Here is a 268602-nt window from a genome sequence, read left to right as displayed (position 1 = left end):
GCCTTGTACCTTTTCCAGCCGGTGCTGGATCCTTTGTTAACTGTTGTTACCATGAAAGATTTGCGCCGGGTTATTGCAGAAGGATTTCTGGGCTGCATTAGAAAATAAAACCCTAATTTTTAATTTAATTTGTAGATGGACAAATTTGGTTATTTATTATTACTTATTCCAAATTTGGTTATTTGTGGCAATTTCGTCTTTTTTTCAATTTGGCAATTTTCGTCGCAATTTTCGTCTTTGTGGCAATGTGTGACTGTAGAATTAGCTACTGTACATCAACGCATAAAGCCTTCGCTCCCAGAAGAAATGTGATCAATAATGTCAACAACCTTTATTAGAATTAATACCTGGAGTACATCGTTACTAGGGTAGAAAAATTGTGACCTTTACATACCGCCAATTAAAGTACAAAAATACGCAGAGTTTACAATTTTGCACATCATGCACGCGCTATCGTTTTATCATTTTCTGTTATTATTGCCACGGCACAAGGGTAAACGAAAGGTAGACAAAAATGAAAATCAGTAGCTACCGGTAATATGTACATGACAAACGATTCACGAATAACAGCACCAACTCGACCATTTCGAATCAGCGTCCGTCGCGGCTGTCAGTCGCTTTACCTCTTTAGCTGCTTCAGCCTGTACCAGAAGCGAGAGAGGTCACAAAAATGGCTCCTCGTTAGGGCAGATAACTACTCTTATTTGATGTACGACTATATGTTCAAAAGCAACCTACCTTGGCAGTTAATCGCTCAAGAGCAATGTCGAGAAGTATGGTTTCGGTGAGATTGTGGAATGCCAGGTCGATATTGATGTTGTTTTTGGCGCTGGTCTCCAGGAAAGGTATACCGTGCTGGCGGGCAACGGCTTCGCCCTCTTGGCGACTGACGACACGTTGCGCTTCCATATCACACTTGTTGCCTAGTAGGATTTTTTCGACTTTTTCGCTAGCGTGCTGCAACATATAAATGTTTTGAAAAGCCATGAAAACCCAGCTTCGGCTCAACCGTAGCCCTCATTTTTATGGAAGAGAAGTAGCAATAGGTCAACATTTCCAGTTAGTTTCTGCAGAGTATTGTACGTAAATGTTGGTGTAGCGTAATACTAACATTTGAAACTTCAATTGAAACTTTCTAAATCAACTCATGGTATCCAGCAAACGTAAACACTGACTGCTGCGTACAGCTATGATGCGAAACATTGGCAATTGAATAAACCCAAAAGTTATTTGTAGAGGTTATATCATTAGCATACAGAGTACATGCTACATGTACCAGAAAGTCCATGCACAAAATACACTTTTGGTGACAAGTGTTACCTCGTCAATGTTTCGCATCCAGGTGGAAAGATTTTCAAATGATCTGCGGTTGGTAACGTCATAAACAAGAATAATCCCCATTGCTCCACGATAATAGGGATACGCTATGGCATGGAAGCGTTCCTGACCAGCGGTATCCCTGAAATTGTAAAAACTCCCGCTTTACAAACTCGCATTTCGATACGTTTCACACGGTATCACCAAAGTGAGTGCTACTTGCACCTCATTACTTTTACTTCAAGGAAAAATGGTCGCTTTATCTCGTGGAAATATTTTTTGCGCAAAATGGAACATTTGGGAGAGAACCTCAGAAACACTCACAGAACAGTTACAGACATACCAAATCTGTACATACCAAATCTGTAGTTTGACTATACATACCAAATCTGTAGTTTGACTTTGCGTCCTTTTATTTCAATGGTTTTGATCTTGAAGTCGATTCCTGACAAAAATATTATCAGTTCCGCACTTGGTACTGACAATTATTTGAAGCGCACGAGCAGAATGAACCAAATTTTTGTCTTGACTGGTTTTTCCAGCTTGAAAAAGTATAAACATTTTATCACGATTCTGTAAAGTATGAGTAGTATTTCATTAACCTTATTTCTTTTGCCGAGCTCAACGCTCAAAGATAAAATTATCGAACACTTCTTGCAGATATATTTACCCACGTTAGAAACGGCATTACTACTGAAACAATCATCCGCATATCGTAATATAATGCTGGTTTTGCCCGCTCCAGAGTCCCCAATGAATAGCAGCTTAAATATTAGACGATCCATTTGGAGGATTACTTGGCTACTCGGTCAACCATATTCCTTGAAAAATGTTATATTATTAATTCTGTAAATAATATCCGTGTATGATTGCCGGCGTACTTATAACTACTGTAGAATGGAACGAGCACGGCGGTCCAGATAAATGGAAACAGAACGGTGCAATGCACCGCACCAAAGAATTCTAAATAACAGTTCACTGAGCGCTTTATCTACAGATAAGAGTCAATTATTAACACGCTTTTATATATATCGCATTATATATCGCTTTATATATATCGCAGAACCAGAGGCACAGCATTAGCTGAGATGCATTAATCTAGGCGAAGCCTGATGTAGATTATGACTGTTTTAAGATCACTACTAATGGTAAACTGTAATGGTAAACTGTAATCAGAAATCATAACTCGTACAGTCACGCTTATTGTTAGTCAAAGTGTATGAGTTGAGTAGCCATCTTGTTTGTTATCGGTTTACTGTACACTTTGATGACCCACATTTGACGTAATTCTACGGGTATGTACGCTTTACTTTATCACGAATTGGTGCTTCTGCTTTTTATTATGGTGATGTTCAGTGTAACTAAATGTACAGACCCACCACTGCCAGCCTATCTTGCACTAATAAGCAAATCAGACGTTCATAAGAATTTTCTTCATCACCGCTCGCAGCTTGCTTGTCGTCAGAACAATTAGCACTGGATCTAACACCGGCTGGATGAGGTACAGAGCCAACGTAATGCTTATCACCCTCTGGTTCTCCTCTTCGATAACACCAAATGTGAGCAGAAGATAGTAAGTCCCATACGGCGTCCAACACACGATGGCGCTGATCATTAAGACCGAAAACACTAAAAACCCGATGCTTCGATTGTAACTAAAATGTTCCGAATTCTCGTGAGCTTCGGCCGGTCTAGAAAGTATTACTTTGTGCTTTCGACGCTTATACGCAATATACATCCATGAAACCGCCATCAACCCAATCGGTAGCATGTGTACTATGACCATTGCGAATTTCTTCCATTCCAATAGAATGTGCGGAGCTACCTAAAACATACGAGCGATGCAGCAGAAACGCAGTGAAGTTTTGTAATTATATTACCTCGCACACATCGGAATCCATTGGGACGGGACAATAAAAAATCGTGATAAATACTACCGGCAGTCGGCAGACATATTGCATGAACATAAGCAACAACCAGAAACGTTAGTCCAATCGCTACTGCATTATTATGCCGGCTTTTGTACGAAAATGGAGACGCCACCGCCCACACACGATTACTAGCTATCAGCACATGAAGATTCAGCGGAATCCCACTGCTAACCCAGGCAACATACGCATATAAGCCCGATAACCCTGGACTGTAGTTTGCGTTCGGAAACCGACTGGCGGCCAGACCGAGCCATCCATGAAGGCTCAAAAAGGCGTCGAATACAAGTAAATCAGTTAGATAAATACTGAAAGAGGGACGAAGTTTTGGGTTCTTTAATAATGCCGCTACTAAAACGGAATTTAAAATAAAGGTGAGGGTGCTGCAGATAACCGTTATTATATCGTCAAAACTCCAATCTTGCAATGATTCCCCATTGACTGAGACGTTCATTCCGTAATCAGTCGAGTTATATAAGCAGCCTGCAAAATTACTAACGTTTTCAGCACTTTCGATAAAAGTTTCGTTAAACATGGCCAGCGATGACTACAAAAAGCCTTCACAGCCGCCACGCCGTAGTCCGCCGGTTTGAGTCCTACAACAGAAGCACAACTACGGTACGTCGGAAGTAGGACAGAATTCGTTTGCTATTTGCCCAGCAGCTGGCTCAGTCCCTTGAGAGACAAAGTAGAATTATGTTTAATGAAGACCGGCAACAAAAATTAATATGACGTCACTGTGAAATGTAATGCGGCGATATTAGTGCAGAGCAGAGGGCAGATACTCGTAACTATAGTAGATGCTGTTCGTTAGATGTGAACGTATAAGAAACGGAACGTTTCTGTTGAAGCAGACAAACTTGTTTGACAAAATCGACCACAAGGCATTTAATTCAGCACTTTGTCAGTTAAATTTCTTAGCTTATTCATTCTTTTTCTGTGGCACATCTTCTACACCGTTCTTAGATAAGAAAGGAGCTTGATATTTCAGAAACCACTCAAAATCCTGCTGTCAAATTAAGCTATTCATCTGACGGCACACAGTGCAACCACAATGCTCTTTAACTTCTTTCGTAATTCCGGCATCGTGAGGCCAATGAGCACTGGGTCCAATACCGGTTGCAGAAGATATAACGCCAATGTTGGAATTATGATTGCTGAATCTTCAACTTCCGAATCTGGACCGAACGACGTAATGGTGAAGTATGTCTCATATGGAGTCCAGCATAAGATTATACTAATGGTTAATGCCGAAAACATCACGAACCCGACACTCTTATGTTTTGAATGGATATCCGGCTTCGAGTCATGTTGAGTTGGGCTTGAATTTAACATTGTTACGGCCATCCTTGATAGAATTTTGAGTTGTTGCCGCCTTTTAACGGCGACAAAAATCCAGGCCGAGATAAGAAAAATTACGGGAAATTCGTAAACCAGTACCATAGCGACTTGCTGGCTAATCGTCATAATGTACGGCCGTTCCGTAATCTGAAATACAATGTTTTGGACGAATAAAGCTTATACAGTTTTCTGAACTTTCGGAAATCACATTTTTCACCGTAGCAATTTTAAAATAATGAATGATTACCTCACATCCATTTTCAAATAGGGGCACACGGCAGTAAACGGAAATGCTGATTGCTGCAGGTAAGCATACAATGTGTATGTATCCCATCACTAGAAAGGTCAAAATGATCGCTGTTTTCCTGGTGTGCCGGTTTTTATAGCTGAAAGGAAATGCCATCGCCCAGACACGGTTGCCGGCAATCAGCACGTGGAGGTTTAAGGGAATGCCGGTTAGTACCCATGACACGTAGAAACGAAAGGCGGATAAGCCCATATGAATGGCTGATAAGGGATTCAGCTCGTTGATGACGCTCAGCCAACCATGGATACTCAATAGCGCATTGAATATTAACAGAGCTATGAGGTACACACTAAATGCTGCTGATCGAAGCTCCAGGACTGTCAGTAAAACGCCAGCTACTGAAGAGTTCAACAATAAAGTCAGAATACTACAAACGGCTGTTAGGATCGAGGCCGGTTCCCACGCTGAAGAAGTTGACCTCCAGCTGGATGTGTTACCGGAAACAATAACTGATGCAAGATCACTGTTGTTGTCGTAGAACCCATTGTTGGATATATTATACATCTCGGAAGTCCGGCTAAATAAAACCATATTTCTGCATAGTAACGACGACTGATAAAAATTCAAACTTTCTGCATAACAGCGATAACTGACTTCTAAAAAGGTAAAAATAACTTTCCACCTTTTATTTTTACTTCACGAAATATTTACACCTTTCTAACAGATGTTCGTGTATTTCGAAAGTAAAAAATCGAACACAGACTGTACTTAACACGGAAGATCTTTGGATCCGGAGTTCATAAAGATAAAGCACTTTGACAATGACTTTGGAGAATGGCTAGCGTTAAATATTACTAAACTTGTTACAAAACTAGTGAGCGCTACCGCAGCGTTCACTGACGTGTTTATCTTGATGCTCACAGCAGATAGTTGATACTCTGTATTGATCCTCAACGTACAGTTTACATAACTGAACAGCCAGCTCCGTTGTCCATGCACAATTCGAAACAGGAAGCTGCAAGTTTGATCAGGTACCGTAGTGCATTTCTGCGTAGAAGACGGGGATGCATTGCACAAATATTGATAAATAAACTGTCAGGTTAAAACAATAAAAGCGAAAAGTGTGTTTCCACGCCGCACACTTTAAAGAAGGAATTACTGTACTAGTACATTACGTAGATGGCGCTTCGCACCAAGCGGATCCCCAGGCTTTTATGGCTCAGATCATGCATAGCGTCAATAAACCGTCGTTCAGACATTTATAGATGCATTTTTCCTCAAAATGCTTGCACTCCTCATTACCGAAAGAATTGGATCACTGTGATGTACAATTCCGGCATAGTAATAAAGATTAATACGGGATCCAGAACCGGCTGAATTAAATACAATGCCAAACAGAAATTAAGCAATACCGGATCGATTGGACGTTCATCCGAGTAGAAGGCGTAGATGGCATACAGTGTATTGTATGGGGTCCAGCAGATAATGGCACTTGCGGTCACCGTCGAGAACACCACGAAGCCCGTGTTGTTTTTTGTCTTCCCCTCCCCATGTGCAGCCACTCCCTGTCTAATCGTGACTCTGAGCTGCGTTCGCCGTTTGACCATCACATATACCCAAGATGTGGCCACGATGAGTATGGGAGCCTCGTATACGAGCACCATAGCGAGCCTGACCCATGCTTGTTGCACATGGTAAAGCACGGTGTTCTAAAGATCCGAAAAATGAGAAATTACGGAAATCAGTATTCTTTAATTTTCTAGCACTATTTTCAGTCTGCTATAAAACTTCACAATGAATAATAATGGTAAGTCGAAAAGTTTAATTTGGATGATACTAATGTTTAACCCTCCAGCGGGAGGTACCCGAAGGAGTGCGAGTTTCCTTATGAAAATCGGGATTTCCCGATGAAAAAATTCAATTAAGAAAGGGAATTTTTTATGAGTTTGTGCTGACCATAGGTCAGCCGTGGTGACTATGTTGTCGCCTGACGCCAATGCCCATGGACAGTCTACAGCATATAAAAGTTTAATTCTATAATAACTAGTCGAAAAATAATTACACAAAAGCAACAACTTCATTAAATAGCCCAAAAAAGTACTTTAAAACAGAAGTATAGAAGTGGTCAACAAGTTGACCACTGGTCAACAATAAATTAAAAATGACCAAAGGTTATTTTCATGCATTTTGACCATTACTACTGTACTGACAAAATATAGATTATTACAGTCACATGGTGCTGCACGAAGCGTTCTTTACAAAGTTTAACATAACACTTGCGTCATTTCGGGCACGCCAACCCGCCTTTATGTTTGCTTGTATTGCCTGCGGTTCTATGCTTCCTGGATTTGGCCAGTGGCTACAAATCCCATTATCACAAAAGCGGCGGGGGTAGTCCAGGCTGTCCAACTGCATTGGTGATAGTTGCTGATTCAGATATTAGTGGTCACTAGCACTTTTTGAAACGCACTAGCGGTAGGAAAGTAACCCGGAAGTAATGTGCACATCGCCAATGTGCACAGTACAGTGCGCAATCGTTCTTGTTTGCAATCGCCCGAGTCTAGCCAAAGTACCCATGTTTTTTTAAAGCTACCCAGCCCCACTTGCTTAGTTTATCCAAGTGACGCATCGCAAATGTAGGTAGAAACGCGTCAGAGCGTAGTGTTGTGCTTCCATTTTACATTGTCATACACACTGTTTCCTCGAACGTGTTGCTGTCTGAACCCTGAAGGCTGACAACCTTCGAGACAATGTTACTATTTTGACGACCGCCCGGGGAGCTGATCCGCAGAAGCGCTTTTTGCCAGCTACCGATAACCGGAACGGTGTGGCGCATGTTTCCTTACAAACCGACAGCAACTTGATCCGGTTACGTTATAAAGAGCTGATGTCGAAATTGCACCCGCCCGTGTATTCAAGACCCTTCATGGGCAATGGTGTCAGCCGACGACACACGTTTTTCACGGACTGTGGTCATCTATGGTTCAACCTACAATGTCCGTGTTAACCGTTTTTAGATAAAGCGTTTTCAGGTGTACCTTGTGGATTTATCTCCGGTTTAATTATTCATTCATTAATTAATTAATGAGCAAGACCTACGACAGCTAGAAAAGTCCAAAATTAACGATATTTGCGGACCTGTCGTTCGTAATTAACTTGAGACAAAGGCTTCAATTACGTTTTTACTGCTGCTTCGAAGTCCCTTTTTGCTTTTTGTGCTATGGGATACCGATTAACTGTTTCCGATCACTGGGAAAAAAATCCCAAACACCTTGTCATCGCCTGACGCCAATGCCCGTCAACGGGTTAATAATATTCTAATATGGATGATTCTTTGCAGTTGCTTTTACGTTGCTACTGCGCAACGGAAAAATACAAAAAAGCGGCAAATACAACAAATTACGATTGCTAGTACCATCTCTTTTATCTGACAACCATTTTCTAGTAGTATCAAACGAGAGTACACAGCCAGCATCACCACTACAGGTAGACACACAATATGAACATAAATGATTATGCAAAAGGTCAGTACCAACGCTACGAAGCTGTTGTGCCGGTTTCGGTAGGACAGTGGAAAGGTAAAGGCCCATACACGGTTGCCGGCAATCAGCACATGAAGATTTATTGGAATGCCAGCCAAAACCCATGCAATATACTGATAAGCGTCGTATAAATTTTGATACTCCATTAAATATGGAGCTTGATCAAAAGCGGTATTTATCGACCCATGAAGACTCAGCAAGGCGTTGAAGACCGATAAACCGATAAAGTACACGCTAAAAGACGAGCACAGACGGGGATATTTTGTAAAAAGCAAAACCAAACCAGTATTCAATATGAACGCTAGTGTACTGCAGATAACTTTTAAAATATTTTAAAATCCCCCGATAGCTGCCGGTAATTCACTGCTTGTGGAAGCGTTCATTGTAGCAGTTGAGTAGGGAACCCCGAATTCGTCGAAGTCTCCGCAGGTCATAAGGGCAAAACCCGTAGAATAATTTCCATCCATTGTGGTCGATGCGACTCAACACAACTGATTACTGTGGTAAACGAAGAACTATATAAACATTTGATAATAATAAAACTGAATTAACCTTCTCAGCTCTTCAAAAACTGTGTGTATTGGTATATCGGTTGCGGTTTTTTTTTAAAATCAGCTTGAATTCTGAATTTTTTCCCTATGAGCGAATATTAACGATTGAAAGCATGATGACTAATCAACCAAGGCTTCTAAATTAAAGGTTATAATGTATGAGCGCATTTTTGTATCATGCTCACCCAACAGCATCGCTTTTGAAATCAATGGTATCGAATGTGTTTAATTTGTATCAATGGCAGCCAGTAGTTACACTCTTCCTGAGTGTAAAGATTATGGCGTTCACATATTTTGTTACCCGGTGAAAAACTGCATTTGAAATTTAGCATACGGCCAAACAGGGTCATGACTGTCGTCATTAATTTTAACTGAAGTTCACAGCAAACAGTTGCTTACGGAGTGTCGCTGATACAACCATAGAACGGCCTGGCCGTAGGGGAATGACTGACTGTTATGTCGCTAAGCAAACATAAATAAAAATCACCATAGAACGTTTATTCATGACAACAGACTGGTTTAGCTCTTCAAAAAATGCAAATACCCGCAAAGCGGTAGCATTTTTATATATGGAATAACATCGTTGGTAACTTTGCCAGTAGATAGTCATTTAACATTTTAACTGTATTGGGCCGAAAAAGGCACCAAGCAGATTTATTACGTTGTCTTGGGATTAATTACAATATATGAATTCTGCAACCATTCTCGTTGGCAATCGGCGTACAGGTAGCATGAGAACCGCCTTTATTCGTTATACTGCTAGAGCGCGGCGCAAGGTTTGTTTTGTTTTTGACGGGAAGCATAAAATTATTTGAACGTCGTCGAGAACAGAAGTAAATACTTGGCTTCAGCCAAAGAAAGTCGGATTAAGGAACATCGTAAAAAATCCAATTCATATGTTTTAGTACGCGTTATCTTCGTGCCGGTGGGGTCTATAACTTCGCTCGCAATACGCCTATACATGCTGAATGTACTGATCAATCTGCAGATTAGTCTGGTCTTTTCTTTGAAAACATCTATCTTTACCAGATTTTTGTAGCAACCTGGAACGAGCGATTTTGCTACGAGCCTGTTAACGTAAAGACAGTGCGCAAACATCAATAAATAAATTGTGGGTAAAAACAGAAATGAACGGGAGATGTGCTTTCGCGCTGCATTCAGGTAATATAAAACGAAACTCCACAATATATTAATTAGATTGTGCGAAGCACAGCATGATAGCAGATTCTTCATGGTCAGTGATAAGAATAATGTCTGTACTATACACGACCAGCTTACGGCACGACGTAAACACATAAGTATGCCACAACTCCCCGCTCTGGTTTTGTTGCCTACTTTCGTTGCTGAGCTTTCAGATTTGATTGGCGAAAACCTTGCTTCGTTGTTGTGTACAGTTCCGGCATGGTGATAAAGATCAGAACGGAATCCAGAACTGGTTGAATCAAATACAATGACAAGCAAAAGTTCAGCAACGTTGGAGCTATCGACCCCTCTGTGTAAAACGTGTAGACCGTAAACAATGTATTGTATGGAGTCCAGCAGATAATTGCGCTTGCTGTGACCGCCGAAAACACCATGAATCCCGTGTTGTTTTTCGTCTTCCCGTCCGCCTGTATTGCGGGCTGTCTAATGGTGACTTTGATGTGCGCCCGCCGCTTGACTATCACGTAAATCCAAGATGCGGTCAGGACGATTACGGGGAACTCGTACACGAGCACCATTGCCAATTTGACCCAGACTCTTTGCACGCGGTTGAGCACAGTGTTCTAAATACAAGTGCGCGAAAACAGGATGAATTTCGAAAATCCCACATATTTTCACATTTTGTTCAGCATTACAAGAAGTATAATAAAATTTCGATTGGATTGCTCCGGTGCAATGAAATGCCTAGATTTATCTGTATACGTATATACCCGCTAAGAATTACAACATATTGAGTAGCTCTCCTACCTGGCAACCGCTTTCGGGTAACAAACGCGAATACACAGCCATAACTACCACAAATGGTAAACACACAATATGAACGTATGCGACCATGCAAAAGGTCAACACCACCGCTGCAAAGCTGTTATGTCGGTTTCGATAGGACACTGGAAATGTGATAGCCCAGACACGATTACCGGCAATCAGCACATGCAGGTTCAATGGGATACCAACCAGTACCCATGCAATGTACAGGTAAGTGTCGTACAAATATGGGTTGTACATCAAAACGGGTGCACGTTCCAAAGCGGTATTGATCCAGCCATGGAGACTTTGCAAGGCGTTGGAAACCGATAAAGCGATGAAATAGACGCTGAAAGAGGAGCGCAAACGGGGATATCTCACAAAAATAAAAACCAAGCCCGAATTTAACAGAAACGCTAGCGTACTACAGGTAACTTTGAGAATGCTTTCATATCCCCAGACAGCGGTAGATGGATCGTCGTCGTTCACCGTTTCATAAGGAACTCCGAACTCATCGAAATCTCCGCAGGTCAAATGAGTGGATATATTAGAATAATTCACATTCATTGCGCATTAGTGCAAACATGCTTTGGAAAGATGCCCTTTGCTTAAATATTATGATTTGTTTATGGGGAAAGAGAAAGGCTATTTTCATAAAAAATGGATCAAAAGTTAGTCAAAAATGGCACTTTTAACCGGGATCGTCTATTTGCAGTCTTGCATCCCAGTGCCTTGGTAAATTAAAATTACATCGATAACAGCTAAATAACAAGACTTTGTTCAACACATCAACTTAGCGTGGACTGGCAGCCCTTCGTCACATCATCCGTGATCCCGAATGAATTCTGCGATGCGGGTGAAATATGAACGCATACAGAGATACTGGCCAACAATAACTTCACAGTCTAAAGTGAAGAGCGCATTTTGCAAACATCATGGCTATAAATCAAACAGCGGTGAAGGTGTATACTATATAGGGGGTACGTATTGAAAGTGTTCGACAATTCGAAGCAGCGTTTATTCCCCCAGAGTGCCCGGTGGTTCTGGGATATGGCGTTATCTACTCTAGTGGAAGACTGTAAACGTGTGGGTTTACACTTTTACTTACAGTATTCATTTTATCGACACGTCGGCAGTCAAGGCGTCTCACGCGCGGTAAATGCTTACGTAATGGTTTGCCGCAAGATATCACTTCATTAGATTTTATTGTTTTTACGACAGTAAATATCATAAGGTGTTTGCGCCACCTATCTTAACTTCTTGTTATTTTAAAACTAACTGTAGCGCATCCGCTGGTGGCTTTTATTATTAAGCAGTTATCGGCCAGCTTGACAGCGAAACCAAGAGTTATATACATTTAACAACCGTTTCCTTAATCCATCTTCGCAAATCACTGGTTGTCAGAATAATCAATACGGGATCCAGAGCAGGTTGCACAATATACAACGCCAGAGTGATGCTGATAAGTTTCGGATTCTCTTCGATAATGCCAAATGTGAAGAGAACATAGTAAGTTTCATACGGGGTCCAGCACACGATGGCGCTGACCAATAAGAACGTCAGCACCAGAAAACCGACGCTTTTGTGATGATGATGCGTGTGATGACCTTCCATAGTCTCATGAGCTGTGGCCACCCTAGAGAGTATCCTTCTCTGAAGTCGCCGCTTGTATGCAATGTACACCCACGATGCCGTCATAAGTACCACCGGAAACTCGTACACCAGGACCATCGTGAATTTCTCCCATTCCAGCAAAATATTCGGAGCATTCTGGAACAGTAGACGTGCATTATTAATGCGGTATACTGAGTTGAATCAGAATCGTCATCTGGAGTAAAGATGCATATACCTAGGTGTCCCTTATGGTCAACATACAAATCCAGTTTACTCTATTTTTTGTTTCGATCATCAGTTACGTACAGTGCGAAATTTACGGGCTCTATGTCTTTATTTATTAATGCTGGGTTTGCTCAAGTGGTGTTGGACAAGCCAGAATTTGCGATATAAATCTGAAGCTGGTCAAACCGTCTCGACGAATAAACCGTCGATTCACGGTTGACCGTCTCGACGGAGTACCGTGAAATCGATAACAAGTAGCCTTAAATTATGTCTATCGGCCATACCCGTGTTTTTTGCGCTTTTCAGTAATGTAAAATGGCAAGGAGAGAATTTCTACCAGGACAACGAAACCGCTCAACTGCGAATACATACATGTACTACGTATCGGTTTTAGTCGTGATCTTAAAAGCTTCAGTTTTCATGCTTCAGTTGTTCAGCAATTACTGCTGCAATAACGTATCGTTTGCGTAATTGGATGTTTTCTGGCTCGTAATACCTCGCACACATCGGAATCCATCGGAATAGGGCAATAAAGAACAGTTATAAATACCACCGGCAGACATATCGCATGAACATACACAATTATCAGAAACGTCAGTCCAATTGCTACTGCATTATTATGTCGGTTTTTGTAGGAAAATGGCGCCGCCATTGCCCAGATACGGTTACCGGCAATGAGTACATGAATATTTAACGGAATTCCGCTCATAACCCATGAAACGTAAGCATATAAGCCAGATAACTCTGCATTATATTTGGCACCAGGGTAGTGAATGGCAGCGAGGCTGAGAAATCCATGTAAGCTTAACAAGGCATCAAAGATAAGCAAAGTAGTCAAGTAAATATTGAAGGATGAACGGAGCTTCGGGTTTGTTAGCAATACCGTGACTAGAACTGAATTCAAAATTAAGGTCAATGTACTGCAAATAATCGTCACTATATCGTCAAAATTCCAGGCTGACAAACTGATCTCCTCTTCAGGTAATGCATCGATTCCAACAACACACGCATTAGTCATCCCAGGGCCTATAGAATTACTGGAATTCGTACAGCTTCCGTTGTTCATGGTTAGGAATTTTTTGAAAGATGCATTCTACAATCGGCTAGAATCAATAGAATGCCAGAGATTAAACTCACCGTTTTATGGCCGTTCACGGATAAAACAGAAATTAGTTTGCCGGTAGAGTAGGTTGCGTCACGCCCGGCCGTAACTCTCTTGAAAATTTAAATTCTGCGATGGCGCAGTAGAGGTCCCTTGGGGGAAGCTTTACCAACGACGTCTGATTACTTTGATATCATTCGTAATTTGATGCTGTGTAATTTTCCGACAGGTGCCAGCCAACTTATGTCTTATATCAGTTGCGAGAGACAAATGAAAAATGTGGTATTTTCCATAAAGCAACTGCAAATATGTATGACCTGGATTGTCGAATGATGCATCAAACATCGAGGTACTTCAACCATTCTACCGTTTAAAAATTCACTACATTGTGTATTACTGAGACTGTTCAACAGTGCAAGAGATCAGTCGACATCTGGCCTTCGGTATCCTGCACAAGTTGTGCATCAGTTGTCGGGACGAGGTGAAGCCAGCAAGTCGGGAACGATAAATCCGGAAATGCTGTCCAGCCACGGCTACACTGGATGACTTAAATGGCGATATAGTATAGCCGAAGTCCAAGGGCAAATTGCGCTTTCGCCCAAAGGATGGGGCTTTCCATACTACCGGGCAGAACGGCGTGAATTGAATGGGAGAAATTACGAGACACTACTGTAATGAACGAGGAATGCATTGCTTTTGCTGCCGGAAACTAAGCATCGGTAGTAAGAAATGTCAAGCTGCGCTAGTTTAACTGTAATTTTTTAACGACGTGTACATAATTATCGATGAAAGCTTGAAGAGCAGCAGTATTTACTAAAAGAGTGAACATGCAGTACGGTATTTGCAAAGAAAACTGCGAGTAAAACACCAAAAGGGAGAAGCAGTTCCAGTGGTGTTAAGCGTTATTGGGTAATCAAGTTGTCTGTGAGGGTAAAACATTTCCTAATCATTTGTCATTTCCTAATCATTTGCCGGAATAAATCTTTTAAGGTCTCGCGCAGTTCCGGCATGGTGATAGCGATTACCACAGGATCCACAACCGGTTGAATTAGATACAACGCCAAACACAAGTTAAGCAAAGTGGGATCCATGGTCTTGTCCTCTGAACTGAAAGCGAAAACGGTATACAATGTGTTGTATGGAGTCCAGCAAATAACCGCGCTTGCTGTCACCGCTGAGAACACTACGAAACCGGTGTTGTTTCTGCCTTGCGCATCCGAAGGAGTTGAAGTCAATCTAGATAAGATTTTGCGTTTTCCCCGCCGTTTGACAGCCACATAAACCCAAGAGACGCTCACGACAAAGATCGGAAACTCGAAAATCAACACCATGGCTAACTGAATCCATGTTATCTGAAGGTCGAACAGCGCCATCTTCTAAACATGAACAAACACAAATAAAATGCGGAAAACAGATATTCTTCTCAAAAGGTCATGGCCATTTGACCACAATATTTGCTCTATCATCTGGAATCCGGTGTTATTCCTTTCATTCGAATTTTAATAATATTGGATAAAAGATTTTCAGTATTTTAGCATTCTAAACTTTCATAATATTTAGTTTTCATACCTGACAGCTGTTTTCGAGTAATCGGTTATATACAGCCAACATTATCATCACAGGCAGGCACACTACATGAACGCATGCCACCATGCAAAAGGTCAACACTATTGCCAGCAGGCTGTTATGTCGGCTACGGTACGACATTGGGAATCGAATAGCCCATACACGACTGCCGGCGATCAGTACATGAAGATTCAACGGGATACCGCCCAGTACCCAGGAAATGTACTGAGAAACATCATAAAAAGCTCGATTATCTAAAATATCTGGATCACGATCAGCAGCAACATTGATCCATCCTTGAAGGCTTAACAACACATTGGATATCGACAGTGCTATAAAGTACACGCTGAACGAAGAGTGACGACGAGGTTGGTTTAGGAATGCCCCAACCAAAGCAGAATTAAGTAAAACAGCCAACGAACTAGTAATAATCGTGATAATGGTGTGAAATCCCCAGATCGCCGCAGAGTCACTGGTTGTAATGGTGCTTATCGTTCCGTTAGCGACAAAGAAATCAATAAATTCACCACAAATGGTTCGACCAGAACCATTGGAAGAATTCCCTTCCATTGGTGCTGCTTACTGTAACAGTGTTACTATCTGGATTATTTGTATTTAGTTCGGCTGACCGGATCCAAAATGAACGGTGGTTTGTTGAGGTGCAGCAATTTGTTACACTGATCGTTTTCGATAGGTGTAAGAACTTTTAAAAGCACTCAAGCTGAACAAGCAGTTACATAGATGACTGGACGCTTTAGTATTTTTTTCCATCAACTGGAGGATGTGCAGTGTTCAGAAATGCCATATCTATATGAATATTCAAGTAACAACAGCCGTGTCAGACAACGGCATCGCTCTTTGATGTGCATTTAAATACATACTGCAGTAATACCGGGACCATTTTACGTCTGTATTGACATTCATCTAAAAATTCTGATGCTTAATCAAAGATTATGTTACCAGTTGTGAAAATTTATCGGGCATGGCACGAATTCTAAATAGATATTATGTGTTTGGATTTCCTGCTCTGTCCGATAAATCGGTGTACACTTGATAATAATACAAGTAAAATGCACAACGCCGTGCATTTGGCAGTGCACGTATTATATAGATATTCATTGTACAATATAGATATTCAGTGTACATACTCAGTGCAATCTGTATAATGCATATTCAGATACATGCACAAGTACATACAAGTACGTAATGATAAATTACAAGGACACTTCGGCCACCACATACGGGAATAAATTTTTTAAATTTTATTTTAAGTTTTCGATTTGTTACGTTCAACGTCAGTGATCCGTTAAGAGTAAACTGATGTCCCCAAGACAAGCTATGCCCTTTTTCGTTCGGTAGCACGCATAGATATTATTCAATTATATTATACAGCCTTCGTATAATAATAACAACTGTATCTGACAGCTTACGTGTGTTCATGTTGTTGATAATTTTTGATGTAATATGTCGATATAAATTCTTGATATAAGTTGTTTATATATTAAGCGTAATAAAGCTGTTACGAACAGAAATATAAACTGCAAGCATTTGTTTGTCTAGAGTTCGTTATTTCTTATTTTCAGTCCGCGTGAATATCTGAACAGCAACCACAGAAAGCAGAAAACAATAAGAGCCAAATTACTGCCTAGTTTTCTCCAGTATACCGTTCAAAAAACCTGACCTACACGCTCGACCTTTTTCATTGATACCCTCTAGCTACTGCGATTGGCTAGCATGTTGACTAGCGCTTGCCAAAAAAACCATTCCATAAACATACGAGAAATTATTCTACTGTACTAAAGCCACTGCTACTAGGACAGCGGTGCCGGGGGTGTAAAGGTCAGGGAGCCGATTTCCTGTTGAACCTGTTCGGGTTTGATGCGACGCAGTTGATTGGTCAGCATCTGGAATTTTGCAAAGCGCAGGGTCGGTGCCGTCGGCTGGGTCATACTGCAGTGCGCCCACAGATAACCGTGTAGGCGTTCCTGTAGTTCCATCAAGAAGGGACTCAGGCGAATGTTCTGCAGGCTCTGCACCACAATCAGACTCTCCAGGACGGCGAATTCCGATGCATCCAACTGCGTGTCACGACAGCGCATAAGCAGTTTGACCATCGCGTTGCTCTCGCTGCCGCCCTGAAGAGAAGAAACCTGAACTTCTCTGTACATAAATGTTGAAAAATGTCACTGTTCGATCAACATTATGAGGAGAAGCGTAGTACAAAGGCCTTTATGAAATAAGCCATAAACGAGTAAGGCATGCCCGTTGAAGTTAATGTGAAGTTTGCTTCCACACTTCCACGCATTCTACAGTAGTGATTGCAGGTATAATTTTTTCATCTTACCCGGTTCCATAAAGCGGAACAAGTAGTTTCCATCCACGGTCCGTGTGAGATATGCAGCAGAAAAAGTCCCGGCCAGATCGATGACAGGACCTTGTCAATGGTTGCTTTTTGATCGCTGGTCAAAATCAGGTGCATAAATTCCGTGCGCTGAATACGCTCCCACAACATCAGTCGGAACTGCTGCATGCAGAGCAGCAAGGGAATGCGACTGGCGGTTATGTCTTCTGCAATCATACGACGTTCAATGTTAGTGACGCAGTCATCCACATAAATATAATAATTATTGATATAATGCCCAAAAGAAGATTAATTATTGTTATTTTATATACATGTATTGTCGAAGCAAACAGTAAATGAAAAATGCGCTTTATTTTCTGTCAATATATCATGGTTAACAGCGTATGATGTATGAGGGTCGCAGAGTTATATTATTTATAAGCAATAAATTACTTTGTTCATGACGCGAATAACCTTATCGATCGTAACAGCATTACGTAATCAACAACTTACTAATTTCTTACGTAATAAAACAAGGATAACCAATATAAAAAACAAGCATCGAGTTCATCAAAATACCTTTATTGTATGGGATAACCCCAGCAAATGCGCTGTGTTCCTGACGGATCAGCAGTCTTCCGTTGAGTGTAGGGCTTGAAATTCGGATATCCGAATTAATCGACAAATCAGTGATTGAATAACCCGGCAGCATCCGTGACGTCGTTGCTGTAGTACTGGCTGTGGTAGCAGAGGAAAGGTCTTCGGTCTCTGCAGAGGGAGCGGGTCGTTTGGTTTTTGCCAAAGTTTTTCTCGGACCTCGTTCATCTTGCACAGCTATATCATCAGGACAAAAGCTAGAGAGTTCGGTAACGAATGAGAACATTATAGAAACGTGTTTCATACTACGCGGCAACCGATTAAATTTCCTTGCGGTAGATTAACACGATAAATTTAATTATACAGGAAACATTACCTACCGTTTTTATTCATGTTAACGTCAAAACACTTCTGCAGCCGGCACGCGGGACACCAATTCCTCCTGGCTTTGTCGATAACGCAGTTATTACTGCCAGCTGTAAAGTTGTATATACATCAGTACGTTATTAACGATAAGTAATTACTGCTGCGCGGTTAAGTATATTGCGGTATATGGTACAGTTGCAAAGTGAATGGCAAGTTGGCCTCATGCTCCTTAATTAGTACGGCGTTATTATACTGCTCTATTTTATATGTAGCGTTGCTCTATATATGTAACATAAAATGCCAAATACACTTATATAAGATTATTATACGCGCAAAATTAAATTTCCAATAATAAAAATCTCCAACAAACAGTTTCTTGTACTTATACTTACAAATACAACTGTACGAAATGCGCCGGCGAATGCTGCGCTTGAAGAAGCAGCTGCATCCATCGCAACAGTAAACACCTAATCAAATGACACAGAATTTATCGACAATGAATTCCGTGCGCATCAGCAACTGATCCAAATAAATAGTTTTAGAATTCACAATCAGAATTTAGAAACAGTATTTTTAGAATTATTGTTTAACAAAATACGCAGCACGAGAAATACAGTCTCTGGATTATAACGCTAAATTTTATATCAGACACAAAACTGATTAAATGCATAAAATTGAAACTAACAGAAGTTTTTAAAGGTCATACCATAGTGTCGGCCAAAGCTCCGATCCCCGCACACCTCACACGTAACCGGTATAGGCAATGTACGTCCCATATTCTACTCAGGAAAACCTGCAACGTCCCACATCACCAACTGATCCGGATCCGGTGGAGCGGTGTGCTGCTTTTTGAGCTTTGACTGATCTTTGCTGGCGTCCATCCCATTCACTCCCGCGTCAATCCACCTGCTCTACGGCATACGGCAGCGAAATGGATATTAACCGGGGGGAAGGGGAAGAAAATTATTCATGAGCGGCCGATGTGATATCTGACGCGGTGTTGCCGCAGCTGGCCTACCTGATTGCTTACCGGCGTCTCTCCTGTCCCTGGTTTATCGGGATATGATGTGACGCTTGGATGGGATATCAAGAGTGAGTGTACATCCAGCTACTCTCTCATCTTCGCTGACCAGCACAACCGACCACTGTTTACTTGCCAACTACATTTGCATCTCTAACGACATGTTTGCTCATCCATCGCTTGCACTTGCGTCGCAAAGTAAAGATCAACTGGATTAAGTGGAATTGTCGTCGCACGCTAAATATTCTTGCAATTCCGTAGAACTGTTTGATACAAAATGCAGTGCCTCAACTGTGTTAAAATTTATCCAAAAACGATAAGATACTGCATGGACCATGCAGTGTCTTATCATTTTTTGACAAATACGTAACGAAAAAAAGTTTCGCAAAAACAGTGCCACTGTTTTTTGTTTACAAACTTTCCATGAAAATGGCAATTCATGATAGCCTCTGTAATTCAATTGCTTGTAGTCATAATAATTCAGTTAGCTTTTGTAACGAACCGTACAATGTATGTACCTACCTAAGCTATGTAAATATCGATATACAAGGTATGTATCGTTTGTTGTTCGTTTGCTCATTTATAACAGTGAGTCCTGTTGAAAAAGATGACAGTAGAGTACCTACAGATGCATAGCCGCACAGTTCGGTGGGTTAATATTACAATATTATTATGAACTCATAAACACAAAATACTCAACCGAATTCGAACAGCTGATTTCTGCACTTACGGCTTATGAATTATGGGGCGTACACAAAGGCCTGTTGCGGCTGTAGGGGGCGGTTCGCACTATATGTAAAAAGTAATATTTTGATGCAAGGAGAAAACAGAAACCATAATATTTCTTAGAATTGCATCAGTCATAACTCATAGCCATGCGCCGGTTTCTGTATACAAAAAACTCATTATTTTTGCAGCTGAACTGATACCTGAGGTAATCCAGCCTATCAAAGCATACCTCTGACAAGTGAGACAAACGACGAAAAATCAATATAAAAGACTTATCAAAAGGCTAAGGAACAGTATCAAAAATTCTAGACTGATTTTTATTCAACAAAAACCGAAAATTACGGCGATACTGTTGTAGGCAAGCGATGTTTTATCATCGGCACTTTTATTGTTAAATGACCAAATTTGTACCTCACTGACCTATAAGCGCATAAATACGGCCTTCAAGCTTTGTGTCTACCGGCATGTCGGTTTCATGTCTTATTTGAAACAGAATTTATTGAGAAAACAAGAATTCCAACAAAATGAGAATATTCTAATTCAAACGCAAACGTTGGTACATGGGTAGGTTTGCGATGTTCGTGCGTGCACAAAATCAAGGTGCATAATCAAGGTGCTTTAAAGGTGCATAAAATATTTTCATGGTACCAGATACTGACATATGCGCTGGACTCGGCTGGAGTGCTTAGTGCTATAAGATACTGGCTGACTGTATGCAGATGCCTTTAACCATCTATCATGTCCACAATTTTCTGTTTTTTTATGTTTCACTACAGTTATTTTGATCAAATTGGGTTCAATTTGTTTTGATAATTATTGATTACACGTGTTTGCATGCGCCGAACCTGACATTAATTGCTTGTTGTATTGATTTTAACAAGATCAATTACCGTACTTTCCCTTGCGACATTTACCGGTAAAAGTGGTGTCTGTTGACTGTTTGTAGCATATACAGGTAGCGCCAGGATAACAGGCCGTACATTTTCTCATACGTTTGGATTTCCGTATGTGTATTAATGTTGACTGCACAACATCCGTTTGTTCACTGGTCTGCACTACACGTTTTGCGATGACTGCGTTTTATTTTCGTAGCGAACGTCACAAGCATTTTTTGCTGCTCTTTCTAGAAATGTGCAATACCCGGTTTCCACGACAGATTTGAAAATTGGTATTTCTGGTGCAGTTAACGAAACAATTTGGCGCGGCCAACATATAAGTAGCTAAGCTGGTGCTCGAGCGGCTACGCTTGCGTTAGCTGTGATGTTAATCGCAGGCCACCAGAGCCAAAAATTTTTAAACTAGCCGCTGGCCTCTGACCGCCGCATGAATCTATAAGCAGCGCTATGGGCGGTTGGCGAATGTGCCGAAATTAATGTAGCTCTCTGCTGTGCGGTTGGCACACCGCACAATCCACGCGCTAGAATGCGTATTGTCGACACAGAGGTTGCTCTGCACGCTTTTGAGGCCAATGGACACCCTGCACGCGGGTTTTCACTTTTCAGGCTTTGCAACACAGCAACATTATTCAATTTTGAACTTTTCGTAAAATTTTAAAGTTTCTGCCGTTTCAGCGATTTCGCTTCTGGTCCTGCAGAACTTATTTTTATTAAAGCAGTTTTCACTTTTCCGGTAAATTTAATAATACGGTTCGTCATCATTGGCGAAATGGCTTTGAACTGGGGACTACTTGCAAGCTTGAGCGACTTCGCTTCTCCTGGCTTCCGGGCTGATGACGTTTCTGCCCGTTCTCGCGTTTCCTTTCCTGATTTGTCCTCAAAAACCCCGCCACAACCTAGGGATAGCTGAAAACCCATGGAGGAGAAGCAGCGGCATGGAGGACGAGCCATGTCAACGGAAAGCGGAGTCGCATTCACTACAGTAGTGACTGTAAGTCACCACAGTTCGAGTGTTAGACTGCAAGTTACCGTTTTAGTGTTCTTAGAGGAAGCACATGGAGTCAAAAGTCTTGCCAATAAGTTATTTTATCATCTTTGCAGTTACTAAAAATGATTTCGTTTATTTGACTTGCCACCAGTCGTTATTGTATCCTGAACTTCGCGGCGTATGGCGGACAGCAGGAACGAGCGAGATCGCGTTAAGCAAGGTATGTGATAAAGGTGGTTCAGCTAAATAAATCCCTGTACTTTGCTTGATACCAGTTAACATACTACACAGTATTTTTTCGTAGCTCGCCGTATTTAAAATGCATGATCTTCTTTTCACTTACAGTACTTTTATCGTTTACTTTCATCGAATTCTTTTATTGTTTTAGGTGGTTCGTATTTTGGTTACTTCGTCATTTCGGGTCATATTCAATTTCTCATTTTATTAGGTTTAGATAAATAAATTAATAAAAGCCGATTATATTATAAAGCTTTGAATCTGTGCTGACACATTTTATCGTTAATAAAGTCGGGTTTTTTCACAGTGTATTTGAGCATCCTGTGAACGGGGAGTTTTGGCTGGCCTCGTGACAGCTGCCTTCAACGGCTGGAAGGATTAAGACGTGAAATCCTACGCCAAGAAAGACAATATTTTAGGACATATCTTGGGTAAAACGAACCGTTTTTGGTAAAACTTAAGATCGACGCGTTCGATAATTAATTGTGCTGTCGATGTTGTTTGTTTTTCTCCAGTGATGTGATAATAGTTGTGTTTTAATGTTACTGGTGTTGGCAATATTTTTAAAGTGTTTAATTTGTTACAGCGCAGGGCGCGCGTTCGCTCACAGCGCAGGGCTGTATTTATTAATAAAACTGGTAAACTGACTGGTTTTGCATTGGCGTTCGCGTTAAACAACAGCGAAAGTATAGTTAGTTCGCACGCCTTCTTTACCGCACTAGCTCCCAACCACCACCTCAATAGCCGCTGCTTTGCATTGATCCAGCACCCGAACAATAGTTCTCTCATACCTCGCTGGTATTTACGTACGGCATGCACCACTCTTGGACAGTACTTTCCAGACCTGGGCAGTTAATTTTAACTATTTAACTTAACGCAAGTTTTTTTCGAGTTAACGAGTTATAACTTAACTTTGAAGCTTAACTCGCCAGGACGAAAACTTAACTCTAGCGCAACTCAAAAATAATATAGCGCAACTCGAGTTTAACGTAACTCTGCGGGTTTCAGTTGAAAGCAAAAATGAAATTAAAACATAGAAAATATAAGAAAAAATGTTAGTTTAACCGTGGATCGCATAAATTGCCATAATTACAAAAGTATGTGTGTACAAAATTTCTCGAGCCGACGTACACTACGACCGCCCAAGGCTTTGACTAGACTAGGAAAATGCACGTTGGCGTGCCTGTGACAGACCGGAGCGCAGCATTTCCTTTGAGTACAGTATACTACATTTTATATTACAAACTATTTAAGTATTTTAATACTATTTGTATATGTTGAACAATGAAATTTTATATTATTTTGCAAAACGACTTAGCAACATAAGCATAGACTTCCAGTTACTCGTTGGAAATGGCTTTCATAACAACCTTTCGTAACGACCTTTCGTAACGGACAGAAATCAACGAAAGTATGTATTAATCTACCTTCGCTACGCTTCGGTCGATGAATATGCATCGGAGAGTCCATGCTGACTGTGAGAGTGAGTGTGGTCGTTCAATTTGAGCTCAATTAACAGCGTCCAGAGAACGTAATTTTTTGCGGAGCAAAATTTTGTCAACGAGAGGACAAATCATGTTCCGCACCAAAATCACACGGGAACTGATCGTCTGTGCGCTAACTGCTACCTGTAATTGTTCGCTACCTGCCCATTAGGGAAGCGTAATAATGCGGTCAACGCTGTCAAACAGCTACACTAACTTCGGTAGCCATGTGAAGCGAAATCTTAGTAAAAAAGTTCAGCGTTGCCGGCGCTCTGCCCCAAAAGCCAGGGTCAAAAAGAGGGAGGAATTTTGAGAGGCAGGAATTTTTATGTGGTTAAAAAGAGGGAGGAATTTTGTCAGATAAGAACTTCTTATGTTTGATTTTTTCCTGAGGGTGAAAGAAAACAGGCAGGAAAAACAATAAGAACAAAACACAAAAACACAAGCATGTTTTCTTTATATGTTTCATTCTTTTGTTTCATTCTTATTCTTTCTTATGTTTCATTTATATTTTATCTTCTTCCCTCAAGAAAAATGTCTCTCGCTCTCTCCCTCAGGAAAAACATGATAAAGGAACATAAGAAAAAGCATGAATTTTAAAAATCAGTTTTAAGAAAAAAATTATTAATTGGTCTGTGTCTCAAATCTGGTAAAAGTGATATCGGTATGCATAAAAGACTACTTGAAGTTGATTAATAAAATCATGATTTTTTATATTAGAAGTTAACTCCAGTTAACTCTAGTTATTGCGGCTAACTTAACTCGTAGCGTAACTCGCGAGCTGCGATTAACTCTTAACTCTAACTATGAGTCGAAATCTCATAACTGCCCAGGTCTGGTACTTTCATATGCTGTAGTTGACAAAAAAATAGTGTTCCAATTTCTGATGGGGTTCTTACGCCGGTAGGAACGCTTTGTGGGGCCTGCGCCAGTACCATGCACAGATCAAGTTCGAAAGAGACAGGTGCTGGTGAGCTAGAAATCTGATCTTAAAAACGAGGCTTTTTTAAACCGGGATAGCTGAAAGTAATGCAAAACTAGGATTATTTGATGTATAAATGAGTTTGTTTAAAAATGTCAGGGCCAGCGATAGTAACAAATGTAGCAAGCTTCCAGGCTGATGACCACGGTTTGCAGTACGGGAGCATGTATGTAAACGGGAGCGGTTGCGCTGGGCTCGTACGTAGTTACGGATACATTTACAACCAGTCTGGATACACTTACAGTGAAATCATTCTACGTCCCATTTGGTTGTTTATTTGTTCAGTGGGAAACATTGGTAGCGCAATTATTCTTCGCCGTGTAAAGACTTTTCAAGCCACCTTGTTGAAAGCCCTTTCTGTCTTCAATCTGATTTGCATGTAAGGCAGTAAAAAACTTTTTGAAATCCATTAATTTGTTATACGTCCTTACATTACACAACTGCGTACACCATGTTTAATGTCATTTAATATCTTTCACACAGGTGGGCGTGGTCTGTGAGCTATTTAAATGTAAGGCCTCGTCCCGAATTCAAAGCGAATCTCGTTGCGATACAGCAACTCCACCTCGCGAGGTGGCTTCGCGTACCGTATCTGTAGGCGTGGCCACTGCATACAGCCACCTCGTGCGGTTGAGCAACCGTACCATAACGAGATTCGCTTTGAATTCGGGACAAGGCCTAAGTTGGCTTACTCATTTAACACCGTACGTATAATTTCAAAATATTCCGATAAATGAGATATTGCTGGGAGCCTGGGTCCCTGACCACATGCACGAACAAATATTCATAACTCTATGGTCTTTTAATGGGCAATGCCAGTTAAATTCGGCATAACACTTCTTTTAATTAACAGGATCGGATTGGGGCTGGTGATAAATCAGAATACCATCTCTTCCATACGTTTGTTATTGCCGGTACATTCATCGGTGAGATTTGTTTGCATAAATACATAGTTCATGATTTTTGCGTTCCTGTTTTTATCTGTACGTATAAAAATGCTTGTATCGCCTATGCCTCTCACGCTCTGTCAATTTTACAACAATCTCGAACACTTTGTGATTTGTAGGAAATGTGGCATCGCAGTGCTCCGATTGGTATTGATATCAACGTCGCAATTTTACCCCACCTGTACTTTCCGGCAGATTATACCGTACAATAACTTTCTTGTGTTCATTTTGCAGGAGCCTGATAATATTTAGCTTCACCCGGCTTCTTACAATTATGTCTCCAATTCGATTCGCATACTTCACTGTTTTCCGAGCACGAATTATAATACTGGTTCTCATTCCAATAGCTGTTGCTGTTTATATATTTGAACTAATTGATTATTCTCTTCCACGGGAATCAGAGGCTGTCCCAACGTGGAGGAGGAAGTGGTGCAAAGTTCAAGACGTTAGCTATGTAAGGTCAAAATGGCGTATCTTGTCGGGGCCATAAAACATCTATTTTCAGTAAATCTTTCTTAATTTGATAGGTCTTAATCCCATTCTCGACAATCGTCTTACTTATGCTGATTAACGGAATGGTTGTGATATTACTACTTAAACGATGCATTGAAAAACGTCTGGCAAAAGGTCAGCGCTGTGTACAAAACCCTAAGGACTGTACGGCAATCCGATCACATGGCGGTGACCAGCAAGTGGTGACAACAATTCGCATGTTAACGGCTGCCGTTGTCTTATATCTCCTGTCCAGAATTCCGTGGCTAATCGAACATACGTATTGGCCACCAACTGGAAAAGCGCTGCCTGGCCCATTTTACGGATGACGAGAATGTGATTTTGCTCGCCATCATGAACCAGTGTATATATGCCAATTATTCCGTTAACTTTATTATCTACTGCGGTGTGTGTCGGAAATTCTGCGCGCGTGCCGTGTGGATGTTCGCACATTGTCGCCAACCGGGCTCCAATCATGGAGAGCTTCCAGACTCCCGAGATACTTCAACAGCATTGTCGACTAATCGCGGTTAATAATAATTAATAAATTAAAAGAAACAAACTAATCAATCTGAATGATTTTCGCCAAGCCTGGTGCACACGATCGGGTTTTTCAGCTAAAATTAGAAAAATTTGAAAGAGGCAAGGATAAAACAGTTCCGTAAGCTATCTATTGGCTGTCCGCACTAAGTTTTCCTTGATTTCGTTGGTGAACAGGAAGTACGAAGATGTTTTGCCCAGTGATCGCAGGAAGAGCGCTATACAGATTTATGAGCGTACTGTGCCAAAACCCGATGACAAAATTTCAGTAAGAGACAAAAAATATTTTTTCCTTTTCAATGACGAAGATTTTTCTTTTTCTGCCGGGACCGAAAAAACCCAAACCAAAACGAGTTCGAATACTGCGTTTATCGCAATGCTCCGCTTGTCCGGCTACTCGGTAGCTTGTGTCGCAGATGCATACTTCCATACAAATTAAACTGCCTAATTAAACGAGCAAATCCTGTAAGTAATGATGGAATAAAGCAGGACAATGTCTAACCATTACCGAGTGCGATTACCAGTAAGTATTTCTATACATATCGCATTATAATTAATTATCACAAGATCTCCAACAAAATGAAACGCAAAATGGGGTATTTTCTCGGACAACGATAACCAAAAAACTTCTTCGATTGATTGGGCGCTCATTCTGACCGGAATAATTCCGTGACATCGTATTCTGGTCCCAGCATATTGAACTCCGCTTTACTTGCAATCATCTGGCGACTAAGTGCGCAGAGCGTGAGCCTGCTTAATGTCGTAACGTCTAGTGTGTCCAGTTCGTCTTTCGTCCAGGCAATAGTACCAGAAGTCGCTGGTCTTAGGGGTCTGGCGCGGATCATTTCCTTGACACGACCACAGAACCTGTGGTAAAAGTGAGAACCATCAAGGTGCAGAAACACTAAATCGTGTCTACAAGGTGTAACACTCAAACAAGCCTGTAGTAGTGTAATAACATAGCATAGCACAAATAATTTATTTAGTGTGATTAACACTTTAAAAGTGAGCTAGTTCAGTACGCCTAAAAATAATACCTACAAGTAATAACCGATAGTCATAAGCTGAAGTACTATCTGATTGATATTTTATCTGACAATATTCAGGTTTAGGTCTTAAATGTTAAGCATCCGAAAGAACAATCTAAATGCGAATAAGGTAATTCTTACTTTTCTAATGCGATGTTGATCGCCAAATCAGCGTACACAAATGGTACACAACGGGCAACGTCTTATACAAAAGTCCGCACAGTTGCGTTTTCCGGTCTGCTGAACTGGGATTCACTGACCCCAACCATAGCGGTTCATTAGCGAAGTAACCTTTGCCAAATGAGAATATCCAGTCCATCCATACCAGATCCTGACAGAGCAAGACCAGACTGGAGCAAACCGAATCCAGCATCTCGACTTCCTCCGCCAGTTCACCTTCAATATTCCAGTGGCACTGGTAAAGAACAACCGTGAGTTTCCTTGACGGTCTTTGCGCTGACACGTTCCATGCTGATTGTATCAATTCGAAAAATTAGGCGAGGGTCCGGCTATTCCTGTCAAGATGCGCACCTTTCAGTACTAACCGCTCAGTCGATGGCGTTAACAACATCACTGTGCTTCGCCCTGCCAAATAAATGACATCTGATAATTTTGATCTTTTTGCAGGCTCAAGCGACACGAGTGCACACTATGTTATTGTGCAGAAGTGGAATTTTAATCAATTTTATTGCTGATTTTACTGCCATTGCACCATTTGTGGACCCGTTTATCCACGTAGCCGCTCACAAGGCGGACAGCATCGCGACTAGCCTTTCCCGCTTGGCGTTTGGAATTAATAATCACTACTTCAGTATTTCTAGTTTTCTACCAACTATCAAGTTTTAATTCTGCTTTAATTTTTTCAACTTACTGGGATCTGTAGACATCGGTACCGCTTTTCGAGCACCGTATGTTCTCTTCAGAGCAAGTGCTCGGCGCTCATTTACATCATTTTTAAATGCAGTATTATAAAAACGCTTCAAACATTCGTACTCTAAATATTTCGTAAGATCGCATAAACAAATATCACCAAGCGGATGAAAGCTATGTAATTCCATATTTAACAGAGTCAACTTGAGTGCTCTTTCCAAATGTAGATCCCCTCTGTAAAAATCATTAATCTCTTGCAACTTTTCGAAAAATCCAAGTGCATACTGCAAAAGCGCGCTTAGTTGCGGACAAGGCAAGCTTAAACCACCAAAATCAGTACGCGACCGTGCCGTGACTAATCCGCCACTCTCCGAAAAAATCACTCCAAACATGTTGCCAATACCGGCCTTGCAAGAGGTGCAGGAAAATTTTCCTTTCTGAATTTTTGAAACGATATAACCTCATAGATCAGTCAACCCAGTAGTGACAAGATCTGAAAAATACAAAAACAATAACTATAGATAAGTAGCAATATTTCTAAACTATGCATTTCTTCTACCTTTCTTGGAACTGCTTAGTGTGACCGGATTTTCAAAGGTTAGTGTGACAAGTTGAACTGAAGTCCACAGTTCAGCATTTAAATTCTGCAGCTCCCCAAAAATATCGCACGGCGACTGAACAGAAAAATCTCCCAGCGAGCGCAAGTAATTGAGTTCTGTTTCAAAATTAAAGGCCGCCGTGCGTAGTGGCTGGTCCAGCCTACGTTTTTTCTTCAGCGGGGAAGTTGAAAAATTTACTTCATTATTTTTCCGCTTTTGGCGCCCCATTCGACTAACATTAGTAGTGCCCGTAAGGTGCTGCAGTGTTTCCATCCTTTTAACTTCTTCTTTGACTTTCCCAACTGTCACCTTTCCGGAGCCGTATTTAAATGTCGAAAACAGCCTCTATTAAAATCGAACAAAAATAGTTTTGCAAGATTAAAAACAGTTGCAAATCAGCAATCTGATAAAATGAGACATGAATAAATACATAAGACATAAATAAATACATAGTATTACATACGTATTACATAATGATATATAAATAAATGCATATACACTGAAACAGCCGTCTTGACAAGATGAAACAAAAACTGGCTTTCTTGTTTTTAATTACCTCTATTGGGTCACTGGTCATTTTACCGGGGAGAACAAACTGGAACCCTGAATTTAAAAGTCGCCTGGCCACTTCTTCGGACCCGTATACCGTAACGTGCAGACCAGTCCATGTAGGTTTTGGCAAAGATTTTCTCCTGTTAGAAGACGGCTGCAACTCTGACAAAGCTTGCTTCATTTCCTGAAAGTTTAATATTAGTTAATTTCTCTGAATAGACCGTCGCTATCCCTGATATTAGAACAAAAGAAAAACTTAAAGTCCGATTCCAAAAAGTGCCTTCCGCAGATTCGGTGATGCTTCCTGAAACCCGATTTGTCCAAATCTTGTCGGGCACACGCGGAGAAAAATTTCAGATACCGCTCTCTGCTTTTTTCTCTGTCCGGCAGTCGAAAAAATCCAACAGTGGGATTTATTACTGTAGAAAAGTTGCAGTTAGTAACAACGCAAACAGTTCCAGCTGGTCCTTGCTTCTTCTTGCGGTAATGGTACGGATTAATGCACACATATCCGGGATTGACTTTGCAGCTGTGCGAAGAAACGACTTTATCTTCACTGACTCGGTTCCAGCGAAACGCTTTAGCCACAAGCACATGACTAAGATGTTCATGTTTGTCGATCTAAACAGTCATAAATGTGAAACGAAAATAAAATTAAATACAAATAAATGTAAAACTCAAAACATCTGAATTAAAAATATTATTTGTTACCTTAATGGACTTGTGTGGAAACCGCACACATTCTGTCTCCTCCACTTCTCCGTTTTCCACTGCGTAAAGTAGTTTGTTCACGTCCTCCGCACTTTCGCACTTGCGAACAACAGCCTTGACAGCCTTCAGTACATAAACATTGGGAGTTCGATGATTCCGCAAACTGATGAGCCTCGATTCAAGGGTAGCGCGGTCCAGTTGTTGGTGTACTTTTCGTTTAGCCAAAAGGTCCATACCAAGTGCCCGACACTTCTTCATACGACACGAACTGCATGGCTGGTAAACATTTTGCACCACACAGTCGCCTTTTCTTCCTTTGCATTTCAGTTTCTAAATAAGACAGGTACCAACAGTGTTATAAATGCATGAAAGCCATACACTCACCAGCTTGTTGCAGTTTGTCCTGAAAAATTTTCTGCACAAATCGCAAGTAAGGACGCCGTAATTCATTGCGCATGGGGATTTCAAACTAACGGCACAGCAGGTCTCTTGTTTCCCTGCAAATAGCTTTCCTAGCGTTTATCGTAGTGTACATCAAGGAGCGCGATAAATTTTAATTAATCTGCAATAGCTAGAATGACGAGTAGCAATACATAAATCAGACCGACTGTTTTAGAAAGCGAACATTTACAATGTACAGAATGCTATTGTAATTTGGTTACGTACGAGCCTACGAGTATTTATTAGAATGCTCGAGAAGTATTGTTGCTATAAATACCGTCATAATTGTAAGTCTACTTACCATCAGTGGCATAGCCCAAAGAGGTTGTCTCCATAACAAGTAGGTGCTCTTCAACTTCAGTCTCTGGAATACTGTTTAACGACGGGGACTGCATAGTCTGCACCGACCCGTGTTCCTCTTGGAAAACGCCATGAGATAATGACACTGTGTCATAATGATCTAATGCTGGCCACATAATGATGTAATGCTGAAGTACAAATTGACTTTAACAATCATCTCAGATCTTTTGCAACTGCGGCAGTTTACAAAACTGTACAAAATTCACCTCAAAATTCAGTTAACTTCAACAGAAGTATTAAATTAAGTTCTTACTACAGTACTTCATCGGTCGCTGTCTGCAGCTATTGCGTCAATAAACTCAATCCAGAACCTGTCGCCATGCTGTCCCCCTTATGCGCTTCTACGTGGATAAACGGGTCCACAAATGGTGCAATGGCAGTAAAATCAGCAATAAAATTGATTAAAATTCCACTTCTGCACAATAACATAGTGTGCACTCGCGACACCCGAATGGATTTTCTGGTTTAACGCGTTGGGGCGTGGCTAAAGGCTGGGGCGTGGCTAAAGTGCGGCAGTTTACAGTGAACTTTGCAGTAGCGCTTACCGGGTAAACATGGCTTAAGCCATACCAACCCAGTATTATGTTATTTGAGGCGTTGTAGTCAACTAGCAGCTAGCGTATGGCGAACATTTCACGAAAATTTTATATTGAACACCTAGTACGCCATCATTGAATTATAAAAAAATGTGTCTGCCGTACATTTTGATGCATTCGCGAAGTTAAAAAACCCAATATCTTGACAATGCGCAGCGTACCAAAGTGCTACTTGTTAGCACAAGTTAAGTCCGTAGTGCGTAGTATGCTTCCGGTGGGATAGAGGGCGAGGGCTTAAACCAGAAAATCCATTTCTTGGCCAATCGTAGTATCCACTAAATATTTCCACAGTCCACAAACACGCGAAGTTTCAACTTCTTTAGGCTGGCGAGTAATCCGATGGTTTCCGTAATGATATGCATCGGTAGCGCTGACAGCGTTACCTCAGTTTTATCCAATTTAATAGCCTTATTCGTCCGTCGTAAAAACCACAGTTCAAGTGCAATTTGCAAAGATCCGTTCATTGATGTCATGTCGCTCCATATTCCATAGGGCCTTTTCCAGAGTCCGTTTCTAATGAACAAAGTATCATTCAGTCAGCGGCAGCGTTCTGTGATCTGTTAAAACTACTTGATTCACGTAGAAGGCCCCCACAGACTTCGGTTTGTCGCACGTTTGAAGCATTCGTAACGTCGGCATTCGTAACGTCAGGGTTGTAACGTCGGCATCATAATTCTTTCCGTCGGAGCACAGAAATTTCGTCAGGGTTGTGCGTAGAATCCCATCTGTCCCGGGCAGTATGGCCGCCAAAGCCACTTCCATGCCATGTGGGCTGACTGTCATGTTTTCATCAGGAGTACAGCAGCTGCGTAATACCAATTGGAACATGTCCATAGCCTGCATTCTCTGTATTAACACTGAAATCGGTAGTATACCCTTCTGGCATATGTCCACGAAAACGATTTTCGTCTTTGACGCACAACCCTGACGCAGTTTCTGTGCTCCGACGGAAAGAATTATTAAGATACAGTTATCATCTCTCTGATTACAGTTAATACGGATGCCGCGTCGAACTGTGTAAATGCCATCTTCTACGATTATGATTATTAATTTTTTAGTTGGATTCCAGTGCGTAGACGAGGCATTCGTAACGTCGGTTCGTCGCACATTGCACATATATGTGAAGTAACGAAGGCTGAACTGAGCGAAGGCTGAACTGAGCGATTCTTCAAACACGCTTTACTGTAAGTGAGTATGTCGAATGACAGCTGACAGTTGAAATTACCAAATTTTTTACAACGTCTATTGCGCACACTTTTCAGGCTGAACAAAATCCGCACTAACACCATTTTCCGTAGAAAATTCACCTACCACCCCATTTCGCCAACGGGACATTTCGCTATGTCAGCACTTCGAATCAAAATTATCAGAAACAGTTAAAATCGAAATCATAACATGAGACAAAACCTAAGAATCATAAGAAAAATAAGGAATCTAAGAAGCCTAAGAAAACCTTATAAACGTACCTAAGTAAACCTAAGAACCCTAAGAAACCCTAAGAAACCTAAGAAATCTAAGAAGACTAAGAAAACCCAAGAAAATAAAAAAATATTGTTGGCGAAATATCCCATTGGCGAAATGCCCGGTTGGCGAAATGTCCGGTTTGGCGAAATGGGAGGATACCGTATAAACCGACGGTGGTCTGGTACGGTCAGGTGAAATAATCAGTTAATATTTATTAACCTTTTTCTAATGCTGGCGATGCAGTTCTTGATATTTTATGTATCGGCTTTTCAAATATAATATGTAGATATTATCCACTTCAAGGCCATTACAAAGTGTTTTTTAAACCAAATGTATGTTGTTGCAAGAACTGCTAGAATGAAAATATTACTAAAATAGTTATAGCACGCACCTAGCGCACAATGTCGCAACAATATTCCGTTTATCAAAACCACTATCAGATGGCGCTGACTAGGCGCGCATCGACCATCGACGGCGAAACAAAAGCAAACCCGGATGAAGGCTTTAATGCCGAAATCTGACACACACCGCGCTTTGCGCGCAAGCCAAGAACCCACTTGTCTCTGTAGGCAGCGCAGCTGCCTTATAGAGCCATCAAAGCGCATGCAAATGCCCAGACAGGAAAAAACCCAAAACCAACCAATGAGAGAAGGGCTGAATCATAAGCCCGCCCTGACACCACACGCTGGCAGCACCAAAAAGCAAAACAAGCCTAACTTTTGTGCCAAAGAACGCTTACGTGAGATTAGAAAAAAATAATAATTCTGTTTTTGCTCACTCGGCAGTACTGGACGAAGAAAAGAGCAGAAGGAGCGAAACTTGACTGGACAATAAGCGTTGACCGGTGCCTCAAAATCTTCCGGCAATGTTGACAAAATCTGTCTATTTTGGCATTTGCAAGAAGTGTTGCAAGTTAAGGCAGAGGTGGCGGTCAATCACGTGCACACTTCCCCAAGTACAAAGTATATCAAAGCCATCTCTTCATTTTCCTCCGAAAAGTTGGAGCCCGGCCTGTACATAGTCTACGTTTAGCTCCTTTATTTCAGCTAATTTCTTTACAGCACGTTAGTTAAGTATTCTACCGTACAGTACTTAATTATCATGAATTTAATTCAGTTTACGCTAAGATTCCAGTTCAGACATGGCCTAAATTATTCGAATTAATCGATTCCAATTTTTGTAGCATGCAGCTGCGTTGGATTATACGGCATTCCATAATTCTGTTATTTTAATATGCCGTATAACGTAAACGCGTGTGTACATTTACACTCATAAATCCCAGACGTATGGCAACCGTTAAATTCCTACTCTAGGTATCAATGACTTTTTCATTGCTCTCGTGCTGTGGCAAGTGCCTCAGAAACTTCCGGTAATGTTGACAAAAATCTTTCTATTGTGACATTGGAAGAAAGCGTCATCTTTGGTCTGGTGTTATTGCCCATCAAGTAGACGCCAACGATAAAAATTACCACAAATATCATGCTTACAGTTACGTTTAAAAGAACACTAAATATACTGTAAATATGCCAAGGCTAAATATGCAATAAAACTCCCACAAGAAACCATCAACGACGCACGCACGGGTATATATTACGAGAACTGTCCTGCACCCAATTTTTGCACTAGTTTGTTAATATGGCCTTGCTCCGTCTTCCATTTAGAAAAATGATTTTTAAAGGTTGTCTCGCTCTTCTCTGCCTGGGTATGAGCTGTCTCGGAGTGGTGCAAGCCTTTCCGGGATGGCTGGAGCCATACTTTCCGCCGGTGCCGTACCTGCCATTTCCGTCGCCGCCCTGCGGTGGCGGATGCCCACCTCCTCCGCCCAATCCCTGCCCCAATCCGGGATGCCAGTGCCAAAATTCGAAACACTGTTCCATTTTGCTGAATCAAATTCCATGGACGGTGGAAGTGCCGTGTTTTGCTCAAGGACAAGGTTCATCCCCTGCCACCATCGTCAGCGTAAAGAACCTAGAAAGCCCTAATGCAAATTACAGTATAGCTTACTATACATATCGTTTTATTTGTTTTGTGTTAAGGTTTTTAACGACACCTGCGGACCGCAGACATATGACTACCAACAGCATCTCGTGTCCTCATCCGATGATGACATCATTACGCCATACGCTTATGTAACCGGAAACACTGGCAACGAGCAGATATTTTACAACCCCTCTGCGCTGTCGAGCACATTGGTCCAGACGATTGCATTCACCGCTGTTGGCACACAAAACCGTGTTGCATCGCAGACCATCTTCATAACGGTACTCATATACAACCTACTAACAATTTACAATACGTATCATGTATATGCATGATACGTGAATTGGATGCATCCAATTCCACTCAGAATTCAACACGGACAAATTCAACTCAAAACCGGTATACTAATTATCGTCTGCGATTCTGATGATGTTTTTAGCTAGGAATTGTACCTTTATAAGAGACAAAATTAATGGTACAACTGTTAATTAAATAATAAATGCATCGAATAGCATACAACTTCACGGTTTTCAGTTCCGATTTGCGGCATGTATGGGATCAACGACCACATCCTCTCCTGGGCAAACCGCGCTTATTTTGCAATGTCCTACGAGCGCTTCGGTGTGCCCCGGGTATCCTCCAGGCACTGATCCATCCGGGAGAACGTACAATTCGTATCCGCAGCTGACATGCTCCGTAAGTTCGTTGTACGCTTATCACCAGCCACATGCCATACTAACCGCAGTAAATGATAACATTTTATGATGGATTGATTGTGATTGTCTCTGGTTGCACAGGTCAGCAATGCACCTCCGCTCTTCCCGCTGGTTTTTGATCTGGCATCTAACGCGGCACCAGTCAGCGGCTTCGGTGCACCAAATGGTCTCGGTCCAGGAGAGAACTGGAACATCAATTCTCCGGCTGTTCTTCCTGGTTCAGATGAACCGAACGTCTTTATCAGTAGTATGAACCCCATCGCCGGTCTTGCCAGCACGAGTACGGTCGGCATATATGGTGCGAGTAATAACGGTGCTCTGCCGTGCCCTGGTGTTACACCTATCACCACCAGCACAGATCCAGTGACAGGCATGGTCACCGGTAACTGCTGTCAGACCTTGCGCTTCTCGGTGTCGCCGGGCGTAATGATCACACCGTACACCGCCGGGTATCAGGACGTTAAGGTACAATACAAAAGTCTTATAACAGTTTTACAATATTAGTGCCATGCTTAACGGATGTTTCCGTTATAAAAAGCTGCAAAACGTTTTTAAAAAATCAATTAAAAAGATTTTCTGATAGGTATGCTACCAAGACTGGGCCACCTGCACCATCGTTTAGCAACTGCAACTGTTATCTGCGACTGCAGACACAACTGAAACTGGTGCTTCCACAATTTCAAACTTGGTTGTAATTTAGTGTATTTGTGTTTGGAAATGGTGATGGGAGCACAAATATTTAAGCACGCCATAAATATTGCAAATTTGGCTTTTTCTCGTTAGTTTCTTGGCTATGGAGATTCGAGATTCAACGGAAAAGAAATAAAAAAGGGTGGCAAACATTACAAACCAACAAAAAACGCAGAAAATAACTACAGTAGTTTGAAAATCCACAAAATAATATAGTCAATTCAACAATAAAATGTGACCGGAAGAAGTAAGAGAGTTGTTTGCTTGAGGAAGCCGTTTATGTCTTCTAAGACACTTATGAAGAACTCGCAAAGTGTGTTGTTAAAAGCGTTAGTTTAACTCTTAAAATCTCTGGATCTCGTGTATGACTCCCGCCGAGGCTGTAAAGAAGGCGCCTCAAGTAGATAAAAATTTATTACCGTCTGGTTGGGAAACCATTTCGCGATTTTACAAGCTTGGATATCGGCAGAAACCATTGTGTACAACCGTAATAAAAATTATTGAATAAACGCCCTAACGACGATTTCGGAAACAGTACGACTGACCACAATGTTGAATAAAAACGTGCGATCTTGCTTCTTGTCTTGATTAAAATATCTTCTTGTTACCTGTAGAATTTCTGTTGCATTAACGCTAGATACGAGTACAACCACACGATTAAACGTTTCCTTGAGCTAAATTGGCTTACAGGTCTAGAGCCAGGATTACGCACATTACGCACGTCAGATTCATAATGTTTCATAAAGGTCACTTTAATTTTATCGGTGCAATATTGGTCATTAGCCTATCGGCTGTACAGGCCCATCCCGGATGGCTTGATCCCTACTTTGTCCCTCCCGGATACGCGTCGCCACCTTGCGGTGGTGGCTGTCCACCAAACCCACCCAATCCGTGCACCAACTCTGGATGCTAGTGCCAAAATGCAAAGCAGTGCAGCATTCTTCTCAGTCCCATAAATTATGTCGTCGATGTGCCGTGTTGGGGCACTGGCACTGGATCGCTGCCGGCCGTATTTCTAAACGTAAATGCAGGAAATTTTCCCATTTCTATGCTATTTATAAGCGTTGTTCTCTTTATCGTGCAGGTACTGAATGATACATGCGGTCCTCAGACGTATGAATATCAGCAACACCTTGTATCATCTTCGAACGATGAATATTTAACAGCCAGCGGACACGTGTATGTCAATTCCAATTCCGCTTCGGAGCAGATATTGTAACAGCAGCCGGTTTGACTGCTGTTCTAGTGGGTTGGTTAATCCACCTTACCACGATCTGTCGGCTGTTAGTGGGAAAGGCTGGCACGGTCGGCAGCGATGCTGACCGGAAGTTGACTACCGTTTACATGGTGGCAATGATGGGAGATGCACGATCATCCCATAGCGATTACGCAACACAACACAAGGTCATCGCAGGTGTTTATTAGCAAGTACAACGTAGCAAGAATCAGCGAGCAACGCAAGCTGAGGAGCAAGAAGTGCATAAGCACGGGAGCAAGAAGCACGGGAAGCGCATTAGCAAGAAGTGCATAAGCACAGGGGCAAGATTCAGAGCAAGCTGCAGCAAGACTAATTTCAAGATGTTTCTGACCGTGAGATGCGGTCGGTAAAAGTAGGAAAACTAGGATTCTGATCTTCATAACATAACAACCAATAATCAGTAGAGAAAAGCAATTAACACTCCTACTGGCGGTACATCTAATTTCTATCGCTACAATATTCTATGACGGTACCGCGCCGGCCAATGGAATGGTACAGACAGTCGCTTTCACCGCCATCGGCACGCAGAGTCGCGCAGCCTCACAGCCCATCTTTATTACGGTACTTATTTGAGCATGAACTCGTCTATAAGCCATAAGAATTGCAAATCGCTTGTAGTTGTAACCGATCGTAGTTTTTATTAACAATATTCTGAATATTCATAACAACACGTATGCACTATTTAAATGGCTTAAAACTTAAGGGAAGTGGGCCGGTATACGGTACCAAATTCGTGTACATGTACGAAATCTTTCGCTTTCGCGCACTCCCAAACCCATTTTTCTCTTGTTTTATGACATTCGGTAGCCATATGATTTGTATACACTGGCGTGAAAACCGTTTATGCGCGCAAGATCCGGTTCGAGAGTTATGGCTGTTAGAAAATTCCAAAAAGTTTAAACGCATTCCTGTGTACCAAAAGTCTCATTATGGACCGATCTCCTTCGAATTTTGCACGTAATTGCACATGGCCATGAAGATCGTTTTTACACCGATCCACTGTTCTAGCATCTTTTTCAAATTTTAAAATGAATTTCAAAAATTTTAAAATTCATTTTAAAATTTAAAAAAAAAATCATGGAAGTCTGGATCGGTGTAAAAACGATCTTCATGGCCATGTGCAATTACATGCAAAATCTGAAAGAGATCGGTCCATAATGAGACTTTTGGGACACCGGAATGCATTTTAACTTTTTGGAAATTTCTAACAGCCATAACTCTCGAACCGGATGTTGCGCGCACAAACGGCTTTCACGCCAGTGTATACAAATCATCTGGCTACCGAATGTCATAAAACAAGAGAAAAAAGGTTTTGGGAGTGCGCGAAAGTGAAAGATTTCGTGCATGTACACGAATTTGGTACCATGTACCGGGCCACTTCCCTTAAAAAAACAACCAAAATCAAAGTTATAACAATAAATTTGCATTGCAGTTCCGATATGCGCCGTGCCAAGTCACAACATCCACCCCAGCTGGATCAACGCCCCTTTTTTTACAGTGCCCGGATAGCGCATCGGTGTGTGTCGGCTACCCTCCTGGAACTGATCCTTCCGGAAGACCGTACAACACATATCCTCAGCTGACATGCGCGGTACGTTGTGATCTTCCTATACATTCATTAAACGTCATGTAGTCCTTGTTCAACGTGATTCTGTTCGGTTTCCAGGTCACAAACGCCCCGCCTGGTTTTCCGCTAATTTGGGACTTGGCATCTGATGCATATCCAATAAGCGGTATGGGAGCTCCAAGCGGCACAGCTGTGGGGGCAAATTGGGGCATACATAAATTCTCCTACCGCTCTTCCTGGCTCCGATGATCCCGGCGTGTGGATTAGTAACATGAACATAATAGCCGGTTTGCCAGCTACCGCGACCACTGGTGTCTACGGTGCCGGAAACAATGGAGGTCTACCGGTGTGTGCCAGCGGCAGCACTGTTTCGACCGATCCCGTTACAGGCGCCGTAAGTGGCACCTGCTGCCAAATGCTGCGATTCTCGGTTACGCCGGGAGTTGGGCTGTCAGCCTATTCTCCCGGCTTCAAAGACGTCAAGGTAATAACATTAAACAACGCAAAAATGATATCAAGTACGAGGGCAGAGTATTAGTTCTGAATCTGTTTAAATCTACAGGTTTGCTACCAGGACGTTAACAGCTGTACAATCCTTTAATTCCCCCCAAGCATGAGTGTTCATTTGGCTTCTGTTCCAAGACATAGGACTGCCGAAAGTAGTTCGTATGGATTTACTTTCCTTAAAAAAATTTTTGTCAGGACAGTTAATGAAGTCCATTGTTTTTGAATCACCCCACAGATGACTTGCATGACATAAATTTAAGCAGACGAAAAGTTTGTGGGAATTATCAGAGTCTTATTCAGCATGTTATTTTCATGATCCAGTTTTATGTATAGAGATTTGCACGTTGGGTAGTACATCTCAAAATGGCTTCGTAGATACGTGAAATCCGGTCTGCTGTCTGGTTGGAAATCCCAACAATCATTCATTTAAGGTCGTGCTGAAACGAAGCAGTAGGTAGATATAGAATAACTATTGACATGCTATGCGGAAGTCGCACCGCGACAACCGCACTAGATGACCAAACCTACTCAATCGGTAGAGTGGGAATATGCTCTGGACTCCGTAAGTGGAACTACTGCCTACTTCCGCTAGGTACGAGCGGATTGCTGTGCCTAACGAAAGTTACCGAAACCGAAACACTCAGGAACTTCCAAAATGTTTAATCACCAAACCGAACGACCAAGCAAACAGAACAGAGCGAGATATGAACTTCCTTCTAACCTAGAGTCACACGACCTTTCAGCTAGAAACAAGCTCACAGATTTAGTTGAAGTTAGAAACTTCAGACTGATTCATTAAACCAGAATCATGGATGGAATTAGCGATCAAATCCGTTAGATAAGAACAGCAAATCGTACGTAACAGAATACACAACACGTACGTCATAACACGTATGTAATACGCGCAAACTACGCATAGCGCGTTACTATACTTAGAAAACAGTTATGCGCTAAACAGAAGCAGCTTACATTGCTTCTGGACAGGAAGCCGGGATCTGCAACCGATTTCCTCGGGAGAGAAATGTTACAAACTGCTCGTAATTTAATCCACTAGGGAATTCCTTGGCGTAAGGGATATCGCCTAGAGTGAACAATTCCCACAGAACGACCCCAAAGGCCCACACGTCACTGCGGGGCGTGAAAACTCCGCGTCCAGGTATAATGGACTCCGGTGCCATCCAACAGACTGGTAGTGGAATCTATAATTAGTGCAAAGGTCCCAACATCAAGTATGTATTCTGTACAGCCAAATATCAAATACCTGACGAAGTAAGATATATTCGGTTTGCTGTCGTGCCATGCCGAAATCAGCAATCTTAACTGTCTGTTCGGCATCCAACAATATGTTACGTGCGGCCAAATCACGATGAATAATACTTTTGGAAGAAAGATACTCCATTCCTCGACTGATTTGATATGCGATATGCGTTAGTTCACTGTTCTTTTCGCAACAGATATCTGCAGTAGATCTAACGTTCCCGGGTTTTAGCTCCCTAAGCCATACATCCAACGATCCGAGAGCGCAGTATTCCATCATGATCATCAATGTATCTAACACAACATATCGGTAAAAAATAACCGAATGCCCAAAAGCTGTCTATGCTGTACGCTACTTCGCTAAAATTGTACTACGCTTTATGCTGCTTTCCAAATGGAGTACTACTTGCCTGTGAGGACAACGCCCTCCAAATTAACGATATCCGTGTGCCGTCCAGCTTTCATGAGAACACTCATTTCTCTCAAAAAGTCTTCGGTTCTTCGATTGCTACAACGCAGTGTTCTGTGCATGATTTTGACTGCCACCACACGTCGCCTACTTGCTTTGTAGAATGACCTCGAGACAACACCATCTGATAAGGTTCCTCTGTACACCTGCCCGTACTGTCCCACACCCAGGCAGATATTCTCTGCGAAATATATTATTATTTGAATCCACAAATAGAGGTACCGGAATATGTTCTGACGACAACAGATAACCAACCCACCTAAATGTACTGACTACCGCGGCCGATCATAGTACATGACGACATGCTTGGGGATTAATTTCTGTATGGCATAGAGATGGTCTACTCTGCTCTAAAGAAAAAGATGCAACTTTTAGTGCCTACTGTACATACGAGGGAATGTTAACGGCAATTCTCGCACTTGCTATCGTCAGTACCTGACTGGAGAAAAACGTTGCTGCAGGACATACGGCTAAATCTGGCGCGCTACATAAGCACTATAGTATGATCACATAAAACGTCATCCTTCAGCCAGGTGACGGTAGTAAGGGAGGGAGACCATTGTCATCCCCTCGTATTCAATAATCATAATTCTATCACGCTACCCGTTTTCATAATTGTGATCTTTAGCAACGTGATCTTTACGGAGTGTGATTTTAACGCACCTTTAGTCTGTTTCGGTACCTATGACCGGCAAATGCGAGCAGCGCCAGTAAAAATACTGGCAGAATGATTCCAGCGGAGAATCCAGCAACGTTGGGAAATGCTAAAGCGTATAAAAGGCAACACCTGAGCATATATTTTCAAGAAACTTGAGCGGAAAGCAACCCTACTTTGAAACTGATGCGAACTAGAAACCTCTCTGCTGATAACCGCTTCTGAACATGCTGGGTTTCCATCTAGGAAATTTGGTTAAAAGTTTGGGGTACAGTTCGTAAGTACATAGAGGCAAAAGTACGTAGAGGTTAAAAAAATGTCGAACCTTGTTAAATAAGCATCGGACTGATTACCATACGAACGTGCCTAGCGTGATGTTACTAGTAAGCCAAGATCCATACGTTTCTTATGAATGTCATGCTTTATTTATGCTTGTAAGCTCAAGATATAAGAACCGTACATCTTAAGGCTGCTGGATTGAGAATATATTCCTTCAGAGATGGATTTATTAATAACGGCAGCACCGATCCTGACTGGTTTTGTGTACGTAAAAACCCGTTGCCGATCGCACAGTTCAGTAACTTATGTGCTGAGGCCGCCGCAGCATACGTAAATCCGTTGCAGTCTCCTACAAACAAGGGCAAAAAATTTCGCCCGTTGATACCATATCTCTGAGGAATATGCTTTTAAACAAGCTTAATTACAGCCCTGCTCAGCCAAGTTGGGGCAGTTTTTTCAAAAAATTAGCATTGGTCAGCCGTCATAAAATACTTTCTTATTTAATTTTTTCTTGGTTCCCGTGGGTCTCCGACGTCTTTTGCGCTTGGAGGTTTTACTTTGAGAACGCTTGCCGGATAATAGTGAAGTCATAATCAGAGTAGGCCAGAGAAAAAAAGCGGCTCAACCCACCCAACTTGGTAGCAGTAGTCGTGTTTAAAATTTCTTTTCTTCTGTTCCTCCGGTCATCCTGTTTCTCCGTCTGGGAAATTTATGACCGCCGTAACATGAAAATCCTTTACATGATCCATGTTTTACCCATGGATAAAATCAACTTGAAGTTACCTAGGTCTGTGCGCTTGGCAACCGCATTCTTCAACAGGTACTTCTTAACATAGAAGCCTATGGCAGGTGCACGTTGTTTCGTGGGTAGCTCGAGCACTGGTTGCGCTAGATTTTTTTGTTACCGCATACCTGACAGTCTTTGGTTCACTGAACAGTTTCCAAAAAATCTCTCGTAAATATATCTGCTGGTGTGTTCTACAGAGGGACAGTTGTAAACATCCTAAAAGTGACCACTACCCAACCCCCTTAACCAGTGCTCGGCTCCCTACTGGCACACCGAAGGGTACCGGTTTTGAAATAAACGAATTTGCAGTAAAAAGTTACACTAGAAAACTGCAAATAAGAAACAAAACAGTGTATACAGATAATGTATAAATTATTTAACTAAACTCCCCCAACTTGGCTGAGCAGGGCTGTACAATGCGATTTTTACAATTGTTTTTGCAAAACGGCGCAGATGTTACTACCTTCAGAGGATAACTTTCCGATGAATGCCACTCCAATCCCATCACGATGGATGTCAGCTTTGAAAACTCCTTTGGTATGCCAACCACGTCCTTCGTACACTATCCCGTCTCCTCCAATTAGAAAACTATAAAACAACAAACTTATATGGAAGTCCATGCATTTATTAGGTGCACTGGTACCAGTCCCTGCTACACTACAGTCAAAAGAATCATTACATACTTGTAGCCTATTTCGGAATAATTGAAAGCCTTGGCCATGTGATAATTCTGAATTTCTCGGATGATCGACACGCAGGAATCGCGGTCAAAACATGCTGTTCCAAAGGTATGCGTATACACCATGTAGTCCGTCGGTAACGGCAACGCCGGCAGTCCATCGGCCGCTCTATATAAACTCCATTCTGACCTGCGCACGATATGCATGTCGGTGCAGTTTTCTTCTTTCATGGTTAGCTGGCTTCGTAGTCTCAAAATTTACTAGCACGGTAAACTTTCCGGCATCTGATGGTTTCTGCTTGCTTATGGACTCTTACGGTCTTATGCAATATTATTTTAAGCTAGTCAGAGGGCGCTCTTGTGAGCCCGGAGTAATCAGCATTATCACTTCCTTCTGTCAAAGTAGCGCGATATCATACCGGATCTATTTACCCGTATTAGTTTGGCGTAGCGGAAGTTAGAGCCCTGCACGAGCCGAGCCGCTCGGCTCGGCTCACGAGCGCTCGGCGCTCGCGAGCACTTCGAGCGAGCAGGCGTCGTTTTGCGAATTTGCAAACGAGCTGAGCAATAGAAAAAAAATTGCGAGCGAGCCGAGCGAGCGGGATGGTCAGGTGCGAGCGATCGCGAGCCTACAGGCTTACATTGTGCGAACTGGAGAAGTTTCTAGTACAAAATTATATTGACCGACCTGAAAAGGTCTTAAACGACCGTCACCTTCGCGCTTCGCGCGAAGTGATTTCCTAACTTTCCTAGACCGGTTGGGACTCAGGACTAACCTTTGATATTTTGTACTCGTAGATAACAAAAACATTATTTGACGGGTTTATGAATCAGTTGAATGCTTCCTGAGAAAGGTGCATTTTAATTTTTTAGCATTCTATTATAATTATGTATTTATTTCAGGCTAAATTAAGAAAACTACATCCAGTTGAAAATTAGAGAAATGTATTAGCGAAAAAATGAAAAACTGTAATGAAACGGACTACCAGTATGGAGATATAAGTGACTGTCTCTGAACATCCAATTACACTTACTGAGTCTTTGTGTTGGTGAAACGTTTGGTATAAGTAATTCGTGCAAAAAAATTGATACGTAAATTACGTAAATTTTTGCCGATCTCACGAGCGAGCCGATTTGCCAAAATAAAATTACGAGCGAGTTGAGCGAGCGGAAACAAAGAAAAATTGGAAAACGAGCGAGTTGAGCGAGCGGCGGTTTGGGAGCGAGCGAGTTGAGCGAGCAGGAAGTTTAAAAAAGCAGAAACGAGCGAGTTGAGCAGCACTTTTGCTGCTCGTGCAGGGCTCTAGCGGAAGTGTTTGGCTACCTTGTTGGATTAGCGCCTGCCTTTAGGTGAGTCTGATGAAATCATGAACCTGTAGTGTACATAATATTATCTGTCATTGATTGCCGCAGTCTCTCGCCTGGCACGCGTGACACCAACAAGCTTTGATAGCTGCAAACTGTAGCTGTTCTTTCCCAAGATATACTTACGTTGCAGTAGCTCAAATAGGTACACTACGGTACTTACTACCGGTTCTTATATTATTATATTATTAACTGATGTGACGCAGATTGCACAGATATCACTAATCAACAGCGATAGTATACGCAAGACAATACAGACAATAAAGCTGTATTGAATCGTAGCGAAATTTATGCCAGAATAAAAGTTTCGTTTAATCTCGAAAAATTTAACGCACGGTGCGGTAAGTCCTGACCGGGTGTCGGCTGCCTCTGTTCCGATATGTAGAGCAAATCTAATGCCGCACGGCGATATCTGAATACATATATATTTGCTTATTCTGTTGCCAAAAAAGTATGCACCGAGAAAACAAACCAGAGGATACCGAGTACAATTATGCATCTGCGTACGCTTACTGTCAGACGAATCTTGGAAAGGTTGTGATATCGGGAAGCTTTAAAGCAGAAGTTATCAGTTGAGGCTATCGAAACAAAAATAACAACTCGAGCTCTCATGAGACTGTTGTACTCCAGTTTAAAAGGTTGTCAAGGAGCTTTATAAGCAGGAGTTGCAAGAGGTATTCAGTGCCGACAGACCAAACCTCTGAGTTGTATAACCTTTCTAGCATAACATTGCCTTTAACAAGCATTTTTAATTTCTGAGTTCTGTGTAGAGTAGACTGTGTAGAAGCTATGCTACAGAATTGTATAAACACAACGCAAGCTCTCACGAGAGTTATAGAGTCCTTCAATCAGCCGCTCATGGAAGAACGATCAGATTTTTCTGGTACCAGTGCAGTTACTTGTTAGCTCTGTCAGCCTTCGTGCGTACTTCAGTAGACACTACAGTAGTGATATTGCTTATTCTGCGTCTCTGTAACCGACATTAGGCAAAGCTACATACTTTCATAATCTGTTTTACGAGTACGTATAAATTTTAATGGCGCATGTGAAGGCTTTAGCAAAATCAATGTACATAAGGACATTTGCTAAATTATATTGGCGCACTGCCGGATTGCCCAGCAATAAAATTCTGGTTTTCTATTCTGATTCCAGCGCAAACTACTTTAATTCCAAAATTAACCATTAGCCGTCATCATCCGGGGTTCTAGTAGCTTTTCGTTTATTGCTGAAAGGTATCGCTTTTCTATGGGCAGATTCGCACAACTGGCATAACATGCTTGCCCGTTTAGTGCATTTTACGCATGCTTTAACATTTCTCGAAAAACTGGTACAACCATGGTTGGCCTTTTGTACCATGGCAGGATATGGCATCCTCTCCGGTTTGCGAAAATCGGGCACAGGAAATCTCCCCCGGGTATGGAAAGGTTTACGTTTAATGTGGGCAATAAGCTTGTTAGCACCTTACTGCGTCGGCACGATTGGTTCATTTTACATGAGAATTTCGCTGTCACAATTCAACACTGAGAATGGCGCGCTCCTAAACTTCATCACCGATCTCCAGCGGACAGTTACTCGCTTCCTTAGCGTAGTACACTTCCACTGTGTCTATGCTAACTACGTAGCAGCCATTCGTCAAACGGGACCGTACTGCACAAAGTACCTGCAGCTGCGCGATAAAACTGTCATCATTTTATTTACCTTATTCATCCACACATGCACCACGTTCGGTGCCGGTTACTTGATTGCCACCCTTTGGAGCAGTACAGGGAGTATTAGATCTTTACACTTTCTTGGACAACTGTATCGACTGCCAGTAACGTCGCTTGCTCTGCATTTGTTTAATAACCTTCAACTGGTCAATCAGTTCATTATGGACTTGGTGTTTTATTTAATTCAGTCGATTGCGATGGTGGTCTGCTTCGCGGTTGGAGTATGCTTCAGCAGAATGAACAGCCAGTTAACTGGTGTAAAACATGTGGCAGAAATTGAGACCATTGTGACTGATCATGTGAATCTTTCCCGGATTGTACGCCAATTGGGCAAACTGTCATCATTCAACTTGCTGCTGGTCTACGCTCATCAGATTTTTACGCTGCTTACGTACATTGATCGAGTAAGGTTTGGAATACCTGTTCTGCCGCAAAATGTTCTAATGCTGGTGTTTTGCGCTGTTTTCGGCACATGGACCCTGGTTTACGTGCTCGAGCAGGTAATATTAGGATTTAAAATTACTTACCGGGTCCTGTTGACGGAAAAACAGGCGAAACTTGGTCATGCGTAGAAAAATCAAGCGTGGTTCGAAGCGCGCATCGTTATACCGTGATAGTGTCGAATTCGAAGTTTCTGGCTTGCCAAAGACAGAATAGGCTCTACTTTTGTCTCCTCACTCCTGCGATTGTTTACGCCCGAAATTTTCTTTGCATGTTAAGTTAGTATAAAAACAATCAATCTTTGAAGTCAAACTGTATTTTTAAAAATCGTTTAACAAACAAGTACAACGTTTACGAGATCAGATGATTCAGATCTACAGAAATAGTCGACGACCAGCGAAATGGTAAGGAAACAGGCAAGTTTAGACCGGGTGTGCTTGCGTGAATGCTCCAACTGGGCGAATAAATGCAAAAGCATAGTTTCCAAGGTTTTCCACCGTACCTTTATCATACACGTAGCAGCATCATTCGAATCAAAACGAATCCATTGTTTTGCCAATTTTCAGGCCGATAAAATTAAAGAGTCTCTACGGGATATCGCCGCAGACGCACCGGAATCAAATACCGATCGCATACTTGATTTTTACATCAGACGGGTCGGGTCGGTGAACGTGGCGTTTCAAGTTGGTGGATTCTTCACTGTAAATCGTCAGTTTGTGGCAACTGTAAGTTAGCTATTCGCCTATTCCCCAACTAACTAACCCTTTTGTACTACTAATGATTATATATCTGTACGTCTGTAAATGTTAGCAAAATGCTCTAGCTATGCTCAGCTTGCGAAGGTAATGAAACAAAGTGTTTGAGACGTGAGCCGTGCTCAAGCGTTTTGTGCTCGTTACGGGATTACCCAATACCTTGCATTCCTTTTTAGTTAATCGGCGGGATGATAACTTACGTCCTAATCATGGATCAGTTGGAAAATAAAAGCATCTCTAAGGAGGAAATCTTAATTTTACTCCAAAATGTGACTAATACTTCAAATGTCGGTAAACTATAACTGCATTGTCTAAAGAACCGGAGTATACGACCTTGTTTTCTGTTTCCAGTTGCCATTAACTTTTAAAGACTTAGACGGTGATCCTTGGTATATTCTGAACCGCTAGCAGTTTCTGGCATTTGGTATGTAGTAGCTGCCTGGAGTCCGCATATTCCAAAAATCAGAGCTGTGAAAGCGTAAATTCTTCTCCTTTCTCCACAATGCTCTTATTTTGGTGGGTTATGTACAGTCGGCAAAAGGGTGCGCTCCTATAACGAAATAATGTCAGCAAGAAACAGACTTCACTGTCCACAAGAAGTAGAACACCTCGTTCTGTGCACAGTCAGCAAGATAGCGGTCAGCAAATTGTCGGTTGTGCCGCGCATGCCCTTAACCAGCACTGCATGAGCCTGTGGCGCAGTACATTATGCAACAGCCGGACATTTTAATAAAACTGATAAGTAATATTGCAGTCGATCGCAACAGATACGTCTTGTATACAATACACTCGATATGTTTTGCATGAAAACTTTGCTACATCGTTACATGATACAATATCACTGAACAGGCATATGAAGTACATAGAGGTGCAACGACATGTAGCAAAGCCAAGTGTATGACGCCCGACGGTGAAACATAGTCCGCAAAGCCGCCACTTGCATTCGAAATCCATCTTTGCCTCGATACTGTTCGACCACTGCCTTCTTCTCATTTAGCCCGGGCAGAAACCTGAGATCCTGACGGCCAGAACTATGTTCCACAGCAAATCATGGTCTTCAATATTGCACGAATGCCTTTTACGCTGAGGGCGATGTACAATGGGTCGGCTGCAGCCTGCAGTAACACCATTGTCCCGCCCACTTGATAGAAAAGAGCACTCTGATATCCGTTCAATAAATTCAGTTTGAAGTACACCATGCTGGGAATCCAACAGACAAATGCCGTTAAAGTCAGGATGGTCAGCACTCTGTAGCCGGTGGATGGGCGACTAGCTGGCGCGGCCACCAGGTTCTTTGACGCAGGAGGGTTTGTCGTCCCGCTAGGCTGTGTACCGTCCCGTCGCTCTGCTGAAAACTGCAAACGCCGACGGCGTTTGTACATAATGTACGGATAACCGGTAAACATTACGGTCTGCGGTACAATGTAGCACCAGAACTCGGTGAAGAGCACCAGCCGCCACTGTGCCGGATGTTCCGCATTCAGCCAGCAAAATGGCACATTCTGCTGAAAACGATAATACAATGCATCACGAATCAATTGCGGCGGCAGCAGCGCGTGAATGTACAGCCACATAGCCAGGCAAAGGCTGGCAGCCATGGCTCCGGTATGATAGTGCCGGTAGCTGACAGGAAAGGTTACGGCCCAGATACGGTTGAGGGTGACCAACATGTGGCTGTGCGGGATGGCCGCGTTGATGATGTAGCCGGCGTATAGGCAGAATGTACAGGCGGCGTAATTTAGCGGCCAGTTGCCCATTAATGTCGTGCTCAGATCCAAAGGTGCCGCGGTGATAAAATGCAAAAAGTTGGCTAAAATCAGATTGATGAGGTACATGTTGAACGGCGTTTGTCCGGGATTAGATTTTAGTAACAATATCAGGATCAGCAAATTCGACAAGATTCCGACAATCGTTATGACGAGAATGGACACTGAAAAGATGCCCCAAAATGGTGATTGTGTGATCAATGATGGTGAAGTTGTATTGGTAACAGCGGGCATTTTGTTAGTTTGGTTCATGGCGCTTTGTGCTGTATTGGAAAAGCAGACCAGATTCTGCGCATCGTACATGTATTTATTCGGAATGCATTTTTCCAAAAAATTGGTGTGCGACTCCCACACCTAACACTGTAACGATAATGACTCAGCGGATTCACCATTGAGGAACTGGTAACAGACCAAGATAAAAATTTTATCTTGGTTTGTTACCGTAGATGATATTTAATATCATCTACGGCTGCCAGTTGGCTGCCAACACATATGCCTCCTCATTTTGAATCATATGGCACCAGAATGCAATGAATAGAATGATAGAATGCGAAGGTGTTTTCAGCGTAGACAGAGGATGCGTGTAATATTCTGCTCTTTCATACCCTGGAGTCCCTGGAATCTGGATAGGGTGCCGGTGAATGTTTTCCGTGGTGTTCAACCTGATCTGCGAAATCTGGCCAATGATCATTCGTCTACGCCATGTGAATATTTTACTTCATCAATGCAATACTGAATAGTGAAATGATCTGTACTTCTACAGATTCTGTTCTGATCGAATTGTCCTAGTGCTTAATGGGAATAAATATTTTCTGCTTACATTAACAGACGGTTAAATAATGTTCTGAACCGTTTGCTAGATTCTTTAGTGACAATTGCCGTTCTGATTAACGCAAGGTCATACAAAATTTATCGGACTGCAATAACCATATCAGTTTTTTTGTAAATTTGTACTGACAAAATTTTACATCGTAGCTTCAGCCAATAATCCTGTGCAAGGTCTACTATGTAATCCACTTCGTCGCTGTCTTCTGACTGATAACCCTGATAAACCCTGATAAACGATGTGGCCCGCATATACTAGTTGCAAATCTGCCCTCACTTGCGATTTGCTATGGATATTGACGGTCCGGTCAGATAAACGTAACCCAGCCACCAACTAATTTGTGATCAGGACGTTAAAAGATAATTACGGTTCGTATTATTAGGAAACTGGAATAAAGTGCTAAACGTTAGAATTGCTGATCGGAAGCTATTGCTTGCTATATATGGCCTAAAACTGGCTGCATCCGACAGACGCGAATTACAAACAAGGCAAAAAAATGGCAAAGAATCGAGCGCCAAATGCCCTAATGCGAGGTTTCCGGTAAATCGATCTTCACGACAATTTGACCAGATGCCAAAAATCTGGGCGAAGAACCGGTTGAGCTGGAACCATCGGCCAGGCTATTGATGCCGTTGTTCAGCTTCTCATTTTCCATATCAAAAGCAATATACCGATTCCTGTCCGCGATCGGCAGTAGCGCTTCTATACTTTGCCTTAAACTGGAAAAACCAGGTCGATCCACAGCAGGGAAGGACCAACAATTTGTCATCAGTACCGCGCTGTCAAGAAGAGGCGTAAAAAATTCGTAAAAAGTCAGGCGACCGCGCTCCGGAAGGCTCTTACATTGATTCTGGGCATAATTCCGGTATACTTAGTCGTTGACCTTCTTGAAGGAATTGGCAAAACTGTGTGTAGAAGATCCCGTTAGGAAACTCACTAGCATATGGAATACCGCCCAAGGAGAATATTTCCCACAGAACCACGCCAAATGACCATACATCGCTCAGCGTGGTGAAGACTCCACGACCGGGAATGATGGATTCCGGTGCCATCCAGCACACCGGCAACGGAACCTATAATATACAGGTTTACTTTCGAACAAGAATTTGACGCAGCATTATTCTGCGTAACACTTCTGCTTCTACGAATAAAAATGAAGAAACAGTCGTGCTATCAGTACACGGAGCAATGCTGCTGCTGGTGCTAATGCACAATAATGCTGCAAGATGCTACGGGATACCGTTAAGCTAATGCACAACTTAAAATCAAACCAAAAAAAGTATAAAATTTTCAAAATGTACCAAAAAAATTTTCCATTAGCCTGGTAAGATATCTTCATCAGCTTACACTGAATTTTCAAAATGTACCAAAAAAATTTTCCATTAGCCTGGTAAGATACGTATCTTCATCAGCTTACGCTGAATAAGTTGGCTACTGTAGGAAAAATAATAAAACCAAATTTATGTTAATCTGCCCATAGCCTGCTGGTAGTACGTCTGGCTTTAAGATTGTATGTCTTGGGTTCGATTTCCCAGGTTGGGTATGAACAGTCGTAAGCTGCTCTAAGCTGCGCGGTCGCCAGACTAAGCTGCTTTAAGATGCTTTAAGAGCATCGTTTTACTACTGAGTTACGTATTCTGTGTCTAATGGCAAGCTGACCCTTTCCCTTTCCAAGATGTACTCCGGGAGTTCTTTTGCCATTCCGAAATCGGCAATTTTGACAATCTTTGTGGCACTGAGAAGAATATTTCTAGCCGCCAGGTCGCGGTGAATTACACTTTTCAAAGACAGGAACTCCATTCCACGGCATATTTGATGCGCGAAGCTTTGTAACTCCATAACATCAAAGTTCAAGAGATCAATCGCTTCCGCTTTTACCTTTTGTAAGTAGCTTTCGAGTGATCCAAGTTCGCAGTTTTCCATTACCATAAGTAGCTTTTCTGATAAATGTAAAATTGTAAATGTAAGCAAATCACGAAAAATGGACACAAGCTGTGCAGTTTACACTTATACATGCGTTCTCCTGCGACTGACCTTTTAAAACAAGACCCTCCAAGTTAACAATATTCACATGGCGACCGACTTTCATCATAATACTCATTTCCGCAATAAAACTTGTGTGGGTAGTAGTATCGTCACTCTGCTGTTCATGGGTCATCTTAACAGCTACGGACCGGCTCTCTGATAATCGACGCAGCTGTGCTGTGCGCGATTTGTTATCAAGTAATACTCCCTTGAAAACCTTCCCACATTGCCCTGTTCCAAGGCAAACGTCTCCTGTTTATAGACAACAGTTCATTGCTATGGTTTTTAGTTTTTAAAACGCATAATTTTAAAACGTAAACGGTTTTATGGGGTTGAAAGCGGGCACGTACGCAGCTCAACAGACCAGCGCGGAATTTCATAGTAAGCGACCACACCTTCGGGAATCAGTTTGCAGATAGCCGGTCGGTAATCCTTTGCTTGCTCAATAAAACAGTATACACGCCGTCAGGACAAGTTGCAACTATTGCGAATAATGCACTACTGACCTTTAGCTGGTTGCGCCGTTTATGAAACAAAACTGCCCCTAGGGCAACCAACAAAATTAGGCCTCCAAATCCTGCAGCAATCCCAGCCACCGTTTCACCACTTATTGCTGCAATGCATTCAGATACACGTTACGAGCAATCTTGTGCGTTATTTTTCTTTTTTTGAAATTAGTTCTGAAACAGGAGATCGTGTAAAACTTCAAAGATGCGCCGAGAAGCAGCAGCTTCCTTAGTTGATAAAGATATCGAAACCTAAAGTACCATCCCATACGTACCTGACCGTTCCGTTTCGGTTGGTGAAGAGCTGTTCACACGAGTGTGGTTAACAGTGAAAGATGATCGGTAGGTTGTTGATGGCGAAGCTGTCGTAGTCAGCGTTGATGTCGACGGATCTGCAGACAACGCTGACAAAGTTTTCCGATTTAATGTCGCACACGGCACATGAACCGTGCAACTGGTATAAACTAACATGTCGTTTTACTAACTGAGCAGCGAATCGGGATCCAGTATAAACCCTTTGATTAGCCAGTTGATGTCAAAAGCAATAACAGCGTAATCAGCCGACTGATTAATGTAACCATTCCCCAGCGCGCAATGAAGTAATCCATTTGCCGCCTTGGCAGCGGCGTACATGAATCCATGATTTTCACTTCCTGAAGATAAGCACATTCATCTGATTTGCAAGGAGCGGGCTAGAATAATGTTAATAAAGGCGCTTCGGTTAAGCAACCAGTTTTCGTTTAAACAGGGGAAAATTAACGAAGGGGTTTGACTGTTGTCGACTGTTACAGTTGTGAGCAAGATGGTTACAACTATTGGAATCGTGTGTACAACCACACAACTACTATTCTGACGGGCTTTCAAAATTTTTTTTTTTAAAGCGTTACCTACCGTTCGTTTGGAGCCAACCGATAAGACCAACACCAATGGCTCTACTGTTGTACATTGGGGTCACGGATCCTTTATGGTGCCAACCTCGTCCCTCAAAGACCGAGCCATCTCCGCCAATTACAAAACTGCAAACATAGCACATATCGCAAATGCTGTCGACTACAGATGATTAACGTGACCACATATTATTCAAGCATTCCGCATACGAATATAAACAGCTTTGATATACCGGAATTTATTCGTAACGCATGAAAATAAGCATACTTGTACGCAATGTCGAAAAAGCTGCTTGCCATCTGCGTATTCTGAATGCCAGCAACGGCGGCTTTGCAGGAAGCCGGAGTATCACACGGTAACGTGTTAGTGTGCCTGAACACCATATACGGGACCGGGAGATCGAGAATAACGAGCTCGGTTGTGTTGTTACGGGCATTCCATTCGGAACGCCGAACAAAATTAATTCCTGAACAATCTGTCATTTTATTCGTCCTTCACTAAATAGCATTCCACAATTCCATAAGAATTACATTTCCAGATGTGTATAGGTGGCATAGCGACAAAAATATGCGGCGGTTGAAAGGCGAAAAATACTAATACATTCTCCAGAATTTAAAATTGCACTTCAGTTAGCCAGCCAGAACCGCTCAACCAGTTTAACGAGCGTATACTGTCTTGGTTTATAATCAACAAGAATTAGATCATCCGCATTCCGCACGTTATCTTTTACATATTACCTGCGATAACTTTGCCTGTCTTCACTGTAAATATCACAACACCGCAGACACGACCCAACCCACATTGACCATTTTACAGCTATGCAACGGGGTCACCGATTAACTTCTGTCGGAATGAGCGCCTGAACGAGCCTGGAACACACCTACTTATCAAAACACTACTGCTCGCATGTATTCATGAACTTTGAAACATTACACAACCCGGAAATTACTCGCTTTTCGCAAGCGATACGAGTACAATTCAACAATTTAATGGCATAACCGGAAACAAATAGTTGTTGTATCATATTCCACAATCTCATTTTTAACTAAGAAATTCTTTGTTCCAGCCCGTAAAGCCTAGCAAATTGAACTGGGAGCACCCAGTTTGCTTCCTTTGGCGAACTCAGTTTGAACTCTGACTGTGTATTCATCGAAACACAAAAACACAACACAAGCTCTCGTGAGAATTACAGTCCTTCAATTAAGTACACATTACGCAGTGGATGCAGCATGCTTTTATTGTATCATAAAATCAAATACGCTCTAGCTATGAGAATATAGCATACAGTACGTACGTATGTATGTATGATCTGATCTGTACTGGCAGTACTGCTAATACAGTACAGTACTGTGCGTCATTGCAGTCGACATTAACAGTTACGAAGCAGTTCATTTGCCGTGAGTTCAGCATCTTTCAAGAAGACAATGACATACAAGTTTGGGAAAGCGTTAACCAGATAGATTTGCAGATAACTGACAATATGGGCATTCTGTCAGATTACCAGCAATTTAATATAATTTCAATCATGTTGATATTATATAAAACAGAACTAGACAACTGAGCTTTGACAATGCCGATTGCCTGGCACCATCTTGCTTTATAGCAGATTTTGCCTGGTTTATAAAAGACAGCGGTTCTTTATGGCAAAGCTGCAATGCTTGCATAACGTGCTCCATTTTCTCGGGAAATATACGCATACCCTAACGTTTTTGGAAAAGCTGATAAAACCATGGTTACTCGTTTGCGCTCTGGCAGGATACGGCATCTTCTCCAGTTTGCGAAAACCGGGTACCAGAAATTTGTCCCTAATATGGAAAAGTTTCCATCTTATCTGGGCGGTAAGCCTCTTAGCCACTTATTATGTGGCTACGATTGGAGCATTTTATATAAGAATATCGCAATCACAATTAAGCAGTGAGACGGGCGCTCTCCTCAGCTTCTTCACCGATCTTCAGCGGACAATTACACGCTTAATTAGCGTTGCGTACTTCCACTATGTCTACTCTGATTACGTAGCAGCAATTCGTCAAGCGGGACCTTTCTGCACAAAGTACCTACAGAAGCGCGATAAAACCATTGTCATTCTCTTCGCACTAATCATACATACGTGTAACGCGGTTGGTGCCGGCTACATGGTGGATACCCTTTGGGGCGGTGCAGCGCGTATCGGATCTCTACAGTTTATGAGTCGATGGTATGGACTGCCGACAACGTCGCTCACTCTGCGGTTTTTTAAGGATTTTCAATTAGTAAGCCAGTGGATTATGGATTTGGTGTTCTATTTGATTCAATCGATCCCCATGGTAATTTGCTTTACGGTTGGAGTATGCTTCAGCAGAATCAACAGCAAATTGATAAATGCAAAGCAGGTGACAGAAATCGAGGCCATCATAAATGATCATGTGAATCTCTCTCGAATTATACGCCAACTGAGTGAACTGTCATCATTAACGTTGCTGCTGGTGTATGCTTATCAGATTTTTACGCTGCTAACGTATATTGATCGTTTGAGAACTGGAGCACTTGTTGTGGTCCAAAATCTTTCCTCGTTAGTGTTCTGTGCTGTTTTCGGCACATGGACACCCGTGTACATGCTAGAGCAGGTAAATGAAATACTGTAATTACGTAAAAAGTTACGTACGGGCAGTCGGGCACGTGTATATGCTGTGAAAAGGGGGCGGAGAGTTTTTATGCAGTTAAACATCCGACGTGCTAATTCTCTGCTCTTGAAAAGAAATCGAATTATGTCTTCAAAAAATATGTACAGAGTAGTTGACAGCGTACAAACTCTACGGGAACCAACATTGTGCACGCTGCTTTGTTAAGTGGGTGTTGCACTGCATGATCATTTTTTGCCCTTTTCCAGCGCACGTACAGGCAGAATTATGGCATTTCCCTTTTTTGTCATTTCAGGCTGAAAATATCAAAGAGTCCATGCGAAATATCGCAGCCGATGCACCATCGGCTGCATCAAACGATGATTCCATACTTAGGTTTTTAATCAGAAGGGTCAGCTCCGTTAGCGTGGCGTTCACTGTTGGTGGATTCTTCACCGTAAACCGCCAGTTCGTGGCAACCGTAAGTTGGATACTGATGCGTTATTCGTTTTGCCAAAAAAACGGTTTCCAAAGTTTCAAAAGTGTTTAATGGAGAAATAATTTTACTTTCTGTTTTTTGTAGCTAATCGGCGGGATGATAACTTACGTCCTTATTATGGATCAGCTGGCAAATAAAGGCCTATCGAAGGACGACATCTTGATATTGTTGCGAAATGTAGCAAACATTTCGTATGCCGGTAAATTATAATTAAATTTTAAAAAAAAAACAGAGCAGTGACCTCATTTTGTGTTCTCCATATAATATACTTCTGTACTCGTTCATCTCCTGATTTTCATTCAAAAAAAACTCTGGATTGTCAAAATGCACAAAAAAGAAAACATGGTCCGCGAACGAGGTTTGCACGTGTTCGTGTGCACGAAGCTGCTTTCATACTCGTACTGGGCTACCCTAGGATTGAAGCACTTGCAATAGTATGTCGTTAGTTAGGAGAAGTTTTACGCTTCACTTATGAACAGCCGCCATATTCGAGCGCTTGAAAATATAGGCATCATGCACATGCTGCGTTTTTATGTCTCGCTAAATCATTACAACAATTTGACTAGAAGTGTCAGATCCGGGCGAAGAATGAGCTGGAACTGGAACAATTCCAGATGGACTGGAACAATTAATTGGGATGTTGAGGCAGTCATTAAGTGTCTCATTCTCCGTATCGGGACCAATGAACCGCGTCCGCTCCGCCATCGATAACAGTGTTTCTATACTTTGCCTTAGACTGGAAAAATGCGGCCGATCCTCAGCGTGGAAATGCCAGCAAGCAGTCATTAGTGTCGCACTGTCAAAAAATGCACGTAAAATGTTTAGGAAAAGCCCAACCACAGGTAGTATGCTCGTACATTGACTCTGGGCACAATTCCGGCGTATGTAATCGTTGACCTTCTTGAAGGAAAAGACAGAACTGTGAATACCAGATCCCAGTGGGAAACTCGCTTGCATACGGAGCACCGCCCAGAGAGAATATCTCCCACAGAACAACACCAAATGACCACACATCACTGAGCGTAGTAAAGATACCACGGCCGGGAATGATAGACTCGGGTGCCATCCAACAAACCGGGAGCGGAACCTATTCATAACTCGAGCGATTAAACTAAAACTAAAACTCAATACCTTAAGCGGTTAACTGTCTTCGTAAAGCGCACGTAGTGCTGTTTGTACCAGCTAACCTTTTCCCTTTCCAAGATGTATTCAGGTTGCTCTCTCGCCATTCCGAAATCGGCAATTTTGACAGTTTTCGAAGCATTCAGAAGGATATTTCTAGCCGCCAGATCGCGGTGAATGACATTTTTCGAAGAGAGAAATTCCATTCCGCGGCTTATTTGGTATGCAATGCTGATTAACTCAGTAATGTCAATGCTCTGAATATCGCACCCTTCCGCTCTTATCTTTCGGAGATAACTTTCGAGAGATCCCAGGTCGCAGTATTCCATTATCATGAGGAGCTTTCCTGAAAATGTAATTATGATGAGCTAGTGAAAATAATAAAGCAAACATTGATAGACTATTAGTTTGATTCAAACTTCCATTGACCTTTGAGAACAAGACCCTCTAAGTTGACGATATTCACATGTCGGCCCACTCTCATCAGAATGCCAATTTCCTGAAGGAAGCCAGAATGCATGTGCCCATCGGGATGCTGTTCACGCATCATCTTAACCGCGACCGAACGGCTCTCGGATAATCGGCTCAGCTGCGCTTTGCGTGATTTGTTGTCCAGCAAGACTCCTTTGTACACCGTTCCATACTGCCCCGTTCCCAGGCAAACGTCGCCTATTGATTTGCAAGAATCATGCATGTAATAACTTTCTACAGCATACATCGGAGAACGCTTTACACGGCTGGGAAAACGGCACGTACGCAATCCAACAGACCACCGGGGAATTTCATAGTAGCCAATCAGATTTTCGGGAACCATTTTGCGAATAGCCGGTCGATAATCTTGTTTCTGCTTATCAAGAAAATATTCTGCATTTCGTTCTTGCGATTATCGCAGCACATGCAATTAGCTGACCTTTTGCTGGTTGCGCCGCTTGAGGCACACAATCGCCACTAGGACAACCAATAAAATTAAACCACCAAATCCAGCAGCAATCCCAGCCACCACCTCACCCCTAATTACTGCAAATCATATAATATTACGGTATGAGACTCGTATGACCATATGTTTTCGGTACTCGTACCTGACGGTTCCATTATGATTGGTGAAGAATCATTGGTGGCAGTGTTGTAACTGCTGTTTGAATTAGAAGACGTCGAAGGAGACCGATACATTGTGGTTGTCGGAAATAGCAAGAATGTCGGTTGACCTGCGGATAATGAAGCTGTAGGGAACGTTGCGGTAAATGCTGTTGTTGCAAAATTCATGGTACATTCAGCCGTTTCCTAGCAGCATTACCCTGCGGTTTGCGGTACTTCGAACGCCCTACTGCAGTAGCCGTTTACGTCATGCCAAACTCGTCTACCTATTCTTTCTCTCGTCTATTCTTGTCAAATCCGATCGTCAATCGTGAGTTCTACAGTATCAGTCGTAGGTACGGGTATAAGAATTTCTTACCAAGTTCGAGGTTCGAGGAATGGTTGTGTCTTATACACGGATGATCAGGGAATGCTACAGACTTTTAAGTTTTAACCGCAGTTACGGGCGCAGTAAGCATAATTATCAGTACTTCAAACCTCCGGTAATTTACGCTAATTAAGAACAAACAATAAAATGATAGCATCACACTAACCCAGCAAACCCGGATTCAATATGAAATCTTTGATCAGGGGGTTGATGTCAAAGGCAATAACAGCTTCATCTGCTGACTGGTTAATGTAGGTTTTCTCCATTGCACAGTGAAGTAAGCCATTGGCCGCCCGGGCAGCAACGTACATAAACTCATGATCTTCACTTCCTAAACAAAAACACATCTCTCTGCCTTTGATTTCTTTGCAGCTGGCTAAAACGGGTTCTGATTAAACACCGTCGGTATTTGGAAGACTGGTGGCGTTTTTGCGGTACAGTACTCTCGCGGCGGCGCTGTTCTAGTCTGATCGAGAATTTTATTGGCTCAAAGTCATTTGACGGTGAGCATTAACCTTATCGCATAATTACTTAGGGGTAAGAGAACTATTTTTGCTCACTACTCTGTATGTGAAACAAAAATTCTGCAGTAAGTACTGCAGTAAATTCTGCAGTTACAGATAGTACTGTATCTGTACTCGTATTCACATATGCGATTTTTTCTGTTCGAACGCTGCACAATGACATTTGACCGCAACCAGATCTTTCTGCTCTGTGTTTTCCAAAGTTTTCCAAAGTCCAAAGCTAGATGTACGTAATATCGCCTGTAAACCGAGGCGCTTAATTAACGGTCAACTAGGGATGTTTAACGTAACCCATGCCGCTAAGGGATAAATTCGCATGTACAGAGTACAGTAAAAAAATTTGGTCTGTGGAAGTTTTCTGTGAGAGTAAACATACTTGTATGGTATGTCGAAAAAATTGTTTTCCATGTGCGTATTCTGAATCTCAGCAACAGTGGTTTTACAGGACGCCAGAGTGAAACATGATGATGTGTAGCTATTTCTGAACACCATATACGGAACCGGAAGATCCAGACGGGTGAGATCGGACGTGGCATTCCGCGCGTTCCATTCAGACCGCGGAATAATAGTCACTCCTGGACAATCAGTCATTTTGCTTGCCGGTCAGTAAACTGCATTTTCTTAAATTTAATTACAAATGTGCTCAAATGCGCATACTGACAAAAATTTTGGCACGGTTGAATGTCAAAAATATTAGTTATATGTACTGCAATTTCTCGCAAATTGAGATGCTTTGGTTAACAATATGAAAATGCTTTAAGTCAAACGAGAATGGTAATTTCCGGATTTCTGTTAGGCCACAACTAGATCATCCGCATGTTATCAGCATTACCTGTGATAAATATTCCGGTTCGATCAACATGAAGTGTACTCAACGCAATAATATTATCTACGGGGTCACCGATAATTCTCTGTCTGAACGGCCATCCTCTTCAACTAACCTGCCGGAAACCATTGCTGGTAATATCCATGAAATTAGAAACATGTCGTGCAAGTAATGGAACGGCTAGCCGTGCACACATTCCAAGTTACTCGATATATTTATACGAACCCAAACCAAATCCCGGCTACTCGTACTTACAGAGTACAAGTACTAGTAGTGTTCCATAATACTGTATTCTACACCCTTAGCTGTAGCCGATACGAGGGAAAGGGAGGAAGGCTAATGGCGATTGTGTTGAGGTAGATTGTGCAGATGTTTTTTTCACTCTCCTACCAAAAAATAGTGCAAATAAGCGTATGCAATACGTCCAAAACTATACGTACCACGCTGATCAGCATAACAGAACACAGTAAGTTACATAACTACTGCCAGCCTACCCCGGACATTGAAAAAGCTGAAGTGGAAAATCTTGAAAGTTTTGCTGCCGGCTGTAATGTTCAAGTTTGTCCATTAATTCAGCTTTGCCTTACAAAGTTGCGCACCCCTATTCTTGTAATAATTTACTATTATGATAACTGCGTAGTGCATACGTACCCGTGATACCGACCTTTTCACCAAACCCTAACTTTTATCTTTTAAAGAAAATCATTCTGCCTTTTTCTCCTTCGTATCTCTTGTCCTGGACCACCAGAATGTTGGGGTATATTGTGATTATTGCAATCATAGCTGCTACAGGAACACCGAGCGAAGGTGCATGTTGATTGAATGCGTCAGTTTTGCACAAAATTATACATAATATTAATCAAAAAGCTATCTACTTCGATTTTTTATTTACAGCAGCCAAGCAAGATGTTATTAATCATAAGGTTTTGTCCATGGCCAATCACACGAACACTGAGGTCCTCAACGCGCTGGGAACACGATGGAAATCGGCATTAGGTAAAACGATACAATACTGCCAAAATCTTCCTTATGTTATGTTATGTTCAGTGAACTGCAACATTAAATTCCTGGCTTCCTTATAGAGGAGCAGAAGGAACAGGGAACCAGTGTGTTAAGGGAATCATTTTTGTGCACTATGTATTTGCAGATAAACTACTGAGCCCGACGAAAGTACAGAATGTTAAAACCAAGCTGACAGAAGACAAGACGATTAACGGAGGTCGTCTGGTCAAATACACTGTTTCCTACACCGCGGATAAAATCGTGCCGCAAAAGGACGCGATAAAGGCCTTACTGGATTCACTGCATGCTCACCCCATTGATTATCTTATTCTTCTGGAAGACATGCAGCTGGGACAAGGATGCGCTCCTGGTGATGGGGATGAGCAGTGCAAGAGTTTCGTCGCTGACATCATCCTTGACTAACCACATGGACAATGTGCTTTTTTGGTGATTACGAATAATGAGGAGCACGAGCAACAGTATCAGCTTATAAAACTTGTAACTACGATTTGACAGTAGTGCGACTAGTGCCGAATAAGTTATTTAATTTTATTATTTGCGGGCCAACGGCAGTCATGATACACAAACTGATCCCACAACCGAGAAAAACGAGAAACAAACAAAAGAATTCTAAGGTGTTTCATGAAACAGAATTTCAGCAATGAGGAAATCGCGTTACATCTTCGCGATGGTTTGACTAGATGACGAAGTGCTCGATGAAGAAGTGGACGAGCTAGAACAATCTGCTGGATTGTTGAGGCAGTTATTCAGTGCCTCGTTTTCCGTATCAAAAGCAATGTACTGTGCCCTTTCTATCGCCGGCAATAGTGCTTCTATGCTTTGCCTCAAGCTGGAAAAATTGGGTCGATCCTCCGCGTGGAAGTGCCAGCAATTCATCATTAGTATCGCACTGTCAAATAGATAGGCAGGAAATGTTTGTGAATCTCCCGGTAATATACTTCTGGTACGTTCTTACAATGATTCTGGACATAATTCCGGTGTGCTTAATCGTTGACCCTCTTGCAAGAAGAGGCAAAACTGTGTGTAGAATATCCCATTGGGAAACTCGCTGGCATAGGGCACACCACCCAGGGTAAATATCTCCCAGAGTACAACACCAAACGACCACACATCGCTCAACGTGGTGAATATTCCCCTCCCGGGAATAATGGATTCAGGTGCCATCCAGCAAACCGGCAGTGGAACCTGTAAGAGAGAAACTAGTAGGAACAAACCGATAATCTGCTTACTGATTTGTTGCAGGCTGACCTTTTCCCTTTCCAATATATACGCAGGCTGTTCTCTCGCCATTCCGAAATCGGCAATTTTCACGGTTTTCGAAGCATTCAGTAGGATGTTTCTAGCCGCTAGATCTCGATGAATGACATTCTTGGACGCTAGAAACTCCATTCCGCGGCTGACTTGATGCGCCATATTGGTTAGCTCCGCTATATCAGCACTGCCGTTAACTCTCTGTATTAAATCTCGCACGATTCGGCGTGATTGTCGAGCACAGATCACTTACCTATGGGAACATCAGCCGCTTCCACTTTTAGTCTTTGGAGATAACGTTCGAGTGATCCGAGCTCACAGTGCTCCATTACCATGAGCAATTTTCCTGACAAAAGTTTTTTTCCATTATTTTCGAAAGTTTTATGTACATACATACAGTAGTATAGGAGTATGCACAGAACGCCGTCACTTACCTTTGAGAACAAGACCCTCCAGATTAACAATGTTCACATGACGACCCACTTTCATTAAAATGCCCATTTCGGCAATGAAACCAGCGTGCCTGTGGTCATCGTGACGCAGTTTATGCAACATCTTAACCGCTACGGAACGACTTTCAGATGACCGGCGCCGTTGTACGTTGCGTGATTTGTTATCGAGCAACATCCCCTTGTAAACTTTCCCATACTGCCCTTCTCCAAGGCAAACGTCTCCTGTAAAGAGACAAAATCGACAAAACTAACCCTTTTGGCTGTGCACATACGAGTACAGCACAACGGAAAACAATCTAGATTACTACTGAAACTGTACGTACGCAGTTCAACAGACCACCGTGGAAGTTCGTAGTAAGCTATCACATTCTCGGGGATCAGCTTTCGAATGGCCGGTCGGTAGTCATTCGTCTGCGTAAGAAGTAGATTCCTGTTCTATTCCGTTTACAGCCAATTACCGGTAACCAATAACAAGACCTTTAGCCGAAGGCGCCGCTTGTAAAACAGAATCCCAAGAACCGCAAACAATAAAATTAGGCCTCCAAATCCTGCAGCGATTCCGGCAACTATTTCTCCCGGTATTGCTGTAACCGTACAATCAAAACAATGCGCATTTGTTTTCGTAGCAAAATAATTGTACGGTATTTTAAGCCGTGAATATTCACCGCTAATTTTTGAAGATGATATTAATGTATCACGAATCTCGTTTAATCATGCCAGTTTGAAAGTGCTTATACACATTTGCGAAGTGTCGCATTAGTTGGAATAGAGTACAGTAAGTAATCTAACTGTATAGCGTTATGTTAACGATCTCTCTTCAAGTTGCATCAGCGAAAGTGATTGCTCTTTTTGCTTCGTTAAATTGCGTAAGGCGCACCCGATGCTTCGGTTGTTGTGAAAGCGGAGGTGGTGGACCCTCGGGAGCCAGGAGAAACCGAAGATGATTGGCTTGTCGAAGCCGACGTTGTTGTGGGCAGAGTGGTTATCGACTGATCTGGAGGCAGCGTTGGCGACGGTGGAGGAAACGTTGTCGCTGCAAAAGCCTCCAAATGCTCGTACATACAAGTTTCTAAATGCAGTACTTTCCAAATCTGTGTTTGCCGTGAAAATCTCCAGTGTGCCGTTAACGCACCCGTGTACTAAGAATAGTTATGAGAGAGCAGAAACCAGAAATGGTTATACTAACTTAACATTGCATCCGGATCCAAGATAAAATCTTTGATCAGCGGGTTAATGTCATAGGCAACAACAGCACCATCCGCTGTCTGATTAATATAAGCTTTCCCCCGCGCACAGTAAAAGAGACCATTGGCCGCTTTGGCAGCAGCGTACAGAAATCCATGATTTTCGCTTCCTGAAAATAAGCACTGGCTGAGTTCCTATACCATGCCATAAGAATATCAATAGAACATTGTAATTGTTATTCCGCCTTTTTTATAGAAACAAATAAGGTTTTACTTTACATATCTTGTGAAAAGTACATGTTAAAGACTATGGCTGTATAAAGTCGTTGATTGGTCGTTAACTAGAGTAAAGCAAGAATGGGGATTGTGGTTGGGACATGAAATTGTAACGTAACTTTTGAGGGTGATAAAGTACTTCTACCACAACCATAAGGAGGATTTTTACTAATGCGCCGACCCATGCAATGGCGTGCCTGTGTCTAAATAATCATTAAGGAATAACAAGAATTCACCCACCGTTGGTCTTGAGCCTACCGATAAGCCCTATCCCAATCCCGATACTGTTGTACTGTTTCGCCACCGATCCTTTATTATGCCACCCTCGACCCTCGAAGATGGATCCATCTCCACCAATCACAAAACTGCAATATACTGTGGTTACTGATTATAGTGCTGTAAAGGCCCGGGAAAGGGCACGTCAAAAAAAAACATTTGTGACATTTAATATACTCATCCGTAAATGCGCATTGCTTACTTGTATCCAATGTCCACCCATTGGTTTCCGTCCACATGCGACTTTTGCATGGCAACCACGGTGCTTCTGCAAGAAGCTAGAGTGACACACGGCGATGTTTCGGTATGCCTAAACACCATGTATGGGACGGGTAAATTAAGAGCGGTGTGGCTTCCCGTGATATTTCGTTTACTCCATTCAGAATGCGGAATAATGGCAACTCCTGGACATTCCGCCATTCTGACATTGTTCGTTACTCAAGTCGCACAGATTTTACTTAAATGATGTTCAACAGTGATAATAATTATACCGATAAAGAACTTGTTTTACATTATGCTGGTAAAGAAGTGAAATCTTTGATGTAAAAATTGCTAACTATGCTTCACATTTTCAAAAATTGTGGGTGTGCTTGTTAGCAAAGCCATTTCCCCGAGACAATACTTTGTGCATATTACGAGAGAAAAGAGCAATGCTGGTTATTGATTAAGCCGCTCTTATGATCTTATTGCATAAAACGGCTGCATAAGCCGGTAACACGAGCAGGTAACTATCGGGATTTATGGTCGGTTTAAATTAGATCATCAACGCGTTATCTTTATTGCCTACAATGATTTTGCTTAACCTAACTGTTATGAGTCTGGCAATACCGCCGACACAATCAACCCATATTTAATGGAGTCAACAGGCTGTTTTTACCGCCATACTATCAATGGGGTCACCGATAACTATGCGTCTGAATGAGCACTTCCTGGAACTAACTGCCGGAAAATTTTCCTTGATGCATGATTTGTTCATGAAATTGTAACATTCGCGATAACTAACGGTATTCGCTTTGCGTCTAACACATTTGTACCTGGAATAAACAGTTTGTTGTTGCACAATACTTTAAAATTGTACACGCTATTATTAGAGGCTTTTCGCAAAAGACACCATAACCATACCTTAACCATACCTTATCGTGTAGCTAGACACCGCCATCGGAGTGACAGTGTACAGGATACCTTAAAACCAGCGCAGATGTTTTCTAGAGATCTTCGTATTTATTTTTTTTTCTCGTGCTACACGGTATGGCATCCTTTAGAACATCAAAATTCAAGTTCTCCGATGTTTTCTGTGCTAGAAAAGCTTAGCTCTAACGAAGTTAAAGTGTATGGGAACTAAGAGGAGCCTTTGGAAGTCAGCTACCATACAACGAATTTGTATGGTATCCGCATTTACCATACGCTCGCACTTAACCATAGCGTATGGTTAAGTGTAGTGCTATGGTTAAGTGGAGCAGTTGCGAAAAATGTCTAATTGACATACATCAGCTATCGCTGATTGCATTAGGTAACAAAAATATCATAACATCACTTCCATATTAGTAAACATTTGCCGCTTACGTTTCTGTTCATAACGTTCAAGCCAGTCGAGACATACATGTCGATAAACCGTATGACGCTGGTCGGCTTTATACGCAAGACAATATTTCCGATATCTTACTTTGAGCCTTTGTAATTAGCACGCAGGTCCGCCATAAACAAATGCACTATCGGCTGGCCGAATCGTCTAATTAATGTTTTCGTGATTGCTTGCGCAATACACAAACACGTTACAATTTTAATGGGCGTATGAAGTGCGACATATCCGTAATTCTGCAGATTTCGTTGTCGTCGAATTTCTGCGTACTGTATCTGCAGTAAGCAGATTCGGATCCCTGAATGCTTAAAGAAATCCATTTAACGCTGAATTAAATCCCCACGTTCAATTCATTGCGGCATGCGCAATATGAGAAGTTTGCTTGCAAGTATATCTTAATTAACAAACGCGTAAAGTTCAATGTGAACAAAGTTGTAATAAAAATCTTTATCAGATTCTCAAGCATACGATATATAAGACGACGCGGTTTCGGATGCACAGCCTGAATCTTCCGCCGGACACTTTAAGCAGCTGTTGAGCTTTTCATTTTCCTCATCGAAAAGCACATAGCGCGCTCTGTCAGCAACCGGTAACAGGGCCTCCAGTCCTTTACGCAGCTCGAAAAAATCCGGTCTGCTGTCGGATTGGAAGTCCCAGCACTTCACCATCAATAACGCACTGAAACGACACCTCATTCTGATTCTTCGTCCATTAATAATTGGGGTAGCACTGAGCAATATTACACTTACACTGGTTCTGGACAAAGGTCAGGCGTTTGTAACCTGTTGCCTTCTTGCAGAAACGTACATAGTTGCGCGTATAAAATTCCGTTGGGGAACTCCATCGCGTATGGTGTCTCTCCTAGGGAGAATATTTCCCAGAGAACCACACCGAACGACCACACATCGCTGGGGATGTGAAAAATTCCGCGACCGGGAATAATGGATTCTGGTGCCATCCAACATACTGGTAAAGGAACCTAAAAAATAAAAGGTATTCGATATTTCGTTTTGCAGTATGTCTCCATTGTTAAAACAGCGAATCGCGCTGCAAGCTGAGAAAACTATTCGAGTTCCGCTCTGCTTTGCCTGTGTACCTTTTCCCTTTCCAAAATATATTCCGGTTGCTCCCTTGCCATCCCAAAGTCGGCAATTTTTGCTGTTTTATCCGCGGTCAGTAAGACATTTCTCGCTGCCAGGTCACGGTGGATGACATGCTTTGACGACAGAAATTCCATTCCTCGGCTGACTTGATAGGCGATGTTTGTCAGTTCTGATACATCTGGACCTGATCCAGTCGCAACCGTAGCTTGTGGCTTGTCCCCGACACCAAAGGCGACATAACTATTGGCTAAGCGGACCAAGTTATTTACATCAAGGGGTGGTGCGAAAGTGTCCTCCTTTAACTTCCGAAGATACGCGTCCAAAGATCCTAACTCGCAGTGTTCCATCACCATCATCAGCTTCCCTAAAATGATAATATTATAACTATAGTCATATAAAGCACGATAAAGTCTTATCGTCTCTGTGAATCATCTTTGAAAGCACCTCAAACATTTTATTGCAACAGTTTGCTTATTTACCTCGTAAAACCACACCTTCCAAGTTAACAATGTTCACATGCCGGCCGACCTTCATCAGGATGCTCATTTCCGCCAAAAACCCCGCTGTTCCCTGATAATCACAGCAGGACTCACGCAGCATCTTTACCGCAACTGGACGGCATCCCGACAGCGTTGGACCCAGGGTTTTCGACGGTTTCCTGTCCATTAGAGAACCTTTAAAGACCTGTCCATACTGTCCTGTTCCTAGGCACACGTCTCCTGTGAAAAGCACCTGTTAATAATTTGCAGCTGTGGCTGTATAATGGGGTACTGCACAGTGCAAAGAACCGGGCTCGTGCTTACTTAAATCCACCGACCATCGGGGACGTTCATAATACGCCATCGTAGTCTGTGGAATGAGTTTCTGAATAGCCGCTCGATAATCTTCCGTTGTCTGTTATAAACGAACAACATTTATTTTACCCTAAGGGAACAAGAAGCGCATTGATATGCTGACCTTTAGCTTATTGCGGCGTTTGCAGATTAAGACAATGAACAACACAGCCAACAGAAGTGGTATCGCGACCCCAGTTGCAATGGCCGCAATAACTCCATCGGTGAGAACTATAAATAATTAAACCTTGATAAAAATGCTACATTACGCTATGATACTTAATTGCGTTTTGCTTTTAAAATCTGCGCAATGCAGGCAAACAATTTGTACCAGGAGTGGTGCTAGTTGTTGGAGAAACGATTGTATTCGTTGTGTTGAATAAAATCGTTGTTGTAGTCGTTGATGTTGTTGTTGTCGTCGTGGCTGCAGTGATACAAACTGTCTCAGTAAACGGATCCTGTAATTCCTTCACGGTGCACTTACGCATTAACACGTCCGGATTTAAAACGTACTCTCGAATAACGGGATTTATCCGGGACGTAATAACGGCGGAATCGTTAGCCGGACTTATGTAGCCTTTGCTCAGTGCGCACTTATATAATCCATTTGCTGATTTCGCGGCGGCGTAGCTGAGATCGCTGAAGTAGTTCCCTAATACCAAGTACAAAGTTTGCAAACCAAATAATCAGATGAAGCGCTTTCTTACTCCAGTATTCTGAAATAGTTCTTTCACCTTCCGGGGGAAATCGACCGATCAGGGCCGTTCCGAATCCTTTGCTATTGTAATCCGGATTATATGCACCTTTCGTATGCCAACCACGCCCCTCAAAAATCGACCCATCTCCCCCAATCAGGAAACTGTAAATAAAAAATTAATGTAGAATCTAGATTAGCCGCAGATATCATGCATGAAAGACTAGCACATTTAATTGAAATTTACGTATGGTTTCCGTAAGATTTCCATGTTACTCAAGCCGATTAAAACATTTTTTCTTATTTCTTTCAGTAAAATGAATCTTTCTTTCTCCTATTGCTAGTAATAAATAACTGTTGCGAGGCCGCCTGAAAATGTTAAGGGATGTATTGGTATTTCCAGTGATGGAGTTATCCAAATATTGCAATTGTATTAGAAGCAAAATGCTTGCTCACTTGTATCCGATATCCGCAAAATTATTAGGCGAATTCATATGAAAATTCTGTATTTCTCGAACAATGGATGAACAAGATGTGGGATTATTGCATGGTTCGCCAAAAGTGTGCGTATAAACCATATATTTAACCGGAAGCGTCAAATTTGTTAATCCGGCCACCGGATTTCGTGCACCCCATTCTGAACGCGGAATAATATTGACGTCTGGACAATCTGCCATTTACAGAAATTCGAAAATACTTAAAATAGAAGAAAAATAGCCAACATCGCGAATTACAGACAATCTATAAGAATGTTTGTGTGCAAATAATAACATGGCCCGTGACTGTTAAGTACTAACCACACTGGACTGAGTGGAAAGATAAACCAGTCGCAACACGAATATCGACAAAATCAGGTTTGGAGCAAAGTGCAACGCGCAACGCTTACGATCATGCTTGGTGTATTTACATTGAAAATCGTATTGCTATTTCCGGGAATATGCATGGCAGCCGGCAACTGATATCGCAAAGACAGCTATTTAGTTCACAGTAATAAATATCCGGGTCTGTGGCGGCATGGACAATACAGTGTGTTTTCAGGTGAATCACACCTTAAACGACATTTGTTGTTGAAGTACACAGACAATTGTGAGGAACATAAACGTCAAATAGTGGACGATTAGAATTGACAGGCGGAATTTTCTTCGAACATATCACAGCTGTTTTACAGTAATTTCATCAACTGGAACAAACCTAATGCAGCGTAATTAGAACGCAGCGATAAAAATTGGCTGGTTCAGCAGTCAATGAAAAAATTAAGCACTGCACGAAATTCATCCAGTTTACTCGCCTTGCTTTGCTATTTTGTGTAACATGTATGAAAAATCGTTTCTCATCTTCTGTATGGATGCAGTTCTTTAGCGAACGAAACTGAACAACCTATCCGCAACAAAAGTTAATATAAATAATAATTATAGCATGCAAACCCGCTTTGTTGGCAGCGTAACGTTTTAACCCGGCGCGATTCCCGTAATCTACTTGTAATATTAGTGTGATGTACTCGTACAACCATAATTAATATTTGTTGTTGTACACTTTACATAGTATCTGTACAGAGTACATACGTTTATGATTTTTCTCCATTGTGCAACCATAGCGCTCGCAACTGCTCACACTCAAGCAAACCGTAGCGTGCATTTGTAGTTAACGATAATAACAGAGCGACATTATATAAGTGTAATAAGATTAATAACAGAAAAAAATTATAAATGGCTGTTTTTTGGTTGTTGAGGTCAAGCTTGCTGTTTTCAAACTCAACCCAAACGTCCATGTGCGGCACTCCCAAAAGGCTTCGATGCAGCATCAGCTTCGCCAAGAGAACAAGGATGTTCAGGAAGTTCCGGAACAAGCGTCCAGGAAGTGCTTGCAGCTTTCCACAAATCTGACCTTTTGTCCCTGGTAGCGTAGGATTCAGTAACATGCACGGCTACTCGCATCACAGTTGACACATCTAAAGTATGCAGATCTTTTGACATCCCACTGGTTGCGATATCGGCAGACTAGCAGTCATCACCAAGCGTGTTCCTCTTCTCAGAAAGTAAGCAGTCTCGCAGAATCTGTAATAAATTTCCAATTACAGAAGGATGCCCAGTTAACAATCAATATCCAGAACGGAAAGAGATAGTTTTACCGTTTGGATATCGGTATCATAGATATAAGTTTCCTGACCGCTATCGGCTACATCGGTGACCCACTTTGACAGTTTCGGCAAAGGCAACGGAAGGTCCTTCTCCAGTAGAAAGTATAAGTTTTCAGATAAACTAGGCGACGGAATCCGAATGGAACCGGTAGCCATAGGCAAGGTGGCATACTTTGATCTCTTAGATGTCGGAGAAAGGAGGCATGAATACGCACAACTGACCCACATCAGCTTTTTGACTGTCGGTCGTGTGCCGTTCAACCTCGGCACAACGTGGTTGAGACTCTCAGTGTCGTCTGCGGGATCGTCAAATATCCACCGGCATTCGTAGAAGATTATTTTACATGGTTTACAGTCTGACGCAACCGTGAGAACAGCGTCTATCCACAGTAAATATGCTTCCAACATCTCTGTATGATATGCGGCGTTGGCAATTATTACGTACTCGGTTTGCGAATTCAGTGCGTTCAAGATACACAGAGCAGCATGGAAGTCCGAACGATCGGTTAGCGAGACATGGACGGCCTTATAAGTGCTGTCTGACTGCAACAGGGCGTCCCACACGGAACAGACGCGGCGGTAGTATGCTCGGTTATAAGTGGTCAGTTGCCGGAAAATCACCATCATCACCTCCCAGTGATGGTATAAACGCTCAAACCGTATGTCGTCCGGATCAGCCACGGAACTGACTGGTTGGGTACGCAGTTCCCTGGTCCTGTTGCTCTTCTTTACAATAGATTCGATCACGACTGCCTGTCGAGACGAAAAATACTGTACTTTACAAATTAGGCCACTGGCTTATGATTTTCAGTAAGTACATACATAGTACATACTATGATCCTGCCTTCATATATACAGGTTTTACTTAATAGTCTTCTATCCGGCTGACTATATCGGCGCTATTCGTTCTAACCGGTATTTTGTGCTTTTTATCAGTTTTTACGTCTGGATATGCTTCTCATAAAGCACGGAGGCCTCCGTACTCCGGTGAATACCATAAGGCTAGATGTACATGCGGCTGTAACTAAGATTACATTTGCTGCTTTTACCAAATAGTCAGACTGTATCGAAGAGTTGATGCCGGGTTGTAGGTATACCAACTCATTCTGCCGGAAGCAGACAGGACACACTTTACACAGAAAATTCAATTCCAGCGCTTCCCTCCACTTCCTCCACGTTCGCGGGTCCAACGGCTGTGGCACATTGTCCGGCAATTGGTATGTACCGGTGATAAAGTCCCGCTTACCAACTCTTCGATTTAGTAACTCGTATTCCGTCGACCGAACCCGGATGTGCCGGAGTGAAACAATTTTCTTGGATACACTGCCGCCGGCGCTCACGGCGACCAAGGCAAATTCCGCCCAAGGGATGTGATGATCCAGGAAATTGGCTGGGTACCATGTCCAAGGCTGATCGGCTGACACTTGTACTAGTACTTCAACGTTATCTGTCCCGGTGATGGCTTTGCCGCGACCCTTCACAAAGAAGCCTTCACACCGGAATGCTTTCTCAAATTCCACCAGCTCTGATCGCCTGCCGGGACAAAAGAAGTCCACAACAAGCCCGCACTCGACAACGTTAATGACTGCACCGTGCTGCAGTAGTCCGTTTGTGCCGTATACATCCACCGTGCGCCATCTTTCTGGACCACGCAATCCGTTGCATACATTATATACGTACATGTTTCTTTAAGTAAACTGATAATTCTATCTCAATTTTCAATAGTGCAGACAATTAAGTTTAGCATATAATGGAGTGGTACTGTATATTGTACTAAGGTCAAGAACATAGAACTGTTAACACTTTAAGCGCATTGACACTTGTTCACGATAGCTTGCACCATAACTTCCCATTTATTTAAGATGCAATTGCATTGCTTAATACAATTCGCTTATGATTGGTTAAAACAAATGCAATAAAACAATCAAGTAAGCACGACAAGCGCACTACATCAAGCCATCAAGGCAAAGGGACCAGGACGCCGGTACTGCTATGTTGCAGGTGCAGTAGCATGTTGCCTAGCAATCGCGGCACTGAAGCAGCCAAATTAGTCCGCCATGTACAAACGGTGTCAACCGGAGCTCCGTAACGATAAACGAGAAAGAGTCCCATTTAAATCCGTTTATAAGAAATATGTGTCCAGTTTCTCAGTGGATGTAAAATGGTCAGTTGACCTATACGTCAATGGGTCCAACTTGTTGGTAGTACTTACGTAATTTGGGCTGCAATCGAGTGCACTGTCAGTACGATTACTGCACCGCTTGCTAGATATTATTGCATGTACCGTAGTATAATGACAGTTAAGGGCAGTTACTTACCGCACTATTTAGATTTCGATTGTCTCGTGCGCCATTTCTGTTGTTTTTAGACTGCGCTGGTATTTTTATTTGTCGTTACTGTTTTGCTGCTTTGCTGTGACGACTATGGTCATATGTACAAAGAAGTACAGTATATCTGTGGTGTCACGAAGCCCATGAACATTCCTGTGTCGAGTTACAATAAAATTAAACCTAAAAGGTTAAACGTAAAAAACGAACGATAAAACGAAAACTTCCCGCACTGCTGCTCCATTCTGTTTTGCGCATATTGAAAGCTGGTGGTGATACGGGATACCGATGAGCGGCATGCATTATGCCGGTGAATACTTGTAATCCGGTCTCGCTGATCGACTACTCCTAGTGTCATTGGTCCTTTACTTTTCATAAATTATTTAAACGAACTGCTGAAAATCGAATTTGATTGCCCAGATGTGCAGTTAGAAAGTTTTGTTGATGATACGATCTGCTACGCGATAGCAGACACGAAGTCGGAAGCAGCAGACAAAATAACTGCAGTGCTCCCAATAATATGCGAGTGGCTTACCGTTCGTTTGTCAACGAAAAGAAGTCAAAACTGCTAATGGTCACTTCTGCGTACAGTCGTGATAAGAGTATCGTGTCAGTTGATTTGAACGGGCATAAGCCTGAACCGAAAAGTCAGTCAAACACTTGGGAGTGATAACTGATGAGCATTTGAAATGGACTGACCAAATTAAAAAGGTCCAAAAAAGTGCTTACCATGGAATCGCTCTCGTAAACAGTGTTAAGAGCGGACTGCCGCTGCCCCAACGCCCCGCCCCGACTTTATCACGCATTCGTCCAGTCTCACCTGGACCGTTGCTCCACTGTGTGGAGCGGTGCGCCTGTGTCCACGCTGGAGCCGCTGGCTGCTGCGCAAAGAAAAGCTATTCGAGCTATCGCTAACTACTGTATGCCGAAGTATCTGCCACCAGCCTGATGAAACAATACGGGATTACGCCACTGTCTGAACGATGGAAACGCCAGGAAGCAACATGGCTTTACAAAATTCTGCACCCGGAGAAGTTCCAAGTGCCCCGCTACCTCACCGAAATGATCGTCATAAAGCAACAATCCAAACCGTACAGTCTTCGAAGCGGAAACAGGACCTTCATCGAAGCGGACGCGGCCACAAGGACGGGGAAGTCTACGTTGGCGTGGAGACTGAACAACATCAGAAACCGGCTAACCGAAGCCGGAAACGACATTCTTAGTAGCAGTTCGCTTGCTGTTTTTCGTAATGCACTGAAGCATGTTACCATTGCCTGACTGCCTTCCTTTTCTTAGTAATTCTCTTGTATTAATGGCTTTTGCTTTAAATTCATAATGTTGTCTGTCATTTAGCCAGGTTTAAATTCCCACGCTAGATTCGATCCTAGCTTTCAATGGGTTACCTGCCTGCCGTACGTACAATAAACAATAAACATTGATGGACTGTGCGAGTACATAAACTGCGACAACAAAATGCTCTGACTGCAGCGCCATCGACGTGTGAACTGTGGAGCATATACTGTAAAATCGAATTACTCCTACACGCCACACGAGGAAAACCGAATGTGGGCTCGGAACTTTACTTCATTTGGGCATTTATGCCGAACATGGCCGGAAACGACCCCGAAGCCATGCGGCAGGTATTTATAAACCAACACCATAACAACTAAAGTAAAATATTCTGTTATTGTCCGAATAATTTCTAGGACGTGTACTATACCGGTACTGTGTATTAGCCGGCATAATTTCGTATTCCAGTAACAGTCGGCACAGTTATGTCTGCTACCTACCGGTATTCGTAACGGTTATAATTGCAAATTTGTACTATTTACCCTTCTAAAATGGATTCGACCCTGCTTAAAACTGGAGGCCGATTTAGGTCCTACGAAGCAGCTGTAAAAGCTGTCCAAGACTGGGGAAAGCTAACTAATCAAGTCTTCGTAAACCCAGGAGGAAACGCACGGACATCGAAAACACATCCGCACCATGCAACTTTCCCATACAGCTCCGCTCGACTAATTTGCAAGAAGGGAGGCGAATATCGTCCTCACTGGAAGGACGAGCAGATAACCCACAAGTCCATCACAAGTCACAACGACGCTGAAGAGCGGTTGCAAAGCATACGTTCATCTCAATCTTCTCAACGGCATGATGGAAATTGTACATCTGCCTATTTCCATCGTGCCTATGAGAACTAGCGGCATTGCAACATTATGGGGAGACCATGCGTAGCGGAGTAATCCCCGTTGTATTCCATCCTGACCAGGTCGAACGCCCGAATAGCCCTCCATTTACTGTGAGGCCAGCAGGGCAAACAAATTACAGCCCTGACCGAGAATTTCGGGAATGGTTTCCCGAAATCATTGTCACGGGAGTGTTAAAGCAACCGCCAAGAGCTCAGGGAAAAAATGCCCGTACTAAGACGGTGATGACCTCTCAGAGTGTTCGCGTTTCCGCAAAAGATGCCGAAGCGTTGGAGAAAGCCGTAAAACTGCCGGCTAAGCGAAGAGACATCGCTATTTAAGTTCGAGTTGTGATCAGAGAATTATTATCCGTAATGCTGCTGCATCATATCTAATCTCGTCGATTGCTTCGTCTATCAGTATAAAAAAAACAAATTCTATCGCGCGTAGCTAATTAGCCTCAGTGAGAGCGCCAATTTAGCAATGGCCGATATTTCGCCATGTAAAAAAAATAAAAATGAGGGCGATTTACAAAACGGTACAGCGATGTACGCACATTTCGTTGTTATCAGTATCCAGATGTTTTAATTTTGTTTTCCGTTCCATTGAAATAATACTAGTATTAAGTATTAAATGACAATCCGACAGTCGGTAGTTATTACGAGTACTATAATATGTACAAGCCCATCCAACAATTCTTCGACCGCTGTAAGCGGGAATTTAAAGAAACGTGGGCTTGAACCATTTAATGTGCTTCGACACGTCACGCCACATGGGTCTGCGTATTCAGCGTAAATAAGCAACAAATCTGCATGTGTTGCAGTTACTGTATCTGTGATATACAATGTAATATGTTTAGCATTATTTATTGCCATCATAGTTTATATTAATTTTATGCTTTTGTAACAGTATTATCTTTGCTTTGCAATACAATATCGCGGTGGTACTTAATATCCATATTACTTTCAAATTACTGATTGCAACATGCCCGGGCTAAAGATGATTGATTCCACGTTGGTCTAATAATGGTCTATTAATTGTGATCTAATATATTATTATTGGTTGAATATTTATAAATATATCTGCCACTACACTACGATGCGTATTTGCATTACTGTGCGCGATTTATATGCGCTGCGCTTACAGCGGTCAAAGAATTGTTGGATGGGCTTGTACCTATTTCTCCACACACATACCATACTGTACAGTACACTATACGGAAAGCCTCCAAAAAATGTACTTATGACGGAACATAGCAGTACAGTACGTAATGTGACGGCTTTACTCGTACTTTCTATTATTCTTTCACTTTGTCGACGTTTCTCTTTTGTTTTCGGATTTACTTTTGGTTGTTTCTACACGGATGCGCCGTGTCTATATAAGTCCGAGAGTTGCAGTACTTTGAGGATCAGTTCTAGCATTCTGAGTTTTGGCAGCTTCGGAGTTTCTAATTAAAATATCGTCGGAGATGCAGTTCTCGCTTCGCGTAGATTCTTAGACTCAGCTATGCCACATTGAGATTATTAGCTCATTCACTGTCGTTGAGTAGGTCGGTAGGATAGATTATTTACGATAATTATTCCTATCGTACGGATCTCTCCATCACTTATAATATGTACAATCAAACGCACAATCAAAAGCAAAGTAAGCTATAATTAAAATTGACAATCACTATATACTGGTAGAAGTACTCTGTTTTCTGGATTTGATAATAGTATCAAAGGGATATAAGTGCTACGGTAGTATCGCGGATTACAGAGTGCGTATTGTACATCACACTGATCGCAGAAAGTCAAAGCTATCCAGCCTGCAAAGGCAAAATCCATTTTTCTAACTCATCTGCAGGGTAGCTGAAAAATGGATGTTCCAGCAGTGCAGCAGCCGTCGGTCGATGATTAGGATCCCGCGCCAGACATTGTTCGATGAGATCCTGCACGAAAGCCGGGATATTGCTGGGGACCGTGGGCGAGCCTCCACTACCGACAAAGTACACAATCGCCAGTTCTCCCGTTATTGCCGTGACCTTATGATCGTTTTGCTTAAGAAACCTTGGAAGGCTTCGGGTTATCATTTGAATTATCACGCATCCCAGACTCCAGATATCACTTCGACGCCCCAGCTTCTTCGCTTCCCCAACCGGCTCGATCTCCACTTCAGAACCCGTTATGATCTCCGGTGCCATGAACGCAAAGGAACTGGATTTATTAGAAACGTCACCACTGTACATGGAAGTCGCTGTATTTGGTAAAAGCTGTTTGAGATTCACGAGACCACCGATTTTTAGGCTGCACGTGTTGACATCCGGTGACGATAAGAAAATGTGGTCACCTTTGAGATCCTTATGGGCAAACCGCTGGGCGTGCAGATAAGCGAGTCCACTGATCAGCTGCTTCGTCCATTTTTGTAGCAAAGGAGCGGTTAGCGAGGACGTCTTCAAAAGGTCGTGTAGTGTACCGCCTACAAAATAAACCCATTTAGGGAAACATTCATTGACCTTTCCGTGAACACAAAGTGAAAAACTATGAAACGTACCAGAGCAGAATTCCATTACGATCTGATACTGTGGAACACGATTAAACTGGCTATCCAGCAAACTGAACCGCGGAATTGCTGCCGATTTAATTATGCTGATTTCGTGATGAAGATGGCAGACAACATTTTCGTGATGAAATGATAAAACCCTTTTCGTTGCCTGTGCAAGCAGCTCCACGTCGCACTGACGTTTGCTTTGTTCGTGATCCAGGTAAGGTACCTTCACGACTACCATTTTTCCGCAGTCACTAAGCTTCCCCAAAAAGATCTTTGCCTGAGCGCTTTCGCTCAGCATGGCGCTGATTTCCGTAGAACACGGGTTTTGATTAGACGAGCAAACTGATTCGGCCATAATTTCGTGTTGTGTGGCATTAAGTTACGGTATTACACATTACGAAGCGTCGCGTAGTTTCTTCAAAAAATATCCAGCAGTGTACAGATGACGAGATTTCATTCCTCCTTATATGTCTCACATGGTACCCTGACAGCGGCAGAAGTGTTTGAGGAGCGGAAATCTCTGCCATATACTACGTCATCTTTGCGTGTATGATGTCGTTAAAATATGCAGAAGCAGCAAAGGTTTCCGGCCATGATGCCGTATTATGATATCGGTTGCCTCATACTTAACAGTATAAACATCCTGTTCTGTGTTACGATCGGTTCAACGCCCGCAGATACACGATACACAATGTAACAGTCATACAGTCATACAAGGTAAGTAATGACTGTATGACACCATCGCGCAACCGCCTTCCTAGGCTCATGTAATCAAGTTAAAGAAAATGCTAATATTACGTATATGCTGGAATTACGTAAGAAAGATCATGCATCCTATAGGCGGTAACTGGTCAGATTGCCATCCTGAGCGTCAGTGATCATCGCGATTCAAAATGATCTCATGTTACGCCACTATGATTTCAAAGGCACACCAATGGGAACCAAGCCAACATTTTTACTTTGGATACGCTAGGCGCCACGCAAGCTTTTATTCGCAATCGCCGCAGAAATAAATAAATATCGACCATGCACCAATAACTTTCTAAAAAATTTGATAACAACTATGCAATGTTGACCAATCCTTGCGCCTAAACAATAATGGTGCGCTATTAACAGCATTGTAACATTATCAACGACGAGATACATAATACTAGCAGTTCTGCACAAGATAAAGTTACATGCAGGTGTGGGACGCTACGGTTATGGTATTACTATAAGTCTATAACCAGTGCAAAATTCCTTTAATTGCATCGTACTTCTACTGGCCGAGAACTACTCGTATTTAATGCGGTTACTGTATACTAGTACCCGAACACCACTCCGGACTACAGAGACAGCAAAAACACAGTTTTGCAGGAAATTTTGGACCTTTTATTGCCTGCATGACAGGTTTTGCGACATTTTAAAAGAAAAATTAAGATTGTTATCATACAGTGAGCAACAAGTACTTATAGTTATAACTTCCAAACAAAAGGAACAACAACTCCCATAAAATAAGTGAAACCACAGCGCGAGATTCCCCGTTGACATGGTTAGCGGCCCAGGTCACATTAATAACAACCAAACAAACATAATAAAAGAGCCAGAAAGTGTTTTGATTGCTACTTGATAACGATATTACAATCTTCACACTGCGACGTTGGCCTGGCACGACATCATTTTGAGACCCAAGACATACACGGCCAATTTCGGCAGTTTCGTCACATCCAAACCTTTCAAATTTCCAGCGGTTGACTTTACAAATTTACCCAGCTTCTTCATGCGGCAGTCCAGCGATCCGTAATAATTCAGAATCTGTAATGGAAAAAAACCCGCTGACTACAACGAAAAAGCCGGGATCGTACTGCGAAAGCCTATAATCTGAGGAAACTGAAAAAACTTTCATGACTTCAGAATTACGACACAATAACCACAAAATGGTAAAGTAGATTAAATTGACAATTATCGTATGAATCACCACCGCACCGGCAGAATTCCACTTTTTTCCACAGCTTCCGGTCCACCAATAGCAACCTCAGATATCCACGTGGAAAGTTCGTCCAACGGGACAAGAACAGGCAGGTCTTTCTCAAATAAACTGTACAGCGTCGCCTCCATACTATCCACAGTTTGTGACGACAACGACATTGATCCTTTGCCCATTGGGGTGTGCACATTCGGAAGTGTTAACGGCGCTCGATATGTGCAACTACTCCACACCAGAACGGTGCCACGTAAGCGTTTCGCAACATCAAACAGCTGCTGAGCGAAGCTACGGAGATAGTCAAAAATGAAAACCCGAACATCGTCAGCATCCCAGTCGTCCAAGAAGCATTTGTGGATGATTATCTGCAGCTTCTTGGCGTTTGTATCCATGGACACCTTAGCAATCCATGACACGCACTCAATTAGCAGATTGTTGAAAGTTCGGTTATGCTCGCAATTCTTGATAATAATCCACTTCGTAGCCGGGTCCAGGGACTTCAGAATGCTGACTAAGAAGATGTACTGAGTCTCCGGCCAAATTGAGCTGGTGGCAAACGACACTCGAATGTCGCCCATGGTACCCCCCGACGTCAGAATGGCATCCCACTGACCGCAGACCCGACGGCACTTGGTGCGGTCTACGGTACTCAGCATTCGGAATATATCGATGATTATGTTCAGACTCAATGCGGAGAACTGCATATCCACAGATCCATCAGAAATAACGGCCGGAGCGGCGGATACAGTTTTCAAGTGTTTTGCCAACGTCTCCCTACGATCAAGCACAGTTTCCTATAAGTAAACATTTCTATTAAATACAACTTATGTGAAATAGTGTGAGACTTTCTCCCGCAAGTTTTGACTTGGAAAACCGCACTATTGAAACATGTGAACGTACCGATATAAATTATGGCAAGTACTGTAAGTGTAGTGCGAACATAAAACATTTAGTTGCATAATTATTGTGAAATATTTACGTACAGTACTCCATCAGAAGCAAAAATAAACTGCTCTGTCTATGACTAGGAGCACTTCAACACTGTTTTGTACAGCACAAACCATACATTCTGTACAAGTACTTCGCCTAGGGTTACTGCACCAACCTGAAGCTCTTCCAGATAAGAGGACTCGATGGGAGACGTGTCGCGGCGTTGCACATAAATCGGCGTTGCACATTGCCAAGGACACAAACAGGATAAGCCTTCGATCCATCCGTTTCCATTTCTCGCTTCCATTCCTCCCACACGTCGTGTTCCACTGGGCCTTCACGGTATCCTTTAGGTAAACGACACGACCGCGAGCTGATGTGGCCTTGCACGATGACGCGTTCCTGCAAGTCTTTTGTGGACGGTCGAAGACGAACCTGCCAAATGGGAACAAGCTCTTTCCATTCCGTGCCATTCACTTCTACTTGCACGAAAACAAACATGTTCCAGATAACACATTTCTCCAGAAACCTAGCTGGGTGCCAAGTCCACGGGTGCTTCGGAGAAGCCTTCACAAGGACCTCAATCGGATCTTGGAATGTGACTTTGGAACTATCGCAACACGACTTATAGAAGCAGCCTTTGCAGCGGAACGCTTGGCCAAATTCGATCAGTTGCGAGCGCCTTCCGGGATACAGAAAGTCAACAATTAAACCCGCTTCCACAACGTTGATTATGACTCCGTGCCACAAGAGACCCTTACCGTCCCGCACATCCACAGCCCTCCAGCGCTGTGGTGTGATGGGATGTTCATAGTAATAGAATCGCATTTTGGTGTCACAAAATTATTAATTAATAACACTCTTAAAATGTAGCTTGAAAGCTTAAAACTGCTGTATGGGCAACATTAACAGATCACTCAAATGGTAAGGCATCAGTAAAAATTTTGGCAGATTAGACTATGTGAAGTGACTGTGAGCTGTGCTTGTGAATTGTGATAAGATCATAAGTTCGAGTATCTGTAGAAGCACTTCAAGTACCCTAACCAGCAGAGTCGAAGTCGGCGCATATTCAATAAAATAATAACCAGCAGAGTCGAAGTCGGCGCATATTCAATAAAATAATTATTAGACTAATACCACCTCGGGGGATTAAATGTGTAGTATTTTGATTTATTAAATCAAATTAAATCTTCCGACAAGTATAACTATTTCCGACAAGCAGCGTGTGGATACTTTGCAGCAAGTCTTTTACGTAATGAATAAATGAACTATACTTCAAGTACAGAAAATACCGTCTCGGGAACACTTGTTGCATGTACACTGTAGTTAAAACCGGCCTCCTCATATCTTATGAGTATATGACGAAACTTGAAACATGTACTCGTAACAATTTGTAAACAATAAAATAGCGCCAAATACAGTATCAATCAGACAGCAAAATATCCGAAATGCAAGCTTTCGCGGTTTGCGTTTCTCAAACCGCCTTCAATGTTGCCAACGCCTTTTTTCTCGCCAGCGTTGCCCGGAGGATATTCTTGTCCATGGCATCCGTCGTCGCATCGATCACCCGGCGCTCTCCATTCAGCCGATTGCCGATGTCCTCCGACATATCTTCCAGCTTGTCCAGATAACCGTCCATTTTATCCAGACATCCCTCCATCTCTTTCTCCACCGTGTCATTTGCGATGAGCATGAACGGTTCCAGTTTGGGGAACTCCTTGGCACCCGGTTGCTGATTGGTCGGTGTCACTTGATCATTGTTCGCTCTACCCGCCACCATATCATCTACAGCAACATCAGTTTAATTACTGTATTATTCGCAAACGGAGATAAACATCCATTTCTGTTTGTGAACTGTGAATAGATAAAGTAAGTGACCTTTAATGGAAAACCATTTAAAAAGTGGAAAACCATTTAAAAAGAATAAAGACCATTAGCGTAATTGTTTAAATAAGTGATCTTTTACAATTGGTGACCTTTAGTATCCCTGTACCGAGTGTTTCTTCCAGCGCCTGCCGTGCTATCGGCGCGGTCTTTTTCGCCCACGGGTTGGTACACAGTCCAAAGCAGCATTTCTGCATATCGTCCAGATGCACCGCTGTCTCCATCAGATCGCGCTCCATCTTGGAATGGAAGTCATCAATGTGTTGGAACTTGGTGCTAGCTTCGGCCAGCTTCTCCAGCGTGATCTTCCCACACACCTCCATTTCGTGGCACATGACCAAGGAGCGCTGCAGTGCCGTCCAGGATTTCTTCTGTACGACGACAACCTCGGGATCCGCCGTGAAGGTGACGCGTGTCGGCACCACCACATGTTCGGAGCTATCGGAGGCATCGTCGGGATCGTGTGTGGATCCGGTACTCGGGTTGTCGTTGGTATGGTACCGATTCTGCATGACATCTGGCGACCTTAATGATTTTGACCTTTCAAAACATCGGTACGATTTTCAGTCATTGTGCTTAAACCTGCAGCAGTTTTCAATGTTGCTTAGTCACAAAAATTCACAGTACATTTGTACATTGAAGTATTCATATATTAATACATACAAAGTATAAAAGAATTAAATAAATAAGTGCAGAGCATCGTAAAAATTCACATACGCAATGCCACAAAATTATGGATTATTGATAAATTTTGAAGTTTTACATTGCAGTTATAAGCAGTTTATTGGCACGCGTTATTGCGTTACACAGCCAGCTTTTGCACTGTTGATTTCTGCACTGTATCAAATGTGCCAACAGTATTCTGCGCTACCTTTTTTAATTTTACGTTATCTACTTCGTGTCGAGCAACCCTTTTTGTAGTTTTAAACTTTTACGTAACTTGTAATCTTGTACCTATTTCAAGAAGTGCTGTAGTTTTGCGGCCTACATATCTTTGTTTTTTAGGTGTTGTGCCATTTTGTTTCTTTTTGGAAGTTAATAATCACTTAATATTCAACAAAAATGTTCGCACTGCAATTCTCTTTAAAAAATAATTATTATCCATCGGAACGAGATGATCGAAAAATTCTTACACTTGCGGTAATACATACTAAATTAAAACCAATGACGGTTACGAGTACATGATTTGCTCGTATTCGATTTTTTTACATGATTACAAATTTTTTTTTGAACGTATGAACGTGTTGTTGTGAGCGATGTTTGTCTGTTCAATACTGCGAAAAAAATGCCCTTTGATTTTTCTGCTTTCATTTTATTTATTCAAACACGGGATATTACCGCACTTCCAGCCACATTAAATACAAGTGACAAAGTATCAAAAAAGGAGACCACAGCGCCACAGTCCGTGGTAAATAAAAACAACCGTAACTGCCGTAGTACAAAAACACACTTGCCAATATTACAAGCCAACGCAACCACATACCCACAACGCCAGCACGTGCAACAACAACCTAACAAGCCTTCCACACTGACCGCTCCTCAATCGTCAAAATCCGCCAGTCCCTGGCGCTGCGCTCCACCCGCCCCGCCACTGGGCTGTCGGAACTGTCCACGCGGTCGGTACCCGGCCTCCCGATTGGGATTATACCCATCGTCTGCCGCGCGGCCCCCACGCATCCCCCGTCCCTCATCCATGGCGCTGTCGGAGCCCCCGCGCGCCCGCTGCGATACTCCATACCGCGTACCCTGTTCGGACAGTCCCACCCGGTCCCGGTTGCCCTGGTACGACCCGTACCGGCCGCTGCTACCGGACTCGTAGCCCCCCGAGCGAGTGCCGTCCAGCCCGCCCATCCGTCCACCGCCGGAATCAAACCGTCCACCGCCGGACTCATACCGTGATCCGCCCTGTTGTTGGAAACCGCTCGGGGAGCGGTAGTCATCGCGGTAGCCGCGCTGGCGGAAGGGGGCCGGGGCGCCTTCCGGTTGGAAGCGCGAGGTATTGGTCAGCCGGCGGTCGTTGAAGTCCTGCCCCTGGAAATCCGGCCGCTTACTGTAGTCTTCGATGGGCCGCTCCAGAAACTCGTGGAGGGTCTTGGCGTCAATCTGGTCGCCGTGCTCCAGGGCTTTGAAGGTCTTCTCGAATTCCTGGCGCAACTCCTTGTCCTCTTTGGTTTCCAGGGCTTTCTTCACTTCCGCGATCTATAATTTGAGCAGAATTAGATAACCACATTTTCAGACTTCATAAAACGCTCAGGCCAGCGGGATCTTTAAATAACTCTTCTTTACTGTATCGTAAAAATTATTTTTTTGATTTGTTTTAAAATTTTGCTGTTTTTAATTCATTTTTATTTACTATTCACATATTTGTTTTTCTATTTTTATTTTATAAAATTTTCCTTTTCTACATATTTGTTTCCGCTGTAATGATAGTTTACAATTTTTCCCTTACATCACATACAGGCTATTCTTTAAAAAGATGGTGTACTTAAGCATTTCTGCAATGTAAAAGCACAACGTACCACATCTTGGAAAAAGCCATGCCCAATCCGTTTAGGCCCCACATCCTGTTCGATCATCGAGCGCAGGATAGGGAGAACATCCTCCAAACGATCCAATTTGACGAGGCAGAGGATTCGCAAATTGCGGATGGTCACGTAGGATTGATTGGGAGGAATACTCAGCAGCTCCAATGCACCAGTCGCATCATTCTACAAAAAAATTGTGAGTCTGGACGATAATTTTTCGTGTGAGTACAAAAACGGGAACACAATTACGTACTTGTACGAAAAAAAAGGCCGACCTATTGAGTAGAGTACGAGTACTAAAATGACTATTTTTCCGACAGTAAAACTTACAACGAATATCGCGAGCGAATCGCATAATCTCGCATAATACACAGACTTAAATACTTACTGCACAGTCACGAAAGCAATCCGATAAAAAAAACTGCAGTATTTCTGCTTTGTAATTGACGTTTCTTAAACATACACATATTATACGAAATATCGGAGTTAATATTTAGATAGCAATCCTCATTTTTAGAACTCGATAACGAGATACGCTCAGGGAAACATTATTATCAATACAGCAAAATTCTAAACCGTCAACCCTGTTCGATGAATCGACTTACGTTCTTCAGAGCTAAAGCAGCCGCAAAGGACACCGCTTTGCGCATAACCGGTGCCTGCTTGTCAATGCAGCTTTTCACCAACTCCATGGCCGTTTTATACGCTTCGGGTGTGCCCTGCAAAATATTACAACCTTTTAACGGATGGATGTATCAGCCACATAATTTAGGCAATTTATATTGACAGGAATGTCATTCCACGGTTCCCAAAAAAAGAAAGAATGCAGCTCCGTATTCGTACCAGTTTATAACACGCCGCACAGGCTAGGACCAGATTCTCTTTGGGCATTTTCTCAGCAAAGAACGGGCGCTGCGTCATGGCTTTGTACAGTTTCAGGACGTCGTCGTAGCGCTGGTGGTTGTACAGGAGATCCATCGCCACCATGTAGGAAGTCAGCTGGTCATACACCTGCCCCAGATCCTGAAGAGAAGCGCTACCATTTTAACACATCCGAGAAAAATAACTACCTTATTCATCCAACTGTCGGACACTCAAACACAGAAGCGAACACAGTTTGGAAGAAAACTTCGCAATTCAATTTTATTTTTATTTTAATTCTGGTCCTTCAATGTTTAAAACGTTACGTAAAAATGTTCTGCTCTGACTATAAACAGATACCTCGTACCTACTGGCTACTGATTAATGCCACTGCCACTTTAAAAAAAATTTCATCTGAACTCACTGAAATTACCAGCTTATTACTTACTTCTAATTAATTTTACTGTATGCAGAGAACTTCTCAACCTATTTTTCAAAGAATAATACAATTTTGTTTTAACTTCAGTTATTTTGATTATCTAATTTTTTTTCTTAATTGTAACTACCGATGTATTTTTTTCAAAAACGAATTATTAGGCACACACAAATCACATAACTAATGATTACTTAATGAAATAGTGAAATTACCCAATTTCAGATTAAGTAGTTATTTACTTTTCCAGTAAATAAATTCGCATATTACTCTTGCAGATCAAATAGACTTACGGGATCTTGAATGGAGGCTAACGCTTCATCCGGCTTATCGAGGAAATGATGCAGACGCATGAGGACCGGTCCGAAAACGAAGGAACCGAAGCGCATCTGCTCATTCTGCTTGGCATACCTTCACAACAAAAATCCTTTCAAAACACCATCCTACGGTCAAATTGCACCGCAATGTGCACTCATTCGTGGCAAGCATCCATACTTTTTCAGCATTTTATTGACCATCTGCAAATCCTTATCGTCCTCGGCCAGATAGCACATATTTTTAAGATCTTCCGTGAAGATGAGAGATTTCGAGTCGGCGCTCAGATACTGATCCATCCGCTGCTTGAAACGATCTACACCCACCCGGATTCCGTTAGAAAATTACTTAGTCATGATTTTTTCTATTCGTATCAAATTTTAACGGAACCGTTACGGGATACGAGGGGAAAATGTCCGACGAACCTTTCATCGTGCCCAGTTGGGTCGCCGTTTTCTCCCGGGCATATTCATAGTTGCTGAGTCCCATGGCCTCTTTGGTGTATAGGAGATTGCAAGCCGACACTGTAGGCAATACATTTCTCAATCACATGCCCACCGAAACACGGCAGAACAATATCATTAGGTGCGGTTAGATGAGAAACTAACCGGTGAAATTCCGCGGCGCAGTCGTTAAGATGCTGTTTTTGGGAAACATCCCGCAATTGGCCACCGCTCTCCATGTCGGGCCGATGAAGCGCGGGCTCATCGTCATCCTGAAAGTTCGCTGCAAAAATCGGAATCGAGAAACTACGCGGTAAACCTTCCGGAGTTGCTGATATTCCAGATTCTGCAGAAAACTAAAATTTAAAAAGCTCACAAAACTGATTAAAAATGATTAATGAATAACAAAATACGCAAACAGCACGGCGAAAATGGATTGCATCAGAGAAAGTTGCGTAGCGTAGCGAGCGCAGCCTAATCCCAGCGAAAGCAGGCAAATGCCGTTTAAAAGTCGCTAGTGGCGGGTGGAGCTATTGATTCAAGGGGAGGCAGTAAGGTTGAGTCGCTAACGCTTACCGCCCAATTAACTGAATAACTAGCGCGCATTTGGGGGATTATGGCCCCTACTTTAGCCAGGCAACGTGCGTGGTCTCGAATTTCTTAGCAGAAATCAAAATATGTCACTTTGACTTGCCAGCAAAATCAAATCCGAAATAAAAATAAAATTTGCCGTATTTATAATTTATTCGCTGTTAATTTCCGTTTTTTCAGTTTCCTGTTTAGTTTTTGCTTAAAAGCAATACATATTTGATTGCTTGAAATTTTTTTCCAATAATTTTAATCGTTCTTGTTCACAGCAATGGTGAAATACAGTATTCTGTTGCCCACGTACAACGAGCGCGACAATCTGCCCCTGGTGGTGTGGTTGATCCACAAATATCTTCACGCGGAAGGCTTCGAGTTTGCCGCGGGGGATTTGGATGTCTCCTTCGAGATCCTCATCATCGATGACGGCAGCCCGGATGGGACGCTGGAGGTGGCCAAGGAGCTGCAGAAGCTGTACGGGAAGGAGCGCATCGTGCTGCTGCCCCGCGAGAAGAAGCTGGGTCTGGGCACAGCGTACATCCACGGACTGAAGCACGCCAAGGGGAATTACGTGATTATCATGGACGCTGATCTGTCCCACCATCCCAAATTTATCATGGAGTTTATTGAGAAGCAGAAGGAGCAGGATTATGATATTGTCACAGGTGATGCAGATTTGTCAATACTTTTAGTAATTTTATTTATGAATTTGTGTTATTTGGCTATATCTATATTTATAATTTTACAAGTTTATTTTATCATCCATGTTTATTTTTCGCGTTGTAAGAAATAAAACCTGTGATAAAAATAATATAATAAAAAAGTTTTCATCGTTAGCGTAATTTTATTATATGTACCCTTAATTATATTTTGTCATTTTTGTGTTTGTGCAAGCAGCAATTAGAAAACGGAAGATGTGTACGGTGTATCTAGTACAAAGTTGTTATTTTTTGCTGTATTTCGTCAGTTTAATTTTCGTGATTCCCTTGAAGGGAATCCCTTCCTCTTCACTGAAAGTTTGTTTCTAAGATAACTTTACCGTTTATTTCTGCCAAAAATATGGATTAAAATCATAAGTTGGCAAGTTTTAGGGTTAATCAAAGTGATAAAAATGTCGCGTGGACTTTTTATTTTTTTGCGCTTTCCGATGTTCCACGTGGCTGTATGTTGGCGTGTGTTGCCAGCTTATTTTTTCAGACTTTGTACTATTCACGCATTTACCAGTGTTAACGATTAGATGCTTTTTTTAAAATTTATTTCCTGCAGTTTAATAGCTCGCCTTTGCATATGACCGATAGATAAATTTACATTGCGTAGCATGAGAAAGCTGAATAAACAATATTTTCGATTATTTTGCTAGTATTTCTTCTTGCTTTTCTCTGGTGAGGAATGTGATAGCAATTTGATTAGTTTCCGCGCCTTCTAAATGTTCTGGAGTAAAAAAGGCAAAATTTTTTAGGTCCGTGAACACTCATTGTCGTTAACAGGTTTCATTACCGGACTGCGGGATTGGCCCAATGGGAATTTTTGCCATCGTACTACGACTTTTGTGTTGATAGAACCGTTGCTTTCTAGAACCCATGCGTTAGATTAATTCGTAAAGATTGTGAAGATTTGAAGGCTTTGATTTGTTTTATAAATCTGAAAATACAAGAAAACGGTACTACTTAAAATGTTTTTAAAAATATTGATTTGGGAAAAAACTATAAATATAAAACAGGGCTGACTGAAGCAGGATGTTTTTATCATGCTTGCGGCAGTTTGGATAAGCACCGAAAACGAAACTGGAAATCGTAAAATTCATGAAAATAATACCATCGCTTCTGTTGTAATACAGGATCCCGGTACATTGAGCGCGGCGGTGTATACGGCTGGGATCTTCGCCGGAAGGTGGTCAGCCGCGGCGCCAACTTCCTGGCGCAGCTGCTCCTGCGTCCGGGCGCCTCCGACCTGACCGGGAGTTTCCGGTTGTACAAGAAGGAAGTCCTGGAGCAACTGGTGCAGTCCTGCATCTCCAAGGGCTACGTCTTCCAGATGGAGATGCTGGTGCGGGCCAACCGCGCCGGGATGCGGGTGGCCGAAGTGCCCATCACCTTCGTGGACCGCCTGTACGGGCAGTCCAAACTGGGCGGGACGGAGATTGTGTCGTACGCAAAAGGCCTGCTGCAGCTGTTCTGCACCACGTAAAACGGCTGATTGGTGTTGCTGTCTGTTGCGCCAAGGAGATATGTCGTTTATGATGATTTTTTATCAATCTGGGGACATTTATTATAAATTATTAGCATTCCATAGTTGGAAATCTGAGAAATACCGTATCGCAGTGTTTTTGGTAGGGGATTAAAGTAATGTTTTATCGTTGTTCCATTGTCAGATTTCGATAAAGTTGGCAAAATTCGATGTTTGTGTGCCTGCTTGTTGTTTCGTGGAAAAAGTTTTGCGACCGCGATTTCATCTACAAAAAAATCAGAAAAAACTTTGCCGTCCGCATTTGTGTGCAGTGGAGACCCTACCTTCTTTCTTATCGCCAATGTTCTGCAAAAAAATATCGAAACCAATAAACCAAGCTTGCAGTTTTTTCTATGGCATTTTTTGAAGACAACTTTTTGGACGACAACACTACAGTCATTTGACTACGATTTTTGCGCTGCCATAGCATTAAACAAGTAAATTAATACATACAATGTCATTACAATCGTAGTACACTGCAGTACTTTTACTGATACACTGCGATCGTAGAGCGGTTACATACAAATTTACGTTGTAGAAAAACCGCGATACAATGTCCAACCGGAAGTGGTAACCAATACAGTACTGCTGACATACACATGCAGCCTTATACTGCAGATGGCTCGAACAGGATGGTCTTGTATTACAATAAACACTCGCCTACTTTCTGTTAACAATACAGCAATGACCCGTTGTCGATAAATTCCGGCAGCGGCTCCGTGATGACGATGACGTTCCAAGTCAACCACGTGGTCAAGGATCGGATCCGAGTCCCGACGCGACCGCAGAGGGACTCGGAGCACCGCCTTAGAGTGCAGTGCCTTTGTATATCGGGTAGGTACAGCAGTATGCAGCTGTATTCATTTTGTGGATCACGACATGTACAATCGACACTCAAACCTTATAACAAAAATGTGTAATTTAATATAAGCCTAAATTTACTGGGCAATAGCCACCCGAATAATAATAATTGCAAACGCTGACACACTACTTCATAGTTAAAATTTATAACAAAATAAATCAACCATGCAACTTGCAGGAACAGCTGCATGCCTATGTACATACTGTACCTGCGTACCCGTACTTACAGTACAACTACTTTCATCATAAAGCCTGGTAACCCACAACGAGTTAAGAGTAAGGGCAATGCTATGACCATGTTGAAGCTGCAAAATGCAAATCATAATAATGCTCTCTACTTAGTAAGTAAATGTAGTATTAAGTATGCTCTACAGCGAGGAAGACTCGTTAATATCTATATCCGAAAATTTGTATTTTAAGTATGCGGCTACTGACGATGTTTCCGATTTCATTGAAATGGTTGCTTTCGACTTTTTTTAAAGTGGATAGCAATCCACAATACTGGGTACTATTACTGGCCCGCATCATGAAATAGTAGTACATAGCAGATTGGACGTGCAACGTGCCATCGGTTGGGAACGTCGTAAAAATGGTGGCGAATTTGCAGCTTCGTTTGAAAGCCGTATTTCATTGTCCTGTCATCGTAAGTAAACTGTATTAAATATGCATATCTAGACGGGTGTTTCTAGATCGGTGTTTCCAACCAAAAACAGAAATACGAGTTTTAGGAATCTAAGAAGTAATCTAAGAAGTGTTAGGAATCGCTGCTTACAAATGCTGCGGTTTATGCCAGTGCTAAAAACTCTAATGAGTAATCATTATATTTACCATTAGTCTAAAAACTTACATGTGTGTGTTATATTTATAGTCAGTCTGTAGATATCTATACATTTATTCGATCGAATCGATTCTACAGGGTAGATTATATGTACATAGTACTCGTATATTATATATTACTGCATAAGAATTTATCAGATGGCAAGCAATTGTTTTTCGATTTTATTTGGTACAAAGTGCGACGCTTTTTGAGTTTCGCGTATTGTGTCCAATGATTTTGTCAGGGAACAGGTCCTGGCATAATGACATTCGCAAATAAATCGCAGTGTGCGCGAAGAAAAATGTAATTTTTACTACTAAGCGGCAAAATTTGATATAAAGGCATTTGTATATAAATTATAGATAAAGATATACACTTTATGTACACTTTATGTGTTCCTTTAATTTATGTGTTCCTTTATGTGTTAGATAATACACTTTATGTGTTCCTCCAACAATAGGCGTAAACAGAGGTACAGATAGTGCATTAGTATATTCAGAATCCCCAGTGAAAAACTATAAAGATTTTGAAATTTTGAGTGAGTTAATTGTTTTGATGTTATTAGCCGGCATTTCAACATAACCCATAACCGGGGAGGAATTCGAATTAAATAAGCTAGTACCGCGCCGGTAGTACGTACCATTCTATAAAGATCTTTTTCGTTTATTTGACGCTTCCAGGCTGTGTTCGAGCCATCTTTGGAAGGTGGATGGAACACCGTGGAAGTGCAAGACAACAACGGTGTTTTCCGGCGCGGAGCTGTGGTGGATATCCTGAATGACGGGAGTTTCGTGGTTGATTTCGGGTATCCAGGCCGACGAGCGGAAGTGGTGGAACATGGCAAGGTCTTCCGCGTAGACCGCGGACCGCCGTATCTTTATTCGGAAATAGATGTGCTGATCCGGGAATTTCCCAACCGTCCTCCGGCCTGGTATCCCGCCCTGGGAGCCTGCTTGCAGATGCATAACGGTTACCCGAACGACAAGCAAGCCGATGTGCGAGTGCAGTTCGATAACGTGCTGCTGAGCGAGACAATTTCTACGAAACAGCTGCGCATGCGGCCGTCTGAACTTAGCCTGAAACAGCGGACTTTTGAAAAACACCATTTCGTCAGGAGATCTCTGGACCTGCTTCCGGCACCTCGTTACGGTTTCTCACTGGAGTCTCCCGATTTCCGTCATCTTTTCCAAAAAATCCTTAATAACTGGGAAATTTACCCAGTTTCTTTGTCTCCAGAAAAAATTGTTTATGTCCAAAAACGTCTATCTCGACCGCTTTTACTGGAGGATTGGGCAAGTCTTCGTACGATCCCAAAAGATCGTGAATCCTTTTTGTATTAGTCTCTTGACTCTCTTCTTAACCTCGCATAATGCTACTCTCATGAGATCATTAATTTTACAATTTCCATTGAAGAATACTCCGTATCTGTAGTGTTAAAGAAATTTATTAGAAATTGTACATACGTAAACAAAAACATCTAATTTTTAACTTTTCTTTCGTTAGAGTTCCATCTGTGAAAAAACCCTGACCATGTCGTCAACTCTAAGGTGTCTTCCGGCTCATGCCAAGTGGGATTTACTTGCAACTACGGAGACCGATGATTCCCACTTTTCACTATTGCTTCCAGTGTTGTATTTACTATTGCCCCAAAACCTTACTTACTTTTTACTTTTCGTCTGGCTGTTGACTTTACTATTTACTTTACTATTTACTTTTCATAATCTTTCTTCCTTACTTTTACTTACTTTTTACTTTTTTTATCGTAACCTTACTTACTTTTACTAACTTAGTAATTACTAGTAAAATAGTATTTACTATAAGTGTTTTGCGATAAATCGCCATACGCAACAAAATTTTTCAATATTGCCATAAAGTATGCATTTCTTAAGCATATTACGTATCTAAAACAAAAATAACTGCTTGTACTTTGGGACAGTGTGCACACCGATTAATTTTAATTTGTGCTCAGAAATTTGTTTCAATGAAGCGATTTGGTTCTGTGTAAAATTACAGTACTTATTTTTTGACAAAAATTAGCAAAAGTCATTACACCGTATCCGGTGCCAAGGTAAGTACTGCAGCGAAGCAGCACTAGCTAATACGCCTGGCAGTCACGTAACTCGCCCACCTAAGCGGTTGAAAGCGTCTGCAGTGCAGCGAAATTTTAGCGATTCAGAAGAAAACTTGTACTGCCAAACTTTATTGCTATGGAAAAAAGCATGTCCAGCAGAATTCTGATGATGCCCGTCACTTTTATCTGTTGCGGACGCTTAGTAAAAGGCTGTTTTACTAATTAAGCTATTCCCGTTTCGCTCCTCTTAGTTTTACTTACTATTTACTTCTCAAGCCTCGACTGCTCTTACTTTTACTTTACTTTTACTTTTCCGTTTTGCTGCTTACTTACTTTTTACTTAATTAGTAAAAGGCAAAAACGGCTTACTAAGTAAAGTTTACTATTTACTTTTACTAAGTAAAGCAACACTGATTGCTTCCAGAATTGTTATCTAACACTTTTCGGCTCTTGAACTTTTTGGACCGCATACAGAAGCGCCGTGTCTGCCAACTATGGAACGCTATTTTCCTTGCCGAAAATGCACAAGACGTCAGGATAACTTTCGACCCTTTAAGCGGTGATTCCTGTGGCAGTGATTTGCAGTATATGTTTATCGTCTGTTTGCTGAAATGCGTGAAGACGTCCACCCAGTGTCTTATCATCCAGAAAGAACATCTCCGCTTAGAGAATCAGTCTTACTGCTGGCTTGACCGCAACTGTTTGGAATGGCTGATCCAGAGTCTGTGCCAACAGCCCATTGGGAGGGAACGGAGAATCGTTTTTTATAACTTTCTGTTGCTCCCGGACATCGTGAATTTTGACTGCACGGTTCGATTTTTGGCTGAAAAGTGTCGGCAGTTGGCGCCGGTCTGTAGCACGGTGATGTATAGGCATTGTAGACTCCGTTGTGACCTTACCCGTTACGACAATATTGACAATGAAGTATACGGGTCCAAATACGACGATCTTCCACTGACCACTGGGACGCTTAACCCACTTTCCAGCAACATTTCCGACGACCTGCTTGACGCCATTGACAACAATTTGCCGTTTGTTCTACCGGATCTGACGTCATTGTCCGAGTGGATCGACGCTGTTGTTGCTATGCCCGATGATGATCCGGGATGGTATGAAATTGTTCGAGTAAGGATCTTATCAAAGTGGCCAGCCAAATTTGATGTAGATTTTACAGATGCAGGCACATGGAAGTTAATTCAGTAAATGGATACGGTACATCCGTACATGCACGGATGAACAGGAACTACGCAATAATTTTCTAGACTGCACTTTCCGTTTTAGGGATTGCAAAAGATAGAACTTTGTTGTTTTTGTAGACTGTAAAGAATTACTGGATTCGGGATTCGCAGCCGGCTGAAAGGGAGGCAGATGGCCTGGACATACGCTATCGTCGCTTCGATTTGGACCTAAGTAAATTGCCAAGGCCCTTGTTATACGCATTGACCCGCATACTGATTTTGATCAATCGGGATAAAACGGAAAGACAAAACCAGCTAGTCCCGGCACTTAATCGTGCTGCTCTTCCTAAACGAAAACCATCACGCTTTGCGGGTTTTAAAAAGTTTATAGGATTATGTACTTCGTAAGATCGATTAAAACTTATTACCGTTAAGTTTAAGTTTTGAGGTGGATTGCCTGTCCGAACTAACTAACTTACTAGCACTAACCAATACTAGGATTGTTACTAACTTACTAGTTTTAGTAAAACTGGAAAGCTATGTAGTCTGTGGTATGTGGCTATGCAGTCTGGAAAGCTATGTATGTACATTGTAGTGGTTATCTTTTTCCAATTTTTTAAGCTAGATAGCTTTAAATAGTTTTGAATTGTTTGGTTGTTGTTGATTGTTTCAAAATCCACCTCACAGAAATAAAACGGTCGCGTTACTCGCAGAATGTTACCTGTACAACTTTTCCCAAAAATCCGCATGTAACATTAAGGCTGGTAATGTTGACAGCTGTAGTAGATGAACCGTTTTGTTTATTTTATTTGTAGTAGTGCTTTCTAGGTCCACACTTGGTAATGATATTTGGATGATGCATTCTCCATAGATAATTCTTTTTTTTTATTCTTTTCATGCTCTCAATCGGTTTTTCATGCTCGCAGTAAAACATTTTAGAACAAGTCATCAATAGAATGCTGAAGTGGCATCGATCCACGCATTCCATACAACACTGGGTAAAAACAATTCAAATACCGGTAAATACCAGCTAGCATTTTTGCATCAACAAAATCGAACATGTTCCCCAGACTTTCAGTTTATCTCTTGTCTTTTTTGGTTAGCCTATCGTCGGAGAAACCGGGATAGAGTCTATGGAAAGGACCTTTATGTTCGTTTAATACTGGTCATCCTGAATGAAATGCCAGTAGAGTATAAACAGCGTCACATTCCGCAGCGATTCGAGAGGTATGCCCTTGAGAGGGTTATCCATTAATGTTGCTGTGTCCTTAAATCGCGGATCACCTCTTTGCCACAGCTTCAGTACCTGCGTAATGAATTGTTTAATCGAAAACACCCAGAATTAACATGGACATTACTTAATCTCACAATTTTCAGAACTGACAAACACTACGGTTATTCCGTACCGCACCTGAGATGTAATAATATTCTGGGATGGAGTAGGATCTGACAGCACGTTTTTCAACGCCATTAAACATGCGGAGGTGTCGGAATACTTCCAAGGTTGCTCCCAGCAGAGGGATGGACAACACTTTTCCAACAAACCCAGTGCTGACTCCATTGGCACTACGTTCTGTGTGGCAATAACGCTTTTCTCAATATTCACATGTTTATACAGATCCACCCAAAAACAGAAGGGCCAACCAATGTAATACAGATAATCATTTGTGTCGCTTTCCAAACCGTTCAGGCAACACCGGCACGTTCCTACATCTATGTACGGCAATCCCCGAACCGTAGTCTTGTGTAGAACCAGTTTATCACACACCTCCGCCCATTCTGAACGAAACCGCAGTGTCCATGAATCAGAGAATACCAGGATATCATTAGCCCAAACGTCCAAATTTGACAAGACGATCACCGGGATTCGGATTCGCTTAAATTTCAGTATGCTGAAGAGTATCCCAAAGGGATCACTGGGAAATCCGAGAAAAGTGAACAGAATTACCTTGGTACGACGACTGATGACCTGTTCTAAAGCCATGAGGAGTGCATCGTTATGGTACGCGCGTTTACTTAAATTGAGTTCAATGTGCGAGCCCATCATCTGCTTGATCAACCAAGACCAGGTTTTGCAAACCAGGCGGCAGCTCACTTGTTCCCGCAGTTCTAACAACTGGAAGATCGCACGAAGCAACTCGTCAGGTAGAGAGTAAACACGGCGCTTGTCGCTCTTGAGCAAAAGTGACGAAACGCCTCCACGAACGTGCTTCTGAAGCGTCCGTCCGCTGGACTGTCCTAATTCGCGAAATATGTCAGTTATATCGTCAGGAAGATCATTCAGCCGACTGACAATATGACGCCGCGACGTTAACAAGGAGCCCGCACCGCGGATATTTTTCCAACTCACCACAAAACCATCTCGCAGCAAGCGGCTCCGCATGGCGCGGAAAAGCGCATCCTACACAGAAATTGCGTTGCGAAGTCATTCCTATCATCATCATTGTTTTACAAAGCCAGGACACAGGAGTATGATTTTACCAGTTCATTTTCTGAAAATTTCCGTTCGGAAGGTGAAATATAAACAAAGTTTCTGCTTTTTTCCACGGTGACCAGCCAAATGTCTGCCACCCCTAACAAATTCCAGCGCTGAAAATGGTTGACGGTAAACGGTCTCGCCAATCTCCTCAGCTGCTCCGAAAGCATCTCCGCAGCTGCTCCGAAAGCTGTTGCGTGTGTTGGCGATATCGTCGGTGCGGTTCTTCCTTGACGTTCTGTACAGCCTCTAACCGCACAACCTCCTCCGCGGCTGTTTCTTTGCGCTGAACTTTGACAGTCACAAAATGGCGGTGAAGGCGGCCGGTAATTGTGGCAGCGTACCAGCGCCATGCATCCTGCTCCGAAGCTCGCACGACGACTTGCACCGCATCCCCGATCTGAAAGATGTCATATCGTCGTTTCTTCGGCGCACATTGATCAAACGGAACGAGATCCGCGCGATGCTCTGGATAATCGAAATCCACAATAAAACCGCGATGAGGATGGATGTCGATGATCATGCCATGACGAACTGATCCGTCGGTTTCATACACGTCCACGGCGCCGCGAGGCCAAATACTATTACGACGAAAACGTGCACATCCAAACATCTTTCATATCTCAATGTTAATTTTCCATGTTGTACTATTCTTCATGTTAAACTTGAGGTTTCAAGCAGATTTTTAAGCGTTTTTCGGTGTATACCGCGCTTAACGTTTCGTACAAGTAAAACGTACAGTACGCTGTACACACGTCTGACGTGTTTTTGCATGCTTCGTAGTTCGTATGTATTACTACTGGAAGATTCCATAGCTTGTGCTGCAAGCAACATACTGAAGGAAACGGATCGATAAAGTACGCAGCCGACTCCACAAGCTTGCTGATTTGACGTTCACGCGTTTCTACCGTACTTACAAAGTTACAATCATTAGGGTACGGGTATTTCTCCATGATATCCGGCTGCTGCAGAAGCAGTTTTTGATTTGTGAGGTATCACTTTGCACTTTATCTCTTCGTGGTGCTCTCTGGTGTTACTCGTATTTTCCGCAACACCACCATATGGCTGAATTTGCTTTCCTATAAGATTTGGGAATGATACGTGCCGCTGTGCATATTATATAATAGTTCTATGTCAGCTGTTCTGCCAATTTGCCAAATGTGTGCGAATCTACTCTTTACAACTGCTACTTCTGATTAAGATTATCGACGGCATTAGACAATTTTATTTAAGTAATTGATACACTGTGACGAAATTCTCTGATTTCTGTGCAGCGGTTGCCTTCAAATTTGTTGGCAAATTACATAATTATTGTCTGCTGCCATCAGTGCCATGCATCGTGTACAGTTGCTACAGTACATCTTACGTTAGTGAACGCGTAACGGAACATCGATATCGGTTGTGGGCTTTCTAAATACCGTATGCTAGTGAACGTGAACTTCCAGTTTTCTTTGAATTTCATGTTTCCTTATCCTGTCATCGTAAGTGAGCCTTCAGCAGGCATTCACGAATCTGCGAAAATTAATATCTATATGTACATAACTAACGTAAAATGCTGGTACTGTGGTTAAAGTGTGGTACATACATATAAAATGCTGGCGAATGTTTCGAGGTTATTCCAGAACCAAAAGCTAAAGATACAGTGGAGTAAACATGTCTGGCGTGCCATTAGGCTAAAATTTAACATACGTGTAAATGTGGGAAGCAAGCCTTGTCCCTTTTATTGGATACAGCAGTGCTTTTCGAAATTCGAATATAATAATTATTGTGTACTGCTATTGCGTAAGTTCTGTTTCGAAATTAATTACGAATATAATTTTCAGTAGTTTTGTTAAAAAAATTTGGATCTTTTTGTTCGTGTTGTGCACGTAAAAGGCTAAAAGCGCATGTTTAGAAAAAATGAAATGCTAATACTGTGTGACGTATAGAATCGGATAGAAAAGCAAATAGGCATAGCAGCCAAAATCACCGGAATAAAGGTAAAAGTATACAAAATCCTTTTAGATTTAAAAAAATATTTACTTGCAGTCGTTGCAGATTATACCGATGTTTAATACAGTCTATCGTACGGTACGACCAGAACCGCGTTTCAGTAGTGGTAGGTCGTCGTTTAGAAAGAACGGACGCTGCCTTCGTTAAAGTAGGGTAGGAATCTTGCATTTCGTTTATTTCGTTCTGCATTAATTTGAACTACCAGAGCATGGTTCTGGCAGTACATACAAAAAAGCCGGGCGCTGAAGTATTCCAACAGTGCAGTACAATACACGTAATATACTTGCTTCAACATTATCTGACTTTTGAAAATTATGACTCTTTGTATCAGTATTTTGATGTAGGCATTCTGTTAAAACATAATGTAGTCTATTGACCAACCACAGTAACTGATAAATTCTACAAAAGGTTTTATTTCGCATTTCATATATATTTAGGCAGTATCTGAAGAATCCTTGCAGAAGAGGTGGAGCACGGCAAGGTCTTCCCTCTGGCCACGATCCATCGTGTCTTGCAGTTAATTCGGAGATAGATCGAATTCTCCAACCGAATTTGACTGGCGAATTGTCCAACCGTCCGCCGGCCTGGTATCCTGCCATGGGCGCCTGCTTGAAGATGACCAACGGTTCTCCGAATAATAAGCTCGCAGTCGTCCCGGTGCACTTCGACTATGTGTTGCTGACCGAGACAATTTCTACGAACCAGCTACGCATGTGGCCTTCGGAGGATTCTCTGGAATGCCGGGTTGTAGCGAAAATCAACTTTGTCAAGAGGTTCTTGCAGTTGCCTACAAAGCATCGCCGCAATTTCTCACTAGATTTTCCGGATTCCAACAATCTTTTTAGAGAAATCCTCAATAAACGGCAAATTGTCCCGGTTTCTCTGTTTGAAAACAAATTTGTGTACATCCAGCAAGAAAATTCGCAGCCGCTGTTACTGACTGATTGGGCAAGTGTTCGTACAACCCAAAAGGCTGGGACATAGCCGTCAATCTCCTTTGTAATTTTCTTCGGAACGTCGAGAATTTTTATTAAGATTTTCATTTTTCCTTCGATAGCATACTAATGACAAAAACATTCGCCAATATTAAGTAAACAACAGTTTTGAAATTTAAATTTAAACATAAACATGTTTTTGTTGTACAACAAAGCTAAAACAAATATTTATCGTAATCGCTGTTTTATTTTTCAGCGGGGCATCTGTAAAGAGATGTTAACCCTGTCATTAGTCCACAGACGTCAATTGGACAATGCCGGCAGCCGTTTATTTGCAACAACTGAGATCAGCTACTCCGAGGTATCCCATTTGCCTCCAGAATTGTTATCCAGCACATTCCGCATGTTGGACGTTCGGGACCGCACACAGCAGCGTCGTGTCTGCCAACTATGGAATGCCATTTTCCTTGCGGAAGAAGCGCAAGAAGTCAGAATTATTTTCGACCCATTTAGCGGTTCCTGTGGTAGTGATCCGCAGTATAAGTTCACCGTCACCGTGCTGAAAACCGTGAAGGTATCCACCCGGTGGCTTATCATTCAGAAAGCACATCCCGATGTGCAAACTTTCCAATACTGCTTTTTGGACAGCCCCTGTTTACAGTCGTTGGGGCACGCTTTATGTCAGCAGCCCGTTGGGAAGAAACGTAAAATTGTTTTCTACAGCTTCCTCTGGCTGGCCGACGGCTTTACCTGTGATTGCCCGGTCAAATATTTGGCTGACAAGTGCCAACAGCTGGCGCCGGTCTGCAGTATGGTAATGTGGAGACAATGTCGGATCTGTTGTGATAATTCCCTGTACGACGGTCTTAATTCCTTATACTACAAAGTTGCCAGCGAGGACCGCGAGGTGTACGGATCCAGTTACGGCGATCTCCCACTGTATAATGGGGCACTCAATCCCGCGTCCAGCAACATTTTTGGCGACCTGCTAGACATCATTGACAGCAATCTGCCGGTTGTTGGGCCGGATCTGACAACGTTGTCCGAGTGGATAGACGTTGTAGCTGCGCTGCCAGATGGTTGGGGGTGGAATGGAATTGTTAATGTGAGGATCGTACCGCAGTGTACACATGTGATGCACCTATCTGTACAATCGAGGACTAAAAAAGTAGAAAGTCCGGCACCGCTCGTCAAAAGTTAAATAGCAGTATCAACTTACCATTAGAGTGAGACAGGATCAGAGCCAATGCGCAGGGATTTCAAGCACTGGGCTCGAACATACAATAAAAACCATTATTGCACATCATAGGAAGCATTTTCTCCTCTAGTTTTTCATTATAAATGTGCACATTTTATTAATCATTTGTCGCAGATGGGCACACTGCACAAGATCGCGTGTTGTATCTTTACAGCTCAAGTAGCGAAATTTCATGGCGAATGCATGCTATGAAAGCAAAGTTTCAGACTGCACTCACTGATGTATGAATTTCATTTCGATTGACGGTTGTTCGCTTTGTAGGATGTAAGGAATTACTGGTTTCGCGATCCGCGATCAAAAGAAAGTGAAGAGAATTGGCTGGATTTTCGGCATCGACGCTGCGGCTGGGACATAACAAAAATGCCAAGGCCCGCGTTGTACGCATTGACCCGCGTAATGATTTTGCGCAAGCGGGCTGGAATGAGGGAGAAAAACGCAATCGCGCTTGCTGCGCGTTTTAAAAAATTTATAAAAATGGGTTAGAGCCGGGTAAAATGGTAATTACTGCAAATATCAAGTGGACATGCCAGAAGAATGTCCGTGCTCGGTAGTAATAAGGCTGTTTACAAATTATTATAAGATGCACTCTGTTTATTTTCGTTCCAATTTTTGGGGTACGCGCTGGTTAGTACAAATGTTTTCAGCAAATGCAGCAACATCGGTTTTCGAGTTAGAAAGAATATGTTTAGAATACATCGTAACTGCAAGATTCATGTACAGTACTACAAAGCAGATGTAAAGAACAGGCAGCGTTTAACCGAGAAGTCATCAAATACAGAACGCCGAAATATTATTCCATACAAAAGCACGGTCGAAAATATCAGCAAACTTAGTTTTATGTGCTGTACATCAACAAAATTTTGCATTTTTGCAATTAAATTATCTAGTTTCCCCTTTTATGGTACATTGTCGGAGTCATCGCGACACATTTTATGAAAAAAAAACACTTTATTTTGCCAGTAATGCAGAACCTTCTGAATAAAATGCCAAAAGAGCATGAACAGGCGTGACACACTGGCTTGTCACTGCTCCAGTACCTGCACAAAGAATGGTTCCACCGGCAGCAATCACAATTTACATAGCGCACATTTTGAAACGTTTGTCAGTTTGTCATGACATAATCTCCCCGTGGTCAGAACTGGCAAATACTACGTTAATGCCATGTTCCATAACTGTGATAAAACGGTTCTCTGTGATGGACTCAAAACAGGCCCTGTTAGCACATCATCCAGTGACCTTAAGCATTGGCACACTAGCCGCATGAACGCGAACGCCTTCCAGTAGAAAGACGGGTGAAGTCCGGTAGAAAAGTGTCTGAGTTCTCTTCTCGGCAAATGGTGAGGTACAAATGCGGTATGAGCGCCGAGCGAGAAGAGAGGGTAGTGGGTACTTCGATATTTACGAAAAACGGAACAGTGGATTTTTACGAAAATTCGGAATTTTGTTATCCCGCATTTTATGTTTTCATCATTTAAAATTTCTGTTGAGAAAACTTATTTTCGATTATCGCGCTATTAGAAAGACTGCTGCGAAATCAGGCAGAACAAAAGTATGTGGCAGATGCAACCGCCCAAAGATAAAACTACTAACAGAGCCTGGCAGAAAGATTCGCGACGTTTCGCTGGCGTTTCGCTGGCAGAAAGATTCGCGACGTGACAGGGGAGCCTCGTTCTACTGCGTTTTTGAAGCAGAGATTAAGTCTAGCTGTAGTGAAAGGAAACGCCGCTGCTGTGTTGGGTACTATGAATATGCGTCCTAGAATGTCTGATGGCAATAACGATTTTGGTTGTTTCTTTAACGTTTAAATTTGGATCATTTTAAGTAGTATTACGCGAATGCATATTTTGTAATATCGATGGCCTTTGCCGAATAAAGATACAGAGCCGGACGTAAGAAAGCAGGCAGAAAAGCTACCTTTACATATATGTAAAGGCCATATATGTAAAAGTTACTTTTCTGTCAGATCACATCCACCTTATATGACCTTTAGGAAAAGGTGGATGCGATTCGGCAGAGTGGTGCGATTTCATTGAACAGTCATAATACCCTGCAGCACTACGTCTACCTCGTACAACGTACACCACAGGAAAAAGCTTAACTTTTATTTCATGACAGCTGCACTCCCGACAACTGTGTCAACACAGTTGCATCAACTTATATACCACATCAATATGCATGCTCGCACAACACGCTCATATCGCATATAGCCACAAAGCTATAAAAACACACGCACCAATCTGACCACTGCACATCCGCTCCTGCAGGCCAGATTAGTCCTGCCTTCCTCTCATTCACACTTGACCATCGGTCACAAACACTCATGCATATAAATGCATAACACCATAAAGACATAAATGTCCTGCACAAATATGATCATAAATGATACAGCTCAGACTCGGCACAAACACGACCGTAAAGATACATACAGCCATGCAATCCACGCTATCCAGTGTTCATGATCGTACACCTCCACGATCGTAACAACAGTCACCATCCACCCGTCCACCTTTCTGCCGGCTACGTATTGCCGTCTATAAATGCAGTACGTAGTGGCATTGCAAATGTGTTGTATGTTGTACACCATCCTGAGCAATCGCCATAACGCCTTCGGATTTTTTATATGATGTTATATGCATGTCCGTCCGTTGGACTGTCGTAATTTGCGCAATGTGTCAGTTATATCGCTAGGAAGATTGTTTAGCTGTCTGACGATATGCCAGATATGGCGACGCGATATGAGCAAGCCCATGGCGGAGCGGATCTGTTTCTTAATGTCCACGAACGGATCTCGCACGAAGGGGTTTCTCTGGGCGCAAAAAGGCGTATCCTAAAGGAGAAATTGCATTGCAAAGAGAAATCGCAAAACTGCATGCCACCATAGTTTTCCCTTTACCAAATTATCCTCCGAAAATTTACATTCGGAAGATGAAATATAAACAAAGTTTCTGTTTTCTTCAACACTGACCAGCCAGATCTCCTCCTCCCACAAGCAATTCCACCGCTGAAAATCTTTGTCGGTTAACGGTCTTGCCAATATTTCCAGGTGTTCCGACAACGGTTGACAGTGTCGGCGATATCGTCGGACCGGCTCCTCATTGACGCTTTGTACAGCATCGAACCGCACAAAGTCTTCAACCAAACTTCTTCGCGCTGGACATTGACAATACAAAACCTATGGAGAAGTCTGCCGATAATTGTGGCGCGATACCAGCGCCACGCATCCTGCCCCGATGTTCGCAGTACGACCTTCACCGCACCGTGGTTCTGGAATTCATAGTTTCGGAGTTTCTCCGAAATGCGTTTCTTCGAGAAACCCACAATAAATCCGCGATGGGAATGGATGGGTGTCGGTGATCATGCCATGACGAACGGATCCCTCGGCGCTATGTACGTCCACGGCGCCGCGAGCCAAAGACTGTTACGACGAAAACGTGCACATCCAGACATCATTCAGACCTCAATGTTAACTTTCCATGCTAAAGTGTTCACCATGTTAAACTTAAGGTTCAAGCAGATATTAGCGTTTTTCGGAGTGTATCACGCTTAAAGAACTGGAAGTACGTGCGCTGACGTCTTTCCAACTCTTTGCACGTATTACTACTGGAAGATTTTGTTGCTTGTCGATACAATTCGATTTAATATATACACTTATACAGTATGCCTCTAAAAAAAGTGTACGAGTAAATGTATCTATATTTATTAAGCAGTAACTTGTGTCTGCATGCATGTAAAAAGGAAGCGGATCGATAAAGTAATACGCAGCCGAGCTATCAATTAAACGGCAAGAAAACCAACTCCGCACGCTTACACTGCTTACAATCGTTAATACAGAGCACGAGCGAGTTCTTGCATAATGCATACAGTATCTCTGCAGCCTCTGCTACCGTTATACCATGCACGCGTACACTAGTGCACAGGATATAGAGATCCATGATTTCCGGTTGCTGGCGAAGGCGTATTTTATTTTTTCAGTTTTTACTTTGCACTTGATCTCTCACTGCATGGTGCTTCTCTAGTGGTATTTTCCACGGGACTAGCCCGTTTTGGCTGGATGGATATTTTGCTATAAAATACTGTAATATGGACGACATGTGCCGATATGCGTGTGTTAGCTGTTCTGTATCGCTACATCAACATGTACCTCTGTATAACTTGTACAAATGAATCATAATAGCGAACGCGCAATATAACTTGGATATCGGCTGAAGAGTTCCTAAAAATGGTAGTAAACCTCCAGTTTCGTTTGAATGCCGTGCATCATGGTCCTGTCCTTGTAAGTGAGCCTTCAGCGGCAATTTACAGAATCTGTGGAATAATTTCAGACGCAGATGGAATACTACGAGTAGTACAAACCAAAAGTTACAGATATAATGCACTGGAGTAGACGCATTTAATATGCCATTAGACCAGTCAAAGTTAATATATCTACCATTAGAAATAAACCTTGTCCCTTTTATTTTGCTATAATATTGCTTTTCGAAATTTGAATACTACATACTATAGAATAAGCCGCTCTTTTAATTCCGAATTCGAATATGATTCCAAGGATTTTGTCAAGAAATTCCCATCATTATGTTCGAGCTCGGCGCGAGAAATCGTGCGTTTTCAGAAAAAAAAGGCAAATATGTACAGAAGCGGAACCGTCAACGTGTAGAATGACAAATGTATATATCTATACATAGTTCGTAGGTATGAAGTACAGAAGTGGCAACCAAAATCGCCGTATAGCGGTACGGGTATAAAAAGATCTCCAGTATAATAAAACTTACCAGGGCGCGGTCACCGGCTCCCGGCTGCGAAAAATTTTATTTTTTGCAGGAAGACAGAGTAGCTCTTTGGTATGCTTAAAAAAATATTTTCATCGGCCATGGTGAAGTGGGCGGCGCTAAATTTAATTCCTGTGGCATTAATACATGCAGCACTATTTATTGGGAATACCGTATCAATGTAGCCTAATGTGTTAGAGGTTGGCATAAGTGATTTAAGTGGTCCGAGCATTTCTAATCGTCCTAAAATTGGTGCTGTTAATAATAGAGAAGAATTTATAAAATTGTAAAACTGGTAAGTAGTGAGAACGCGTATTGTATTTGTGCCAACATGTGTATGATATTCTACCGTGCGCGGGACGTATTCCATTTTCCCAATACATACTACTCTAATACTGTATGTAATTTTTCTCGGTGGTTTATTTTACACTAGTAATTTTTAGAAGAATTATGAAAATCATCTGACTACCGGTTACACGCATTTGTGAAAACAGAAAACCTCTGACATTGTACGATACACTATTACGGTATTCCTTTATTACATAGTATGGCATGTATTACCACTGGGATTTAAGTTTGGCCACGCCCACTCAACCATGGCCGATGGAAATATTTTTTTAATCGTACCCAAGGATTAATTTGTCTTCCTGCAAAAAATGAAATTTCTCGGAGCCGGGAGCCGGTGACCGGGCCCTGGTTAGATCACATTAACAGTTAGCGAACCGCACTCTTATAGGGTAATAGTACAGAATGGACTGTCGATTAATAACTTGCCAAGCGCGTAGCGTTACATCCATTATAAGAGTTTTAGAAATTATGTTTATCATAATATCTTGTTCTACAAGTTAAAACATAAGGTAAAATATTGACCCATCGCAGTAGCAGAGGTTTCAAATAATGTCTCATTTATCATTTCATACATTCTAGACTGTATTTGACGAATCCTGGCGAGGCGGATGGAACACGGTGGAAGTGCGAGACCCTAACGGTATTTTTCGACGCGCAGCGGTGATCAATGTCCAGAAGGACGGGCATTTCGTGGTGGATTTCGGATATCCTGGCAGGCGAGCGGAAGTGGTGGAGCATGGCAAGGTCTTTCGCACTGATCATGGGCCACCGCCGTTTTATTCGGAGATGATGGATGTGCTGATTCGTGAATTTCCCACCCACCCGCCGGCATGGTATCCTGCCATGGACCTCGTTTTGCAAATGAACAGTGCTTCCCCGAATGATGCGCACACCGTCGTTCGGGTGCAGTTTGACAATGTACTGCTGACCGAATCCATTTCCACAAAACAGCTGCGCATACGACCTTCTGAAAATTCTATAAAACGGCGAATTATAGCCAAAAACCACTTTGTCAAGAGATGTTTGGAGGTGCCTGCAAAGCGTCGCCGCGAATTTTTATTAGATTCTCCAGATTTTCGCCATCTCTTCAGAAAAATCCTCAGCATGTGGCAAATCTTCCCGGTTTCTTTGTCTGCAAAAAAATTGGTTTACATCCAGCAAGAAAATTCTGAGCCGCTCTTAGTGGCTAGTTGGGCAAGTGTTTGTGCATTCCCAGAAGGCTGAGAAATGACCGTCGATCTCATTTAATTACTTAATCTGTCTTCGTGACGTAGCAAATTTTTACTGATATCATAGATATAATTACGAATGATTCTATAAAATTAAAATTTACACTATTTTTCTGGAGTAGGTAATACATACTATTTGAAAAACGGTTCACGTTTTAGTAAGAAAGTCAAACAATCAGTCAGTCGCCTTAATTTTCCAGGATAACATCTGTAAAGAATTGTTAAACCTATCGCCAAACCTGCGACATCTGGGGAATTACACCGACAGGAATTTATCCATGACAACGGAGATCAGCGACGCCCAGTTATCCGTGTTGCTTCCAGAATTGCTATCCAGTACTTTCCGGATGCTGGACTTTGTGGACCGCTTACAGCAGCGCCGCGTCTGCCAATTATGGAATGCCATCTTCCTTGCCGACGACGCACAAGAAGTCAGGATAACGTTTGACCCTTTAAGCGGCGATTCCTGCAATAGTGATCTGCAGTACACGTTCACCGTCTGCATGCTAAAATGCGTGACAACATCCAACCAGTGCCTGATCATTCAGAAAGCACGTCCCGGTGTGCAGACTTTCCAGTATTGCTGTAAGGACAGCCTCTGTCTGCTATGGTTGGAGCAAGCCCTGTGCCAACAGCCCATTGGGAAGAAACGCACAATCGCTTTCTGCAGCTTCCTCTGGCTGGCCGACGGCATTGTGTATGAGTGCCCAGTCAAATATTTGGCCGACAAGTGTCAGCAGCTGGCGTCGGTTTGTAGCACGGTGATGTGGAGACACTGTAGGATCTGTTGTGATGACGCCATGTACGACGATCATATTTGCCTATACCATAGTAGTACAAATGAAGACCGTGAGGTGTACGGGTCCAGATACGGCGATCTCCCGCTGTTCAGTGGGATAGTCAATCCCCTTTCCAACGACCTTTTTTGCGACCTGCTGGACATTATTGATTGCAATTTACCGGTTGTTGGACCGGATCTGACGGTGTTGTCCGAGTGGATTGACGCGGCGCCGCCCAGTGATTCGGGATGGAATGCGATTGCTTATGTAAGGAGGCTTATGCTTATGTATGTGCTTATAAATGACTGTTGCACTACTTTATACATATATATCCGATGTACCGGTACACATACTATATAAATATGCGATGCATCCGTGCAATCTAGGACTATAAAACAGGGCAGCCGGTCCACTGGATAGTATTATTAGCACAATAAAAGGAGCATATACAATGCGTAGACTGTAGAGATTCCCTCTCTGCGTTCGAATACAGAAGCGCGTTCAGGAGAGCCTTAAAAAAGCATCTTTTGGTTCTACTCGCACATTGTAAGCACTTCTTACGCAGCTTTTAGAGAAGGGAACACTACTGCACAGTATTGGCTGCACGTTGCAGCTTTACCAGCGCAATATCAAAATTCACCGAAAATGCACGTTATAAAAACACCGTTTCAGACCGCACTCACTATTGCTATAATTATTTCAAATTTAACGCGTCTTTGTAGGCTGTTCGTAATTACTGGTTTCGGGATCCGCGGTCAAAAGAGAGCGAGCAGAACTGGCTGGATTTTCGGCATCGTCGCTGCGGCTGGGACATAGCCAAACTACCAAGGCCCGTGTTGTACGCGCTGGCCCGCGTCATGATTTTGTACAATCGGAGAAGAATGAAAGGAAAAAGTCGGCTATATGTCCCTGCTGCACTCTCCATAAACGCTAACGCGATTGCTGCGCGTTTGAAAAAAATTGTAAAAATGAACTAATGCCGGGTAATTACTGTCAATAGTACTGAATACCAAGTGGACCTGCCGGAAGAAGAGGAGTGTCCGTACTCCGTATTGATAAGACTTGGCAAATTCGAGTTTAATAAGATGTACATAATAAACTCTGTACTACTGTGTGTATAATATCGTGGCATTTTTGGGTTTGCGCGTGTTAATACAGACAAACGTCTTGGCGAATGCAACTACCCCGGCTTTTCATGTCAGAAATACATCGTACCGGCAATCCTGCATGTTCATATAAAGTGTAAAAAATAATAACGAACGTGCAGCGTTACCGAGAAGCCATCAAATGTAGAACGCCGAAGTACCGTACCATTCCATCATTTCCAGCACGGTAGAAAATACCAGCAAACTTATTTTTACATCAACAAAACTGAATTTTGTTTTAGATTAAATTATCCAGTTTCCCCTTTTTTGCATACATCGTCGGAGTCTTTGCGACACATTTTATGAAAAGAACCTTTATTTTGCCAGTAGTGCAGATCTTCCTGAACAAAATGCCAGAAGAGTATAAACAGCGTGACATTCCGCAGCGAATCAAGAGGAACACCGTTGAGAGGGTTATCCATCAGTGATGTCTGGTCATTAAATCGCGGGTCACCGGATTGCCACTGCTTCAGTACCTGCATAAACAATAGTTCTATGTCAAACCGACAGCAACCACAATCTAGCGAACTCGTATATTATATTATTCTGCTAAACGTTTTGAAAATGTTTGTCATTTGTTATGGCAAAACCTCCTCGTTGTCAGAGCTGATAAATACTACGTTTATACGTTGTCCCATACCTGTGATAAAATGGTTCTCTGTGATGGACTCAAAGCAGGCCCTGTCAGTACATTTTCCAGTGACCGCAAGCACGCGAAAGTGTCGGCACACTCGCTTTGGGTAATGTGTCCACAAAGGGGAGGGCAGTATTTTTCCAGCAAAGCTAGTATGTGTAATGAGGCACATCGAGTTGGGCACTACTGCTATGATGTCATAATGCCATGACTTACGAATAATCAGTAAAGTATAACGTGCCTTAATCTTTGCTGGCCCTTTTGGCCAACGTTGTGAGACAACATAAGCTCTCTCACGTTTATTTATGCCTTTAACGACGTTCAGCTTTACCTTGTGCAGCTTTCATTAGCATTTGAATTACATCAGCATAGCATTTGGATTTGAAATTGGAAATATTTCTGATGTGTTGTATAGGTTAATGCTACAACTTGCTATTCGAGATGGCACTTTCGGATGCCGCAATAAGCCGTCTGTCTGTCGAACTGGCCAATATGACCAAGGAAACTGGCCGCAACCACGGCGTCGTATTCTGGGAGATGTTTGAGAACCGCATGGAAGCTCTAACGGGAACCATCGCTGCGCCGGCAGGAACAATCTATGAAGGCGGTAATTTTCTGCTGGATATCAAAATTCCGGAAAACTATCCCCAACGACCGCCGATTCTACGCTTCATGACCAAAATATGGCACCCCAACATCTGCCCCAACACCGGACGGCTGTATCCCCGCTTCTGTACGACATGGTGCGAAAGTATGACAATTAAGACGCTGCTGATGTGTGCTCGCCGTTTGCTCAGTTCACCGGTAAGATACTCGTAAACATAATGATAAAATTTATGTGTCTTATACTACAATGCCGCACATTATACAGGCTCGGGTTGTTAATGTTTTTTCCGTCGATTATGTAGCTTTTGGGCGATCCTGTCAATGCCGTCCTGGCATACCAGTTCATTAATAACCGGAGCCAGTTTAATCTTACGGCCCGGTACTGGCTGCGAGTGTACGCTAACGGTAACGCTGCCGACTGCACGGAGTACACGGAAATGGATGGCAAAGTCGCGCAGCTGGTGGAGACGGGATGCTGCGATGCGACGGCAGCACGGGATGCTTTGGCTTTGGCGGAATGGGACGTCGCACATGCGTTTGAAAGTCTGTTTGGTAGCCCTCAAATGGAGGATCTGGACCAAGAATTGGCCATCCAACAAGCGTTTACGTTTGAGTGATCTGATTAGTTATGATTAGAAGTTCCAAGAGCAACGTAATGTGTTCCAAGTAATGTGCTTTAGTCCAAGTGTGTGTGTTCCAAGAATGCGTTCCAAGTTCCAAGTAATGTGCTTTAGTCTTTTATACCAATTAATATCCTTGTCAGACAATGTACTTGATTTTCTGTACAAACGTACAATCAAACGAGAATTTCTAGCTTATGAAGTGTTTCCATTTTGCTAACAAATATGTACAGTAATATCATGGGTCAGGATATACGATAGCGTGTTAAATATCCTTTTTTTTCGATTATTGATCAAACATGAACTGTATAAAAAAAACATTCAGATTGCACAAGATTATACGCGATCTCTCAGTTTCTTTCTGTGGTAGTGTTGCATGTTAACTGAAAGCCAAAGGTCTTCGGCTTACCCAGAATACTTTAACCATTATCAGTGTTTGAGTAGTAACAAGAACTTACTATAGGTAGTAAGTACTTGGTAGTAACTACACCATACCACAATTAATAAATACTTAGCGCTTCGAATTCGGGACGAGGCCTAATAAGTTACAAAAAAATTAAAGGGTAATGGATTATGGAATTCTGCCTTCGATTTAGCTACAGAGCACTCCACATTACGTAGACTTTTATTCTTCTAACTTTCAGAAAAACGAACAATCGAATGAGGCCGATGCGTTAGCGTAGTTTATCAGAGTTACAGAAGTTGTAGTATCATCAAAACTTTTTCTGAGCCGGACACCAGCATCCTGCCTAGCCGGACGGTAACATCCGTAAATTGAAAACCCCTTCCCCAGTTCCTTTTCAATCGGAATTGATGCATACTATGTATAATTTTGATACTCATACAAATTGCACTGCAGGCTAGCTTAAGAAAGTAAGTATGTACATATTTGGAAGCCGCCGGTGGAGGTGCAAGTAAGTACGTGTACCCGTTGAATGTTCGCTAAAGTTTCGTATTATCCGTAGTCGTATTTATAACCGAGCTGCACGAAGTTGCTTGTTCTACATAAAATAACAAACCCTTAAGCTTTTTCCAGGTTTCTGTGAAATCTGTCGACTGCAGGTATCTTTATCTGAGCTTGGATTTAACTGGGGAGAGTGTATGGGCCACTTGTAGATGTTGCTTGGCGAATCTGCGTCGATTCCTCTTGACCACGAGACGATGCATTCTTCCACAACTTTGTTTTTAGTAACACTACCGTAAAGGTCGCTTTCACTCCCTTGCGGAATTTCGTACTAAATGCGCAGTACAGATAAAAGTTGATGGAATACGGAATCAGCATTATGACATCGGCAGGACGCCACACCACGTTATAACTCTGGTAATTAACAAAGCAGAAGGGATATCGCGACAGCCGCCCCAGGGTGTCATTGACCGCTTGTGGAAGCCTGCATATCAAATACACCGAAACGGCGGAAATCAGAAGCGGTGCCTCCATTTTCTGTTTGGCTCGATGTGGCGCTTTAGTGGTTCCCGGTTTCCTGAGATGCGAGTCGGCTTGTAGCCGGACAGTTTTGCGGCGATGGTTGATGACTTTGTAAATGATGGTTACGTTGCATATCAGAAGAATGCCGAATATGACGAATGTCTCCACCACCTGCAGATCATAATTTCTTTAATACAAATAAATCCAAACTAGAATAGTACAGAAGTTTGTTGTACTCCGTAGAAGATTGATATGGCGTTCCAGGTTTGCAAACTTTGGGGCAGCGATGGCTGGAAGGCCAGTGATGTTTCGGCATCGAAACTCGGAATGTCAAGGGTAGCCAGCAAATAATACTGGGCGATGGCCTTATCAACGCACGCCACGGTTCCATACAGGAAGCAAGTTACGACATTGATCCGAGAAACTCTGATGGAGATTGGCTGCGACAGAGGTTTCACGACGGCACGAAACCGCTCGACGGAAAACACCACCAAAACCCTAATTATTGTTTTTTTAATCAGGTAATAATAACAACCATTTTTTCATTACTTATTTCACATTGAGAGAGCTCTTACCAATCCGCGAATCTTGGGAATCCGCTCTGTAACCAGATGTATAAACCTTGTACATAGTCGTTAACATAATCAAAAATGTAATTGCTGTTGAAAATGTCCGGGTTGACTACAAATATGTACTCCGGAAGATGTATCCACCTGTAAAATTTAAAAACAGCTATTTCCTTGTACTAAATTATTCAGTCGTACGGTCATATATCTGCATATAAAGTGTACTACTGCTGACCAGTGAGAAACCTTGACCGTATAATAGGTACAGTACAATCTGTACATACTGTCACGATTCTCTGTAATAACATGTTGAAGTTATTACAAAGTCCTCAACTATGCCGTTTATGCCTACACTTACAGTGTCAAAAGATCACCAACCGCTACTGCAAGCAATAAAACGTTTGCACTTTGTATTTGTGCATTTCGTGATCGAATGACTCCAAAAACAGTGATAGTTAAACAATTTCCAACCGTGCAGAAAAACAATAGAATGGGATAACAAATGGTAAAACTGTACTCCGAGCGTTCTTGGCCGGTGGTATCATTGCTCTCTTCTGTCCAAGGGCACCCGTATTTTGGTGTACTAAAGCTGACTGTAGGGAGTGCCTCCATTTTTAACCACACGCCAAATTACAAAGTCATAGTTAGAAACGTACTTAACTTTACGTCAGTCCTTCTTTGTGCAGTTTTATAAAACAAAAAACTTGATTTATAAAACAAAAAACTTGATTTAGTAACGCAATAACAAGCATAGCAATGTATAAAAGCATGAATAATATCAGCTCAAGAAAAAATCCTTCCCACCGACAAAACTAGGAGCATTTTCATGCGCGATAATAACTTCGAGTAACTATACTGCATCACCACGGTCTCATCATAAAATACTGTTCCAGTCGTCAGGTCTCGTGTTCAAGTTAAAGTACTCGGGAGAGGTCTGCTTAATTATGCCCGAACGTTCATTTGACGGCCTGTCCACTGCTGCAGTACAGCAGCGGGATACCAGGATGCGATGTTTTATCTAGGCGTGGGACTGTCACCACTCACCGACCGGTATCACGTGGGGAAAACGTGCTTATCGTCCTAAATGCATACCGCTGCATTTGTGTACGATGACCTTTGAAGGGTCTCGTAGGGTGCAAGTTATTACACCGCTAGTGTGCTTTATTAATATTTGATGCATTAACCAATCACCTTAGCCGATATTGCGCAATATACTCCCTATGGGACGGCTATTAACATTGCTACTGTCATTAGTACGAGTACTGCTACGGCCGCACGTTGCACAAATTTTATACTGGGCATAGGGAATTAATTTTTGCGCAGTTGCGCCCGGTTGCCCGGCTTACTTAACTTTCGGATACTGCATGATTTTATTTGCATGCGCTGGTTTTGCTGTATCTAAGCTCGTACTTGGGTACCTTGTTACAATGCACTGCCTCGATCGCCGGCGAAGGGTCATTTCTGTCATACATATGCGGTAACTACAGGTAGACCCTTTTTATTACGATACCGCCTGTTGAAATAAGTAAGAACTACAAAGTATAACTTACACCTTCAGAAACAAGACTCAGTTTTCAGGAAAATGAAGTTTAATACTGTAGATACAGTCTTGAACATTAATACTGTACAGAGTAGATACAGTCTCTGTACATTTTAAAATTATTAATACTTCGCTTTGCCCATTATTTCAATCACTTCCCTTGTACGGACCAATATATTAATCACCCGAAACTTAACTTTTGACGTGCAGGCCTTTTTAAAAAATATTTTTTTAGATTCTCATAAACAGATATTACAATTCCTAAGAACATTTATTAAGAAAAACAGAACGTCAGAAACAGTTAAAAATTCGAACACAAATTTCGGTAGCCATCACAAGACTACCGGCTCTGTTAACATCTTTGTCATAAAATTAACCGGCGACCAGCACCGCTCTTACAAAAACGTTTCCATTAAAAATCTGTATCACTCAATATCTTTTCCCAAAAAAAAGAGATGGTTTCATCTGAGAGTTAGACCGGCTTTTTAACGGGCGGAGTTTCTCCGCTTTTCTTCGCGTTGCGTCCCACGCACCTTATCACGCAGTGTAGTGAAGGGAATTTTATGCAGCTTCGATGCAGCACGCAGAGAAAAGACTCCATCCTGAACTCGTTTGACAGCGAGATTAATACGGCCTTGCTTGTCCATAAATTAAAATTAATATGTAGTACAACAAAGCAGATAATATAAAAAAACTTGCACGCGGAGAAGGAGTAAAATACTAAATTATGCATGAAAGCTCGGCGGTTCTTGATAATTATTAATAAAATTCGTTATGCGGATTTGAACACAATATTGCATATTGTGCGACTGGAATACATACTCAGTCAGTGCGAAGACTGCATTACAGTCAGCTGTAAATGTTCATGTAGCCGCCCGCCCCAAAAGGCTGTCAGTTCGGTAAAGTGATTAATATATTGATCCCTAAAGCGGTACTGATTAAAATAATGGGCAAAGCGAAGTATACATCCTGTATAATGTACATATGTATACCACTATCAACTACTACCGAGTACCACTAATACTGAGTAGTGAGTTTGCATCAGTGTAAGAATACGTTGCATTTTTTTATCAGGCATTTGATGCTCTATTCGTAGAGGAGAGCTTTATTTTATTTTTTCGCGTCTCTTGCAGAAGCACAGAGGATAGTCTGAAAACACGCGCTGTTTAGAAAGCGATAGGGAAAACCCGTGTTGCTATGGACCTACGATGATTTCCCAGCCGATGTCATAATTCGAAAATCGCCCCACGGCTGCACGACTCTTCAAATCACGGATTCTCTTGCAACTTTTTTTGGATGACTTTTAATACCAATCTTTTGGTAGTGGTAAGAGAATACCTGGCGACTAGCTCGCTGACGTTTAGGCCGTTAACGACGCTTCCTTCGGCTTTTCTCAACAACCGTTCACTTCCATTCTTTCACTTTACATTTTTAACAACAGATAACCGGCCTTCATGTGGCTTCCCGACACTTGAGTTGAATGTCGCTTGCAATGGAAGCCAAATTTGATTTTACATCTAAACCCATTTTCCGGCCATATCCTATTTGCGCAGCTGAATGAAAGAGCGCAGACAGAGGACAGAGATAACCGTCGGCCGGCTGAACTGACCAATTTGGCCAAGGAAACTGGCCGCAACCACGGCGTCGTATCTTGGGAGATGCTTGGAAATGTTGAACTCTAACGGGAACCATCGTTGCGCCTGTCGGAACTATTTACTAAGGCGGCAATTTCCTGCATATTTAAGTTCTGGAAAACTATCTGCAACGAACGACAGTGTTCCGCTCATAACCAAAATCTGGCATCCCAACATCTGCCCATCACTGGAAGGTTGTACTTGTATCTTGGTTTCTAGTATCTACACAGTGTACTGGTAAAAAGTGTAGAGCCTAATCAGCTTATTACTATTCCGTGGACGAGTTACTGGTAACAGTGCCAAGAATAATCGTCCCAACTGATGAACCTCCATCACCGCCTTCGGAAATACGAGAACAACAAAACCGACAACTGGACTTCAGTGTGCGTCTATACAGATTTGTGCACTGCTGACGAAATTTGCTACTGGATGCATAGTAGACGCAAAATGTAGCCGAATAATCCACCCAACTGATAATCTGCACAATATCACGGGCACCGATGTTCTCGGCTTCGGTTAGGACCAAGGTGCAGTACGGTGGACGGCTGGCGATTTGAGCAAACTCGTAGCCCACAAAAGGCAGTTGGGTGACCAAGTATAATACCAGACTGCCCAGCACGATGTGGTTGGCATTTTCTGTTCGAGAACTTGCACGGTAAGACAACGTTCTTCTCGTGCTTTTTTGATGTCTCCGCAAGACGAAGATCAGCACCCCGTTAATCAAGAGTAGCAACAGGCGTTTGGAAATCAGCATTATTGTCTACAAAATCACGCTGTTACAAGTAAGTACTGTAATTATAATTAATTAAAAGCGGCTGTTACGCTTTCTGTACTTCAGCATTCGCTTGCAGAATGCTCCAGGTTTTCAGCGAAGGAACAGCCAACAGCATCTCGCCCTCATTGCCATTGTACGTTGGCGAAGTCCACCAGTAATAAAATGTCCATAAATAATTTAAGGAAAATGCTGCAGCCAGAATTAAAATAATGGCTTCTTTTATTACCGCGCATTTCCAGGCTGAAGATCGTGTTCTGGAGAAAACTTTTAGCGGCCGCATTGTGCTGAATAATCGTTCGCAAGCAAAGATTATTAAAGTCCTACAATATCAATCATGCGCATTTTTCAGTCGGCACAGCAAGTGAGAAAACCCTTACCAATCTACAAACTGAAGAGCGGTACTTCCCAGGAACTCAGCAAAGCCAAATGACTGGGAAACCGCCCAAGGATACGTTGCTTTATCCGCATCATACGGAAACCCATAGAAAATGGCTGCCTCCAGCAACAAACAGTACTCTGGGAGGAGAGGCCACCTAAACACAAACAGAATCGGATTTTAAAATTCGTAACAGATTTAAAACTCACAAATCATGAACAATTAAAACATCAACGATTATTGTTGTTAACTGTTACGATAAGCGGTACATTATAAGATTATACGGATATAAACGCATTATACGGCTTACAGTATACATAAATTTCCAATGGCTGCTGCGATCATATACACTGCCGTGGAGGTTTTCCGTTGTGATGGATCATTTAAAATAGCAGCGACTGTAAAGATACTTCCGATGGTGCAACAAAAGAGAAGAACTGGAAAAGCTACAAGATACAATAACATAATGTACCCGGACTCGAGCGTGTCATCGGACATGTTCAGACGAAGAGCATTTTTCCAGTCACATACACCGGTCGTGAAGTTTTCATCAGCAAAATCCTTTAGCGAGTGCGGCATTTTTTATCTTGAAAAAAACTTAGACTTTCCAGAGGATTTATCGAATCGCGCCTCAAAATTACCGGCAAACCTAAAAGCCGCAAGCGCCGTCAAGCTTTCAAGGAGCGCAAGGTAGACGAGATTTCTAGTATAATTGTATAATCATTCCAGATCATGATTACTTTCATCGTCTGTTGTAATTGCCAATTAAACAGCCCCAGGTGTCTGTAGGCTTTCAACTCGCTTTTCAAAGTTGATTTCCCGGTAAGAGTTATGTTTTTCTCTCGGTAACAAAACAATGGCCAAAGTCAGATTAGGTGGAAACGAATCTGACAGGTGGGTTGGAATAGAATTACGAGTACTGTATTAATATCGATTGTCAATAGTCATTAGGCATGACTTCCAACGGAGCAAGTTATCTTCAATGCTGATTGGCGAGTTTCGTCAGTTTCTCTGCGATTAACGGTAAATACTGAAAAAGAGTATACAGTTTTGCGCATGAACGCGAGTTTAGGAGGAACATAAATAGGTAGTGCATGCAACGAAGGCAAGTTTAACGACAACCAAGAAGACACCCCGCTTTTTTTCAGCACTGGAAAACAAAGCTACCATGCATTGTAAACTACCAGCATTTCATGCACTGCCTGGAGTCGCAAATTAAATGTCAGTATTTGACGACTTTGCCGCAATGTCAGCACCGGTAAAGCCTGCTGTTGATGTATGTTGCTGAGTTTGAGCTGAACCAGGCCCAACCAGCTAAAACCTGGTTGACCTTTCCGCTGGAAACCGATACGGCTGAAAAAGGCGCCGATGGGGGAATCGAACCCCGGCTACGTCGTTAGATCCGCGTAGGCAGTACCACTGCACCACGGCGCAATACGTTGAAATCCTTTGAAAGATTCGACTACCTGAAAATCTCATTTTTTTATACAGGTATAGCACGTATCATCTTAATCCCAAACAGAATAATGTAGAAATTTATTGTACCCCGTAGAAGATGGGTACTGTTTACCATGCTTGCAAACTCCGAGGCAGCGATGGTGGGAAAGCAGTGATATTTCGGCATCGAAACTCGGAATGTCCAGCGTAGCTAACAAATAATACTGGACGATGGCCCTATCGATACAAGTTACGGTTCCATACAGGAAACAGGTTACGACAAGGATCCGGGACACTTTAGCGGAGATGGGCTGTGACAAAAATCTCACAACGGCACGAAACCGCTCTACGAAAACACCACTAAAACCCGACGTCAATGGTTATTTGATCGAGAATGTTATAAACTAATAAATAATCCATATTTAATTAAGCGGAGTACTTACCAATCCGCGAATCTTGGGAATCCGCTCAGTAACCAAATGTATCTGTATAAGCCTTGTACGTAGTCGTTAACATTATCGAAAAGGTAACTGCTGTGGAAAATGTCCGGGTCGCCTACAAACAGGTACTCAGGAAAATATATCAACCTGTGAAAATCACTGTAATTATGCCGTATTATTGTATTGAATTATCCAGACCTGAATTCGAGCTAATGGTTAACGTTATATGTATCGCTGATAACACATCAAAATCTTCTGCCTTCTCTGTAAAAAATCTCGTTTTTTCAAAACTGTATTTGTACAAAACGATCTGCATTAAAAATATTTGAGATTTTGAAAAGCTTTTTCTTTCGATCGTTTACTACCCTGGTACTTGAAAAGATGATTATGTTTTTTTCATTTTTTTGGAAGTACTACCGTATAGTATGTTAATTAATAATATGCCTGCCCGCTACAAACTTTCGCTTTTTTAAGTATGTAGCTTGATGCCTCTGTGCTTTACATACAATCATTGCCGCGCGTTCTATGTACATTAGTTATATGCTACTTGTAGTACTTGTAATTGCGGCAGCATGACACAGTGCGAGCTTTTATGGTTTTGTTAACGCCAGGTTAAGAAAATTAACAACATAATCGCACTAGTGCTTCTACTCGTAGGTATATTACAAAATATAACTACTTCCAGCATGGCAGCAGATACTGTCACCGTTCTCTGTATCTCTAATTATTCTTCGAAGTTAGGACTATGCTTACAGTGTCAAAAGGTCACCAGCTGCTAGTGCAAGCAATAAAACGTCGGCACTTTGTAACCGTGCACTTCGCGATCGAATGGCGCCGAAAACTATTGTATACATAAACAATTTCCAACGGTGCAGAAAAACAATAGAATGGGATAGCAAACGATCAAACTGTACTCGGAGCGTTGCTGCCAAATGGTTGAATAATGTCTTTCCAACGAATTACATAGCAGTCCATGCAAACGAACTGGACGCTTGTGCGGTTTTCACCTTAAAATACCATAACCATACAATTATCAACAAAGCCCGCGTTTTAAATTTATGTTAACTGCAGATATTCGAAACTGTGGTATACTTACGAAACTGTGGTTGTTAATTATGCACTGCCGTTTATATTACCTATAATAACAGTGTGACTGTCACCTTCCAGGAAAAACGTTCTCACCGTTTAAATAAAAACCCCTGCAGTTACTTTGGATGACCTTTCAAAGGTATCATAGGGTGCATAATATCACAGCGCCAGTGCGCTTTATTGATGCACTAGCCAACCATTTTAACAAAAATGACGCTGAATAACTTTTGAAATGAGCCGGAAATGTACAATTTAATTTGCACGAAATCGAAAAATCGTGCGCTCTTTCGAAATCCCCTCGGTCGCACGACTCACATTACTCATAGCGTGATTGTTTTGCCACTGTTTTAAACAAACAGGAGCAAAAAAACAGAGAAACTAAAGAACAAAAACAAGAAAGTTCCTGTTGTATCACTGCAATGCAATTTGACCCGCTTAGAATTGGGTGAAAAACAGCCGCGGGTTGGGTTAATCACGGCGTGCGTCCGAAAAAATTTTGGCAAGCCGGTTTTCTCAGTGGACCAGCGCTACCGCTTTCGCCGTATCGACAGCAAAACCACTTACGGTGATTTGTTTTTATTGATTGACTTGCACTGGTGATTCAGGCAAATGCCATCCGCTTACAGCCACGTGAACGTTTGTCAAAACAACCGTCCAGGTAGTATAAAAACTCCGCATCTCCTGGCAGTCGAATCCATCTGGCCATCTGTGATTGCTTTGACAAATGCCATTACTTTTGTAAGTTTAATTGCCGCACGATCTGTGGTTTCTCGAGACCCTCCGTTTGACCGCTAAAATTACAGGAAAATGAACCGTTTCTGCGCTGCTGCTCTCTGCAGCGTGCTGGTGTTGGCCGCGGTGGCCGTGGACGCCGCTCAGAAATGCGAGAAGATCAAGATCGACACGCAAGTTAATCCCTCCTTCAAGAAACAAGGAGCCGCCGGGCAGTCTGCGTAAAACTACGATGCGCTGGTCAACAAGGAGGTCACCTGCAAGAGTGCCGGCGACTGTCCCAAACCGGCCGGCTCCTTCAAGTGCGTCGCCGGCGAAATCGACATCCACAACTGGAGAAATGGGGACATTGTCGATCTGGCCAAGTTCAAGCAGCTCAACATCAAGAAGAACACGAACGGAGTCATGTGCTGCGCCAAGAAATGAGCTGGCCTGACACATTCTGATTAGGTATAGATATATTTATTATTTCACAGACTGTGACTGGTTGCCGGTTGTATAATCTAATGAATGCTGTTGCATTGCCTCAATGCTTACTGTGGTCAGCGATATTCGCCGATGATTCCCTGTGGGATGGCTCTTAATATTGCTACTCTCAATGTGGTCGGTCATTTTAAAAAATACTACCAGCTACAGATGTGTGCGTGATCATGACGGAACACTATACCCTATGTGATAAGCTGATCGGCCTGATCCATAATATCACACTGTGTCAACGTTCACTTAACAAACTCGGCATCTTCTTCTTCATTTTTTTACCCATAGGATGAACGAATAGGACAAAATTAATTTGAGAAGTCTGCTCAAACACCAAGTACGCAAGAGTTGCCCACTGCGTCGGGCAGCGCGTCTCCGACAAAGTGACGTTCGCCGATTGTTTAATTCCTGTTAGTTTAGTAATATTATGGCTGATGATAAATGAAGCAGGTGCTCAGCAAAGATCCTCACGTCAAGACCAGTTATGTAGTTGTTGTTTTTTAATTGTTGCCTAAAAAACAACGATTATCCGGCATATATCTTCTTGTACCATAGCATCTTAAAGCAGTTCGCCAATAGCGGCTTGTCCAGTCCTGTGAACGTTGCAAGTTGCAACCGCACGAAACTGCAGCGGTGCCAATTTCGTCAGCTGCACCGGAAATAACAATTCGGCGACAGTGTGTCAGGTAACCGTCGTCTCGGGGTTTAGCTTGTCGACTAAATAACTCGCACTTCGTTTCGGATCCGGCGCCTGTCATTACTTTTTGCCACTTTTTAGTTTTTCATTTTCCAGTTTCCGTTTTGGTGTTCATTTTTGCCAACTTTTTACGGGGCATTATCATGGATGCGACCCATTCGAATGCTGCGACAGCAGTATCACGCATAGCGGACGGAGCGCGGGTGATTTTCCAGAGGAAAGACTGGTCGAAGGAATGCGTGGTGGGAAGTGGCAAGTAGGTTTCTCGGTGCATAGTGCACTTATAGCGTGAAGTTCTTCGCCGAGCCTGAGCGTTGACCTTCTCGCAGGTTCCTGATGATTTCCAAAATGAAGACCCGCACCGATGAGATTGTGGGTCTACCGTATGGATGCCTGGTTGAGTGGAATAAGCAGGAAGGAGTTTTCCAGCGCGTTGACAAGGACGACGATGAGGACGACATCGAAGGTATGTCAAAGTCCCCAGAAAACGAAAAATTTATTTTTTGACTCACATGTTTTTATTGATTTATTCTAACCGCTTCTGTCAAGCTACCAACATTCTGTATCAAACAACTAACAATTTTCGGGAAAATATTGATGGCGTGTAGCTTTGGATTGAGCGAAGTTTTGTGAAATTTAGTTGTGCGATATTTTTTTTACAAGTTTGCGCAATAGTATTTTTTATGAAGAATATTTTTATTTTTTAGTTGTAAAATGCTTGCAGATTACGGTGAAGAAGACGGTGATAATCGCAATCTGGTGGACGACGGCAGTGCGCAGTCGTTAACATTGGGCGAGATTTCGGCGCTGAAATCCAGCGGTGTGACAGGCATGGAGCTGATTGGGAATTTAGTCAAGAACAGCAGCACCTTCGGCCAGCGCCAGGAATATTCCAAAGAGAAATACGTCCAAAAGAAAAAAGACAAGTACGCCGAAAGAAACTGAAAAAAATTTATTGAAATTACTTACCGTTTTATTAGCGAATGCTTCCTAACAGAAAATAATCATTTAAAAATCCCTTGACTGGATTTATCGCGAAAAATTCTCTACGTACACTGACAAAAAAATGCCAATTAAAATAAAGGCTTTGAATTTCAGTAATTTAATTGCGAATTATTGACCCTGTATTTATTTGGCATTTCTTTTCCGTAATACATAATTGCTGCTGTATTTTTTTCTGTTTTAAATTCTCTATTCTCAACGCTTTTTGTTTGCATCTGTAGTTTATTTTGACATTTGTTTTTTAGGCATATTTACCGTTTTCGCGTACTGCAGCCCACACTGCGGTTAGTGTGCGAGGTGTACAACTGCCAGCGTTCCCAGAAAATCAAGTGAGGCAATATTACGATTTTTACTGTTTGTATAAATGCGCATTTATTACCGTGGCAGTTGCAGTCGGGAATTACAGTAGTTTTCTTGCAGTCATCTGCGTGTGGATACTCTGGCCATGATGCTGTCCTTTGCCAATATTCGGCACGGCTCCAATGTGGTGGTGGTGGATGGATCGCAGGGAATTTTATTAGCGGCGGCACTGCAGCGCACAGGCGGTGCGGGACGAATCGTGCATATCCACTCGGGACCGCAACCAGTAATGTAAGTAATAGCACGACAGAAGCAAATTACGGATGACTCTGCCGAATTTCAATCCATGCTGTAATTGTATGCCATGATTCAGGCGAATTTTATGCCGTTTTTCTTATTTTGCCTTCATATCTGTGCACCTGTTGATTTGATTTATTTTTATTAATAATTATATTATATTTATTAGGATGTGCTGCATTTTTTATTGTCAGTTCTAATTTTATTTAGTGATACTTATTTATTTCTAGACGAGTTTTCTATTTAACAACTCGCTATACAATTTTTTTAGATCGATCGTAGCAGAACCGTTTCGTTTTGCGAAAAAATATTGCTCACGCATTTGCATATTTTTGAAACCTGTTGACAAATTTCAGATGACAGTTGGTAATGCGATACTTCGTAACGTTTTAGAAATTCATTAATTTCCTGATGTTTTAATTGAAATAGTGACAAATCATTTTTGCTATTTTACGCATTTGTTTCTAATTTATAACTGATGGATAAATTCTGGGTTGGCATTTTGGCAGACCGGCGTTTGATATGTTTGGATTTGATGAGGAATGGCTGAAATCCATACACCATCTATCGGTGGATAATCTGGAAGTGCTCAGTTCCAATGTCCGTATCCTATCCTCTTCGGTCGTGCCCGCCGCCGAACCGGAGCCATCTCCACCGTTCAAACGACGGAAACTGAGCGATCCGCAAGCGGAAGCGGTTCGGTTCATCCAGAATACGCCTATGGATTCGTAAGTTATATTTTTGGTTTTTTTCGCCTACTCCGGTCATTAATCAACCAAATTTTTCAAACACTGCTTAGAAATGAAGTGTAAATTTCTCCAGAATTGAAATCGAATAGGTTTTAAAAGTCATGTGCTTACGGAATTGATCCTGTCATTAAAAGCAGCTTCTGGAATGTAAACTACTAAAGATGTTCCATAAAAATTACATTTTACTAGATATATCATTATTTCAATGGTCTTTCACATTTTTAGGTGTTTCTATAAAGTTAAAAAATTTTCCTTATTATTGTTTTTATTTTAGCACCATGTTATTTATTTGACCCTTCGTTTTGCTTGCCTTGCTTATATCCTTGATGATTCATTCCAGATTAATCATGTCCACCCGTCTGCACCCGAAATCCATCCTCCTCTTTCTCCTGCCTTTCCTGAGATTATCCGGTAATTTTGCCGTGCATCACGCCTACCGGGAAGTCCTGGTGGACACCTTCAACGCGCTACGCACCCTGGGCAGTTGCGTGCGCATCTGTCTGAACGAGACGTGGCTGCGCTACTACCAGGTCCTGCCGGATCGGACCCATCCGGAGAATAACATGAACGGCAGCGGCGGATACCTGCTCAGCGGAACGGTGGTGGAGCGGGACGCCGTGGGGGATAAAAGCGCCAATCTGGATGCGCTGATGGAAGACTTGTGAGGCGCTGTTCTGATTCGCCGGTTTTTTGTTTGTTTTTTAAATGGGAAATTTTATTTACTGCAGAGTCCAGATATGATTAAGTCCGCTTGACAGTAATAGGTTACGAGCGAATGATTCCTCGGCGGCGGTTGTTGTTGGGTGGGCAAAGAAGCTGATGGAACCTGGTTAAAAAATTGACATTTTTACGGCATGAAATTCTCGACTCGCACACGATAGTTCAAAGTATAGACGATTTATTCTAAACTACACACTGCATAATGCAGAAACGCATATCGCCCGGCTCAGCGGTATCCAGTATGCATCGAGCAATTTTCTGTAGTTGCTAAACTGCAGCAGATTACCAAAGCTAAATGTATAAAACTTTTAGAATTAATTACAGAACTACCAAAATTAAATTGGTAAAAGTTTCTGCAGCAAAACGTTAAAATTTGCAGATCGGCATAGGCATGCACTGAATGTGAAGTGCACCTTGCACTGTAATGACTGTATATCGAAGCCTGTAAAGTGTAGGTAACCTGTCTCACCATGGTCAGGGCCAAATTGCCAATACTGTACGTGCACTACGCTTTCGTTACAACAGCATCGTTAAAATTAAATCGCCAAGGTAGTTATACTGCACTTAATATTCTGCATAAGGTATGCCGGCAAAATTCGTAGTAAAATAAAACAGTGCATAGAAAACTCGGGTTTCAAGACACATAATTAAGCAAATTCAAGTTTTTAGTGTTCCCGCAATGCGCTGCGCGTCATCAGACCGGAAGTCATCGGGCGAACACACACATCAGCGACAAGATGCCGGTATACATGTATATAGGCATCCCTCCTTCCGCTTCCAGTACGTAGTCATCGGCAGATTTTTTTTAATCTCCGTTGTTACACATTTAAATCTAAAACATAGCTAAAATATTACAAAATTAATAACGTGAGTAATTGCAAATAAAAGTGTTACGCTTAAAAAAATTAAATCTGATACAAAGTATATTAAATTAACTAAAACAGTTTTTTTGTAATCGTGCCATTAACTTGCGAAACATGTAAACAAACACCCATCCTCGAAGCCATCGTACTACATTTGTCAGTCAATAACTCAAACACCACAACCGTACTATGAGCAACCTAACAAATGGCACTGGATCATCGGAATACGCCAAACAATTTTTCAATTTTATGCAGATATATCCTCGCTCTGCTGACACATCAAAGTGTTTAACAACGTCACGATATTGTCGAAACAGTACTAAAAGCATCCATTCCAGTTAGTGGATCGAGTGCGGCGGGTCACCATCGACGTTCGTCAAACCGGCAGCCTATACCACCTCCCCGCGTGAAATCTCGGCTTGTGGCGGTACGCAGTAGAATTCACGCTGCCGCTTTTATATCGATGACCGCGCGGTATATCATCGCACAAAATACATGTATCACAAAAAAACATAAAATTACCTAAGACGTTTTGCCGCAGCGCATAATAAGTGGCAATTTTGAAGACGCTCCGGGAGCCCGCTGACCATCGGCACCGAACGCGTGGTTCCCATGCGGAAGGTGCACGTAGTACGTACAGTTAGACTACGCAATCGCCTCATCTTGAGGCAATTTTAGCAATGTACCGATGTGGCTGCAAGGATCATAACTTTCGGCATCCTGAATGACAGTGTGGGAAATGGCCGAAAAATAAGCGGTAGCAGTGATAAGCCCACTTTTCTTCCAGAATTCAGGATATCGATGGTTTATTGGACGACAGTTGTTAGGTAACCTTTGCACCATCCTGGCAACTACACCCGCGGAGTATGCCCGATCAGTATAACTATGCTAAATACATAAGCACAGGTTAGTTTGAAGTGTGGGCACTCGATCGATGAGCAATGTTGACATTGTTATACAGATCGCCGCAACGTCAGCGGATGCATATGCGCGGTAGTCAGATGATGTTTGCTCCGCTTAGCTTGATTGTCATTGCTTAAACAATAGTCGTTTCTAAATATTCTCTGCATAGCGTCAGGTACCATGCGCTATTTAGTGCAACAATAAAGTGTGCGAGCTCGTATGCGTGTATCGATCGGCATCAGCACTCCCGGGTACACCATTACTTCACTGAAGGTCACTGAATTTTCAGAGGATCACACGTTTGTTGTATTGCCAATTATATAAAATCAGTTATACTAATACATAAATTAATACTAAGGGTAAAAAGCCACAAATATAATTCTGGTAATTAACAGAAACAGCGCGAGTTCACGTGGCCGGACTAGTCAGAATGTGCCGCGTGATGTTGGCCACCTGGGCGGCCAGCCCGTGGACATCGTCCTGCGTGATGACGGAGTAGATGTCCTTCTTCTGATCCTGCATTTGGTACACCAGGATAAAAAAGGAGAAGAAGCTTCCGAACATCTGCCGAAAAATTATGTTAACCAATTTTGTTTCGACTAAAAAAAACCGGTTAACTGAAGCTCACAGTGACGACGAAAGACCGATCAAGAGAGAAGAGGCCACCGCCGGTCAGCGTCAGGCTGTGGCCGCGGATGCGGTTCAGAATCAGGATCATGCTGGTCTTCGCCTCCAACGTGGTCACTTGTTCAAAGATTAGACTTAATGGGCGCAGTGCCGATTTACCCTAAATCATAAACTTTTGTACATCATGTAAAGGAATAAATAATCACCATTATTATTCGCAATAATTATTAACAAGAATTATTTCACAGTAATTATTTATGAATTATTTATGAATTATGAATTATGAATTATGAATTATGAATTATGAATTATGAATTATGAATTATTATTTATGAATTATGAATTATGAATTATGAATTATGAATTATTATTTTATTATTTTATTTATGAATTATTATTTTATTATTTTATTTATGAATTATTTCACAGTACTACTCGAAACGCACTTTAAATTGTGTTCTATAAGATACAGAGCCGGAAGTTCTGTAACTTTTGATACCACCCCCTTACCGCTGATTGGACGTCTGAGTTAAAGTGTTCTGTATCTAAAAGGAACTCTCCTGGCTCCGTTACGATACAGAACTCGCATTTCTTGCTATGTCAAATTTATTTTTTTATGCACAGTCCGCTGTACGTCTAAAGTCCTATTTTTAATTTTCAAGATTTGAGGGTAAGTAACGGGAATTTAATTGTTTCTATCGAATCAGCATTCCAGTTCTGCTTTGTTCACTGTTTTTATGCTGCCTCCGACTGTGCATGTTTGATTTGTATCGATGGCAACAGGCAACTTCGCCATAGCCGTCAGAGCGAGGAATGGTAAAACCACCTCGACGTACTTTACGTGCAATTGCGTTTCGCTTTTTCACCAGTCGTCTGATTTCTTCAACTTAATAAAACTTAAAATCGCCAGAAAAACAGGAAGTAAACGGCCACAAAATTGTTGTGAAAAATAAATAAATCGTTGACCAAATTGGTCAACGGTAACTGGGCGCTTTTAGAGTCCGAGCTCTCATTGCTCTGTAACGCTCTATAAGATTCAGCGCTGTACCATTGGTAGATTCACTTTTACAGAACTCCCGGCTCTGTATCTTACAGAACACATTTAAAGTGCGTTTCGAGTAATACTATTAACATTTATATCCGATATACAGTATATTCAGCTCGGTTTTACCTTCTGTGTTTAATACTAGTGCATTAGCGCTGCAACTTGTATGTGTACAAATCACGCATACATACATACAACTAAGACGTTTTCGCAATTGCCATTGGCTGGCCCGGCCTACTTTTGCCTACTTGTATAGATGTATGCGTGATTTGTACACATACAAGTAAGAAACGCACATGCACTACTGTTTACTATCAATACATACATAAACTTTTATTATTAGGCACAATATTCACTGTTTTACAAACCTCGGTTTGCACTCAAGCAATGCCAAGAACGCTTGCATTTTTTATCTAGCTTTCTAATAATTTTAGAACAATTTTGTATTTTTAGTGTGGTACTTGTAAATTCGTAATCGTACCGTTTCCGTTAAGCGGATGAAAGCAGACATGCGCAGGACACAGTTGACCATGGACACAGCCAGATACGCCCCGCACGTCGTCCTCGCCAGAAAATCCACCCCCAACGCGATGTCCCGGGCGTTGGCATCGAACCGGGCATTAACGCCGGTGACGTCCTCATCGGCCCGCAGCAGCGCCGCGCACCCGGTGACAAACCCCACAAAATCCCGCAGACACACCAGCAGGTTGACCCCGGAAAATGCCGCGTCAGTGCGGTTGACCAGCTGGCTGAGCGCCAGGTGCCGGGCGCTCAGCGCCTCTACGCGCTCCATGGCGGCCGCCTCCCCGGGGAGGGCATGCGCGTCGATGGCTTTGGACAGGGCCTTGAGGTCCTTGTACACTTGGCGGAAGGCGGCGCTGATGGCCAGGGCGCACCAGACCCCCAACATCTGCAGTAGCATGTCCAGGATAGTATTGACGGCCGCCAGCAGGAAGAAGACGACGGTGCCGACATACACCGGGAGGGTCACCAATCCCACGTCGACAACGCGGTACCAATTCCAGTTGTCCTTCATCATGGTGCTGGCCAGGAAGTTAATGAAGAAGTAGCACTGCAGACCGCCCAGGAGGAGGGACGCGGCGATGCTCCAGAAAATCAGGACACCGCCCCAAAACTGCCATGTATAACGCTGACGACGCAGCAAACTATTCTATAAACGCAACATCAACAATCAATAATTGGATGTCAGTAAATTTAGGCGTGTGACCTTTCGCGGTCCATTTCCGGCATCCGGGATGGCGTCCTCCACCGGGAGGAAGCACAGCCGGCGGATGTCGTCCAGTAACCGCAGCGGCTGGTTGCCGATGAGTTTGGCGATGAGGAGCATGGCGATGGCCTCGGCGACGATGTAGCAGCGCTGAATACCGATGGTCAGCGCACTGAAGTCCATGTCCTGTACGCGCTCCCGGAAAAAGGTCAGGTAGAGGAAGAAATCCAGACTCCACAGCAGGACGAGGAGGAACAGCCAGACCAGCGCCAGAAGGGCGTGGCAGTGCTTCCGGCGGTCCCCATCGGCGGCCAGACCCCAGCCTTGACCGAAGAGACGCAGGAGGAAGAAGAAGACCGACGAGACGTCCATTATCGTTGCATGGATTCTGCTGCGAACAGGTAATTTGTACACATTTTGAAAGGATGCGATGTCAATAACGTATGATCAGTTCGGCTTTACTGTGGTGTGCGACAGTCGTTTGCATCGATTAGGCAAACTGTTCCACGCGCATATATGCTGACACGGTGAAATAATTTACATCATTCTACAGTTTTATCAGTTCTATGTATTGTATCCTTTGTAGTGCAAGCAGTACTCGTGATCGCACTGGGCGCTCATCAGATTCCATGCTGATCTTGTCAATTTGGCAGTGTGTTTTGATCCTCCAAGGTATCACTGAATTTTATTCATTTGTTGTATATAGCCGCTGTGAACTCGGCTGCAGTTTTTCATACGCATTTCGTACCTGCCGTGCATGGAACTATAAAATGTGCGTCCTATGCAAATCTATGCAATTTCTTATGCAAATTGTTTTGTTTTATTTCGGGTTGAGTTGAAAATCTGCATCGGTAGATGGTGTGGCGAGCGTCTACCGCGGGGTTTTATTTGTTTAGTATTTTATCGAACTGTGCAACTAAGCTTTAGAGGGTCACTGGGGTACATGGTCAAAGTGTTGGACATCTGTGTAGCGGCAAGATCAGTCCTTCAGAGGTTTATGCGTTAATCCTTTTTCATGCTGCAGCTTGGATGATGTGTATTGATGATGAAAGTATGATACCTTCTAAACAAGGCCCTCTACGCAAAGGAACACTTCCGGTCCCAGACCCAGTTAGCTTTCGAGAAAAAGCAATCATGAATTCTGCATCCCACCGTAGCTGTAAAAGTTTGGCATTTCCCGCATTTTTCTCAAGTTTTATAAAGTCTAGATTTAAAAAAATATGCTTGACGTGCCGACAGTCTTTGAGCAGCACCGGGATGTGAAGTTATGAATGCCTTTTTCGAAAACCACCCGTACGTGCTTTATACATTGTCCTGATGCCGCCTGAAATTTCCACTACGGACTGATAAATTTACCGCCGTAACAGGAAACACGGTTTCTGGTTCTATTAAGCACTTGGGATAATAATATTCTCGCCAATTTTTGAAGTAGAGCATATCAGCAAATCGTCGTCCGCTTGGGCCCAGTCACTGCCCACACGGAAGATCGAAACCGCCGCGGATGTTGCGCTTCGTGGAAAAAAATTGTCATTGTTGCAAATGTTGGTGAATAGTGCGTAGAGCCGCCTGAGGTTGCGAATCGTCAAGTGTAAATGAAAGAAAGATTTACCCGGTTTGGTTTTGACTTTTTATACGAGTATGCTGACTGAACAGTGCCGGCAGTAGATGTGGAGACTTTCGTAGTTGATTGGCAGCCATCACTGCCTGAATAAAGCCATGAAAGGTTCGCCTAGCAATACAATGGAATTCAAAAAGGTGTTACAAAACCCACCCACCCACAAAACGCGCGCAACCAGGAACTTACCTGTACTCAAACACCCAACTTCCGTGCTGGCCATCGGCCTGCTGATATTATCACTTGCAACTTGCACATTTCCCAACGAAAACTGTCCAGCGATATCTCAAACGAAAGAGAAAAAAATTATAAGAATTTTGATACCAGACAAGTTGTATTTTATGGAGTCCAAGAGAAAATCGAGGCACTTAAAGTTTCTCGTAGACAAAGCATACTTTTTCTGCGTGAAAACTGAAACTCAACCGTGGATTCAAATTGTCTAAGGGGAGCTTTGTCTACGAGAAACTTTGAGTGCCTCGATTTTCTTTTAGATCGCATAAAAAACAGCTTGTTTGGTATCAAAATTCTTGTAATTGTTTTTTCTTTCGTTTGAGGTATCGGTGGATGGTTTGCGTTCGGAACTGTGCGCGGCGCAAGTGTTTGAATTCAGCATGAGTCTGTGCTCAGTTGCATGTTTGCAGTTTATTGGTCATTTTATTGGTCATTTGGTCTTGACTAATGAATTGTCGGTCGCGGACCGAATGTATCACCTTTTTGAAGTCCACTGTAAGTACATATCTACGCGTTTTGCGTTTTCCACAGAATTTTCAATTTTAACATTCACATGTTTGGTTGCAAACTTTTCAAAAACATTCTTCCATTTAATTGTGTAGACAGATGTTTTTTGTGGATAAAATCCAACGATGTAGATCATTTTGGACAAAACGATAAAATTATTACCAAGAGTACACGTGTGACGTCTCTGTACGTGGAATTTCGAAATTGGAAACACAGTCAAACACTGTATTTGGCACTATTTGCAGATGCACAAACCGTTTGGACTTGACAATACGAAATTACAAACATAAAAGATTTTTACTAGTTTTTTCTCTATGCAAGCAGCCAAAAGTACATCAGAGATAACATAAACCGGTTGACCAGAAAGTTAAAAGTTTGACAGAAATCCTAAAAATTAACAACAAAATCCCCATCGATCAAAATGATCTGCGATAAAACAAATTTGAATAACGAAAAACCTAAAAGGCACAAATTAACCAATATCTACGCGCAGCGTCTGAGTTTTAAACAGCGTTATCCTTGCCGACCGAAAAGGGTTCCGGCACCTCAATCACACCCGAATCCGCAATGACCACTTCCTTCTTCGGCTTGTCGCCACGATCTGTCTCGCCTTTCTCGATTTTCCTAACCACATCCTGAAAATAACATCGACTCTATGCATTACAATGCGCAAGAATTTTTTATAATTTTTTGAAAAAACGTGAACGACGCCAAAAACACTAGTACAAAAACCGGCAAAAAGACTGTAAATTTGGAAGTCCATTAAAATCCCATATGAATGATCAACGTACATAAGACCATCAGTATCAACGGTACAAAAACAACTGATTTAATCGCAGTAATATTAATACGTATTAATTCAAAATTAATCCGCCCACTGAGACGGTTTAATTCACGAATATTAATTGCTGATTTTAATTCAACAAAAATTTGCAAAAGTACAGCTACAGAGTATCTTCGAAGTACATCCCTGGAATTAATTATATTTAGCTTCACCGTACCATGCCTTCGAGGATTTTTCCGAACACCACGTGGCGCCCGTCGAGCCACGTCGTCTGGACGGTTGTGATGAAAAACTGGCTTCCGTTGGTGTCTTTACCAGCGTTGGCCATGGACAGCCAGCCAGCACCGTAGTGCTTCAGCTACAACAGCGGAAAATATTCTTTAATTTATCGTCAATGCGAATTGTATTAATCTTTGAAACTACATAGATAATAGTTGTTAGATTCACCTTAACTTACAGTACGAGAAATATTTACCTTAAAGTTCTCGTCAGCAAAGCGTTCTCCATAAATACTCTTGCCGCCAGTTCCATCACCTTTCGTGAAGTCGCCTCCTGCAACCAGCAACATTTCCAATTACATAAATCGTAATTTAAGTACTTACATACGAGTATAACGTACTCAAAGGCAGTCAAAGCTGAAAATGTGCAGTCAATAACAATTTACATATACAATAAAAAATACAATAAACACTTTATTAATTAAATTTCATGTTATTCACTTTTCTTATTAATTATACAGTAAATCATTTTATTTGTCAATAACAGATTTCAAAAATTCAAATTTCTTTTGAACTTAGATTCTTTTCCAAAAAAAGCTGTTCAAGAAATTCAAGTAAAATGGAACAAACGCAACACAACAAGTATAAATAATACAAAACACATTACAAAAATTTAGTAATTTGGGTTTGTAAAAAGGCAAAAAGTCAATGAGTTACTCAGTAACCAGTGGATGGATGCATGAGCGGAAATGAGTAGCGAAGACTGTAGTTATAAATATTCAAAAATTAGAAAAGCCCTTGCACCACCCGATTAGCGCGGCACTCGAGTGCATCGCCATCAGCTAACCTTGGATCATGAAATCCTTGATCACCCGGTGAAATTTGCTGCCCTTGTAGCCCACCAGTGAGCCGTCGGCGCTGGGCTCCGTCTCATGACGCCGTGCCAGCTCCACGAAATTCTTCACCGTTTTGGGCACCGTCTTCCCAAACAGTCCGATCACGATGCGCCCGGCCTTCTCGCCTCCGATCTCAATATCAAAGAACACCTGCAAACCACACAGCATGCATGGCCAACTGGCACAATAAATGATGGAACATACAGCAGATGCAGAAAGAGCAGTTCTCTTCATTCACGAATGCTCAGTTGACTGCATTTTTACCTTATCCGTGACTTTCGGTCCTTTCGCTGGATCCTCGGCATAACCCAGGATGGCAAGACTACCCAATAAAATCACACTAACACCAAGGAGACCCATTGTTGCACGGAAAAGAGGAGAATGCACAATCCGGGACAAAGTGAATCTGCGAATTGGTGCCACTCTTCTAGAACGGCGAAGGACTGACGACTGCTAACGACGTGAAGAAATATGATTGGCAGCGCCGGCTCGGCACAATCTGTCTGTCTGGGCTACGTAAGAATTGTACGAGCTGGCATTCCACGTCGGCATGGTTGGCCATATGGACCACAACAACTTATGTAAAACTCGCGATACGTTTCCGACGCTTTCCCAAAATACGAGGTACAGATACAACACGATAATTAGCAACATACCGTACATCCTTCTGACTAAAACTGGCAAAGCGAAAGCGTTGCAATATGTCAAAGCCTAATTCAGTTTTAGTTTACAGCCTAAAATACAGTACAGAATGCCGAATTATTCTGATAAAAACTTTACGGTCAAACAGTAATACTGTATTGTACACTACACTCGCAAGTTCGTAGTAACTCGCCCTATAGTACCGGTCTGAGTGCGGTACTGTATTTTGACTGCCGGAAACGCATCGGCTCGTAACACACACGGGCGATTTCCTTCCAGTTGGCCTGTTCTCCTGTGGAAATCACTTTTCTATCTGACGTGATTTATAATTCAGTGAAGGCTATAAGCTGAAAATTGAAAAGAACGGAAAATCAAGGACTTCCGGCGCTTGTGGCAATTACAACCGCCCGACGTGGCAGTTTAATGCGGTTTTGTCTTGCAGATTTTTCAAAATCCCCATTTGTTTCTTTTTTCGTTTCCGTAAAGAATGTGGCTTTTTTTGCAAGTCATCTGTTGGAATTAAAAATAAATCATAAAAAAAGGATTTCATGTTGCAGATGCGTTGATTGGGAGCAAACCGATGCGAAAATCATGCCAACTGGCGTAATGGCGCACACAAAAATGCTACTCGTACAGAAATCGACCGAATCGAAGGCGAGTATAAATTGTAAAAAACTGCTGCTGATTTTATCATGGTTTTTATTTCAGATGTGCTAACCATAAACTAGGCTTTAACTAGCTCACCGAATAATTGAATGTCTCAACAGACAAGAGTAGAAGTACTAGAATACACAATAAACAAGAGAGAAAATATCACTGAATACTGTCATTAATTTAACAATTTGTCCGTTCAGCAGACCGAACAGATTACAGCCGCCCGTGGTGCAGCATTCTCCCCTCCGTCAACATACAAAAAAACGACAACACAATCACGGCCCCCCATTCATCGTCGGGGATTCCTCGTGCTCCACCACGTCCATCGTCTGATAATTGCACGACGTCATACAGAACCGATCCCCGGGTATCCGCAATCCGAAGGTCTGCTTGATCTGGGGCAAGGGGATCTCGTTGATTTTCTGCGCCAGCGCCGTCAGCACGGGTTTGCTGGGTCGGGGTGCATTGGCCGTGCTCTTGTCGCTCATCTCCTTGGCAAGCTTCACATCCTCCACGTCGATGTCCTTCTTGCCCAGGTACTGCGAGATGTGACGGGCGTCCTGGAGCAGCTCCATCACGTATTCGTACTCGAAATCCACTAGACGCTCCACGACGCCAGCCTCCATGGATTTGCCACATGTCTTCTCCACGACACGCTTCATGTCGTGCACGGCCTTCGGCAACGTTGATTTCTGCGTAGACATTACGGGTGATCGCTGTATTCGATTGTCAGTTAACTGTAAGGATAGCAGAAAAAGATGAATACTTCTATGTAATCGTTCTGAACTTCTGCAACAAGTTACAAGTGCAATCAAGCAAACTTAAGGCTACTTAGCTTAGTCTGCTTAGCTATTAAATTTTAAATACGGGAATGTTTACAGTATTAAATTTTAGAAAACTTTCATAAGACCCGCCACCGGTGGCGGTAATCATAGCTCGTAACACAGTCACACTGACTCACACACAGCCGCCTGCTTCCAGTTCTCGGAGAGATAATATTATAGTCATTGCGCATAGGCGCATCAGGGACTTACTTACAAAGATTTCAGCGTGCATTTACATACAAAGTATGCAAAACCGCGCCCGTTTTCACGGCTTGCATGTATGTCCGTGTTAACGGGGACGGTGTGCGCAAAACAGACAGGACGCACATACCTCAATAGGTGACGCTGACATGTTCGATTTATACGTGCTGCTTATTGCCGATATTTATTGAAATTACGGCTTTATTGAGAATTACTTTTTTCTGGCGTCAGAAATATAAAATAAATGCCCTGGCTCGCAACTTAAAAATTTCACCAAGCTGGCCTTATACACCGCACAACAGCAAAATGACAGTTATTTGTCAAATATCTTCCTCTGGGTAGCCAGATAAGCGGGAACCCGCAACCAGATGAAAAAGAATAATCACAAACATGCTCGCTTTATTGCGTAATCTGAAAGTTTTGGTTGAAAGTATTTCACATACTATAAGTCGTAAAATAATAAAAGTTTTCATTTGATGGTCTTGCTTACCATGGATGGCTATCCAGTTAATAAAGGCTGGCAAGAATCAAACACTCTGCCCAGTAGGTACTGCTGCATTAACAAGAGCCAGCTGGTTAGCCAGCACGCAGGGTTCCCCGCAAGATAATTGAAGAAACGTCAACAACATTGTTTTGCAGATTTTCCAAGAAAGCGGAAAAGATTTGAAATTTTTCCAGCTACTTCTTAGCTTATCTGCATAACTTGCTAAAATACTTATCCACAAAATATCTGAGTGGGTAAAGGATAAACAACGTTTGCTCGTAGCACTGATAATAGCCCAGACGCAAACAACTGGGAACCCAGTGAGCAGGCTACCCTGCATGATCTCCGTCAGGAAATTGTAAAATGAAAAAGCCTTTCATGCGAAAACTCCATTTATATGGACAAATATTTCAAAAAATAGAATAATTAAAAAGAAATACTCGTAATAAAATAAAGGACACCAAACAAGTTGTGATTTTTTCTTGATAGACCACTCAAAGTACTGAATTTGTACCACGTGGTTTCGAATTTTGCCATTGGCGGTGGGCAGCCTTGATCTAACTCAGAATGCTGACCCACCAATCAAAACCACAGAAAAGCGAAGTTTGTAAGTAACAGGGCGTCGCTTAGACCCGTTACAAGGTACGCCCATCTGTGTAACGGTTTACGTCACCGCCCCGCGACAGACTTTGAGCAAAAATTGACTTACATCGAAGCCCAGCCAATCAGGCCGTTTTTGAGCTTCGATGTAAGGATGTAAAGGGTGAAATTCGATGTAAGTATGTCGCGATTCGTGTTGGCGCAATTGGTATATTATTGGTAATTTGGAACTACAAGGTACGAACAAAAATTACTCTGAAAAAGTAATGGAATCGACTGATTGTTTTCTACGTCAGTAGCGTACTTTCCGTACTTTCGGCGGCGCTGCCGTAAATAAGGTTACTCTTAAACCTGGCGGAATTAATTTAAGCCTTAAGGGTGTTAAAACTTTAAAAGCACTGAATGCGACAATATTGCGATCATGGTTCTCATATTATCTGTACCTGGATCCGTGCCAGTTCCGGCCTAGTGTCGTCATCACGGTCAGGAATATGAATAACTGGTTCTTCGCGGACCGGATCGCTGTAGCTTTCCAGTAGCTGCTGAAGCATCGCTGCCGCTTCCTCGTCTTCCTTAATATCGCTTTCCGTCCGGCATCCCGGCTCTGGCGATGCTTCATGTACTGGTAGAATTATTGGATCTTCGTCGCTCGGACTGGACTTCATTGAATTATTGGCATTGTCCATTAACTGCTGAAGCACGGCTGCCGCCGCCTCATCTTCCTCGATGCTGCTTTTTGCCCGAGGTTTCGGCTCTGGCCATGCTTCCTGTACCGGGTATTGCTGTATGAACACTGGCGCCTTTGGTCGTCCAGTAATCAGCGACTGCTCTTCGCACACTGACTCCTTAACGCTTTCTACCGGTAATTTAACGGGTGACTGGGCATGCAGGACTGCTCGTTTCGAAGAGAGGGCCTTTTCCATAGATCTGGCTGCCTTGCTGTTCACATTTTTACTCTTTTTCGATCTTGTTAACCTTTGACGGCAGTTCATCCGACTTGTCTTGTGTCTCTGCTTTACGTTTACCCTGCGCCGGTGCGACATTTCCCATGTTGATTTTAATTTGTCTGCGGAATTTTTGACGGTTGTTCGGAAGTTGTCCGAAAGCTGACCGGCCAGTAGCCGGCGACGCAACAAGTGGTTCACGACTTCAGTTCGCGTACAGCTAGCTCCTTTCACAAACATGAACAGACTGTAGGTGTTCTCGTCAAAACCGGCAACTCTGTCTTACTTGTCACGGGCTGGGTCTTCCTCCAGAAATAGCGGGAAAATGAATTTCCTATTCTATTAACGTCAACTACAGATAACTCGGATAGCCATCTCACTGTCAAGCTGACCAAACGGCAAAACGGCAAACGCCTCGTGTTGACCGCTCTTGAGCTTTCGTCGGCGCCGATGGCGTAGCTGCTTGTTTTCAAAATATAAGGAATAACTTCGATATTGTCCTGTCAGTTACGAATTCCAAAGCACACGGAGCGCATACATACTTTTCAGTTTTTTATTGTAACTGGATAATTATTAGTGACATTATCAAATATCTAGAATATCGAAAGGCAACAGCATTGGGGATGAGCGAAGTCATAAAGACGCCCAACTTTTCGACTTGTTTGTGCGTATGACTGCTTGCTAGTTCGAATCCATTCACTCAAAAACTGCATAATTTGCATGCATTTACCAATTATTTGTATTCATAATGCAGGATCCTACTTTTTGAAATTCCAAGTGCAAATAATTTTTGTTATTATTGTACATTTAACAATAATTATGGATTTATATAGGGGCAAATGGTAGAAAATTTTTGCGGGTACTGCATTGCGAATTAGCGAGCGAGTATAAATTGACATTAATCTATACGAGTGCAATCATCAAAGATTCTGTGAAGGAACGGAACCGGCGCGTGTGATGCACACTGCACAGGTCAGTTGGGGCGCTTTCACTTTTACTTCCGGGATTTGGCAAAGGACGAGTGGTAGGCAGCTTGGCACTTTGCTAGTCAATATTGCGGTGGAAGTCGCTCGTCGGGGAAGGTGGAAAGGACGGTGATACCCGGGTCGATCAGATTACGTACTTTTAATTTAGACACAATGATACTCACGAAGGCTAAAAGCCTTTTGGACACGTTCATGCTGTCCCGAATTTATCCGTTCCCCGGTGCCTTCGATTTCGTACGATCTTTCCCCCGGCCCTTCGCTTCGGATTTTTTGATTTAATATCCTTACGGGGTGCAGATTTCACAGAAGGAGATGAAGATTTGGTTCCAGAAATTGTGGCGTTAGGTTGGGCATGGAAGTCGGTTTACAGTTTTACTTGAATTTTAGACTGCTGTGCCAGCAGGCTATTTTGTAGCTGGTTTCTTCGTTGCCGCTTCTCCCTCTGATTTTAATCTGCTACGACAGTGCTGCCCTGCACGCACTGACTCTCATGCTTTAAGTTCTCAATGATTTATACTATACTGCCGATAAAGTGTCAATAAAAATTATTATGTTACGACTTACGAATACAGTATATACCGAGACCGTTGAAATAATGTTACAAAATAAATTATTTACGTATTACGCCCAATTAATACAAGTAGTTGTACAAGGCGACACGCAAAGGGTTTTCAGTAACTTGTCTACTTAATTATTTTGTGCCGACATCAGAAAATTCTCGAGCGGCCATGTACTACGCATACTCAATCTCTTAGAACTCAACCAAAGCTAATTCTCTGGTGCGTCTGTTGTCTACACCGTAATTATCACCTTAAACTTCATTCAAATATTTTCACGCGTTTCCCTATTACAGTGAAACTCCTCTTAACATTCACCTTCCTATAACATTCACCCCTTTTAATACTGCATGCATGAGGCTGGGAACCAAACCGTCCGGTAGACTATAACACAGGGGCAGTTCTCTTTATAACATTCACCCCTTTACAGCTATAACATACACCTTTTATGGAACCGGTAACATTTTTACCGGCTTATTCAACCCCTGCGTAATATACGGTTGGCTGGGCTGGGGTAAAAAAACCATTTCGGTGTCTCTAAAAGGAAGTTCCGGCTTCTGTTTTTAATCTGTTTAGTACCGGATCTTCCAACTCCAAGCGTGCAAAAGGACAGCAAAACCAACATTCAGACCGAATAATGTCCATACAGACCGAATAATGATATTTTGTTAATTTTTTGGTTAAGGAACACCCCCGGGGGCTGTGCCCCTGAGGGCAGTGTCCCTGGGGCAGTGCTTCTGTATAACATACACCCCTCTGTAACATTCAGAAAGCCGGGAACGGACGGTGTATGTTGTAGAGAAGTTTCAGTGTAATCATATTGCTAAAATCAACCGATATCTTTTTCTCTAATAAAGCAACCGTGTTAGTAACTGATTTTTGTGGAAAATTGCAGTTCCTCTTTACCGTCTACTGTGGAGAGTTAAATAAGCGCACCCGGCACCAGGCACGCGAAGATTGGAGATGCATTACGATGCATTATAATTCCTGTCCTCAAACGACCTTCAGACAGACGGTTGACTCATCCGCCCATATCTTCGGTTGCTTGCATATAAAGGCGCATGCCGCTATTGATCCGGCAACCGGTCGGCTTTCTGCATTCATATCGCAAACCAGTTTTATTCTGCATACTAATAACCCTCGAACAAAACTTTCTCTTCTGCATTTTACACTCCAACCGTCGGCTTCTGTGTTCTTCGATTTTTTTTCGATCGGTTAACTGTATTAAAATATGGCGCCCAATCTGGAGGAATTCCGCGAAGCGGCCGATCAGTTCTCCTTGAAGATTTACCAGAATATTATCCAGGATAAAGAGAATGCGGAAAAGAATGCATTCCTGTCGCCGTTGAGCATCCAGAGCGCACTGCTCCTGGCGTATTTGGGCGCGGATGGCAGCACGAAACAGGAGATGGCCAACACGCTGCATCTGGAGAAAGCCTTCGGCGGCAACGAGCAGCAGCTTTTGGATGTGTACGGGGAGGTGTTGCGGGTGTTTGTGCCCAGCAAAAATGACGATGGTGTGGAGAACTATCACTTGGCGCTGGCCAATAAAGCGTACTTGCGGAAGGGATTGCATGTGAAAGCCGATTTCAAAGCCACCATTAAAGGTACATCATAACAATAAATAAAACAAAAATTATATTTTATCGCGCTGATCTACAGTATGCCGGCGAATATGGTTTGAAAAGCCCAGTTACTCGCGTAGTTTTTATGTAGTTACATTATTTGCATACGATAAAAATCTTATCTGTACCCATTAGCCAGTTATTGATTTTAAATATTTAGCAGTTGCCGTACCGTTATCGGTTTAAATTGTTTAATGATGATTTATAGTCTGGTACTAAAATTTTTCTAATTTATTCTCGTTGTTGGCTGGGCAGAAACAGCTCGATAGTAAATTAATCATAATAGTTGTAAATTAATCCAGATAATCTCGATTTTAGCTACGATTGCAACCGAGACGAAATTGTTACGAGTATTTGCTTACTGTAATGACATATATATTCAAATAAAAAACTCTGCAGTATTACGAAAAATAATCGATATTTTTCATTAGAAATGATGAATCAATGAATTATTCAATAAATTTAATCAATTGGGAAATTCACAATATTAATGAGTAAATGCAATTCATGTCAATAAATTTAAACTAAGAAAAATATTTTATAATTTTCGATTAATTATTAAGCAAAATGATCAATAAGTTAAATTTTACAATATCAGTAAACACATCTGAGTATAAAATCGATAATTTTCCCGGTAGATAAATTGAAAAGCGAAGTGGGTGAAACTGATTTCGAAAACAATCCGGCTGGCGCCGTCGCCGAGATCAACCAGTGGGTGGAGAAGCAGACCCACAACAAAATCCGTGACCTCGTCAGCACGCAGACAGTGACCCCGGACACCGCTTTCGTCCTGGTCAACGCCATCTACTTCAAGGCGCAGTGGCACAAGGAATTCGAGGAGCATGCCACCTACAAGGACGCCGATTTCACCAATCTAAACGGGCAGACTTCCAAGGTCGATCTCATGCACAAGTCCCTGCAGGCCGGCTACACCGAGACCGAGCACTTCCAGCTGCTGCGTCTGCCCTATAAAAATCACGAGCTGTCCATGATTATTGTACTGCCTAAAAAACGTAACGGGTTGAAAGAGTTGGAGGGCCAGTTAAGCGTGCGGATGCTGCGGGATGCGGTTGAGAAGGCTTCAGAACGCGAGGTAAGGCATTTTCGTAGTGCATTGGCTATAAAGCAATTAAGGACAAGCACTATAAAAATCAAGTACTTCTAAAATATCACGTCCAAATTATGTAGGTGTGCTTAAATAAATAAAACAATATTTTTGTAATAAAACTCCAACGCTTAGCTACAGATAGGCACTTGCCGTCAACTGTTATTTTTGTTTAACTTTCGCTGGGAAATTCGGAAAATTAAGGAATGTAATTTGTTTTTGTAGAATATTGCTACAGTATGTTTTTGTTGTATGCCTTTAACTGTTTTACGTATTTATAAATTCCATCTGACTAGGGTCTTATTCTTTTGTTGGTACTCGTACTATATCTGTAAAAGACTGTATTGTACCGTATAATTATTATGATCTTCAAAAAGATAAAAAGATTTGTTTTTATTACAGCCTTGTGATTTTATTTATATTGCTGTATCATGCATGTAGGCAACTGTAGTTTTTGTTTGGTAAGCTGGTTGATTTTCATAGTTTTGGTTTAACAGTTTATTTCTGGGAACTGATCTGTGCAGGTTGATGTGTATCTGCCCAAATTCAAACTGGAGCAATCGTACGAACTGGTGCCGGTGCTGCAAAGTCTGGGCGTCCGACAGCTGTTCGAGGAAGCCGATTTGAGCCGGATGGTGGAAAACGAACGACTGGCCGTGTCCAACGTCATTCACAAAGCTTTTGTCGGTAAGAAATTTTGATCAATATTAATTTTTGCAAAATATTCCCAGCATCGAGCTTATACCGCCAATTATCACGGCAACCAATAGAAATCCAGCCGAATCATACCATATATGTACCGGAAAAATACATGTGCCATATCACATCAACATTAATGTCGTTCGAAAAACCAGTTACGCTTTTATCATCATAATACAAATAGAAATCTACGTAGATAACATATACAAAAAAAATTGAACCAACAAATTACAGAACATTGGAACGAAGGTGTTCATGCGCGCCATACACACCGGTGCAACAAAAATTAGCATTAGGGTGTTTACAGAGGTCAACGAGGCCGGGACGGAAGCGGCGGCGGCCACGGCGGTCATCGTCGCCTTCGGTTGCAGTATGTTCGTAAATCCCAATCCACCGCCCATTTTCCGCGCTGACCATCCCTTCCTCTTCGCCATCCAGCACCGCCAGACAGGCTTACTGGCTTTCTTGGGCCGCGTCGCAGCCTTGTAAAAGTGCGATCGGAGTCCGCTTTAGTATAATTTAATATAATTCTTTACTCACGAACGTCTTATCCTGCAGCCCAATAGTTTGACATGCGGTAATCATCATAATTTTAATTTTTTTAACGTTTATGCCTGTTGAATGTTTTTGTTTTAATCAACAAACAAAATGTGAAACAAAATAACAGAAATTATTCAAGGAAATACTTTGCTAAAAAGACACTAGACGACTCGTACTGTATATAAACGAGGTATACGAAAAACAGTATCAGAAAGCGTTACCCAACGGTAAAAGAAAAAAACTACAGCAAAACACAAGATAGACCGTGCGCAATAAAGCATTCTATTGAAATCAAATAAGAAACAAAATCGATGGATAATTTTTGGAACTGCAGGAATTTACCGACAAGAGATTTCTGATTAATTCCTTGTAAACAAATCCGGCATTGAAGCAGCCGCCGCTTCGGCGGTGCTCGCTGCGCGTCGCAGCCGCATTAAGCGCGAGGAAGAGCCGCCGGTGTTCCGTTTCACCCGTTTCTCTTCACCATTCAACACCGGGCCACCGATCTGCTGATCTTTCTGGGTCCTGTCGCAAAACTGTACAATGCCGCCAATGCGTACATATTTCTATTTCGGAGCCAACTGTTTCTTCATTTTTTCCGAATCATTGTGAACACCGGTCTCTTATAATCGCTCTCTTTGGGATTATCTCGACACAGCTGCTTGCGATTCGAACGTGGTATACTGCGCGGAGAAGCATGAGTTCGATATAATCGCATGTTATGGTACTGGGTATTTATCACAACTCGAAAGAACTAAAAACCGAAGTATGAAATGAATCATTAAGCAATTGTAAAAATTTCAAACAACCAATCATGTGCGGCTATAATTATATTTAAATTATAGAGATTCAAAAGTCAAATAATATTTTTAATTTAACAGGATATTTATATTGCCGTGCGTGACGCTGGTGCAGCGAAATAGTACAGCGTGAGGCTGGTTACAGAGGTCAACGAGGCCGGGACAGAAGCGGCGGCGGCCACGGCCATCGTTGCCGTGGACTGCAGTCTATACGGCCTTTCCCATCCACCGCCCATATTCCGTGCTGACCATCCCTTTCTCTTCGCCATCCAGCACCGCCACACCGGCTTACTGGCTTTCCTGGGTCGTGTCGTTGTCTTGTCAAACTAATCCATCGTTATTAACACAGCACACAATTTTCGCGTTCGGCTTTTGAGCTGCTGCATGATGTGCTGATCAAGTTTTCAGCTTTCTGTCTTTTATGCTTTCCTTCACCGTTAATCGATGACTTCAGCATTTTAACACATTTGAATAGTCGAACAGAACAATATAGAACAGAATGGAAATGAATATACTTTTTTTCATACGCGACAGAATTTTGCTCATTTCCAGAGAGCATCGTGTTACGATACTTTTGATAAATAAAAACTATAAACGAAGAAAAATGGTGTATAAAAATCTGATAAATTAAATGGATGTAGCGACATTGTGTTATGGTAAATAAAATGAATGTAATCACCAATATATTATGGTTTAAAATGTTTAGCGACAACGGACACCGAGGGCATTGGTTGGTGTGTTCGACTGCATGTGTTTGATTACAGTGTTTGATAATTTGTAAAATCGATAAACTCAGTACTTTCCACTTTTGGTTGGATAAAATTAATTACTTAATAAACTTCGTAATAATTATTAACAAAACTTAACCGTAAGCAGCGGTTAAATTTCTGAGGGATTGATTGCAGAGGTGAACGAATCCGGCACGGAAGCAGCCGCCGCCACGGCGGTCATTGCCAAGAAAAAAAGCGCTCTTGTTCATCGGGAAGCGCCGCCAGTGTTCCGTGCTGATCACCCGTTTCTTTTCGCCATCCAACACCAGTCTACCGGACTGCTGGCTTTTCTGGGTCGCGTCGGAAGACTGTGATTCGTACTGCATATATACAACCACTTTTTGCTTATATCACTGGGCGCAAAGGAAAAATATATAGTTAATAGTATTTTACTGCCTAAAAAGATCAAATGCATTCGCAACCTCGCAGTCAATCACTCAAGAAACAACGTAAATAAGGAAATTACATGTTCTTATATGCGGCTCATGCGTGGATATACGTATACGATATGTATTCAAAGATTAAGTGTTTGTAAACCTTAAGCACGGTTAGCGTATGGTTAAGCACTCTGTACACTTTATTGTACAGCAGGATTAGAAAGGAACTCAGTACAAACCACTTGAATTCCCAAGGTATCACTTCATCCTTTGTTATAAGCAACCGCAACTCCCTCCAATAAAAAAGACGAATTCGGAAAACTCACTCTCATGCACTGAAAAGTGTCAAAATTAGTTAGTGCGACAGTTGCAGCGTATTCTGTGGTCTATACATATAAAAATTAGCATTTGCACAGAGAGCGATAATAACCCGTTCTCGGAAGCATTTTTTTTATCTGCATATGAAAATAGAAGCGATGGTAGTACTGTACATTGTAGGTACACTACATCTGTACCGTAATAACCGCTAATTAACGTATCTACGCTGTTGTGTAACAGAAGTGAACGAGTCGGGAACGGAAGCGGCAGCCGCCACGGCCGTTGTGGGCGTGATGTTGTGCAGTATGAATATCCGTATAGTGGAACCACCGGTTTTCCGTGCTGATCACCCGTTTCTCTTCGCCATCCAACACCAGTCCACCGGCCTACTGACATTCCTGGGTCGCGTCGGAAAACTGTGAAACATGGCATTAATCTGTCATGTCCAGTATATATGCAGCACTGCTGCTCCTTTTCTTCTGGAATTTTCCCGTTGAGCTGCACATTGCTTTTCGACATTAAGACAATCTACAAAAATTAATAGTTTCTCGCTTCCTGTAACTATGAAGAATTATGACTTTTATTGCACATGAACATTTGGACTTTGGAAGAGCTGCAATAAATAAAAGAGGCTGACATCACAATAAAGGTTACTTTGCTGCCGCAAATTTGAGCCAAATAAAGAACTACCCATATCATGAAAAAAAACTAAAATTAGCCGACTAATTAGTCGGTTAACTGCGGTTAACCTGGCTAAAACTAAAACAATTAGTTTAAAAATTTTAGGTAGCTAAAAAAATTAGTCAAGAACTTTTAGCTGATTCAAAGAAGTGTTATAAACCTTAAGACAGCTTAAGTACTCCAGGTGCAGCAGGTTTAAAAGTTTAAAGGTTTAAAAGTTTAAAAGTTTAAAAGTTTACAAACCACTTGAATTCCCTCTTTATCACTTCATCATTTGTTACAAATGACCACAACTCCCAGCAATAAAAAAGACGAATTCAAAAAACTCTTATGCAGTGAAAAGTGTCAAAATTAGTTTATTTGCAACAGTTACAGCGTACTTTGTACATACTTCTATATAAGTTGGCATTTGTACAGATGGTAATAATAACCCATTCACGTTAGCAGTTTTTACATCTGCATATATGAAAACAACAGCGCTTGTAGTACTGTACATAATTATAGGTACACTGCATCTGTGCAGTAATAACCGCAAATTCCGTCAGTTCAGTAATAACCGCAAATTAATTTACGTACGCTGTTGTATAACAGAAGTGAACGAGTCGGGAACGGAAGCGGCGGCCGCCACGGCCGTTGTGGGCGTAATGCTGCGCAGTATGAATTTCCTTCTGATGGAAAAACCGGTTTTCCGTGCTGATCACCCGTTTCTCTTTGCCATCCAACACCAGTCCACCGGTCTACTGACATTCCTGGGTCGCGTCGGAAAACTGTGAAACATAGCATTCGTCTGTTATCTATGTACATCTACATACTGCAGCGCTGCTGTTGCATTTTCTTCCGAAATTTTTCCGTTGAGCTGCACGTGGCTTTCGACATTGACAATCTTTAAAAAATAATAATTTCTCGCTTCCTAACTATATAACGCAATATGTCGATGCTTAATTGTTCACGAACATTTGCACTCTGGAAGAGCTGTATTAAATAAAATTAAGGCTGACACCGCAATAAAAGTCACCCTGTTGCCGCAAATTCAACTGAAATAAAACACTACCCATACATACAATAATTTCTGTTCAAAAACGAGCGAAAAGTAGTCGCCGATTCGCAGTCGGCAAAACAAAAAAGAACGACAACAGGGAAATCATGCATATCCGGCAATTATTCAAAGGACTTTCAATCAAACAACGAGTGCAAAAATATGCACAGCTTGACGCTGTAAAATTTCAGCAACCAGCTAAATACTCGTATAAACGCGCAAGAACCACTAGGTACGTGTATATGCACATATAACCGCTAACGTTTCTTCTTTGATGTGACAGAAGTGAACGAAGCGGGAACGGAAGCGGCGGCGGCCACCGCCGTCATCGGCATTATGAAGTGCAGTTTTGAAGAACGCTTGGAACCACCACCGACATTCCGCGCTGATCATCCATTCCTCTTTGCCATTCGGCATGAAGCCACACAACTACTGACGTTCATGGGACGCGTCGGCAGCTTATAATATTAATTTTATTAGCAGACTCGGCGCGTTATCTCAACGTTTCCTCCAGCCGATTACTTTTTAATATCACCTCTCCATATAAAATAATTTTAATCGGAAAATAAATTAGCAGATCTGACATACACAGTACGAAGAAGCGCGGCATCCATCCTGCGAGCGGCACGATATTCCAATGCATAACTTATATAAAATGTTTCCTGTTATCCGGCTGCCATTTTCTGCTGCTAGAACGTCCGGGACAATGTGATGCTTTTGTCCTTCCGGTGGCAGATCGTACACAACCACTTTACATATACCGCGCAGCAATTTGCGGGCGCAATTACAAGTCGAAACACTCACACACAGCAATATCTTCAGAAGTCATGCTGTCAATAATTCGAATACCCAAGTCGAATCCGTTAGTCAGATAACAGCGCTGATTCTCCTTCCAGTATTATCGTGCCGTTGAAAAGAGGCAAAGGAAGTTTTATGTAGAATAGTACGTAAAGCGAACCTATATCATTTTACTGGACTCTCTCTTTAACCCGTTGACGGGCACTGGCGTCAGGCGACGACAAGGTGTTTGGGATTTTTTTCCCAGTGATCCGAAACAGTTAATCGGTATCCCATAGCACAAAAAGCAAAAAGGGACTTCGAAGCAGCAGTAAAAACGTAATTGAAGCCTTTGTCTCAAGTTAATTACGAACGACAGGTCCGCAAAAATCGTTAATTTTGGACTTTTCTAGCTGTCGTAGGTCTTGCTAATTAATTAATTAGCGAATGAATAATTAAACCGGAGATAAATCCACAAGGTACACCTGAGAACGCTCTATCTGAAAACGGTTAACACGGACACTGTAGGTTGAACCATAGATGACCACAGTCCGTGAAAAACGTGTGTCGTCGGCTGACACCATTGCCCATGAAGGGTCTTGAATCCACGGGCGGGTGCAATTTCGACATCAGCTTTTATAACGTATCCGGAAAGTTGCTGTCGGTTTGTAAGCAAACATGCGCCACACCGTTCCGGTTATCGGCAGCTGGCAAAAAGCGCTTCTGCGGATCAGCTCCCCGGGCGGTGGTCAAAATAGTAAAATTGTCTCGAAGGTTGTCAGCCTTCAGAGTTCAGACAGCAACACGTTCGAGGAAACAGTGTGTATGACAATGTAAAATGGAAGCGCAACACTACGCTCTGACGCGTTTCCACCTATGTTTGCGATGCGTCACTTGGATAAACCAAGCAAGTGGGGCTGGGTAGCTTTAAAAAAACATGGGAACTTTGACTGGACTCGGGCGATTGCAAACTAGAATGTTGCACACTGTACTGTGCACATTGGCGATGTGCACATTACTTCCGGGTTACTTTCCTACCGCTAGTGCATTTCAAAAAGTGATAGTGACCACTAATATCTGAATCAGCAACTATCACCAGTGCAGCTGGACTACCCCCGCCGCTTTTCCGATAATGGCATTTGTAGCCACTGGTCAAATCCAGGAAACATAGAACCCCAGGCAATACAAGCAAACATAAAGGCGGGTTGGCGTGCCCGAAATGACGCAAGTGTTATGTTAAACTTTGTAAAGAGCGCTTCGTCCAGCACCATATGACTGTAATAATCTATATTTTATCAGTACAGTAGTAATGGTCAAAATGCATGAAAATGACTTTTGGTCATTTTTAATTTATTGTTGACCAGTGGTTAACTTGTTGACCAGTGGTCAACTTGTTGACCACTTCTATACTTCTGTTTTAAAGTACTTTTTTTGGGCTATTTAATGAAGTTGTTGCTTTTGTGTAATAACTTTTCGACTAGTTATTACAGAATTAAACGTTTATATGCTGTAGACTGTCCATGGGCATTGGCGTCAGGCGACAACATGGTCACCACGGCTGACCTATGGTCAGCACCATCTCGCAAAAAATTCCCTTTCTTAATTGAATTTTTTCATCGGGAAATCCCGATTTTTATAAGGAAACTCGCACTCCTTCGGGTACCTCCCGCTGGAGGGTTAACGTTGAAGCGCTGTCACGCTTTAGTAGGAGATTCTGACCATTTATTAACGGTGACCTTTCGAGTATCCAATGCCGCGCATAGATATATTTTTTGGCGGCGGTTCCTGCTTCTTTCGGGGCAACACGAATACAGAAGCCGAGGCCGCAAACGAAGAAAAACCAGGAACAAACGCGACAAAGCGGTGCCCAGAAAATAAAAATTTAAGACGGATGTGGTCATTACCTGAAAGTATGTACTATTGGGGGTTCAGGAGATGCACTCTCACAAGAATTTTCTTCGGTGCAGCGAGTACAGATAACTCTAGAAACAACTCTTCCATTTTTGTCAGCTTCCGCATGCTGGAATGAAAGGGAGTTTATGTCGTCTTTTTCTCGGATCATGTGGAGGATCGGAAATAGACCGGCAAGTTTTTGTCTTCCGTTCCAAATTAAATCGTGTACAGTACACCGCAATGTACGTGCAGAATTATCAGACCCGTACCGTCGTACAGTGTGTTATAAAAACAGTCTAGGTATACGAACAGCACATTTGTTAAGAACTAGAAAACACTAAAGCTCATTAAACATTTCCGATCCCATGACCGAAACCGCATTATACCCATCTGTGGCACGCAGTAGCTGGAGATCCAGTACTTCAGTATAATTCCTAAGCATCAAACGACCTTTAAACGCCTGACTTATCCGCTCATATCTGCACTGATTGCTTGCATATAAAAGCGCATGCCGCTATTGATACGGCAACCGGCTATCCTCCTTCATATCGCAAACCAGTTCACTTCTACATAATAATATCTCCGAAGAAAATTTCTCTTTTCCACCATTTATGGTCCAGACGAATGCTTGGTTGTTCTTCGCTTTAATTCGACCAGTCGACTGTATTAAAACATGGCGCTCAGTTTGGAAGGATTCCGCGAAGCGGCCGATCAGTTCTCCTTGAAAATCTACCAGAGTATTATCCAGGACAAAGCGAATGCCGAGAAGAATGCCTTCCTATCGCCATTCAGCATCCAGAGCGCACTGTTCCTGGCGTATTTGGGAGCGGATGGCATTACTAAACAGGAGATGACCAACATGCTGCATCCGGAGAAAGTCTTCGGCGGCAACGAGAAGCAGCTATTGGATGTGTACGGGGAGGTGTTGCGGGTGTTTGCGCCCAGTAAAAAGGAAGATGGCGAGGAGAACTATCACTTGGCGCTGGCCAATAAAGCGTACTTGCGGAAGGGATTGCATGTAAAAGCTGATTTCAAAGCCATCATTACAGGTACAAACCGTAATAACTAATTGGCGAAATTTAATTTGCTGTATTAAGTTCTTAATTAAAATCTGATTTATTGATCGCATGATCGTTGTCCGATGGGCAAAAAAGCTGGAAGATAATCGGTAATTTAATTACTCATGAATCTACAGTATAATTTCAATCGAAGGAAAAATGTTCAGCAAACGTAATCAATCATCTTGAATTAGAATTAAATAATCCATAACTTTGGACTAAGAAAATATTCAGTAAATTTATTTAATCATGAAGCTGTGATAGAATCATTAAATAGAATCAATAAATTCTATTTTAAAAAATCAGTACATACGAGGTACATCCAAATAATCGAGAATTTCCCGGTAGATAAGTTGAAAAGCGAAGTGGGAGAAACAGATTTCGAAAACAATCCGGCTGGCGCGGTCGCCGAGATCAACCAATGGGTGGAGAAGCAGACCCACAACAAAATCCGTGACCTGGTCAACACGCAGACAGTGACCCCGGACACCGCTTTTGTCCTGGTTAACGCCATTTATTTCAAGGCGCAGTGGCACGAAGAATTCGAGGAACATGCCACCTGGAAGGACGCCGATTTCACCAATCTCAACGGACAGACTTCCAAGGTGGACCTCATGCACAAGTCTCTCCAAGCCGGCTACACCGAGAATGAACACTTCCAGCTGCTGCGCCTGCCCTACAAAAATCATGAATTGTCCATGATCATCGTGCTGCCTAAAAAGCGTAATGGCTTGAAGGAGTTGGAGGGGCATTTAAGCGTGCGGATGCTGCGGGATGCGGTTGAGAGTGCCTCAGAACAAGAGGTATACGCTACTACGCGTAAGGCATTTTCGTAGTGCGTTGGATAAACTGCGGCCTTTAGCTTGGTCGAAGTGACTTATTTGCCATATTTAGTAGCTGTATATTTATGCCACCGTGTCTCATTTGTTAACAATTTTTGGAAATACAGTTTGATAGTACGTTTACAATACTCAAGACATACCCGTTTTACATAGTTGTTCAAAAAAATAAATAATTGTTTTTGCCATAATAATAGACATTTTTGTCATAAAGATCCCACGCTTATCAGCTGCCGTCACTTAAATGCTATTTTTGTTGTAATTTTCGCTGGACTAATGGGAAAATTAAGGTATATAGTGATATTAGACCCATTTTTTATTGCATTCCGTTCAATATTAATGAACCCGTAGTTAGTAGATTTTATTTGACTTCAGTCAGATTCTTTTATTTATATTGTCTGTATTGCGCCGTACATTAATTTCCAAGTTTCAGTGTTACCCTACTATTTTAAAATTTTATCTTACTGATTACAAATAAAACAAGTAAACTGTTTGTTCAATAAGATGGGTAATTCTTGTCGTTCTGGTTTTACCATTTATTTCTGGACATTATTTTGTGCAGGTTGATGTGTATTTGCCTAAATTCAAACTGGAGCAATCGTACGAACTGGTGCCGGTGCTGAAAAATCTGGGAGTGCATCAGCTGTTCGAGAAAGCCGATCTCAGCCGGATGGTGGACGACGATCGGCTGACCGTGTCCAACGTCATTCACAAAGCTTTCGTCGGTAATAAAATCAATAATAATAAATAATCATAAATAATAACTAAGAAAGTGCACCGAACTGTGCACTGGTAGGCCGGAGCGCATCGCTTCCTGCTACTCGTTTGGTTTAGCCGTTAAAGACTGAAGCTAGCTGTTACAAAAGCACTACTCTAGGTTCGTTAGGTCAGGATAAGCATCTCCATAATTATGGCTTTTTTGGTTTCTCAAATTTATTTGGGGGCGCTGGTGCCTAAAATACATATATACAGCGCCGCTGTTTATATGCATTTTAGGCAATCTGAACATTTTCAGCATTTTATCCGCTGTTTTCAGAATGAAATCATAAGAATTGAAAAAGGAAGGTTAAGTGCACATAAGGAATTACACATTCATGTAAACAATTTTTCTCTGCACATAAAAGCGCATTTGGTGTATATTGTAGTTAATTTATTAGTCAAATTAGTCGCATAGTAAAAAGATGTAAAGTTTTCAATGCGCTATTAATAACCGCTAATTTATCAACCCTGTTTTTTGTAATAGAAGTGAACGAATCGGGAACGGAAGCGGCGGCCGCCACCGCCGTCATAGGCGTAACGGAGTGCGCTTTCGAGGAACCGTTGGATCCACCGCCGGAATTCCGCGCTGATCATCCATTCCTCTTTGCCATTCGCCATGAATCCACACAACTGATGACGTTCATGGGACGCGTTGCCAGCCTATAATAATTTTAACAGATCGGCGCGGTATCCTCTAGTCGTTTTATAATAATTAAAATACTGCGTCTCTGTATTAAATAAATATGTAATTTAAATTCGGAAAACTTATCAGCAGATAATATACCCAGCGTACACAGTATGAGGAAGCGCGGCATCCATCCTGCGAACGCGGCACCACCTTCCGTTGCACACTTTATTAATAGATAAGGCGTTTCTTGTATTCGACTGTCATTTTCTGCTACTTGTTAAATCTGATACGGTACTTAAGCTTACGAATAAGTTACGGTATTGGCAATAGGTTAACCAATGATAAAAGATTAAAAGGTAATAATATTATATAGTAGCATGTTAGCAAGGTGCATGCAAAACGATAATTACTGATGTACTCGTATAGATATACCGCTGTGCGGTATACGAGTACAACCGGAAACTTGAAAGTACGCGCCATACACTCACGCGGAATTCATTTATAGCTTCGGTAAAAAGTATTTCACGTTCAAAATTAAATTCTTATTGTTGTTGTTTGCTTATCTCTTATATGTAATCGGAATCCAGCTACTCTGTACATACTTTGTACATGCGTATGTTTTATACTTTTGCCGGTTCGTAATTAAATGTGCGTAAGTCAGAAAGCTTTATATACGTTTTAAACACAAAAAGATGTCGTAATTTAATAAAAACAGTTAGCATAGTATTATTAGGCATTTACAATAATTTATTTATAATAATATACTTTTTTATATGGCAAAGAAGGCAATATCGGAGCTTTTGAGATAAAAGAAATTCTAATACCTTTACTACCCTTAGCACTTCTTGGTGGAATATTTTTTCATAAAGTCACTGCATCGAATACCATATTTTAAGAATTACAGCACTAAATCAGGAAAAGAAACGAAAAGTCCTTCGCTGATAGATCAGCTACGACGTGGGTAACGCCGACTACCACAAGTCATCCATTAATTTAGACGCCGCAGTCGCCGGTACCGGAAATTGCTAACACGCTCAGCTACGCGCCGGTCAATATTAATTTTTTTTAAAGGACCATTCTTTGCCAGTCTCAGTGACCGTAGTACAATTTACGCGAACATTCGGACTGCCCAGAAGACTGGATGTCGGCTACACTCATATACAGGGGGCCGAATGCCGGCTGCACTGCACTCCGCATTTTACGTGGCAACGACCGCATGTGAACGGCACATTGTATAGCGCTCAGTCACTCAACGATCCAATTCGTTGTCCGTGTTATCCTCGTTATAAACTATTTTTTTCCTAATTTCTTATGAGGCATATGTTTTCTTATCAGGATACGACGATGTGCCAGAATGCTATTAAACCAATACGAGATAAAACCATTGAGTTATGCTGCAGCAACCACGCGATGATGATGACGATTTGTTATGATGCCCATACACTGTAACAAAATTAAAATTTAGCAGTTAAATTTCGGTGTGCATCCGGCTGCGTTCAGGCCGCATATAGCGTGTCAAAGGACACTTAAAAGGAAAGTGCGTACTCTGTATATGTTGTCATATTATCCGTTAGAAAAGACAGCGTCGCAGTAATCTTTAGCACATAATACCATTCGTTCTATAGATTATGTCTTACCAATTAGCAAAACTTTTTAATATCGGTTTGAAAGTGCTGTGATGCTGACGAGTGATGACCTAACCAACTCTGCTACAGAGCTCGATGCATGCAGGCAACAGCAGTATCTGCTTAGACTGCTTTACTTACGATTCGTTAGCACTTTCTAAAAAAAAGTATCGATAGTAAGCGTTCCCACACTGCTTCCAAGTTACCAGTTAAGTACACATAAAGAAGGTGCATAAAAAGACTATCAAGATGCCATGATTATTAAGATTATCAACGCTTATTATGATTAATGACGCGGCATATGCATAGTGCAGCGGCATCATTTTGTACAATGTGTCTGTACGGAACAGAATCACCATGCATCACGTAATCAGAAACGAGCAAACTGCCACCATCACCACAGTCGTCACCGTGAACAGCAACCTTCCGGCCCCACACGTGCCCACTGTTGTTCCGTTCAGCACTGCTATCGCACCATCCGCCATCGGATCCTTACAGCCGCTCTGCCCCGCACGACTTTTACTCCCTCCAGAAGCCGTTGTCTCTGGCGTCGTTGTGTCCGCTTCTCCGTTTTTCTGTCCCGCATGACCTTTGCCCGATCCGCCACCCGTTGGTTCTACCGGTTTCGCACCATTCGGCATTGTTCCGGATTGGTCCATCGTGTGACCTTTCAGCTCAGGGACTTTAACAAGCACTCCAGAATCTCCCGGGACAACTTGCTGGATCTTCCCTCCCGGTGGGAGATTGCGCACAAACACTTCGTACCGTGTGGTGATTTCCGGGTGCACCAAGTCGAAACACTCAAACACAGCAATGTCTTCCGCCGTAACATTAAGAATCCTCAAATCAAACGCACCAGCCAGATGATAGCGCTGATTCTTTCTCAACAGTTGTATGGTGTCGCGGAACAGCGGCACGGGATTTTTGTGCAGGATATCGTAGCGAACCCACATCATTTGACTATCCGCAGCCATTGACCTTGAGGCGCTGTCACAGTCTAATAGAAGATTTTTACCGGCATCGACGCTGACCTTTCGAATATCTTTCACGGTGCGCGCAGGCCCATTCTTGGCGGGGATGTCGGCTGCTTTCGAGGGAACACGAAAGCCGGAGCAAAGGCCGAAAACCATGAAAACCAGGAAGATGCACGGCAAGCGGTGTCCGGATAACAAAAACGCAACGGACGTTGTCATTTTCGGCATATATAAGCATACAGTACGATACAACGCAGCGCGCTAACCAAATCACCATGCGAGTGCACTTTTCACCGATCGAAAGGATAGCAGAATAATTTTCAGTTTTCTGATAGTTGAACACTTTTTTGTCCTTACCAAGAATTAACCAGAACTCACGTGCACCGCAGGATTGGTGTCAGTCAACGACTTGGCTGCTCAGTACTGTGGTGCCAGATGAAATTGACATTTTTTTTTCGCAAAGCGTGCCAGGCATGCGTCATGCAAGTTCATCGCTTTCGATCTGCGTTGGTTTACGAATTGGTTGAACAAAGTATAAGTCTCGACCACCGAGAATCACAGCTGCAGTGCTTTGCCACTTGGAAAAACTGGAAATGGTTGAAAATCTTATCAAAAAAATTGGGTAATAAAAACGTGCAGGCACGCGCTTGCTGGCCATCAAACTCTGGCAGCGTATTCGATAATACGCGTGTCTGTTTGAATGTAGTGACTGTATTAATGGTATTGTGTGGAGCGCACTATTATTTATGTCAACTGTACTGTACATACAGTGCGGCGTAGTCTGTCACGAATTGGGCCGAAAAGACAAAAAACCGCCGGTCCACTTCCAGTCCTCCGCATATGTGGAGCGCTGTGGAAGACCTATGCTATGTTTTTGTTTGCAAAGTGATCGAAAAACAACGTATGTTGCATTTAATCAAATTTTTATCCGGTTGCTATGTTTATACGTGTCTGCAGCAAAAATCAACTTGTTGTCTTGTACCGGTTTAAGTGTGCGAAAAGTTAGAGAACGTCCATAAACGCACTTCGAACACAAAATATCATATAACCGTAGTTTTAATTAGGGAGTGGAGCTGGTTACGCATCAAACTTTCCCATCAAACTTTATTTTGACCTTGCGAAGACACTAATAATACTAATACCAATAGCCATCAAATCAAATGTAAAGTATCCATCCATGATGAAAATTTCCTGTTGAACTCTATAAAATCCCATTGATTTTATTAATCGACCACGTTTAGGTAAATAATGTAGGTACAATATAACAATGTCAATAATCGATGTGAAATTGCAATTAGCGTGTGTTATCCCTACTCTAGTAAACGCGTATTGCGACAGCGATTAAGTACAGTAGAAATTGTATACATGGTCATGAAGGTAGTACAATGCAGTTCGACTGAAAAATCCTTTAACTGAATATGTTAATCGGACGATGATGGTGCTACATTGTATTAAAACGCAAATCTATTAGCTAAGTAGTCATCCGAATGACAACAGCGCTAACGCGGTGATCCTGTTTCATGAAATTAATAATAACAATTATATCTAAAAGCTGAAAAAGTAGTTCAAATCTTTACGCTTCCGTGCGTGACTTAAACGGAATAATTTGCACCGAGCGCGAAGCGCGAGGTGCTGCAATTACAGTAACTGATCGTCAAGACTACACGCTCCATAGCAGAGTATATACTTCCACAGCAGAAGCAGAGTTTGTCTGACGCCAAAAAGCGCGTACGTAACCCTCTTTCCTATGGGATATGTGGAAATCCACACATTGATTCCAGTTCCAGTGGTACGTACCATTTTTAAGTGGTACTGGAAATGCGTAACAGACACAGTGGTTACTGTTCGCGCTCGGTGCAGTGATGTGGTTATCAACCACCGCTAGTTATAATTCGATCGCGGCGTGTAGTTGTATTTGTTGATCAGCGCATTAAAATATAGTACAATCATGAGATCTGAGTAAAAAACACGGTTTCGTAGTGCGTGACTCGTACCGTCGTACGTGGTATTTCTGTATCATTTTGCAAAATACGAGTAGTAATTTGTGGATCATGTACAGTATATACGGGTGAGGATCACGTATGATGAGCGCAGTCGTCAGTGTTCGGCATGGGAATGTTGTGGTCAGCTCGACCATGACCTGATCCATCTGCATACGTGCCACGTAGAGCAACTGCATTGCTCTGTACTTTAAGTACTTAATTATAAGAAAACCTAGTGAAGCCTTCCGCTAACATAATATTGATCAGAAATAAAAAATAAACTGCTATACGACCGATAATGCGACTTAAACGGCAGGAATAAGAACAAGAAGACATTAGAAACCACAATTATCACAAAATCAGAAATGAGCACACCGTCGCCATCAGCACATTCGTCACCGTTAACAGCAACCTCCCGGCACTACTGGTACAGGTACACACTATCTTCACGATGCTTAAGTTAAACGGTTCCATGGTATTGTCGGCGCTGTGACCAATAAAATCCTGTCTGTGACCGTGGCTCAACCCGGAAACCGTTGCTCTTTCCGTTTCTGCGCCAGGATCTCGTGATCCGTTTCCCGGTGCCAGTTGCACATTTCTCTGTCCCACATCTTCATATAATCCGGAGACCGTTGGTTTCCTTCCTTGTGTGCCAAAACCACGTGTTGCGTTTCCCGGCGCCGGTTGTCCGTCGGTATGTGCCGAATCTGTATACTGTCTAGAAGGCGTAGTGGCGTCCGAAAATGCCACGCCCGAATCTCCTACTTCCCTTTCATTCTCCACTACGGTGTGGTCCACGCTGTCAGCGCCCACTCCTGCATGGTGACGACTTGCTTCCGCCTCCTCCTCTTGTGCGTCGTAGTATGCGCCCGTACCATCGCCGTATATTCCAGATTCGTCAGTCGTCGTATCTTTTAGTTTGGGAGCATCGATACGTACTCCAGAGTCTTCGGGGATATCGGGATGTATCGGTACTTCCGATGGGAGATTCTGCACATCCACAAGGTACCGCGTGGCTACTTCCGGGTGGAGTAGATCGTAACATTGAAAGACCGCAATGTCTTCATAAGTAGCATTATGGATTTCCAAATCGAACCCATTAACCAACTGATAGCGTTCATGCTTCCTGAGCAGTCTAACCGTATCGTAGAACAGAGGTGTTTCAGTGTAATCCGTAATATTACAACGAACCCACATCAATTTCCTTAATTTGTCCGACGTTACCGGGTTATAGCTATCACACCCTAGTACGAGCTGCTGACCACCATCAACGCTAATCTTGATAAGGCTGCGCCAAGGTAGACTTAATGCGGAGATTTCTGCATCGGCCGAAAGAACAGGAGTAGAAGGGTATATGGCGAGAACTGAGAACACCAGGAAGCCATGTGACCAGCGATATCCAGACAATAAAGACGCAACAGATTTGGCCATTATATATATGTAACGTTACAATGCCAAACGTCGAAAGGTCAGCGTAGGGCATACGATTCAATGCTTCGGACCAGCAGTAACTGTTTAATTACTAATAATCTGACCCTAGTCAGCGCTAAGCACAGGATAAACGGGGAAATTTGGCGACTCAATCAATTAAATTCAAGATAGTCATGAGTCCGTTTTATGATATGCTATTGCCTGGAGTAAATGACATCAACTGCTGATATGATCGTATACAGTAGTCGCGCGGTTGTGGGTCATGTATCAGGTTCTGGTATTACCAGAAATTCCATTCCTCAATGAGTTTTGTATTATATATTGTGCGGGTAACTGCTCGGGTAACTGTTGAAGGAAGACACGTTGCAACTTGCAAGTGCCGGTGTTCTTCCTGCTGTAGACCTGCTATGGAGACGATCGTGTACTTGTACAACAGTACCATGCGTAAGCCGGCAAAAATGTAAGAGTGCTACACGCGGCGATGTTAATCAAAACAATCCACAGTAAGTCAGTAATCATGGTACATGCTTTTCGACAAAATTCTTGATGTCGGTCCCTAAATTCTTGGTGATACAGATAGCTCTTCACCTGCCCCTAATTTCTGCTTGAATCTATTAATATGGATCAGTCCGGGATGTTGCATGAATGAAAATTACTTCGGAATCGATGGGTTTGTTTGCTCAAGTGCCATATTAAATAAAGTACGTAAGATAATGGACATACTTTAATAAAAACAATACGCAATAATGAAATACCCGTGAAAAATACGAATTTCAAAACCTCTAACAAAAACCTTTAAATTAAACCTTTAAATTTTATGGCGTTGTGCTTCACATTTTTGAACGCTGAACAACAATTAAAACTCCATCCTGTGTGTTAAGGACATAATAAATTAACAAGTATAGCGGTGCGCGGATTCGGTTGTGTATCCGCTGCACATAGTACTGAACACATTTCTGGCTTTTGTTTTCTTTTCTGCTTTCAAATAAAAAAATATTATGTATTTGTAGGTCCTGTTTCCTACGTAGTACGTACGAGTACATACGGTATGCTGCAGGCTGCATATTATAAAATTAATGTAATTGTTCAGCTCGGTAGGCTGAGACCTCAGGTCGTAAACCACAACGTGAGACCGTTAATCAACGAATAAGAACCGAGTACCTGAGATATCCTGAGTTAAAACACACAGCCCTGTACGTGCGTACAGAATCAGCGTTTTGCAATATACTAGCTATAGGTGTACTATTACTAATATTGTACTAATGTGAAACCTTTAATAAGTATCATGGTACGAGTACAAACTATGCACCAGAACAAAACGGCATTTACAAAAGAAACACTTTCTCTATGCTATCCTGATCGGGGATCGTACCCATTACACAAATCGCGTTTCCCCGTTGTATCTGCATAGATATTCGCTGTTTAAGAAACTGTAATCATACTATAAGTACGACTCTGTGCTGTGCGAGTACAACAGGTTAACAAAAAAAACAGTCCAAATCACTTGAATTCCCACTTAATCACTTCACCATTTGTTATGAATAACCGAAATAAAACTTACGGACTGAGACAACCAACTCGTGTGCACTGACAAAGTATTTATCAGAATCAGTTTATGCGCAGCAGTGCATGGTAACGCACTTACAAAAATTACATGGTTCGAATACCCATGAAGCAACAAAAATTCGAACGCGGAAAAAAACTTATATGAAATCTCTATCGATCAATGGGTTAAATTCTTACATTAAGTATTTAGCAGTTAGAATTCGGTCTGCATTTACAGTGCATTACACGCTGTTAGCCCGTATGTACATGCCGTTTCGGTTTCTGTTTCATTTCTGGTTTCAACCAAGGAAATTATTTTGTGTGGTCCTGTGTGCTGCATAGTGTAGATAGTGGAAGTATACATGTGCTGCATGTTATTGCATATTTATATAAGCTCAATCGGCTGTGACCTCATCCCGCAAGTTATAACGTTAGCCTGTGCGAACTTCGATTAAAATACTCAGATTTGTCATGTGTATGGGATCAGATTCTGAGTTGCTACTTAAACAGCAACTTCAAACTCAACAGAAACTCAACTTCATATGTATATAAACTCATGTGTTTCGCAAGATATATAGGACTGTCAAATATCAGCAGCTCGCTTGTATCTGCGGCACGACTGCTGCGCATGTATCGGTTACTCATCTTTCCGCTATGACTAAGAGAAAAAAATTGAAACATGTTCCTCCACTGATAACGGATACACTCGTAGAAATAAACACCAAATCTGACAGCACCGTGAATTCTGCAATAAATCTGCCTTCAATGCCATTCACTACCATGGACAACGCAACACAACAAGCGCAAACTTATTAAGAAAAATAATTGCGCATAGCTTAATGACATGTAATATTAATTTTTTCTTCATGTGTAATGAATTTGCTAATTAAGTGCTAAAAAAAACCAGGTGCGAAACTACTAATTAGGGGCAGATTCGCTAATTAACTAGGTGCTAAATGTGCTAATTAGGCGCGAATGACTCTAGTTAGTTCATCAAATTTTCGCTCAATTACTAATTATTAAGTTATTAATTAAACATTATCTTAAAATTTCATGACGAACTACAGTAAGTACAGCGTAATTACATACTGTTTAATGTTTAATGCAGCCTGGATTATTACGAACGTTTACTAGCAGCGCAGGATAATTTTAACGAGTTGACAAGCGATCATGAATGTGACCGCGAATTATAAAACCGAGCTCAACAGCTCGGTTTACTAATTCAGCAACTGATTCTCCATCTGGCCAATGCGCGCGGCGTTATCAGTGAATCTGTCTGACTCACAAATCAGTGCGTGAGTTGTTGCGCACTTGAGAGTTTTGACCTAAATACAAATGGCATCAGAGTCCCAATACGTGGAATATTTGACAGCAACTATAGTAACAATGCGAAGACTCACAATCAGACATTCTCGTATCTTTCCAACGCCAGTTGGTTTTTTGTGCATAATGCGCAGTAGATAACGACGGGTAACGTGTGTCATCACGATCCGGAGTTTATCTGCGCTCCAAATGGTCAAAACAACTATACCGCACGTATTCAAGATACCGCGCTGCAGAGCTCCGTTTTCTAACATACCCGTCCTTATCTCTATGAATCATAACTTATGCGCCATAGTGCGCTGCACTGGCCGTATACCAGCCAACAGAGAAAGATGTCTGACTTTTCGTAATATTCCATGCAGCCTGCACTGCACTGCACGCGATGAGCACCGTAGTGAACTTTCGGCTTGGGAATGTTATGATCACTCGGCCATGACCTGATCGTTCTGCGGACGTGCCACACAGAGAGGTATGATGTTTTTATAAAAAGAGTGGGAGCACGTATATTTTCCACTAACATCCTATTGATAGAACACAAACAGAACTGTCATACGATCATAAATGCAACTTAACCCTCCAGCGGGCGGTACCCGAAGGAGTGCGAGTTTCCTGTTGAAAATCAGGATTTCTCGATGAAAAAATTCAATTAAGAAAGGGAATTTCTTGTGAGCTTGTGCTGACCATCTGTCAGCGGTGGTGACTATGTCGTTTGCCAACGCCAATGCCCATGGACGGTCTACACCATAAAAACGCCTAAATTAATAATAATTAGTCTAATAGGAATAAAGTAAAAGCAATGGCTTCATTAAATAGCTCAAAAAAAGTACTTGAAAACAGGAGTATAGAAGTGGTCAACAATTTGACCACTGGTCAGCAAAAAATTAAAAACTGCTAAAACCGGCTTACTTGCATTTTGACCACTATGCCATATATAAAACATATAAAACAAACGATGCTGACAATGTTCCTTAGCAAACTTTCATCCCGCTCTCATATTCATCCCGTACTCCACGAAGCAGCCTTTGTGCAATTAAATATTGCGCTTGCTGCATTTGTGAACACGCTGAGCCGCCTTTACAGTTTACACTGCGTGCATCATTCGGACTTGCACGTTTCCTGGTGTGGCCGCAGTGGTGAGTATGGAGAAAGCGGCGGGAATGGTCAGCTGCAAAGGCGACTGGCCCCGAACGAAATATTAGTGGTCACTCGCACTTTTTCTAACACTTTATCGGATGTAATCTACATAAGGCTATCGCAAAGGTCAATATCACTGAAGTGGTCATTACAGTTTGCAATCGTCCGAGACTGGTCAAAACTCAAAATTCGCATGTCTCTTTAAAGCTGCGCGGCTCCACAGCTTTGCTTGCCCAAGAGGTGTTCGGTATCGAACGTAAAGCGCAGGCTACGCAGCAGAGTACAGGGTTCTGCTGCCACTTCACAATGCTCAGTACACTGGCGGTAAAATTACAATCAGGACTAACGCATCAGGATTACCATGGTGACCGCCCGGGGTGCCGTTCAGCAACCCCATTTTCTGCCAGCTTTCAACAATCAAAACCGCATGGAGCATGTTTTGCCTCAGAACTGACAGCAACTTGTTACGTTTACGTAATAAAAACAATCTGTCGAAAGTGCCCCCGCCCGTGTATTCACAACCCTTCATGGGCAATGGTGTTGGCAGACGACACACGTTTTTGGCGGACTGTGGTCATCTATGGGTCAACTTTTAGAATCCGCATTAGACATTTTCGAATAAAGCGTAGTCAATTGTACCTTGTTGATTTATCTCCGGTTTAATTATTCATCCACTAATTAGTTAATTAGCAAAACCTACCAGAGGTCAGAAAGTTCAGAATTAGCGATTTTTGCGCATCTGTTGTTCTTAATTAACTTAAGACATAAGTTCAAATTATGTTTTTATTGCTGCTTTAAAGCACCTTGTAGCTTATTACTTTATGGGATAACGATTAACTGTTGCCCATCGCTGGAGAAAAAATCCCAAACACCTTGTCGTTTCCAGACACCAATGCCCGTCAACGGGTTAACAGAGACTTTACTGAACGAGTAGGGCTAGCATAGTAATCACAATTATGAATAATCACATAATCAAAAGTGAGCAAATCATCCCCATCAGCACCGTCTTTACCGTTAACAACATCCTTCCGGCGCCGCAGGTACACACTAATTTTCGGCTAAGCAGTCCCACCGTGTCGTCCGCACCGGGGCCAACAAAATCCTGCTGTCCCTGACCTTTGCTCCATCCGGAAATCGTTGTTTTCTCCGCTTCTGTGTCCGCATCCCGTGTTCCACTTTCCGGTGGCGGTTGCGCGTTTCTGTGTCCTACATTTGCATCGAATCCAGAATCCGTGGTGGCGTCCGGCAATCCAACACCAAAATAGTCCACTTCCTCGTCCAGCACCACTGCGGTGTAGTCCTCGCTGTCAGCGCCCAGTGCATCATCATGAACACTTACTTCCTGTTCCGCGGCCGGATCAGTCGCGACTTCCACCTCTTCCACTTCTTCGTCGTCGTAGGCGACCGTTTCATTGCCGAATTCGTCAGACGTAGTGTCTTTTAATTTGGGAGCATCGGTACGTGCACCAGAATGGATAGCGAGCTGCGTCTGGACTTCCGCTGGAAGATTCTGCACATCCACTTGATATCGGGTAGCAGTCTGTGGGCGGAGCAGATCATAACATTGAAATACAGCAATGTCCTCATGCGTAGCATTATGGATCTCCAGGTCGAATCCGTTTGTCAAATGATAGCGCCGATTTCTGATCAGTTTTATAGTGTCATAAAAAAGATATGTTGCAGCGTTATCCGATATATTTCCAGAATATCGAACCCACACCATTTTCGTTTTCCTGTGCGTTACCGTGTTATAGTTATCGCATCCTAGTACAAGCTGTTGACCACCATCAACTCTAATCTTTCGAACGTCGCTCATATGTTCATTGCCGGCGGGATTATCGGCTCCATTCCTAGAAACAGGAAGGCAGGAACAGAGGTTGGAAACGGAAAAAAGTAGGAAGACGTACGGCAGACAGTGTTTAGATAATAAAAACGCGACAGATTTTGCCATTTTATATGTGGCGCTGCAGAAAATCGCTTAGCGAAAGGTCAACAAGAAAATCAAAGCAAGGATACGATTCACCGATTTGGACACAACGGTATTAACTGTTTACTAACAATCTGGCTAAATAGGACAAAAAAACAAGCAAACAAAAACAGGATAATAGCAGGAAGGAGAAAGTCGGCGACTCAGTTGCTTAAATTCACGTCGTCAGCTCCTCTTATGTACTCTGAAGCGTATCATTTTAGTTGAAAAGTTTGCAGCGTATAATCGCGCGATTGTTGGTCATGTGTCAGGGATTGCTGTTTTTGAAACAGAAATTCCAGAGTGAGATCATGCCGTACATATGTACCGTATTCATAGTAGTCGTAGAGAGTGATAGTTTTTGTGTTACCGGTATTACATCATTTACATACGATGCCGGGTAGCTGTTCACTGTGGAACAAAGACGCATCGCCAGTGCCGGTCTTCTTCCTGCAGATGATCACATACGAGTACAGTACCATGCGTAAGCCCGCAAAAATGCAGCGGCGATACTACCAGCGACGTTAATAATCGGACAATCGACAATAATCAGGGCAGGATGCTTTTCGATAATATCCTTATGTCGGCCCTTAAATTGTTGATAATACGGATAGCACTTTGCCTGCTTCGAATTTCTGCTTCAATCTGCTGATCAGTTGAAGAATTTGCATCGAGGTAAATTAATTTGCAAATGATCAGTTATTCTGCCCTTGTTCAGTCACACTTGCAGCCTTGGACATACTTCAATAAAAATAATACGCAATAATGAAATGCCCGTTAAAAGTGCGAATTCGTGCGCGGTAAAAAAAAGGTTTTTATTGGGTTGCGGCTAAGCAGGTGCATTAATGTGGCTGAAGCCCGACAGATAAAGTAACTGAAAAGATTCTTAAAAAAAATTGCATGTTTGATACGACCAAATTATTTTTATAATTTCTATTGGTATTGAGTGCATTACTTAATTTCCCAAAATCAACAAGCTATAATTTGTAATAATTGTATAATTATACCGGGATATCATACTACTGCCATATCGAACCAATACTTGAATATTTTCCGCGCGTATGGTTTTTAAATGATTATTTCTTCAGTTGGTCACGAATCATAAGAAAGCTGATTGCTTTCTTCATATAAAAACCGCTTCCGGTTAATTTTCCATCCCAAAAGTGTGGCAGTCGCCGCCACATTTCCACCACCCAGCGCCATCACACAACGCGACAGCCTCTCGTCCCGCGAATGCGTTCCCGTACGTGGTATAATTACGGAAACATCCAATACGGGAACAACGCTTCTCGATCCAGTTCTTGCTGTCGAAGTTAAACAATTCTTGATGATGCGGATAGCGTTATGATCGTCGTCGAATTTCTGTTTAAATTTATAGATCGATTGATAAATTATAATATTCGAAGTACCAAAGGCCACAGCATTATTCATCTTCGTTTTATTACAGTACACGTATCTCTTCCAAGCACGACAACATGCTGGTGAAACAAGAAATATTGTAGTACGATGGTTTTATTTCATTAAACACAGTAACATCACAGTGTGACAAACGGTTAATCATAATAACAAATTTCGATTGACTAGCGTGGAAATTCTGCATTAGCGTTAGAGCGTAAACGTGGTGGCACCACTTTATGATTTTTGCAAAACGCAATACTTCCTGGAATTTTCTTACGGCCATAACTCCCGAACCGAATATTCCAGCCATATTCGCCTACGGGACATTTCGCCTACGGGACATTTCGCCTATAAATTCGATTCGAATCGTTAATTAACGCTTATACCAAAAGCGTTTTCTTATGGTTTCTTGTTTTTTTCTTATGTTTCCATGTTTTCTTAGGTTTTCTTAGGTTTTCTTAGGTTTCTTAACTTTTCTTAGGTTTCATAGATTGGTTTCTGAGGTGTTATTCATGATTCGAATCAAACGGTTAGGCGAAATGGGTGGTAGCCTTTGTAGGCTGCTCGTATACAGATCCGTTGACTACAGAATACCATGGATCAAGGCAGAAAAGTATTTAGAAGAGCGCAGAAGTTGTCGTGCATGTGTAATTGTATATGAATTTGGTACCGTCTACCGGGTCACCTCCCTTAAAACTGAGTACGTGAGCCATCCTGAGTTAAAAACAGAACCTCGTACGTGCATATATCAGCGTTTTGCAATAATACTCGTATGTACGAGTAGTACGTAATCTGTAAATGACCTCTTCAACCATAACGATGGCAGCTTGGGAGTGTTGTGATCAAATGGGCCCTGACCTGATCGTTCTGCGGACGTGTCATAGAGAGCGATGCTCTCGTTATCAGCTCTACTTTATAAAAAAGTTGCCATGTTTTCCGCTAACATCATAATTATATTGATTACAATAAACACAGAACTGTTAAACGATCATTAATGCAACTGGGCAGGCATATCACTGTTCTGGGATCCTAATCCCATTTGTCACATAATCAGAAATGAGCAAATCGCCAATGTTAGCACATTCGTCACCGTTAAAGCACCCTTCCGGTGTCACAAGCGCACATCATGTTTTCGGTGAAGCGGTGCCCCGTGTCGTCCGCACTCTGACCACCAAAATCCTTCTCGACAGCTGGTGTAGTCTTCGCTGGCAGCACTCTATTCGTCATCGTAGTCACTTCCTTCCGGGTGCGCGCCCGCATAGGTCGCGAATTCCGCCTCTTCAGCTTCTTCGTCGTCGTATGTAACCGTATCATTATCGTTTATACCAGATTCGTCAGGCATCGTGCCTGTTAATTTGGGAGCAGCGGTACGTACTCCAGAATGGATAACTGGCTGCGTGTGGACTTCCGGTGGAAGATGCACATCCACTTTATATTGGGTGGCGTTTTCTGGGTGGAGTAGATCATAACATTTAAACACAGCAACGTCTTCATAGGTCGTATTATGGATCTCCAAGTCAAACCCATTTGTCAGGCGATAGCGTCGATCTCTGATCATTTTCATGGTGTCGCAGTAAATATATGTTGCAGTGTCATCCGATGCATTACGAGAATATCGAGTCCACACCATTAAGCTATAGGTTTCCCTCTTACACTGTGATAGCCATCGCATGCTAGTACGAGCTGCTGGCCACCATCCACGCTAACCTTTCGAACGGCACCCCTATGTTCATGGCCGGCGGGATCATCTGTTCCTTTCTTGGAAACAGGAAGGCAGGAGCACAGACCGGAAACGAACACAATCAGGAAGAAGTATGGCAGAGATTGTTTAGACAGTAAAGACGCGACAGATTTTGCCATTTTATGTTATGGCGCTACAAAACATCGCTATGATAAGCGAAAGGTCAATATAAAAAATTAGTACAAGGATTCATTTCACTGATTAAGACACACCCGGAACTGCTTTACTAACAATCTGGCCTTAATACTAAACTAAACTAAACACAACTAATGGTAAACAGGACAATTACAAACAGGAGAAACTCAGCGACTGAATTGCTTAAATTCTCGATGGTCGTCAGTCCCTCTTATAACATATAACAACAGAGAAGCCTATCGTTATATCAACTACTGATATAATCGTATAATCGCGTACGACCATGTGTCAGGTTTTTTAAATATTGCTAGAAATTCCAGAATGAAATCAGTAGAAAGCGATAGTTTTTATATCATTTAAATACGACGCCGGATACAGTAGCCGTTCAATGTGCAGCAAAGACGCATTGCCAATGTCGGTCTTCTGCCTGGAGATGATCAGTTTGATCATCGTCGGCAAAAAAATGAATGAATCGTGGTAATCGGACATCGACAAAAATCAGGGTACGATGTTTTCGATAAAATCCTTTAAAGCATTTGCCTGCTTCGAATTTCTGCTTAAATACTGTAGTTGGGCTGCTTATCAATCGACTGATATTGATTCAGTGCAAACTACGTTAACTCATGGCTCTGTTGGCTCTTGTACGCATAAATACAAATTAATAATAACAGCAATAATAATGGACAACGTATAAACACAATAATTATTGAATTTGAAAGAAGGCTACGTACGGAAACAAGATTATTTTTTGCCGTTACCAAAAGTTTATGTAGTTGTGCTGTACATCACTACGGTTAAGCCAATTAGACGAAGTAATGGAAAAAATTAAAAACAAAATGTAAAGTTCAATACGAGTAACTATTTTTCGAATTTCGAATGCTTTCGTGCATTATTTTTCCGCAAACTCAGTAAACTATGTGTGACACGCATAACTGGTACTTCTATAAATACTACCACAATCCCACCAAGTCTCAGATACTTTGTCACCATGTTTGTAATGATTATTTAATTTTAAATCCGTTGGTCACGCATTATAAAAAAGCCGGTTAATTTCTACACATATAAAAAGCCGAATCCGGTTACTCCTCCATCCAAAAAAAAACACAACAGTCGCCGCCCATTTCAACCAACCAGCGCAACCACACAAGGCAACAGAGCCCTCCATCCATCGGGCCAACCAACAACCATCCCACGCAACCAACAACACAACAACCAACAGAATAAATCTCCACCACCGCGTCCACACCAACCAAAACCGCACCGATCATTTTCTCAACGCAATATCCGTTTTCCTCTACAATCGTCGCTTGGCCAGCACCGGATTGGCCGGCCGCGGCCCGCCCACCGTCCCGGGGACCAGCAGCGCCCCGGCCGCCGTTCCCTCGGGGGCCCCCAGCCCCCCGGTGTCCAGCAGGCTGACCACGTCCAGCCCCGTCTGGGAGTGGAGTACTTTCGCGGCGTTCAACCAGCACTGGTAGGCCTCCTTCACCGCCGCGTTACTCTCCAGGTGCTGCTGCGCGAAGGCGCGGTACTTCCGCAGCGACACCAGACACCAGCTGGCCTCTTCGTTCAGGTACGTCAGGAGTTTGTTGGCGTTGAACATCTGGTAGCAGATGCGGAAGTTGGTCGTCAGCAGTTCCAGCGCTTTGTTCTCAATGGCGAACATCTACAGCCGCAACGCCGAATTACTGTATTGATTTATCCTCATATCCACTTCAAATCCTAAATTTATTGTACTATTATTAATGTATTTTATTTCAGTTATGTAATGTATTACACTTTGGCATTCTCATGAATCACTTCAAAAATTATACACCATCTGCTGCAGATCCAGTTCAAACACTACGCAATACAACTCGTGTACGAAGTACGTGTTAATGAAAAATAATGTCTTATCAGGAGTACGTGTTATTTGGTAAAAGTCAATGAACAATGCAAGCGAAAAAAAAATCATGAAAGTAGTTACAGTTATTCGCTTATCGCTAACAGTTAAGAAATTTGTGTTCGCTGTGCAATTACTTTCGCCTACGCTGGCTGATGCCGCTACACTACGCTTAGCACGCTTCTCCACATTAGTCATACATGATGCAGCAGAAAAACAATTTAATTACAGAAATCTTCAAATTTAATCATAATTTAATCAAAATTTACAACTACCAATAAATAATAGTAATAAAATGATATTTTTCCTGTTTTTCCCAGCATGAAATTATTTATTAATAGACAGAAATCAAAACAAACGGATTTGTATTACCGTAAATAACAATCAATTTTCGAACCAAAAAATTTCACAGCAAAACGGGGAATTCAAACCTGAAACTCCTCATCGGCTCCCTCCATGACCCTCTTAGAAATGGGGCTAATAAACAGATCCGTTCCGGGCGTGCCCCAGTGGTTCTTCACATCCCAGATGGTGGTGAAGATGCTCTTGCGGAAATGCTCACCGGACCGTTTCCCGGTGGGATAGCGGGCCTGGTTAATCAGCGTGTCGATCAGCTGCGTCAGCGGCCGACGACAGCTATCGTGGACTTTGAAGATCAACGCCGTCTGCAGTTTGGCGATCAGCAGGGGATCCTCCGCCAGCCGCGAGGCGAAATCCCCGTCGTGCAGCGCCAGGACGTTCAGCAGGTAGAGGACGGCGCTCAGGTAGCGGCCTTCGTTCTCGTAGAACACCACGTCGTCGCTGCCGCGGGTCTTCGTCTCCGAAAGGAAACGGGTGATCAGGTCGTCGTCCTGGACGATCTGCCGGACGAGGGGCGGGGTCCCGTGGGCGGCGGCCGCTAACAACTGGATAATCGCCTGAAAAACATCACAGAAATTGGTGGCTGCCACTAGGTTGCTCGACAAGAAGGATGCTAAAGTAATTATCTGAGTTACTGATATATTGATTATCTCTAGATTATTAATCAGAAATTTATAAGCTGTTCTGAAAACACCGTTACTGCAACTTATGGTTGCAATGGCTACTTCGACCACTTTTTAGTGGAATTGTGATAACATATATATCGTAGTACAATGCCACACGTGTCACTCAGGAAGAGGCTTTGCACGGCAAAATGAGCGTATTATGTATTTCTCAAGATAGCAAAGGTTTATAAAATTTCTTTCTTCTTTTTAATCTGCCCTGCGACAACATACCAATGGCGAAAAAATTGTCTAAATATTTTTTCATTATAAATAAACGAAACACAAATGAATTTAACAGAAATAAGATAACAGATAAAAAAAACGATCAATTTCTTCACCGCCACGCATCAGATTCAAAAAAACGAAACCGACGCCCATTTACCTGTCGATTGCCGCCCATCTTCACCTCGGGTACCAACTGTCCAATCAACATGGTCCGCAGCAGTGGATACCGCGCGGCCACCTCTTTCTTCTCCGCTTCATCCATCAACAGAAACTGCACGGCAAACAACACCCACTGGTACGATTCACTGGCCATCGCCTCGAACACTTGTGGTTGTTGGTCCAGCAGTTTTTGGAAGTAGTCCAGCACCCGCTCGATGATCTGCCGCAGCCACTCGTGCTGCTCGGCGTCCAGGCGCAGGTCGATCTTATCGGCTGCCGTCAGGATGTTGGCGTACTTATCCTTCCCGGCCTGGAAGATCAGGCCCTGCTGGTACGGACAGAAGATCTCGCGCAGCTTCTGCTCGCCACTCAGACTGACAATCAGCCGCGCCACTTCGATCTGCAGGTCGTCACGGTACGGAGTCTGCTGTAAAAATGACAAAACTTCATACCAAAGCTATACAATTATTAAATGAAATTAAGTAAAAATATTAAAGACATAGCTGTTCCTATAAAACAATTTAATTCCCAAATATTATGCTCATTCGGACTCAATTAATTATTCAGTCAAAAACAATTACTGCAGTTTGCAGCTCTGAATTTGGCATTCGCCAGTACAAATACCGATACGTCTGCGCAGATTTACACTAATTAAAATGATTGAACATTTTGAAAAAAATTAGTTTAGAATTAATTACCAAGTATCGATCAGACTGTTCACAGGTACACCGGTTTATATAGACACGCACAATAGATGAGACCTGGATTTCGAGCCAGTACACTACGTTATCGCTACAGTGTGCAGACAAGCCACTCCAGTTCTCGTAAATGCTTCGCCTCTTTGATGCGTGTGCATACCTGTTTGCCCACCGGGACACCGTGCCATTCCAGCACACATCCCAACTTCTCAAGCACCCAACGGCGCAGTGCCGACATGCGCATATTCTCCCCCAGCCACTGGTAGGTCAACAGCGGACAGACCAGGATCACCTCCAGCAGCTTCTCCAACAAATAGTCCATATACTGCGGCACCATGGGGTGCTGCTCGACACCGGCGCCCGTCAGGAGAGTGGTCGTCAACTGAACGCCATGCCGGATCATCTCCATGACGGCGTTCAGGTACGTTCGGATCTGCAGCTCCCGATCACGCTCCTGTAACATTTCTTGCCGATCTTACGCCAGTAGAAGACAGAATTTAGATCACCATCGGACAAAGCCACAATACTACAATTTATCCTCCCTACTAGTAAGTGCAGGACTCTGCAATCTGCATTTTGTGGATGAATGTATAACGTATGGCCGCTTCATGCGCTAGTAAGTTTAGAACGAATACCATTATACCATCATCCATATTTACCCCGACAATAGTACATCAGCACAAGATACTCACTTTTTTGGTCAGTGCCGGCTCGGTGGCCACGGACAGATCGTGCACCTTGCCGAGGAAGTGGTGCATGGCGCGGCGCGCCTTCTCCGGTTTATCCAGGTAGAGGAAGGCCGCCAGCCGCGGCGCATTGACCGGATCGATCCCGTCGCGGATCAGATTGGCCAGGAAGTCCAACTGCTCGGCGTCCGTCAGGTGGCCCATGTACTGCTCGATGTCGCTGTGGATGTTGCTCAGCGCCAACTCCAAGGGCCCGTGCATGGCCGGCTCTTTCTGCTGCAGCTTACACTGGAACACACTTTTCTGCAAAGCAATCATTTCATTACGCTCCATAACTACCGGGAATTTCGGTAGAATCCCTGCCACACTCAAGCATCATTATAAAAAAGCCAACTGTCGTCGGCTTTCAAATCTCAAAACCCAAACCGAAACAACATAAAAAATTTAATTTTCTGACATAATCATTTTACTGCAGTAGCATACAGTACAACGTTTGAGCCGGCGTTAACACACCCTGCCAGTGAATTACGATTTCAACTGATCATACGTAAACACGTACGTATCAGGGTGTACCGTTTCACAATTTTCCACCAACTACATCTGCATTAGCGCGACCTAAGCAGACTCCCAGCTGAATATGCCGTGTACATACCTGGAATACTTCAATGCAATGGCGCAACAGCAGTGTCATGAGGGATAGCGTATTGGGCTTGTCCTTCTCCAGATCCGGTGAGAAGCGGTCCGAGGTATCGCCTTCATCCGTGGCCAGCATGGCCATCTCCAGAATATTCCCGGGGATGGGGAACAACGGCAGCGGTCCGATCAGCGGCGTGCGGACGTCCTTCAGCTGGCGCAGATACGTGTAGAACTGGTAGCAGTGGCAGAACAGATCGTTCGTCACCAGGAACCACGCTTCCAGCTCTCCCAGCTTGGCAAAATCCACCAGCATGTGCATCATATCGTTCAGGTTCCGCCAGTGCAGTCTGCAATGAGAATTCCATAAATAACATCAATAAAAAGAAAAGTATACAACAGTACAACTAACAATCAAATAAAGAAAAAAGTACGTAATTATTCGTAAATTCAAAATACGACACGAACCAAGAAAAAATTTAAATTAAAAAAATACCAAAAGTTAAGTGGCTCATAAAAACAATGACGCACAAAGTGTTGGAAAAGAGTAATTATCTAAAGAAAATAAAGTAATTACCTAAAAAAACTAAAAAATTTGTAACGGAGCCCAAGGCAATTTCGCTAATCCTATGTTTTATACCAGTTATTTCTTCAAGCCATCTGACCTTCTCCCCGTTCTCTTTCGTTGCTTATAATATTTTTCCAGTAATCAGGTCAATCCATTAATTTTTGCATAGTAAAATTTTGTTATATGATTTAATCCCATTTATTTTATCATTTGCAGTGGTTGTTTCGCATTCATTAGTACAGAGACTTCGATTTAGCGCAATGCACCGCACACAGAAATGAAAGGTAATCAGATAATGCAAAAAGTCCACAATAATTATGCTCACCGGACTTCGGCTTCGTCGAGATACCCGATACACTTCCGGCAGAACCGTCCCACCAACGACTGCCACGCGAATCCCGGCACTTCGTGGGCGTAGAACTCAATCAGATTGATTTGAGGCTGCGGGCGGAGTTTTTGGAATAAGTTGGTGATAAAGCGCTGGAAGGTCGAGCGGAGACTGCTGATGGGACACTGCACCAGGATCCCGAACAGCCACCGATGATCGTCCACCATCTGCCGCATGAACCACTCCACCACGCTCGGCTGCGTCAGCGCCAGCCGCACCGATAAATCAAAGAAATTGGTGAACTGGCTGCGGTCGCGAGCGCGGATCAGCGTCTCCCAGAGAAAACTATCAAGCAAAATTTTCTTACAATCAGTGAACTGTACTCGTAAGATCACCAAATACGTGGCTATTCTCAAATTAAATAAGCACTGAAATAAAATAAGACCAGTGAAAATTACTGATCAAGAATCGAAAAGAAATGAAAAAATATTTAATTATTCAGGAAATATGGCCAAATACTATTGTCGCACAAAGTGGTGAATAAATCTGATTCAACTGAAAACCGTAAAAAATCTGATTACTATATTATTATATTAAGGATTTATTGCCACATAGATATCCCATTGAAAATTATAACCCCGCCTCCCAAATTATGAAACAATAATTTCGAAAAAGGAAGAAAACTTTGTGATTACTAGAAAAATATGAAAATATGTGGTCTCTTCTCTTGAACTCGTTATTTACGATACGCACTCTGATCCATAATAGTATTTTACAAGGAAAACAGAAAAAATTTGCTGGTAACTGTTAACTGCGCTAGCGCTTCCAGTTGATGCAGGATTTACTAACTCAAACACCGTTCTCGGAAGCATGGATATTCTGCCGCCGCACTACGACACCACTTTCCAGCATAAACAGCAGCTAATGGTAATTAACGTCTAGGACGTTAACATATTATTAACCCATTTTGCTTCGCTCACGAAGTCCGGCTTTAAAATTCTAACCAGTAAATTTTAATTTTCAAAAAAATGCACGAAAACACTGAACCACGTCTGCAACGACCGAAAACCTAGTCAATTTAATAACGAAAAAACGGTGTATGGAAAAACTGAATCTGAAGTGCAAAATTCAAACAATAAGTCATAAAACACAGGCTCACACGCTGTGAATTTTATTAAAACCTGTAACAGTAACTTACCTGATGGCTAACTGTCCCGTCAGCAACACGGGATCGGAATGCGGGTCTTTCAGCGTGAACGTGCTGGGTGTCGCGGCATAGCAGAGTTTCCACAGAAAATCAAAGTAATACCGGTCGTAAATGTTGATATCCTGCACGAATTCCGTGGTATCCTTCCACACCCACTGCTGGATTTCCTTGGGAACACAGGGAGACGCCACTCGGACATTTAACTGCTCCCGAACCTACCGAAATGTGCAACTGCATTTTCCGTTCTGAATTCTCGAACGCAAAGTCAACTTCTTACCCGGTCAACTTTCTGGTAAAACAGCATGTAAGCACTGTTTGTTTTCTCCAATCCAAAATCCAAATACCGATCACCATTATTATCGAACTGCTTGGTCTCACCGCCGAAACACTCCGGGCCCAGCTGCTCCGAATCAAACATCCGTACCTAAATAATTTCACAAAGCCATGAAACAAAAATCAATAAAATCCGTAAATAAACTTCTATTTCCAATGAATTGAATAAAGCAATTAAATTCAGGAATAATAAACCTTTAACTAATTAAATTTATTTCAAAATAAAATTTTAACTTAGAAAAATAAGTTCAGGATCTGTACATTTAACATGTACGAACTTAAATGCAAAACTTGCGCGGATAAATTAGTAATTTAAGAATTAAATCTCCTGAGGCCTATAAATTCATAATCACAATAAAGTAATTTATACAATTAAATTCGCGTAAAAAGGTAAACGTAAATTAAATAAATCCACCGCAATAAAAATGAAATGAAATAAACAACGACTAAATTCACGTATACGAAATGGATTATAATTTAAATACGATGTGATAAATTTCAGGAAAAGACCTGGCAAAATCGTTAACTAAACAAAATCAAAACCCAACGCACCTCGGCGTCATTGAAGAGCAGCCAGTGGTCGGCCTCGCCGCACTCCAGATCGCGGATGAAGCTGTAGTAATGGCCGCCCTCGGCCGTTCCCGTGTGCACCGTCACCCCGATGAGCTCGTACTTGTACTGCTCGGGATGACTGCCCATCCCGTCGGCGCCCTTGAAGAGATTTTCCTCCATGTACTGCGCCATGTCCAGCACGATGGGGAAGGTGAAGTGCGTGTTGACTTTCTCGCGCTGCATGGTCACCATGTTGAAGGTGTAGCGTAGCGTGTTCAGCACCAGGATCTCCGGGAGATTGCGGAAGCAGGCCTGCTTTTCGGCGCGGACTTCGCGATTGCACTGGCCGCATTTGTACATGTTGTTGCCTTCCAGGACGTCCTTGACGCAGACGTCGTTCAGTGATTCGTACAGATTTCGCATATTATTCACCTAAAATACCAAAAATATTTTCATTTGCACAGGAAATTAAAACTTTAAAACTGATTTATGCCACTGGGGTGGAATCACTAAAATAATCTACAAAAGGGGCAAGTACATTAATGTTTCTAATTTATATTTTAATTTATATATTTATATTTTGATTAATACGAGTCGCCACTGGCTACTTATGTACTGATCATCTGACAGCTGTCACAGTGCATCCATCATGGCGATGCGACAAAACAACCATTTTCAACCAAATAAAAAATTTGAAAACTGGAAAAATATTTCGCTTTTTTAAATAAAATATTTTTCATAGAAATATTCGCAAGAAAAACGGAGTATTCGCTGTTAAAAACGCGTGTTTCGAGGCTGTTGCATAAATTATCACAAGAGATGGTACCTTACCAGATTCTGCACCGTTGTTTAGCTGCGCTGCATGCTATCATGCAGTACGACAGTGGATCCGTACTAATTTATACGCGGTTTAATTTATCCGGTTTTGTGGACCCGGTTACTAATCCTAACCCCCAACTAACAGTAACACAAATATTGGAGAAAGGTAAAATACAAAAACTGCAACGCGGTCCTAATCGGACCATTATGAAAAAAAGAGAGGGGAAAGTGCTGGGAAGATCTGATTAGAGAATGCAGTCGTTATGAAAAAAAGAAAGGGGAAAGTGCTGGGAAGATCTGACTAGAGAATGCAATAAGTAATAAACTAGTAATATCATTATAATTTTGAATTAATTTTACAGCAGCAAAAATATAAGCACTTAATTAAATCCACTAGTGATAAAACTGTTACAACTGACAAAACGAATGCAGTCTGCGTCAATCTCACTACATTTTTGTTGTTTTTTAACTGTATTTTCGCGTACTATTACGATTACACGAATGTCCTAGTTGCCGTAAAGTATGGAAATTTTCCTTTAGAATAAAATTAGCAATTAAAAGAATTATGTTGCAACCAAAAACGATCCTTCAAAGGCACGAATTAATAGAAAGATCACGACCATTACCTGGCATCGCACGGTGGTGAATTCTTCCGTCGTCTGCGAGACATGTCCGCAATCCAGCGAAATGACCGTATTACAGTTCGTGCCTGTGAAGAGCTTCTTGACCATGCACTTCAGCGCTGGCGACATCTCCTCCATCTTGGCCACCAGATCGGAGAAGAACTCCATCATATCCTTCTGTTCGGTGGGATTCAACAGCTGGTTGTTCATGTCGTAACTGCGACAGAATCCCTCCGGGGAATAGGCCTTCCGTTCGCTCTCCAGGAGAAACGCGAACATCTTCTGCATCTCACATAGCGCCGCCCAGTTCTTGGGATCGGCCGGGGTGGCTTCGATTATGGCTTTGCGGGCTTCCGGGATCATGTACAGGTGCTGCATGGTGGTCGCCATATAACAGGTTGCACCTAAGAAAATAAATAAATAAAAAATTACATTACTGAAAAATAAAAAAAAACAATTTAATAACTAAACGATTTCATAAACGTTATACAGCATTTTCCGATCACAAGGTGGCCATAGCAGAAAGTGCAGTCTTTCCTATATCCCATGAAAAAGTATACGAATAAATGCCTTGATACAAAGAAGGCAAAATAACCAAACCAATAAAAATACTAGCCAACACAAAATGCACAACGATAAAGCAAAAATACGTAGGGCAAAATAACCAACTGGACTGAAACAGATTTAGCGGTACACTTAAGTCTTAAACCATAAATATCATCATTATTACGTTCACAATCTTATCTCAAAATTAACTCATTCGTGCGAAACTGCAAATAAAAAAACGGTAAATCGAAATTTCGAAATATTTATTTATTACTGATTCTCTTTAAATTTTAGAATGGATAACATACAAACACAAGAACATTCAAGCCGTTGGACTACACTTTCTACGCACAACATCTACCACACATCAAAATACGTACGTATACGCAACACTTTATTCAATAATACCCACCTAAATTGGTAATGCCGACATATCCACAATCCGCTCGCATGTCATCCCGTGGCCAATAATCCCAGTGTTGAATGGGCCGCGCACTGCAATGTTGTTTTAATAACTGCCGGGCTAATGTGATGAAATTCTCCGGGGCATTGCGAGTGATCTCAAACAGGCAGTTATAGGCGGCATTACGCGCCGCCACAGACTTGCATTTCGGCAGATCCCGCTTCTTCTCACACGGCTGTTCGAACAGGCAGCTGAAAATCGTCAGCAACATCTTCAGTCCAGATGGACGGAACTTGAACTGCGGACCATGGGACAGCACCTGAAAATACCGGTACATCATTTAGCAATTTGATTAAAAAATTCAAGTATTTTGAAAAACTTAAATAGAATTTTTGCAACCAAAAAATAATAATTTTCAAATCACAATGAATACATTTGCATAAGCGTTCACACAGCGCAAAAGTTGATACTTAAAAAATTTTTCCGGTAAATACTTCCAAAACTTGTTATGGCGAAATGACAAATGCAGAAACAATTTTCACTACGACAATCAACCTGAGTGGCCACTCGCAGCAGCCCAATCAGTCCGTCATCCTCCAAATTTCCCAGTCGTGGCTCAAAACATGGTCGACTTTCCAGCGAATTTGCTAACTGCTCACACAGCGCATCCAAATCGATTTTCTCCACGACAATCGGATTGGGAATGATCTCCAATAACTTTGAAATTGCTTCGTAGAAGTATCTAAAATGATGCACGATTGATACCTTTCATACCAGAAAAACACAAGAAAATGGAGAAAATATACAAAAAGATATTTCATAAATCGAAAATTAAATTTACCATAACAGCTATCTTAACGTCACAATATTCAAGTAACTAGGAAGCTTGGAACTCAAAGAAGGTCATTTACAAGCCGCTACACTACGATACATTACGACATTAGGCGACCGACCCTTCACAGAATTACTGTACGTTAAAAATGTAACCCAATCATTAATGAGTTAAACCAGGACAAATTAAAAAAAGAAACAAAAAATATTTCTTACCTCGGCGACGGTTTCATCGGCGGCTTATCCTCCCTGCCAGCGGTCCGCACACACTTGATCCCATCCGCCAAACTCATCATCCCCACCAACGGCACCAGCAGCGCACAGCTCAACTGGTACTCCGGCTCATGTCGGCACATTTTGTCAATAAACACGGCCGTCTCCACGGTCACCGCCGAATCCGCCGCTTCCAGCGCCAACCGGCGTAACCAATCCGTTAGAAACGGTCGACGTCCCAGCGCCCCAAAGACATCCGGATTACCGGACGCCCAGCCGGTGAGGAAGTCGAACGCCAGCCGCACAACCGTCTGCCGGGCGTGGCGGGCCGCCCGCACCGGCCGCGGTTCCGTCTGCTCTTTCGGGAAGGACGGTGTTGTATTGGATGCGTAGAGGGCGTCCAGGACTTTGTCCGTGTCCAGAATTTCCAGGATGCTGTGTTTGAATCGCGGTCCCTCGCGTACCACTTCCTGCCGAGAGCGTTTGGCGGCGCCAAGGAAAACTACAACATAACCATCACGATTATCGGCTAAGAATCTGAAAATTTCAACTGGAATTGTCAATTACGGAACCGGGAACTTGTGGCCGAATTTCTTGTCTCCCCAACTTCCAAGTAGAATTAATCAGATTATACAGGACTGAATTTCTATGGTTTACTTCGTCAGACTGTATCCGGCAAAATAAAACAAAAGCAAAAATTCAACAGAACCAGAAGTTGCGCAAAAATTTAATGTAAACGTCCTTAATGGCACGTCAGGTCAACACTCAAAAATCACATTCTAAATCCTTTTAACAGGAATTTATATTACCGTCACATACGTCACTACACTACGATATCTGACACGTTTACTAGAAGCGGTTGCATTTCTGCAGTAGAAGTAGGTGTTCACAATCGTGGCCGCTGTGAACGCAGACTGCAGAGTAAAGCAGTTATTATTCAACTTACAGTACGCGTTTTAAATATGGCTTACATTTGACACTCTTTTCCGTCGCCTTGCGCTTCTTCTGCACCTCATCCTTCACTGCGGCATTCTCTCCCTCCTCCTCTTCACTCTCGCCACTGCTCTCCTCTTCCTCTTCCCGCTTGACCCGTTCCGCTTCCACCGAGAACATAAACACCACCCGGATGAGATTACTCAGGCACTCGCGGTGCTGATCCACATTATCACTGCTCCCCGCTCTCCTGCACTTCCGGCGACAACAACAACTCATACAGCCGCGCGAACCCGCCCAACCGGATGAACTTATCCGCCCACACCTGCGTAATATCCGCCCGCACCACCGGCGAGCGGTGCGCGTTGGGATCGCGGTAAAAATTATCCAGCGCCTGCAGCGAATACAGCAAGCGATGCGCATCATCACTGGGCAAGATCCTCCGTCCAACTCTCCGGGGTGGGTTGGTGATGCGGCGGTTCCATGCTGATCTGATCGGACACGGCCAACGAGGTGGGGATCAGCATGAGGAAATCCCAGAGATTCTTGGCCACTTGTTTCCGGAGGGTCTCACGTTCCTGATCGCCCTGGGTGGCGTGGGCCAGCAGATTCAGCATGTCCTGCAGTTGGAAGAAGATCTCGAAGTTGGCGGGCGAGGAGACCAGCAGCATGGGAACGGTGTCGCGGCAGGGCGCCGGTGGGTAGCCGTTGGGGTGTTTGTCCTTGAATTTCGGCACTTTCCGCTGGTTGGGACCGATCTCCACGCGGATGGCGTTCTCCTGCCGGAAACTGAGATCGTATAGGGTCTGGTCGTCCTTTTCCGGAAGCAATTCTTCGTTTCGGAAATAAATGCTAAAGGGTCCTATAAAAAGAATAGAAAGCCTTTGTGCAAAGGATCCAGTCCCCAGTTAAAAAATTGTTCACCCTCTACAAAGGTTTACTAATAATACCACTCAGTTGGCTTCAAAAGCTTTGTAAACTACGGCGACGAGAGATATCGTGGGTACACACTAAGAGCCACAGCACTACGTTACACGCGCTTACAAATTATAACACATATACGAGTATTACAGTTATCAATATCTCAGTATTTGCAATACTGCAAAGCAGTTTCAGCCCAAATTACGGTACCCAGCCATCTAACATGAATTTTGTATACAGTAATTCTATCCGATTGCTTACCTTTTGTTCGTAGGAAGGTATAAATATCAGTCAGGAAAACCTCGATATCCCTCTCCACCGGTGGATTCTTGTCATAATGCCGCCACACATAGTACACCAGCTCCGCTCGCAACTCTCCAAGATAGTACCCAGAATACATGGTCAACGTGGTTTCGTGCGGACGCTCATCGGGCAGATGGATCGTGGCGTGGAAGAAAAAGTACGGACGATTCGGTGGACCATTCATCGGCAGCGACTGTGCATTGTGACTGGAAAAAAACGTTTCATTAGAAACATAACCTCATAAATTACAGTTTAATAAAAATAACCCGCATCTGGTTCAACTAATAACTTTAGGTCAAAATGTGTGATAGAAACGTGAACATGCAAAAATTCTATCGCTCTCTCAGACTAAATTTAGCAAATTTCTGACAAGAGTAAAACTGTTACAGCGCTGGAGAGGTTCTGCAGCTGCCATCGCGCCATCGCACTACAGCATCGTACACAAGACTTACCTTAGCACTGTGTTGCCCACGCAATTCCACAACTTCAAATGAAATCCATAGCGCTGTCGGTAGCTTTCGATCTGTTTGCGCATCAGCGTTATACAGCGAATGATTGTCGTGTAGGCCGCCACATCGGTTTCCAGTTTATCCATGGCGCCCCGAATATACTCCATGCTGCGCCGAAACAACTCTTCTTCCTTGTAATGTATTACCGATTCCCCCATCGGCGCACAGCAGACCTCCCGGCGATCTGCCAACCAAATTTATTTGCTCACAAGTTTGGGAAATAAAAATTTTAAAACAAGTCCAGTACAGCACCATGTTTGTTGTACAGAAAACTAAAAATTATCAGAATTGTATTATTGTGAAATGCCAGTAGAAATAAACTATTACCATTTTGAAACTAAAATATTACTATACTAAAACAAGAATATCGTTATTTTATTGCGACATGGAACGGCCACGAATAAAAATTCGTGGGATAAAAACCCAGATAAAAATAAAATAATTCCATTATCGTTAAACATCTGCGAAAAATACAGTCATGCACCTGACAATGTGTCAGTAGACGTTACCTTTATGTCCATTAACGATCGTCTGCAGATAGTACAAATTGAGATGTTTGATGGCCAGATCGCTGACTTCGTTCTCCCCGAACATGGCGTGTCCCCACAGTTTCGCGGCGAATTCACCGCGCAGATCGGTCAGTTTATCAATGTGGATGGTGTTGAGCTGGACGAGGCACTGATTGTACAATCGCATAGCATTCACCGTCATCTGGCCCGGCTCCAGTTTACCCAGATGGACATAAAACAGCTGCTGATAGCTGGTCCCGGTCAGGGCGTGAAATTCTTGCCCGCTCACCTGAATAATTGCAAAAAAATACAGACCTCGCAATAAAAATATTCCAATTCGTCCTGTTCATTAGGCAAAGTCAAGAATTAATTTTTTTATCATGAAAATTTTATTTACTACATGCACGTAACAAATTCGATTTGCTGCAGTTCGTCAGCCATAAAACAACAGTTTTATTCTTTATTTACTTTAATTTCGTTGACTAAACGTCTGTAATTAATCTGGCTTTGTAAGTAATAAGATACAAATTTAGTTTTCATTCAGTTTTAATAATTACCTATTTCATTAGTCAGATGCTTAACGGTTACAGAAACTCTTCAATTAATCACAAATATTACTGTACCAGTCCCAGCCACTGCGACAATTCATCAATTAACTTCAGTTTCACGGCCAAACATTCCCACAGTTTATCCAGTTGGTCCTTATCCAGGCGGAACCGGCGATCGGTGATGGGATTGGAATACACCGTCTGCAGGAAATTTAAACGGATGCGGATTTCCGCGGAGCGTTCCTGCTCGCACGGCGGCGGTTTATCAGCGAAGACCTGCAGATCACTGAAGAAATGCGCCATCAGACCCTTGACGTTGCCGGCATCGAAGGGCCGGCCCGAGTTCGGTGCCTGGATGAGGCGTGTCAGCAGGCGCAGTGAGACGCAGACGGTCAGGTGCACGCTCAAGTTGGTCACACAGGCTTCACAAAATTTCGTAATTAAAAATTGCGAACCTGCAAAAAATAAGAACAGAAAATTAAATAATTACAAATCAATAAGATCCAGTAAATACGTGTACTATAAATAAAAAAAGCAAAAAAACATTATGAATAAATAATACATTACTACAAATACAAACAACGTAAAGTAACATAATAAATAATGCATCAAATAACCCTTTTGAGATTCATCAAAAACTTATTCCATTTCAATAAAAACAAATAAACGACTTTCGTTATAAATAATTTTCTGGCGTATTGATCTTCTCGCATGCAGACAATTTTAAAAATCGAAGAAAAAATTACGATACAAGCTTAAATATCCAAAAACGCACCGGAACTGATGATAATTTGCCCGAGCTCCTTTTCGGCCAGACTGAGCACCGTCGGACTGACTCCCGCACAGCTCTGCTCCTGAAGCAGATCCCATAGCAGGGTCTTCCCCGGCTTGGCGGCTTCGTCAATGTTGTAGGCGATTTCCCGGGCACGCGGTGTATAAGTAATCTGGCGGTTATTGGCCAGATGAAACGTCTTAATGCTCCGTAAATCCTCACTAAAAACAGTTCTAAAACATACAAAAAAACCGGTTTGTGCTCCCATCACCCGCAACATTCAATGCAAACACACCCGACACGCGCGAAACAATTAAACATATTTAAAAACATAATAAATAAGAATAAAGAAATCTGAATACGTCCAACGCAGCCAACAGTCTATGTGTACGTGAAAATGTGCCAATAGGTTCAAAGCAAAACCAAAAAAAATTTCAAAATGCAATATTTACTATGGAGCTGCTCAACATAACAATACACCAACAACGCACAAGACTCAGTGAACAATACAAAACAGTAGGAAGCTTTATTTATTTAGGAAGAACATTTATTAATGCTTTTTTTTCGTTTCTAATAAACATTTGTCCGTACTAAAAACAAACGCTAATTCACAAGGAGATACTTAAGCAACAAATAAACGAACAACGTAGCAGAAATCTGACGAAACTCACTTGATAAGGGAGGCAATATGCGGCGACTGCATATCCAGATCCATATCAAAATCATCATCCTCATCGTCGCCCAGCTCACTCTCGGGCATGGCCTCCATGAGATCGGCTTCGAGATCCTGCACCTTCTCCGACATATCGCTCGTGGAGGAATTGCACTCGGCATCCGCGCCGTCACTGCCCTGCGTCATCACGTCGTCGTCCGTTGTGCCCGTCTTAAAGCTCATATCTTCAAAAAACACAGTGTAAATCAAATAATTATTCCCGGCAACATAGTATACTGTTAATTTGGACCTACCGTTCATGCTATCCGCAATAAACGTATTGCCTTTGATCACCACTTTCTCCTTGATATGCGGCTGGATCTTGACACCCGGTGCCGCGCGCAGCTGCTCCATAATGGCCGAATTGGCCACACTGGCCGCTACGGCCACACTGGATCCCGACCAGGAGACTGGGCCCACTATTTTCCCTACACCCAGCAGTTACAATTTAATTGACAATTTATTACGATTTACAACCGAATTTTTCAAAGTGAACGCTGAAACACTGATATGTGGCTAATGTTTCACAAAATCTGAAAGGAGGCAAAAATTACAAATGAAAATTCGAAAAATCTGAAAGGAACGCCAATTTCCGATTTTTTTTCCATGGATTCGCGAAAATGACCACAGCCGTTAAAGGAAAAAAAATTCCATACTTGCTGCTTCGAAAATGTCGAAATGAGAATGCTTTGTTTACGTGAAATTAGTGAAAACTCGCATCGAACCCCTGCTTACTGCCAATATACTACAACATACCCCGCAAACCACACAAACGTAAAATAGAGAGAGAAGTCCATTTAAAGTACGGAGAAAAGCCATTAACTTCACTCTCCAAATATCTGTCAGATGTTCTCGATGATATCTTAGAAACCGAGCTATTTTTTATATTTGATGAATCTCTAGCTGTCAGTTGATAACAGAATCTGGCTGCGTTAATTTCAGAGCATTAGTTAAATTCACTAATTTCGTTTAATTTCGTCTGGGCCTTATTAGAATATTCCCCAATTCGACTCCTTACTCTTTTGGTTAACGGGCGAATCTCCCGACGGACACGGCGAGCGCTTCCGCCGGATCTCTCCACCTCGTCCTCCTCGCCATCCTCCTCCGATCCACTGGATCCCTCCTCCTCACTGGGCCCGGCCGGGCGGATGGGCACGGACACCGCCTTGCCCACCGCCTCGCACGCCTGTTTCAGCTGCTTGCTGTTGATCTGTTTAGCCTGCAGCTGTAGTTGCGCCAGCACAGGCGGCTGTTTCCCAGGACACAGCGCGGTGATCGGCGGAATGCGGGTGGGTGGGTGCTCATCCACGTCGCCGTCCGATTCCAGTCCGTCCGAGTCGGAGGCCTCCTCCGAACCAGATCCCGACGTGTCGGAACTGCCGCCCTCCGAGCTGGACCCGGTATCGCGGTGGTACAACTTATGCAGCACCTGCAAGTAAAACTCTTTTAACACGGTTCCCGGAAGCGCTTTTTTTACTTAACGCGTTGCTTTTGTTTTCCTTAAATCATTCCCTATGAAGCGTTCTATTTACACCCACCCAATACCACGTTTTATTGACATGTATCGCGTCTTAGAATTACATTACAAATAAATCAGCAATACAAATAAATAATAATAATAATAAATAAGCAACTAATTAACTTAAACAATATTCAAATTCAGCGCGATTCTAAGACCCGCGTTCTATGTACACCATGCTTTATTTTATTTGCTTTCTTTTATGCACACCTCCTATGTCCTTACTCCTGTTACAAATTCCAAAAGGTACCCACCGTCCGCTTCAAACAATTTACTTTTGCCCGGCAAGTTTATATTTTACTTACACCTAAACTAAACTACATTATAAATAAATAATTATCCAATAAATACTCATAAATACAATAATAAACCCCTGCAATATTTTGGTTCACAAAAATCCACCAATGTACTGTACTTTCACTACCGTAGACTTACCGCAGCCTCGCGGACGGTTCGTGCCTGCATTACGGGGCCCACTTGGGAGGTGGATTGACGCGGAGCATGGTCCACATTTTCTACAAATTTGCAGAAACAGTTTTCATTTAATACATAAATCAGCCATTAAGATAAAGTAAAATAGAACAAAATTAACCCAATCGTCCTACGAGCATATTACTGTAGCGCAAAAACCGCTCTTACGTCGCGCGGCATAGGCCGTTTTCTGTTGAATTGCATAGTTCCAGATCGTCCGAATGACCATGGATATGACGTTGATGGATTGCTCACTGTGGCTGGCCGCGTCCATTTCGCAGAGTTTTTATACAGGTGCATCAACAGCGTCGGTTCCAACGGACGGACAATGTTCGGCAGCATTTCCATCACGTGGCGGCTAATGTAGTTCAGCTACAGAGAAAAATATGCACTTATGCAGAGTTCATTATCAGAACTGCAAAAAGGTCATAAACGAGCAAACAAAAATTATGACTAAATCACAATTTGTGCTGTAATGACTATGAAAACTGTGAGGTGACAACTCATTTTCAGCACGAACACTCTGAGGAAGTCGTCGTCCAATAATGCCAATACACTACGATAAATAATACATACCACTTCACGCTTGAAACGGATAAATTCCCAAGAAAAATTACCATTTCACCCCCGCAAATTTATTAAATATTCTGGTTGTAGACTCACATTTTAACTGTATAAACCAACCTATTTGCGGTAAGAATATTTAGCTGCCAGTTGGCACCTTCTAAAATTGCGGAAATATCAACTCCCATTATTTTATGAATTTACGAATCGTAAATCGAATTTTTTCGAACTGCGAATTTTATTTTAACTAATTAATTTTCGTTTGCCCTTATTCGTCACTCTGTAGAGGTACCTGCGCCGCATTCCAAATACAATCCAACTGCTCCACCGATAAACAGGCGTGCTGCGAGAGAAAGTTGATAATCTGCACCGACCGCGAGATGAGCTCCACGTGCGCATTCTGCCCGAAGATCTCCTCCACGATGCGCCGCTCCAGAATCCACGTGGCAATGTGGCTGCCCAACTGAATAATGATGCGCGGATCCAGATCGGATACCAGCTCATTGAAGTTAAGAATATATGTGTTAATTTCCTGAATGCCGATCAGACGCAGCGCCAGATGGGAACTGCAGCTGAAGAATTTATGCGCCAAATTTAATCCGTCCAGATCGAAGGTGCCCAGCGGCCATGACGTGTCCTTGCGGAGATTCCACATGATTTCGGCAATATGCCGGCATTGCTGCTTACGAAAATCTTCCAACGGAAGAGTGAGCAAATAGCTGTAAAAATCCAGATAATAATTTAGTTCTGTTAGCAGAAATACAAATAACGTTTTAAATCATCACATATGGAAAGCAAATATTAGTACACTGATGAAAATAAAACTACTCAATTTATTCACCAATTAAATTTTATTATACAGTAATAAAATATAATGACCCAAGGGAACAGCTAGCATCACTTTTGCACGCACACCATCTTACTCGATTAAGTAACAGCAATGCGGACTGTACGGTGTACACAGGAAACGGGAAGCATTTCACAAAATCCAAATCATAAAAATCGGCATAAAATCCAAATGAAACTATCACGCCAAATTGCCAGTTCACCATTAAAAATTACTAATTTTACAAAGATATCGAAATTTTATTTCGGCTGCAGGAATTATAAGCGTATTGTATAAATATATTCGTTGTTCTAGTTACAGTAAACAGCACCTCTGCACACCTGAACACTTCCACTGCACTACCCAATTTCCATTTTCCAGTAAACATCAACATTAGAAATTCTCCAAGAAAGCCGGCACTTACTTGATCACACTTATCCGAAACGTGGCAATTTGACTGAGGAACACCTCAAAATACACGAAGTTTCTCACCTGTAAACAAACATCCATATGAGCATCGAACTAGGTCAATCACAGTGCACCAACAACAATAACAAAACCCACACACACACACGCGCTGTATGCATACGCACATGAAACGCCGATGACACCAGCATCATCGCTTCGGTTAGCGAGGAATTTTCCGAATTGGCCTGATTGAAATAACTGGTTAAATATGAAAGCCCTCCTTGTGTCACCCAGTACGTGAAAGTATCCAGAAAGTACGGCGGACAATTGCCGGCTTCCGACGTTTTCCGCTGCATCTGTGCAAAGTAAGGCCTCGTCAACTTTTACCGCGAAACATTCTTTGCTTTAATGTGTTTTTTTTTCATACAAATTTTGCAGCATAACTCTATCCCTGCAGTTATTTTCTAAGTCCACAAATTGAAAATAATCCTGACAATATTTCTTTAATCCGTGACGCATAACTACCATAAAAGATAACTTTACACAGTAGACCTGCTTTTCATCTAAAAGCACCTAACATGAAAACCGAAAATTTAAACGCTTCGAGGAATACCACTATCACCATACCACTATCACAAGCAAAATTCCTTTAAATGCGACAACAATCAAATAGAACTATAGTTCGCCATTATGGACTATCTCTATGATTAAATCTCAAATTTTGTCGATCGATTTAAAATCGAAACCAAAAACAGAAGCGCAAATATTTCTCTCCATTCCAAAGCTAAAACAAATCACATCAAGTAATATACCAGATAAATTAGAGCAATGAATCAGAAGTAATTTTACAAACAAATTAAATCAAAAACAAAATGAAAACACTTGTGTCAGTTTTCTCGTTTTTTTCGGTAACTTTATTTCACAATTCTGATGGTTCCAACCAGACACACTACTGCCTGAGAATAAAATTAAGAAGACAATTCATGTTAAACAGTAAAAATAACAAATACGGTTATCAAGCCACAAAATCACGATGTGAGCTTACCTCATCGCGTAACTCCCTTTGCATGATATACTTCCCCGCCACGTACAGCGCGTAGGTGGGCAGGAATACCCGATGGTACGTACAGATAAACTCCTCCAACTCCTTGGGCGTCCACACGGCAAACATCTCCAACCCATCCTGCGTCCGTCCCCATCCCCTTCCGTCTCTGTCGGCGTCACGGAGACCCGGGCCGGTGTCTCGTCCGGCTCTTCCTTGGAGGTGGACGGCACCGGCTCCACGGGGGATTCACGTAATACACCCACTTCCGGGGTGGACGGCAGCGGTGACACCGAGGTGAGGACGGTGTTGTCGGGCTCGGATGACGGCGTGGGATTGTCGGGCAGGGTGTCGGCGGAGGATCCCGTGGACGACTGCCGTGAGGATGATTCGGCCTTGCTGCGGCGCTCGATACCAGCCTGGCAGCTGGCGGCGTAGTGGATGCCCAGCAGGATGAAGGCCAGGGTGATGGCGTGCAGGGCTTCGATGTCTTCATGGGATTTGAAGAGGCAGGCAATGTGGCTGTGTGCAAAGTTCTGATTAGCTGGCCTGGAAGGAAGAAAAATTAGTCGTCAGTTAGTTAGCTGCTTGTACAATAACAGCGCTTAATTAATGCAGTAAAAATTCCTGTTAACAAGTTTACACTCAAATTTAAAATCAAATATGATGTTTTTCTTTAAAAAAAATAAAAGTACCTGCGAGATACCACTGTTGTCTCGCAGTATTTATTACCTACGATACGCACTACGATACAAGATATTATTTTTATAGAAAGATAATAAAAACTATATTTGGCAGTTGGCGCTTCTAATTTATCTGCTTGTATACTATAATGCGTATATTTTCAACATAACCACCATCCATAGCATTGATATGCCGCCACTGCACTACGACATCACTTCCTTAAATTAAGATTTAAAAAAGGCTAAACAGGGCAAACCGGCAAACACAAGCTACACATCTCACTTTGCTGCACTCTCTGACAGCGGCTGTAAAATTCGTCAGTTTTAATTCTTACAAAATTCAAGAAAACGTTAATCAACGTCTGCAACGACCGAACAATATCCAATCCACCAACAAAAAGTGCACAGTGCACACGCAGTCTCGTTACTCAATATTTTAACTGAAAAACTATTTCAAAAAAATGTAACACTTTCCCGAAACTATGTGAAGGCGACAACAGCTCTACACGATTAAGCCATTGCGATATCGGTGTGCGGGAAAAACCTTACCAGTGCTTGATGAAGCGCATCAGAACGAAGGCCTCCTCTTTGGATAAGGGCCGCACCGTCAGCCAGGGCTGATCCAAATGATCCGGATGTTTGGCATGCTGCTCCTCACGGATGGTCCGAACTGCAGAAAAATCGTTTGCTGATTTTTATATACAAACAAAACCTTCCGACATCACAATTCAGAAACGTTATCAAATTTAATTTTCCTAAAATGTTACGCACAATGAGCATTAAGCACCCATGCTTACAACATTTCCACTTCGCAGTTCAAAACTGGTTGATTCAAAAATAACAATTAAAACATCTAAAATACTACGCTGAGTACGCTCAATAATTGACAATCGCGTGCTAAACACTGAAGGATTTCAGTTAAATCTTTCGATATAATAAAACATTTATTAAGTTGATCATTAATGTAACAAACAATTTCCAATTACAGTCAACACCCATATTGTTTAATGATAAATGATAAATCGGTGATTTAACAATATGGTTGCTAATTGTGTGCTAACTGAATCGAGTCTTCAACGCTCCTTTCACCAGCAGCGTTCGAAACTTTTATTAATACTGAATGTCAAAATTAAAATATTGCGTAAAGATAAAAAACACTATACAGTAACAGTATAATATAACAGTAAACGTTAAATCGCAAATTGCATTTTTAATTTTTCACTGGATTTTTGCATTTTTGCAAAGCGCTGGTTAGCTGACTTCACTTAAATGATCTAATTTATAAATTAAAAAATTCTCCTAACACACACAACAAAAACCAAGTATAAATCAAGAATTACGACTTGAAATAAATCTGGAGACCTCAAGTGCTGACAAACCAAAACAAACACGCACATTTGCTCAACAAAGGCCTGAGTTCCTCGCAGCCAGGACAGAGTTCTTTGCCAGGTGGCATCGTTCACATCCAATCAGATGACGGATAAATGATCAATCCCGTGTTCCCCATCGGCAGCACACAACAAAGATATCCCGTCTGAGCAATCGAAAGAAAAGCTAATAGTCTGCAAACTATAAAAACCACAACCAAAACAAACCGCAGAGAGATCACAGCATCACAGAGAATCAATCAAATGCAGCAGCGTGTCAATCGTAGCGCGCACATTGAACGGTGCGATGAAAGATCTGTTTCGCAGAATCACAACAAATACTACAAATTTTCCACTCGCAGGTCTCCTACTGGAATATAAACGTGATCAAAGAAACGATTTCTCACACCAACCGACCTGACCAAATGGACAGCTGAACTCAAATATTTCCCAGTCTGTGTGCTGTGCGAGAGACTGGTTGGAGAGACCTGTCATTTATTATGAAAAGTCGGTTCAGATCGGTTCGGTTCAGGTGCTGCGCTGGAGAGATGAGCGCCGTATCTAACGTGTTACAACACGACTGGAGAGCTGATTCAACTGCTCAGAAAGCAGGTGTTTTCCGTTCAGCGTACAGCGAACGTGTTAAATCGAGCGATTTTATGGCGGTAACATTCGTTTGCCCCATTCAACGGCGGGCTGACGTCATTTCCACCAGACTTCCACCCGGTGGAGCATCCAACTGCGGACGGGAAACAAGTCGGTAAGCTTCGATAGGCAATAAAAATGGTACGCAACGCAAGTGAGTCTTCCGCTTCCCCTTTTACGTTGCCTGTCTGTTTTGTAATTATTTGACAATTTGATTTTGCTGCTAATTATTAGTAAATATGAAATAAAAATCTGCTATGAAAATTAATAACTAATAATAAATTGTATGTAGTTTACACTTTACATAGTATTGAATATCAGACAGCAAAAGCCCCTGGTGGCCATCTTCGGCACACCATGCCACTCCGAAAAGTTTTCGTCAATTTTTGTCTTTTGACGAATTTCTGCCTTTTGGCTTTGGGTTTTGCGCTTCGCAATTGCAGATTTGCTTTGGCCATTTGAGATGAACTAAAGCCTAAAGTTACTAAATAAACTTTAAAGTCTTTCATTCCAAAATCAGAAGCGAGTGTCTCGCGGCAGCGCGAGAGGGTCTCTTTTTTGTCAGTAACCGAGAGATCTGTTGGCTTGTGAAAATGTCGTACATGCTTCCCCATCTCCATAACGGTTGGCAAGTGGATCAAGCCATTTTATCCGAAGAGGATCGTGTTATCGTCATTCGTTTCGGGCATGATTGGGATCCCACGTGCATGAAGATGGACGAGGTAATGACAGTTTTTTTACCATCATTCCCCTAAGCTTGACGCATACGCGAACTGCGCACGCGACATTGTTGAGTACGAACACACTCGAAATATTGACGGAAGCTCAGAGTCCCAGAATTTGCTGTTTATCTCGTTTCAACATTTCCCACCTCACAGATTATTCACTTTACATATGAATAAAATTCTAGCGGCAAATTGTTAATTAAAAAATTAAAACCGTGATGGTATTACCATGTCAGATCGACAGTTTTATCGAAAGCCATTTGCTTCGCAGACCGCAGTGCAAGAATTATGTTCGAGAAATCGTTTTTAAGTTAACGCAGTACACTAAATAAATATTACGCACATGTGGACTGTACGGTGCGCGCAGCAGAATTTTGATTTAACAAAATGAATTTTGCAGACGTTATTTGGTATAGCGGAGAAAGTGAAAACTTCTGCACCATCTACCTAGTGGACGTGACGGAAGTGCCGGATTTCAATAAAATGTACGAATTATACGATCCGTGTACGGTGATGTTCTTCTTCCGCAACAAGCACATCATGATCGATCTGGGCACGGGCAACAACAACAAGATCAACTGGGCGCTGGAGGACAAACAGGAGATGGTGGATATCATTGAGACGGTGTACCGGGGGGCGCGGAAGGGACGGGGTTTGGTGATTTCGCCCAAAGATTACTCCACGAAATACCGCTACTGATCTCGCTGTTTGGATCCCACAATCTCCTCTTTAATTGCTTTGTCCACTCTTATGTTGCATTTGATCTTTTCGTATTCAATCGTGCATCTGGTGCATTGATATCGATCGCGTCGTGTTGGTTTGTGGGTTGACGGATAATTTTAACGTTGGAAGGATTTTCTTACACAGTCTTGGAGATATTTTTTTCAGTTTTTTTAGCAGTACAGTTTATCCAGCCAGTTGTATTTTTTGTGAATTTTGTCCAGATGATATTTGTTCTGATGTATTATAAAATTGTGGCGAAAATGACGGCAAGATTTCGTCTCCAAATACTGCGACTGAATTTGTGTTAATAGCAGAGAAAATCAACGGAAAATGTGTTAACAAAAAATGAATATTCTGTGAAAAGGTGAACCGGGACTCCGGGAGTAAATGCATGTATTTGTTATTTTCCGCACAAGTTGGTGAATGTTGCCGCTGATTTTTCTATCCAGTTTTGACTGGTTGACAGCTTTGCAAATTGAAGAAAATATAAATATTCACACTACAGTACTGATGTTTTTGCATTGTTTGTGCTAGTCGCTAATAAATTTGAAAATATTTCTTATAATTATTTGCTTTAGTTTTTAATTGTCTTTATCACGTGGTTAAATTAAGTTTTGATAATTCTCTTGTTTTGTCAATGGTAACAGCGGTATTAATTTAGCGTTACATCAGAGTTTCCAACAGGTTGGGTCGAGAATTCTCGGACAGTTATTCTAAAGTCCAAAGGAAATTCCAGTGAACTTGAATCGAAAATATTTTCCTGATAGAGTATCCGATAAATCTTAAATTCAACGCGTGAACCATGTGCATCCATTCATCCATCCAACCGTCAACGGACTAGCCCGCGTGAATGTATGTTTCGTAATATTTGTCGTTTCCGGTGTACGACTAGCGGAATGGCCGAGACCTTTGTAACGGTCTGTCTGGATATTTAAAGCGCGTTTTCATTCATGCCTACTTCGTATGTCGCCATTTAGTTGTCTTTTGCGTCTTGAAAATTTTTACTTGTTGCGAATTTTATTTTTTTGCATTTTGATAGTTGTTTAATTTATAATCATGGCCGGAATTTATACCGTGTTAATGGTGGGAGTTTTGGCAGTTGTGCCGGTGTTGTACGGGCAAAATCAGAATCTGACCGCTTCCGGTCTGAATAATTCTACCGTTGTCCTGCCGGCACCCTTTATTCACGGAGCAGGGTACGTGACATGTCTATCGAGAAAAAGATTACTGTTCTAAAAATATTTTTGATTTTTACACCATTTCTAACTGTTTCCGCTACCTACGAAATTCTTGACTGAACTTGTTCTGTCCGGAACATCATCAATTTGCCATTGCACTACAAATCCATTTCTACATACAGTAACTCAATAAGGCTTTATATGGTTACGTCCAGTAACTTTTAATATCGACCTACCATATGCATACAGTAATACAGATATGACAACATGTTTTGATTATGATTGCTTTATATTTATTTACATTGCACAGTGCGCAAACAAAATCCCGAAAAATTATCAATCATTATTTTATAATTTATCAATTTTAAATTTATCAATTTTAAAATTATCAACCATTATTTTATGATTTATACTGATATGATTGCTTTATATTTATTTACATTGCACAGTGCGCAAACAAAATCCCGAAAAATTATCATCAGTATAAATTATTAAATAATGGAATGTTATCAATATACTTTGCGTTAATCAAAAATATATAATTATATATGTATAAAGGTGTTCAGTTGCTATACATTGATACGATTTAATTATTGCCGATCACGCCCGTGTACATGTAGTTTCATAACTAACTGCCGTAAAAAACGGCCCTATCGGTGGCTGTAAGAGATTATTCTATGGAAGCTATACCTCATATGTTTATGAATATACGATTTCTTGGATTGCAGAGGGAAATCTCTGAGCACCGAAGAAATCGTCCAGCGTGAACGCGACGCCATTCCCAATCTGGCCTCCCAGCCGCTGCCCTCCGCGGCGGGCGCTGCTGCTGCCCTGGCCGGTCACAATGCCGACGCCAGCAACACCAACACCACGTCCTCTTCCGCCGGGTCCTCCGCTGCCGCCGCTTCCGACGCGTCGGCCTCCCAGTCGCAGAATGCAACGGAGGCCACAACCGCTGCTGCGACATCCGCCCAGAGCGCTGCATGACCTTACATCGCCGGACCACGAAAACGGCCGTTCTTCGTCTATATACACCTGTCTGGTCATTTTTACCAACTGCATGGAAGTAAAAATAATATTATTATTAACTGGACATAATGTTGTTACAGTTAACACTAGCGTTAACTTGAAGAATATGGATAGAATCAACTGTTTGATTTTCTAGTGATAATCTTCAGTACCAAAGCGGCATGACGTTGTACTGTACACTGTATGTACAGTAAGGCATATTTGAACTCTGGTTTACAGAATTAAAAATGCTATTCAGAGTAATTATTTCTGTGTGTTTATAATCCATTAAGTTCAGGTGCATTACAAAAATAACACCTTTATAATTGGCCGAGTGGCTTATTTCTTTATCATAGGTACATGTAGGCATAATTGTACACAGTTATACAAAAAACTTGTTAGTTGTTACTGATTTTTTACTTTCCACGAATACAATGGTACATAAGTACACTACCATATTACCATACACAGGGCACAGTCGTGATTCGTGAATGTAACAGTATACTATGTAGAACAGGGGCTCAAACGAGGTATTCCAAATTCGCCTAGTTGAATAGCTCAGGAATTATACTTTCTGGTCGAATTTAGTAAGTAATTCTGTTAATTTCCCGTAAGCATTTTTTTAATTTCACAGACATCTTTTACTCCTGGTGATCACAGTTTTACACGTTTACGCATAAATTACGTTCTTGTTTTAGATGAACAATCGTGTATGCGGCATTTTAACTGCGACCGGCACCGGCGGTCAGTCAGTAGCGGTATTTCGTGGAGTAATCTTTGGGCGATATGACCAGGCCCCGCCCCTTCCGGGCGCCGCGGTACACCGTCTCGATGATATCGATCATTTCCTGTTTGTCCTCGATCGCCCAGTTGATCTTGTTGTTGTTGCCCGTGCCCAGATCGATCATGATGTGCTTGTTGCGGAAGAAGAACATCACCGTGCACGGATCGTATAATTCGTACATTTTACTAAAATCTCCCACTTCCGATACGTCCACTAAATACACGGTCGCGAAATTCTTCACTTTCTCCGCGATGCGAAACAGCGTCTGTCAATAAACGAATATAATTTAATAACAATTGTTTCAAATAATAGTACAATCTATTAAAACATGCATGAAATAAAAGAAATTTTACAATTAACTTTCGGTTGATATTATTGTTCATTTCAAAAATACCGTAAGCAGTATTTCTGCTGTCTGCACCGACTGCACGTAATGGTCATGTAAAGTTGGCCATGCATCCACTACCAAGTCAGGTGTTTCTAACCATTAAGTTTTGATTTAATTTCCTGTTTGTAAATTGTAACTACTAAGAAAAACGAAATACAAAATTAACTGTGTTTTCACGTAATTCTATTGTATTCTTGCGCTGATAGACATAAATTATTAATTATATACTGCGTCATATCATGGACGGAAAATAAAAGCAAATACTTAACCAAAAAATTATTAATTTTGTTGAAGTGTTACCACAGATGTTGTAACCGCGTTTCAAGTTACCACAGATGTTTTATGGATTGACCTCATCCATTTTCATACACGTCGGATCCCAGTCGTGGCCGAACCGGATAACCACCACGCGGTCTTCTTCCGATAAAATAGCCTGGTCCACTTGCCAGCCGTTTTGTAAATGTGGCAGCATATACGACATGATCAACAGTGTTTGATTAATCCCAGGAATTAATTTAGAAAACGGCCCGTAATTTCGGAAAGGCTGTGATTATGTATCAGCCAAAACTTATCCACCCTGATGGCTTGCTTACTAAACCCAATTTGCGAAAAGCTGTATTTGTAAGTTTTTTAAACGGCTGATTTAATAACAATCGGCTGGTTTAATCGTCGAAGTGCCCAGTGCACACACAATTCAGACACCCAAAAAATACAGGCGATACTCTCCCAGTTTCGGAAGTTGCTATGGGAATTCTCCCGAGAAAACTTGACTTACTGATACTGTTAATCCCGAGATGCCACATACAGGTTGCTTACAGGATGGACATTTTTTAAATATTACATGATAAATAACACTGGCCGAGCGCATACAGCAGCGGCAGTCGGCGCGGAACTAAAAATCAAACAATAATTAAACAGACGGTAAATACACGACAATAACAAAACAACGTCGACTGGCGGAATAGTAAGTAGTGTAAAACAGTGGAGGTTCCATTACGGGCATAGAAGGGGACGTTTCAGTAGCGATCGCGCCGACCACCACCCCCGCCGCGTCCACCAAAATTGCGCCGATCGCCACCACCGCGTCGATCATCATAGTCATCACGTCCGCGCTTCCGCGGTGGACTGCGTGAACGCGAACTGCCGCGATGGCCGCCGAACGACGCTCCGGGACGACGATTATACAATCGCCTATACAACAGCAACAATAAAGTAAAGGTAAAATATGTTCAAAGTGGACTAGAGTGGAAAACGAAGACAGCACCAGAATAATAAAGGCAAAACAATCGCTTATTTTAAGCATAAGAGACCATGTTAAATTTTAGAATGTATTTCACTGATGATATAAATTCGTAAACGTTATTGATTATTCTGCTGAAAAAAATCTGGCTTTAAAATTTGGCACATCAACAGCATCACAATACAGCGTTAGTGTGCATAAATTAGTAAATTACTTATGTATGCAGTTTTCCAGGTCAGATGCTACACTTACAATGATTTTTAATCATATTTTACTTTTTTTCGGTATTTCGGATAGATGGAATACTTGACAAGTTGACTAATAAAATATTAGGCAACTATAAGATATTGCCGCTTGCGAGTGAACCATGCAAGGAGCAGAATTGTTACAGCCAAATAAGAGACTGAAACGACAACGTACTTGCGCAGTTCGCGACTGATCGGTTTCAGATGCATGAAATTGCAGAACCCTCCCCGGGTGCACTCGCCCATTTCATACTGCCGACAGCAGGCCTCGCGGAAGTCCGTAACGGGTGACAGTTCCGCATAGATGGGACGGCCGTTGAACCAGCGATTATTCAGCTCGTTAACGGCTCGCTCGGCGTCCTCCTCGCGACGAAACTGCAAATACGCCATAAACAAAATTAAAACCCGAAAATTTACTAGTCTTACTGTTTGAAATCTTCAACGCAAAATTACATAAAATATAATAAGGCTTTCAACATTAAGCGCGACGGAATAAATCCGAAAATTAATGGATAAAAATCCATAAAGGTATAAAACCCAAAAATAACAACATGAAAAAACTTTTTCAAGCTCAAGAATTCGAAGTTTTCGAGAGCAGTCAAAAGTCAGCTGCGAAAATTTTCTAACGACTGCTTAGAAATGATAATTAAACATTATCACCAGCTGCAAAAACCTTTGCCAGCCATCCCGTTCGAAAATCGGAAAAGAACAGAGAAAGTTCCCCAAGAAAACATTCCAAGAACTCAACAGGGGGGTTCCCATACCGTCTTTCCTCACCTTAATATAGACATTGCCCACCAGATGATCGCCGAGATTATCGCAGATATTCATCTCCTCAATCTCCCCGTAGCGGTCCTCCACCTCGGTGAAGATCTCCTCGAAGAACTGGTCGAAATGCTCCTGGATCTCCGTCTCGGTGATGTTGCCCAGATGCGAGCCGTCCGCCGTCTGGGCGCTGTTCTGCGGGTTCTGGTAGACGTTCAGCAGCACGATGGTCTGGCTGAAGGTGGGCTTGTTGTGGATACGCGAGCAGCGGTCGCCGTGACGGCAGGCGCCGATCTTAAAGTAGAAGGAACAGTTGACTTTGTCCTTCTCCGTCCCGAAGATGGATGCCAGATACTCGGCCATATTTGTGGTACTGTGATCAGTAACTGACGACGTTCACTGATCGTCGGGGAATCTGCGCGTATTCCTGACGAATGGTATTGTAAAGGCAGAAATTTATGACAGCAATCTGAAAACGTAAAATCGCACTGTAAAATAAACTGGCAGCTCTGGCAAGATGAGGAAAATCGACAAATCATGAAATCGGAAAGGACGGAAAGCACTAAGCACACAAAAAATGTTGCATAAGCAAGCTTATGCGAGATCGCAACAACTTCCGCTTTGCCTGTCAGTGCCTTCGTCACTCTACGCCAGTGACGAAGCTTATGCCCTCGTGTGTCTACACTGGCATAAGCTTCGTCACTGGCGTAGAGTGACGAAGGCACTGACAGCCGACAGGCAAAACGGAAGTTGTGCCTCACTAATGCGGATCCCGATGGCGGATGCCTGGCGACTTAAAACGCGGCCGCAGTTTTCGCTTAATATTCGCTCCTGCAGTCCTCCCAGGACCCCGCGCGCCAACTGTACCTCGATGAATCCATGGTCATCTTGGCCGACTCCATCCCCAAGCCCACCATTATCTAGTGCTGCCCCTGGAGCCCATCGACACCGTCCAGGATTTGACGCGGGAGCATGTGCCGTTGTTGCGGCATATGATACAGCGGGCGCAGTGCTTTGCGGATGAGTAGATTCAACCGAAAACGCACTATCCGCTGGTGCTGGGATTCCATACGATTCCGACGTTCATCCGGCTGCATACGCACATTATGACCGTGGATTTTCAAGTTAGTGCGCTTCTTGTCGAATTGAATAATAATTTTAGGGAATTCGCTGGCCCGATTAATTCTACTGTTTTTCTTCTGATTTCTTAAATTTAAATATTTTAAATTTAGTTTTTGTAATAATTTTCGTTGATTTATTTAATTAATTTTGATATTTTTTGCCTTTGCTTTTTCTAATTTTCGTTAATTTGTTTGGTTTTGCTGCGGAATAATTTTCTGTTTGTAGTTTTTGCCAGATTAAAAATTATTAAAAATCGTTTTTGCCAGATGCCTAAAATAAAATTGAAAATTATTATTTAGTTTGCTCGTAATTTTTTCCGCATGGTTTTATTTTCTTCGTTTATTATCTGGACTATTGCTCCTTCAGCGCGCGCGCTGTTCATGGACCCGGAACGGGCCATCGGCACTTCAGAGGCGGAAGGGCAGATCGTGGTTGACAAGGAGCAAGCCAAACTGGTGAAGACGGAATTTACCGAGCCGCTGTTGTGCGTCTTCTGCCGGTAGCCTTTTCCGGCTAACAAGATGGCCGAACTGCAGAAACATCTCGCTGGCCGCGATGCCGACCTGCACGCCGCCGAGACGGAGGATGCAGATGCTGGTTATGTCTGCCAGTTAAAGGTCAATTAAATTTAATTACAATTCTTAGCCGACTCATGAATTTTGCGATGGATACTGTGAGCGCCAATATTGTGACAGGTAATTTAAATCGATTATTTAGTTATTGTAAATTAATTGGTTCTTTTTAAATTTTTGTTGTGAGTTTATTTTTTTTGCTCTGGATTAAATTATTGGTATAATTATGAAACGAGAAACCGTGGTTGGAATTGTCGAGGAAATTCTTGGGAAATTCATTACGAAACATTTTCAATGAAATGACGGTTTCTTATTTGATTGCGGTGTTTATCAGGCTGTTAGAATTAAAAGGCCGCAATCTTCCCGGCGTTTGCTGACGGACTGCAAATTGCAGGACCTACATCTATTATGGAACTAAAACAGAATATTGCCATAATAATATTGCAAAATATATTTAAAATTATTTGGTGTGGAGTAAATGAAGTTATTTATGACTGTAAAATGGAAACAGTTTTTTGTATAAGCTCACCTTGAAACGTTTTATGCAGAATAAAATAACAAAATTAATAATAAGTTTTATGCAGCATAAAATAACAAATAAGCAGAATTTAAACAAAATATTGTAAATGTCGAATAAATCATAATAATAATTGATGAATATATAAAATTGACTGAATAAAATCACCAAAAAACAATTAATCTAGTATACATTTTAAAATAAGTATAGAATAAAAAATTATTCATACTACTCGTAGTCGCCTGCATAGCGCGGATGAGTCGTGCGACGTGCAAGCACTTTCAGGACGTGCAATCACTGTCAGCACGTCACGTGCTGCGCTTCTGACGGCTCTACGAGAAATTAGTATGGAGGCTGTGCAGCACGTTACGTGCTGCAAATCTCCTAATATCAGCCGGGACCAAACTACCACTCCGCGGGACGGTACCACGGCTCTGCCGTGGCACCGTAACAAGCGTGCCTATATACAGCCGGGCTTATTAGCGCCAGCACTGGTAGCGGCTGATATATGCACACTTGTACGGTACCACGGCTCTGCCGTGGCACCGTAACAAGCGTGCCTATATACAGCCGGGCTTATTAGCGCCAGCACTGGTAGCGGTTGATATATGCCGACTTGTACGGTACCACGGCTCTGCCGTGGCACCGTAACAAGCGTGCCTATATACAGCCGGGCTTATTAGCGCCAGCACTGGTAGCGGCTGATATATACACTTGTACGGTACCACGGCTCTGCCGTGGCACCGTAACAAGCGTGCCTATATACAGCCGGGCTTATTAGCGCCAGCACTGGTAGCGGCTGATATATGCACTTGCCGGCAAACGCTCGCCGTTATATACAGCCGGGCTTATTAGCGCCAGCACTGGTAGCGGCTGATATATGCACGACCATCGGTTACGGCTCCGCCGTACCGAACAAGCGTGCCTATATACAGCCGGGCTTATTAGCGCCAGCACGGTAGCGGCTGATATATATCGTATGGCACCACGGCTCTGCCGTGGCACCGCAACGCGCATATACAGCCGGGCTTATTAGCGCCAGCACTGGTAGCGGCTGATATATGCACACTTGTACGGTACCACGGCTCTGCCGTGGCACTGTAACAAGCGTGCCTATATACAGCCGGGCTTATTAGCGCCAGCACTGGTAGCGGCTGATATATGCACACTTGTACGGTACCACGGCTCTGCCGTGGCACCGTAACAAGCGTGCCTATATACAGCCGGGCTTATTAGCGCCAGCACTGGTAGCGGCTGATATATGCACCTTTGTACGAATGGCTCTGCAGCACGCACGAATTTGCTTCTCTGCTTTAATTGCGTGTTAATTATTGCCCAACGTAGATACTAAGCTAGGTTGAAGTCTGAAAATCCCGGCCGTTAAGGAAAACGAATTCGCAAATTGTGGCTCAATGCATAAAGAGATGCAGTGCAGTTTAGCCATAGTAATTTAATTGTCATCAACCTGCCGTAAATCATGTTCTTATTGTGGCATTGCGCTTGCTTTTAAAAACGTTAGTTTTAGGAGCGCTAAAGATTTTCAGATCGCTATACGCATCGTGTAACATATGTAAGACATTTTTAAACGGTACTACGCATTCAAATTCTTGATATTTTCCTTAATACTCGTAGAATCATGCTTGAAACTATGAATCTGCAGCGAACAATTAGATGGCATTAAGAAATGGCGTTTAATTGGTAGCCGCGTTACACTGGCTATCTACGAGTATTTGTATGAAAACAAAGCTGAAAAATGGTTTACCAACGATCTCGCTGCCTTCGCTGTCCCGCATAACGCTTTCCTTGTCGGTTTTATCCGTGAGCTTTTTCTTTAAGGCTGCTTTGATTCTGTGAGCATTCTTTACGCGATTCCACAGCATTCGCGGTCGCCATTCCAAACCATTCGCGAATGGTTTGTACGAACCGGGTTAGATATGTTTCTGAAGGCCATTAAATGTCCATTTCTTCGGACTTATCGCCGATACGCAACGGAATCAACAGAATTTTTAAAAGAATTTTGGACGCGCGGAAGGCATGCACGGTTGACGGGTCAGGTCGTTTTGCGAAGAAGGTGATCTTCGAATTTCCTGTCGAAACTTTTCGAAGAACGCTTTCTTTTTGGCAATCTTGTATCCAAACGAAGCAGGATAAAAATGGGACGATGTAAACATTAATTAACAATTCTACAGTCATCCTGAAATTTTTAATAAATCATCAAGGTGACAACTTGGTGACAACTTGGCGTGTGCACCCCTACATAATAAGATACCAGCATAGTAAATGCTACCTGAGTATGTAGCTAGCAAACTGTGCCAACCATACCAACTACATAATTGTTATTATTATTAAGTCTGCAGTGGGTAACTTACTATTTAGCACAATACAAAGAAAATCTAAGCAGCCTTAGATATATTCACCACAGAAAATTAATTATTACGATTCAATCAGTTGAAATGCAAAGTATGACGGTTCCGTTATTCAGTAGACTGCACATATTCATCGCGTAAGTTTAGTCGATCTCGCTGCCTTCGCTGTCCCGCATAATGCTTTCCTTGTCGGTTTTATCCGTGAGCTTTTTCTTTAAGGCGGCTTTGATTCTGTGAGCATTCTTTACGCGATTCCACAGCATTCGCGGTCGCGGTTGTTTGGGGACAGCGTAGCGGGAGATCCGGCGCTGTGCGCTAAAAGGGTCATCCAGAACATCCGCTTCCATGTTGATTTCCATCCGCTGCACAATATTCTGCAGCAGCTCCCGATGCTGATCCATTCGCCCATTTAAATTTCGCAACCTTTATCAGAACTTGTTAGTTTGCCGGATGCACAAACACTCAGAAAGTGGGAGACAACTTATGATCTTTGGGTTTAATTACCTGGATCGTTGGCCATGGATGTTTTGTACCAACAATGTTGAGTTAATGGATCGTTCAGCGGTATCCTCGCCGGGCGCAATGCCTCCCCCGTTTTGCTGAAGGTCATCCAGTCCGCCCACCGACAACTTCTTCAGCCACTGTTGTAGCCGTTGACATCCGGAAGCGTTGGGAAAAACGCGCACTTGCTGCTTCGTAACCCGCCGAAGAAACCATTTGGGTAGTTTCTCCTCGAGATTGGTATGCAGCTTTACCAGCATGGTCAACATGTTCAGGGAAGCATTGCGCTCCACCTCTTGCAGATTCTGAACCACAATATTCATCTAGAACCAAAAAGCGTTAAAAGAAAAACGCCGGTTAAGTAGTTGCCGGTGCAAACAAGTGAGAAGTGTGAGCACACCAAAATGGCTTGAATGAGCAGCGTAACCATGCCAATAGTCACCAACGCCAAAAAGTATGTCGCTGCCGGGAAAACCAGCATGTCGTTTAATAACGGGCTGATATAATTCTGAATGGCATCGACGTCTCCAACCAGCATATCGGAAACGCGGAGGATTGATGACTCCAGATCCACACTGGCAGTCTGGTAATCGTTCTGATCGTCATCCTTATGATCAACCTAAAATCAAAGTTACAACTAAACCATGGCTTTTTGTGACCGCTGTCTATTGCATGTGGATGCTCCAAAAAGCCCAGCGTACCGTGTATCATCAGAAAAAACTTCGGCTAAAATCTCCCCAAGAGCAATGTAACCTTTACGTAAGGAATTACGTACATGTATATTGTACAGCCAGTACAGGCGATTCTTACTTGATAGAATGCAGCTTTATCAGGAACGATCTTCTCCGGATTCAGTACACAGAACGCAATACTGAAGGCGACTACCATAATAAAGTACACGCATATCGCCCGGAAATACACTCGCATCCCACGGAAGAAGATATTGACATACACGCCCAGTTTACCGTAACGCTGAAAGTGTACAATGAGATTTATCCACGAGAAGAACGCCGCTATAGCGCCGAGAATCCACTGTACGCGCCAGGGAATCAACGCATCCGCCGTGTCGAACAGGCCAATAGCGAAGCAGAGCGCCGAAATGTACAGCGCCACCTCCATGTAATTTACCAATCGGAAGAAATATTTGAATCCCTTTGATAAAGATACATGCATTATTTTGGATCTTCTGATAAAGCTTCATTATGTACTTACTTGCCAGTAAATCTCGGCTATTTTCTTTAACAGTTGAAAACTTGTAAAGATCACGACGAGCGTGAGGAACCCCTGCGACATTGGCGTCAACTGATTAAAGTCGTACGTGAGAGGACGGGACCGAAGTGCGTTTGATTGAATTCGGGTTTGTACTTCCAAATATTCTCCTGGCTGAGGCGTGTCATATGCGGCTTTAACTCTTTCTCAACGCCGCGTAGTAAGAGAAAGGTCAACAGAGCCAAGAACACGATGTACAGCAACAGGTTGACGAAATGGAAATAAATCCCGTATGATGTCCTTTAATTATTAGTTACGTAAGACTGTACATCTGGTCGTATAGTATGGAAACTTGATAATGCAGACGAAGGCGACCTTTCTTACCATTTGGTGTCTAGATAGTGCTTGCACACGGGATGGCTTAGCAGATCCAGTCGTTCGTACTTGACAATACACTGTATATTAAATTCTTGTATAGAGCAACGTGTTTGAGCACTGTGCGAACGCTTTTTTGTCTTTTAATGTCGTCTTACATTCATTGCTTCCATGCTTTTAGCTTTGTCGGTTGCGTCACCGGGCTGAGTGGGAGCGTTATCGGGCTCCAGAATACGAAAGTCATATACAATCTGGAATTATATATGACATATCCTGAACTGCTTGTAAGAAAACCAAAAGCGCATTGAGTGACGTACACAGTAGTCTGGCGATAAAGGATGACACTGGGATGAATACTGGCACCGATCGAGCAAGTTCTGTAAACAAGGCTCTGTAATTTTGTGTCAAGTACATACGTATATACGTACATACGCTGTACATACGTTCATAAAATTACGGCTGCGCCACCCATACGCGTTATATGCGTATATATATCGGACAGTACGTAATATTACTAGTTTATATTTAGATTTATTAAATTTCAGTATTTTGTGTTACATTAAATTATTATTTTACTTATACGAGAAATGCAAAAATTATCTATTCGCAATGCAGAATGCGACGCCGCAGAGCCATACACTCTAAAAATCGCAGTACCTCGACGACTTCCGGCAGCTTTTTAATCAGCCCCAAAATTGGCCATTTGTAGAATTTGGACGGGTATGCCAGAAGCTCTTCCCAACGCGGATGATCCATCATAGCGGCGACGGAGATTTCGTTCTTGTTATAAATCGCCAAATCCAGCGGTAGTGCTCCGGCTTTATTGGGCGTAATTTCCGCTCCTGATGTCAGAAGGAAATCCACGCAATCGCCGGCATCGCGCTCCGCCGCATCGTGTAATGCCGAATTCTGCAGTAGATCGTGCCGTTAGAGAATTCTTAACAGAATGTGCATTTTGCGTTGCAAACCAAAGTAGCTCCATCTAAGTAATGAGAAATACGTACACCATCCCGGTCTTTGATTTGTGCCAGATAGCCGTAACTTTTCAGGAGCAGCGCACAGGATTCTATTTGAATCACAGTTATTACAAATACAAGCGTAGAGCAGTTGCTCCTAAATAAATTTTTGTAAGTGGCTTACCACGGCTGTTTTGCATAGCCGCAAGGTGAAGCGCCGTTTTTCCCGAAAAATTCCTAGCAACAGCATTCGTTATTTACATGTAACGCTAGTAAATCTGCGAACGTTGTGATAACTTTTGTATGGTTCCAGATTACTTATGAATCAAAGCTCCATTGGTCAACAGAAGTTGCACAATCCGACTATGACCTTCCGCGGCGGCAAGATGCAGTGGTGTATTTCCTATTAAAAGCAAAAGTCTTATTGCAATACCAATAGCGGTGGTGACCTTTAAGCATTTACCTTGCCGATCGTATGCGTTGATAGTGTTCAGTCCTTGCGGAGATTCCAGCAGTTTTTTCGCCGTGTTGTATTTTCCAAACCTACAAAAATTCTATAGTTAGCGTCGCGCGTGAAATGTCATGCATGCGTTTTTCGTACGCCGCAGCGACATGGAGTGGCGATCGCGACTGGCCATCCTTAATAGCACCCTCCGCGCCCATTTTAATCAGCTCTTCACTGGCCGCGCCCAGACCGCCTTCCGCGGCATAATGCAACGGTGTATAGCCGTTTTTGTCTTTTTCATTCAGCAGTTTCATGAAAATTTCGTTCTGTTTTCGAACAACAATGTTTATGACGCAACGACCATGATTAAACATTTTGTATTCATTGACGTACGTCGTTGATTTCTTTAGATATAGTATGCTGATCGGCCCCGCTGATGATAACATAATGCAGGAAATTGCGTTCGTCCTTGTTCTGGACCGACATGTCGGCGCCGTGGAACAGCAGCTCAGAGATACAATCCTCGGCCGCCTGCGATGCCGCACTGATGAGCGGGGTGTTGCCGGCTTTATCCTGTGCATCCACCGGCGCTCCCTGAAATTCATTAACATTAATCCGCCGCGTAATAAAGCTGTCGCCGAAGCGCGCCGTTTTTATATAACCGGAAGTATAATCGGTAGGGTAATATGTAGATAATTTGTATTTCGTCACATACAAACAAAATAAGCAGCTAGCGCACTATCGGCATGACGACAGTCAAAGTTTAAACCACTTCAAAAGTTACATTCCAAATATGCAAATCAATCTGCAGCTGTGCCGTGCGAACTTACTGCTTGAATTAAGATGTCGATCAAATCAGAGTGGTTATAAATTGCCGCCCTGAAAAACCGCAAGAAATTAATAATTATTTTTCAACGGATTAACGCTTTCTTAAATGTTACATTTAAAGTACTACGAGTAGATGTTGCATTATGTAAAGCACATTAAGTACAGTATATCGAAATATCTAATATACTCGTACATGTGCGCTAACACATGTATACAATCGCAAAAAAGGTCGTTTAGTGTAAGAAAACACATATTTGTGGTGTGTGCTAGTTTTGACTGGCGCACATTATTAAATGAGCGAAAACTAGTAGGAATCCTGTACCTGTCAGAACTACATCCTGTACTACCTGTGCAGTGGCGTCAAACCGTGGTTATCTCGCTTAGACAGCGCCTCTTCCAGTTCATTCTCCTCACCGGCATACTCGCAGATCAGTTGTACAATTTCCACCGATCCCTGCGTGCACGCCAAATGCAGCGGTGTCGTACCGTCTACCGTCTGCGCCAGCACCGCCGCCTTAAACGACAACAGCACTTCCGCTCCCTCCACATTGCCGCCGTACACCGCGGCATGCAGTGGTGTGCCCTTTTCGTCGTCCTCCAGGCTGACCAACTGCGATACCGGGTAGCCGGTGTTGTCGTCTTCCAGCAGGTACCGCAGTGCCTGGTTAGCGCCTTTAGAGGCGGCCAGATGGACGACGGTCAGACCTTGGTCGTTGCCATGCAGGATATCGGCGCGGCGTCGGATGAGCATGTCCAGCATGCCCATCTGGTTCAGGCTGCCGGCTATTTGTACCGGTGTCTCGCCGTTAAAACCGGGAGTGTTGACGTCCACGGTGGAGATATCCAGCAATTTCTAAAAATATTTAAAGTACTGTACCTAAATAATAATTTTTTATTCAATTCAAAAATTCATGTAATTTTGTAGGCATATGCTTAAGTAAAATTCAGCAAAACATTTTTAGTACGTTCATTTACTACCTCTATTTTATTTTTGTATCAATAAATGCCCAACCCGTTTTTTTCTTGTCCATGCGTTGTTATAAAAATTCAGAAAATTCAGCATACCTGGAAGGTTAGTACATACCACATAAACATAAGGCTTTCTTGCATAAAAACACAAATAAAAATAAAGCTTCGCTGCATAATCATAAAGGCGTGATACATATGTAAAGCATGAACCGGGTAAATTTTAAGTTCATGTTTTAGTCAATAATAAAATTATAAAATTAATTTTGCAGTATAAGACTATTTTTGGAAAAACTTGAGCCACATACGGCAAGCGCATCCGTACACCGTCCACGGACAGCAACATGCAGGGGGGTATCCTGTTTCCCGTTCTTTACTTTGGGATTTGCCTGTAAGGCCAATAAAGCGGCAACAGTTTTGCCACAGTTTTTAAGTGCTGCCAGATGAAGCGCCGTATTTCCGTCGCCATCAGCTGCGTCAGTATCTGAAAACCGTGGCTTTTTGTAAAGCAGCAGAAACAAATCCATTACCGGTAGGCAATAAATTACGCGCGGCGGAATGGCATTGTTGTTCTCACAATCAGACAAACACTGCTCTTCCGCGTAAAACCTATGTCTGCGTATGATGATTTTGTTTTTCCGAACAACCGGCATTAGTCAGCCAAAATTGATAATAATTTCATGAACGGTCAATGCTGCGATGCTTTGTCCAGTATTGAGATTACCATAGACGCCTTTTATTTTGTACGAATTGTGCTCATAGTAACTTAATAGTAATTGTATAGTAATAAATTAATTTTGCTCAGTTTTAATCTTCCGTACCTGCGCCGCTCTCTATGAGATCTTGGACAAGTGAGAATTTTCCATCCATCACAGCAACATGGATAGCAGTTTGACCGTGGCCGTTTCTTGCGTGGACCAAATCGACATTGTCATGCATTAAACGTTTGACTATATCCCGATTTCCAGCAGAAATTGCCTAATACAAATTTATATAATGTAAAAATTAGAAACAGCCAGTTCAAATGTAAACAGGTGTTGGCTTAACTGAAAGTCTGAAAATATAATACGAAATAAAATATCTGCTATTTTTGTTTTTGTATAAAATTTTGCTACTGCTAAATCGCATTTTACGTAAAAAAGGGTTACGAAATATTTTATATAGATATAATAAACATTTCACACAAATGTACACATAGACTATATTACTAATACTAGTACAAATACCCATGTCATTAGAGACGATGCCATGTTGTTAGTTATCCGTAGGCTCGTAGCTAAAACGTAGTACACTGGCTCAGAACCAAATTCGAGCCATCTGTATATAATTAAACAACGTCGAAAACAACAACGTATGTTGTCGAAAAAATTATGCAATCTTAATCGCAATTTTTTACTGTCTTAATTAACTCAAAATAAAATAATTAAGAAAAATAATAATTGACTCAAACTAATTTTAAAATAAAATAGCCTTTCCGTTCAATCGAGAAAAATAATTTAGTTATGTTGCACCATAATAAAATCACTTTTACCCACGTTATTTATTAATGTAAACCATTGTTTTTCATGAGCATCTGTAAGTCCATGTACAGCCAATAAAAATTCCACAAAACTATGGCTCATACTCGCATTAACCTGAAAAAACCCCGTGACTATTCGGGATTCACCGATGCTGCTGTCCAACGAGGAATTGGCGGTGGATGAGGTGCTGACATCGTTGCTCCAGCGCTTTCTACCGGTTGCCGATGCCGGTTGGAAGCCATGGATGGCGATGCCCTTTTCCGGCGAAATAGAGTCCCGATAGTTTCTGGCCACACTGGATGCTAGGGAGGCGTTGTCTTTGAGCATTCCATCGGATAACGGCGGAGGGGAAAAAGATCGTTTCCATTTCCGGAACACCGAAGATAGTTGCATGTTTGATGAAAAATGATCAATCCTGGTTTTACTTAACAATTCTATAGTCCTAGCTTGTTAGCTGGTGTATGGATAATGTATCGATTCCATATTAACAAATAGCCCAATCCCGGTATGATAGTAAATTACATATGTTAATCAATTTATTATAAATTTTGACAAAATATTCGATTAAGCAGTCTACTTGAGATCAGTATTATTATAGTAGATACTGTAGTTAACCTATGTATAAAGTGGCGTATTTAATACCGTCACAGAAACACAGACAATTACAGAACGATACTACGCACTTTTGACCAAATCCGCAAATAAGCGCGCTATGAATAACAAATACCGACATACTCATTCTTAAAACCATGAAGCAGTATTAACAAAATAATATTGTACAGTTGTTCGAAGGAAAGGTCCGCGTAGCGTTGTGTACAGGTTCATATGATATGTGTTGTGGTATTTTCCTTAAGCTGCACATGCCGTGAGCTGTTGTTTTTGCCGGTTTTACTTTATAACATCGGTGCGAGCCAAACTTATTTGTGAATTTTCTTAATCGTTATTTCTGGTCATTGGTATAAGCGCAAAAACAGCTTCCAGCTGTCCAAACTACGGCCAGACAATTTGTTGAGTAATGTGTGCAATACACAGAAAAATAATGTTTCATGCATACGAGTTGCTCACAATCACATCAATGAAAACAACAGACAGATGCATCACACATGATGATGCACATACTACATGATACAAACAAGAGGCTATAACTGCTTATAAAAATATATAGATATATTAATACTTATTGCTGGTACAGTAATAACGATTTAAATTATGTCTTCAGAATCCGCAGCTCCCGTTCACGCTCCTGTACGGTGCTAGCCGCATTGTATAATTCGTAACAGAAGAATGAAACGTGAAGAAATACGCACTTTGTACTAATATTCTAAAACTGTTCAAAACAAATTTCCCACGCTTTCAAAAAATTAAACGAACAGATACCTGTCAAAAACCACAGTTACGTAAGGTATCAAAATGCAGTTTACATAAGGTATCTCCCGTTTCTGTTGTAATGGCATCGAAGCCACAAGACTATAATAAATAACTGTATGGTGCATTATGCCGGTACATGCATCGTGATTGCCATAATTTTTCATGTCTAACGTTCCAATAATAATGTTGCTTCTCACCCGGACGCCATTATTCACATTGTCCCGGGAAAAAAAACATCGCTAACATCACTATAACACTCGACTGTTTTAAATTTTTATTCATTGACAGTAATTAAAATGGAGAATTTCGAGCGCAGCAGAAACGCCCATGGTGCTGCATTACACCATAATAACAGACGAATGACGAACTCCGTCTAAAAAATAAGTAATTTCAACTGCAGTTTTTTCCATATTGGTAAACTAAAAACATCACTCTTAAATGGTTAAAAGAAAAAATAAATTTTACTTCCTGTTGCTTAATCGCGTCATAGCGAAGGTTCGAAATCGAATTTTGTTTTCTAAAACGTTACGCACAGATTCAGGATTTGCAAAATTATAGGTGTGAACGTAGTAGATTGGCTGGAACAGTCCAAGTAACAATCGGGAACACCTAATTAATCTGGGCTGAACTTAATAACAAGTTTTCTTGAAGTATCTAAATGTTAATATAAATTTTTTTCCGGTTGGTATTTCATTTCTAGTTATGGTTGCTAAATAATGGATTCCAGTTTTCGTTGCTGAAACTGCACGCTGGACGTGTATCTTAAGGGCGTTGAAAAAAAATTATTTTTCTTTAGTTTAAAAACAGTTTAGTCGCCCATGAAGTCTGAACAGCAGAACGGGGTAAACCTATATATAATGTTTTGTAATCTTTCATTCTTTATTATAATATATCTTGTTATTTTGACATTCTTTTCGTCATTCTTATCAGCCTCCGAGTTTATCTTATTTTATTTAAAACCTCGCACGAAGCCGGTGCAAAATACTGGAACATTAATCCATTATTACATGAGTGTACAGTACTTCTTGTCTTCCCGCCATAACTATATGAATCTGTGAACAAAGAACAAGGTCAAATGGTAATGTTGCAGTTGCAATCTTATAAAAAAGTCAAAGATAATTTTGTAGACGTGAATTTTTATCGTACTGCTTAATACCGGTCAAACTTCGTTACAAGTGCAGACTGCAGCCAGCAGAAAAGAAACGGAACTGACCTCCACATATTCTATTGTCACGTCCACTTTAGACCTCTGTCTACTCCTACCTTGACAGATCCTGTTCGCCGGCCACAGAATGCTCTTGGCAGTCTATTTAAAGGCACTGCTAAACTGCATAATCGTGATGCGAGTTTATTTTAACTGCGGCCAAAATCACCTTAGCAGTGCATTTTACCAGTGTGACCTTTCGTTGCCAGTGTCATTCAGCCATCTGTTTACGTCGTGACTCGTAACTTTATTAAAATGAGGCTCTCCCTGGTTTTGGCTTTCTTGTTTTGCTGTTGTATCCTATTGTGCGGAAGCGCGTCGGGAGCTTCATTGAGATCGAAGGGACGCAACATGGGACGTCAGGGACGCCAGCTGGGCGTGGGCGCCGGACTGGGCTACGGTGGACAACTTGCCGGTCTGCAGAGCCAACTTCAAGGAATTTGTAAGTTACAGTCTTTTAATTTAATTACAGCAATCTTATACGCTAAACAGTATAGTTTCCTGCATGATTTATTAATTTGACCAAAATATATAGAAAAAAGTCGAAATTACCATCTCCGGCATAACTTTCGATCAGCTTTATTAACACATTTACAAAAAAACATATAAACATGTTAACCATTGGGTCTACTTCGTTATTTAACCTAACTTAATTAGTAAGTTAAAATGTTTGAAAAAGTTGCAGAAACAAAGGGCGAATTAAGTTAATGTGATACAATATCAGTGAGATTTTATTTTTCAATATGTACAGCAACGAGCACCACTCAGTCTAATACAATCAAATGAAGAATTTGTCCCAGTTAACACGAGAAGTTAGATGTAACACAATAATAATTATAATAAATGTAATAGACCTAGAATATCAATTAAGTTTATATAAATGTGTAACAATATTATGAACTAATTTGAATGATTAATCTCTGCAGCATCCGGCTACGGTTACGGCTACAATAATGCCGTGGGATTAGGCGGCCTGGGCATGAACAACGGATACGGATTGGCGCTCCCGTTAGGCGGCCTTATAGGATGAAGAGCCAGTCGCCGCCTTTCAACCGTGACATGCATCCTTCTTTTCGTTATTTTCTTGTCCGGGTTAAAATGGGCTGGCCTAGTTTAACGACCGATACACGGTGATGCAGGACCGCTGAATGCGTGTCAAGTTCGGGCTGGTTCCGTGTTATCTCATTGTCAACCATATGAATAAAGCCGGAAGAATGGACAGCAGATGGTACTTACATAGGTATATGACACTACGTTAATGCCAATCCGGAATATGGCATGTTGTTGAGTGGCTTTTTTTACGGTATCAAAGCATTACAAACAGCTTTTAATATTACTGATGTTTGTGATTGGCTTGTAAAATTCGAAAAATTATTATAGCATAATAATAGGACTAGAGTAATTTATAGGGTGTTAATTGTAATCGTCAAATATTATTAAAATAGTATTTTGCTTGTGAAACCATGTGTGTAGAATCATCTTTTACCGCCGTAAGTAATGCATTAATACATACACGGGATTGTACTAATTTTGTACTAATTTTTCTCACGTGCGCTTCTTATTTTGCTTTATATTTCGAAGGCGATGGGTCGCACGCTGTCAGACTGTATCCCATTCATTTTCGGAGTCGGCAGCAGACTTGGCCCATTTTCGCTTTTAATCCCACTTTCACCCCACCCCCACCTTCACAGTTTTATTCCCAGCCCAGCCCACCTCCGGCCACTCAAATTTTCAGCCCATCTCACCTTTGGACCTCATTTTCATCCCCATTTTTTACAGGCTCAGCGTCGTTAATTTCGCAAGTTTTTCCGCATACCATAGAGTTGCTTTTTGGTTCCCAAGAAAATATAATTACTTATTGATAAAATCGCCGGAAAATTTTAGTTTTAGCTCGAATGCATTTTACATGCTCCTAGCCTGAAAACAGATGAAAATATGAAAATATCAACATTTTTATTTTTATTTGTTTTCTGGATCCATCCCATCTTTCAACAATCCCAGCCCATCTCACCTCATCTGCGGCTCTTTCCCACCTCATCCTCATTTTACCTAAAGGTGAGATGGGCTGGGAAAAATGGGAAAAATTTTCACCTCACCCAAAAGATGGGCCAAGTCTGGACTCGGCAGTGAAGAAACATAGCAAAACCCGGCTTTCTCCGCCCATATTGTAAATAATTTAGTCTGGTTCATGTTTTATGCGTTCATTAACAGCAGTAATAATTATTACTAACAGTACCACATATGCAACGGAAATACACGATATCTGCCGGCAGACCGAGCAAAATTTTACAGTTTATCGTTTTATTTGCTTCTCCCGGTGGGAAATAAGTTTCGAACAGCGAACCAAACGAGCCAGAATCCGAAGAGTGGGAAGATGGCATCTTAAATCTCACTTTCAGACAATCTATCATGCGACAACTCATGCGTGAAACCGTGGCGGCATCTACATGCCAAGATCTGATTAGCGCTTTCGCATCCATTCAACGGTCGGTACATCATGTTTCGCAAAACAGTAAACGACAACGTAGACACCTCGGCAACCTGAATTCTGCTGTTTTCCCTGTTGGGTCCAATCGTCTCCTTTGTACTTTAACAAGTACAGAGGACTCTGTACCTGTAAGTCCGGATAGTTTCAGTTCGCGCGGGAGCGGCATTTTATGTATTTATTCAAATATCTCAATGCCTCGCTAATAAGTTCACCCTAATGGTGCAATATACGATTGAGCATTTCATTTAATTTCACATGAAACAGAATGTTCCACAGGAAACGTACTTTACGTGAGTCGCCGGAGAACATCTGATTTAATTATTTAAGTCATTTTGTGGGGGGTGCCATACGCGTCATATGTCTCGGCCGCCGTCGGACAGTTTTCTACACGAGCTCCATTACATCCGAACGTGTTCTTGACTTCCGCTATCGCAGCATCGACCAATTGCCTCGCTTCCGGTTCGCACACAGTGTCCAACATATTCCCGAAGCATTCCTTTTGCCGTTGGATTCCGCTGTAATCATGGGTCGCAATACATGTAAGTGTTCGTTGAAACAGTTAACGGTGTTTCTTGTAACCAATATTGGCTAATCTGGACTTAAGCAGTTTTAACACCGAAAGATCGATACGTATACGTTAATCCAAGTTTATCGAATATGTTTGTTTACCAGCACAAAAGTTTCAAGAAATGTCCATTACTCCACTGTGTGGCTTCAATTCGCTCACGCTCACTGGTGCCGAAATACTCTGGAGCTCCAATCTGCACCAACGATGACGATAAAGGCCCGGCGTTAAGGCAGTACGATGCCCTCCCATTGCTGGGAGTGTGCTGCTGCACTCTCTCTGCACACTTTGCCAGGGTCCAGGGTCCGATATTTGTCGTACGCCCCCGGGCGTTGGCAAGCGGCGGTTAGCTGGGACACACCGGCAACGGCTTCATGGATATCCGTCAGATTTAACGGGATACAAGTGTTCAGATTCCGCTGTGCACAACTGACGAATTCCGTGGCGATTCTGTAGTACAAGTACCGGAAAGTCGTGAAATTATATCACACACACCATATAAATTAATTTAGTATGCGATACCTTACCCTACAGTGGAGATTACAGAGTCTGCATTCTGCGCAGTGCTTATGTCTTGTAAACCATACATGCAGACTTCCAGTGCACCAGATTTATCAGAATTTTTAATTTTGTTTTACCTGCAGAGAGTGTCGAACTGGGTTTCAGCTATTTCATATCGTTGACTTCCTATCATCGTCTGTCCTTCGGGACTCATAATGTACGTTTGAAAGGGTATGTAGCACGGCAATACCGTGGCGTAATCACATCTCCATGTCGGCACTTGAACTGCTGGAGCGACGATGTTCACCAGGGCGGAAAAAGCGACTAATATACCAGATGCAAAATACATTGCTTGGACTGCAAACTGCTTGGACTGCAGCTTAATGAAGTGAGTTTCGCTGCACTATTACACTTCCCAATTTTACGAACAGCGGAATTTTAAAATTTGAACTGCCTAATGTGCCCGCTTTATATGCGCAAAGTGTTTCGTGTGCACTGTGCAGTAAGCGGTATATGTTTACGCATAATAATTTTTAAATGGCTCGTTAAACATTAATATACTGATCATTGTGATAAGAAAAGCTGTTGACTTCCTCTGTCCCGAATGCAACGGGCAGTACAGTATTCTATGCAATAATGATTGCGATCTCGTGTTAACTAATTTCAGGGACCTGCTAAGTGCTACGCTCTGCAAAATGAGCAGTTGATATCTTTTTTTAGATCAGACCTGCACTATGGAGCGCAGCGTGCAGGTACACACGACAAGACAAGGCAACTTTATTACCCCAGATTTCTTCTGGCAGGGGCACACCATGCGTTGTGCCGTATGATTAGGCATAAGCAATCATAAGAGCTTTTGCATAACAGACACTGAAGATGTCAAGGAAATAACAAGTTAGAGATGTAAGATCTTACATCTCTAACTTGTTATTTCCTTGACATCTTTCGAGGTTCGACATGAGGTTCGAACCTCATGAAAAATATAAACAAAGTTGACTGCATCTTAGTTATACTGTGTACAATTCAAGGCTTCACATAGGCAACAGTAATAATTCGCCACTAAATACTTTGCGGTTATCTATCCAAATCTGGTTTAAAAAAATTGCTCATGATTGTAGCAGCGCTTACCGCTTTTCGGTTGACACCGATTCAGCGCAGCTCTGCAGTACAGTAACTGTGCATATTTGGCCAGTCATTCTTTACAGTTTTACTTGCAACAAAGTGAGAAAATGTGTACGTAATTAACTTTACTAATTAATCGTAGCCGTAAATAAAGACATAATTACAAAACCTATAAAATTACGGCGATCATTCGCAAAGCAACTTGACCCGGCAAAGGTCATCCCAGATCATTCGGAATACGCGCAACCGTTTCACTTGAATAGTAAGCATTCTGCGCTACGTACGACCTCCTGTCATTTCTTCACTGTCGCTCTGACGCTGTGAAAAAATCCTTTTAAATTGTATAGGAGGAAAGAACGAAATTACTGTAGTTTTCTGAATATCAATAAATCTATAAATCTGAAAAAAATAGCACCGACTCAATCTTTAATGAGAAGTTCCGCAGCACTAGTGCCGCTAGGTGAACGTGTCCTGCCTCTGCCTGCTCCTGCCGGGCATTGCACACGTTGCGAAAACATCGAGCAGCATGTGTGACCTTTTCGTACACTAGAATGCCTGATGCAGCGGCTACAGTAATGCCGCCGACCTGGGTATGAGCAACGGATACGGACTGGCGTCCCCGATTTTGGCGACCTTAAGGACGAAGAGCTTGCTGTCCTCCAAACCGTGACGTTCCTTCTTTTCCCTTATTTTCTTATTGTTAGCCCGGGTTAAATTTGGCTTGGCCTAATGCAGCCACACTGCATGGTGCTGCAGAATGCGTGTACAGAGTGTAGTTCGGGCTGGTTCGGCGTATTCCCATTAACCAACCGTACTGCCATCAAAATCAGCAACTACGAGTACGTTGCTCCTTATCTAAGCGGCACTTAGCTTTTACGTAAAACAACAGCGAAAAAAATTCTGGGCGGAGGTAATTTTAAATAAGTACTGGTTGTATAGATAAGTACTTCCCCCTTCGGTGTCAAAAGCGGGTGAGCATGACGCTTTTCGACATTATTGTCCTATTAAGTCTTCGGCTCACATGTGTTCAAGCGACCAGTAACCTGCTTGCAGCAATTGCTAAAAGATGTTATTAATTTTGTATAGATTTACAGATCTCTTGCAGTATACACGTAGTAAACGTATTTTTCGCATTATGATCGAGTCAATAACAGCACTGGCAATATCTACTGTACATCCAGACGTTGGTCATAAGTGAGCAGTATATCCGCACTACCTAAAGCAGGTTTTCCGCCCTCAAGTTGAAAGGAGGAGGTGCATCGAGACTGGACATCGGTGCTGGAAACCACCGCAATGCACTTACTGCATACTTCTACGAATGCCTGTTACAATGTCACCAATTAAATCCCAGATTTTGGTTCTGTGCGAATATAGGCCGTAGGCATGTACAATATGCATTATTTCAGATTCAGAGCAGTGATCCTCCGCAAATCGCGATTTAGAAACGCTTCGTTACGTTCGTAGGAAGAGAAAGGGTTGCGTAACCAAGCACTTGTCTGTTCGCACCCAGTGCTGCCTGGCGATTTATGCGCAATGGATCTGTTTTTATGTAGTACTCCGGTCTGCTGTACATGTGCTCCGGTCAACCAGTGCACGCCATTGTACATTAGTTTCCTGTTTCCTATTTTCCTGATTCTGAACTATGGACCGACTGGTCGATTTCCACTTTTGTGAGTCTTAACAATGCGCCTACTTGTGAAGATGCGCTTCTCTAACAATTCCAAACCCAGCGACCACAGCTTCAAAATCTCTCTGCAAGTATTACAATTTTGATTGGTATTTGGTACGATTTCCACGGCATAGAATCGGCCCTATACAGTCTGTACGGTGACCGGTGTTACTAATTTGCAAGTGTAATATGATTATACGGTTATACCTGCTGCAGAACCGTTCGCTCCTTCGGAAACTGCACTGATATTGCCAGTGCTGTTATTAGTAAATGCGGCATAGGTCTCGGCCGGTGAAGAGCAGTTACCGAAATATTCAAACTAATGGCAGCAGCGCATACAATCCCGAGAGAAAGGTAAGCGTTTCGCTTCCCTAGCGTTACAATTTTAGATTGCTTGCTTTATCCTAATGATCAATGGCTTAGCAAGCGCTGTCAGCCTTTTCCGCTTGGACTGCAGTGCACAGAATAGTTTTCTGCTCGTTATAACGATTACGATCTGGCGTTGCATAATTGCAGGGGCCAGATGACCTTTCGCAGAGCGAGTTTACACCACAGTTTACAGACCAGACCTGGACTAGCATAGAAGGTCGGAAACGCTTACGGCAAGCTGGCGGCGGTGTTAAGTGTGAAGCTTTGGAAATTGGTTGTAGAAAGCAGAGAAGGTTGTTTTAGTTTATGGTTGTCTGTAGCGAATCGGCGATTGAGAACTACTCGATACAATCTTCTCTTAAAAGCAAGTTTCCTTACCTAATTTGATGCACTGATTGCGAATCTGAAGTTGGTTTGCAAATAAATTTTACGGTGAAATGTCCCGAAAACTCGCCTTTTTCCCCAGGCAGGTACAATCACAGTGTTTCTAATCACAGTGCTGGCTAATCACACTTAAACGTTAAAACCAGCCACGAAGTGAGAAATTTTATTAACAGTTTTTATTAAATAATACCGTGCAGCTGTACAAAACAATAGATAAGTTGGATGCTGTGCAATTTACAAACGCAGAACAATTTAGCGGAGATTACTTCAGTTCATTCAGAATGTGCACAATCAACACAACATCAGACGGAATTTGAACTTTTCGACTGGGCTTTATCATTTCTTCGTTGCCGTCGTGACGCTGTGCGACGCAGGCTGACGTAGCGGCTAAATGTTCTCTGGTGTTTTATACCATTCATACTGCCGGTGTCGTTCTCCAACGGCAGCCCCAATTGCATGGCAATCAAGCGCAGCAACTCCTGCTCTTGCTCCAGTTTCGCTGTTAAACTGTCCGTTCTATATGCAACAAGTGAGAATAATAATTATATTACTACCAATACCGGCCAATAAATCAAAAGACAATGATAACACGACAAGGTGCATTTTATCTTGTTTGTCTAGTTCCGTTCGGATCGCCGCAGCGTTTTTCTCCCAGTCGCCGTTTTGTTTGTTCAGTGTGCCATCCGTATCGTCATCGTTATCGACTTCAATGTTTGGATTGGTCAAGTAGCGAAAGACTCCCTGCAGTGCGACATAAAATAACAAAACGAAAATGTAATATCCACTGTCCGCGCAATTTAGTTACTAAACGAAACATTGCTTTAAAAGTTACTACTAAAATTGTATGAGTGACCTTTAAGAAGCGGGATTTCAGACGGTTCGGATATACCATCACGCTGGTCTTGCGCCATCGATTCAACAGTCTCTGCGGTAGTTTCTCTTCGATTTCGGTGTGGAGGTCAACCTGCATCTTTTTGCGGCGCAATATCAGTGTGTCTCGCACTTTACGAATGTCACCCAAAGTGAGGCCATTCTAAAAGCAGTACGATTTATTAAAAAAAGGCCGCTCAGGCATACCGTCATTCTTACAATTAAAGCCTGAACAAGCATCGTTACAATGCCCATGGACAGCATCGCCAGAATGTAGGTAGCGTTGGGAAAAAGCAGAACTTTGTTCTGGATGGGAGTGATGAAGTTAGCGATCACTGCAAAAGCAGACAGGCATTGAGTTTTGTCACCTCATCGTCGAAAAGTAAGATCTTTACCATCGGCATCTCCAATCATCTGGTCTGATACGCGCAAAATCGAAGTTTGCAGCGTCGAATAGGAGGTGAAGTAGATATCGTCAAGGTGGTCTTTGTCATGATCTTGCTGCGAATAACTCAAGTTTTCAGTTTTCGTGATCACTGAGCATTAATTCCATTCTCGTATTTGCCGAACTAAAACCATTTTACCTCATAGAAATCGGGATCATCCGGAAGAATCTTCATTGGATTCAGAACGGTAAAGGTCAGACTGAAGGCCAGTACCACAACAAATAACACGCACATTGCCTGGACTAGGGTCCGCATGACCCTTAACAGGATGATCACATGCAGACCGATCTCGCCATAACTGAAAATGTTAACAAGAATTTAGCGAGAAGTACAGGAAATCATTGTTTACGGTAAACAGAACACAACAAACTTACCGCTGCAGACAGAAGAAAAGATTGACCCATGTAAAGAAAACCGCCGTCGCGCCAACCAACCACTGCGTCTCCCAGGACATGTAATAATCCGCTCCGTCCAGAGCCGCCGCACAAAACACCAGTGTTGCAATGTACAGGGTCAGCTCGAAATAATTACGCACTTCGAAAATGAATCGCCATTTCTGCATCAACGACAGTACTCCAAAGTCAGTGTGTCGTGGAGCAGCATTGTGAACAAACCTTACTGTACTTACTTGCTGTATTAACTGGAGACCCTTTTTGGCCAGATGGATCGCAGCAAAAATGATCACCAACGCTACCAGTGTCCCGTCCAACGTGGTCAGGTCTTCTTCTGCCGCAGTCAAATCGATAGGTCCAAACTTCGTCCCATTGAAATCCGGCAGATGGGTCTTGATGCGGGCCAGATCCAGTTTGCGAACATTGGGCCGCAGGTCCATTTCTATTCCCTGGAGGATCAGATAGGTCAGCAGGGTGACGAAGGTAATGTACAGCAACAAGCCGGAGAAGTGAAAATACACTCCGTAAGTGTGCCATTTGGAATCCAGATAGCGGGTACACACTGGATGTTCCAGAAGTTCGGTTCGCTTATATGCCGTCATGTGCTACAAAAGCAAGTAATGTCTTTATTTAAACTGGAAGTATTTTTCAGTAAAATAGGTATTTCTGAATGTCGCAAATGATTTTATAACAGCCATACATTTAACACTTGAAGCGGATGTCTTTTGGATGGAATTTTTAGGCCTTTAGTCTCGGTTTTCGGTTCCAGTAATTCGAAATCGTATCGCACCTGAAACACATAAGTATCATTATAACACATTATAAACATTATAAACCACATGTAAACATTATAAACATTTAAACCACATGAAACACATTATAAACCTTGGGTCTTAAGTTTGTTTTAAAGGTTAATGAGTAAACGCTGCTGCCTGCAGCAATATTATATACGATGACCCTTACCCAGAAGTTCTTCGACAGCGAGCCGCTGCTTGCCGTGGTAGCACATTTATCCAGCACTTTCTGCAAAATGTGGACTTCTTAACCTTTAACATTGTGGAATAAGCAGAAATCCCCGTTTCCTACCAGCATAACCCCCGGTAATTCTTCGATCAGTCCAAGCACCGGCCATTTAAATAGTGATGACGGCTGCGTGAAGATTTGCGTCCATCTGTACAAAGATAATTTTCTTGTAGTCCGCGCTTGCACGCGACATTTTCGACACCATTGAAATTTACCGATCGCTCCCAATCATCGCCAATACGGCATCCTTCTGTTTATTCATTATAGCTAAATCCAGCGCTGTAAGTTGATGATCATTTGTCGTTAATTGGGCATTGGCTTGTAAAAGATAGGCAACTGTTTTCAAGGCGTTGTGCTGGGCCGCCACATGCAGTGGTGTGTTCTACATCATCGAAAATAATTTTTGTAACTTAAAAACATGCTTTATCAGTAATCGCTCAGCGAATACTTATTACAACACTACAACTCAGTAATTAAAAAACAGGAATCCCATAGCACTTACGCCTTCCTTTTCTGTCGCATCCAACAAGGTAGGATGTGCGGATATAATCATCTCTGCGACATCTGGAAAAGGTTATCAGTTACTCTTTACGTTGCTGTATGTACAAGATACGGATGCGACTTAATACGTCGGCAAGACACCAACCTTGCTGATCCATTGCACAGGCGAGATGCAACGGAAGACATCCATGGTAGTCTCTGAAAAAGGTAAGGGTTTATAGTTGCACCAGCACTATAACTGTGGAAATGTCAGAGCACTGAAACTAAAATGTTGTACTGTAGCCACTACTCTACGACGATTATTATGTGGAATTGTCACCTACCGTAGCATCGTCGCGGCGCGTGACATGAGGAAATTGACAATCCGGATGTGGCCGTTTTCGGCCGCCATATGAAGCGCGGTTAAACCTTATTAACGTACAACATTAATTTTTGCGATTAACGCAAAAGCAAAGCAACACTGTGAATGACCTTTACCTGCTGCATCCACATCGTTTATGATAGTGACCGTACTGCGTAGTAAGGCTTTAACTGTATTATATCGTCCGTTTCTAAAAAATGAAAATACTCTAAGTAATGCATTGATAAACACTACGCAGTTTCATTGAAATCTTACGCAGCAGCATGATGCAATGGCGACCTTGACTGTTTATCCTTAGCATGTAAGCTCGCTCCCATTCTGATCAACGCTTCACAACAACTAGCGAATCCATGCTGGGCGGCATGATGGAGTGGTGTTAGCCCGTCACTATCCGGCCCGTTAATCAACGGCAGCAAACTTTCCTTTTACAACAATTAACCAGAAGGTAATGCTTTCATTCTGGTAATACATATACAAAGTACAGAGTACTAACGAGAGGTAATACTTTTTTAATATCGTCTCGGAAACGTTCGGGATCGTCACCAATGGACACGGTCATATGGATGAAATTCTGTCCCACAGCCGTGCTGATGGATGGATCAGCGCCGAGACTGAGCAGTTCCGATACGGCATCCCAGGATCCACAGGATGCAGCCAGAACCAGGACAGTGCGACCAAGGCTGTCTTGAGCGTTAACCGGAGCCCGCTAAAATTATCACCATTAAACAATTTTAAAAAAATACGAGTATTTAACGGCTTAATTGTAATTTCATCTGATAAATTATAGAACATTCTGAGCATTTTCTCGGACCCTTTTTTGATATTACGCATACGCAATTGAAAGAGTACAAATTTAAAAGACGAAATCGAAAGCAATGAAACTACGTGACATGCATCACCGGTAAACCTGTCAACACATTGCTAACTACGTCCCTTACTTTTTCCGCTAATAGCCTCAAGAGATCCCAGTAATTAAACATGGCGGCACGATGCATCGGCGTCATCCCCTGCGCATCGGGCATGGCCAGGACTTTATCAAACTTCTTCGGACAATGCGCCTGCATTAGCTCCACTAAGTCGGTGAAGCCTCGGGCGCATGCTAAATGCAGCGGTGTTGATTGCTCAAACTACCATAATAACAGCAGCGATGAATAAATTCAGAATATTAATTATGCGGTTCATGGTTTTACCATTTGGGCGTCAATGGGAGCACCATGCTCCAGTAAAATCCGCACAATATCCCTGTTGCCACTATTGACCCCATAATGCAGTGGTGTAGCTTCCTCTTCGTTTTTGAAGGAGAGCAAGTGCTCAACGGGACAATCAGGCAGTTGCAGGATGTACTGGAGGACATCAACGGAACCGGCATCGGCGGCACGGTGTGTCGGCTGTTCACCGGTGTCAGACAGCGCGGTTAAGCTGGCACCGTGCCGAATAAGAATTTTGGTGCATTCAAGATGGTTTAGCGCGGCGGCAACATGCAGCGGGGTTTTACCATTATTGCCTTCGGCATCCACGCTGATTCGAGCAGACAATAATAGCTCCTGTTTACAAGAAAACGGAAAAATGATAACAAGCGCAGCTTTCACTTTCGCAACCGTGTTTCTTAAATTAATTATACAGGTACCCCGTGTGTGCTAGAATTACGCATTTATGCAGTATGTAATAAAATTAAAAGGAAAGTTGTAATCAATTGAATCGAATAAAACAAGGTAATCCGAAACAAAAAATCGCCGAGTAGAAATCAAATTTAAATTTTCTCTCCAAATCTCCAGATAATTTGTTGTTTTGTTTTGCGACATACACATGCGTAAATAATAGTGAAAACAAATAAAAAAAGAATGAGAGTTAAAATATGTAGTTACACTTCAACAGAAGATTTCGAAAATGTATCTATAGAGGGCTCATAATTAATACTTGTATGTGGTTATGCGTTTACATGTAGAGCGTCGTGGTGGTCGAGCCGTACAGCCAAATGCAGCGCCGTATCACCAGATGGCAGTGTGGCGGCAACTTCCACTTCCGGTAATTTTAACAATTCCTTAATAATAAAAGGCTCATTTTCCGCAACGGCCGCATGAAGCAATGTGTACCCTTTTGAGTCTGTTTCGTTAGGATCTGCAAGAAAAACAAGAGATAATTTTCCATTACTGAATTATTTCAACAACGCCCCAGAAATAAAGCTAATACCTTTGGTTAACTGTAGCAGATATTGGAGCATATCCGCTTGTTTTGCAACGACGGCCAGATGAGCAGGACTTTGGTTGACCGACGACGTTTTGCGTAATAAATCTGGATGTTTGTGAAGTAACGATTGGGCAGCATCCAGTAAACCATTTTGGATAGCCTGGAACGAAAATAATGATCCAAAAAAGTTAAAGTAATTATATGTATTTCAGAAAAAGATAACGTGCAATTAATTAAGCGATGTAGAGAAACAGAAGTAAACGTATTCGTACATATACATACTTGCCGAAACCGGGATTGATAATCCTCCACCGATGGTTGGCCACCGTTTCTTTTGGAGCCATAACGAGGCTCGACATTGTAGATTTTTTTCTGCTGTAAAAAAGGTGACGGCATTGTTGGAAACGGATGATTTGTTCAATTTATAGAATTTACAGAAAGTCGATTCAGGAGATATAATAATTAATATAGAAGTTCAGCTGTGAGTTCAGCTAATGCTTCTTACATTTTACTAAGTACCAACATGTTGATCAAAATGAGGTACCGGCAAATCAAAACGATGAAGAAAGCTACCGGCGTGTTTTCGTAATTTGCTTCGCATACCACGAATAAGATTTTTCCTTAATGACCGATAAGTTTACAAGCCATTCACATCATTCCGCTCGGAGAAATTTTTATGAATGATTATTATTCATACCGTTCATGTTGACGTATTAGATGGCATTTGTGTCTGCTCACTTACGGAAGCGGTACTAGTACGCAGCTGCCCGGTCATAGCAGAAGTTGCAATTAATACAGTCTGCAAAACTCCAAAACATTTACTTCTCTAACCAGCATAATATTATTTTGCATGAGAACAAAACTGCATGCATTGAGGCATACATCCGGTAATAACTGTATGGCGTAATATATTCCTTTAATAAGTATCACGGTACGAGTACAAACTATGCACCAGAACAAAACCGAATTTACAAAAGAAACACTTCCTCTACGCAATCCTGATCAAGGATCGTACTCATTACACAAATCGCGTTTCCCCTTTGTATTTGCATAGATATTCGCTGTTTAAAAACTCTTTCGCCCGCTTTTGACCAGTTGAAGTCGCTATACCATTTCCAATCGTGTCCACTAGCTTTTTAGTTCCGTCTCCATAGGGTCCGTAAATTTCGAAGGCTGCAGCAACGAAATCGTATCTTGCTTGCATCCAGGCGTGTTTTGATAGTTTCCCCCTTTCCGCAAGTTGGGCTGCTGCGCCGGCATTCACGGAAGTGCGGTCGACATACGAGGCCGCCAGCGTGTCCACGCAGGTAACATCCACTGCCAGCGGTTTTCCGCGCTTCCACGGAATAAGGGTGATCACATCCGGCCTCTTCTTATCTTTGAGGGATAGACCTTTTGGTTCCATTCTTGAAGAGAAGCCGGCTGATTTCAGGCCCCGGGCGAATTCCGCGCTGATTCCGTCGTGTCGTGGTAATCTTCCGGCAGACCGCTTACAGCAAAGTCCGTGCCGGCCGAACTCGTCGACCAGCCCACCACAAACGCATACGTGTGGAGTGACGATCGGTGCTCCCAGACGCAGCGCAACACTTATGCGAAAAGCGTTGTCATCTAACAAATTACCGAGGCAAGCTGCCGGTAACGCATGGATCCACACGCCTGCTTCCGGGACTGACACCGCCTTAAGATGTGCGACTTCCTCCTGTGAAGTTCGTAGTGCGGTCAGCCTTGAAAATGTTTGCAGTGTCGTGGGAGTGTCCCAGGCTTTCTGGACGTGTCGGAAAGCCTCCATCGGAAGTTCGTCAGTATCGGCCTCTAACTTCCAGGCTCGCGTGGCGGTGATGACATCCGTTGCCGTCAGTGTCGGGCATAATCTGGAAATCAGTTGGTGCAACGAGGAAGCCGATGCCAAGTAGGCGGAGGGAGCTAGCTTCTCGGTGCGTCTGATTCCCAAACCACCGAAACGAACAGGAAGGGAGGCCTGGAGCCATGTTGGGTGGTCCATCCTGACATTGGTGATGATCTCAACCGCCTCGCGAAATACCTGGTCGAGTCTATATAGCTCTTGTGGAAACATCCATGCGAGGGAGGTCCGTATGGCGTAATTGCTTCCAGATCCTACCAGAGATACCAGTAATGGCTACGTGAATACTGAAATAAACAACACTGAAACTGCGCTGTCATCTGTTGTTACAGTGTTGTGAAAAACAATCTGCAACTGCCGCACGGATCGAAACGGGAAGCTTACACTTCACCACACACCTGTTGCAGTCTACAAATTGTTTTGGTGCTTTAATTATGCTTTTTATGAATAGGCGCAAATGGTGAGTAACGTAGCCCGCGGTTACGGCTTCGGTCTTGTTAGCAAGAGTATCTAACGTGGAAAGTGAAGTATTTCACCATCGAGGAAGACTGCTGTCAAAAACGAACGAAAAACGTGCAAAACTAAAATACACAAAAAGGGAAAACATTGTGAACTGTAGATTTCGAAACATCAATTTGTAATGCTGTTCATAGTTTTCAGACAAAACCATCGTACGCTGTATGGCACATTTTACACGATGTAGGTTGTTGGTGGTGCGACCTCTTGCGTCAGCGATTCGAATTATCGATTCTCGGAATTCCAGTGCCAGCGTAAACAAAAGTTGTGTGAGCCAAAACAGCGGAGCAAAATGACGCAACAATAGAGGCGCGAAGTGGTGCAACAATAGAGGAAGGCAAGGGGACGGGCTAGCTGGCGTCCCGGCCATTCCGCACGCCGGTTTGCAGCTTGAAGAACATGAAGGTTACTAGCGTGTAGCATGAATGTACTTGCGTTTACAGTATTTATAAACCCTGGACAGGAGAAACGAAAGAGCGTCTAGCCAGTTTCAGTTGTTTGTTTATTTACATACCTTTGGACTAGTGCCAGCACACTTAATTACTAGCTTGTATGTATTATCTGTAGGTAGGGGTTGTACCGCTGTAGTACTTGCTGATGTTACATACTCAACTTGTTTGTTAATAACTGTTCCTCTCTTTGGATCCATATAATTATTTCTCTCTTTTGGATCCGGTTTGCTTCCTTTGTTACTTGTTTTGCCATTTTATCATTTTGAAATTTTTAAACCTCGTTTCGTTCCGTAATATGACCGCCGTCTTTTCTGCCAGTGGAATCTGGTGCCACCGTCCACCCGTGGTAACCATGGCGTTACGGCAACCGAAGATCATCGATCTGGATCTCCCGTCTGTTCCGCTGGTGTGGACGGGATCCGTGATGACCCCGCACATCTTGGGATCGTCTTTCTCCAATAAGGTAACTCAATAAGAATGAGCAGATGGTTAAGAGTAGATATTGTATAATTGTAGTACTATAGAGCGCACCGTGTCTAGATAAGTATTCGATTTTCTAATACAATTTATAGTACATATTTACCGTCCTTTATAATTTTTCCTGCAGCATGATTGTTGTGTAGTGTAAGAGTTTTTGTAATTCTGTTTCACACAAACATGGCTTATGAAATTTTTTGATATTTCCTGGACTTGTGATATTTGTCGTATTCACGCCGTATTGTCGAATGTTTAGCATTGTACGAGTAGAATCGTTGAGTATTGTACGGTACTGGTAGTGCTCAATGAATCGGCTCACATACATTCATAACACATTAACAATTAAAATCTTTTTTACGATTAATTATTAGAATCTTGTACATATTGCGATCAGAACAATTTGATCTGTACCGTTGATGCATTACGAGCAGGTAACATATTAATCATGATCAGTTAAGGGTAGAAATTCAATTATTTTAAACTGGTAAGTTATCGAATTCATAAGTACGATAATATGTTTGGTAGGTTTTCGTGGGTGGCGTGCCTTGGGACATTACGGAAACAGATCTTCACTGCGCTTTCGACTGCTTTGGCACAGTCGCAGTGGAATGGCCTGCTGGATTTGGACCAAAAAGTGCTACCGAAGCACGTCATTTGAAGTCGCCGATTCGCAGGCCGAAATACGGTAGGAAACAATCCACATGCACGATGATACTTCGCATCGGCATAATAGCGACGACGGCATTCTTCCTAACTGTACTATTGGTAGTTGCTAATGCATTTTATTATCTGCATGCGTATTTAGAATTTTCTTTGCGTGCAGTAGTGACTTCTCAACCCTATGGGTCTCTCGAATATTTTCTCAGGGTCTGCCTGGGGATCCCCGATAATCTGATTTCTGTTGTGTTTTTTACTTGCAGGATATCTGTATTTGATTTTTGAGGCAGAGAAGTCAATCCTGAATTTGCTGGGATCTTGCACATACGAGGTGGAAAAGCATGGCCCCAGCTTTTTCTACAAGGCAACTATTGCGTTTATTTTTTGCAATAGAATGGAATTTAAGAAAATTACTGTATTGGCGATCAAGAAATTATCTTCGTTGTACAATATATCATGCATACCTTCATTACAGGTTTCTAGTGGGAAAATTCAACAGAAGACCGTGCAGATTATTCCCTGGCAGGTGAATAACGCAAAGTGGTCGGAACCGGCATATATGCCGGAAGCGGACTACGGTGCACTGGAACGGACGGTTTTCGTGGGTGGAATCCATGGACAGATCACGGCCGGTTCCCTTGCCCGCATCATGGGTCAGACGTTTGGTCCCATGGAAGCTGTGGAGCTTGACACTGGTAACTTGAAGCTAGGACTTAAAGAGAATTAGCACTTTCCTTTGTTCGAACTTGAATTTAGATCTTTCATTCGTTATTTAAATCTCGCATATTTTATTTTTGAGTTGCAGCTGCTGCGCTGCATGCTATAAAATTTTTACAGCATGCTGCTTTCAGCATATCGATACACTGTATCTGTATGTGACAGCAACAAGATAAACTTTGCATACCAGAAATCAGAGAGTCTCGTGTAAAGCCGATATAACATTTCTGGAAACAGGATGTACCGGGTATTTTTTTCTCTGTTCACTGTTTAGATACGCACCATATTCGTTTGGAATATTTTACATTTTTTCAGATAAATTTCGATACCCCACTGGATCGGGGCGAGCGGTCTTCCGGGATTTGCGATGTTACATGACGGCGGTGCTGTTCGGAGCGATGGAACTGCGCACCGACCGCTTCGCAAAGATCATCCAGATTGATCCCTTTCTCCACGACAGCGAATGCAGCGTGTGCTACCGCAAAAGCGGTCCACTGTTCTGCCGCGACCTGGCTTGTTGTCGATATTTTTGCCAGGAATGCTGGGAGTGGGAACACTCCGTGGTTGAACTGCTGAAAGGTCACCAACCGATGATGCGACTGACATCACGTGCCGTTGGCAAGATCGGTGACCAGGAAAAGCCAACGCTGCAGCAGCTATGCGGGGGAACGGTGTGAGCTTCCGCTGCTAGTAGAATCCGTGACAACGCCGTTATCCCTCCTGTTTTATGCTTTTATATTTTTTAATGTCCTCTTGTCTTACTTGCCTCAAGCCGTATTTTATTTGCACGTGGTGAAGTGGTTTTTAATGGTTCACCTGTCTGCCTGAAGTGAACCATGCTATTCGGTCGTGCAATGTTCATATCGAGATGTGCGATTTTGCCGGCGTTGTGTCTGGTTATTCCCTTTTCATCGCATCCGGCTTCTGTTTTTTTTTACTTCATCTGCTTCGGTTATCTGAGTACTTTTAGATTTTTAAATATCCACCCGATTTAATTTAATTATTGGTTGGGCTGTTGTACAGCATCTGATTTAAAGATTTTTTGGATTGTGTATGTCTGTATGTTCTTTGCATATGTACCTAAAAGTGGATGAAACGAAACGACCGGACCATTTTAAACCGGCTTACTTCCGACTCTCTGCGTGCAGCAACAGTGACCAGCACTGAGCAACATCACCCGCAGGCTATCGTAACTGCGTGAGCACCCTTTGAAACATAATTATCTATGTGTAACGATGCAACCGATAATCGAGCCTATAAGTTTAACTGAAGCAGCCATGTCCGTTATGTGCAGTCGCCTTCTTCACATGTTGGAAGCAGTAAAACAAATAAAATCCATATACTAATAAATGAAATAAATTAATAAATACCACAATTCATACAGTCCACAAACTTAATTGTATCTTCACAATCAGCATCATTCGTCGATGCTGACAGAAATATCTCTTTCGCCAATCGTGACCTTTCTCTTCAGTGCGGACTTAAGCATCTGCGCATTCTTCACTTTATTCCATAACGCTCGGGGACGCGGTTGTTTCGGCACAGCATAACGGGAGATCCTTCGCTGGGCACTGGTCGGATCATCTACCACATCCGCTTCCATGTTGATCTCCATACGCTGCACGATATTCCGCAGTAGTTCACGGTGCTGATCCATCCGTCCATTCAGGCTTCTCAACCTTTAATTAAACCGTTATCTGTTCTTATTGTGCTGCTGCAATACAAGGACGGTGCTACTTTCCGGGTGCCTTTCAGTTACTAGGATCGTTTTCTGCTAGCTAGTGTGCCACAAAGCGCTCCAAGTTTTAAGGTGACCTTTTACTTACTTTGAGCGCTGCTCGTGGATGTTCTGAACCAACAGCGTGGAGCTGACACACCGCTCCGGAACATCATCCCCATTTCCCACGGCACTGCCGCCCTGGTCCAGTTCGTCCAGTCCGCCCACTGATAACTTCTTCAGCCATTGCTGGAACGATTTCCACCGGGAGGCGTTGGGGAAGATGCGCACTTGCTGCTTTCTCACCCGGCGAAGAAACCAACTGGGCAGCTTCTCTTCGAGATCCGTGTGCAACTTCACCAGCATAGCTAACATGTTCAGGGAGGCGTTGCGCTCGACTTCCTGCAGATTCTGCACGACGATATTCATCTACAAAACAAATTCGCAAAATGTATTAACTTCTCGAAAACGAATACGAAGCAGCCATGGATTACGAAATCAAATACAGGTTAAGTTTGGTATAAAATCTAACCAGGATGGCTTGGATCAGCAGAGTAATCATTCCCACGGTAACCAGCGCCAGGAAGTAGGTTGCGGCGGGGAACACCAGCATGTCGCTTAACAGCGGTGTAATGTAATTCTGAATGGCATCGACGTCTCCGACCAGCATATCGGAAATGCGTATGATCGACGACGCCAGGTTAACGCTGGCCGTAAGATAGTTGTTCGGGTCATCGTCTTTATGGTCAACCTGAAGAATTTTAATTTTACGATGAAGTTAATTTCTGAATTAAAAAATTTTGAAGTTTTTGTTTTGGTTACGAAACAGGAGAAAAATAAATGAGACACCACTATTACGGTTTAGTATACAGTACTCAGCGTTGTACCCCCTAGGTTTTACGTCAAGGACATAATACATAATCAAGACAAATATGGCGTATACACTAAATTAAATTATATTATTGTCTCCAGCTGTTTTGATATGCAAAATTGCTAAAGTATTAAATTCTTTTGTCCAATGCTTACTTGGAAAAAGATCGACTGGTTGGGAACAATTTTCTCCGGATTCAGCACGCAAAACGTGATGCTAAACGCTATCACCATGATAAAGTACACCGATACCGCTTTGAAATACACCTTCAGTCCACGAAAGAAGATGTTAACATAGACGCCCAGTTTTCCATAGCGTTGAAAATGCAAAATCAGATTAATCCAGGAGAAAAACGCAGCCACGGCACCCAGGATCCACTGTACGCGCCACGGCATGTAGCGATCGTTCGTGTCAAATAATCCAATGGCAAAACATAATGCGGCAACATACAACACCACTTCCATGTAGTTGGCCAGTCGGAAAAAATATTTGCATCCCTGAAAAATGTGGAAATCATGTTATATAATCAGAATATTTTTTGCGGATCATGACGCACTTGTAAATAAATTTGCAGAATCTTTTTGAACAGTTGACACGCGGTGAAGATGAGGATAACGGTAAGAAACGCTTGGGAAACCGGAGCCAATTGGTCAAAGTCATACACCAGGGGGACCGGGCCAAAATGGGTTTGATTGAAATCCGGTTTATACTTGAGAAGATTCTGCAGGCTAATGCGCGTCATATGCGGCCGCAGTTCGGTTTCCAAGCCGCGCAGTAACAGAAAGGTCAGCATGGCCAAGAAGACAATGTACACTAGCAGGTTCACGAAGTGGAAGTAAATACCGTACGTCGTCCTGTGGGAAAACTTTTGTCCACTACGTAGGCGCAGTCTTAAAAGTCACTGTTCTTTCTCACCATTTTGTATCGAGGTAATGCTTACAGACGGGATGGCTGAGCAGATCCAGTCGACCATGCTTTACAATACACTGCCAAAGAACTCAATTTGTCATCACAAAATTTACAGGATTTCATGGGTACTAGTTTTGCGAATGCATGTCTTTCAACGCTTACATCCATGGTCTCCATGCTTTTTGGTTTCTTCCCTGTATTGTCTGCTGACGTATGACAGTGGCCAGGCTCAAGGACCCGAAAGTCGTACACAACCTACGCATAACAACGTTCTTGTACTGCTCGACACACAAGAGGGTTTAGCTATGAGGTACTGCATTTCGTACGGAATAAGCTGGTGACAGTGGATGGCACTGGGTGGAACACTGGCAGCGATCGAGTATGTTCTGCAAAACAACCATACCCAAGTTACCGTACTTCAGTGCTCAAGGACGTATTACATCATACGGAACAGAAGCATAGTTCGTAATTTCTGCGGGGAAGAAATTTTAGCTACCACCCCCAGGTATGGAAGCAGTGAAGAGAAAGGCGCACCTGTACAACATCCGGGAGCTCTTTGATCAGTCCCAGTATCGGCCACTGATACAATTGTGACGGTTGTGCCAAGAGCTCGTCCCAGCGTGCATGCTCCATCATGGCGGATACCGCAGCTTCGTTCTTATGAAAGATAGCGACATCCAGCGCAGTGGCACCGGATTTACTGCGGACTAGCTCCGTTCCCGCGGTTAAAAGGAAATCAATGCAGTCGCTGGCGTTGTGCTCGGCAGCATCGTGCAGTGCTGAATTCTGTAACTCCAAGGTTCGCCTTGTTCATCGTCATAGACATCTGCCACATTTCTGTCCCCAGACAAATCATGCACTCAGTACCTGTTCACGATCCTGAATCCGTGCCAGGTATGCGTAGCTTTTAAGAAGTAAGGAACAGGATTCTAGAGGGTTACAAACACATTATAAACTTTGTTTTCCATCAGAATAGTGGGCAGATATAGCGAAACGTAACCCACCTCGACTGTTTTCAACCGTTGCGAGGTGAAGAGCGGTTTTTCCCATAAAGTTTCTGCAGATTGTGCAATGTGTCGAGCTTGACCCTTCTTTCAATATATTTTTATTCTATTTATGAAACTCACTTATGAATTAACGCTCCATTCGTTAGGAGCAGCTGCACCACCCGGCAATGACCCCCCGCTGCCGCCAAATGCAGTGGCGTATTGCCTGTACACAGCCCCAGTAGGTACTTAAAGAAAAATACCCAAGTCTTCAAGTCTTTTTTGGTGTTTAGATTTTACCTTGCCGGTCATATGCATTCATGGTGCTCATGCCTTGTGAAGTTTCCAGCAACTTCTTGGCTGTATTGTATCGTCCCAGGCTAAAAATTTGAATGGTCTTGGCTGGCGTTATAAAAGGTTATGTTGCACCACTACCTTAACTTACGCCGCAGCCACGTGCAGAGGCGACCGCGATTGGCCATCGCGGATGTCACCAGCGGCTCCCATTCGGATAAGCTCTTCGCTGGCTGTGCCGAAGCCGCTTTCTGCTGCGTAATGCAACGGCGTACAACCGTTCTTGTCTTTCTCATTTAGCAGTTTCGTAAACAGATCATTCTGCAATTTTCCATATTATCTTTTACTGAATTAACTGCTACCAAATACTCTTTAGTTGACCGTAGTATTGCTATAATAATTACGTACTGATATAATCACACTGCTTACGTTATTTATTTCCCTGGCGATGGCACTCTGGTCCGCCCCACCGATTATAACGTAGTGCAGGAAGTTCTTTTTGTCATTATTCTTAATGGTCACATCGGCACCGCGGTAGATCAACTCCAGGATGGCTTCCTCCGCTGCTCGGGTGGCGGCGCTGATAAGCGGAGTGTTGCCAGTTTTGTCTTGAGCATCGACCGGGGCCCCCTAATTTGAATTATGATTTCAAAGCTACCAACATGCGAGCGAGCAGTCCTCGTATTATGATGCTCTGTAATTTTCTGGTTGTACATTCCGGTTTCCGGTTGTTGTTTTTAATTGTACATTAATAACGAGGCTTACAGTTTGGATCAGTATTTCTATTAAATCCACATGATTATAGATGGCAGCCCTAAAAACGTAAGCAAACGTTATACTCGTAGACTCGTAGTCGGTAAATATTTATCTCCATTTATGTTCCAGTCGGTAGTCGGTAACTATTTATGTTCCGGTGTAAGGCACCCTCGGTCTCACTACTGACGGTAAGTCAGTTGTCATGTTGTACGAGTACCTGAATATTCATCTCTTATAGACACTGCATGTCATTATTGACACTTATAGACGCTGCTGCCGCGCACAGCAGTTAGTGTATAATTATGTATGTAGCATTATATATTTTTATCGTTTGTGGTAAAAGTTAGTTACAAATAAAGGATACTGGAATTACTGCCCAGCTAGAGCGATACACAATCTGTAAAGTTTATCCAGTAAAATGCGTGAGCGCAGTATACCTATGCAGTGGCGTCAGTCCATTATGATCCTTCATGGCCAGCACCCGTTCCAGTTTCTCTTCATCCTCCACGCTCGCACAAATCATCTGCACCATCTCCACGCTGCCCTGCGAACACGCCACATGCAGCGGTGTCGTCCCGTCCACCGTCTGCGCTTCCACCGACGCCTTATTGGCCAAGAGCAACGCCGCGCCCTCCATGTTGCCTCCGTGTACCGCAGCGTGAAGCGGTGTGCCCTTTTCATCATCCTCCACACTGACCAGTTGCGCCACGGTGTAGCCGGTGTTGCCATCTTGTAGAATGTGCCGCAAAACAATGTTCGCGCTTTTCGCAGCGGCCAGATGCAGAACGGTCAGGCCCTGGTCGTTGCCGTGGCAGACGCTGGCCCGGCGTCGGATGAGCAGGTCTAGCATCGCCACGTGGTTCAGACATCCGGCGATATGTACCGGTGTTTCCCCGTTGAAACCCGGCGTGTTAATATCCAATGACGCGGCGTTTAACAACTTCTAAAAAATATTTACGCGTTACTTACACATGACTTTGCACTTATTTTCGGATGCGCTAACGTTGGTGTCGCTTGGTGTCAACTAAAACAGAGTTTCATGAATATGATTCACGTGGTGCTTTTTCTCTTTGTTACTTAAGTTTTAGCTGACTAATCCCACAATTAGATAATTTTTAACAACACATTGTATGTACTATTGCAAATTTGTAAGTAAAAGCAGCATATGTATTGTACTTATGGTTAGTACTATACAGCAATACATAAAGCCCGCGTAATTTTCGGCGCGTGCAAGTTAAGTTTAATTAATCATGTACAGTGTGTATGCAATCGATTTGTAACAAAATTTATGAATAAAAATCAATTTAAAAATTACTTTTTATTAAACACGTCTTTTACGTACAGAAAGCGCATCCATGCATTGTCCACGCACGGCAACATGCAGTGCGGTGTCCTGTTTACCATTCTTTATTTTGGGATTTGCTTGGGAAGCCAGCAGAGCAGCAATTGCTGCACCGTCATTTTTTGCGGCTGCTAAATGCAGAGCTGTATTTCCTTCGTTATCGACAGCATTAATATCTGCAAAATGCCAAACGAAACACTGTAGCAAGCACTCCCTTGCATTAAAAGCGGAGTTGCTTATAGTGGCAGTTATTGCCTGATGCATTGTATTACAGTACCTGCTTTATTATCTAACAGATCCTGTAAAACTGCAAAATTCTCATTGACCACTGCGACATGAATCGCAGTTTTGCCACTGCGATTTCTTGAATGCACCAAATCGATGTTGTTGCGCATCAGACTCTTGGCGACATCGCGATTTCCAGCAGAAATGGCCTACACGCGAAGCCAAATAAAGTTATAGTCGTATTTTTGTTTTACATAGAATCGATTTGAGTTTCATAACTATTAGTAAAAAAACTTTCATAAAATTCCAAATTGTTATTGTTTGCGCGTTTATCGTTACAATGCGCCGCACTTATGAGCGGAAGTGCGTACCATAAAAACATTCGAAACAACAGCTGTAATTTACTCGTTAATGTTAATGGAAAAATACGAGCATGCATTTTTTAGCGAAACATCTTAAAAAAGTGTACAACCAGAATTTAAATGCAATTTTTATAACGCCGTTCAATAAATACCATGCAATAAAGCTTTGGCAGTAAAGAAATTTTGCCAACACACTACGATACCATCATTACCATGCATAACAATATAACAATACCACTAATTACTGACGCAGGTAACGATAAGTACATAACTAAGAGAGCTGTTAACCACGGATCACAGTACATAAACGATAATGTATACTTAATAAACCTGAAAAAATTCAGCAACGGCTCCGTGTTCGTCGGCAGCGTCGTCCACCGATGATGTTACGGTTGATGATGTGCTTAATTCGTTACTCCAGCGCTTCTTCCCCATCCCGTGCGGCATTCCATGCAGACCAATATTGCTTTTATCAGCGTGTATCGTATCCCGATAATTTCTGGTAAGCCCAGATGACAGCGACGCATTGTCCCGCAGCAACAAATCCGACAACTGCGGCGATGAGCGGGATTGCGCGAAATTTCGAAACACCAAAGCCCACGGCATGGTTCTAGCTGTGGCTCGACTGCTAACCGGAAGTAGACAATTAACTGGCAGTCAGGAACCACAAAAATTAAAATACCACAGTTTTATCCTTCAAAATTGTCCCAGTTAGAGATGAATAATTTCAAGTATACGCACAATTACGGCGTCAGAAGGGCTGGTGACCTTTACACGGAAATTAATTCTGGTTGTAAGGTTTGTGCAGAACTCGAGTCAGGATTCTGCAGTCATTAATTGTCACTAAAAAAGCCCGTTTAATCGGGCAGCCAAAAAAAACCAAACATCATACCGTCAGGTGCGAGAATGTCAGCTTTCGCCGAAGAAGTGCTGTGAAGTAACGGATAAATTAACCATGAAGTTGAGTGATAATTTTCGGCATTGACATCACATGCATATGGCCTTGTTAAATATGCAGTTTTTTCCCAAACACTGCGGATTGGTTTCTACAAACGGAGGTGCTGGCCGTGACCAAGACAGAGAAAGAAATTATTTGTGCAAATTAATATCACGTTCAGCTGTTGGACGAGAATAAAGCAGCAGGAAGCCGTCAAAGCCACGATCGTATGAGCAGCACCTCAGCTTATAGTCTGGCGCATAATTATTAGTGTTGTCTCGATACAGAAAATCATAACTTGTGAAAGACGCATGAAAATTTTCGTAAACCCTCGCCGTTATATAGCGCAATGCATTGCTAACAAACATGTACAAAGACTATTTCGAATTTTTGCTATGCGTTTGTCTGTCATTCAAATATTTTTTTAAAAACATCGGCCACTAGGTAATTTTGTTTAACTACAGAGTAAATCAAGTTTTCGGAAATATTTACATAGTTCCATTAACAATACATCTATAAACCAAGAACGCGCTGCATGGGATGCTGGAGTCCGCTGACCGGTTTACACAAGCGTGAGATTTTGTTTAAAAACGCAACCGGGATATAAACAGATTCAAAGCATTCTCTGTGTGCTTTTGTATTGTCAAACGGACAATTACATTATTTCTGATTAAGCCGTTTGCTTGTTCTCACCCGTAGAATTCTTGGTTTCGCTCGTTAAAATCGGGTTTAGGCTGACGTTATTTAAATATCTGGCTTATAGGTCTATTAATGCAGACTGTTAGCGCATCTGCGATGTTTCGTCTGCAGTTTATACTACGAGTACTCCAATAACAATAAGCTGCACTGAACATAATCTGCCTTTTTCGAAAGGTCACGCGTTCGTAACAGATTGGCATATATACATGTTACCGCGATGATTGATCAGTTTTAAGTTCTAGAAGTGTACATCGTAAAAAAGATGTAATAAAGAATAAACCGTTAAAATTGTGGCTGGATATGGCCAATGCCAATTGCAGGTTTTGCGGCGGTGATGTACAAATACCATATTGTACTACACTATTTCTTTATCTAAATCTGATTAATATGTGATCATTATCAGTTCGTTGATTAGCCCGTACTGTTTCACAAACCGATCGTAAGAACTTTCATTGTAATAGTATTTTAGTTTTACGATCGCTAACACATTTTTAGCGCCACACCAATCATTTACGCAAAAATATAACTTAATTTTTTGGTTGGAATCTGAGAATCTGAATTTACCCATGAAGAGTAATTTTTTCAACTTATCCTAATTCAAGCAAATGTGCCTTTTACGCAGTCACAATTCCTTATCCTGCGCAGTCGGAGCCGGATCAACGCAGAATGGGGTAAAGCACCGGTTTTAGCACTGGTATTCCATGTCATAATTTGACATTTTTGGTCTGTTGTAATTCTCTGGAAAACTTTTTGTTTTAGTAGACGAGTTCGAAAACGTTAAGTAATTTGATTATCATTCCAATATAGGACTCATGCGTGCGTACGCAGATACAAGTGTTAAAAGGTGAATGACAGCATTCACGATTTGATATCCAAATGAGTATTCGTAATACAGCTGCACGTGGTATTTATCGCTTCGTGTTACCATATATTGGTTGTAAATATTATTTTAAATACTATATATATATATATATTATTTTGTATTGGTTGCAATTATTATTTTTGTAAATATTATCTCGGCTTCCAGTTAAAAAGTGTATAAATATCCAAACACAGCATTAGGAATACTCTAAAGCCCTCAAATTTTATCGCCCTGAATTTTGCTTTTGCTTGTCGATCACAACTGATGGCACCGTAGCATAAACAAACGCGCAGTAGTTACTTACACTGCACGCCTGTTGCTAGATTTCTCCATATTGCGGCCATTAACATTTTTGACAGCTGATGCATACATTTACAGAAATAATAAACTTCGTTTTAATCTTTTGCAGGTGCTTCGTCTGCGATTATTTCCAGTTTTTGGTATTCTTATGATTTTGTACGGAGTTCTTCCAGTCATTTCAACCGATTATGGCAATCAACATCGCAATAACAGTTTTATTTCCCGGACGCGACGAAGTGTGGGATACGAAAATGTTGTGATTACTGTGCCTTCTAACCCGAGCCATAAGCCGTGGGAAAAGGTTACTCCAGATCAGTGCATTTCCTTTCTTGAAACTAGTGGTTTATTAACAGGCCAAGAAGGTAAATTTTTTAGCAGTTGTTTGGTATAGCCATAGTAGTTAGTAATAAGATATATTGATAATATAATATTGCACGCTGACTGTATTTGTAGAGTGACAGAATACACTGGTAAGACGTGTAAGAATGAATGTCGTAATACTAGTCTTAATTAACAGTCATCCACAGTATTCCATGAGCATTATAGAGATAGGGACATTCATAGGGACACCGAAATGAAGATTTACAAAGATTTGTAAAGATTTATAGAATTCAAAACGTACCGCCGGCAAACTACAAAAACGGCAGCAGTCGATGACCGGAAGTCACCTGATTTTGCCGGTGTATTTATGAAAAAAAATGTTTTTCACGAAAAAAGATAAACTACTTGCACACGACACTTATAACGTTTCAGGATGGTGTCCTGGTGTAACGGATGACGTACTATGCTGGCCAACAACTGCACCCGGCGAAACCATCCTGCAGCCATGTCCCAACATGACTGGCACCGATACCACCAGTAAATACGTCGATAAATACATCTGAATAATTTTTTGTGCTTTGGTAATGTTAATTTGCCCGTTGCGTATAAGGTAGGAAAGGGCATTTAAAAAATTAAAACGAGCCACATTAGCCCACATTGCAGTAAGCAGCGTTTGATGTAAGTACGTAAGTACATAATTGCAACAAAAAGTACTATTACAGTATTCAAAGAAAATGCATTTAGAAAAACGTTGCTGTGTTTTAACTTTATTAATTAACAGAATTTGCAAATAAAACTTGCGACATGAACGGGACTTGGGAGAGCAAGCCGGACTCCGGGGATGCCGGGTACACCTACTACGATGACTGCTTTAACGACGACACAAAACAAATGTTCGAAACGTACTATGGTGGTTCTGCCGAAGCGGCAATAATACGCCAGAAATTCGAAGCTCTGCACAACCAGTCCCAATCCAACCAAGGCGCTTCCGATATCTCTCACACGTCGAGCAGTTTAAACATCCAGGCATCAAATACTTCGCGTTCCAGGGAATTTTCTAAACTTCCCACACCTTTCATCTGCATTTTCTGCACTATTAACCTTTGATAAAGGTTGGCGGGATGGTGATGAAAATCAACTGAAGTCGAGACTGCCGCCTCTTTAGCATATACCGTAACCTTGCAACTGCAAGCAGCAGAAGAAAAACTTTCGCGACAGTAAAAGCTTTCGTACGACCATATCAAAATAATATGTAGCTCTGTAGTAAATAAATATTTAGCTCGAGTTCTACAGAAATTTTCTATACAACTACCGAAATTCTATACTCGTACAGATTTCTATTTTCTATACAAACCGAAAACAACGAAATCAAAAGAACAGTACGTATCGCAGATCTGTACTACTTACAGCCGTACTTTTTTGTTGAAATGACAATACATTATGTACACACTTCGCGTCATACTTCTGAAGTATTCGTAAATCCATTAAACACCAAAGACAGAGGAACAAAGCAATGTCAGCGCAAAATCAAAATCTCCACATGTCACACACACGCTATCTGTAGATGGCGAAACCTTGCGGTAATACTCGCCCCAGATGACCAGATCCCATCGGGCAGAACACAAAGAAACTCCGGCTTCACACCTCCGCGCCCCATCCACCTATCCAGAGGGCTCGACAGTCGACAGATGATAGATCCACTCCGCAATCCAATGTGAGTGTTTCCAGAATGATCATTCAAGCGTCAGTGATTTGGTCATTACGATTCTAGATACTTTATTTCAAATCCACACTCAAAAACGTGTTAAGAAGCAATTACAGATAGATAAACAAAAGCTCATTAAACATCTCAGCCTTCTCTACGGTACCAATGACAGACACCGTGTTACCGCGCTGTATCTCTAAAGACAATCGCTGTCGTAAAAATTCATGTGCACGCGCTTCTCCTGAATGAACCCGTAGTCTTTTTCCCAGTTCTTTGATGATAGCAATGGCCGATGGACCCCACTGTCTCATTGCCTCGAAAGCAATAGCCGCGAAAATGTACCGGCCGTCTAAATACGAATATAATCTACCCTAGGCTTCTGGCCATTTGAATATTTAAAACAACTGCCGCACGGGGTGGTTAAGCCAATCACTCTCTCACTCTGCACCGTCTGTGGTTTTACATTTTACGCCACGTGCAGCTTTAGTCAGGAAATTATGAATCAGAATGAGAAACATATCTGGAGCTACTTAATTAACTTAATTTTAGTTTTTTTGTTCAAACGTTCGTATTTAATTTTTGGTTTTTGATGAAATGCATCCTAACCATTCCATGTCCCGGTGACTGATTATCTAGACAGCTTTCACATAATGTTTTCCCATCGGAGCGCACAATTCTTCCGTCTGTACAGTACGAGCAACGGGAAGAGTATCCGCGATGTGGTGGTGATCGGAGCGGGATTGATGGGAGGGGGCATTGCGCAGGCAAGGCACCACGGGAGTTTCTGTCTGCTGTGGTTTGCCGATGATTTTGGCTGACTGCTCCGCAGGTGACAGCCGCCGCCGGACTGAATGTGACGCTGGTGGATCACTCGCAGGACGCGCTGGTCCGTGCGCGCAACAGCATGGCCTATCGCTACCATCGCAAACTGGCCAAGGAGCTTCCCGATAATCAACAGGTACGCCGTACGGTGTCATGTAGACATGTGCACTGGCAGAGAAAAAATTTGTCCTTTCGGAGATCTTATGTTATGGTACTTATGATAACTTATCATGTGACAGTTATAAAATTTGAAATGCGTCGACTATGGTTGGAGGAATTTTAAATTGGAACAGTGCGATCGAATCAAGTATCTGTACTCTACGATTGCTGCAAAGGCTGCAAAGGTTCTGGAAACCTAGAGTATTATTTAATATTTGATATTTGATCACTCCGAATACCATATTTGAAAAAATTCTTACTCCGATAGTGGTGATTTTTGGATGCTGCCTAAAAATAATAGCTGCTGTGTTATGCTTTTCCGTTTGACGTTTCTCGTTTGACGCCACTGAATAGTGGGAAAAAATTAAGTTCTACTGTATATTTTTATCTTGAAAATACAAACTCCGTACGCTGACGTAAGTACGCTGACGACGTCATGTTTTTGCGCGCAGGCAGTCAACGAATTCCCTTTCATGCCATTACACTACGAACGCTTCCATTTTCTCATCCCCTTTAAATAGAGTACTAGTAACTATTATAATCATTAAGTACGGAATCCTAGCGGCAGTTCTACAGCGGCGGTTATTTTTGTAAGCAATAATATTAGAGCATCTACTGCACGTTTGTTTATTGGTTTCCAGAAAGCCAAAGAGATGGTAGCGCAGTTACTGCAGCACGTCCAGCTGCAGACCGATCACTGTGAGGCCGCGTCGCAAGCGGATCTGGTGATTGAGGCCGTGGTGGAGAATATTCAAGTCAAAAAATTGCTCTTCCAAGAACTGGATCGCACAGCCGCCAAGTAAGCCGGTAGTAAAATTACTCGTTTATTTTCGGGAAAAATATTGTGTACTGATTATTCATTTTCCGTTCTTTTATAATTTAATGCAGTGTTATGCGGCTTTTCACAGTCATAGTTGGTAGTTGCTATATTCTCGAATTCTTTACTTTCTTAGACCAACTGACGATTTCATTTCCGCCTTGATAAAGTGTTGAAATTTTTTAAATTTAGGTTTTAGCTGCTTCGTCCTGTTGCTGATGCTGGCTGTAAATGTGTCACGGCGCATCGATAAAAAAATAAATTCAGTTTTATAAATTCAATTGTGTTCTGCAGGCATACCATTTTTGCATCGAACACGTCGTCGCTATCCATTACCGAAATGGCGGATGGTACTGAGCGGAAAGATCGTTTTGTTGGCATGCATTTTTTCAGCCCTGTAAACATTTTTCGACAACATGGTAATCAGCCGTTTTCGAAAATAGCAGCTCTTTTTACAGGTGCCCGTGATGCCTTTGGTTGAGGTAGGATTGCTGGTTATACAACTTCTGTTTTTAGACATTCGTTCTTCTTGCTCATACCTCGGTCATCATGCAGCGTCTCTGTATTCCTTTTATTAGGTTCTATTTTTAAAGCTTCGATTTTTAAATTATGGTTATATTTCAGCTGACGCGACTTGACAGTACGAATGACGCTGTTTACGATTGTGTTAAAGAATTCGTGAAGACCATCGGTAAAACCTCCGTCGACTGCAAGGTGGGTGTTTGTCGGTTTGTGATCTTGGTTTTGTATGCCGTGGTTTTTATCTTTTCATTTCGTTGCCGTTTACTGCGCAAGTATTATATATAATTTCGTAGTGCAGTGGTGGTAGGTAGCTATACTCAGTGGGAATGGAACAGTTGCCATGAAGTTAACTAATAATGACTGTAATAATAGAATGGATTTTCTTTGATTTTTCTTTTGGAAATTTTCTTCCACCTTTATATTTGGTGGTGTGAATCGTTTATGGAAAATCCACAGAATATCATAGTTTTGAAATCGTTTTTGAAATTTTTCTTGCTATTGCCGCAGGATACTCCCGGGTTCATCGTCAATCGCTTGCTCATTCCGTATATGTTGGAAGCGGTGCGGATGCTGGAGCGCGGTGATGCGGAAGCCAAGGATATTGACACGGCCATGAAACTGGGAGCGGGGTACAAAATCGGTCCGCTGGAATTGATGGATTTCATTGGGTTGGATGTGGCCTTTCTTATCATTCAAGGTAAGTACTTTTGTATTACTCGTTTAGGATAAATTTACATTAATTGCTTGATCAACGTTACGCTGTCTTTGTGACAGTTCTAAGTGCTCATGATGACTTCCACATGTTAAAATTTTTATTGTACAGTATCACAGAAACGTCTTTTGCAGAATAAGAACTGGTAAAGTGCAGCGATATGTTCTTGTTAATATAGATATATACAGTTAAAGACTTGGTACAGTACATACCGTTTTATTAGTATAATCGTAGTCAATGGGCGAGGATATCTTTCGCCCATTTAGACTGCCTGTTTCCACTCATTTCAGTAATAGACCGTATCGTTTCATAAATTTTTTTGTAGGATGGCATAAGAAAATGCCCAACGATCCCTTATTCGCTCCCGTCCGCACCATCCAGCGAATGGTCGAAGAGGGTCGACTGGGACGGAAAAGTGGTTCGGGATTCTACGAGTACAAAGCGGAGCAGTCGGTGGACGCCGACGCACAAATCGAGAAGCTGCGATTAATCAAATCACGCACCTGATGCGCCTCCATGACCAAAAGAACGATCATGCTTAGCCAAGCTCACAGAAATTTAACATTCCGTTTTTTATAAGTTTGCTGCTGATGCGATTATATCAGACGATTAATACAGTTGTTATTTATTTTTGTTAAACACGGTGTACGTTGGACGTTGAATTTGAATGCGTAAGGAACTGTCTTACAGATCTTTATCCATGAATCCATTACTGAAGTACTTCATATATTCAGAGTTCGCGAAAGCGAACAGCACTCCGTTCGATTGCCGTTATTCAGTGCATCAAGATTACATTTTTGGAAGGTCCAAAGAAAAAGGGCTTTTCACCAAGATGGAAGTGGAACATAACGTCATTGCAACGCAGCATACTATTATATTTAAGGTAAAATTGCAAGGTATAATAAACAACAGAAATCTAATAAAAATCGAGTCCCAGGGTGTAAAATATAAATTATTAAACAGTGAATATCGCCCTACCGGTGCTAAAGGCTTGAGTTTTTTTATTTACACAAATACTTTCATTACAATGAGTATCAGACTTCTAATTAATCTGAAATCGAGCATGTGACAGGCAAGCACAGAGAGCTCACAGGTGACTTTATTGTACAAATAAAGTGGAGCAAATGCCGCGTGAATGCGGGGAAAACCACAACAAAGGCCAGTGTCTGGCAGAAATCAGCAAGTCAAGTTGCTGCGAGCTAGTTCTAGAGCGTAATGAAAATGTAGAGAAAGAAATGTGCTGGCGGCAACGGCGTCACGCTGTCCAGACACATGGAATGTGAGTGCGCATAGTGTTGGGCCGGCCCGGCCCAGGGCCGTAACGGCCAGGCCGACCTCGGCCCCGGCCGCTGGAGAGGCCGCGCCGGGCATGACCCTCGGCCCGGGAGAAGGGCCATGGCCCGGCCGCGGCCGTGGCCCGCTGTAAACGTTAAATATGGAAAAAGCTTTGAAAAAACAAAAAATTTCATTGGCATTTACTGAAATTTAGTAGTTTTGGATGAATTTTCTTAATTCTCACAGCATTAAACGTTTCTAGGCGAAAATCCGTCTATTTTTCCGTTGACATACCCGCTGTAGCCGCTTTATAATGACATCCGGGAATGAAATCTTGCTGTGATGCAGACGGCCCGGGCCGCGGCCGGGGACATGTCGGGCCGCAGCCCGGATCGGCCCGCGGCCCGGGCCGTGCAAATGACGGCCCGGCCCTCTTGCTCGGGCCGGGCCGCGCCGGGCCGGGCCGGGCCGGGCCGACCCAACACTAAGTGCGCAGACTGGACTCGTATCCAACGCGAGCGTATATGCGCTGAGTCATACAGCGAGAGAGAGGAGCGAGAGAGCAAGTATGCTCAGTGAGTGCGCCCGCGGTGTATCCGCTAGGCGGAGAGTGCAGTGCAGCCACTCACGTACGTACAAGAGAGGGCGAATCAGCATGTGTGCAGTGATACGCATACGCAAAGTGGCGTATCTATCACGCAGGCTGTCGTGCCTCTAACAAGCAGGCCAGGTGCTTATGGCGGGCACCCGCCTTGGCGGGTGCGATGAGGCGGGTCTTAACCATCAGGCGGGCATTGCAGAAATGCATTTGCACAGCGCACTTTCCCACTAGAGCGCATCCTTGCCGCCAGTGCAAGTCATATACACTATATTTCCTCACGCTGCTGCACGCTTTATAACTTTGAGACCTTCAAAAATCACCCCTTGTAACACTGTTTACAAAAAAATACGCAGATCTTTCTAAATCGTTTTGTTGGGCAACTTGGACTTGGACTTGGTTGTAATTTGAAAAAATGCGTAATGCAAGATGCAGGTCATGTCCCCAGTGATTGCTACTTTGGTAAACCACTTGTTTTAATGGCTTCAAAAGACTCACTTAAGTTGCCAGAGAATTTTTATGCCTCCAATTTCAGAAAACCTATTTCTTTTACACGATTGTTACCGTAAAAGGCATAGTCGCAAAATATTTAAATACATATAGTTTGCCTTCATAAGTTACCAGCCGTGTATGAAAGCGATTAAATCCATGACATTAAGAAAAGCAGTAAAAAAAGCAACTTCCGGTGACTTGACCACACAAACCAATATCTACGACTGCTGTTTGCAACGACGTCCTGTTAATTTTGTCTTCTAATATAGTTGTCCACAGTGCTGTCAATTTTCAGCATTTACGCACTGATGAAAATCAGTATTACCATATAGCAAACCATAACATGCTCAAATGTTTGCAGTTTTGTCTTGTAATTTAGTGTCTAACGTTGAGCTCACTAAGGACCGAATTTTAATTTATTATAAGTCCCAATAACATGCAAAATGAAAAGACAAGCAGATGACATAGTTTTTTAGGATATAATTTTAGCATGTTTTTTAACATGCAGCATTCATTACTAAAGAACAACAAAACTATTGTACCGGTATTTCGTTAAAAACAAGAAGCGATAAAAGAAACAATTAAAAAATGGCAACAGTTTTCGATAAAGCCGAAGAAAGAAGTACTTTGAATCACAAAGGGTATCTTACATCAGCTTAAAGGTAGTCTCACCGTTGAAAATTACATATGCGGAAGAAAATAAGTCGCAGCTTCTATTGACACAGAAAGGGGAAAGCTTGTAGTATACCGCAATAAAATAGGCTGCAACCTAAATTCAAAAGAATGTTTTGGAAAACAATAAAATAGCAACTTAGGCTACAGCCTAAATCAATAATTGTGTCTTGATATCAAGGAATGCATACCAAATAATTCTTTCTTATTTCGCTTGTACTCTGAGATAGAATCAGTTGGGAGAGAGGTTTTGTGAATGAAGGGAACGGAAGTCAGAAAACTTAGGCTGTAGCCTCAGTTAATAAAAAAAATCGGAAAGTTACAGCGACAAATCGCGCTTTACTCACCTCATTTAATTCATACAGATGGAACCTTCTTTTATTTGTGTTTCGAAACCATTGCGGGTGTAAACCGAGTTGTATGGGGACTATTGGGTATCGCAAGAGCTACATATTATATATAAGCTGTTAATAGATCCATTTGCGTTTTGGTTTGCATATTGCTGACTGTTCGATTGACTGTCTCGCAGATTTTTACGACATGGTTGGAAGATCTCTTGAAGTTTTCCTATTAGCAATAGAAAACTAAGATTATTAGAGAAATAACTCCTTAACCTTCCGGCATTACGATATTGACGAGATTCGGAGAAAAATACGGTCAATAGTTTTTGAGCATTTAAATGCATTATGCTTGGTAAATTGCTAACATCTATAATATCGTTCTGTACGTATTGCGGCTAGTTTACGGTACCTACTGTTACTGTACTGACACCCTGCACTTGGGGAAATTTTGTACAGTATGAGCAGCACGGTACTGTAGACAGGTGGATTTAAAGCCGATTGCGTTCAGCCAATAATAGCAGTCTGCATGCAGTTGCAAGCCGTGTATGTGAACGCAGAGTCGTACAACGTACGCGTGGCTGCACAGCAAAACTTTCTCCGAGTGCAGGGGTGTCAGTACAGTATGTTTAAATGTGGTCTTTTTTCTGATCTGCGTGACTTACTATTTTTAAATTTACCGTTAATTTTTCACAAAAGTTCTTTTATTTTGTTAGGTGCTTTGGGTAGATAATGTATTAACGGCTGCTTCGAAAATTGGGATGTGTCAGGATAGCAATTATCTTCAAATGTTTAACTTTTTAAATCTTATTAAAAAATCTGAATGTAAAACGATCTATGTCAAATAGCTTTTACATTATTTTCAAGCTTTTAATCGAAATTCTTTGCGTTAACGTAAAACGTCTTATGAGCCTACTATCTAGATGTATGAATGTCGAAATGTGTAAACGTTCGTTTTTTTATGACTTAAAATTCAAAAACTGTTCAGCCGAAAAATAAAGTCCTTGAATACAAGCTGTTTAAATCAGAAAGGCTCGTGACACAGTAGAAGTGCACTAGCGATTAGGCAAGTGCAGCGCAGCTGATGCCTCAGTGCGGTGCAATTCGTCTGTGCCCAGCTGAAGATATTGATGCACTTATCGCACCCGCCAAGGCAGGGGCCCCATCATAAGCACCTGGGTAACAAAAGCAAGCATCCAACTAATTTATTATTTACTGTAAAGCATTTTTAAATTGTTATTAATATTAATTATTATAATTAATATTCATTAATATTAAAATTTGTTATGGTTTTGCTAATGTAATACTTTTTCGTTGCTGCTTAGCATTGAGAAAATTCGTACAAGATTGCAACTGTTTTACGGTAATTATTTAAATCCATTTTAATTTTTATCTCTAAGAAATTGGCTGGATGTTCCGATAAATAAATCAAAGCAAAAAGGCAGCAAAATGTAAAAAAGTTATTATTAAATACATACTGGTATTGTTAAATACGTACTACTGTCCGACGTCCACAACGACATCTCCTGCCGTCTGGCAGTCACTTCGAATTTAGCTCACCATGAGCTTTTCCACCGTTGCCGTAGTTTTTCATTTTTCATTTCGTGCTATTTTAAAAGTTAAAATATTTATCCTGGAAATTTTTTCACAACTGTTGGCCACTTTGACTTTGTCTCTTGTGAAGTTGTGCTACAATTTTAGAGAAACTGTACGTCGAAGATTTATTTGACATTCACAGGAACATCAGCTGGTTTAGTCTCGTGCTACGTGGACCCGATACCCTGATACTTTATGTAATTTTCGTGGATCGCGTTGGAAAATGAAGCGCATGACTCGTTCGCGCACCGCGGCGATGGAACGGGAAGCTGCTGCTAAACGGAGCAAATCGGATAATCTCCCCACATCGGCTGATCTCAGCGAGAGCCCCTCCACCTCCTCCTATCCCCACCACCAGCCCAGTCCCGAAATCCTGCCCTATTCTGCAGCTGAAGTGGAGAACCAGCCTATGGAGATTGTTGAAGAAGCGCCTAAAGGTACAAGAGCAACGGGGCTGTGTACTGCTTGCTAGTTATTTACACGAACTGGAAAGCGACAAAGCGTCATTCCCTTTTTGATGATTCAGGGCGTAGAATATTCTAAGTAACCAAGAAACTGGCAGGGTAAACCATTAACAACGTAGCGAGAAGTTCCATACTGCATAAAAACTGCTCGAAGTTATGTAAGTTACTTACGATTAGTTACACAGTAAGTTCCAAAACGGATTATTGTATGTTTTTATTGTTTTACTTGCGAAATCTGTTGTCGTAAAATCTGGATAAAATAAATTATTCATTCAAATCATAACATGATCATGAACAGCTGTATAATTTTATTCGGAAAGACTAAAGAGACTTCTAATGTTGCAACATTGTAACAAGATTCGCAGTTACTTAATACATCAGTGGTGAAGCACTGAAGCCCAGTTTTTGACTCTTTTCAATTTTGCCTTATCTTCTCGATAGTATTATAATGTACTAGTATAGATTAAAATAATACGATTGTAGTAATAAGATTTTGGAACAAAATTGAGATCGTAATAATTGATAATACTATTTTTCATTATTATTTTAATTAACTTCTATGCGCCCCGAAATTTCCCGCGAAAAATAAAAATAAATGTATTTATCTTTGAATAAGAGGCTTTTTTTGGAAAATTGTTGTTATCACTGTGAGGAAGTTTCAAGCATTTTGAATACTTTAACTATCGTTAATTATTACTATCAGTTATTATTGTTTCTAATTATAGTTTGCTATTTTTACTACCTCTTGTTAGTCTGCTTTTAAGAAAGAGTTCTCTTTGCGTATTGGTTTCGTCTGTTTTAAATTGTTCAACGACAGAACATTTACGGTAACTGCCCGTTCTTGTCGTAGACGTCTACAACGCCCAGGGAAAGCGTCTGCCGCGGATGAAGGTGGTGATCCACGAGTGGCACGCCGTGGTGAACTGGCGCTGGAAGGGCACGGACGAGGACGACTGCGGCATCTGCCGGTCGCCCTTCGCCGGCTGCTGCAGTGACTGCCGTTTCCCCGGTGAGGACTGCCCCATCGTCAGCGGCAAGTGCACGCACACCTTCCACGTGCACTGCATCCAGAAGTGGCTGCAGTCGCAGCAGCAGCAGAAGCAGACTTGTCCCATGTGTCGCCAGGAGTGGGATCTGTGAAGAGGCGCGCGCCCCGGGAGGTGGCGGTGGCCGACAGTGGAGGCGTTTTCTTTTGATCTGAGTGTGCTGATGATTGATGTGTACTCGTGGAGGTTAGGTGTTTATTTGTCCTTGTCAATATAAAAGGTGTTATTCCGTTATTTTATTACTTAATATAATGGTTTATCCAGTTTTATATTATTCTGATATTCTCTGACGAACGTCGTCATTAACACCGTCACACAGGATTTTTCCCTGGTTTTTAATGGACACTCTGTAATGATTGCGAGTTTTATCTGTACTTAAATGGTTAACAGAATTGTGCTACCACTCGAAAAGCGATTTATGAACATTGGTTATACCTATTTTTTTGGCTTTATTAGAGATTTGGTGAGAACTTAATAAAACATAGAGTCGGCATGATTTCGATGGAATTCCATGATGTTTGCGATCGATTTTCGCAGCGTTACTTTGATGAAAAAAACTTATACGACCACTATTTATACGAAATGGGTGCGCTTGAAGTCAGCAGCTCCTTCTAGTTCCGATTCGTTTTGGGATGGGCGTTTTTTTCGACGGGCAAGTTTCGCTTGCAGTGCAGAACACCCGGCACATCTGCAAATTAAATAAATTAGTAGATGTATCTGTAAAGTGATACAAATACTGCATGCATCTGTAAGTAAAGATGTACTCGTATCTGTATAAAAGCAACATTACAGTTTTAACGTAATTACATCAGCTGTGAACAAGAATAACAAGTGATTTTTTAAAAAAATTGCAAATTCATTAAAATAATTATTATTACGAAGGCGAACGACAAACAGTTCGTATACCAGTTTATGCAATTTTACCGTAGACGGCTTCCGGTTATCGGTTGGTACAGCAGTTCACAATTCTGTACGCGCAAGGTGTACGGCATGGATGATTCATCCTGGTAGACCGCATCCGACGGCAGCAGAGCATGTGTGGACGCGGCATCGAGTCCCGGGCAGCGGACAAGCCTGTCCACACCCGCCAGCAGGGCTTCCAGTTGCGCGCGCCCTTCCACATCGGAGGCCGGCAATCCCGGTTGTTGTACTCGGCGCCGGCTGAATGACTCGACGCACGGCTCCAGTGTGTTGCGGAAGTAGACGCAGCGCTCGAAGGCGTCGGAAGGGGATTGTGTATCCGAGCGACTGCGATAAAATACACAGTAGCGGTCGTTGTTCTGGATGGGCATCATGAGACGGGAAAAAGTGGTGCTCACGTTGCCGATGTCGCGCACCAGGTCATCGAAATCTTTGTACAGCTCGGAATCTGAATAATGTCGCAAATAATTTTTAATTAATTACAGTAATAATGTCGCTAACAGACACAAAATTTTACTTTAATGAATTTTAGATACGGTATTTCATTATTTTTCAATGTCTTTAAATATCCTCGTGTAAAGGTTACTGTTATCAATGTATTAAATGCTTTTATGATGGTCTCGTCCCGCATACACAATCACTGCAGCTCTCGATCGGAATGCAGAAATTAAGCTTAAAATATAAGTGCAACGACCAGACATTTATGAAATAATATACGAGTATAACTGGTACGATAACTCGTATAACTGGTACGATGAAGAGCCCGAAGATTTAAAAAAAACATGATCGAGTTTCTTTATGGCAGTGATTATTAAATACTGAGGTAATGTAGCACCGAAGACAAATTTCTAACACTTCGGTAGAGAAAAATATAAAACTCCAGTAAAAATCGTAATTATCGGTTGTGAGGTAATATAAGTAATACAGCGTCTGATAAAAAAAATCATCAGTATAAAAAAGCACTGCAATAATTGTAACGTGCATAACGCGGTGTTATTTCATGTTGTGGTTTACCTTTCTGACAAGTCACCAGCGCTGGCGGTTGGTGTATTGAGATGGCGGTGGGAGAAGGTTCCCGGTACGTGTTGGTGGATGGGCTGCCACTATCCTCATCATGCCCCGGATGGCGAAACGCGAATCCCTCAAAACATGGAGTGCAGATCATGGCTTTTCGGCCGGGTTCGTACGCTGGCTTGCAGAATTCGTACATACTTTGCCAGCTGGCCGGTTCCTTCTTGCGATTGGGAAAACGGCGCCATGTTAAGTGGTGACTACCGAAATATGTACTTACGATTGCTGAAGTTCGCTGAAGTGCAACGTCGGCCAACCGGAAACATGGCCACTACAATAATGATAACGGCTACCAAGGCTGCTACTAACCCGGTCTCGGTCACCACCTCCCCCCTCGGAAAAATCTCATCTTTTGTTTGAAGACACAATAGGTATGGGGAACACTTAAAAAAATACTTTCATCGGCAATGGTCCAGTGGGCGCGGCCAAACACGAATTTAATGGTTGACATTATGGCATGTATCGCCATTGCCGTATTGCTGTACATAATTATGGTGTTACAGATTACACTGATAAATTTATTTTTCGAGTTCTGTGGCATCCATCACCACTGTAGCTTTACTCCCTGATTTGATTTTGCTTCCTAATCCACTGTTTTGAAATGACGTAACATTTTAAAGAATCACGCCACGTATCAAGCTCTAAAAGGCATGGACTTGCAGCACACGGTCTGTTCGGGTTTAAGTACAGCAGCCATTGGCGAGTTCTCTAACAATTTTGAATTTTTCAAAACAGTGAATTAGGAAGCAAAATCAAATCAGGGAGTAAAGCTACAGTGGTGATAGATGCCACAGAACTCGAAAAGTAAATTTATCAGTGTAATCTGTAACACCATAATTATGTACAGCAATACGGCAATGGCGATACATGCCATAATGTCAACCATTAAATTCGTGTTTGGCCGCGCCCACTGGACCATTGCCGATGAAAGTATTTTTGTAAGTGTTCCCCATACCTATTGTGTCTTCAAACAAAAAATGAGATTTTTCCGAGGGGGGGAGTGGTGACCGAGCCCTGGTAAGATGTATGACAAAATAATAATATTACTGAGTATTTTGAGTGGAATGCCCATGTACGCCCTAACGGTTTCGGTCAACCGTAGTGATATGAAGGAGAGCCGTGACAACTGACAACCTGCCTCACGTTGGTAAAATGTTATGAAGACTTTTGCTACGGCCACACTTCAAGTGCGAAGGCCTTCGCACAGTGCGAGCATTTGCAGGTAAGCAGGATATCGTGCAGATTGCAGAATAGCCGGTAGACAGAGTTTGTGTATCTCGAAATAATGCAGTCAGTATCTGTACTAGTTGGGTAGATCACAGAGTCAGAGCCAAATCGCACCTGGTTGAGGTGGGTGGCCGGCAGCCAGCTGAATTGTTTTATTACCTGTTCTGTAGCCAGGCCGACGAGACTGCCCAAAGCCAGAAGACTTTGGACTGCCCTGTCACCTGAAGAACACTCTAGCCAGTGGTCTGAGCGGGTACCGGTACAGACGGGATTTGCAAAAAGAGCCGCTCGCCAGTGTGGTTTCGCTCTAAGGCACAGCGATTCACTGGAAGGGGAACGACTTTGTTCCAACATTCGGCAGGAGAACAATACAATCTGGCACTGTACTCTGTAAGTGTTTACGACCTGCCACAATTCGGAAGGCCTTGCCTCTTCTTTTCGAGCTGACCATGAGCTTTCTCAGTTTCCCTGAAATGCTATATCCACTGTCTTTTGGTTTCGTCAGTAACGCGGTCTTGACTCTTCAGAGCATGTCGGTAACTGTGCCACTACCGCTGCATGGGCCAGGTGCAAAATAATGAAAGGTCTTATGTACACTAGCTCGGACTATATAGGACTATCAGAATCGAGAAGTGCTCTGCATATTTTCCTTAACCTGCTGTTCTTAAAGTAAAATAATAAAAATGTTTTTGACGTGTATGGTGACGAGATTAATCAGGAACCACGGCAGCCTTTATTTAGATCCTAGTCATTGCTCTGCACCAATGTCTTTTAAACGAATTTTCAAGCAATTTCTGGTGTTTTCCCCCGAAATTTATGCATTTGTGAAGAGTTTTGGTATTTGTGTAGATAACACCGATTTTTGGTAAGAAGCTGTGGAGAGTGGCAGTAGCAGTTGCTGTCCTTTCGGATTGTTACACGTAAGCATTCAAAATTTGTCAAATTATGGAAAAAAATCACTATATTGGCGTCTGCGTTTATGGCTGATAAGAAACTGAATATCACTGCACAGTGTGTACACATACAATACGCACAGAATACGAGGCGTTCCTATAATGATGCAGAAGATCAGTACAGTAGAGTACTTTTCAAACAAATTAATACAGGCAGGATTACAGTTATTTCCCATTAACTGTTGTGTAGCAACCCAGTAAAGAACTCAGCCTTTATCTGGCTGATAGACTACTTAATGAATCCCAAATAATGAACTATGGACAATTCCACGGACACAGTGGCCACACCTCGATGACCTTTTTAACCTCCAGCAATGACCTTTCCCCCGCCCTCCCCATGTGTTCACCAGTATGCGCGCGTGTGACCTTTTCGCCTGGCTGAATGTCATGCTGTTACTATGCTGCACTGAGACACTGCTCCCTTTTGATCATCGCCTCCCCGCTATTCATCTCTTTCGTCCCGCACATCCCCTGGAAGCCAGCCGGAAACGTTCCGTCGGCAGACCAACCATGTACCAGCTGCGGAATCGCCAGTATGCGGATTCCGTGAATATTCAGGATGATGTCAGTGATATGCATAATGATGATTTTGTCGATGCCGATCTCCCTGTGCAGCCTCCGGAGAAGGTGACGCTGCAGATCAAACTGAAGCTGGGCGATCATTCCATACCCGCTCTCGAGTACGGTAAACAGAATTATTTTTCTCTGATTTTACTACAATACTTACTTTTCTACTTATGTTTTATTAGTTTTTTTATAAATACTACGCGTTCGTGCTCTTCTATATACAGCTTTTACATTATGTATGTTAGAATACTTGACAAACAGCACCAGGTAAAAAAGGTCACATGCATGCAGAATGCAACAAGTATCAATTCGTAAACTGATGAAAAGAAATTTGAGCAGTGATTATGTTTTTTGTCAAACGCATTTCTGAGTTTCAGTAACTATCGTCGCTGTTTTTGTGTATTCATTTTGTAATAATAATTAACGAAATATTTTTGATTTATAGAAGTGCCAAAATGGTGGTTCCAGCAAATGCGCGACGAGCACGCTGCCAGTGTACAAATATCCGGTTCCAGCCAAACCGGAAGTGATAGAAGTCGGAGTGGAAACGTTAAGACCCGCAAAATTGTCAAAACCACTATCCACGAAACTTCCGCCGAGGAAGGCGGAGAAGATGGCGAGGATGAGTCGCCGCGCTTTGTCGGTCATGTCAAACGGAAACCGCAGAAATTCCCCACCGTCACCCGCGGTATGAGGCTTGCAGTTTTTGAAAATTTTACTTTTTTCAAGTTTTTGTCAATTCTAATAGCTTATTTTTGTTTTTTTATTTGCTAATATACCACACGCTTGAACAGATTTACTAAAATTAACAAATAACAAATGAAATGCTTGTTTTTCAAAATCATTGCTGTTAATCTTTAAACGCCATCCACAACGTCCGACTATGAATTATATTGAGGGGATCGATTTCGGTTTTAATGATGGCTCATGAATTCCTTAAAATTCAATAACTCTTGTACGCACAGTACAACTGTATTATCAGAGATTTGATTTCTCTTGTATTAATTTTACCAAATCCTTTTCTACAGCATTCAAAATTGCAGCGGATGCGACGTAGTAAAATGGCCCTTGCATGGGGATCCGCCGTATTTCGCAAGCGGCTTTGCGATATTTAATTTACTGATAGAATTAATTTTTTACTGTAATCTTACTGAATTTTATTGTATTACTCATCGCGACTGATGAGACTTTACTTTCTGCAGAAGAAGCGAGGCATCACTGGAGCGGGTCAGCGGATCATCCCAAGCCGGACAAATTCGGCCGGCATTATTCAGGTGCGATAATAAAACACAGTTTAACGCATTACTACACTTCTATCTTTACATTACGTAATAGGCACGCAGGGTAACGAAGTCCAGGAATTGCAGCTGAATTAATCAGCAGTTGACAATTCGCGATATTTCAGTTTTTTTGCAATTTTTCTGACTTTCTTTCTGATTGATGTGGCTGCAGGGGGGATTACGGTGCACAGTACACCCTAGTAAATACTGTTATTTCAATAGATACGTAATGTTGCGTGAATTTCTGAGGATTTTGTACTTCATGTAGATAATATACGCGGCACTTCGGTGCATGGTGAAAGCGAAGAAATGGAAGAAGAGGGCGCTTATAACGAAGATTGCGGCGGCGAAGCCGAGTATTTCGTTCACACTCTTCCTAGCAGTGCGTTCAGCAGCCCGTTAACCAAGCCGGCAGTAGCGGCCACAGCCAACTGGAATTCCAATGATCCCTTCGTCTTTCAAGGCAAAAACGGATTTACCGGTCCAGGAGATGATTATTATTTGCAGGTACTTGAATACTATTTGCACGTATAGTTTCAAAATATGTATAGCTTTTTTTATCTTTAGGTGTGAATAATTAAAACTAAAATAATTTTTTTAAATTTTTAATAAATATTAATTTTTATCGTTAAACATTGTATTTTATTTCACAAATCGACACAATAACTGATCCGCACAGATTTCTAGGTGCAGTACGACACCAAAACAATTGTAGCGCTTTAGACGATACAACCATTAATTTGATCTTTCTGTTTCGCTTTACTTTGGCTGAAAACATGCATGTGCCTGTATCTGGTTATTGGCTGCAGATCGAGTTTGGCGCGTCACGTAGGGTGACTGGATGGAAAGTGACCGGAAACGGACAGAAACACCATGCCGGTGCGGTGGAAGCGTACACGGTGCGCCTGCACGATCCCAGCCAAAAGAAATGGTCGACCATCCTGGGACCGGAGGGTCAGCCGCGGGTAGGTAAATCAACAATATCCCTACAGCTAATTAAGTAAATAAGTTTACCAAATTTGAGATTTACAGGGAAATCAACTAACTATTTGTGCTGTTATCGTTAATACATTTATTCGAAACTCATTAATTCCCAGCAGAAATAACTAATGGTTTATATATATGTAATAATTAACGATTTTTCATATTAATTTACGATTACATGTTAGTACACTTAGTGCAGGTATAACGGCCCTGTACACAATTCTCCTGTTACTGGATACAGTATTACGGTGTTTAGGTATTTTCTGGTGCACCATCCGCTGATCCGGATCGTACTGGTGATGTGTACCCAGTGAAAATCGCCCCCAAAAGAGCGGACGGAATAAGGTATAGAATTTATATGTTTTATCCATACACTATGCATAGGACAGTACAAGCCCAGCACGGATGAATATTGGCCGATGACTATTAAAAATAAGTACGGTAATTCCAAGGATGTGCTGCTTTGCGGTCGCTTACGGACTGTCATATTATTAATGAACCCGTGCGTAGGTTTAGTAAATTATTTATGATATACTTTACATACGTTGAATCGAAACACGAACTGCCTGCTTGTACATACTGCGCTGTTGTACTTTATGCGTTCTACTGCGTTAATCTGGCTCAGTTGTTCAAAATAATATGAATGTTCGATGAAAAGGACGCCTTTCTCGGTTTTTTTACGATAGAAAGAGCTTAACCGGCAAATAATTCTTATTCTGGCTCTCGCATTACCACCGGATACAGAATTTTTTGCTGCTGCAGTCGCTTTCTTTAGCGCTGCGTCTTCCTGTGTTCAGGCTCGGTTTATTTAGTGATATTATTGCCCTTTTAGTACTAATAATTATCACACCTACGTTCGTAGCTAACAAATGCACACAATACATGGCACTGATGGCAGTATCGTAGTGCAGGGGCGTATGATATACCGGCCACTAGTGACTTCGTATAAGTCTCGGAAGCCCGTTATAATTATTTGACATCGGCGGTGATAAGTGAAAAATTTTATTCTTCCTGTCGATCAATCATACCATACCGTCATAGTTTCGCTTCATTAGCATGAAACCCCCTTGATTTTATCCATATCGCGGTATTACAGTTCCAGTAGACTGCTCTTGGTCGGGGTGATTATCTTTCTGTTATTTTGCCAGATTTTATCCGCTGCAGTGGAGCGGGAAACCTTACTTCAAAGTAGACGTGCAAGCCTGCCGAGAAATTCACCAGACCGGAGGACGCCGCCGGGCAGGCAATACCCGAAAGCTCATCAGTACGGTTACCGAAGAAGAGGAGGAAGAGAGTGATGCGGCACAGCGGCATCCGAAACCACAGAAATGGTCGAAAGAGGCTTACGGGGAAATGGCGCCGCGTCGCCATCCCTATGGCGGTGGCGAAGAGGAGGGAGGACAACGGGAACGGACCCCGGTGTCCAGGAAGGCCTGGTCCAAACATCCGGCGGATGCCGCCGGGAATTCTGGTGCCGGAGCGAAGAGGAGACGAACACAGACGGTCACGGAGGAACGATGGTCGAAGCAAAGTGAAGGTAATTATTTTTAAATTTAATACTGCATGGCACGAGCAGGGATCAGCGACTAACTGACAACTGAAAATCGTGAAACAGCAGAATTCTTGGCACTTACAACTAAACCAGAAATTGGGTGTATGTGATTTGTGGATACACATGGAATAAATAGAATGAAACCGTAAATGCGGGTTAAAACGCGAACTTTCGAAATTTCGAATACGTCCTCATACAGTTAATTTTTCTAATAGAAAGATAAGTCACCATCAGAGTACAAGCGACTGCAACACATTCTGCATTCCAGAACATTTAGGTCGGCTTTTTCGAAATTATCACTGCAGGATATGTGAACTAAACAAGTATCTGGCATAGGCAACTGCATCCCTATATGCCGAACCGAACTGCCAACTGATCTTGAAAAATGTTACAAAATATCTTCGTTATAAGCGCGTATGAAGCCATCGTAGACTTACAGTTTACAAAGTAAATTTGGAATATTAATTGTAACGAAGAATTTGACGGCTGTTCTTACCTACGATGTTGTCAAACGTAGTCCAGTGGCTGATTGCTCGATAGTGCTTGCCCAGTCTTAAGGCTTGCATGTACGTATGTAGTTTTGTATGTACGAGAAAGCTAGTAACAGTTATCATTAATTTTTGGCATTATTTCGTCAGTAATTGATATTTTTGAGCTATGATTATTATTTTTGAATTAGTCGTTCTAACAATTAATCGGCAGTTTTTTCCAGCTTATTGAGTTTAATTATGTATTTTGTACAAATATCTGATGTACTTGACAATTTTATATACTTTTAATAAAGACATTTCTTCTACTCTATTTGGCGCATGAAAGGGGCCGTTTCAGTCCGATTGCTTGCGCATAGCGAGTACCGCTCGTCGTGATACGTTATTCATTTACAGGAAGGGAAGACCGTGACGACAGCCGTCCCGACGATCGGTCGTCGCGGATGCGAGGGGGTCACTGGTCAGGGAACGAGTATGTCGCCGGGGCGAACGCCGGCAGTGCTGCCCGGAGTAAAACTCGTAAAGTAACGAGCGCAACGCGTGAAGAGGAAACAGGAGACGCCCGTGGTGGGGAAACGCCCAAAGAGCCGCATCCGGTGATCGAGCCCAGTGTGGAGCGGATACCCGGCGGACCGCCGCCCACCCTGTGCAAGCGCATTCCCCTGCGCGATCTCCAGTATTTCGAAATCGACTACGACAAACGGGTATACTTGCTAAAATACTCTTAGTTTTTTGCTAATGACAAAAATCAGTACCGATTGAAGTGGCGCAAAACATTGCTCTGGATTTTGAACTAGTGAAGAAAGCTTAATTAACGCAGGTACAAGACCTTGGCGCCGATCCGGATATTATGGCGGATGGCTATGTCAACCTGCGTCTTTTGACGGCCGAAACAAGTCAGCAGAATAAGAACAATCACCTGGCGCTGGAAGTGGATTTTGGACGCACTCGACCCATCCAGCAGCTGCTGTTTAAAGTATGGACCACACTTTGTACATCCTGTGAATATGATATCGTAGAGCATGGGCAAATGACGCAGTCTTTAACGGAGAGCTCACTCAGCTCAGCGTGTTATTAATATTACAGTGGTAATTTCTCTTTTTCTTGCCGGGCAACCATGCACGCCGGCACAGCTTTTGAAATGCATGACGCACCATTACTCATGCATACGATCAAGATTGCCCGTGTAATTTAATTTTTTCCCCGGCCATTTTCCCTTCTTAACATGCTTGACATAAACTGCGGTGAAATTAAGAATTTATACGACATTTTTTATGTGCACGGTGTTGCGCGATGAATTTTTAGCAATGCAGCATTAATACTGTACATGCATACATTTATTGAAACCTACGTTTAGTTGTTTATCCATATTTATTTATTTATACATATTCACTTATACATATTCATTTATTCATATATTTTGTATTTATTTACTTATACAGCATTTATAATCGCCGAAATTGATATTTATTGTTAATTAGGGTATGTTGCGGGAAGGGATGCCGGCCATCATGCAGGCGTTCTACCTGCAGTTCTACGATCCCGACACACACGTGTGGCAGTGGGTCAGCCAGGACAATCAGCCCAAACCCTTTATCCTCTTCCAGCACACGAAGCTCAATAAAAAGGAAGTACAGACCATCTTCCCGGTGCGCTTTACCCAGAGCCTGCTTACCAGGAAACTGCGGATTTATCCCGAATTGTGGATTAACTTGCCGCTCATTCGGATGGGCGTTATTGCATGTGGCTAATTCTGGGAATTATTTTTGGAATTTGTCCTTTTGGAAGCATTGGACATTTCTGCGTTTTCGTCAGTTGTAGTTTCTTATGAAATGATTTCTTGTTGGTAACTTAGTTGTTGTAGGGCTTGGCGAGTGTCGTCTGTGAAGCTCTGGTGACCTTTAGTTTACTGGGGTAGAATTAGTCAGCGGTGCTTGTTGGATTCGATGGTTTTTGCTTACTTATGTTGGCTTGGCATTTTTCAGCGCACTTGTATCGTGTACGTTGATGTCGTTACTCGTTAGTGTTATGAATGTTTTTATGAACAATGCTTTGGATAAGTTTTCTGGTTACGAACGGCAATTGTATGTTTTGGGGTTTTCTTTGTTGTTTTCCCGAAAACCGAAAGCAAAACTAACTAAAAAGCAGTCCACGCCAGATAGTACATTTTTAGAAGAAATATAAGCAAGAACAAAGTAAATAATTTACTTATTTATTGTAATCTTTTTTAGCGCGTCTAGCCGCGGCGCCGCACTAACTAACAAACATCATCCCATTTTCTGTGCGCACACGGAAATGCCAATGATACACATCCGCACCCGAGTATAATTAACAGAATTATTTTCTCTTTATTGCTGCTTATTATTTCAGATAGTTCTTGTACTTAAAGTGCTTTTATTCCGCTTTCATAATAATAATTATTATTACTTAGTTTTCAGCAGTCACTATAAAAACCTCGAACTTGTTCAATTTAAAATGCAGATCTAGTTATAGAGAAAGTCACGCACGAATGCAGAACACAGGCGTGAAAACGGCTTCAAAAATTTTATACAGTGCTTACGATTAGCTGTCAATGCACATCTACATAATCCTCAACAGAGTCATTCTGTTACTGTACTCTTTTGTTACTCGTATTTTACCCCGAATTCGGCTTAAGCGCTAGCACCAGCAGTGACAAGTATGGCACCTGCGTACACCCAGTGTCAGAGCACGTGGAAGCTTGGTATGCAATATTCAGCAGGGCATATGATATCGTAGTGTATGGGCCCGGAGGCAGTAGCTACAAAGATTGGTCTTCACGTTACAGTACTTTCTGAAAAGTTCAGATAATAAATTATACAGTGTTTTTTTGAAGAAATGTTTTTTACCTTAATCATACTGTCACAGATGCCTTTTCTGGTAGATTCTATCCGCTTTAGCAGAGCGCAAAACCTTACTTTACAGTCGACATGCAAACCTGCCTGGATACGCACCCGATCGGAGGACGCCGCCGAGCCGGCAACACGC

General features: G+C 42.3%; 47 protein-coding genes and 3 long non-coding RNA genes across 73 annotated transcripts in view; 21 read left to right on the top strand and 29 right to left on the bottom strand.

The window, feature by feature from the left end:
• Positions 1-217, top strand: part of LOC129596347 (uncharacterized) — a 2476-nt gene extending 2259 nt beyond the window's left edge. The window contains exon 4 of the mRNA XM_055493584.1: positions 1-217. This exon is cut by the window's left edge and continues 351 nt beyond it. Within this exon, the coding sequence (XP_055349559.1) occupies positions 1-108 (108 nt within the window). The 3' untranslated portion in view covers positions 109-217.
• A 95-nt stretch (positions 218-312) lies between these two features.
• On the bottom strand, positions 313-2331 carry LOC129596349 (ras-related protein Rab-10-like). 2 transcript variants are annotated; one of them, XM_055493586.1, is made up of 6 exons: positions 2199-2331; positions 1988-2138; positions 1702-1762; positions 1321-1459; positions 739-957; positions 313-641 (listed from the first exon to the last, which is right to left on the bottom strand). In XM_055493586.1, the coding sequence occupies exons 2-6, from the start codon at positions 2100-2102 to the stop codon at positions 558-560; spliced, it is 618 nt and encodes a 205-aa protein (XP_055349561.1). In that variant the 5' UTR covers positions 2103-2138; positions 2199-2331; the 3' UTR covers positions 313-557. The 2 variants fall into 2 exon arrangements, with proteins under 2 accessions (XP_055349561.1, XP_055349560.1); XM_055493585.1 differs by having other exon boundaries at positions 1988-2265.
• Positions 2332-12220: 9889 nt separating this feature from the next.
• Positions 12221-13321, bottom strand: LOC129596403 (substance-K receptor-like). Its single transcript, XM_055493677.1, has 2 exons — positions 13209-13321; positions 12221-12643 (listed from the first exon to the last, which is right to left on the bottom strand). The coding sequence occupies exons 1-2, from the start codon at positions 13227-13229 to the stop codon at positions 12221-12223; spliced, it is 444 nt and encodes a 147-aa protein (XP_055349652.1). The 5' UTR covers positions 13230-13321.
• A 3650-nt stretch (positions 13322-16971) lies between these two features.
• Positions 16972-19491, bottom strand: LOC129596447 (nuclear receptor subfamily 2 group E member 1-like). The gene is made up of 6 exons (XM_055493724.1): positions 19391-19491; positions 19077-19151; positions 18699-18794; positions 18301-18555; positions 17725-17948; positions 16972-17515 (listed from the first exon to the last, which is right to left on the bottom strand). The coding sequence occupies exons 1-6, from the start codon at positions 19458-19460 to the stop codon at positions 17192-17194; spliced, it is 1044 nt and encodes a 347-aa protein (XP_055349699.1). The 5' UTR covers positions 19461-19491; the 3' UTR covers positions 16972-17191.
• A 7882-nt stretch (positions 19492-27373) lies between these two features.
• On the bottom strand, positions 27374-34181 carry LOC129596390 (uncharacterized). Of its 5 annotated transcripts, none has more exons than XM_055493663.1 (10): positions 34013-34181; positions 32728-33003; positions 31503-32670; positions 31145-31257; positions 30761-31090; positions 30054-30670; positions 29458-29842; positions 28900-29391; positions 28170-28613; positions 27374-27867 (listed from the first exon to the last, which is right to left on the bottom strand). In XM_055493663.1, the coding sequence occupies exons 3-6, from the start codon at positions 31675-31677 to the stop codon at positions 30248-30250; spliced, it is 1041 nt and encodes a 346-aa protein (XP_055349638.1). In that variant the 5' UTR covers positions 31678-32670; positions 32728-33003; positions 34013-34181; the 3' UTR covers positions 27374-27867; positions 28170-28613; positions 28900-29391; positions 29458-29842; positions 30054-30247. The 5 variants fall into 5 exon arrangements, with proteins under 5 accessions (XP_055349638.1, XP_055349635.1, XP_055349636.1 ...); XM_055493660.1 differs by lacking the exon at positions 32728-33003 and having other exon boundaries at positions 31503-31689; positions 31815-32670; XM_055493661.1 differs by lacking the exon at positions 32728-33003 and having other exon boundaries at positions 31503-32063; positions 32319-32670.
• Positions 34182-35222: 1041 nt separating this feature from the next.
• LOC129596414 (uncharacterized) lies at positions 35223-37168 on the top strand. Its single transcript, XM_055493688.1, has 5 exons — positions 35223-35580; positions 35658-35882; positions 36136-36297; positions 36399-36782; positions 36901-37168. The coding sequence occupies exons 1-5, from the start codon at positions 35257-35259 to the stop codon at positions 36937-36939; spliced, it is 1134 nt and encodes a 377-aa protein (XP_055349663.1). The 5' UTR covers positions 35223-35256; the 3' UTR covers positions 36940-37168.
• Positions 37169-42054: 4886 nt separating this feature from the next.
• On the bottom strand, positions 42055-42962 carry LOC129596449 (uncharacterized). Its single transcript, XR_008691428.1, has 4 exons — positions 42897-42962; positions 42729-42829; positions 42325-42415; positions 42055-42246 (listed from the first exon to the last, which is right to left on the bottom strand). It is a non-coding gene; the product is annotated as an uncharacterized LOC129596449 (long non-coding RNA).
• Positions 42963-43160: 198 nt separating this feature from the next.
• Positions 43161-44696, bottom strand: LOC129596402 (peptidoglycan recognition protein 3-like). Its single transcript, XM_055493675.1, has 3 exons — positions 44470-44696; positions 44250-44374; positions 43161-43348 (listed from the first exon to the last, which is right to left on the bottom strand). The coding sequence occupies exons 1-3, from the start codon at positions 44694-44696 to the stop codon at positions 43161-43163; spliced, it is 540 nt and encodes a 179-aa protein (XP_055349650.1).
• Positions 44697-49766: 5070 nt separating this feature from the next.
• Positions 49767-52104, bottom strand: LOC129596401 (muscarinic acetylcholine receptor gar-3-like). Its single transcript, XM_055493674.1, has 2 exons — positions 51999-52104; positions 49767-50665 (listed from the first exon to the last, which is right to left on the bottom strand). The coding sequence occupies exon 2, from the start codon at positions 50568-50570 to the stop codon at positions 49767-49769; it is 804 nt and encodes a 267-aa protein (XP_055349649.1). The 5' UTR covers positions 50571-50665; positions 51999-52104.
• LOC129596354 (fibroblast growth factor receptor-like) lies at positions 51073-55387 on the bottom strand. 3 transcript variants are annotated; one of them, XM_055493597.1, is made up of 10 exons: positions 55014-55387; positions 54750-54874; positions 54344-54511; positions 54134-54262; positions 53859-53965; positions 53703-53793; positions 53362-53604; positions 52987-53267; positions 52171-52400; positions 51073-52106 (listed from the first exon to the last, which is right to left on the bottom strand). In XM_055493597.1, the coding sequence occupies exons 1-10, from the start codon at positions 55226-55228 to the stop codon at positions 51851-51853; spliced, it is 1845 nt and encodes a 614-aa protein (XP_055349572.1). In that variant the 5' UTR covers positions 55229-55387; the 3' UTR covers positions 51073-51850. The 3 variants fall into 3 exon arrangements, with proteins under 3 accessions (XP_055349572.1, XP_055349573.1, XP_055349574.1); XM_055493598.1 differs by having other exon boundaries at positions 53703-53784; XM_055493599.1 differs by having other exon boundaries at positions 54134-54250.
• Positions 55388-58244: 2857 nt separating this feature from the next.
• LOC129596356 (fibroblast growth factor receptor-like) lies at positions 58245-62168 on the bottom strand. Its single transcript, XM_055493600.1, has 10 exons — positions 61892-62168; positions 61327-61525; positions 60593-60757; positions 60044-60169; positions 59875-59912; positions 59721-59808; positions 59394-59633; positions 59030-59310; positions 58700-58929; positions 58245-58638 (listed from the first exon to the last, which is right to left on the bottom strand). The coding sequence occupies exons 2-10, from the start codon at positions 61484-61486 to the stop codon at positions 58383-58385; spliced, it is 1584 nt and encodes a 527-aa protein (XP_055349575.1). The 5' UTR covers positions 61487-61525; positions 61892-62168; the 3' UTR covers positions 58245-58382.
• A 210-nt stretch (positions 62169-62378) lies between these two features.
• Positions 62379-63410, top strand: LOC129596357 (uncharacterized). 2 transcript variants are annotated; one of them, XM_055493603.1, is made up of 3 exons: positions 62379-62583; positions 62674-62772; positions 62924-63410. In XM_055493603.1, the coding sequence occupies exons 1-3, from the start codon at positions 62526-62528 to the stop codon at positions 63199-63201; spliced, it is 435 nt and encodes a 144-aa protein (XP_055349578.1). In that variant the 5' UTR covers positions 62379-62525; the 3' UTR covers positions 63202-63410. The 2 variants fall into 2 exon arrangements, with proteins under 2 accessions (XP_055349578.1, XP_055349577.1); XM_055493602.1 differs by having other exon boundaries at positions 62380-62583; positions 62671-62772; positions 62924-63405.
• Positions 63309-71314, bottom strand: LOC129596353 (uncharacterized). Of its 2 annotated transcripts, none has more exons than XM_055493595.1 (21): positions 70904-71314; positions 70461-70612; positions 70238-70405; positions 70085-70177; positions 69878-69984; positions 69724-69814; positions 69400-69639; positions 68914-69284; positions 68567-68796; positions 68286-68495; positions 66441-66506; positions 66203-66327; positions 65689-65856; positions 65380-65535; positions 64980-65086; positions 64826-64913; positions 64485-64724; positions 64304-64396; positions 64048-64226; positions 63755-63984; positions 63309-63688 (listed from the first exon to the last, which is right to left on the bottom strand). In XM_055493595.1, exons 1-21 carry the CDS (start codon positions 71122-71124, stop codon positions 63454-63456), a joined length of 3570 nt encoding a protein of 1189 aa, XP_055349570.1. In that variant the 5' UTR covers positions 71125-71314; the 3' UTR covers positions 63309-63453. The 2 variants fall into 2 exon arrangements, with proteins under 2 accessions (XP_055349570.1, XP_055349571.1); XM_055493596.1 differs by having other exon boundaries at positions 70488-70612; positions 70904-71311.
• A 692-nt stretch (positions 71315-72006) lies between these two features.
• On the bottom strand, positions 72007-74414 carry LOC129596437 (uncharacterized). Its single transcript, XM_055493714.1, has 3 exons — positions 73634-74414; positions 72576-73337; positions 72007-72501 (listed from the first exon to the last, which is right to left on the bottom strand). Exons 1-3 carry the CDS (start codon positions 74264-74266, stop codon positions 72445-72447), a joined length of 1452 nt encoding a protein of 483 aa, XP_055349689.1. The 5' UTR covers positions 74267-74414; the 3' UTR covers positions 72007-72444.
• A 4408-nt stretch (positions 74415-78822) lies between these two features.
• LOC129596444 (uncharacterized) lies at positions 78823-80026 on the bottom strand. Its single transcript, XM_055493722.1, has 2 exons — positions 79627-80026; positions 78823-79551 (listed from the first exon to the last, which is right to left on the bottom strand). The coding sequence occupies exons 1-2, from the start codon at positions 79976-79978 to the stop codon at positions 78893-78895; spliced, it is 1011 nt and encodes a 336-aa protein (XP_055349697.1). The 5' UTR covers positions 79979-80026; the 3' UTR covers positions 78823-78892.
• An 869-nt stretch (positions 80027-80895) lies between these two features.
• On the bottom strand, positions 80896-83459 carry LOC129596367 (uncharacterized). Of its 3 annotated transcripts, none has more exons than XM_055493623.1 (4): positions 83046-83459; positions 82692-82951; positions 81589-82380; positions 80896-81417 (listed from the first exon to the last, which is right to left on the bottom strand). In XM_055493623.1, exons 2-4 carry the CDS (start codon positions 82821-82823, stop codon positions 81250-81252), a joined length of 1092 nt encoding a protein of 363 aa, XP_055349598.1. In that variant the 5' UTR covers positions 82824-82951; positions 83046-83459; the 3' UTR covers positions 80896-81249. The 3 variants fall into 3 exon arrangements, with proteins under 3 accessions (XP_055349598.1, XP_055349597.1, XP_055349596.1); XM_055493622.1 differs by having other exon boundaries at positions 81589-82360; positions 82692-83198; positions 83278-83459; XM_055493621.1 differs by having other exon boundaries at positions 81589-82360; positions 82692-83459.
• A 292-nt stretch (positions 83460-83751) lies between these two features.
• Positions 83752-84959, bottom strand: LOC129596370 (synaptosomal-associated protein 23-like). Its single transcript, XM_055493625.1, has 2 exons — positions 84510-84959; positions 83752-84301 (listed from the first exon to the last, which is right to left on the bottom strand). Exons 1-2 carry the CDS (start codon positions 84910-84912, stop codon positions 83991-83993), a joined length of 714 nt encoding a protein of 237 aa, XP_055349600.1. The 5' UTR covers positions 84913-84959; the 3' UTR covers positions 83752-83990.
• A 738-nt stretch (positions 84960-85697) lies between these two features.
• On the bottom strand, positions 85698-89381 carry LOC129596366 (pentatricopeptide repeat-containing protein 2, mitochondrial-like). Its single transcript, XM_055493620.1, has 8 exons — positions 89143-89381; positions 88960-89058; positions 88715-88850; positions 88513-88630; positions 87769-87948; positions 87531-87644; positions 86920-87108; positions 85698-86599 (listed from the first exon to the last, which is right to left on the bottom strand). The coding sequence occupies exons 1-8, from the start codon at positions 89246-89248 to the stop codon at positions 85940-85942; spliced, it is 1602 nt and encodes a 533-aa protein (XP_055349595.1). The 5' UTR covers positions 89249-89381; the 3' UTR covers positions 85698-85939.
• A 298-nt stretch (positions 89382-89679) lies between these two features.
• On the top strand, positions 89680-91957 carry LOC129596369 (dolichol-phosphate mannosyltransferase subunit 1-like). Its single transcript, XM_055493624.1, has 2 exons — positions 89680-90227; positions 91400-91957. Exons 1-2 carry the CDS (start codon positions 89837-89839, stop codon positions 91747-91749), a joined length of 741 nt encoding a protein of 246 aa, XP_055349599.1. The 5' UTR covers positions 89680-89836; the 3' UTR covers positions 91750-91957.
• A 1259-nt stretch (positions 91958-93216) lies between these two features.
• On the top strand, positions 93217-97173 carry LOC129596443 (uncharacterized). Its single transcript, XM_055493721.1, has 4 exons — positions 93217-93292; positions 94147-94758; positions 94970-96662; positions 96854-97173. The coding sequence occupies exons 1-3, from the start codon at positions 93239-93241 to the stop codon at positions 95249-95251; spliced, it is 948 nt and encodes a 315-aa protein (XP_055349696.1). The 5' UTR covers positions 93217-93238; the 3' UTR covers positions 95252-96662; positions 96854-97173.
• A 448-nt stretch (positions 97174-97621) lies between these two features.
• LOC129596415 (uncharacterized) lies at positions 97622-99884 on the bottom strand. The gene is made up of 3 exons (XM_055493689.1): positions 99197-99884; positions 98127-99116; positions 97622-98021 (listed from the first exon to the last, which is right to left on the bottom strand). The coding sequence occupies exons 1-3, from the start codon at positions 99542-99544 to the stop codon at positions 97872-97874; spliced, it is 1488 nt and encodes a 495-aa protein (XP_055349664.1). The 5' UTR covers positions 99545-99884; the 3' UTR covers positions 97622-97871.
• Positions 99885-100140: 256 nt separating this feature from the next.
• LOC129596412 (uncharacterized) lies at positions 100141-104051 on the top strand. Of its 2 annotated transcripts, none has more exons than XM_055493686.1 (4): positions 100141-100557; positions 101621-102131; positions 102375-103223; positions 103638-104051. In XM_055493686.1, exons 2-4 carry the CDS (start codon positions 101781-101783, stop codon positions 103857-103859), a joined length of 1422 nt encoding a protein of 473 aa, XP_055349661.1. In that variant the 5' UTR covers positions 100141-100557; positions 101621-101780; the 3' UTR covers positions 103860-104051. The 2 variants fall into 2 exon arrangements, with proteins under 2 accessions (XP_055349661.1, XP_055349660.1); XM_055493685.1 differs by having other exon boundaries at positions 100141-100672.
• Positions 104052-107237: 3186 nt separating this feature from the next.
• On the top strand, positions 107238-111719 carry LOC129596411 (uncharacterized). The gene is made up of 4 exons (XM_055493684.1): positions 107238-107649; positions 109070-109684; positions 109920-110765; positions 111221-111719. The coding sequence occupies exons 1-4, from the start codon at positions 107596-107598 to the stop codon at positions 111473-111475; spliced, it is 1770 nt and encodes a 589-aa protein (XP_055349659.1). The 5' UTR covers positions 107238-107595; the 3' UTR covers positions 111476-111719.
• Positions 111720-112718: 999 nt separating this feature from the next.
• On the top strand, positions 112719-113500 carry LOC129596400 (ubiquitin-conjugating enzyme E2-22 kDa-like). Its single transcript, XM_055493673.1, has 2 exons — positions 112719-113081; positions 113186-113500. Exons 1-2 carry the CDS (start codon positions 112719-112721, stop codon positions 113498-113500), a joined length of 678 nt encoding a protein of 225 aa, XP_055349648.1.
• A 675-nt stretch (positions 113501-114175) lies between these two features.
• Positions 114176-117844, bottom strand: LOC129596379 (sex peptide receptor-related protein 2-like). Its single transcript, XM_055493644.1, has 4 exons — positions 117569-117844; positions 115505-115642; positions 115166-115427; positions 114176-115100 (listed from the first exon to the last, which is right to left on the bottom strand). Exons 1-4 carry the CDS (start codon positions 117766-117768, stop codon positions 114588-114590), a joined length of 1113 nt encoding a protein of 370 aa, XP_055349619.1. The 5' UTR covers positions 117769-117844; the 3' UTR covers positions 114176-114587.
• A 356-nt stretch (positions 117845-118200) lies between these two features.
• LOC129596377 (uncharacterized) lies at positions 118201-120501 on the bottom strand. 4 transcript variants are annotated; one of them, XM_055493640.1, is made up of 5 exons: positions 120293-120501; positions 120131-120218; positions 119822-119977; positions 119503-119764; positions 118201-119429 (listed from the first exon to the last, which is right to left on the bottom strand). In XM_055493640.1, exons 1-5 carry the CDS (start codon positions 120309-120311, stop codon positions 118938-118940), a joined length of 1017 nt encoding a protein of 338 aa, XP_055349615.1. In that variant the 5' UTR covers positions 120312-120501; the 3' UTR covers positions 118201-118937. The 4 variants fall into 4 exon arrangements, with proteins under 4 accessions (XP_055349615.1, XP_055349617.1, XP_055349613.1 ...); XM_055493642.1 differs by having other exon boundaries at positions 120131-120266; positions 120352-120501; XM_055493638.1 differs by having other exon boundaries at positions 120131-120501.
• Positions 120502-120612: 111 nt separating this feature from the next.
• LOC129596382 (uncharacterized) lies at positions 120613-121201 on the top strand. Its single transcript, XR_008691420.1, has 3 exons — positions 120613-120642; positions 120765-120843; positions 120969-121201. It is a non-coding gene; the product is annotated as an uncharacterized LOC129596382 (long non-coding RNA).
• A 3545-nt stretch (positions 121202-124746) lies between these two features.
• Positions 124747-127888, top strand: LOC129596374 (tRNA (adenine(58)-N(1))-methyltransferase non-catalytic subunit TRM6-like). The gene is made up of 8 exons (XM_055493630.1): positions 124747-124948; positions 125022-125158; positions 125417-125618; positions 125940-126023; positions 126115-126285; positions 126801-127019; positions 127381-127701; positions 127769-127888. Exons 1-8 carry the CDS (start codon positions 124836-124838, stop codon positions 127779-127781), a joined length of 1260 nt encoding a protein of 419 aa, XP_055349605.1. The 5' UTR covers positions 124747-124835; the 3' UTR covers positions 127782-127888.
• A 2002-nt stretch (positions 127889-129890) lies between these two features.
• On the bottom strand, positions 129891-132819 carry LOC129596373 (uncharacterized). Its single transcript, XM_055493629.1, has 4 exons — positions 132427-132819; positions 131680-132369; positions 130155-130313; positions 129891-130090 (listed from the first exon to the last, which is right to left on the bottom strand). The coding sequence occupies exons 1-4, from the start codon at positions 132796-132798 to the stop codon at positions 129935-129937; spliced, it is 1377 nt and encodes a 458-aa protein (XP_055349604.1). The 5' UTR covers positions 132799-132819; the 3' UTR covers positions 129891-129934.
• Positions 132820-135057: 2238 nt separating this feature from the next.
• Positions 135058-137148, bottom strand: LOC129596380 (peptidyl-prolyl cis-trans isomerase 5-like). The gene is made up of 5 exons (XM_055493646.1): positions 136942-137148; positions 136629-136827; positions 136039-136115; positions 135781-135921; positions 135058-135414 (listed from the first exon to the last, which is right to left on the bottom strand). The coding sequence occupies exons 1-5, from the start codon at positions 137035-137037 to the stop codon at positions 135283-135285; spliced, it is 645 nt and encodes a 214-aa protein (XP_055349621.1). The 5' UTR covers positions 137038-137148; the 3' UTR covers positions 135058-135282.
• An 871-nt stretch (positions 137149-138019) lies between these two features.
• On the bottom strand, positions 138020-139910 carry LOC129596381 (transcription initiation factor TFIID subunit 9-like). Of its 2 annotated transcripts, XM_055493647.1 has the most exons (2): positions 139489-139910; positions 138020-138710 (listed from the first exon to the last, which is right to left on the bottom strand). In XM_055493647.1, the coding sequence occupies exons 1-2, from the start codon at positions 139489-139491 to the stop codon at positions 138249-138251; spliced, it is 465 nt and encodes a 154-aa protein (XP_055349622.1). In that variant the 5' UTR covers positions 139492-139910; the 3' UTR covers positions 138020-138248. The 2 variants fall into 2 exon arrangements, with proteins under 2 accessions (XP_055349622.1, XP_055349623.1); XM_055493648.1 differs by lacking the exon at positions 139489-139910 and having other exon boundaries at positions 138020-138857.
• Positions 139911-143640: 3730 nt separating this feature from the next.
• Positions 143641-151049, top strand: LOC129596375 (leukocyte elastase inhibitor-like). 7 transcript variants are annotated; one of them, XM_055493635.1, is made up of 4 exons: positions 143641-144176; positions 144833-145287; positions 145824-145986; positions 150076-150457. In XM_055493635.1, exons 1-4 carry the CDS (start codon positions 143801-143803, stop codon positions 150255-150257), a joined length of 1176 nt encoding a protein of 391 aa, XP_055349610.1. In that variant the 5' UTR covers positions 143641-143800; the 3' UTR covers positions 150258-150457. The 7 variants fall into 7 exon arrangements, with proteins under 7 accessions (XP_055349610.1, XP_055349606.1, XP_055349609.1 ...); XM_055493631.1 differs by lacking the exon at positions 150076-150457 and adding an exon at positions 147484-147926; XM_055493634.1 differs by lacking the exon at positions 150076-150457 and adding an exon at positions 150804-151049 and having other exon boundaries at positions 143642-144176.
• Positions 151050-153759: 2710 nt separating this feature from the next.
• LOC129596378 (leukocyte elastase inhibitor-like) lies at positions 153760-156601 on the top strand. The gene is made up of 4 exons (XM_055493643.1): positions 153760-154239; positions 154597-155051; positions 155650-155812; positions 156331-156601. The coding sequence occupies exons 1-4, from the start codon at positions 153864-153866 to the stop codon at positions 156510-156512; spliced, it is 1176 nt and encodes a 391-aa protein (XP_055349618.1). The 5' UTR covers positions 153760-153863; the 3' UTR covers positions 156513-156601.
• Positions 156602-172686: 16085 nt separating this feature from the next.
• Positions 172687-196024, bottom strand: LOC129596398 (ubiquitin carboxyl-terminal hydrolase 34-like). Its single transcript, XM_055493672.1, is given in 36 exon segments — positions 172687-173394; positions 174042-174527; positions 175018-175446; positions 175878-176171; positions 176410-176706; positions 177056-177386; positions 177930-178277; positions 179131-179354; positions 179417-179563; positions 180025-180456; positions 181470-181870; positions 182425-182734; positions 182971-183157; positions 183463-183961; positions 184431-184633; positions 184635-184837; positions 184839-185254; positions 185575-185822; positions 186069-186309; positions 186635-186923; positions 187258-187637; positions 187958-188187; positions 188626-188851; positions 188921-189094; positions 189402-189411; positions 189685-190095; positions 190621-190700; positions 190825-190944; positions 190947-191028; positions 191513-191939; positions 192471-192538; positions 192640-192810; positions 193500-193611; positions 193614-194045; positions 194729-194849; positions 195575-196024. Coding segments are annotated over 36 exon segments (9462 nt in total). The 5' UTR covers positions 195636-196024; the 3' UTR covers positions 172687-173022.
• A 367-nt stretch (positions 196025-196391) lies between these two features.
• LOC129596384 (thioredoxin-like protein 4A) lies at positions 196392-197903 on the top strand. The gene is given in 3 exon segments (XM_055493650.1): positions 196392-196913; positions 197317-197341; positions 197344-197903. Coding segments are annotated over 3 exon segments (426 nt in total). The 5' UTR covers positions 196392-196784; the 3' UTR covers positions 197616-197903.
• A 682-nt stretch (positions 197904-198585) lies between these two features.
• Positions 198586-200089, top strand: LOC129596392 (uncharacterized). Its single transcript, XM_055493666.1, has 2 exons — positions 198586-198835; positions 199546-200089. Exons 1-2 carry the CDS (start codon positions 198696-198698, stop codon positions 199802-199804), a joined length of 399 nt encoding a protein of 132 aa, XP_055349641.1. The 5' UTR covers positions 198586-198695; the 3' UTR covers positions 199805-200089.
• Positions 200090-200274: 185 nt separating this feature from the next.
• On the bottom strand, positions 200275-201484 carry LOC129596432 (thioredoxin-like protein 4A). Its single transcript, XM_055493708.1, has 2 exons — positions 201350-201484; positions 200275-200874 (listed from the first exon to the last, which is right to left on the bottom strand). Exons 1-2 carry the CDS (start codon positions 201476-201478, stop codon positions 200575-200577), a joined length of 429 nt encoding a protein of 142 aa, XP_055349683.1. The 5' UTR covers positions 201479-201484; the 3' UTR covers positions 200275-200574.
• Positions 201485-201508: 24 nt separating this feature from the next.
• On the bottom strand, positions 201509-203801 carry LOC129596430 (splicing factor U2AF 26 kDa subunit-like). The gene is made up of 3 exons (XM_055493706.1): positions 203260-203801; positions 202658-202857; positions 201509-202188 (listed from the first exon to the last, which is right to left on the bottom strand). The coding sequence occupies exons 1-3, from the start codon at positions 203608-203610 to the stop codon at positions 202014-202016; spliced, it is 726 nt and encodes a 241-aa protein (XP_055349681.1). The 5' UTR covers positions 203611-203801; the 3' UTR covers positions 201509-202013.
• Positions 203802-207764: 3963 nt separating this feature from the next.
• LOC129596397 (transient receptor potential cation channel subfamily A member 1-like) lies at positions 207765-215347 on the bottom strand. The gene is made up of 20 exons (XM_055493671.1): positions 214739-215347; positions 213926-214082; positions 213413-213588; positions 212486-212991; positions 212141-212189; positions 211704-211904; positions 211467-211636; positions 211329-211408; positions 211184-211268; positions 211050-211102; positions 210914-210975; positions 210567-210818; positions 210227-210286; positions 210068-210160; positions 209919-209989; positions 209627-209834; positions 209136-209477; positions 208726-208944; positions 208329-208648; positions 207765-208247 (listed from the first exon to the last, which is right to left on the bottom strand). Exons 1-20 carry the CDS (start codon positions 215015-215017, stop codon positions 207968-207970), a joined length of 3663 nt encoding a protein of 1220 aa, XP_055349646.1. The 5' UTR covers positions 215018-215347; the 3' UTR covers positions 207765-207967.
• A 2013-nt stretch (positions 215348-217360) lies between these two features.
• On the top strand, positions 217361-218381 carry LOC129596433 (pupal cuticle protein Edg-91-like). The gene is made up of 2 exons (XM_055493709.1): positions 217361-217638; positions 218123-218381. Exons 1-2 carry the CDS (start codon positions 217452-217454, stop codon positions 218224-218226), a joined length of 291 nt encoding a protein of 96 aa, XP_055349684.1. The 5' UTR covers positions 217361-217451; the 3' UTR covers positions 218227-218381.
• A 1382-nt stretch (positions 218382-219763) lies between these two features.
• On the bottom strand, positions 219764-221344 carry LOC129596434 (uncharacterized). The gene is made up of 4 exons (XR_008691427.1): positions 220888-221344; positions 220354-220699; positions 219970-220199; positions 219764-219897 (listed from the first exon to the last, which is right to left on the bottom strand). It is a non-coding gene; the product is annotated as an uncharacterized LOC129596434 (long non-coding RNA).
• A 3126-nt stretch (positions 221345-224470) lies between these two features.
• On the bottom strand, positions 224471-230483 carry LOC129596429 (transient receptor potential cation channel subfamily A member 1-like). The gene is made up of 23 exons (XM_055493705.1): positions 230357-230483; positions 230078-230234; positions 229827-230005; positions 229078-229431; positions 228826-229014; positions 228393-228593; positions 228143-228309; positions 228004-228077; positions 227850-227934; positions 227672-227724; positions 227528-227589; positions 227241-227407; positions 227089-227173; positions 226966-227025; positions 226703-226792; positions 226239-226607; positions 225985-226166; positions 225749-225908; positions 225560-225665; positions 225384-225499; positions 225148-225327; positions 224896-225035; positions 224471-224810 (listed from the first exon to the last, which is right to left on the bottom strand). The coding sequence occupies exons 1-23, from the start codon at positions 230468-230470 to the stop codon at positions 224597-224599; spliced, it is 3504 nt and encodes a 1167-aa protein (XP_055349680.1). The 5' UTR covers positions 230471-230483; the 3' UTR covers positions 224471-224596.
• A 2424-nt stretch (positions 230484-232907) lies between these two features.
• LOC129596396 (cytoplasmic polyadenylation element-binding protein 1-like) lies at positions 232908-234520 on the top strand. The gene is made up of 5 exons (XM_055493670.1): positions 232908-233018; positions 233222-233366; positions 233906-234065; positions 234301-234381; positions 234513-234520. The coding sequence occupies exons 2-5, from the start codon at positions 233256-233258 to the stop codon at positions 234518-234520; spliced, it is 360 nt and encodes a 119-aa protein (XP_055349645.1). The 5' UTR covers positions 232908-233018; positions 233222-233255.
• Positions 234521-234537: 17 nt separating this feature from the next.
• On the top strand, positions 234538-235733 carry LOC129596431 (cytoplasmic polyadenylation element-binding protein 1-B-like). Its single transcript, XM_055493707.1, has 2 exons — positions 234538-234732; positions 235070-235733. Exons 1-2 carry the CDS (start codon positions 234597-234599, stop codon positions 235429-235431), a joined length of 498 nt encoding a protein of 165 aa, XP_055349682.1. The 5' UTR covers positions 234538-234596; the 3' UTR covers positions 235432-235733.
• A 263-nt stretch (positions 235734-235996) lies between these two features.
• On the bottom strand, positions 235997-243138 carry LOC129596428 (transient receptor potential cation channel subfamily A member 1-like). Its single transcript, XM_055493703.1, has 21 exons — positions 242958-243138; positions 242547-242841; positions 241907-242063; positions 241630-241805; positions 240725-241230; positions 240297-240345; positions 239961-240161; positions 239683-239852; positions 239538-239617; positions 239379-239463; positions 239256-239308; positions 239119-239180; positions 238786-239037; positions 238578-238637; positions 238414-238506; positions 238258-238328; positions 237899-238196; positions 237498-237839; positions 237004-237222; positions 236581-236900; positions 235997-236433 (listed from the first exon to the last, which is right to left on the bottom strand). The coding sequence occupies exons 2-21, from the start codon at positions 242820-242822 to the stop codon at positions 236172-236174; spliced, it is 3732 nt and encodes a 1243-aa protein (XP_055349678.1). The 5' UTR covers positions 242823-242841; positions 242958-243138; the 3' UTR covers positions 235997-236171.
• A 1204-nt stretch (positions 243139-244342) lies between these two features.
• On the top strand, positions 244343-246559 carry LOC129596445 (uncharacterized). Its single transcript, XM_055493723.1, has 4 exons — positions 244343-244523; positions 245124-245376; positions 245768-245872; positions 246117-246559. Exons 1-4 carry the CDS (start codon positions 244458-244460, stop codon positions 246440-246442), a joined length of 750 nt encoding a protein of 249 aa, XP_055349698.1. The 5' UTR covers positions 244343-244457; the 3' UTR covers positions 246443-246559.
• A 975-nt stretch (positions 246560-247534) lies between these two features.
• Positions 247535-250935, top strand: LOC129596387 (hydroxyacyl-coenzyme A dehydrogenase, mitochondrial-like). The gene is made up of 8 exons (XM_055493656.1): positions 247535-247804; positions 247870-247998; positions 248663-248820; positions 249133-249235; positions 249297-249320; positions 249463-249552; positions 249868-250057; positions 250398-250935. Exons 1-8 carry the CDS (start codon positions 247691-247693, stop codon positions 250577-250579), a joined length of 990 nt encoding a protein of 329 aa, XP_055349631.1. The 5' UTR covers positions 247535-247690; the 3' UTR covers positions 250580-250935.
• Positions 250936-255046: 4111 nt separating this feature from the next.
• LOC129596409 (RING-box protein 1-like) lies at positions 255047-257058 on the top strand. The gene is made up of 2 exons (XM_055493683.1): positions 255047-255480; positions 256358-257058. The coding sequence occupies exons 1-2, from the start codon at positions 255267-255269 to the stop codon at positions 256645-256647; spliced, it is 504 nt and encodes a 167-aa protein (XP_055349658.1). The 5' UTR covers positions 255047-255266; the 3' UTR covers positions 256648-257058.
• LOC129596408 (uncharacterized) lies at positions 256905-258767 on the bottom strand. Its single transcript, XM_055493682.1, has 3 exons — positions 258489-258767; positions 257478-257922; positions 256905-257241 (listed from the first exon to the last, which is right to left on the bottom strand). The coding sequence occupies exons 1-3, from the start codon at positions 258682-258684 to the stop codon at positions 257127-257129; spliced, it is 756 nt and encodes a 251-aa protein (XP_055349657.1). The 5' UTR covers positions 258685-258767; the 3' UTR covers positions 256905-257126.
• Positions 258768-259473: 706 nt separating this feature from the next.
• On the top strand, positions 259474-267659 carry LOC129596388 (uncharacterized). 2 transcript variants are annotated; one of them, XM_055493657.1, is made up of 14 exons: positions 259474-259483; positions 259648-259767; positions 259943-260162; positions 260622-260692; positions 260916-261410; positions 261738-261980; positions 262495-262566; positions 262841-263079; positions 263382-263537; positions 263813-263901; positions 264705-265093; positions 265993-266300; positions 266417-266572; positions 267078-267659. In XM_055493657.1, the coding sequence occupies exons 5-14, from the start codon at positions 261077-261079 to the stop codon at positions 267345-267347; spliced, it is 2256 nt and encodes a 751-aa protein (XP_055349632.1). In that variant the 5' UTR covers positions 259474-259483; positions 259648-259767; positions 259943-260162; positions 260622-260692; positions 260916-261076; the 3' UTR covers positions 267348-267659. The 2 variants fall into 2 exon arrangements, with proteins under 2 accessions (XP_055349632.1, XP_055349633.1); XM_055493658.1 differs by lacking the exons at positions 259474-259483; positions 259648-259767; positions 259943-260162; positions 260622-260692 and having other exon boundaries at positions 261280-261405.
• The last annotated feature ends 943 nt before the right edge of the window (positions 267660-268602 follow it).

The sequence above is a fragment of the Paramacrobiotus metropolitanus genome, unplaced genomic scaffold (genome assembly GCF_019649055.1).
Source record: "Paramacrobiotus metropolitanus isolate TYO unplaced genomic scaffold, Prichtersi_v1.0 Parri_scaffold0000089, whole genome shotgun sequence".
Taxonomy (NCBI): Eukaryota; Metazoa; Tardigrada; class Eutardigrada; order Parachela; family Macrobiotidae; genus Paramacrobiotus; species Paramacrobiotus metropolitanus.
This window is presented reverse-complemented; position numbering and strand designations above follow the sequence as displayed.

Excerpts from the sequence above, each read along its gene's own strand:
- LOC129596349 (XM_055493586.1), bottom strand. The coding sequence starts at position 2,102 with ATGGATCGTCTAATATTTAAGCTGCTATTCATTGGGGACTCTGGAGCG. Across the intron at positions 958-1,320 it reads GGATGCGAAACATTGACGAG|CACGCTAGCGAAAAAGTCGA; the intron begins GTAACACTTGTC and ends TATATGTTGCAG. Across the intron at positions 642-738 it reads TTGAGCGATTAACTGCCAAG|GCTGAAGCAGCTAAAGAGGT; the intron begins GTAGGTTGCTTT and ends CTTCTGGTACAG.
- LOC129596403 (XM_055493677.1), bottom strand. The coding sequence starts at position 13,229 with ATGGATTCCGATGTGTGCGAG. Across the intron at positions 12,644-13,208 it reads TGGATTCCGATGTGTGCGAG|AATGCTCCGAATATTTTGCT; the intron begins GTATTACGAGCC and ends CTACTGTTCCAG.
- LOC129596447 (XM_055493724.1), bottom strand. The coding sequence starts at position 19,460 with ATGGGACGTACATTGCCTATACCGGTTACGTGTGAGGTGTGCGGGGAT. Across the intron at positions 18,795-19,076 it reads CATTTCGTACAGTTGTATTT|CTGGCAGTAATAACTGCGTT; the intron begins GTAAGTATAAGT and ends ACAACTTTACAG. Across the intron at positions 18,556-18,698 it reads CGTTAACATGAATAAAAACG|CTGTGCAAGATGAACGAGGT; the intron begins GTAGGTAATGTT and ends CTGATGATATAG.
- LOC129596390 (XM_055493663.1), bottom strand. The coding sequence starts at position 31,677 with ATGTGGCCAGCATTAGATCATTATGACACAGTGTCATTATCTCATGGC. Across the intron at positions 31,091-31,144 it reads GGACAAACTGCAACAAGCTG|AAACTGAAATGCAAAGGAAG; the intron begins GTGAGTGTATGG and ends TGTCTTATTTAG. Across the intron at positions 30,671-30,760 it reads TTCCACACAAGTCCATTAAG|ATCGACAAACATGAACATCT; the intron begins GTAACAAATAAT and ends ATGACTGTTTAG.
- LOC129596414 (XM_055493688.1), top strand. The coding sequence starts at position 35,257 with ATGGCCTTGCTCCGTCTTCCATTTAGAAAAATGATTTTTAAAGGTTGT. Across the intron at positions 35,581-35,657 it reads CCCCTGCCACCATCGTCAGC|GTTTTTAACGACACCTGCGG; the intron begins GTAAAGAACCTA and ends TTTTGTGTTAAG. Across the intron at positions 36,783-36,900 it reads CCGGGTATCAGGACGTTAAG|GTATGCTACCAAGACTGGGC; the intron begins GTACAATACAAA and ends ATTTTCTGATAG.
- LOC129596402 (XM_055493675.1), bottom strand. The coding sequence starts at position 44,696 with ATGAAAGAAGAAAACTGCACCGACATGCATATCGTGCGCAGGTCAGAA. Across the intron at positions 44,375-44,469 it reads TATTCCGAAATAGGCTACAA|TTTTCTAATTGGAGGAGACG; the intron begins GTATGTAATGAT and ends GTTGTTTTATAG. Across the intron at positions 43,349-44,249 it reads CGGAAAGTTATCCTCTGAAG|GAGACTGCAACGGATTTACG; the intron begins GTAGTAACATCT and ends CCTTGTTTGTAG.
- LOC129596401 (XM_055493674.1), bottom strand. The coding sequence starts at position 50,570 with ATGTACCTCATCAATCTGATTTTAGCCAACTTTTTGCATTTTATCACC.
- LOC129596354 (XM_055493597.1), bottom strand. The coding sequence starts at position 55,228 with ATGACAGATTGTTCAGGAATTAATTTTGTTCGGCGTTCCGAATGGAAT. Across the intron at positions 53,794-53,858 it reads AACGGCGCAACCAGCTAAAG|CAAGCAAAGGATTACCGACC; the intron begins GTCAGTAGTGCA and ends TGTTTTATTGAG. Across the intron at positions 53,268-53,361 it reads GGAGGGTCTTGTTTTAAAAG|AAAAGCTACTTATGGTAATG; the intron begins GTCAGTCGCAGG and ends TACATTTATCAG.
- LOC129596356 (XM_055493600.1), bottom strand. The coding sequence starts at position 61,486 with ATGCCACGTCCGATCTCACCCGTCTGGATCTTCCGGTTCCGTATATGG. Across the intron at positions 59,809-59,874 it reads AGCGGCGCAACCAGCAAAAG|AAACAAGATTATCGACCGGC; the intron begins GTCAGCTAATTG and ends CTTGATAAGCAG. Across the intron at positions 59,311-59,393 it reads AGAGGGTCTTGTTCTCAAAG|GAAAGCTCCTCATGATAATG; the intron begins GTCAATGGAAGT and ends TTACATTTTCAG.
- LOC129596357 (XM_055493602.1), top strand. The coding sequence starts at position 62,526 with ATGTTGGGGTATATTGTGATTATTGCAATCATAGCTGCTACAGGAACA. Across the intron at positions 62,584-62,670 it reads TACAGGAACACCGAGCGAAG|CAGCCAAGCAAGATGTTATT; the intron begins GTGCATGTTGAT and ends TTTTATTTACAG. Across the intron at positions 62,773-62,923 it reads ACGATGGAAATCGGCATTAG|ATAAACTACTGAGCCCGACG; the intron begins GTAAAACGATAC and ends ATGTATTTGCAG.
- LOC129596353 (XM_055493595.1), bottom strand. The coding sequence starts at position 71,124 with ATGGCAGATTGTCCAGACGTCAATATTATTCCGCGTTCAGAATGGGGT. Across the intron at positions 66,507-68,285 it reads ACCGCGTCGTCTTATATATC|AAGCACCGTGGTTGCCATGC; the intron begins GTATGCTTGAGA and ends AGCTTCTTGCAG. Across the intron at positions 66,328-66,440 it reads TGGGTGGACATTGGATACAA|TTTTGTGATTGGTGGAGATG; the intron begins GTAAGCAATGCG and ends AGTATATTGCAG.
- LOC129596437 (XM_055493714.1), bottom strand. The coding sequence starts at position 74,266 with ATGTACGTATATAATGTATGCAACGGATTGCGTGGTCCAGAAAGATGG. Across the intron at positions 73,338-73,633 it reads CGATACAGTCTGACTATTTG|GCAGTCGTGATCGAATCTAT; the intron begins GTAAAAGCAGCA and ends TCGTCTCGACAG. Across the intron at positions 72,502-72,575 it reads ATGATACCGATATCCAAACG|ATTCTGCGAGACTGCTTACT; the intron begins GTAAAACTATCT and ends AATTTATTACAG.
- LOC129596444 (XM_055493722.1), bottom strand. The coding sequence starts at position 79,978 with ATGGCCGAATCAGTTTGCTCGTCTAATCAAAACCCGTGTTCTACGGAA. Across the intron at positions 79,552-79,626 it reads CGTAATGGAATTCTGCTCTG|GCGGTACACTACACGACCTT; the intron begins GTACGTTTCATA and ends TTTATTTTGTAG.
- LOC129596367 (XM_055493621.1), bottom strand. The coding sequence starts at position 83,344 with ATGCGATTCTATTACTATGAACATCCCATCACACCACAGCGCTGGAGG. Across the intron at positions 82,361-82,691 it reads CTTATCTGGAAGAGCTTCAG|GGAGACGTTGGCAAAACACT; the intron begins GTTGGTGCAGTA and ends GCTTGATCGTAG. Across the intron at positions 81,418-81,588 it reads AAAAAAGTGGAATTCTGCCG|ATTCTGAATTATTACGGATC; the intron begins GTGCGGTGGTGA and ends TTTCCATTACAG.
- LOC129596370 (XM_055493625.1), bottom strand. The coding sequence starts at position 84,912 with ATGCAGAATCGGTACCATACCAACGACAACCCGAGTACCGGATCCACA. Across the intron at positions 84,302-84,509 it reads GGCGCTGGAAGAAACACTCG|ATGATATGGTGGCGGGTAGA; the intron begins GTACAGGGATAC and ends ATGTTGCTGTAG.
- LOC129596366 (XM_055493620.1), bottom strand. The coding sequence starts at position 89,248 with ATGACGATGAGCCCGCGCTTCATCGGCCCGACATGGAGAGCGGTGGCC. Across the intron at positions 87,949-88,512 it reads TAGCCTCCATTCAAGATCCC|GATCTGGGGCAGGTGTATGA; the intron begins GTAAGTCTATTT and ends GCTTCTCTTCAG. Across the intron at positions 87,645-87,768 it reads GTGCGGCGTGTTATAAACTG|GGCACACCCGAAGCGTATAA; the intron begins GTACGAATACGG and ends AATATTTTGCAG.
- LOC129596369 (XM_055493624.1), top strand. The coding sequence starts at position 89,837 with ATGGTGAAATACAGTATTCTGTTGCCCACGTACAACGAGCGCGACAAT. Across the intron at positions 90,228-91,399 it reads GGATTATGATATTGTCACAG|GATCCCGGTACATTGAGCGC; the intron begins GTGATGCAGATT and ends GTTGTAATACAG.
- LOC129596443 (XM_055493721.1), top strand. The coding sequence starts at position 93,239 with ATGGTGGCGAATTTGCAGCTTCGTTTGAAAGCCGTATTTCATTGTCCT. Across the intron at positions 93,293-94,146 it reads TATTTCATTGTCCTGTCATC|GCTGTGTTCGAGCCATCTTT; the intron begins GTAAGTAAACTG and ends TGACGCTTCCAG. Across the intron at positions 94,759-94,969 it reads CGCTTTTACTGGAGGATTGG|AGTTCCATCTGTGAAAAAAC; the intron begins GCAAGTCTTCGT and ends TTCTTTCGTTAG.
- LOC129596415 (XM_055493689.1), bottom strand. The coding sequence starts at position 99,544 with ATGGCGCTGGTACGCTGCCACAATTACCGGCCGCCTTCACCGCCATTT. Across the intron at positions 99,117-99,196 it reads AATTTTCAGAAAATGAACTG|GATGCGCTTTTCCGCGCCAT; the intron begins GTAAAATCATAC and ends ATTTCTGTGTAG. Across the intron at positions 98,022-98,126 it reads AGAATATTATTACATCTCAG|GTACTGAAGCTGTGGCAAAG; the intron begins GTGCGGTACGGA and ends TTCATTACGCAG.
- LOC129596412 (XM_055493686.1), top strand. The coding sequence starts at position 101,781 with ATGGGCGCCTGCTTGAAGATGACCAACGGTTCTCCGAATAATAAGCTC. Across the intron at positions 102,132-102,374 it reads CGCTGTTACTGACTGATTGG|CGGGGCATCTGTAAAGAGAT; the intron begins GCAAGTGTTCGT and ends TTTATTTTTCAG. Across the intron at positions 103,224-103,637 it reads GGTGGAATGGAATTGTTAAT|GATGTAAGGAATTACTGGTT; the intron begins GTGAGGATCGTA and ends TTCGCTTTGTAG.
- LOC129596411 (XM_055493684.1), top strand. The coding sequence starts at position 107,596 with ATGGTAGTAAACCTCCAGTTTCGTTTGAATGCCGTGCATCATGGTCCT. Across the intron at positions 109,685-109,919 it reads CGCTCTTAGTGGCTAGTTGG|GATAACATCTGTAAAGAATT; the intron begins GCAAGTGTTTGT and ends TTAATTTTCCAG. Across the intron at positions 110,766-111,220 it reads GATGGAATGCGATTGCTTAT|GCTGTTCGTAATTACTGGTT; the intron begins GTAAGGAGGCTT and ends GCGTCTTTGTAG.
- LOC129596400 (XM_055493673.1), top strand. The coding sequence starts at position 112,719 with ATGGCACTTTCGGATGCCGCAATAAGCCGTCTGTCTGTCGAACTGGCC. Across the intron at positions 113,082-113,185 it reads GCCGTTTGCTCAGTTCACCG|CTTTTGGGCGATCCTGTCAA; the intron begins GTAAGATACTCG and ends TCGATTATGTAG.
- LOC129596379 (XM_055493644.1), bottom strand. The coding sequence starts at position 117,768 with ATGCATAATTTAGTATTTTACTCCTTCTCCGCGTGCAAGTTTTTTTAT. Across the intron at positions 115,428-115,504 it reads TTCCCAAGATTCGCGGATTG|GGTTTTGGTGGTGTTTTCCG; the intron begins GTAAGAGCTCTC and ends AACAATAATTAG. Across the intron at positions 115,101-115,165 it reads CCATATCAATCTTCTACGGA|GTGGTGGAGACATTCGTCAT; the intron begins GTACAACAAACT and ends TATGATCTGCAG.
- LOC129596377 (XM_055493638.1), bottom strand. The coding sequence starts at position 120,399 with ATGCCGCACTCGCTAAAGGATTTTGCTGATGAAAACTTCACGACCGGT. Across the intron at positions 119,978-120,130 it reads ATTGGAAATTTATGTATACT|GTGGCCTCTCCTCCCAGAGT; the intron begins GTAAGCCGTATA and ends GTTTGTGTTTAG. Across the intron at positions 119,430-119,502 it reads TTCTGCAAGCGAATGCTGAA|ACAATAATGCTGATTTCCAA; the intron begins GTACAGAAAGCG and ends GTGATTTTGTAG.
- LOC129596374 (XM_055493630.1), top strand. The coding sequence starts at position 124,836 with ATGGATGCGACCCATTCGAATGCTGCGACAGCAGTATCACGCATAGCG. Across the intron at positions 125,159-125,416 it reads CGATGAGGACGACATCGAAG|ATTACGGTGAAGAAGACGGT; the intron begins GTATGTCAAAGT and ends AAATGCTTGCAG. Across the intron at positions 126,286-126,800 it reads TCGGGACCGCAACCAGTAAT|ACCGGCGTTTGATATGTTTG; the intron begins GTAAGTAATAGC and ends GCATTTTGGCAG.
- LOC129596373 (XM_055493629.1), bottom strand. The coding sequence starts at position 132,798 with ATGGACGTCTCGTCGGTCTTCTTCTTCCTCCTGCGTCTCTTCGGTCAA. Across the intron at positions 132,370-132,426 it reads CCGGAAATGGACCGCGAAAG|AATAGTTTGCTGCGTCGTCA; the intron begins GTCACACGCCTA and ends TTGCGTTTATAG. Across the intron at positions 130,091-130,154 it reads ATCGGTCTTTCGTCGTCACT|ATGTTCGGAAGCTTCTTCTC; the intron begins GTGAGCTTCAGT and ends ATTTTTCGGCAG.
- LOC129596380 (XM_055493646.1), bottom strand. The coding sequence starts at position 137,037 with ATGGGTCTCCTTGGTGTTAGTGTGATTTTATTGGGTAGTCTTGCCATC. Across the intron at positions 136,116-136,628 it reads CAAGGATTTCATGATCCAAG|GAGGCGACTTCACGAAAGGT; the intron begins GTTAGCTGATGG and ends TGCTGGTTGCAG. Across the intron at positions 135,922-136,038 it reads TTGCTGACGAGAACTTTAAG|CTGAAGCACTACGGTGCTGG; the intron begins GTAAATATTTCT and ends CCGCTGTTGTAG.
- LOC129596375 (XM_055493631.1), top strand. The coding sequence starts at position 143,801 with ATGGCGCCCAATCTGGAGGAATTCCGCGAAGCGGCCGATCAGTTCTCC. Across the intron at positions 144,177-144,832 it reads TTTCAAAGCCACCATTAAAG|ATAAATTGAAAAGCGAAGTG; the intron begins GTACATCATAAC and ends TTTTCCCGGTAG. Across the intron at positions 145,288-145,823 it reads AGAAGGCTTCAGAACGCGAG|GTTGATGTGTATCTGCCCAA; the intron begins GTAAGGCATTTT and ends TGATCTGTGCAG.
- LOC129596378 (XM_055493643.1), top strand. The coding sequence starts at position 153,864 with ATGGCGCTCAGTTTGGAAGGATTCCGCGAAGCGGCCGATCAGTTCTCC. Across the intron at positions 155,052-155,649 it reads AGAGTGCCTCAGAACAAGAG|GTTGATGTGTATTTGCCTAA; the intron begins GTATACGCTACT and ends TATTTTGTGCAG. Across the intron at positions 155,813-156,330 it reads CATTCACAAAGCTTTCGTCG|AAGTGAACGAATCGGGAACG; the intron begins GTAATAAAATCA and ends TTTTTGTAATAG.
- LOC129596392 (XM_055493666.1), top strand. The coding sequence starts at position 198,696 with ATGGCCGGAATTTATACCGTGTTAATGGTGGGAGTTTTGGCAGTTGTG. Across the intron at positions 198,836-199,545 it reads CCCTTTATTCACGGAGCAGG|AGGGAAATCTCTGAGCACCG; the intron begins GTACGTGACATG and ends CTTGGATTGCAG.
- LOC129596432 (XM_055493708.1), bottom strand. The coding sequence starts at position 201,478 with ATGTCGTATATGCTGCCACATTTACAAAACGGCTGGCAAGTGGACCAG. Across the intron at positions 200,875-201,349 it reads CGTGTATGAAAATGGATGAG|ACGCTGTTTCGCATCGCGGA; the intron begins GTCAATCCATAA and ends GTTTATTGACAG.
- LOC129596430 (XM_055493706.1), bottom strand. The coding sequence starts at position 203,610 with ATGGCCGAGTATCTGGCATCCATCTTCGGGACGGAGAAGGACAAAGTC. Across the intron at positions 202,858-203,259 it reads TGGGCAATGTCTATATTAAG|TTTCGTCGCGAGGAGGACGC; the intron begins GTGAGGAAAGAC and ends GCGTATTTGCAG. Across the intron at positions 202,189-202,657 it reads ATCAGTCGCGAACTGCGCAA|GCGATTGTATAATCGTCGTC; the intron begins GTACGTTGTCGT and ends GCTGTTGTATAG.
- LOC129596397 (XM_055493671.1), bottom strand. The coding sequence starts at position 215,017 with ATGCAACTATCTTCGGTGTTCCGGAAATGGAAACGATCTTTTTCCCCT. Across the intron at positions 213,589-213,925 it reads TCTCATAGAGAGCGGCGCAG|ATACTGACGCAGCTGATGGC; the intron begins GTACGGAAGATT and ends CACGGTTTTCAG. Across the intron at positions 211,103-211,183 it reads AATGGAGCTTTGATTCATAA|GAATTTTTCGGGAAAAACGG; the intron begins GTAATCTGGAAC and ends TGCTGTTGCTAG.
- LOC129596433 (XM_055493709.1), top strand. The coding sequence starts at position 217,452 with ATGAGGCTCTCCCTGGTTTTGGCTTTCTTGTTTTGCTGTTGTATCCTA. Across the intron at positions 217,639-218,122 it reads GAGCCAACTTCAAGGAATTT|CATCCGGCTACGGTTACGGC; the intron begins GTAAGTTACAGT and ends TAATCTCTGCAG.
- LOC129596429 (XM_055493705.1), bottom strand. The coding sequence starts at position 230,470 with ATGCCGTCACCTTTTTTACAGCAGAAAAAAATCTACAATGTCGAGCCT. Across the intron at positions 227,935-228,003 it reads AAACGATGTGGATGCAGCAG|GTTTAACCGCGCTTCATATG; the intron begins GTAAAGGTCATT and ends TACGTTAATAAG. Across the intron at positions 225,328-225,383 it reads TGCTTGTTCAGGCTTTAATT|AATGGCCTCACTTTGGGTGA; the intron begins GTAAGAATGACG and ends TACTGCTTTTAG.
- LOC129596396 (XM_055493670.1), top strand. The coding sequence starts at position 233,256 with ATGGCGTTACGGCAACCGAAGATCATCGATCTGGATCTCCCGTCTGTT. Across the intron at positions 233,367-233,905 it reads GATCGTCTTTCTCCAATAAG|GTTTTCGTGGGTGGCGTGCC; the intron begins GTAACTCAATAA and ends TATGTTTGGTAG. Across the intron at positions 234,066-234,300 it reads GATTCGCAGGCCGAAATACG|GATATCTGTATTTGATTTTT; the intron begins GTAGGAAACAAT and ends TTTTACTTGCAG.
- LOC129596431 (XM_055493707.1), top strand. The coding sequence starts at position 234,597 with ATGCCGGAAGCGGACTACGGTGCACTGGAACGGACGGTTTTCGTGGGT. Across the intron at positions 234,733-235,069 it reads AGCTGTGGAGCTTGACACTG|ATAAATTTCGATACCCCACT; the intron begins GTAACTTGAAGC and ends ACATTTTTTCAG.
- LOC129596428 (XM_055493703.1), bottom strand. The coding sequence starts at position 242,822 with ATGCCGTGGGCTTTGGTGTTTCGAAATTTCGCGCAATCCCGCTCATCG. Across the intron at positions 239,038-239,118 it reads GGATTCAGGATCGTGAACAG|AATTCAGCACTGCACGATGC; the intron begins GTACTGAGTGCA and ends TTGGAGTTACAG. Across the intron at positions 236,434-236,580 it reads ATCCACGAGCAGCGCTCAAA|GTTGAGAAGCCTGAATGGAC; the intron begins GTAAGTAAAAGG and ends GTTTAATTAAAG.
- LOC129596445 (XM_055493723.1), top strand. The coding sequence starts at position 244,458 with ATGTGCCTTTTACGCAGTCACAATTCCTTATCCTGCGCAGTCGGAGCC. Across the intron at positions 244,524-245,123 it reads CCGGATCAACGCAGAATGGG|GTGCTTCGTCTGCGATTATT; the intron begins GTAAAGCACCGG and ends AATCTTTTGCAG. Across the intron at positions 245,873-246,116 it reads GACTGGCACCGATACCACCA|AATTTGCAAATAAAACTTGC; the intron begins GTAAATACGTCG and ends ATTAATTAACAG.
- LOC129596387 (XM_055493656.1), top strand. The coding sequence starts at position 247,691 with ATGTTTTCCCATCGGAGCGCACAATTCTTCCGTCTGTACAGTACGAGC. Across the intron at positions 247,999-248,662 it reads AGCTTCCCGATAATCAACAG|AAAGCCAAAGAGATGGTAGC; the intron begins GTACGCCGTACG and ends ATTGGTTTCCAG. Across the intron at positions 249,553-249,867 it reads AAACCTCCGTCGACTGCAAG|GATACTCCCGGGTTCATCGT; the intron begins GTGGGTGTTTGT and ends CTATTGCCGCAG.
- LOC129596409 (XM_055493683.1), top strand. The coding sequence starts at position 255,267 with ATGAAGCGCATGACTCGTTCGCGCACCGCGGCGATGGAACGGGAAGCT. Across the intron at positions 255,481-256,357 it reads TGTTGAAGAAGCGCCTAAAG|ACGTCTACAACGCCCAGGGA; the intron begins GTACAAGAGCAA and ends TTCTTGTCGTAG.
- LOC129596408 (XM_055493682.1), bottom strand. The coding sequence starts at position 258,684 with ATGTACGAATTCTGCAAGCCAGCGTACGAACCCGGCCGAAAAGCCATG. Across the intron at positions 257,923-258,488 it reads GCTGGTGACTTGTCAGAAAG|ATTCCGAGCTGTACAAAGAT; the intron begins GTAAACCACAAC and ends GACATTATTCAG. Across the intron at positions 257,242-257,477 it reads ATAACCGGAAGCCGTCTACG|ATGTGCCGGGTGTTCTGCAC; the intron begins GTAAAATTGCAT and ends TTTAATTTGCAG.
- LOC129596388 (XM_055493657.1), top strand. The coding sequence starts at position 261,077 with ATGCGCGCGTGTGACCTTTTCGCCTGGCTGAATGTCATGCTGTTACTA. Across the intron at positions 262,567-262,840 it reads ATTCGGCCGGCATTATTCAG|ATAATATACGCGGCACTTCG; the intron begins GTGCGATAATAA and ends TACTTCATGTAG. Across the intron at positions 263,080-263,381 it reads GAGATGATTATTATTTGCAG|ATCGAGTTTGGCGCGTCACG; the intron begins GTACTTGAATAC and ends TATTGGCTGCAG.